Genomic DNA, 288,358 nt, shown 5'->3' on the forward strand with positions numbered 1-288,358 from the left:
CCTTCTATCCCTTGCCTCTGTCTATCTTGCTGCCTTCCAGAGGATGCAAGCAAAGCATTTTCTTTAGTTCCCTGCAGGACATATGAGCTGGTCTGTGCTGCCTACCTGTCACAGGGAGAGATTCAAGTGGCTGCAGTCAAAGCTTTCTCCTTCCTACCAGCTCATCACAGCACAACCACAGATAAGGGAATAGCAGTTAACAAGCTCCTGTGGTTCTGTAGACTCAGGAAGCATCCTGAAACTATTGAATTAGTGCAATAATCGCTGGAAAGTGGAAATACAAAAAACAAACACAAAAAACCCCAGTCAGGGTGATCCTGTTTTCAGTATCCTGGTCATGCATATCTGGGGATGGTGAGTCACTCTCTTCTGTCTTTCTGCTCTTCCCATCTCATAGACAGTGGGATAATAATAGGATTAAAAGGCTTCCATCCATTCTTGTATCGTGAGAAATATTTCTGAATAGGTGAGTTCAGCTTAGACCTTCATTCATAAGTTTTCAGCAGCACATCTCCAGCACCCAGCATGTGTTGCTATTTAAAATATGAATTTGCAAATGCCTAGTGCTGTTTATATATATACAGTAACATAGCATATCATTGAAGGAGCAATGCTCTGGGCCTTTCTAATTTTTGTTGTGGACAATAGTATATTGGCTTGTTCAGAAGTGAAATCCTGGACTGTTTCTTTCAGTTTTACCTCTCCTTTTGTTCACTAAATGGCTTCTGGTCCCTGGTGCTGCAGTGAGGTGACTGTCATAAACACATCTCTCCCTCCTGATGATACAGGGCAATTTCACACTAGGTCTGCACATTTTGGGGGGAGAACCTATTTAATGAGGAAGTAGGATACGTTGACACATAGTAAATGTTACAGTGCTGATGGGACAAGACTGTATTCTTTCTGGAAAAAAGGGCTTCCTTACTGGAAAACAGACTTCTTCCACTCCTGTATCTCACTGTGATCTAATTGATTTGCTGGGAGCTGCTCAGGGGTGGGCAACTGTGGCCTTCCAGATGTCCATGGACTGCAATTCCCATGAGCCCCTGCCATGCTGGCAGGGGCTCATGGGGATTGTAGTCCATGGGCATCTGGAGGGCCACAGTTTACCCACCCCTGCTCAATATGTTAAATGTATACATGAAGGAAGTTCTTAATGGCTATTTCCTGTCTATGGAGAGGCTCACCAAAGTCTACAACTGAGATTTTATATGGAGATAATTCCATGAGTATATGTATAAGAAGATCATGATTTCCTCTAGCACTGTGTGTGCGTGTGTGAAACCTTATATTTTTAAAAAATATGCCTTTAGAAATCCTGTCCCTTATACTGAGCCTTCAACAGTAATGCAGTTTGTAAGCCCAAAGAAATCAGACCCTGACACAACAGGTTGAGAAATTCATGCAGTGCCAATCAGCATTGTGGGTTTTATAAACCATTTGTTTGGCTTTAGCTCAGAAAACCTGGAAAGAGCCTTTTGACCAGGAGCCTTTGTTAACCTTTGGACGTGGCAGCACTTTGGGGAAGACCTTCAGAAGTCCCTGGGCTTAAAAAAATAGTCTGCTGCTTTTAACAATGGCTTATTGTAGCAACGAGAAAAGAATGTGACCGACAGAGCTGCCGTGGGGTGTGGCCAGGTAACAGCAGCCAGCCCTCTACCTGCTCAGGTGGTTCACCTTTAAAGCAGCTGAAAAGGTAGCTGAGAAGACTAGCACCTGCCGGAGCCTCCACTAACCGGTGGTTGAGCAAAGTGTAAATATGTCTTGCTAGAGGGAGCATTTGGAGAATCGCTGGAGAAAGGTAGAAGTCAGGATGAAGAAGCATCACTCTGTACAGGGGACTATTAGCCGTCTCTTTGGGAAAAAACATAGCAGCAGCAGCAACAGTCCGACCACCTCCCTCTACGTCACCAACCCCCCCTGGATCTTCACACAGGAGGTCGCCTCAGACAGCCTGGCACGCTCTGGTCAGTATGGTCTCTCTTTTGTTTCCCCTTCAGAGGCTTGCGAGGGAGGGAGGGAAAAGACCACCGGGAGAGATTACTTGCTTTCTCAGTGTGCAGTTTCACCTGGTCAGTCCCCAGAAGGACAAATATTCAGCCCTGGAAGTTAACTAGAAAACTCCAAAGCGAAGTGAACAGCCGTGGCATTAGTATGGGTGCTTGTTTTGTCAATTGGTTTTCTTTCGTACAATGCCAATAAGATCTGTGAAGTAGCTATTACAGCTGCAGGAAGCCTTTGATAAAAATGACGGGATTAAACAGAAGCGTGTTGGAGCCTGTGAAAGTGCACGAGGAGCTTGTGATCAGTTTCTACAAACAAAGCCAGACAGCCAGCAGGAGTCCAGTCTAGGAAGGGGAATAGTGGGCAGTGGGTGCAGCGGTCGGTCATAGCGTAAAATGAGTAACTGATCCATCAGAGCTTAGTACAGAAATGTCTCCAATTTCAGCCATAAGGAAGCCATAAGAAAGATATTCAGGAGGTGCTTCTGGTGTTGGAAACTGTAAACTAGTTAGTTTTATGACTCGGATTCCTGTCCTGTAATTCGTCATTATGCTATAAAAGCCCAGAGGTTGAAATGGGAGTGAGTGAATGGGGGTCGCTAGGTCCAAATGTTGGGCTATTATTAAGTGTCGTCTAAGAGAACGGGGGTTGTTCTTACAAGTTTAGGGTGGAGGCTACAAGACACAGCTGTTGTTTGACTTCTGTTTGCTTCAACACAGGATTGTGTGGGAATCCTACGCAACTGCTATGGGAACAAACAGGAGTTTTGTTGTAGAGCTCTTGATAGACGGCATCCTTAATGTTTTAACTTTGTTACGTAACTTGTACCCATGTGTAAGTACAAGATAGGTAGTGGGGCTGACTCTGTTCCAGAATTTAGGACAGTGAAACTTTGGATGAAAGGGAAACCTAAGCAGTGAGTGAAGGAGAAGGGAATCACCAAGATTAAATGAAATGTGAAGCTGTGCCCTTTGGCTTGCTTCTTGTTCAAAAGAATGAGTCAGTTCTTTGCTGTCGAAAATGTTCCTCGTTTCTTAATTGCCAAATGTATGCCCTACCTATCTGTCGACACCGAAACTGTTTGGGGCACTAAAATCGGTAAGCCTTGTAGCTTGGCATGATCAGCCTCTTGTCGTTCCCAGTTTGTAGGCTCTTTGCGTAAATGATAATAGCCATGCTACTGGGGACCAAGGATTTCAGGGTGCATCTGGAATCCGACCTCCTTCCCAAGTTGTAGTCCTTTGCATTCTGTATGGCTCTTTTAAGTTTCCTATCCATATTTACTTTTCTTTTCTCAAGACTGTGGGCCTCTTTTTATGAGGAGCTGGGGGGCAGCTAATAAATGTGTCAGCAATAGATGAAAACTGTAGAAGGCAAGTCTTACTATGATTTCAGAGAGAGCACAATTTTTCTGACTCCAGTTTCCACACCTCTGGATCAATTTTTTAAAAAATCCCTGAGTAAAGCAGAATTACCTAGTTTTCCTTTTCACCTCTGATGCAAAAATGTCTAAGAATAGCACAGTGATATACGTGTACACACATTCATGTTTACAGTAACTTTGCTGGTGTGCAAAAGAACGGGAGGCTCCATCTGTGTTGAATTCAGAAGTAGCTGAAGCTGTGCTATGTGAACCCCTCCCTTGTGAAAAACTTCTATAAAGTAGTGGGGAGACAGTATAAAGTAAATTTGGGTGGGGGGTAATCTAAAAGGAAAGAAAGCTTCAGTAGTTGGGGGATGAGGAACATTGTGAGGGATTATAAGCATGGAAATTCTCAGGGGGCTTTATATCTAAATCAAGGGTTGGAACAGTGACAGACAAATAGAAATGTAAAAATGTAAAGTTTTTTTTTGGGGGGGGGGAGGCTTGCTAGTCAAATCCTGATGAGATGCTGTTTTAGCTCTCTTGATTTAAACAGTCTGACTTTACCATGCTCTCCACCTCCCTAAAGAATGTTCTTCTGGAAAACTGTCCTCTGGTCTGTTTACATATACAGTCATGTTATTTATTGTTTCGTGGCGTCCCTCCCATGCAGAACAGTGCAAGTTGAAATCAGCTGCCCCTGGACACTTTCAGCAGACCCACCTTGCCCTGGCCAGCACTCATTGCTGAGACTGCAGGGTTGCAGGGAAGGTTGCTGCAATTGTGGGAATGGCTACTGTCACTGCCAGCCTAGCTTGCACTATACAGATATCCCCAAATTCATGTGTTCTAGGGCCAGCCTCTCAGCTGCTACTTTGACGAGGGATCACTTCGCTTTTTTCCTTGTAGTCTCACCATTTGCTTCTTGTATCTTTCTTTTGCTTGAATTCCATAGCATCCTCTTTAGAGTAGGTCCCTTTTGTACTTTCTCGTGATATAACATGATCCTGATCTGTGACTGCGGCCCTAGGCACTGCTGCGGAGAAGCTAAACCGAATTATTCCAAGTCTGCTCTTGCCTGCCTTACTATTAAGGGCTCATCTTGACAAGAATGTGGGAGATCCATGACTGGCTTACCTGCCTTTCTTAAAATGCAGCCACTGGGTATGAGTGTAATTTGGATTAGGCACACAGTGGTGGGGCAGGTGACGTAAACTCTCCTCTCACAATGTTTCCCCAAGAGAAACGGGCACTCCTCTGCAGCTTTAAAACCTGGAAAGAAAAGCAGGCAGACAGCTGCCTCTTCTGTTGTCCCTAGATAGGGTTAGAAGTTGTCTGTTCCCTCACCTTGCTGGTTAGGCATGTCTACAACTGCTTAGTGCTTGGGCCGGAAATCTCCTGGGAACCTCATGTGCACTGCCTTGATTTCCATGAGGTAAGAACAGCTAGATATTAATGTAATAAATAAACATTTTAGGTGTAATGTTGAAGTTACCCCAAGCTGAACAAGTCCCTTTCCTTGAATGTCTGCAGCATACTTTCCATCATGCTGCATGTGTGAGAAGAGACTGAATGCATAAGCTAGTCCCCACCTTAGTTTTGCATCGGATGAATTGCTAAGTAAACACAGGTTACCCAACCTGAAATGGGTGTAGGCCTGTGGATGTCACTGACTCAGAGATTCTTGAATCATGTACCTGGTGCCTCCCTTCCCCCTGCATCTCCCTTAAAGCTATGGATGCAGTTAGTATAAGGAGATATCTAAACCTCTCATGTGTAAGGCAGTTAATGACAGAAATTGCCCCCTAACAAGTCAGACAGTTAATTATCCATCAAGTACCAATTTCTCAAGAAACGGAGAGATTCTCTTAAAACACATATGGCCAGGGCATTGGGAGGTAGAGTAACTGTCTTTTCTAGATTCCTCATCATCAGACCCGGCTTTTTGTGTCCTTCCCGCTAAAATTATGCATTTTAATCATTTTAATTATTATTGTTGATTAATTAAATTATGTACCTCTCTGGAATTTTTTTCAATGTATTTCTTTTGCACTTTTAGTCTTGGTGGCACACTGAAGAAAATCCTTTTGGGGTTTTTCTCTGCTATCGTAGTGCCCTTAGAAAACAGGTATTTGAGGAAGTAGGCATGCATGCAAAAACTGTTACCCAGAATTAAATTATGTTGGTCTTAAGGTGCCACTGGACTCAAACTTTGTTTAAAAGCAGGCATTTGTGTATTAATGATCAGAAATAATAAAAAAGACTGGAGGGGTATTAATAAATTGCTCTTGACTAGCAAGGTCTATAAGAATACCCCCCCCCTTTTCAAAGAGGTTAAATCAAACGTAAGCAGTGTTTCCTAGGCCCATTCCGCACACATTAGATAATGCACTTTCAAAGCACTTCAGAAGTAGATTTTCCTGTTCTGCACAGGAAAATCCAGCTGCAAAAGGACATTGAAACTGAATTATCCAGCGTTTTCGGAAATAGCCTAGGAACAGGCTGGCTGATTTTAAGAGAAATACATGTATGCCTGTTGCTCACCTATCTCTAGAGTTCCATCACCTACAACAATATATTCATAGCTCTCTGGTTCTCAACCTCTCTGGGTGTCTCTCTACTAGAATAATATATTAAAACTTGTTAAGAAAGCTGCTTTGCTGATCTCTGCTGTTTGTCATTTAGGGCACAAACCTCCAACCCTGAGCACAGGGCACTTCCAAAGTTATCATGGTCAACACAGGGAGCTCTCAAAGTATGAAGCATAATTTCCTGAGTTAGCAAAGGTAGTGGCCTTCCTTAGCTCTTACCAGAAGATTCTAGTGGAGTAAAAAGGAGAAGCTGCATAAGCTGTATTTGCTGGGGTGCTGAGTAAAGGCCATTAGACTTTATTAGACCTATCCCATTTCTTTAAAAAAAATATGGAACTCTTGGTTCTTTTGGGTTCATCTTAGAGCACTCTGTGAAATTGCATTGTTTGGAACCTCTCACTTATAAAATACATTCTGATATTAGATAAGCGTGAATGTTAACTATGATACTTATCAATCTACATGCAGTTTAGGTAAGGTTGTATTTTTCCACTTCAGTAAGACTTGGTTAGCCCTGGGCTGAATCTGCACAAAGCTTTTATTGCAATCCCAGATCGATTAAATCCCTCCCGTTTGCACTGAAATTGATTTCCATTTTGATTTTGGTTGATGAGAATTTTCCATCTGCAACCTCCATGCCTCAACCTGCATCTTTTCACCAGAATATCAGGGAGTACTTATTTTCTGGGATATCTGACTAAAGTGCTCCAGAAGCCCAATAGATGAAAGTGTAGATGTCCACAGCTTCGGATTAACCAGCACTCCTCCCCACCACTTTTTTACAATGCTGTAAATGTATTTACAAAGCACGGTTGTCTCTTGCTGATTGGTCGAATCGCGGACTCAAAAAGAAAGGGCTATCCTTTGGATCCTTTGCTTAGGATTGTTGAAAGACTGATATCATTCCATTATTCGCTGTTTTATGCTAGTCTCCGCTCTCTGCTCACTAATCTGAACATATGAAGCCTTTTCTTCATTTTATGAAGCCTTTTCTTTCTTTTAAAATATTTAAGGGGATTGAGGCATAATATATTCTTTGTCTAAATGGAAACTCAGTTTTCTGGTGACCTCTCCTCCGAACTCCAGCTCAGCGACACTTGCAACCCCCCCCCCCCCCCCGGGCCTCAGCCATGCATTTCCAAGGCTCACTCTGCCCTTGCTATGCATGGGGGGGAGGGAGGGTGATAAGCGCAATGTTGCTTTAAAATGGTGCAGTGGGCGCTTGGTTTCCTGGTAGGGAAGGGTGGTGTGATAGAGGGGAAACTGTTGGTTGCAGATCTCTTACTATGTCCAGGCCCAAATGGAATGGAGATTAGTAAGAATGAATGCGGGAAAAATCATTCAATGCAGAATAGGCCCTGCTAACTGTGTGTGTGTGTGTGTTATGTATTGGCAAGTCACTCCAATTGATGGTGACCCAATGAATTAATGTCTTATTGTTAACAACCTTGTTCAGTCTTTCAAACTGAGGGCTGTGGCTTCCTTGACTGATTTAGTCCATCTCATGTTGGGTCTTCCTCTTTTCCTGCTCCCGTTAACATTTCCTAGCATCAATGTCTTTTCCAGTGGCTCTTGAATTCTCATAATCTGATCAAAGTACAACTGTAGTAACTGTAAAACTCTCCTCCATCATCACTTTTTAGATGAATCTGTTTTCTTTACTGTCCAACTTTCACACCCATACATGGCAATGGGGAAATGCTGTAGTATGAATTATTTTGATCTTGGTTGCCAGCAACACATCCTTACCCTTAATTTTTTTTCTAACTCTCTTGTAGCTGCCCTTCCCATTCTCAGGGTCCTTCTGATTTTTAGGCTGCAATCTCTTTTGGTTAATGGCTGAATCAAGGAATAGAACAATTTCAATTTCTTCATCGTCAGTCTTAAAAATTGTGTAATTCCTCGAGTCATTACTTTCATCTTCTTGGCGTTCAGCTGTAATCCAGCTTTGGCACATTCTGCTTTAACTTTCATCAGTAGCCATTTCAACTCATTACTATTTTCTGCTGGTATATGTGGCATCATGTGCTTATCTCTGATTTAATGCTTAAAACTATATGCCCTGAATCAAGAGGAATTGAATGGGCTCAATACACTGCAAAATTCTTTCTTGCCAGAGACCTTCATAGCAGCTCAGGTTTCTTTTATTTATTTATTTAATTTATTTTTTAGAATTATATCCTGCTGCTCCCAGCAAGCCGTCTTGCAGCAGGTTACAGATAAAACACTACATAAAACATCAATAATAGCCCCTTTAAAAATACCCCCCAGTGGCAACAACAAGCCCTGTAGCCCCTGTGGCTGCTTTCCGGTGTCCAGGAGGATCCCCAAATTTAATCTCATGTTTGTTAATTTAATCTCATGTTTGTAAGAATTCTGTATACTTGAGCCCGATCCAGTGCTGTCATAGAATTCTTTATAGGAATTCCAACATGTGACCTGTCAGAACAATTCAAAGGGTGAAAATGCATTATTGAGTGCTAAGCATGAGAGAAACACTTGTTTTTCTTCAGTCCATGAACTGCTATTCTTGAATAAGAAAGATAAGACAGCTCTGAAGGAACAATCAACATTCTCAGTGGTGTAGAGTTTGTTCAAGTATAATTGAACCAACAACAAGGCAGCTGTCTCTCAAGATGGTGTTTACAGCTGACTCAACACACCAAACCCAGACATGCCTGTATGGATGTCAATACAGATATCATTCCCTTCAGTTCACCAGAGTGCCCTAACTCAGCCTCCCAGCTGTTCAATCGTCTTCACATTCCAGACCTGCTATCTGGCACCAGTCCAGCTCATAATGAAAGATTTATGTATGCATGGGATTTACACCCTATTTTTTTTCAGGAAGCATTGGGGCACTCTTGATATATCATTGATCTTCTGTGCAGTCCCATTTGGGGACTGTGCATGAGCAGGCCTGCCATTGAAGAGGTTTTTACAGCTAAAAGCCTCCAAAGGGCCCTGCATGCTGGAACCAGCAACTTGTTCCCACCCAGGGACCATGTGCTGCAATGCAGCAGCATTCCTTCCCTCAGTTCCTCTTTTGCTGTTGAAGGAAAAGGTTGTGTTTATGGAGACTTCAGTTGTCACAGTTGTGGTTTGCTGTTGGTTTTCAAAAAATATATATGTTGTGGGGCAAAGATGACCCAAACCAATGAACATTACTTATGTCTGTTTTGCTTGGGTGAAGGGTATAACATCTTCACGTGTAAGGCCTGCCACCACTTCACCTCCAAAAGTTGAGGAGATATGGCATCAAAATTTAAGACAACTTGTGGGAGAAAGCCCTCAAAGCTTCAGAGCTATCATCCAAATCAGCCATGGAAAAATTATCCATAGCTGCATACTCAGAACTGACAAAATTAACTTCCCCTCCTGGATTCATGTCACTTCAGATTTGTGCTCCCCTCTGGCTCATCATACCTTGTCAGAATTACCAGTTAAGATGGCAAAGACTTAGACTATGGACAAAGAAAAACACAAATCTATGTCCCAACAGTGTGTTCCTGCCCACACTCCTGAACCTATGCCAGCTCTTCAGAAGAAACCTAGAACTTCATCTCTGGGCCCAAGATCCCCTCCAGTTTCAGTTTCAGATAGAGAGATAGAAGCTGGTTTACCAGTGGGTCAACTCCCACATTATTCATATCCAGAACAAATGGAAATGGTTTCATGGCCTCATCCTCAACCACCTGTGTGATGGCCATTACACCTGTATATGATCCCTCAAGGTTATCTTGAGGAGTGGGGTGACAATGCTGCTCACCCTCACTGGGTGTCCTCTTATCCACCTTCAGCAATAATGTCATGTAGGCCTCACTTACCTGTTCTTACTGTGAGGGTAATAGACTTTGCTATCCAACACTACATCAGATGCAAGCTCGGATGAGAAAGTGGGTGAGCCCCTTCCGGCCTCTTCTACAGAAGACTTCCATGTGAATGGGGAACAGATGGTTTAATCATTGGAGACAGAAGTGGTTATGTCTCAATGCAAGCCAAAGGTCAAGATATGAAGTTACCTCTATTCAGAGTCACTGGGCATTATTCCATTCCTAGTATTAGAGGGGCATAACAACTGTGGAAAAACTTGCTTTAATCCAACTCACGTCTAGAAGTGGGACATTTTTACAGAATTAAGAGCCCTTTAACTACTTAACAACACATCCTTTATCATCTTGTTTGACGACTGAGAAAATGCAACCTAAAGGCTCTAATCCCTCATCCAAATCATTTATAAAAATGTTGAACGACCCAGGCCCCGGGTCCGATCCTTGGGGTACTCCACTTGTCACTCTTTTCCAAGAAGATGCTGAACCATTAACAGTACCCTCTGGGTACGATTTGTCAACCGGTTATTGATCCACCTGACAGAATTAAGATCCATAACACATTTTACCAACTTGTGAACAAGAATATCATGTGGAACCTTATCAATAATCAGACGGCGAAGTCACTAGTGGTGTCTCAACTGCGCACTTCCCAGTTCAAGCACAGAATGTTTGTGTGGCAATCCTGGCAATTACCACTATGCCACCCCCTGGAGCCCCTATATCCTACTTCTAAGCTATTTACTTCACACCAGAGCTCACAGGGGCATAAAGGTTTTAATCAACATAGTCAACCCACCAACCACCCCTATTGATAGAGGCAGTACCTTCTCAGAACGCCTGAAGAAGTCCTGTTTAGTTCCATCCCAGAAGGTACAATTTATATGTTGGATTCCATAGTGGGAAACGGCTTCTTGCCTCCTGACAGATTGCAAGCCATTTTTGTTTTGATTAGACAGTTTAGATTGAACCAATTCCCATCAGTTTGGAAAATCACTTGTCTTTTGGGGTATATGGCTTCTACAGCAACACTTTTGCCCTTTGCCAAGTTGTATATACGGCCTGTACACCTCTGGTTTCTATCCTGTTAGAGATCAGATTGACATGCCCAATAGCATAGATGTTTTATTCCCAGACCTGTTTTCCATTCCTAGCCATTGGGGCATTCTCATGACAGTTTATCCCAGGGTATTTAATTTTATTTATGTATTTATGTATATATTTATTTATGTATGTATTTATTTATTTATTTGCCGCTGCTCTCAAAAGTCTTGCGGCGGTTTACGGAAATACATAAGAACAATAAAATCCCATAAAAACCACTAAAACATAAGTAAAACACAATATCACGATGGCGGATAATAAATATATAACCCACTCTTCTCCCCCCATCCAGCAAAGGTCTATTACTCTTTAATCAGGGAGTGAGGGACTTAGTTGGTTTCAGTGTAGATGGAGGGGATATAATTCCAGGTATGTAATCCTTACTTCAGATTCTTCACTTTTGGAATGGGTCACCTATTGTGTAGGTGTATCTGCATGAGATATATGGTCAGAGGATGAAAAACAGCTTCATATTATTCTGTTGAAGTTATAAACAGTTCATAATGCCCTTAGCTGGTTTTCAGATATCCTACAGAACTGGTCCATACTTGTCCAAACAGACAGTACTGTTACAGTGTTTTATATAAACAAGCAAAGGGGGCACAGGGTCCAGGAGGCTATGCCAAGAAACTACTCTGATATGGTTCAGGGCATCAAAGCTCAATGCATCCATTCAAGCCATCCATATTCCAGGAGACTTGAACACAGAGGCTGACAGACTGAGCAGAGCAGGAATGGTCATAAATGGTCTATAAAGACCACCTACATGGAACTGAGGAGAACTGAGAACTATAAAGACCACTACCTGGAACATCTGGGGGGTCCCAGAGGCCAATTTGTTTGCAACAATAGAGAAGAGGGAGGCTGCAAGATTTTGTTCTTGAGTGGGGAAAGGCATAAGTTCCCTATAAGATGAGTTCCAGATTTGGTGGGAGAGGACTCTTTTTAAATCTGTTTCCTCTGTTTTTACTCCGGGAACCAGGAAGTCTTTGAACTGGCACCCAGCCAATCAGGGACAGACTGCTTTTCTCCTTCAGCGGCTTGATCAATTATACTGAGTTATATCCGCTCCTGGATATCACGGGGAACAGGTAGGGTTACTGCAGCTCAATCATGCATGTTGCAAGAGGGAAATTTAAAGTGCCCGAAAATAAAAATTGAAATCAAATTCAGTGTAGATGGCGGGGATTTATTCAGACTGGGGGTGGATAAAAAGCCCCATGCAGACTCTGCCCAGGTCCCACATATCCCAAGATATTCTGCTTGTCTTTTTTCCTGCGCCAAGCTCTGAAAATGAGTGGCCATTGTGCTCCTTAGATGTTAGAGAGGCCTTATTATTTTACCTTAAATGAACCCTGCAAGTTCAAAGGATAGATCACAGTTTGTATGTTTTGCTTGTCCTAATAAAGCAAGGAGGGCTTCATTTCAAACTTTGTCCAGGCTGATTTTACCAACTGTCAAGGAATGCTATGGTTTGGCCAGGTTTCCATGCCCATTAAATTTTCAAGACATTCCACTAGAGCTTTAAGCTTCTTTGGCAGCTTTCTTTGATGGAGCACTAACTAGTCCAGAATGCAGCTACCTGGGTTCTCACAGGAATATTTGAAGGACTAACATCCAGCCTGTGATCCAGCAGTTGTACTGGCTTCCAATAGAATTCCAGATCAGGTTTGGGGTAATGGTACTTACCTTTAAGGCCATCCCTGGACTGGGCCTGGCATAACTGAGGGACCACCTCTCAGCCTATGTGCCCTGAGGAGCATTCTGCTGTGCAAATACCAACCACTTTGTGATCTCTGATTCCAAGGATATATGTCTGTCCTCAACCAGGGCCAGGACATTTTCAATTCTGGCCCCCAGTTGGTGGAATGAGCTCCTAGAGGAGATCTGGGCCCTGACAGAGTTCGTTCAGTTCCACAAGACAGGGATCTTCCACCAAGCTTTTTGTTGGGGTCAGTGAGCTTTTAACAATTAAGCCCCTCCTCCATGAAGGTACCTCATGCTAGAAGAAAACTCAAATCTTGAGGCATGTCCTAGCAATACAATGAAAACTGCCAGACAGAGATGTGGTTTTAAGTGGCTTTATAACTTCTACTAATTATATTTTAATTTAATTAATGTAATTAATTACTGTTGTATTTTATTCAATCATTGTTAAAGTATATGATACTGTACACTGCCTTGAGCCAGCTTGCTGGGAGGGCAGTAGATAAACTGAACAAATATATAAATTGATGGAGGTCTGCTGAGCTGCTACTTGGTTGTCAGCAACACATTTATATGCTTTTATGCTTTGGATCTTCAGATGAGGCAAGATGCTTGAGTGGGGAAGGCAGTACTTCATTTATTGTTCAAGTTAGGAGAATAATCCCTACCACCTGGTGAGTAGCTTGCTAGAATCTCCAAGTGGCACTGCACAGGAGATCGATGATAAAAACAAAGCTGCAATTACCTGTAAATGTTGTTCATCAAGTATCTTCTGTGCAGGCATACATACCCTCCCTCTTGCCCCGATGCAAGTTCTGCTTTGGCCATGCTGGAGGTACTGTGTGGGAGCATGTGGACCCTAGTTGGGGATAGGTTTCTGGCTTCAGCGCACAGCACCATTTGGAAGCTTTTAACTGTAAAAACCTGTCTGAGGGAGGCCTGCTCAAATGTATTTCCCATATGTGCTTGCACAGAAGATACTTGATGAACAATAGCTACACATAAGTGCAACATCAATGTACAGTTAACTGCTAACTTTTATTAGCTTTTGCACATACCTTGCCTTTTGGTTCCATGGATCATTCGCATTTATCTGTCTTCATTATTGTCATGAATGAACAGAGGCTTACTCTTCACAAAAAATCACTGAATCCTCATCATGGAAACAGCATCATTCTGTTGCAAGATGAAATACAATTTCTTTAAAAAAATAAATTATGCAAGATTTTCTTTAAAGCATTATTTTCCAGCAAAGCAATGTGCTATTGGGAAACTCTTAACATAGTGCTGTTCACATGCTTTTAGAGACCGAATACCGGGCCACATCAAGGTTTCTCAAATGCCTGATCTCCAGGCAGAGGGAGCATTGGTAGGAGGGGTAAGGGCATGTTGGTGGATATTGCAGCTGCTTGGCTTTCCCACGGCACCATATACCTGCCTGTGGCAAGCAGTTGCAACATAGGAAAGGCAGTGAAGCCATCTGAACAGAATCTGTGTGGGAAGAGTTCACTGCAGGATGGGTGGAGAAGAGGAATGACTTGCACAGGACCTTAAAGGGGAGTGTGACAAAGCTTTGGAGGCCTGTACTCTGACAGGCTATGCTCTGTAAGTGATTTAAAACTAGCCAGGAGAGGTACATGGTGTGATCCATATATACTGTGATGTGAGGTCAATGCATTTAGTTTAGATAGATTGCATATTTTTGGATTTTGGTACATGCATGTGACAAACAGACAGGCACATTCACAAGTTTAATAAACAGAGTGGCACCTTCACATTGATCTTGTATTGGGTTTCTTAACTGATGGAGGGCCATGGAGACAGATTGATCCATATTTACACCTCAGTTTCCTGGTTCAGTATTTTCTATCCTGTCTGAGAGTAGCTTTTCAGAGTCTCAGGCGAAGATGATCAAGTAGAGGTGCTGGCGACTAACCCTGGAGCCTTGGGCAGGCAAATCTTTACCACTGAGCCATGGCCCTATGCAAATTAATGCATACTCTGGCTGGGGTCTCCACAGGACTCGAACTCTTTTTCTTTTTCTTTTACATTAGCCATTGAAGGAACTTCTTCTGAACCACCTACATTTGCTGGTACACTTAAATCTACATTATGTAGGTTGAATAGTGAAGTTCATTGTATGGCTTTGGGCATGTCACTTTTTCTTCTGCCTTGGTTAGTTCCTCTTCTAATAAAGTAATGGTTAATGATAATGATCTGTCTTTAGCAATTATCAGGATAATGTGTGGAAAATACATGCAATAGGTTCCCATGCTGTTTCATTCCATCAAGGCAATTCTGCTCCCACGCTGCAATGTCACCCTCCCTAGAGCATCTTTATAGCCCTCAAAACAGCCATGTTGGGTGTAATAATGAAGTCAGCTGCAACACCCCCTTTTGAAGGGCTGTTGGGTAGCTTAGTGTAAAGCTCTTCTTTTAATTACATAAGGTTCCTTTCTGATAACTCCAACTTAAATGTTCTTAGTAGCAAGTGTTAGGAAAGGATGATTGGTCTCTACAGAGCTGTTGCTGTCCAAAATAAACTACATTGAACTAAAACGCCAATAGTTTGCCTTGATAGAAGGAAGATTCATGGGTGTTCATATGAATGATATAATATCTTCAGGCATACCATTCAGAGCTCTTTTGCAGATATATATTTTGACAATTATCCAAATTACATCTTGTCACCTTCTTGAAAAGCTTCCACAAAAGGGTGGAGAGTATAGTGAATTGCATTTTTGAGACATATTGAAACCTCAAACAACCAGTTTCTTACATAGTGGCTTGAGTTGACTTGCTTCTCTTTCATAGTCCATTTCGGTGAACATTTTTGAGGGTGTGTTTGGGATTGTGACGCAGATATTTCTGAAAGCAATCATACCCACCCACATCAAGGTTAAACGTGATTAACTGCTGCTTTATTTAGCTTAATTTTGCCATTTGACAGGGAAACTAGGCAGAAGAGTCACAGGTTGTGAGTCTGGGTGTCAGTGACAGCTCTCGGCACCATAGCCCAGTCAATGAACTGTTTGACAGTTTCAGCTACAAACTTGGCAGCAGGACAAAAATACACCGAAATGAGTATTTCCTTTAGAGCCAAATGAAATGAGATGGAAATCTGTGATCAGCTCTCCCTTTTCGTTAAGACTCTTCTCTCTTCTTTCTATCCAAAACTGCTATTCGCCCTGCTGGGAAGACGTAAAGGTGTAGATTTTTAGAATGTGACTCATCTTTTCACCTTGTAGTGGTGAGAATCATGCACTACGTTTTTTTGGTATCCTCTGCAGTTAAAAATGATTGAGAGCTACATTTTTCTTGATTCGGTGTGTTAATTTTTAAAAGCCCAAATTTAAGTAACCTTTTCACACTCTCTCACTTTGAATTAATTGTGTAAGGGAATTGATTGGAATGACCGTGGGCCTTTTCTTGTGGGAATATAGGCTGTTCTATTGCTGATAGTGCATTTTCTGTGTCTGGGCCTTCTTCCTTTGTGCTTGCCTTTAATGTTTGCTTTCTCTATAGCAAATCACTACAGAGCAGCCCTTCAAGCAGAGGCGGGTCTTGCAGGCTTTGAGTGTCTCTACTGATCATACCTGTTAATTCATGCTGCTCGCTGGAGAACTATTTAAAGTAAATTACGGGCTGTACACGTTCACTGCTAGAAAGGACAGCTCGGAGAGGTGAGGCCCTGTGGCAAGAACATGGGGCTGTAAGCTAGAAAGTCCCAGAGTACTGTGGCTGGTTTTGTCACCAAATGTATCATCATGTTTCCTCCCTGTCATTTTAACAGTGCCAATAACTATATTTAACACAAAGGTTGGAAAGATTGCCTGCATCTCCAGAAAGGACTAGCATTCTGTTCTCAACAGGGTAGGCTCTAGAGCAGGGATTCCCAACCAGGGTTCCAGGGAACCATGGGGTTACAGGAGAGCTCCCCGGGGGTTATGCAGCCTTTCCCAGAATTTTGGATAGCTGCTGACATCACTGGAGCCCACTCCCCTGGTTGCTCTACAGGCATAGACTGTTTCCACACCCGTGTTTTGGCTCAAATTTGCTTTGTATAGGATTGAGTTTTTCATCCATTTCTGCACAGAAAATTGCCCTTTTGGACGTAGACTTGAAGTGCCTCCTCACTTGCCCCAAAGCAAGGAAATCCTCAGAAATCTAGTTTTCACTTTTTGAAGCAGGGACTAAAAGATCTATTCAGTGTGGAAATGTGTGCATTTGGTTTTTAATGGCGCCTGCCATTTTGAGAGTTTGGGCACAACCCTATCCTCGTCGCTATGTCCCTTTCTCCCCATAGCAGCCCATCATTCCACATTCCTGCTCCCCCTTACCCCAAGGTGGTTAAAACACACACACACACACAAGGCTATTGTATTACAACACTGGGCTGCTGTAACAAGGAGGATTGTGTTTTCCCCCCTGGAGGACTGGAGAAGGTAGGCGTGGACTTCTCTAGCTGCCCATCCCCCAAATGAGCCAAAAGCCCGCTTCTGATGAATGGGGCGAGGCAGCATTGAGAAATCCACATGCGCCTTCCCTCATCCAAGCCTATGCAGCCTCATGCAGCATAGGGGGACCTTCCCTGATGCCGCCTGTGTCGGCTGTCAGAACGCATTGAGGATGAAAGGCATGTTGGGTCCAAACCCAATCCTGCATGAAGCTGCGTGAGCTCGGATTGGGGACGCAAGAGGACCTCCCATGCCTCCCCCCTTGATTAAGATGAACTTAAGCTGCCAGAACTCTGGCTGAAGATGCTCTTTACTCCTTTCCTGTCATCCCATATACGTTTCCAATGCACCTTTTCACGGGAATAAAGTTTTGGAAAGGGGGGAGGGAGCAGAGCATGATGGGAGGCTGCCTCTGTTAGATTCAGTGTGGAAATTATATGGGAAATTGCAGCCTGGAAAGCCCAAATGCGGAAAGCAAATTTAATCCTTCAGAAATTTTCTGCTTTCCCTGAAATGTATCTAGGTTTTCACCAATAGGTTTGCTGAAAACACTGGAAACCACCTCTCTGCCATTCTTGTTCCTAGAAGAATGGAAATAATAAGATGCTGTTGTAGCCACACAATAAATTTAGGTTGGATGCTGGAGAGGTGGTGGTGGTGGGGGAGAACAGGACATCTGTGTGTATGAAATTCGATGGATGGTTTTATATAAGTCTCTCTCAATGCCATCAACTTCACCTCACAAATGTTTCAGTATGTTTAATGTGTTTTACATTTAAAAAGTTTTGTAGTTTTTGCTCGGTCAGAACAGCTTTATCAGTGCAGTGACGAGCCCAAGGTCACCCGGCTGGTTGCATGTGGGGGAGGGCAGAATCGAACCCAGCATGCCAGATTAGACGTCCGCACTCTTACCCACTACACCAATCACTACACTCTTGATTCTGTTGCATGTGGCCTATATGAAAAACTGATAAAATTTCTGCACAAGGAATTTTTAGTGTCACACCTCTTAATGTTATCGTCTTATTGACTCCCCTTCAAATGACACTGAAAACATTCAGAGGCTGTTTTGGGATGCAGCCATTTTTAATGCGAGATGTGGTAAATCCAGGAAAGTGGATTTATCACCCTCTATCACACATACCAGGCGTGAGCCAGCAGCCAGGGGTAGGAACATATGGAGGGGGAAATGTGCAAGAGATTATTGATCGCTGTCCCTCCCCCTCTGCTTACTCACCAGTAGTACAGCCACCATCTTCATCTTGGTAATTTCCATTGCCGTGGCCATCTCGCCACCCAAGAAGTCAAACCTCCATCCTTTCAGCTTCTCTTCCCACCCCCAATCCACCGCACCCCGCTGGCCCATGCACCCATCACTCAGCCTTCCTCACTTGCCTTGCCCTCTTCCTCCAAAAACAGTTCTGAAGCATGGGTGCCACTGCTACCGCCTCTCCCCCACACACTCATGCACATGAACACTCGCTTCCCCATGAGGTCTCGCCACTGCTGCCTCCCCCTGCATATTCATACACACGCGAACATGCACACACACACACATGTTGTGAGGTCTCAGATATTTGTACATGTACAAATATGCACACACACACGTTTTGTGAGGTCTCATCACTGCTGCTGCCACCACCACCTCCTTTCCGCACATGCACACACATACGCATGCGCACATGAACACACACTTCCCTGTGAGGTCTTGCTTCTGCCACACACGCACCTTGTGGGAAAGTGTGTATGCATGTGCTGGGGGGGGGGTGGCCGCAGTGAGACCTCATGGGGCTGAGTCGTGGGCACAATGGGTAGGGTGAGCAGAGGAGCCAAAGGGACGGGGCTTTGACAGTTTGGGTGGCAAGATGGCCATGGCAGTGGAAGTTACTTAGATAAAGCTGGCATTTGAACTACTGCAGGGGTAAGAATCCACCTCCCTTGCCCTGTTGATTTTTTTTTTGTCCTTTGTCTTTAAATCACGCTTGGGGGCACCCAAACATCTGATTGGTTGTCTCTGTTGATTGAGAGGCTGAGGAGCAGTGACTAAAAGAGCGCATTGCTCTTATTAGTGCCTTTTTCAATGCCAGTTTGGTGTAGTGGTTAGGAGTGCGGACTTCTAATCAGGCATTCCGGGTTCAATTCTGCACTCCCCCACGTGCAGGCAGCTGGGTGACCTTGGCCTCGCCACAGCACTTATAAAACTGTTCTGACCGGGCAGTGATATCAGGGCTCTCTCAGCCTCACCCACCTCACAGAGTGTCTGTTATGGGGAGAGGAACAGGAAGGTGACTGTAAGTCACTTTGAGCCTTCTTCGGGTAGTGAACAGCAGCATATAAGAACCAACTCTTCTTCTTCTTCTCTTCTGCCAGTGAGAAGGGGGGAATGCAAGATGACATGGCAGAGTGTGGAGGGAAAAATGGCTGAATTTATTATCATGCATTTGCGGGTGGGAGACATCAAGCGATTTTGCCCCATGTCCAGAAGTGGTAATAGTGTAAGGGGGAAAGTGGATAGATAATTCAGTTTGACAACTATGCACATATCTGTTGCACTGTATTTACTATTTATTTATTTAAGTCGTCCAGAGCAGAGCAATAATAAAACACAAATATAGAAACAAATGGAATAAAATAGGAGTGGAATAACAATCCCTTATTCATAAAACTAGAATAAAATAGGACAATTCCAGTATAATAGGTACAAATTTCACAAAATAGTCACCCTACCATTAGGCAATGAATTTTGCAGGTGGCAACACAAAACTTTGCTGTAACACCTCACAACTTAGGGTTCTCATCCTTCAATAGCATTTTTGCCAGCACAGCAAACCTTTTTAACACAGGAGTTATCAATTTATAATGGATATATATCTAGTGCAATAAAACATGTTCTACGGTTTCAAGTTGTCTAGTTCTGCATGGACAGAGTCTCTCAGAGGAATATTTTGGTAACGGGCTTTGAGAATGGCTGATGGCGGTGCAGAGCATCTGGCAAGCATGAAAGCTCTTGTTGCGAGGAGCTGTGGCACTCCACATGTGCGTGTGTGTTGGTTCCTGCTGGAGTGTTCCTGCGACTGCCATGTCAGGACAGTGTTGCCCAACCATTAGGCAGGGAAAGACAGTTTGCCTCAAGGAGCACATTTGGAGGCAGCATTAGAATGCCACATTTTGGCTTGGTTCCAACTAGAAATAAGTAATCTCAAGTGTCCTTTTCTTTAAAAGGGGCCATTTCAGGGGGTATTGGTCTGCAGTAGCACCTTAGAGATCTACCAGTTTGTTTTTTTTGGGGGGGGGGGATATGCAAAGTTCCCTTCATCAAATACAAGTTGAAATGGTGATCCGAGTCTTTTTATCCCAGTCAGAAAGTGGGAAGAGTGTTGTAAAGAAGGAGCTGTGATTTTTGCTAATTTCACTCTCCCTTTGCAGATCTCTGTTATGTTGTTCCTGAAGGTCCACTGATCCACCCAGAACAAAACGTCATGGGATTAAGATGGCAAAATTTGACACTCCTCCCTTAAGAAAACATAGGGGCATTTAAGTTTCCTTAAGTACATAGTTGGATCTAGTCCATTGTCAATTAATCAGTTCATTGTTCTATTTTTGCTGCTGTGTAGGTACCTTTTGGATTTGCTGCTTCAAGTGCCAAAAATATCTTAAAGGGGGCAACGGCAATTTTCTGGCGTTTGGTGTGTGTGTGTGTGGGGGGGGGCGACCCATTCATATAGGCATTTTCAGTGCTGATTACAATGCATGGCAAAGCACAGCTAAGCATCATTTTCTAATCTCCTCCCCAATTCCTCTGTGCCTTGCTCAGACAGGAATGTAGCAGCCAGCAGGTCATGAAAAATGAGACGTTTCAGCTAAGCCTCACCCTGTGGCTCTCAGTGCAGACTCTATTGACTCAAGCTGAATGAGGAAAGGCTCTTGAGCTTGCTTGTCCTTTGCTCTGTTTGGGGATGCTTGCAAAGGCACCTGATAAAAGGAGCAGTGGGTGCTGGCAGCCAAGCTGTGAAAGCAGTGATACTCTTGAGCAACACTGTAGGTTCATTGTCCCCAAGGTCGATTCAAATGGTAAGGCAAGCCACAAGAGCCTGTGTACTGAAAGAGGGCTCCCAGTGAATAGGGATGTGCTGCTGAGAGAACTGGGGCAGACCTGAAAGATGGTAGCTTGGGATTCAGGGGGAACTGTGGGATGTGGTTAGCGATAGGCCACTTCTCACTCTCTTATGTCCTTTTGCTTTGCCTGTCAGATCTTGACTGTCAGCCAAAGGCCTGACTGTTTGAGCGCCACTGGCAGAGTCCAATCTAGCGGTAGCATCTGTTTTGTATTTGGCTATGATAATGGGAGTCAGCCTTTCTCACCAAACTTGAAGGAGCTTGCTTGTGTGCTTGCTGCTAGTGACGACTCACCATTTTGAAAACTACGGATGCCCTGAGTTGTGCAGACTTGCTTCTTATTTTGCTGTTTGTTCATGAGCACCAGCTTGGCATAGTAAGTAGAGTGATGCAGCTCAGCTGGAGAAACAGGACTGAGGGCATTTCCGCATATTGGTAAAAATAGTGTTACGCCAGCTGAATGGCGTAGTGCTAAATATTATCATGCCTCCCGACCACTCCTCAACTTTTTGCTGTCTATCTCTTGTCTGCTGCCTTTCTGCGCTTCTTCCACTCCAAGTGCTGCTGCAAATGGCGGAAGTGAACAACATGGTTTATACGCGACTCTTTTCCGCCTATCAATCAAGCCAGGTAGCCAATCCCTTTTCTTCATGTTTTAAAGGTTCCCATAATGCCTGCTAATTTTTAAAAAATTCATTGTTCTCTAGAATCATATATGCATAGGGTTTTTTTAAATGCCATCCCTTATGGAATCATGAGTCTTTTGATACTTTTAAAAACTAATCTCATTCCTGATTTTTTTTGGGGGGGGGAGGACTTTAGAGAGGCACAACTTTGTGTCACAACTTTGGAAAAAAATACTTTTATTTTTGGCATCGCCTGCACGCTTGCCATCTATTCATTTCTCCAGGCTATTCTCCATTTTAAAAAAGCACTTCCCATTCCCCATAAAGAGGGAGAGGGAGGCGGGTGTGATGAGGGGCATTGGAGGTAGAGGTAGCACTTCTTTGCCTCCAAACATTTCTTTGGCTTCCAGCCTGCTGGTTGTCCCCTGGGGAATAGTGCTTTTTAGGTTGGTGAATCCCAAAAAGTGGATTCATCAATTCAAACTTTAAAGTGGCGGATATAGCTAGCAGTTTGCTGGCTGGACGCGAGAGGTTGGCAATGTCATGCGGGGCGGACAGAATATAGCATCTTTAGAGGGTAAGTATAACACTAAATTTATGGCATGGAGAAAAGACCTCAGAATCGCTTCTTTCCTTACAGATCTCAGCTCAGCCGATGGCCCTGACCAAAAGGATTTTTTTAAGGGTAAACTGGTTTAACTTCAAGCTTCCTGGTTGGTGCTTGAGAACAGACACAGCATAGAAAGTGCAACATTTATGAATGGCCAAAATTATATACATGTTCATGTCAGCTCTTAGGAAAAATACAGAAAAGTGACTGGGGATATATATTCCAAGTGACTCGTAAAAGCCACAATTTATGTCTGTATGTCATTTGTAAACCTTCAAATTTTCTTTTGAATATTGTACTCACGAATCAGGATGATTAAACACATTATATTTGTTAGGCTTAGCGCCTCAAATATCACGTGTGAAGTGGGAATGTGACAATCACATATCCTTGTTGAGGAGCTGTGATGGTAAAGACCCTGTAAGTTACATCTGGGGGGAAACCTGGGGGGATTGTAAACTAAACATGAGCAGGCAGTGTGATGCAGCGGTAAAAAAGGCAAATGCCATTTTGGGCTGTATCAACAGGGGCATCACATCAAAATCACAAGACGTCATAATCCCATTGTATACGGCACTGGTCAGACCACACCTGGAGTACTGTGTGCAGTTCTGGAGGCCTCACTTCAAGAAGGACGTAGATAAAATTGAAAGGGTACAGAGGAGAGCGACGAAGATGATCTGGGGCCAAGGGACCAAGCCCTATAAAGATAGGTTGAGGGACTTGGGAATGTTCAGCCTGGAGAAAAGGAGGTTGAGAGGGGACGTGATAGCCCTCTTTAAGTATTTGAAAGGTTGTCACTTGGAGGAGGGCAGGATGCTGTTTCTGTTGGCTGCAGAGGAGAGGACACGCAGTAATGGGTTTAAACTTCAAGTACAACGATATAGGCTAGATATCAGGAAAAAAAATTTCACAGTCAGAGTAGTTCAGCAGTGGGATAGGCTGCCTAAGGAGGTGGTGAGCTCCCCCTCACTGGCAGTCTTCAAGCAAAGGTTGGATGCACACTTTTCTTGGATGCTTTAGGATGCTTAGGGCGGATCCTGCGTTGAGCAGGGGGTGGGACTAGATGGCCTGTTTGGCCCCTTCCAACTCTATGATTCTATGATTCTAAACCTCTACATAATATGGCTTAGAATTCTCCTGTCCAAAACGTAGCACATGAAGCAGCCCTTCATTCTGAGGATGCATGAATTCAAGTCTATGGAATTTCATGGGATTCAGGTGTGGCTGAAATTGTGGTGTCCATTCATATACCTGTTTTTTGAAGGGCTGATTCATGCAGGATGTTTACTTCAAACACTTGGGCACTGGATATTTTGGACTATCATAACACTTGATTTACATGGCACAATCAGTTTTTGAAAGCACCCAAAAGTGGAGCTGAAAGGCAGCTAGACGGAAGACCTTATCAGGCTAACTTTCAACTTCCCAAGGCTTTTAACCTATCAAGAGTATTACAAATGAGTACTACAAATGCCTTAACATTTTCCAAACAGTTATTCTCTTTATTTCCATTGTATTCATCCCCTCCAAAATATGTAATGGGGTTAACACATAAGGTTGCAAACCTCCAGGTGGTGGCTGAAGATAGCCTGGAAATATAACCGATTTCCAGGTGACAAAGATCCGTTCACCTGGAGCAAAAGGCCAATTTCAAAGGTAGACTCAGTGGCATCATATACTGCTGAAGCATCCCCTCACAAAATTCCACCCTCTTCAGGCTCCACCCTCACAATCTCCAAGTATTTTTCAACCCAGAGCCAGCAACCCTATCTGCACTTCTTGAGGGCATGTTTAGATTTGGCTACTGTTTACTATTTGCTTGTTTCTCTTTTGGTTTAGGTGATGTGGATGGCATATTTTATGGGGATAGTCGCTTTGGGACAATAACAGATTCTGGAACAGCAACGCTTAAGCCACGGCCGAGAGTCCGACCTCTTCTGACTTTCTTACCCCTTGTGAGTATTTTCTATATGGTTTGGGTTTGACTTGGATTTAGTTTTCATGAAGCTTTTGTAGTGTTGCTGACATATTATTTCTGTAAAATGAAATATTAAGTGAAAAGAAAGCACTTCTAAACTGTCTTTGGCTAGGAACAATATTCAGGATTCTTCCATTCACAGAGCTCCTAGATCCTAAAATGCTGTCCTTGGATTGCCAACTCCAGCTTTAGAAAGGCCTAAATATTTGGGAAGTGGAGCCTGGGGATAAGGTTGGGGAAGGGAGGGGACCTCATCAGGGTATAATGGTCTAGAATCCACCCTCCAAGACAGCCATTTTCTCTGGGGGAACTGATCTCTGTAGCCTAGCATTCCGTTTTAATTCTGGGAGATCTCAAAAAAGTTCCAATAAATAAAAACAATAAAAAACAACCCAGCAGTATTACCTCCAACAAAGTGATTTCCTCTTCTGCTGTGGAACAGAGAGATTTTAGCCAATTGTCTCTTCCTGTTACAGACTCCCAATTTCCAGACTGGGAAATTCCTGTAGATTTTGCTGGTGGAGCCTGGGGAGCAGGGAGTTTGGGGATGGGAGATCCTCAGCAAGGTACAATTCCATAGAGTCCACGCCCCCCCCCCAAGGCAGCCATTTTATCCCAAGACAACTGCTCTCTATTGTCTAGAAATCAGTTGTAATCCCACAATATCTCCAGGTCTTACATTGAAGTTGGCTACCCTCAGGACACTGACCTGCAGTAGCCCAATTTTGGGAGGCACAGAATGCTGCAGTGGGAGGAAGAAGTTCAGGAAGGTTGCCTCCATCGAGCATGGCTCATCTTAAAGTCCAAGTTACTAAGATCAACACCCTTTTTGCTAGCCAAAGCTGTGTTTAGATGTCCTGTGGGTGGCACAGAAGTATGAATGTAGGAGAAAGTTATATGTAGAGAGCAGGAAATGTATCCAGCAGACTACTGTGCATGGAGAAATGGCGGTCAGATGAGCAGTGTCAGAACTTTTCCTGCTGTGTGCAAAAAGGAAAGTAGTACAAAATGAAACATAAAATTGAGGAATAATTTTCTGAAGGATTATGCTCAACGTTTATGAAGTGAGACAGTGTAGGCGAGCATGGGGAATATCTTCAGCACAAATTACTCTGAAACTTCATTAACAGGATGGGATCTTTCCTACAAATGCAATGGCAATTAATCTAGGGCAAGGTGTTCATAAATCTGTGGAGGTGATCACTGCTGGTTGTGTCATAGCCTTATTATCTTGCCTTAGCACTGCCTCAGATTAATCAAATGCATGACTCACAGCAGAGGCAGAAAGAAAAGGAAAAGCAGGAGGTGTACAGGCATGTATGTTCCTGTGCTGGAATGGTAAGATAGCAAAGACTGTGGCTGAATCGAGACATCACAAGCAGATCTTGGTTTGTGCATGAGGAGAATGAACCAGGTTTATTCTTGGGCTCCCATGAGTTCTTCCTCCGTTTCCTAACAGGGGTTCCAACAGCCTGGAGAAAATGACCTGCCCCTTTAAGGCTTAATTTGTGGAAATGGGCTGTGTTGATGCTTTTTCCCACTTTTCATAGCAAAAGAGCCCCATCAATATTCCTGTACAGTCCATCAAACATTTCTTGAAGTTCCACTGTAACCAATTTTGGCTGATCTATTGAATGACTATTAAGCCTAGGTTAAAGGGACAGGCCACCCCCCCCCCCCCCCCGGTTGCTGGCACTCCTACTTGCATGAAGAATTTACATGCATTTGTGATATCCAAATTCAGCCATGATTTCTCCAGGTCTAAAGGGATTTAGAATCTGATTTGTAGACCAAAACACAGACCATTTCAGTACGGAGGTGCAAACCTCGCGCTGGTTCCTGCTTGCAAAGGTGCAGTTGTAAGCCATACGTTTGCACACCTCCTCAGGGGAGACTCCTCCCGTGTTTTCCCTTTGCCTCATCACAGTCAAAACTCAAGACAGCCCCTGGACAGCCTTGGGAGGCAGATATCATGTGGAGGGGCTCTAAAACCTGCCAGAAACTAGAGGTTGTCCAGAAGCAGATTCCTCATGCATAAATAGTCTTACACACCAAACTGCAATTTGTTAAAATGCACCAGTTTAGAGATCACAACAAATTACAATTTCAGTCACATCCAGAAATCTTCAATCTGGGACTGACATGTTTTATGGCAACATGAGAGCTCCTGGCTGGTTCTTGTTTATATGTCATTTTATGTTGCTTTGTTCATGATGTCTGAATGCAGACATAATGTATCTGCCATTTAATAGTGATGCCTAAAGGATAAGGGCGACATTTTCAACAGAATCTGTTGTTTCCATGTAGGGAATGGGGGAATACTATAGACATACCAAAATTAAGGCTATGTGTATTCAGGGACCCCATAGAAATGAAGCAACGAAGTGGTGTGAATTCAGCAATCCTGTCTCTTTTCCATAAGCAAAGGAATTAGTTGACATGATGTAGTTTATAGAAGCATTAGTTTTTAGTTCCTTTAGCATAGAATTCTGTAGACAGCATGCTAAACACAGATTTGAGGGCTTTCACATTTGCTGAATACTGCACTTCCAATCAGTTTTGGCAGTCATTTGCAAATGGATGTTGCCCTTTAAAAATCATAGAGTTGGAAGGGGCCATACAGGCCATCTAGTCCAACCCCCTGTTCAACGCAGGATCAGCCCTAAGCATCCTAAAGCATCCAAGAAAAATGTGTATCCAACCTTTGCTTGAAGACTGTCAGTGGCACTAGCACTGGCGCTTCAAGTACTCTGTCTTACAAGTACTCTGTGGCACTGCTCAGTTTTATTTGTACCCTGGCTCATAGAAGCTCCGTTATTATTTGCTTATTGTGCAAAAAAACTTCTTTTTACTAAGTAAGAATGATAGATCAGCTGTACCCTGAAAACTCACAAGCTGGAACCAGCATGGTTAATTCAAAAGGATATCTTTAAGTTCAATGAAGAACTGCTTTATGGAGCTAATCCAGTAACACAGGGAAAGTCATCATGGTGTAGTGGTTAAGAGTGATGGCTTCTAATCTAGTAAGCCAGGTTTGATTCCCTGCTCCTCGATATGCAGTCATCTGGGTGACCTTTGGCTGTTATAGCCCTGATAGTGCTGCTCTGACCAAGCAGTCCTGTCAGAGCTCGCCTCACCTACCTCACAGGGTGTCTGTTGTGGGGAAAGAAAGGGAAGGAGATTGGAAGCCACTCTGAGACTCCTTTGGGCTGTCAAAAGCTGGGTATAAAAAACAACTCTTCTATTACAAGAGGCATGCAGATGTACACTATTTCTTAATGAAATCTGAAATTTTGGTATCCATTCCAGGCCACACTGACAAAGGCATCCTCTATAACTGTTCATAACCGGTGCTGGTCATTATATCTGGGGGCTTTCCGCACCGGGATCCTTGTAGCAAATTGTTTGCTGAACAAAAAATCGCTATTTAAAATAGTGGAATTCGTCATTATGCATACCTGACTTTGTAGTGGAATCCAGTTGCGTTTCCATCGTTTCCCACAAGCTTCCGGTCTCAGCAAAAATCGCTAGAAAGGAAGCGCTATTGCCGAGCTCGTCCCGCCCCTGGCCATCAAGCAGCCAATGGGCAGCCGTTAGCATGCTCCCAAACAGCCCCTTTCCCTTTAAGAAAGGTTTTTTTTAAAAAAAACACAAACCCATTGCAACGAATATGTGTTGATTCGTTGCAACGGAGAGACCCATCCAGCTGGCAGGTGTGTTTGAGCTGTCGTTTCATCGTTGCCACGCTCCCCCGAGTGAAAAAAAAAATCCCCCTCCCCCCTCACGGGCCCGATTTTCGGCCGAAAACAGTGTAAAAAATAAAGGGAAAATACATCAGCAAACGGGCTTCTCTGTTGTTTGTGCTTAGTGACTGTAAAGAGACTGTAAAGAGCTTTGGGGAGGGACTGCAGCCGGGGAAGCCTCACTGGGTAAACGAAGGCTTGCTGGTGATTTGATCTCCGCTTGCTCAGAGAAAAAAAAATGGCGATCGCTTCGCCGGAAGATCAGAGGAGAGAGCCAGGGGGAGGGACTTTGTAGAAACCACAACAATGGTAACGCACAGAACTTTCCCGCTAGTGTTGCAGATTGGTTGCAGGAGTGTAGCGCTTTCCGGAGGGTGAATCCACTTTTGGGGATTTCCCTGAAAGCACTACAAGGAAGCGCTTTTTGCGGATCGGTTTCAGGTGTGTGGCAGATTGTCAACGACGTTGTGCATAATGGCAAAACTGTAGTGATTTCAATTGGCAACCATTGTGCGATTTTGAAGGAGTGCGGAAAGCCCCCTGGAGTTCCTTTAGTTTATAACCTCATATACCATTGCGGAGTAATGTTTTGTGGACCCACAGTCAGAGGCAGAGCTAGAATATGGAGTTGCAGAGGCTCCTAACCTGCTGCTTCATCAGTCTTATCTCCCATCCTGCTGGCTGTAACAAGGAGCATGGGAGTGCAAAGGATCTATGGAAGAAGTACCCCTTCTATATTCTCCCTTGCTGGTGTGGCATAATGGTTAAGAGTAGCAGACTATAATCTGGAGGGCTAGATTTGATTCCCCACTCTTCCACATGCAACCAGCTGGGTGACCTTGGGAGAGACACAGTTCTCTTAGAGCTGTTCTCACAGAGAAGTACTGTTAGAGCTCTCAGCCCTACCTACCTCACAGAGTGTCTGTTGTGTGGAGAGGTATTTGTAAGCAGCTTTGGAACTCCTTCAGGTAGTAAAAAGCAGGGTATAAAAAACAACTCCTCTTTTTCTCTTCTGTAATCCTAAATTCTCAGAGTGACAGGCAGCATGTCTTTTAGCACTTTTAAGTCTTTGCCCCTAGGTGAAAGAGTAACATACTTATCACAAGAAAGGCTCTGCAGTTTGACTACATTTTGCAGTTACAAACAGGAGTCATTTGGTTTCTTGGACCAATACATGTTTGTAGATTAGACAAGCTTCCAGGCTCCAAAGGTGTCCTGACTCATCAACATGGCTTCACAGCTGCAGTTTTTGTTCTTCATAGTATCCTCTCTGCATAGAGATTTGTTTGAACAAAGCAATATGCAGTGTCTATTCTTTGTACTGGTGCTGATTATATGATACGCAGTGCTGAACGATAAAATACACTTGGTATATTGCATCACAAATGCCTCTTTGTGTGGTAGGAATGCTGTTTCTTTGGGTCTATTATCTGGTTACAGGAGGGAAGGCAGCATGGTATAGCCCAACCTCTTAGAAGATGGGAGACCACCAAGGAAGGCCATGAAGAGGAAGGCAATAGCAAACAAACCCTGCCTCCCACTGACCTTGTAAGTTCCTTGCTGAGGTTGCCATAAGTTAACTGTTTGGCAACACTTCACACCCAAGGTTACCCAGGATTAATGATAGTCTGTCAGTTGATATATGCAAGAGCAAAAGGGAGACATGGTTGCCTGTCCAGGTGATTCCTGCCATCTGGTTGCTTCTCAGATCTCAAAAATAAAACCCAAAAAGTCTTGAATGGAACAGAAGAAACACAGACAAGCTTGGGTCATTCCCTATCAACTGGCTAACTAGGAAAGTTATTAAGCTTGGAAATTTCTGCATGTGGCTGTGCAGAGTTTCTTTGGAAACAAAAACCAAATACCATGTCAGCTGTTCCCAAAGCAATGAGCCAATCCTTGTTTTCCTCTTTTCCCTCTTCAGTGCAGGACATGTTTCAGAAAAGCAAAGGAAGCATTACCTTTTCATTTGAAGAGAGAATCCTTCTGAAAGAACCTGAATTAGTCATAGGAAGACTCTAAATTTGGAAACTCTCAGCAAGTTGTGGAGTTTTGCCATATTTTATAATGGCCCTGTCCCCATGGCAGCCATTTTGTTATGGTGTCCACTAGCTTTCCTCAGAATTCCAAAGGATGTGCAGGCTGACAAGGTTGAAAGACCCTATCTTCATGGCTGGTTTACACATCAATGTTAATCACAGAATGCTTGCAGCATTAAGTGTTGACTTGTAAGTGTGAATGTGCTAGACAGTTCCATAGGTCTACCACATAACAATGCTCTTCAATGGCATCAGTTCACATGGTAACTAGTTCTGCAAGTAAACTAGTGGTAGGCAATCAAGTACCATACATACAGGTGGACCTATGGAACTGTGAACCACGTATAATCAGATGCAGGTCGTACTCATCTCCAGACGCCTGCTCCTTCTTATGCATCCTTGGTAAATCTATCCAGTTTTTATACCAGGAAATCATGTAGGCTTCTTTCTCAGAAAGAAGTCAGTTGGGTTATATTGATATCTCATGGAGAGCATAATTAAGAGGGAGGGAATGTAATGGCTCAGTATAATGAAGAAAACAATTCAGAGTCAATGTGGCCATAAAAGTACTTCTGAGGGTGTCAATATAACATCATAGCATTAAATAGAAAGAAAGAATAGAGCTTATTTTTCTGGATGAAATGTTTATACATCAGTTACTCATTGAGTAAAGAGTGGCATGTTTGAAACAATTCCTGAGTGGCAGCTGTGGTACTTTGGTGCAGCAAACATAAGCAGGAGTCTTATGATACCATAAAGATGAAGAAGAATGTTATTCCAGCTCTAGCATCAGGTTTCATGGCCTACAGCCCACCACTTTAGATGCAGTCTAGTGAGATTTCTTCACCTTGTCCTCACCCCAAGGTTGGACAAGGATGTTAGATTTCATACTCTTATATCTTTGCAAAAAAATATAGACAAGTATAAAAGTCATATTTTATTATTTATAATTGCTTATATTGTTTTTATTTTTCACTTTTTTGTTTTGGGGAGGGGGCAGGGGACTCTTGGTATAGAAGGCCTAGGTAGCTCCTGAAGCTGAGAAATCACTTCCAGTGAAGGAGACTCACCATTAATTGGAATTGCCTCAAACTGAAGCTGAGCTGTTGGTAGGTGGAATATGCTGCCTTGGAGGGTGGTGGAGTCTCCTTCACTGGAAGTTTTTAGGAAAAGATTGGATGAGCACCTGTCAAGAGTGTGGGATTTTTAAGTTCCTGAGACATGGAGGGGCTGGGCTGGATGGCCTTTTTTGGTCTCTTCCAGCTCTGTGTGATTCCATGTTTTATTCTGATTCTCCCAAGCTGAAGAACTACAAGTCCTTGCTGTGAACATAACATAGAAAGTATATAAGCTTTTTTGTGCTTTGTGGCTCAATACACAGCTGTGGGTAACTGATGAGACACTTCCCAATGTGAGCTGAGCATGGTTTCAGCATTACTATCTGGCTGATTTTTAAACTGGCCTGACAGGCTTTTTTAGTTTCAGGCTTAGCCCCAATGATAAATCAGAGGAATTTTTAACTGCCAACATTTGAATAAGTTATAACAAATGAGCCCAGAGCAGGGTTTTTTCCCTCACTTTGGATGGACAGTAATTTTCTCAATTGTGCTGATCTTCTGTAATCACATTCTGTCCAGACTTTCTTCAAAGGCATCCAGGCCAACATACTTGACCCTCCCCCCCTCCATTTTATTTCACAACAACCCTGTATGTAGAGTAAGATGAGAGTGGCCCAAAGCCACCCTAAGAATTTCAAGGTAGAGCAAGTATTTGAACTCAGGAGGGTATTGAATTTCTCTTTGCTGCTGGTTTGACTTGAAAATCACCAGTTGAATTATTTCTTTGTGTTACTTATTGTCTGCCATTCTCACAGGGACTCAGGGCAGATTACGCATCATGAGTGAGTGCAATTGGACACATGGGACATTCAACCTGCGCAAAGCCATAGCTGAATGTTGGGACAGAGGCAGTTCTGCAAACAGGAGTGGCCAAGGCTGAAAAGGGTTCTGTATGTGAACTGAACCCGGGAGTCTTTTTATAGACCACATTCTCTTTCTTTGTGCTACATTTTCTCCGTAACATGTACCTTTGTGCAACAAATGTGTACATGGCATTAAAATGGCACATTATTCCCCAGGAGAAACAAATGACTCAGGAACACCAGCACAGCAAATTTACAGAACTAAAAACCATGAGACTACAACACACCAAAACAACGAGGAAAGGAAACAACCATATCTGTACATCTGAAATTTGAACCATGGTGTCCCTGCTCAAAGTCCAATCCTCCAATTACTATTCCACACTGCCCAGTGGTAGAAGATTGCCATTTAGCTTCCTTATTGAACCAAGGGACATAATCGGCAATACATAGTTTTATAGCTTTAATTCGGATGCCAAACACCATGGTACAGCATTTGAGACTATAGCAGGCCACAGGGCCATGCATTTTAAAAGGCTTGAGAATGACACATCAGTATCCCAGTGTGAAGATTCTATTCCAAATCCACCTATTGCATGCCTCCTGGCATAATTTTAATACCATGGAAAACATTGCAACGTAGGTCTTTTCCTTGTTGCTCAGGAACCATCACATGCGAAGATCTGAAGGTTCAGCTGTTTCACCACTGTTGTTCCTGGGGCACCACTGGCAGAGGAAGAAGTCACATTGAAGTGTAACTTGAGGCTTCCAACATGCCAGAGAGATATGGGAAAGAAACACATTGCAAACAACCACATTCTGTGGTGGAGGTGACTTCTGAAGGAGCCCCCCCCCCCAAAAAAAAATTGCAGCTCATTTCCAGAATACTGACTCAAATTCAGTGAATAATCAAAAGTAAGCTATGCATGCAGAAAAGGCCATAGGGGCAGATGGAGCTGATTGATGTTGTGGGCAGCAATTTAGGGCTGACCTTGCTTAGGGGCAAACTGTACATGCAAATGCACCCAATAAAACTCAATGGTCACACTTTTAATTAGGAAAGCGGCAGTCACATGTGATGAACTCAGGGCCTAACTGCATGTTACACTGCCCCTGGGGACACTGTCATATGGGAAAAAGAGAAAGAGAGAGAAAGCTGTAATGTGAAGTTCAGTGCTTTACAAGTACATGGAGGCCTGATTTGTACTGGGACTGTGTGGTGCTGAGATAGGGGACTTTTTCTCCCGTACCCAACCTGGGGTGGGAGTGCTATTTATCCCACTGGGGGTTTGACTTGATGAGTAATGTTTCCACTGCAGAATGCTCCTTTCTCTGATACCAGATGGGTGAATTGTGCCTGGACTATTTAGGACTGCCACCCCTGGTTTGGGAAATCACTGGAAATTGGGAAGGATGGTGTTTGGGAAGGGGAATTAGTTCTGCTGGGATGATACCTATAGCACACCTTCTGAAGCTGCCCTTTGTCCCCAGAGGAATTGGTCTGGAAATTAGTTCTAATTCTAGGAGATCTCCAGCCCCCACCTGAAGACTGGCAACCCTAGCTAAAGAGTCAGATGGTTTGGGATGGGCAAAGGTGTGGTCAGGAGAAAGCTTCTTTCTTCTTGTGCTGTTTTTCTGCTCCAGATTCCCAACCCCTCCAGATTGTGCTTTCTGTGGCAAGAGTTGCTTCATTTATACATTTGAATGTGATGTGCAGTGCCCTAAAATACTGGTGGAGACAGGTAAACAAGGTTGAAATATGAAGTACGTGAGGCCGAGCCCATGTCTCTAAGCCTTTTATATATCTGAAATTCTTGACCCCCCAAGCCCTTCCCTTATGCTGGAATTAACCCCCATGCAGGCTTGCATCACAAAAGAATGAGGGTTTGACCAACTGAGGTGGCTGTAAAAAGTGAGTCAATATTTGTAGTGCTTTGGAAATTGTGTACACCCACTATTGGACAGAAGCCCTTGAAAATATCTCCTTGTAAGGTCAGAACTTCCTTATTGAACTTGGCACAAGCTTTGCACACTGAAAATATGGCATCCAGGAAGTATTTTTCATGTGTTATTAGGAAACATGTAGCATTCTGAGCCACATGTATTGTAAGAGCAGAATCATTCACAACTGCAGATTTATATATGACTGATGACTGTATAATTAGGGATGGCATATGTGCACCATGGTATACACCTCTGCTATTTGCACCCCCTCTTGCATAACAAATGTTCTACTTCTGTAATTTCACTTGAGAAAGGAGGAGAATTTCGCAGAAGAGGGTGCATGATGGGGTGGGGAAGGACTAATGCATTTTACACCATACTGAGGACCAAGCAACATGTCATTTGGGAGATGGGTGCTCAAAAATATCTTTCCCCTCTCGAAGCAAAACAAATGAGACAAAACCTGAACCCAAAACGGAACTAGATACCTAAAGGATGAGGATACAAACCTATATAAAGAGGGATTAAACAAAGTGTATCTTTATGTTACAGTGCACTTAAAATTCATTGCAAAAAGAAAAAAAAGGCCTTTAGGTCTTAGAGGTCACCCTCTGAGCAGTACATGTTATCTCCAATGCAGCATACACTTGGTGGCACTGATTGAAAACCATAAACCAGTTAAACTGGACCAGATGTGTTTTGACCACCAAAGCCTTCCTTCCGTGGCCACAATTTAATACCTCATACACACTAAATGAAGGAATCTGTATGCTGGTAAATTTTAACCTGTGCCTAAAAATTAATAATGAAACACGTTAATATAGTGACGAAATCTTGATCTCCTAGATTTGCAAGCCTCCAGATGGAAGATGGAAATCTACTGAGATTATACCTGATCCTCCTGGAGGGAATGGAGGGTGGATTCCATGGCATTATATCCCATTTAAGGTGTTCCCTATCCCACCTTCCCAGATCTCCAAGTATTTTCCAGTCTGGAGCTGGCAGCTCCACACATGAAACCTGTGGCCAAGAATGACTAAAATATTTCAGCAAAAAAATTAGAAGTGGGGGGGTCTTGTCAAAGGAGATGGGTTCTTAAGTTGAACAACTAGAATATGGATCATTTAGTACTGACAACAGCAAAAGGGTTCAAGCAATTGGTTGGAGTAACACTGTTTTGTGGGAAACTACTGGAGCAGGGTCTTAGCCCAGAGATCTATCTTAGATGCTTTGCTACAGCTCCTTGGAACATCATACTCTCTTATACCCAGCCCTGCCACATAAAGTAATAATCTGTCCCTATTAGGGAAGGAAGAACAATTCTCTGTGGCAGTGAAGGCTGCTCCTGGAAAGGATAATTGATACTTCAACAGTCTCACGACCCACATTCCACAAGCTGGTGTGAAGCCATCCAATATGGGAGAAAGTGGCTCTTGAGTCAGATGGAAGCAGGATACAAACTTGATACAGTGAAAAAGATCTTGCAAGATAACTCCAAGCAGAAATATCTGGGTGATGTAGGATGTCTTTTTCCAGAGCAACCAGTGGTTTGGAATCCCTTCAAAGAGTCTGAGTCTCTCAACACAGTTTGGGAGGTGGCAATCAGCCCAGTTAGGCCTAAATTGGCCAGGGATTGGAGACCCCCCACCCCCCCAAGAAAGACTAGGATTCCTATGGAAACGATGGTTTTTGCACTGGGAACTTAACTGCCACAGCTCCCATGCTGGAGTATAAATCGGGGGTGGATGAGGTGCACCAGGCCTAATGGTCCCTCATGTGGGTGCAGGAAGAGGTGGGGCAACCTGCCACGACTAAAACTCCAGCCTGCAGCCCGGCATGAAACGTCCAGTGCATAAACGGTCAAAGAAAGGCAACGGCAAACTCCCTATGTTCATCTTATTCCAGGAACACCCTTTCACAATCACTATGAATTTGTTGCAACTCAACGGCAGCGTCTTCTCTATACAGTTGGCCATAAGATCCAGTTGCCCTTTAAAAAAACATTCTAAAATTTTCCATTATGATTTTTAAATGTTTCTATTTATTGCAGAAACAGAAAATACAGTGAGGTACATATTTAAAAGGGCAATAAAATCCTTTGACTATTTACAGTGCCAAGGAAAATACATATTGGTCTATTCTGTCTTGAAAGGCAGTGTTCCAATACCTCTAAAAAGTGTCCATATTTCATTGAATTTATTACACTGGGCATTAACACTTATCATTCTATCTCAATTTGTACATAAATGCAATGCCCCAGATGCTTTTCAGCCAGTCTGATATAAATATGTGCTCTAACAGCAATAATTAAGTTCAAAATGGTTTCTACAAATTGCCTTCATGTAACCCAAAAGAACAACTTTAGAATCCATTATAAATGTTCTCCTCTCTCTAGCCATATGATTAATTAATTCCACTATTTCTTTTTGAAAATTACTTATTGGATAAATCCTAAATATATGTATATTTTAAATCTGCATTTTATTACTAGCAAAACAAGCAAATATTCAACATAATTGTCTGTCTCATTTTTTTTTAAAAAAAATCTAAAGTTCTCTGGATTCTAAGGTTCATTCCACACAACTTAAATGTAGCTGAATTGTAACACTTTGTAAACGCTACATTTTTGACATTACGCACAGTGACATAAACAAACCCCAACACTCCAGAAACACTCCCACAGCATTTGATTTTTTATAGCACCTCGGGGGGAATGGTAAAATGTGGATTCCCCCTTTAAAAAGCACTTGACTTGTGAGAAGAACCTGCAACACATCAGCAAAAGACAAAATAGCGTTAGAAAGAAAGTCCCTCCTCCACTCCAATCCCCAAGCAGATGTGCGGAATTGCCCTCAGTAAGGCCTAGTCCTGTACATTAAGGACACACAGTCCATGATACAGTTGTGACCAGGACTACTAAGTCAATTTAACTTAACTGTTAGGCAACAGTAGCCATGTTCACAAGTTACAGTGAATGCATGTTCAATCTGTGTTTAGCAGCCTTTCTCAACCTTCAAACCATTAAGGAACTTCTGAAATATCCTTCAGGCTTCAAGTAGCCCTGGAAATGATGCCAGCTGGCTATGCCTCCCTGCCAGACCCCAGGAAGTTGCATGTTTACAGTGTGCATGGCATCAATAATAAAATGCTTGTTAAATAAGAAGTTAGTTTTATTTTTGTGTGTACAGTACATTGCCTGACCAAAATAAGGAAGCATTCATCTCAGCTATGATAAAACTCTTCATGGAAAACAGTTCTCCTCAGGAGAAATGATCTGTGTGATTTGGAGATCACTTGTAAATTTGGAAGATCTCCATGCACCCCCAGGAGGTTGACAATCCTAGCAAGACCTGAGAATATCCTTTGAATGAAGAAACAGAGAGTATTTATTAAATTTGCAGATGACATTAAACTGGGAGGGGTAGCCAAACACACATGACGACAGAATCAGAATACAGGCTAGAAAACTGGGCTAAAATGAATAAAATCAATTTCAATAGTGATAAATATAAAGTTCTTCATTTAGGTAGAAAAATCATATGCATTACTATAGGATGGGTGAGACTTGTCTTGGCAGTAGTACATGTGAAAAGAATCTGGTGGTCTTAGTAGACCAGACACATGAGTCAGCAGTGTGACTCAGTGGCTAGAAAGGCAAATGGGATTTTGGGCTGTATTAAAAGAAGTATATCATCCCGGTCACGTTACCACTTTATTCTGCTGTGGTAAGACCCCACTTGGAGTACTGTGTTCAGTTTTGGGTGCTGCAACTGAAGAAAGATGTAGAGAAACTGCAGCGTGTCCAAAGGAGGGCTATGACGTTGGTGAGGGGTTTGGACACCAAGTTGTGCGAGGAAAGATTGAGGGATCTTGGTCTGCTTAGCCTGGAGAGAAGGTGATCTGACAACCATCTTCAGATACTAGAAGGGCTGTCATAAAGAAGATGGAGCAGAGTTGTTTTCTGTTGCCCCAGAGAATCAGACCAGAACCAATGGATTTAAATTAATTCAAAAGAATTTTTGGCTAAACTTCGGAAGAAGTTCCTTACAGTTAGAGTGGTTCCTTAGTGGAACAGGCTTGCTCAAGAGGTGGTGAGTTTTTCTTTGAACGTTTTTAAGCAGAGGCCAGATGGTCATCTGACAGAAATGTTGATTTATAAACTTAGGCAGATTGTGAGTGGGTGGGCAGGAAGGGATGTGCCAGTGTTTGTCTCTTGTAGCCCTTCCTTGCATACCCAGGGAATTGCTAATTGCTGCTTTACAATGGTAGGCGAATTTCCTCCAGGCTAGGCTGGATTCTGGAGATATTTTTATATGGGGGGGGGGAGTATCACTTGGGCATGAAATTGGGGTCACTGTGAGTGGGCAGGTGATTGTGAGTTCCTGCATTGTGCAGGAGGTTGGACTAGATGACCCTGGAGGTCCCTTCCAACTCAGACATGCCTCCCTGGGGCTGGGAATGACCAATAGATTAGTGTCCACATAGCGTAAAGCCCTGCGGGGGACATAGAGCAAAAGGTGGTCCCTCAGATATGTGGGACCCAGAAAAGGGCCTTTAAGGTCAAAACCAGAACCTTGAACTGGATCTGGGGGGCAACTGGCAACCAATACAGCTGCCTCAGCACAGGCTGGATATGGGCCCTCCAAGATGTCCCCATGAGGACCCTAGCAGCTGCATTCTGCACCAGCTGCGATTTCCAAATCAAGGCCAAGGGAAGGCCCGTGTAGAGCAAGTTACAGAAATCCATTCTGGAGGTGACACTTAATTTTTCTTTATTTTGAGTAATTCTCTTGTTGCATGTACAACCGAACATATGATACATATAGAAAATCAATAAAACTCACATTTTGTATGTACTGGTCCCTAGTGTTATTTCTAATGTGAATACGTCTGGGCTCTTTTTACAACTAGATGTACCCATGTATATGTTGGATGCTTGTATGTTCAATGTAACACATGCACAAAGCTTGTATATCCACTGATTCCCCTTTTCAGCATAATGAATAGCATTGTGGTTTAGAAGTGAGAAAAGTTAACTTTCCCCAAGTGAGTTCAAATTCCATCATGGAAAGATATCTAAACCTTGGCCTGGACCCCCCCCCCTTGTTAAATATTAGCGAGAATTCCAGACAGTTAGCTTCAGAAGTCTAACCATCTGAGTAGCTGCAAATGTGTGTGACAATTTGGAATTGCAAAATCAAAGGGTCATGTTTCAGAGCAGAACCAATATTTTGGATGACTGCTGGTTTTCTTAGTAACCTGTGTTTACTGCATAATACACAGTTACAAAGTTGTAATTTTATTATGAGTTTCCCAACTCTAGGTGAGTACCAGGAAGTTTATCATTGTGTAATTATGTAAAGAATATGCCTATTTAATTTGTGGGTGGCCAAAGGAAAAAGATTTTTTAAAGAACACAAAGAATGCTGTGCACTTGAAGAAATGGAGTGTGCTTGGATAAAGTAATAAAATATGAAGGTCTGATCCTTCGCCACAGAACCTTCCTGTCTCACCCTTCCAGCTGTTGCCAGCTGTCCTTCCTGAAAAGCTGCTCCTGGTGATTAGGGGGAGCAAGGGTTGGTCTCTCTGAAACAGGCACCCGGGGACAGTGAGACGTCCCTGCAGGATGGTCTGCAGTGGGAAGAGGAAACAGGATGAAAATATTGTTCAAGCAAGGCAACATTGTTAAGCAGGTCACAGCCAGAAGAGACTGCTGTGATCACTAATGTACAGTTCTTCAAACACAGAGCATACAGGAGGAGAAGAGGCCGAAGTGCGAGAGAGGCAGACTTGCAGGGCTGCTTCGCGATGACGGTGATTCTCTGGGTAGCTCTCCTTGCTGCTACAAATGCAGGGGCATTCACTGCAGCTCCAGAGCACCCACGTGACAGCTTTCCCCATGCTTTCCTTGCCTCATCTCCCTGTGGCTACCGTTTTCCCATATACCTCTGCAAACAAAACAAAACAAAAAGGCTAGGTGCTTTCCAAAATGAAAGCTGGAAATTCATAGGCACTACTAATATATTATGGTAAGAGATTGTCACAATGCCATTACAACGGCTGTGATTTTCTTATTTATGTCCGAAAAGGCCAGTGATGGCACAGGGGAAATAACAGGGGGATGACACAAGGAAAATAGTGCTAATGTGGGCAGGACTTTCAATAATGCATACTTTGACTGTGATCTTTCTGAAAAGAGCATATTAAACCAGGATCAGCAAAACAAGGAGAAACACAGAAAGTGGATGGTTAGGGGATGATGTTTTGTGGATGCTCTTAAACAAAATCACAAATCCCCTGCTTCAGTTTAAATACCTCTGTGGGCAAATCATGTTAGAGTGTCCAAGATGTCCTTCTAGAATTGTCACAATCCTGAAATGGCAAGAAAAGGTATTTTGATAAGGGACCAAATAAGGCTGCTGATGTGCACATGTCCTTACATCCCCCATGCTAATGCCAAATCTATCTTGAATGCTAGCAGCTGTGATAAAGATCCACAGAGTCTCTGTGTGGCTTATGATTACCAGATACTTGGATTCAGAGCACTTCTTTGGAAGTGTTCAGCATTGCAGGATTAGTGAATGTGTGGTGCTACTAGAACCAGAAGTCAAAGAATATGGGGGTTCAAAGAATGAGAGAAGATTCACAATGATATAAAATCCCTTTGGATCAAATCATGGGTTCACCTAGTCCAGCATTCTGTTTTGCACACTGGCCGATAACATTTCCTCTATGTTGTGCCCACTTCCCATTATTTAGTACTCATGCCTCTGAACATGGTGGCCATCCAACCATCATGACTAATAGCTACCTCTGGACTTGTCTGGATTTGTCTAATCCCTTTTATAAGCTGTCTAAATTAGTGAATTCCACAGGTTGAATGTGTATTACACATTGAAAAAACTTTCTTTTGTCTTTCTGGAATCTATTGCGCTGTCAACTTTTTGGACAAGACTTGTGTTCTATTATTTCATGAGGGAGAAAATATTTCTGTGTTTCCATTCTCCACCCCATGTACAGTTCCATAAACCTTGTTCATACTCTCCTCTGTCAATGAAAAAACTCCAATCATTTTCATAGTGCCATGTGAAAGAATGTCGAGAGAAACAGGCAGCTGTGTGGGCTGAAGGAAATGTAGAGAATTCAGGTGCAGAGGGAAGGGGCTTTTAGGATATCTGAGTGATTTTTGGATGGAGATGACTGATGTGTATGAAAAAGAGTTGCTACTAAGAATATGGAGTTGTCAGGACAATCCAATATATCTGGGAAACATGCAGTAATAGATTTGTATAGCAAGACTAGTTAATATTTTCATCCCCATTCCATGTTTGTTGCTATACACTTAGTATAGGCTGAAAGGAAAGTTTCCCTGAGTTCAGGGGGTTTTGTTATTGCCTTTTACACACAGTCCTTCAAGGGCAGGATACAAGTCTGGGATGGCAGCATGTTGTTTAGCGCAATGGTTGTAAAGCTGCCCCTTATTGTTCTAGTTTGAGTTGTGCACTGTGCCCAATTTTCCACTTAGTTTGGTAACTTCTGGGCCTCCTTCAGCACTGGCAGTGGCAAATGACAGTATGTATTCAATGAAAAGCACAGGTTTTTAGGTTATTCATAATTAAAGGTATGTTCATACCTATAACCCTCCAGATGAGGGAGGACATTTTAACCACAAGAACTCACATTTCCTCAGTTACACCTTGCTGAGATGGTGCAGAGCAAAGTCTTTTCAGTGAAAAGCACTGGAAGTTCACATCCCTTTGTTTACTTTGAAACAACTGCTATCTTTGAACGTGCTTCACCTTCACTGGCCCCATTGGTCCACCTGCATCAGAAAAGACCAACCTGTGGCTTGTACAGGGCACAGGGCTCACACTCTGATAAGCATGAGGCTGTGGGGAAATGTATCTGCATTTTCCAGACACGCTAACCACATTCCCAGAATTGGTGTGTACCAATTCTGAACTCTGAGCAGTAGAAGCTGCCATACTGCTGGGTGCTAGAGATTTTTCATGAAGCATTCCACCTGTGGGCTGATTTGTCTACCAAAGTGGATGTGCCAGTCTTGATGGATGCCCTTTAGATGAATGTATATGTCTTTGATCATTTGTGTTTATAAAAAGTACAGAGAACGCCAAGTCATGGAACATGGTGTAACCCAAACGAAATCTCATTTCTCTGGAGGTATTATCTGATGTGGGTCTGTTGAACATGGGCGAGGCAGAAACTCAGAGCTGCTGAATAAACCACTGTCTTAGGAAGTAGGCAGCATGAAGTCTGCTTCTGGCAACAACTTCCTTATAATTGTACTGTATTAGCATACATTCAGAGGGCAGCAGGAATGCAAAATGCTTTCCTTGCCATGATATCACAAGTGAATCACTAGCAGAGAAGCAGGTTTGTTTGGAGCTGACGTGTAAGGCAGGAGCCCTTGTTCAGCATCCTGCTCATTTGACGGGGGCAGACACTTCATGCCAAGTAACATTCACTGGCGCCAAGGGACAAAAAGGGACACCCAAAATAACCCAGTATTGGCTTGACAGTTTTACAAGCATGAAATCTGGATAGCCGTCTTTAGGTTCCCAGGGCAGCACTTTAGATTTCTCATGATAGCCACTTTACCAATATTTAAAAATGATTGCTTTTTAAAAAAAAAAGTTTCAACCAACTATTACTCAGCCTTGCAAAGCCCATGGAAGGAACTTTGCTTGTGGTGCACATCTTATTAAACAAATAATTCTGCCTCATTGAATGGCAGGCCCTCTTAAAGGGACTTCTTGTCATTCTTGTGCTTAGAGAACCAGCTTGGTGTAATGGTTAAAAGCGGTGGCTTCTAATCTGGCAAGCTGAGTTTGATTCCCTGCTCTTCCATGTGCAGCCCGCTAGGTAACTTTGGGTTCGCCACAGCACTGATAAAGCTGTTCTAACTGAGCAGCAATATGAGGGCTCTCTCATCCTCACCTACCTCACAGTGTGTCTGTTATATGGAGCGGAAAGGGAAGGCAAATGTAAGCTGCTTTGAGATTCCTTAAGCTAGAGAAAAGTGGCATATAAAACCCAAGTCTTCTTCTTACCTAACTCATTATAAAGGCTGAGAAATTAGGGTTGTGTGCTCCAGTGTGCTTTGGCCGCTTCAGCGAGCACCAACACTCGAGGAGTTGGCCACCTCAGGCATTGGTGCTTGCTGAAGCGCGCCAGTGTACACAATCCTAGCTGAGATCCAGGGAACAATTCCAGAGCCAGTTTGGTATAGTGGTTAAGAGCAGCAGACTCCAGTCTGGAGAACCAGGATAAATCCCCACTCTTCCACATTAACCCTGCTGGGTGACCTTGGGCAAGTCACAGTTTTCTCAGAACTCTCTCAGTCCCACTTACCTCACAAGGTGCCTATTATGAGGAGAGGAAGGGAAGGAGATTGTAAACTGTTTTTAGACTGCTTAAGCTAAAGGAAGGTGGGGTATAAAAAATCAACTTTTCTTTTTTCACTTGAAGGCCTTTATCTCCATCATAAACTACATTTTAAAAATCCCCATTTTCCAAAGAAGAAGGCTACATGAGGTTGGTGATAGTGGTACAGTAGTTTAGAGAATACAAGGCCAAAGTCAATTGGACACACAAAACTAGTGTCCTTTGGAACCTGCCTGAGGTATGCTAACATCTCCTTGACGCTTAATGGGATGGGAAGTGCTACCATCTTGTTTCTATAAGATGGAGACAATGACACAGAAAAATGAAGGGATTCAGCACATCTTATCAGATTTTAAAGATGGGGTTAAACCACAAAATATTGAATGGCTACTTTGATATCCATCCATCAAAGCATAGACAAGGCTTATCCAATTTACCAAAATCTGTCTTGTTGACAAATGAAGCAGAGTAAATGAGTCTCTTGAGCTTCAATAGGGAGCCTCTCACATCTCCATGCATTTATGTGCTAAACCTTCAAGTGGCTACTGGGTGGTTATTTTTATTGTTTTTTATTTAGGGATTTATATACTGTCACTCTTGGACATACCACCTAGGAGTGGATTACATAGCCTAGAAAATCAATAAAACCAAAAAATTAACAGATGAAAATAATTAAGTGCACATTTGCACCAGCAAAGATTAATAATACTTACCAGCCAGTAAAATATTGGGTTTAGGAGGACTTGGAAGGGGAAGGGAGAGTAGAGAGGGCAGGAGGGAGGCCCGAGATTTAGATGTAATTGTTGTTGCTGTCCAGCTGACCAGAACCATAGGCCCAGCAGAAGAGCTCCATCTGACAGGGCCCTGAAATCTCCTGGGAGCTCATTACACCTGGCAGGAGCCAAGGCCAGAAAAGCCCTGACTCTGCTTGAAGCCAGACAAATTTCCTTGGGGCCAGGGATCCTTAGCTGATTAGCTCTGCTTGATCAAAGAGCTCTCTGGGGAATGTATTCAGAGAGGCAGTCCCTCAGATACAGAGGGTCCAGACCCGGGCTTTTTCTGCACTGGGCTTTTTATCGCCTGTGACCCCGAATTATAAAAAAACTAATCTATACGTTATTCAATTTCCATTTTGATATTTAGTACTTTAAATTTCCCCTCTGCAACGTCTATGATTGATCCATGGTGACACCTCTCCAATTTTTTTTGGCTCATGTGGGTATCATCAAATGGAACCCTGTGTGTGTTAGCAACTGGGCGAGGGCTGCTTCCCACGAAACTATTTTAGTTTGCACCTATATTACTGTGAATCAAATTATAACCCTGGGAAAAATGTAAGCCTTGTTTATTCATGAACCAGACATGAGTAAACATTCCAGAATAAACTCATTAAAAGACCAAGAAGATACCTTTTAACTAGCTTCCTATTTATTTAGTACATTTCTTCCCTTCCTTCCCTTCCTATAAACACCTTGACCAAAAAAAAGTGTGGGTGCATATGAAAACTTAAACCTTGAATAAAACTTTGTCAGTCTTAAAAGGTGCCACCAAACTCAAGCACTGTTCTGCTGCTTTAGACCAACATTGTGACCCACCTGCATCTAGCAAAAAAACTTAAAAACATTAATTAACCTAAGTAAATTTAAAATGTGGCACCTTTGTGCCTTGTGGAAGTGCTTTGGTGAACAGTATGAACAAGTAGGCTAATCTGCCTGCCTGGTTATATTCTGGCAATGTATGAAGTTTGTCACTCTGCAATCCCTTTCTTTGTTTCCATCAAGTTTTCTACATCCTTCTTGAGTAAAGTAACAGAGTGTCCCAGTGTAGTCTATGGATCCCTCAGCCCAAGCTCCCATTTTTACAAATACTTAAGAGATGATAAAAAAAACCCACATAATTTATAACCTCTGTGACGAGTATCCAACACTAGCAATGCCCAATGGCTAAGCTAAGTCTCACTGGTCCTCTGTGATGTGGGCTGAGTCTACTCATTTTTTGAGATCCCAAATATTTAGAACATAGCATGGGAAGAGGCTTTGCCTCCTCCATGGTTTCCATGCACTCCCCCAGTTCCAGGCAGCAGCACAAGCAGGGAGGGGGGCATGCACTTCTTCACTTAGCTCCAAAAGAATGCTGAGACATTCAGCAGTACACTGAAATTGGGCAGCCTGGGAAAGAGACTTATGTCCTCTCCTGGGGTGCTTTTGCTGATTTTGCAGATCAAGGTGCAAAATGACCCTGGATGAGGTGTAAAAACATTGAGTTTGCAACTCTGAAAAAAAGTCACTGTAGATTAAGCATCTATTTTATATCCATGTTTACTGAAGTAATTAATCTGGCAGCAAATTGGCTGCAGGGGTGGGGGTGGTCTCTTTATCTTTCAAATAAGAGTATGGTTCCAGTGGTTGCAAAGTGCCTGAGCTTTTTTAGGTTTTATTTCCAGGTATGGGGCTTAGGGGTCAGGGTGGAGAGAGCAAAGATCCCTTACTTTAGGACCAGTGAATGATGGCAAATATATGCTGGGGTCTTAAGAGACTGGCTGGGCAAGTCATCTGGATGGAATAATGAAATGTTTGAGTTACAACAAGAAACATCAATGCTTCATATGGACCCTAGATTTTTCAGCCTTTAGACTGGTCATGGTTTATTTAACATTTTGTCATGTCACAATTCATATACCAGGAAGTGACTGACAAACATTGGGTTGGATCCAGTGGATCCATTCTGCTAGTAGTGACACTTTCCTACAGTGTAAAGAGTCGTCCCCTGAAGCAAAGACTCAAAGAGGAAGGCACCAAAGCTAGGGGAAGAGATCCATATGATTCAATGCAGAATCAAATGAATATGTGATACATAACAAATACCAAAAAAAATGCCAAATACCAAACATAAACATTGCATGACCATGTATGGGAGCCATAGTTTCCTCCCTTGTAAGTTAGCATTCTAGTTTGTTTTGAATACAAAATTTGACACATTCTATCCCCTGCTTGACCCCTGAATATTTTTTACTCCCAGCACTAGTTATTTATGATTTTATAACCCATATTTCAAATAATTTCAGAATGCTCAAGAAGCACATGGAGTAGCTGTTCCAACACCATCCGTGCCAGAAGGCTTTAACGAGAAAGTAGCTCCAGGTAAGACGTTGGTTTTAATTGGGTCACCCAAGACTTTGCATTTGCATGTGATTCATTACTGCCTTATCTCCAACTTCAATCTTTTGTACTAACAAGCTTCTTTCAACATCACTGTAGTGTCTTTGAAGCATCAGCTCAATCCCATATGCTATAAATATTCTGTTGCAGTGGTTGGTATATCCCATCCATACCATTTCTTTCATGGCTAATCTGGAAGAGAAACCTCTGAGAAGCTTTGGTCTCCATGGTGTAAAAAGAGGGGGATGGGTAACACATGCAACAAATATCTATGGTTTCATCAATGGAAACACAAACTGATTTGTTCCATGATGAAACAATATAACAAAAGGCAGCCCAATGTCCATAACATCCCTGAGCACTGATAGCATGGACAATTATTGTACCCATTTGTGGTGCCAGTTATATATAGGATAATACAGAACAATCAGCATAATGCAGATGTGTTAGATATTCATCCAATGCATAACCCAAATACTGATGCAGCCGTAACTTTAGCTTGCATCTATATGTTGCTTTTTTCTACCATACCCATTGTGGGATACTGGAGACAGTACTATATTTGGATTAGAAAGATCATGAAATCTGCTGGCTGGCCTTAGGCAAGTCATAGTCTTAGAGGCCAATTTACTTTTGTTGAAAAAAATGAAGCAGGATAACATCATGTGCATCATTTCCATAAGCTGCTTGAAGGAAGGGTTGGGGATTACTGATGTGCAATGCATGTGATCCCTGTAAAATGTATGTTGAGATAATATGACTAAGATAGAAGACACAACACAATGTAAAAGTGTTATGGAAAGCCAGATTTGTGTATTTGGATAAAGGAGATTTAGGCTGAAATCTCAATTCAGCTATGAAGCTAAGTTTTTAAATGGTTTTGAACAAGTTACTCTTCCTGGTTTCTGTGGGATAAAGGTAAAGGTAAAGGTAAAGGTATCCCCTGTGCAAGCACCGAGTCATGTCTGACCCTTGGGGTGACGCCCTCTAGCGTTTTCATGGCAGACTCAATACCTGCCAGTGCCTTCCCCAGTCATTACCGTTTACCCCCCAGCAAGCTGGGTACTCATTTTACCGACCTCGGAAGGATGGAAGGCTGAGTCAACCTTGAGCCGGCTGCTGGGATTGAACTCCCAACCTCATGGGCAAAGCTGGTGGCTGCCTTACCACTCTGCGCCACAAGAGGCTCTTTTTTTGTGGGATAGATCAAGATTATCTTGAATTTTTTGGAGATGAGCAGGTTTAATACCAACATGATCAATTTAAGTATTAATATCCTTCTGCCTTCATCCTATCTTAGTTCCCTATCTTTCTACATTGCATTATGGCAACAACTGCAAGCCCATTGCTGCATGCCTGTAGAATCCAGCCCATGGTGAAAGTCCATGGGGCAGAGAGTTAAGCATGTGCTTCAGTTTCTCCAACCGAAATCAATGGGACTACATAGTGGCTAATTCTATGAGACTTTATAGTGGCTAACTGGTTATGCTATTAGCATATATATACTTCTATCCCATAGTGCGCAAGAGCCTCTTGTGGCATAGAGTGGTAAGGCAGCAGACATGCAGTCTGAAAGCTCTGCCCATGAGGCTGGGAGTTCAATCCTAGCAGCCGGCTCAAGCTTGACTCAGCCTTCCATCCTTCCGAGGTCAGTAAAATGAGTACCCAGCTTGCTGGGGGGGGGGGGGTAAACAGTAATGACTGGGGAAGGCACTGGCAAACCACCCCGTATTGTTTGCCATGAAAACACTAGAGGGTGTCACCCCAAGGGTCAGACATGACCCAGTGCTTGCACAGGGGATACCTTTACCTTTATCCCATAGTGCATGAGGTAGTTATATCTCCCCCTCTCCCCCACTGTGTATAGGCTACAGCAGAATATATGTTAGGGATCTTAGGCTTGCACAAATCCCACACACTCATTTTCTAATGTGTATATGCAGTGGGAACAGAAAGGTCCTTTCATGCATTACAGAGTAGAACCACCAAAGCAGGTAGCTTTGAATCCGATTCCTTTCATTAATGTTTATTGCTGTTTTAAAGACTGAAGCAGGCATCTGGTTATTTTACTCAAAAATGAGGTGGAGAAAAGTCTGCATGGCTGGTATTAGATCCAGGTGGAAAGACAGATTCTTTTTTGTTATCTCAGAAATCCAAAGGCACAGTTGGCCAGGTCTATCAGAGATTGAGAGGGGATTTTAGAATGTACAACCTTCTCACTGATGAAGTGAGAAATCCCTGAGTCTAAAGTAGACTATGCTGCAGTTCAGAATCCTTGCTTCCCGGAATTTGTGCAGGAGAATTTCCTAAAGAATTATACCCACTATGTTCAGAATGAACTGCAATGAATATTTATATATGGTCCCAATAGTTTTTTTTTTATCATGTACTTTTTAAAAAGTCCATTTCCTTAAAATTGTTTACAATTATTTGAAAAATATTAATCTTTGACGAGTGGCTTGTCTATTCCTCCTGGACTAGTTTTATGACCATCTGAGTTAAGATCTTTCAAAAACCTATGAAGGATTCTTAATGCTGCTGCTGGGAGGGTTTGGCAGGGAGTCACAGGGAGCTAACATTAAGCTGAGCCAACCTCTTCAAAAGCATGCTCAACTAGTTTCTGCAGTGAGGCAACCATGGCAATTATCGAAAATTTAGAAGAAAATATATAAAGTCACTTCCCGTTCATGAGCAAGTCAGGCTTACAACAGTCCCCAGTTCATTGGGAAGCTGGAATGTCAATTGGCTTGCTTATCCATTCTGCTTACTGATGGTTGTTGATAAGGTTGCCAGTTATTTTTGGCTCCAGTATCCATTCCTCCAATCAGAACATTTATTGGGCATCAGCTACTTGGGGTGGCATCATGTAATGGGTATAAAGAATGACTGTTTTATTTTCATTGAGATCCCTTGGTTGATGATTCTAGAAGGGCCAAACTAGACATCAGGGCACCAAATTCCTGCATAAGAGCTGAGCAGCTACCTCATCATTTATATAAAGTGGAGAGTTGATGGGGTGGTGGTGGTGGTGCAGAATGAAAGTTCAGCATGTCCAGGAGGAACTGAAACACTGCCTCCACCTGGCTTCTGTCCACCCCAAGGAGTTTTGTTCTTTTATCACAGTAAATCTACCCATTTGCTTTATACGGAGTCAGAACTTGAGTTTCTGACTGGTGATGGCTCTCTAGCAGAGAGAGAAGGGTCTTTCATAGCACTTGATGCTCATGTTCCCCCGCTCCACACCTTATCAAGTGTCAAAATGGCTGCATCCTCCATGCACCAGTTTAGGCTCTTGAAAAGACACCGGGGGGGGGGGGGCAAGAATACCTCAGCACACCACACTGGGAGCCAAATCAGGATTGAGTATTTGTGGCATCTTTAAATCAATTGACAATGGCAGAGGAGTCCAGTGGCAGTCATGAAATGCTGTCATGTGTAGTTTTGCCTTGAGATATTTTAACTTGAGAAGCCATGGCTTGAACCTGGGGAATGCATGCAAAGCACTTGACCTTCTGGTGAACATGAGAGTTATTTCTCAGCTGCAAAAATCAGTCACACATTCCAGGTAAAAAAAAAAAAGCTCTATACATTTAAATGGACCTTTCCTCCTTTGGCTGCAGGAGATTCCTGTGCAGTTCTAGTGTTGCCAACAGGCCCGGAGGGGGAAAATAGTAACACCTGGTTAATAACATCCATTAATACTGTATTAAAGGACAAGGCACTTTTATTCCAGTTGGCAACCCTATGTGAGAAAGAAGTGCTGTTACTTTCTTCTGTATTGATGTTTTATATTATAAGCATATTTCAGTTTCTTTTGTTTTAAGAAATTTGTAATCCATCTTGAATCTTAGCGAGAAAAGTGGGGGATAAATAAATAAGCTGTGCAGAGTTATACCCATCTATGTCCACTGAATTCCATAAGCTTAGAGCTCTGGATGGCCCAGTCTAGCCTGAACTCATCACATGTGGGAAGCTATGCAAGGCTGGCCCGGTTGGTCCTTGGGTGGGAGATCACCAAGGAAATTCAGGATTGTTACACAGAAAGGAAGCAATGGCAAACCACCTCTGTTTAGTGTGAGGTGACCAGAAGACAGCTGTGACTTGCTTTCACTTCTCACCACCAGAAGTCTGAGACTCTGCTTAGGACTATACTGAAAGCTTAACCCCAGCAATGTTCTGGTACTTGTAGATTTTGATTTTTTTTTTGGGGGGGGGGAAGGAATCGGGAGTGTGACTGACTGGGCTTTTATTGTTACTTTTTTCTAGCTTTATAAAAATGTTTATCACTGCCTAATCATGACAAATGATTACAGTGTCCATGCTGTATGCCCGCCAATTAAAGGGAGGCTTAATGCTGCTATGTATTCTGCTTTATTCCTAGGGCTTGGTTCCCAAATCAATGGCAGTTACAGAAAATACAACTCAGTTGTTGATCTGAGGCCCAAGGCATTTGAAGATGACTACTTGGTTGATGATGAGATTCCACCACCACCATCAGTTCCTCCTCCTCCTCCACCACCACCACCACCACCACCTGCAATTAACCTACCACCACCTCCAACTTCAGTAGAAGTTCCATTCTTACCTTTGGGGGAAGTCCCACCTCCACCCCCAGGGCCTCCTCCTCCACCTCCACCTCCACCTCCACCAGCAGGACCAGCTCCATCTCTTTCATCCCTGGCTCCACCTTCATACCCATATTCTAATTTGTCTTCTCCTACCACTCCATCTCCACCAGACTTCATTCCTCCTCCTCCTCCTCTGGCTTTTATGGATGGTGCAGCCCCTCCTACAACTCCCCTTTCACAACCGCTTCTTACCCCACCTTTCTCAAATGGTGTCTCCAAATGGAAATCTGAGACTGTTCTAAATCTGAGGGTGCCAGAAGATGGCTCTCACAACCCAAATATGACTGTTCCACCCAGCCCTACCCAGAAGGGAAAAGAACTGCCCCAAACCAGCCCAGATCCTCACCAAACCTTCTCCAAGTCATTTAAAGTACCTCCCCCAACCCCTGTGAGAACATCATCTATTTTCTCGGGAGACAAAGAATCAAGCCCAAGAGATGAGCAGGCCCCTAATATGGTTCCTTATAACCGACCTGCACTGCCACCTAACTTTACAATACGCTCTGCAGCTGCAGTTCACTTAGAGGGAGAAGCTAGAGAAAAAGCACCTTTGCAAAAACAAATTGTATGCATTGCAGAGTCTGGGAGTTCAAAGCCAACACCAGAGTCCAATGGCTTTTCTAACTCCCCATTGAAATGTGAAGTACCAAAAGAGGCAATATTGAAGGAGTGTTCTCAAAAGTCAGTGACTCTGCATGAACCGCAGCTTCCTTCTCCAGACTGGGCATCCTCTGATGATGAAGAATGGAAGGAACGTGGCAACCTAGACAAACTAAAGCATGAACTCTCAGCCCTCCTGTCCTCTTCCTACAGAAAGGAAGACAGACAGCTGGAGAAAGCTGTTGTTCCCAAAAGTAAAACCAGCATTACTGATCGTAATCAGGTCAGTTCTGAAGAACTGAAACACGCTATGCCTTCCATAACAAGCCCACAATCACAAGCAGGGTCAGACACCGAGAGAAAAGAAATGTTATCAGGCAATGCAACATTTGCTGGCAAAGTTGTGACCAATAACGTTAACTCAAATCCAGATAATAAATCTACCAGCATGCAAGCAAACTGTGTTCTGAAATTCAAAAATGAACTGGAAGCTTTGTTGTCTCCAGCCAAGGATGGGGGGCCACCCTTGGCTCTTGCTAACTTGAGGCACAATCCAGAACCAAAGAAACAAATTACTCTTCAGTTTGGTACTGGAGAGTCCAAAATTCCAAAACCCTCAGTCAATCAAACTACACCAATAGCTGAAGTGACAGAAAAAGAGCCTAAGATTCCTAGCGCCCCTGCTAATAACTCCCCATCTGGAAACATTTGTAAGCCCCCAACCTCCCCTCTGAAGCCCCAGCCTGAACTCTTGGTTCCAGCTGCACCTTCACCAGCCTCTTCTGGAACTGACTCTCCAGTTCAGACTCCCAGCACAGGCCTTTCTCACCTACAGTACAAAACACATAGGTCAAGATTTGCCTCCACTGACAGCCTGCCCTCTGGAACATCTTCCCAAATGGCAGAAAACGGGCCAGTCACGAGAAATAATAATGACATCCAAAGAGACTCAGTTAAACGCAGGTTCTCAGAGACGCCCCCCATCATCAGGAGCACCGAGCAATCAAATAATGGTGTTCTAATCCATCCTGTAACGGGAGAGGCTGTTGAGAGAGGCTCGCCAATGGCTCTTCTCTTGGCTGCACAACAGCGGGCCCAAAGAGGCAGGCGTTCTGCCTCAGCCTCGCGGCAAAACAGTTCTTTGTCAGAGAGGCCTCAGTTCAAGTTATCAGAAAAGCTGCTCAACAGCAGCCAATCAGAGACTCTGTCATCCACCATTTATTACAATGATACCAAGCCTAACACTGTAAAGGTTGTTCCAAAGGGACTGCAGAGGGAATCCCTTGCAGCTTCAGAAAGTAAGCAACCTAATGGGGTAAGTCCATCTAATAATGAGGTCTGGGGCTTGTCTGACTTTGGGCAGAAAGACCATAAGCCGCAGTTGTTCTCCAGCACCTCAGAACAAGTCAAGGATTTGCACAGACTCAGGGAGAGTGACTCTCAGAATCTTCCTCCATCAAACAAGTGTGGTGCTCCCATTTTGGGTCCAGGCTATTTGGAGTCCAGGCACTTGAAGCAACAGGGCTCTTACAACATGTCTGATACCCACCTTTCCTCTCTTACTAACTCTCAAATCCAAACCAGAAACAATGGGGAAGAAGAAGGCTTCAATTACGAGATCATTCCACCCCCGCCAGAATTCAGCAATGATGACAATGGAGGCCAAAACATTTCTTCGAAAGGTGAAGAGAAGCCCAGAGGCTTCAGCACCTCAGCAGATGATCAAGTCTTGGATGAGCACGTTCATTTCAATAATTCAAGCTATACCTACAGCAACAGTTATTCCCCAGTTTCGAAACCTCCTTTAGAAAGCAGTGAGAGGCCTACTGGATATAGTCACCATTACTCAGGCGGAAGTTACCCTGCTGGATACCTCAGCAGTTATACCAACAGCCGCCCTTTGATTAAGAAGCGCCTTTATGTGTCAGAGCCTGAGGAGTCATATGACAGGCCAACTGTTTCCACTCGCAGCATAAACACACCTGGTCCCTACAGCCACAATACAGTGGCCTACAACTCCCAGTTTATGGAAGGGATGCGGCGGAATTCGACCCACAGGAACAGCAATGCACAGGGAAGAAGGTTGTCCTTGGAAGTACCTGGGAAAATGCCGATTTACAATAATGCTGCCAGTGATGCCAAGTATAAAGGGCAGAATGGAGAGTATTCCACCAATACTAGCAGGTATGTTCTGTTTATCATAATCACAAACATTGTGAGCCAGGTGTAGCTGAGAAATGCTGCTGGGTAAATGTAAGCAACAGGCACCATCTTAAAATCCTTTGCTCTCTGTGATCTGATGAACAGAAGGACTTTTCCATCTTCCAGGCGACAGTGAGGTCATCCCAACTTTCTATTTTGGGGGGTTCAAGTCCATTTCACACACTGTCCTGTTTCGGGTTGTTGCGATCTGTAATGCCCCTGGAAATTACTCTGGAATATTGGCAGGTCTGAAACAAGTGCATAGCTGTTGAGTCTTTCCTTTAGGTTGGTCATAAACTGATGAACAGACACTGACTCTGGGAAGAAGTTAGCAGAAGTGGCTGCCACATAAACATTAGTCCAGTAGTTTCTTCTTCTAAATTTGTCATCTTTTATAGGAGTGCAAAATGAAGTACAGTATTTTTCCTGCTTCCTTCTTACCCGCCAGCCAACCTACCTTTATTCCTCCCTATCCTGCCCCTCTCAGGCAACCTCTGCCCAGGAAAACTATGACCCAGTTGAGCCAAGTTGCAGGCAGCACCTCACGTTCCCTAGTACCCCCCCCCGGTTCCTTTTTTCCTTCTCCTGGCAATCTGCATATCCTCTCCTTCCTACCCACCCATGAATTGACTTTATCTACCCCTCCTCAACTATATTTATTATTGATTTAGATCAATTATACCCTGCTTTTCTCCACAAGAGGGACCTAAAGCAGTTCACACCATCCTCCGGTCCTCCATTTTATCCTCACAACATTAGGCTGAGAATGTGTGACTGGCCCAAGATCATCCAGGGAGCTGCCACAGTGGAGTTGGGATTCAAACTTGGGTCTCCTGCATCCCATTTAGAAACCCTAATGACCATACTACACTAGCTATCATGAGCTGGCTGCTGCCGATTAGTAGCAAGTAGCCAGGACTAGGTGAGTAATTCTGTGGAAATAGGTCACCTGTCAGTTGCTGGTGAGGCTGGCCCTGATTAGTGCTCACTCAAAGTCCCTGCCCCTCCCTCTGTCTTTTATTAACAGGAATCAAGGTTTGCTATACTGTTGTGTGAGCCTAGCAGCTCCCACCATAGCTAAGAATGGCATTCATTTCTTAAAACTACAAGTACTGTTTGTATTATTTGAGGGGGGGGGGGAATTAACTCCCCAGAAGACTTCAGATTTTCCCTCTAACTTCGAATTTTTCTCAGGTTTGTAAAAATATCTGTATTGTTAGTCCATGGTTCAAATATCAGGATTTAAGTATCCATGGATAGGTGGTATTTTGAGAATCAGATATATAGATCTCTCTTTCACACAGACACATATATTTGCATCACAGGCAACTGAACTGAACTGCACAACTGCTTTCCATTCATTTGATTGCATTCTTTTCCCTTTTTTTTTTGTCTCCGCCACCCTTCAGACCTTCCCATGGAAATCATCAGTACAGTGGGACTGCAAATACATTCACAGTCAGGCCTGGAACAAGACAGCCAATTTCTTACACATACCAAGGAGGTCTTCGATAACAAAGAAACTGTCATTTCATATGCAGCTTGGACAATGCATCACAGCACTCTTCTTCTGAGCTTTGCTGGGGCTCTTCCTTGGACAGTACTTGGGAGAGACACAAGAGCCTGCAAAGAGGTTGTCCCAGTATCTTCTTGTCAATAGAATTGTTGTAAGTTATTAGGGGCCAAGGGTAAGTCTTTTGAACTGATAGCCTGCTTCTAAATTCTTTTATGCGCTAGGAGTGCCCATGCAAGTGACAGCATGCAGCGAATCAGCAACACTTGCTTAATTTATGCTTTCAGCAATTAGATCACTTCCTTGGGTCTACAACTAAAGAGGTGACTTACCAGTATGAAACATAATGTCCTGCACCACCTTGGTGAATGGGCTTCAGTCCCTCTGAGAAAGGAAGCAAGGACACCCTACCTCAGGCAGGGGAGAGATGAGAGAGGGTTCAGCAACAGGAGTCAGGACAAGAGGAACAGTTGAGGAGTGACAGCCAATTGAAACACAGAACTGAATGCTGATAAATCCTACTGTGTGAAATCTGATAGCACAGCTATGGGAATGGATAAGGGACAAGGCACAAATCAGGCAGAATAACTGGCGGTGATGAGGCCTGCCTACAGTTTGGGCCCCTTGAGTTTTCAAGCAGCTAAATTATAAGAAATTTAGCAGCTGAAACCAGCTTGTGTAGGCCAAGACTTGGAAAATGTCCTCTGGTTCGAGGCTAGGCCCAAAATTTATATATTTCAGTATCTTAACACCGCCCGTGGCGCCACGGGCGCCACGGACTAAATAAAATGGTAAGGCGTTCTGAGGCGGGATGTGTCCGGGATGAGGAAGGGTCCGGATTGGACCCTTCCTCCGGACAGACAATCGGAGGGACCAATCGGCAGGCGCGAAGCGCCTGCCGATTGGTCCCTCCGATTCCCAGCCCCGAGCAATTGCGAGCCGCGCGCAGCGCGGCTCGCAGTTGCTTCTTTGTCACCGGCCTGATGCGGCAGAGGCGCGAAGCGCCTCTCGCCGCATCAGGCCGCCGGCCAGGGAGCCCCCGGCAGCCGCGCAGAGCGCGGCTGCCGGGGACTCCCTGGCCGGCGGCCTGACACACCGAGAGGCGCAAAGCGCCTCTCGCCACGTTAACCTACCAGCCTGGGAGCGCTCCATGACCGCAGAACAACGCAAACCTATGAGCAGCCACCGAAAGGGGGGGAAAAAAACCCGACAAGCGCTGAAAAGCCGCGTCAGGAGCCGCCGATGAGCACACGTCCTCCGACGCGTGCTCACAGCGCGGCTGCCGGGCCTCCCTTGCCCTCACCGCCACAAAAAAACATACCTCTCAGGAGCCACCGACAGAAAAAAAAACAAAAAAACCCAAAAACAAGCGCGCGTGCGCACAACGCGCCTGCCGGGTCCTCCCTGCCCTCACCGCCGCAAAACAACACCTCCCAGGAGCCACCGACAGAAAAAAAAAACCAAAAACAAGCGCGCGTGCGCACAACGCGCCTGCCGGGTCCTCCCTGCCCTCACCGCCGCAAAAAAACACCTCCCAGGAGCCACCGACAGAAAAAAAAAACCCAAAAACAAGCGCGCGTGCGCACAACGCGCCTGCCGGGTCCTCCCTGCCCTCACCGCCGCAAAAAAACACCTCCCAGGAGCCACCGACAGAAAAAAAAACCCAAAAACAAGCGCGCGTGCGCACAACGCGCCTGCCGGGTCCTCCCTGCCCTCACCGCCGCAAAAAAACACCTCCCAGGAGCCACCGACAGAAAAAAAAACCCAAAAACAAGCGCGCGTGCGCACAACGCGCCTGCCGGGTCCTCCCTGCCCTCACCGCCGCAAAAAAACACCTCCCAGGAGCCACCGACAGAAAAAAAAACCCAAAAACAAGCGCGCGTGCGCACAACGCGCCTGCCGGGTCCTCCCTGCCCTCACCGCCGCAAAAAAACACCTCCCAGGAGCCACCGACAGAAAAAAAAACCCAAAAACAAGCGCGCGTGCGCACAACGCGCCTGCCGGGTCCTCCCTGCCCTCACCGCCGCAAAAAAACACCTCCCAGGAGCCACCGACAGAAAAAAAAACCCAAAAACAAGCGCGCGTGCGCACAACGCGCCTGCCGGGTCCTCCCTGCCCTCACCGCCGCAAAAAAACACCTCCCAGGAGCCACCGACAGAAAAAAAAACCCAAAAACAAGCGCGCGTGCGCACAACGCACCTGCCGGGTCCTCCCTGCCCTCACCGCCGCAAAACAACACCTCCCAGGAGCCACCGACAGAAAAAAAAAACCAAAAACAAGCGCGCGTGCGCACAACGCGCCTGCCGGGTCCTCCCAGCCCTCACCGCCGCAAAACAACACCTCCCAGGAGCCACCGACAGAAAAAAAAAAACCAAAAACAAGCGCGCGTGCGCACAACGCGCCTGCCGGGTCCTCCCTGCCCTCACCGCCGCAAAACAACACCTCCCAGGAGCCACCGACAGAAAAAAAAAAACCAAAAACACGCGCGCATGCGTGCACACAACGCGCCTGCCGGCCCCTACCTGCCCTCGCCAACGCTAAACAACACCTCCCAGGAGCCAACGACAGGAAAAAAAAACCAAAAACAAGCGCGCGTGCACACAGCGCGCCTGCCGGGCCCTACCTGCCCTTGCCGTCGCAGAAATACACACCCCTCCGAGGAGCCACGGAAAGAAAAAAAAATCTGCCAAGTGCCGCCGAGGAGCACCCGTCAGGAGCCGCGGAGCCGCCAGGAGCCTCCTCTAACAGGTAGCCTTCTGCCCCTCGCATGCCACCCATCTGCTAGCGCCCATTGTCTGCTTTATACAATGGGCTATTTTACTAGTAAATAAATATTATGTATGACAATATGATCTAATTATTACTACCACAAAAATACTAGGTGCCACAATGTAATGTCAAGGTGCCATGGCAATCTGGTGCTTGGGATGTGTCAAGCCTGAAAAATGTGCTTGTTGAATTTGTGCTTGTTACATAACTGTTAGAGGAACAAGACCCCCAACAGAGGCCACCTTATGAGAGGTTAAGCCAGTTGGTCCTGGACCTACTGGGAAATGAGGGTTCCTTTGCCATTTCTCCACCAGTATCTTCACTCCTCATATCCGCTGTGGCATAAAACTAGTCCTACTAATTACTACAGAGAGAAGGCAAAGGGGCCTTAAAAGGCAGAAGATGAGAGGGTAAATGACTGCATCTTCTTCTGTTGCCTTGCAACATCTAAGAGGATGGAATAGCCTATCCCTTCTACATACAAAATGGTGCAGGAGGTCTATGCTTGGGAGGGCCGTACTCTTTTCAACTTGTGCTGATTTGGAGAAGTTTTTAAAAATGCTTTTCTTTGAACACTTTAATAAAGAGATGCTGGCACTTATAAACCCAGGTCCAAAGTTTATCTCAATGGACAATTACTGTTAAAGCATCATAGGCATAGCACCCATCTGTCAAACATTGATCCTTGAAGCTTGGTCTTATGCTTATTTTGAATTATATCCCATTCATTCAGTAGGATTTCTTCCAAATCAAATAGATTTGCACCTTCCTATGGACCTTGAAGTCAATTTCCATTAACAGGTCGGACAGCTCTTACCAATCTACCCTCCCACTACAGAGGGGTAGTACCTTCCCCCAGATGACTTTGTGTAGAGCAGGGAAGTAAGAATGTCTGCTTCCACTGCCTGTAATGCCTTCCGTTAGTGGTGAATTAAGAACAAGTTCTGAACCTCTGGTTCGTAAATTAATCCATTAAATATATATATATATATTCCTAGATCTCTTTTGGCAGACTATATTTCTGCAGAAAAACAAGCCAGGCATCTCTTTCACTTTTGTAAATACTATTGTAAATTTATAAGCCACATGCACTCTTCCCTCTTCCTGACAGCAAGTTCTCTTTCATGTAAAATAGCATTTTAAGAATGTTTTCATTCCAAAGAGGTCACTTATTTAGGCTGCTAGTATTGTTCATGAAGCCTACTTTGTATGTACATCAATCAAATGTATCCTGAACTGTTAAGAATGATGAAGAATGGAATCACAGAAGGTCCAGTTTTTCTCCTTCCTGCAGCACTATGACATCGTAAAGGTAGCTGAGTTCTGTATGTGCATCTGGTCACTACTAGGGTTTCCAGCTCTGGGTTGAGAGGCTTCTGGAGATTTGGGGAAATGGGGAACCACAGTTGGCTAGAATGCCGCCTGAGTCCACCCTCCAAAGCAACCATTTTGTTCAAGGGAACTGGCTGCTGTGGTCTGAAGCTTAGTTGTATATTTGAGAGACCTTCGGTCTCCACTTGGAGGTCTGCAACCCTATTCCCTATACACATGTATCCATTTAGGAGCTTGCAGAGATGTTAGCTTCCCCCCCCCCCCCAATATATATAAGCTGGGTAGTCATTTTGTGTATAATGGGGGCATAACAGTGTCCTCCAAACATTACGGCACATACACAATATACCATGGTGCAGGGGGAAATATGAAGCAGTAGTCTAACTTAGATACAGGTAAATGGGAATGTAAGGGAGTCATGGAAGTAGTTTGGAATAAAGAAGCAATTTGTATACTCAGAATAATGTTTCATCTCATTTTGAATTGTAGAAAAGCTCTGTGATATTTCAATTTCAGTGTAAGGACTGAAAAATAAATGCAAGACCTGCAGAGGATACAATGGTCATCGGCATCTATATAAAAAGCACTTTGAGAAACACCTCACACTCTTGCAAACTCTTTATTTTCTTCCCTAAACAGCATCTCCTCTCTGGCATGCAACCTGCTCACAGATGATGTCATTGCATGTTTAGACAGGTGCTGGCCTCAGCTTGTATGTATGTCCCAGCTCTTCACCCTCCAGGGCAATTGCGGGAAAAAGATGCTGGACTAGATGAACCACTGGTCCTATCCAAAAGGGCTCTTATGTATATATGTAGACTGGATTTATACCTGGCTGTACAGCACCAATTTTTTAATATATAAAAAGACTATGCCAATCTGAAGCACAGTATTTTGTTGACTAGTAACGAATGAAAAGCCACAGTACATTTACCTGGAAATGACAACTGATACTATATGGCTGTTTCAGATGATGGAAAGAAAACACCAAATAAGGGGTTGGCTCCATCATGTCTGCGCTGGGAAAGAGGCTTCTGCTGATGCAAGTGGCATCAGTGCAAGAGTCAGTGGGCCAGAGGAAAAGACAGCTGGCAGTGGACTGGATCCACAAGCGCCAACCCAATCTGCAGCACATTTCAAATGACTAAGAAGGCAAGGTTTGCTGGTGATTGTAATCCAAAGAAAGGTTGCACGTGGAAAAAGGGGGGGAAGCTGTGTGCATACCAGCAGAGCTATGCACTCTCTTCTGGCATATGGAATGAAATAATACTAATACCTGTAACAGCCATATTGAGGTGGGCAATCCGCAGCAACTGTTTATAATGAAAGAAATCTGGTCCAGAGTGAGTTATCAAAGCAAACTTAATTCTCCCAAAAGATTGAACTTTGAGGATATCGCAATTCCCCATTCCAGTTAAAACAAGTGTTTTATGTATCACTGGGAACATAGTCAGGATCAAATCCCAGCTGCTTGTCTTTGGTAGCATTAAATGGCCACAGGGACTTTAGTAGTCACAAACTATGATAGCTAGCATAGCAGAAAAAGGATTCATTGTACAGCTGTTTATAAACATTAATGAACTCAAAAGGAATCATTAACTTATCGGACATAAGTTATCAACATAGTCTGCAGTATACCTGTAGGCTGGCAATACTAACTATATGCACAATTTCCATTCCTATGAAGTTCCATTTATGGAAATGGCAGGCCAAATTATATAGTTTTAAACATTTAGATGAACTTTCAAATTGATACCGCATCAAAAGAGATTTGGTTTGGGAGTATATTTGGCATTGTGATGCACAATTCTTTTAAAAACAGCTCCTGATAACTACTGCTCAATTTGAAATTAGAACTTGCCATTATATGGAACATCAAACTACAACAACATGGAATTAATTCACATTATTGCAGTTAAAAGGTAAAGGTAAAGGTATCCCCTGTGCAAGCACCGAGTCATGTCTGACCCTTGGGGTGACGCCCTCTAGCGTTTTCATGGCAGACTCAATACGGGGTGGTTTGCCAGTGCCTTCCCCAGTCATGACCGTTTACCCCCCAGCAAGCTGGGTACTCATTTTACCGACCTCGGAAGGATGGAAGGCTGAGTCAACCTTGAGCCGGCTGCTGGAATCGAACTCCCAGCCTCATGGGCAAAGCTTTCAGACGGCTGCCTTACCACTCTGCGCCACAAGAGGCTCTTTTATTGCAGTTATGTGGGATCAAACTGTGGAGAAGCAGACATGAATTCAGTTTCCCTACATCTATGTGTACTGGGGGGGTATGTATTCAAATCTAACCAAGCTGAAAATATACGCCCAAAATACCTAATCACTATTTCCAGGTATATTTTGGCTTCTCAAACGTTCAGGAATTACCAGTAGATCTGAAAACTGTGGCAAGGCGGGAATGGCTGTAGCTTGTGGGGCTTCTACTGCCATCCCTTTAAAGTCTAAAGAGACTGCAAAAGACAGCCCAAGGATCAGGTGTGCCAGTGGTGAGTAGACTGTTCCTACAGGGCAACAGTCTGATCCCCCCAGACCCAGAAGCTGCCGGCCACAGGGAACAATCTACTAGCCATGTCACAGCAGATCCTGGAACCAGCTTCTCCTGCTATGTGGTTTAAACCCCGCCAAAATTCAGATTTCTGATATATTCCAGATCCAAATACCATACTAGTATTGGAATCCAGAATTTTTCAGAAATATCCATTTTTTTCCAGGTCAAAGAGGCCCCAAACCAGAAAGTACTAATTTTAACAAATTGTACTCCCTAGTGTGTATATTGTACCATTTGTTGACAAGCCTTTTAAGCAGAAGAACATAGCCTGATGGAGCGGCTACAGATATAAAACAGGTATGTGCTGGCATGGCTGCCTTTCTTTGTACAAGATATGTATTCTAATGTAACTGGAATACAGATTGTTTTTTGCATTCTACAAAGTTCAGCTCCTGTTTTCATTGTTTAACTATGAGCCAGTCCTCAACAGAAGGGAAAGAGAAGGTGGGCTAAAAGGATGTGGAAAAAGAAGCAAGGCCATTTCTATTTTTAAAGCAATCTAGTTTGCAATTGAGCTATGGACACATATCTAATGATGGAAACCATCTGGAAGTAGCAATGCAAAGTCTTCACTGCACCAGACAAGACCTTTGCATGAATTGTGTTTCACTTCCTGACCTTCAAGGAACTAAAACCAAAATTCTACTCAAGCCACCAGGTCAAAAAGATGTTGCATGGGCCTCATCACAGGGCAAAGTCCTGCATTACTACAATGGCACATCCATCACTTCCCTATGCTGGCATCCCCACAGAAACATCTACAAAGGGGAACAATATGGGCAGGCAGATGATACAACTGACCGCCCCACTGTATTACAGCCAAGTGGGATCCAGACTCATGCTTCGAACAACCAAGCTGGTTTGGTCATATATAAAGGTACCCCCTGTGCAAGTACCGGGTCATGTCTGACCCTTGGGGTGATGCATAAATGATCTTAAATCCCACTGGTTTGCCTGCAGTTGATCCCATACTAAGTCAGCCAAGGGGGATCCAGCCTCAAACATCCAGTTCCCAGGGTGGTTTGGTAGTTTATAAACATGTCCTTACATCCCACTGGCGTGCCTGCAGTTGATCTCATATTAAGTCAGCCTCTGCCTTCCTTACAGCTGTCTTTAATAAGAAGACTGAATGAGTCATCATCTGAGACGCACGGTGCTGAGAGCTGGATGGGGCACATGGGCAGCAAAGCTGGTTCTGCTGCTTACCAAGGCTCAGGTTATAAATAGGACTCTTCAAAGCTATCCATACAGCTCCTTTCAACAAGTCCCAACACGAGAACCTTCTGAAACTGCAAATACTTGCCTTAATCTTCCGACAAACCCCAACCAAAAAGAATGGTGAAGCGGAATGAATACCACCATGCCCGCTTTCATACAATGGCCTCATTAAAAGTACCGCATACGCATACAAAAAACTTTATACAATCTCTTACATAACTTTCAAAAACAAGGTTTTTATAGGGGAAAAAACCCATTTTACTGTATCTTGATAGTCATTGGGTAGGGCCAAGAAAAACTAGAAATTATGGAAATATGCCTGTATTTTCATACATTCTTTCATTCTTTCATTCATTTTCTTACTTTCATAATTTTGCACAAAGCAGAGATGACAGCTGGGAACGTGAAATGAGTTCCGCAGGACACTGGAGCCTCATCCACCACTCCCAGGCACTGGAAATCCCATCTCTGGAAATCTGACCACTCTGAATGCCAATCTTAAAAACGAGAGGCATGAAGAAAGCAATGGTTCTTAGCATGTCTAAAACTCACAGGTTTTCCCATGTGCTTGTACTGAATCTCTGTGCTTTGTTTTTTAAAGGCTGCTGGGACTTAGCTTGTCAGAGACACAACAGCTGTCAGGATTCCTGAGTATTTATCAGAATGTCCATTAGGACCTTGATAAAGAACCAGCTGAATTACCTTAAGCTTTATATATTCGTTTACATCTCTTTTCTACAGCGATCTTGCCACGGAAGCCACACAGATTGGCAGGACATTCTGGGATGTGTGCTCATTGCACACTCTATGTCCCAAGCCTGGTGCGTCTCACCTTTATCCTAGGGGGACTTTGACTGGCCTGAAATCTCCTCAGAACATTTCTACAGCCGCACAGTGCTAGAGAAGACTGGTAGCAGTGGCCATGCTAGGTAGACACTTGTGGTTTTTGATAATCTGCCAAGAGGCCCAGGGCTCTCCTGAGCACAATTAAGAATTACTGCTGTAAGGAGCTCCACTGGAGAAGCTTGCTCTGCCACATATTTGCCACATGACCCCCCTCTCTACCTGGTGAATGGAGCTAAAGCCCCCTCGCCATCTCACAGGCTGAAGCCGAGAACGAGGTACAATGAAGATACACATATGCTGCAAGCTTCAGATTAATTCCTGTTAACCCCAGAATTTCCAGAACAGGAGTGTTTTAAGTCACTTTGGATATACTCGAACTAACCCAATAGAGCAATTTGGGAAATCATTTTTGGCTTGTGTGTATCCAAATGCATGTCCCTTCAAGCCAGGGCAAATTTTGGGCGCAGCTAATTATATCAAATAGTCCCAGCATAATATTTCAAAACTGCATTGCATCCCATTTTTCTTCACTGGTAGTCAGCACAATGGAAGAGTCACTCATGTTTAATTGACCCTATCTGCACAGTTGGTGCTCATTGCTTTAGGCAGCACCACTTTCAAAAAGGTTATACCAAAGGCTCAAGCCTGTATTCAGCCCGGAGGCTTGAAGATAAGCAACATCTGCCCCCATGCGGCACAACGAAGAAACACACTGCATATAAAGCATAGACTAGGGCTTCCATGCTTTTTCTATAGTGAACTGCATGGATCAGAAATTTGTTGGCTATGCCATTTTTGCTGAAAGCCATGGTGGAACAGTCTCCTAGTGCTTAAAAACTGAATTTTTTAGAACTAATTTTAAAAGTCCCCCAATTTAATAAATTATATTCATACCAAAGGGCAGTTACAGGCCTAGTGTTACATTGCTGATCAATTTTTATTAAGTAATTGAGAACAGTATTTAAACAGATTGAAGCAATCTCAAGAATCGTGAAGTTGGAACACTATTAGGGCACACCTCAATTCTGGCTCCGTATTTCCATCTGATGGTGGCTCCCAGCGATTTCAGCAGTTTCGTGAAAACTGATACCACTTTTCACAGAGACAAGTCAAACAAGGCAATGGCCAGTTTGGCCACGTAGCCAGGAACTGTAGGATACTTCTAGGATTCATATCCCATATCCAAGACTCCAAGGATTCTATATCATCTTGGTGACCATCGTTTTCTCCCAGTTCAATCGGTTCTGCCATGCTGGTAGGGCAGATGCTTGTAAGTAATTCTTCATAATTCCCTGGCTTCATAATGTAATTGCCAAGGAACTAAACTTGAATAGCTTGAAGAAATCTTTTGCTGAAAATATCAGGAAGGCTGCAGCTCAGGGTCAAGCAGACTACATGTGGCCTGTGGGGTACATGTTGGAAATCCCTGGTGTGGACAAAACTATGTGTATCTGCCTTTCCCCCAGACATCTAGTTAACAAGGCCTCAGTCCAGACCCTTATTTAATGGGTAGTCCAATTTGTGCAGCAGTGAACAAAGTCCCTTGTGCCACACCAACTAGTACGCATGCTGAACAGTGTAACTAAGCACACTGAGGCTGCATGGGGTAGAGTACCATAGCACTTACATAAGATGCTGTGTGAACACCAAGCTGCACAGGGAAACTTCTTCCTCACCAGCTGCATGCTTAAGCTGAGCATTAAACAAAAGCACACAAGTGGAACAAAGCACATTTGTCTGAAAAACGTAACAGGGTAACTCAAAGGTCACCCTTACTGGCAGGGACACTGAAACCCATGGGAGCAAATTTATAAGGGCAGCAGGGATGAGCCTGACAAGAATCTTAAGCATACCCACGGAATGTCCCAGGTGGGGCTCTGGATGTCTCCTGGATGACTCACGTCTTGCCAACTTGAAAAGATGACGAGAGTGCACTGTGAGGTCAACTGGGAGCTGAAAATCAGGTTTTGGAAGCCTGCCAGTGAATTATCGCTCCAACCAAGTTAAATCAGTTCCAACTGTAGCGATGGGTAGTGCATTAGCATTATTTCTAGGTTATAGCAAGAAAACAGTGACTGGTCTAGGAGTGGTTCAGGTCAGCAAGACACTCTTCAATTGGACAAGAGCAAAACATTTTCTCACCAGTCATGTGTGTGGTGATTCCTGATAAGGTTTCCTTTGCAAATACCACTTCATCTTCCATCATGTTTCAGACATTTGCACACAGTGGAGTGACTGGGCATTTAAAAATGCTATCTTTATAAAGCTAGAATGTGTGGCAAATGCAAACAGAAATGAATAAACTGTTGTGTAAGATCCAGTGAGTGTGGGCCAAGCCACTGAAAAGTTCCATTAAACACACAGCTGTTTAAAAATGAAAAGGGGTTTATTAAAAAAAAAAAAACTACCTTCCCTTTTTTCCTGTGGTCATCTCTTTTCCTTTCATGTAACACACAGGTCCTGGATTAGTGCTTGTTATCAACAACAAATCAGCATAAATTTTGTCTGCCTTTGCTTCAAAATATCACAGCAGACCCCCCCCCCCCCCAATGTTCTACAAAAATCCCATGACAGTGTTAGGATGCCTGGCAACAGTACACCCATTGTAAAGATTCTACTCCACTACAGAACTATGACATGAATAAAATTAGCAAAATAAAGCACAGAACTTTAACAAGTGAGCCTACCCACCCAGAAATGAGCTGTAGGGTACCCAAAAAGTTGGGATTTCACAGAATAGTTCCACAGAGACCTACAAAAAGCCACCAGATCTCCTTTTATTGTGAAGAGCTAATAACCACATATTGCAGGATAAATGACTATCAGCTATCTGCCTCACAAAGTGTCCACAAATCACCAAGCTCAGTTGACACTTATAGTCCTGTGTATGTAAGGGTTTTTGAGATCCATAGGCCAGTCCAACGCCCCAAACAAAATTTCACACATGTTAATCTAGAAATGGATTGTAGTTTAAATGAAACAACCAGATTCAAAACAATACTTTACTACAGATGAGTGCTTTGTCTCCCTCCCTCTGATGCAAGTTAAAAAAAAATAAAATAGTATCTAGTATCTTTAAGTCCAAATGCCCTCAAAGCCTCCATACTGTATTAGCAGATGCAGTTGCTCAGCACCTCAGAAGGGATGAGAACACCCTTTCCTTCATATTACACAACCAAAAGACAGAAGTGAAAAGAAAGCTTCCTCCCTCATAACCGTACTGTGGGCCAAATGGGCTATTTTCCCCTGGTCCTTCCTGATCCAGCCTTGCCGTAAGTACAGATTTGGTCTCAGAGGGCAATGGGCTGGGATTCAAAGACCCAGATAAAGGTTTGGGTTCAATCCAGCAGAGGTTTCTGCTTCTCCTCCCGCCCAGTTCTTTGAAAAGGTCCCTATGCTATTGGTACTAGTTTCCAAAGCCATCAGCCATGCAGCATGGGGACCTGCAGTTCAAGAAACACCAATCCTAAGAACCTTTTGGGTATGTGGACCTTGTTCAACCATTCTGTGCACCCCGGACACAGACATCTAGTAATCCGTGACAGGAGTATTCAAGTATATTTTTTTTTAATTACATAATCTGATGATGCAGTTGCATAAGGAAATTCAGATCTCTAGCATTACAAGTATGGCTAGGGAGTGCCAGAGAGACTGTCCAGAGGACATTTTATAGCTACATATGGCTCAAGTTTTTATGTTTAATAATGTGCACATCCCCATCCCTACCAAGCTGCTGCTATGAAAGGGCCCTGCACCCTTAAGGGAGAGCCTTTTAAAGTGATGCCTTCAGCACAGATGGGACCAAGATGGATGCTGACCACAGCCAAGTGTTACAAGGCTTCCTTTGAATCATCTCTGATCCTGGTGGCTGGAATGCTCCCCCAATTCTTTAACTCAAACATCTAATCCAAAGCTGGCAGGTAAATTCAGAATATTTCATTTCCTCATTAAAAATATCCCCATCTTTTACTACTAACTGGGCGCTGTGAAGTTAACAAGATGAGAAATGCATGTCTTTCAGAGACAGACACCACAAGCAGCTGGTATGAAGCTAACCATCACTGAACATGAAATTGTTACAGGACCTCTCTTCTAAACGGCAAAGACCACATTCAATGCTCCGGAGGTGACAAAACAAAACAAAAACTAACAAAACAAAAGCTATTCCAGGGAGAAAGACTAAAAAAAAACCCACATAAAAACTATGCAGTGATGTCGTTATTTGTCGCAGGATGGCTAGTCTGTGTTGGAACTATGTGATGTAGAACCTGATGGTCCCATCCAACCGTCGTTAAGGTGCCTTTGTCTGATGGTGACCATGACAACCCTTTCACAAAGTCCCGATGGGAGCGGTTTCTGAAACTGAGAAAAGCACAAAACGATGTGCTGTTATTTGGGAATCACAATGCCAGTCACAAACCACAAGCAATCCCCTCCCCTAAGCAATACGCATTCCTCAGAATATAGCTAAAGCATGGTGGAGCTTACTGATTCAGGTGGCTATGAAGGTAACAGGGAGAGCTTTGCATCTCTAGGCTGAGGGACTAACAGGACCTTTTCTGGAATACTATCAAAGTAAATTCCAGTCCATCATTTCCAAACTATCATACAAACACTCCAGGGAAGTCAGTGTGTGAGGAGGGACAGGGACTGCTTCCCCGTGTGATCCCCCAGTAGAAGACAGTCCGGCAGTCAGGTAGACTCTACAAGTGATAACAAGTCTAATGAACCAACCCTCCTCCTTTGTGCACCAGAGCAATGGCTTGGATGATGGGCTGCAAGAAAGCCTGCATCTCAACCACAGCTCTTCACCCAACTCAGACTTGGTGATTGAATCAGCAAGGGATGAGCAGCATGGCCCGTTCTGCCAGGCCCTTCAGTGACAGCTGGCTTGATAGCCCTCTACCCCCTCCAATCTATCTCTCTTTCCCAAGCAATGCATGACTGATGTTTGACTACACCCACTGATACTGAGAGCCACGTGAAAAGTGATTGATTGCGAAGACTGTCATTTGCAATTTGTAAAAGTTTAAACAGCCCCCACAGGAAACACGTTAAAATGAAATTGTCCAATTTATTGGAAACATAAACAAGACTGACTAAGGAAACACAAATCTCAATGGGATGCTGGCTAACCAAAAGCACTTTTCTGCTATCCTTTCCCCTTGCCAGAGTGTCTTGTTTGAGGTGGGCTGCAACCCAAGTCAAGCAGCTAAACATTGATGTCTGAATCAAGCCTAAGGAGGAGGCAAAGACAACTTTGTACTCACACTTCTGAAAAGCTGGAGTCAAGAACAACCACGGAGCAGTCTTCACTGATGGAAGCCAGAAGGGGTGAACTAGAGAGAGAGGGGAAAGCTCATGAATACAGGCAGAGACAAGCAATTTAGCCCTAGCAGGCCATCCAAACACAGGAACCAATGAGAAGGAAACTAGGGCCTGAACCTCTTGGAGCAATGGGATGATGGGGAAAAACTGGATCAGTGGGAGCATCGCCATGTTTATATTCTACAGATTGATGCAAACACACAGGGCTGATTAGTATTTTGGAATAAAATCTTCTTCCCACTGCACCATTGTTTTTAATTCCATCTCCTTGCTCACAAAAACAAGCCAAGAATGACCTGAGGCAAGTCACTGCTATGTTTTCTAAATAATATGTAGTGCCATCAGTATACATGGACTTTGTACAGAAACACAGAGTGGGGTCAGGTGGTCCTTACAAATGAACATTTTGACAAGAGAAAGACAGAAGGAACGGAAGTGACATACATGTGGCAAAGATCTCAGCTGCAGAGATTAAATGGCTGAGGCAAAGGCTTTGTGGAGTAAATGGGCTTTGAAAGAAGAAACACAGGTGTTCTAGATAGTAGTAGCAGCTTGCTGGGAGGGCAGCAGTGAGAGAAACAGATACACAAGATCTGGAAAATCAACCTGCTTCTAGGAGTCAAGATTTCCGGGAGCAGGGGGGGGGGAGGGGGAGAAACTGATATTTCTGTTATCACCAATTCTCAGTGCAGAACACTGCTCCACTTGGGAAATAATTTAGTCACTTTCAACACACAATCAAAGTCTCTAAAGCATACAGTGCATCCAAGTCATTTCCTAAGGAAAGTTATCAGTTTAGAAGGGAAGAAGTAGTCCCAACAATGAACGAGCACCACATATATTATATCTGGACCTAATAAAATCAGAGTCCAGTAGCACCTTTAAGACCAACAAAGAGTTATTCAGGGCATGAGCTTTCGAGTGCAAGCACCCTTCGTCAGACTATGATCTTCTTACATGACAGGGAATATATAGAATATATAAGAAGATCATAGTCTGACGAAGGGTGCTTGCACTTGAAAGCTCACGCCTTGAATAAATCTTTGTTGGTCTTAAAGGTGCTACTGGACTCTGATTTTATTGTGCTACTTCAGACCAACACGACTACCCATTTGAATCTATCTGGACCTACGCACCAGAAATACTAGTGTCTATTAAAAGCTGGCTTTAGAGTACTTGCATTCATGGTTACAAATGCCAACACCTGCTAGGAAGATGAATCATACCTATGGGCAGAAAAAGCAAATCCTGTAACACTTCGAGAGTGCACCGCTGTGCTGAGCGCAGAGTCTGGTTTCTTTGTGTCTACAAGGACAACAGTTCCGTTTTCATCACCTTGAAAAGGGCAACAGAGACTAGCGTTATTGTCAAGTCAACTGGAGAGAAACCAAATGCCACTCCAATGCCTAAGGAGCAAGAATCCAAGGTCTCCTTACCCAAAACGAAGCTGTCATTTTGATGTGGATGCCACACCAGTGAGGTAGATAGATTACTAGAGGCACCGCAGGCTGCACAGGACAAAAGAAAGGAAATGCAGTCAGTTGATTCTTATTTTATTTCCTAGCATAGCTGATTGCTTCAAGCAAGAGAGGGAGAAAGGAGAACACAAAAGCCTGGTTTTCATGGACTTCCTCAGCCTGGGAATTTATAACTCATCTTTCCCCAACTGTCCATTTAATTCATTTAAGTAGCAATACTTTGGGCAAGGCATAACTCATCTTTCCCCAACTGTCCATTTAATTCATTTAAGTAGCAATACTTTGGGCAAGGCTGGTGATCAAAAAATTGGCATCTTACCTATTTTGTTACATTGGATTTCACGAGATCTTTGACCACTGAAAATTCAGGAGGACCCAAGATCCTTTTTGCTGGGCAGCAGCTCCCTACATTTCTTTATAGATCCTAAACTAACGTGTGTGTGTGTGTGTGTGTGTGTGTGTGTGTGTGTGTGTGTGTGTGTGTGAGACTGGGCTGCTCACATGCCTCAATAGTACTAGCCACCACAAAAGCTCTAGGGCTGCACAGTTTGGAGAAGACTACAGCACTTTGCGCATTTAATGGTGCCATCAAAAGCAAAGTGTTTCCTTGCAAAACATTTTGCTTAAAGTACAGAACTTAAGTGACTAAACTAGGTTTATTTATTGCCCATCAACTGAAGCTGTTGTATGCACGTGCAAGATAATGTTATAATGCTAGCTGGTGGAAGGCTCTGAAGGAAACAAGATTTTCAAGGATGTTTTCTTCAATCACTGGGTTCCAATACAGACACAACAGTCTTAATTGAAGCATGGCGTGAGTTATCATGCACACTCTCTCTTGCACATAATTGTAATTTTTTCTTCCATGACTTGATATGATGTTTACTTAACCTGCACTGCCACAGGGATTAAGAGTAAGAAGATGGCTTGAAACCATGACTTAAAGTGCCAACTATGGTTTTGAGTAAGCCTACTTAGCCTTAACCAGTACTTGTACCGAAGCCTAAACAATACTAAATTCTGTCTATGGCAAACCATGGGAGAAGGAGAAATGCACACACATGAGGAAAAGAAGTACTATGCAAATCCAGCCAGCAGTCAGAATTGAAGAATGCTGAAGCTGCACTGAATTTCAGAAATAGTTTATAGGCCTATATATACGATGATTTTGGTGGTGGAATAATCCTGGCTGACATTCAGGGCACAGAATCAGAACTGAAAGGGACCTCCAGGGTCATCTAGTCCAACCCGCTGCACAAGAAGGCTTGTGGCTGGAAATGGTTCTGATCAATTGTCACTCTTTAGGTAACTCTCAGGTTAGGCACTGAGGAATGCCTGCGGGGCAATAAACTTTTTAACTGGCAAGCTGAAGCCTAACTCCTAGCCAAAGGAAACACAAAGAATATTTGGCAACAGAAGACATACTAATGCGAGTTGCTGGTTTTGGAGACCTGGTATCCCAGAGCAAAATCCTGCTGTCCTAAAAACAAACAAAACAAATGGAAGTTATTTCTAAAATCATAACTGTCAAGTACACTTTCTAAGAAGTAGCTATTTTAGCCTTGCCAGATTAAACCTCCCCTCCTTTCCCCTATGAATCTCAGATACTATTATTTCAATGCTTCTGCTTGCAATCTAAGAGAGCTCAAACCTTGCTTTCACACTTACAAAGAATCAGAGGAGGAAACTGGCTTTACCTCAGCACAGGACAAGAACACCGTATCCTTTCCAGGGCAGGATGCGACACATGTCACTTGACCAGAATGAGCTATGAAAAATTAAACAAAAGAAAACAAAACCTTCACAATAATAGGGACACATCTGGCTGGTGAATCAAGGTCTGGTGACATATGTAGAAGGGCTTCACTGCACGTGCATGGGACAAAGGGGCTTTTGTCCCCTAGGCAAATTGAACAGAAAAAAGGACCTCCAGATAGGATAGAAAATGAGAAAAGCATCCCAGTTAGCATCATGGCTGCCAAAGCAATACGCTTAAGAAGCCTCAAACAACAGCGACAGAGATTCAAAACCTAAGGCAGTTAACTTAACACACAGCTTGCATTTAGGAATGAAGTGACAAAATGGGGGCTTCAGCTGCTCCTGCAAATTCCATTATGAAAGCTCTAGTGTCATACATCCTGGCAGTCACTGGTGGTATTGGGGGGGCCTGAAGGAACTTGCTTGTGTTTTCTGCTAATGTGACTGCCAGATGATTCTTGAGCACTGGGAAGGTCACCTTAATGAAGATCAAGCTGGAAAAATGAAGAGGATTTTTTACTCTAAGTCAATGAATCTAAGAACCTAGAAGTGAAAGCCTCTTCAAACATTTTTTTTATAACAGCAACTGATTTCAGAGACCAGTAGCTGAAAGTAGCAACTCATCCCAAATAAAGGGAAGGAAGTTTTTATAATGTGGTTTGCTCAAATGGCAGTGACTGAAAAACAAATGATCCTTGTCCCAACCAGGCCTTCTCTAACCAGAGAAACAAACTCACACATTTCCCCTCCTTACTGCTCTCTATCCATAGATCTAGCTTTCAACAGAGTTCAATTTTATTGAATGCTGTGATATGATGAGTTCAGAACAGGGCACAGAAGAGGGAGTGGGACTTGGTGTACCATCAGAACATTCAACATGACCAAGGGGCAGAAGAGCCACAGGGTTCCCATCAACAAATTATTTGCCAGCCCCTCCACACTGAACACAGGAAGAAGGAAGACAGACATACAAGAAATCCTGCTCAAGAAATTGGGATTTGCTCCACTCTCTATGGCATTACATTTCAGCTTAAAGAATAGCATTCACAGGCTGTGTGGTGCAGTAGCACCACCAATTCAGGCAAATGACCAAGTAACAAGCAGAACCTTTAAACAGTTTGGGTTAGATTGCCAACTGCAACTCTTCCTTTAAAAGTGACATTCTGGCTGACGAGTTTCATTGGCTGTCCATTAGTTTTTGGGTTGCATTACTTTTGAAGCCTTAAGCCACCTAGTACCATGCAACCAAAGGCAGTGTGTGCCTGCTCCATCTAGCCAGCCTGAGCAGAAATCATCCTGTAAGGCCCTGCTCCATATGCCCTCAAGTCTCAAAAGTTAGGCGGGCGGCCAGTAGGGGTGTGCATCCGGCATAAACCAGAAAAAAATATGTAGTGCCATCAGCATACATGGACTTGGAGAGAAACGAGCAAAAAAAAAAAAAAAAAGACAGGTTGCAGTCCCGGATGGAATGGTCTTATTTTCCAGCCTAATAGACCTAAACTGAAAAATGCTGGGGGATTTGGTTTGTTTGTGTTTTGGCAACAGCCCTATTAGCTATTAGAGACAGGGCCTTTCCCCCCTATTTGCTTATTTATTATTTTATTTTCTTAGATTTCTATACTGCCCTCCCATATGGCTCAGGGCGGTTTACATGAACTGTTGTGGGGTTTACATGAAACATTGTGGGCATATGTCACAATCATAACATAACACATCAACAACAATTCCCACAGTGGTTCCAAGATTAATAGAATATCACAAGTTCGATTGAACAACTTTAACTGGAACAAAAACTTTAACAGGAATCCCTAGGGTCAGATTGGTTCAGGTCATGGAGGGGGTATCTGGGGGGGGGAGAACACACCAGTAGATGTTGTTGGGTCGGTAAGCCTCAAGCAAATGTCTGGCCTTTTGCAGGCTCTGTGGAGTTCAGGCAGGCCCCTGATCTGTTCAGGGAGCTTGTTCCACCGGCGGGGGCCAGGGAACATAAGCCAGTTGGCAGTGGCAGAGCATAGGGAGCTTTGGTGGGGGGGGGGATATAAGAAGAGAAATGGTCTGTTGCCTGGTTCATAGAATTGTCCCAATCCTCCCCCAACACGTTTCTGGCACCAAGAAAAAGCTTCATTTATTGTCCCAGTATTCATAAAATGTCGATTTTTAGCATTATGCAGGATTTGCTGAATCTAGCTTCTCAGGGTTTTAAGAACTTTTGTATATTCACCATTATTCTTATATATTTATAATAAAGCCTATTTTTTCTGCTGCTGTCTGGTTTTAATGGTTTGTTCACTAGTGTACAGACAATGCCTTTCAAAATGTACTATTGCTATATAATGGAGGTGCTACCTTAAACACTTTCATACACAGCTCTTCTGCTGCTATTATCCCCACTACTGTAATTTTGCCTGTTTCAATTTTATTTCCAAATCATCCCCAATTTAAGAGATACACAAACACAGTACATCAAGACAATAGCTACTGCACAATCCATTGGAATATTGTCTTCTTGCCTTCAGGAGTTTTTGGTTCAAAGTACGCTAATGACAACATTGGTTATTTAAAAATTATTTATTGTAATTCAATCAATGTCAAGACTGCAGCTTGATCAGAAGGGAGATATACTGATAAAGGTCTGTAAGAGCTTTAATCCTACTCAAAACTCACCAGTTTGAAGAGTAGGGGGGATGCCAAACTAGGAGCCAATGTAGTGCCATGGCTATAGAAGACCTGGGTGCAAATATCTGCTCCACCATGAAGCCAACTAGGTAACCTTAAGCCAATCATTCCCTTTCAGCCTAATCCACCTTATTAAAAATTCGACATGCATTGGCTTATAATATCTTCTTTAATTCCAAATTTATATTTTCATAATATTTCAAAATTCAAAATTGAACTTTATAAGGGCTTTTACATCAGCCATTCATATATAATAACCTAATCAAAGGCAAACTACAAAAGCCAAAATGGGGTCTGGATAATTCTGTCTCAATTTCAATATCATATTTTCAATAGTTTCTTCTTCAGTAGCTTACTGTTTCAATGATAATCACTTTGTGTATCCATCAATAGTTTCATAATTAACATATAAATTGTCCTGTAGGCTCACAATCTCTAAGAGAATTTTTGCTGCTCAAAGGTGAAATTCAAAGGTCAGTACCTTGAACTACTTTGGAGAAAATACAGGCAGGAAAAACAATCTATAAACAAGAGGGGCATAAACAAGCTTATCACTTACCTCTATAGGAATTGAGCACTGTTTCTTGAGGGATGTCCCAGATCTTCACACTACATATAAAATCCAAACCATGTTAAGAAGAAGAATGGATACTTTAATATAAAGTAGAATAAGCAACACTACGAAGGGTCACCTGAAGTCTTTGCTGCCGCTGACAGCCTGTGTGTTGTTGGTGAGGACGCTCACTGTTGTCACAATGTCGTCATGCTCGTACTTACAGAATTTGTTCACTATCAGCGTCTCGTTCTCATCCAGCTCCCAAAGTTCCAGAGCACCTGGACAAGATGGGAACAAATTCAGCAGACTGATTTCTATGAAACTCAAACATGCATTAGAAAGTGATGCCCCTCTATTATTTACTGTTCTTGGTACACCTAAAGACCCTCTCTCAGCATTGCCTACTAAATCACATTGATGATCAAAACACAGCAGGACCCCTACTTATGAACAGGTTGCATTCCACAAATTAGTCTGAAAATCAGAATACATTTCCCATAGAGGTACACAACTGCTTGAAATGAGGCATTCTGTGCAGTAATTAAATGAGAAGCAATAGAATAACTGTAGAATAAGATTTTTTTTTTATGTCATATGTTGGGCCTGCTTTACTTATAAGAAGCAGGTTTGGAAGAGCTGAAAAGTAGAGCTTTTTTATACCTCACTTTCACCTTGCAAAGGAGCCCAAATGTAGCTTACAAACACCTTTACCTTGCTTTCCCCAGAATAGATATCCTGTTAAAGTAGGTGGGGCTGCAGAGCTCCAAGAGAATCCCTCCAAGACAATATCCCTAACAGAACTGTGACTAATCCAAGACCACCCAGCAGGCTGCATGTGGAGGAGTGGGGAATCATACCTGGATCTCCAGATTAGAGTCTGCAGCTCATAACCACTACATTACGCTGGCTTTAATTAGAGAACGTAAAGATATGTGGCACAGAGTCACACTTTGGGGGAAGGGAGAGATGTCTTTAACTCATGCCTGAACAGCTAACAGAAAATACATTAAAACGAGGAAGGGATGAAAATACATATCAATTGCTCTCCCACCCACTCCACTTCTCCATGTGCAATTAGAATCATAGAGTTGGTAGAGACCTTAAGGGTCATCTAGTCCAACCCCCTGCACAATGCAGGAACTCACAACAACCTTCCCCTCCCACAGTGACGCCAATTCTGGAGCTTCTCCTTGAGCTTCTGTACATTAAAGTGAAATTCCTTAAAGGATTAAATACAGTTTTTGCAGTTGTTTACAGTGTGAACTTGGTCTTGCAGCGACCAATTAAAGTCTCTGCAAAGCTGAAGGTAAACATGTATTCATTGCTGAAAAAAGCAAAAGAAATTATTGTTAGACAAGAGGTCCTTAATACTCACCTGAATCAGAAGCGACCAAGATTCCTTTGTCACCCACATATTTCAGATCTGCTATACCTGCTTCAGTTTGAACGCCTGCTGAGCAAAAGCCTTCATTAGGAGCTTTTGATGGATCCTTGAATACCCAAATGGAACCAACCCAGCACCGTCCACTTAAGCTGGATGCTCCCAGAAGCAAGGCACCATCTGGAAAACAGAGTTACATAAGTGGCAATAAGTTTGACATGATGTAAGGTTTGTACCAATTAAGGAAACTCCTGCAGGTTGACAGGTATGGGAATTCGACAGCACAACAACCTGGAAATATCTCAAAGTGTCATGTCAGTGTAGTCCAGGGGGAGGAGGCCACATTAGAGGAAGCTGTGAAGACAGTTGCACTCTAGAGCTTTATTTCTGAAAAACAGAACCAGAACCCTGTGAGGTAGGGGGACAGTGACTGGTCATCCCATGGAGTTTCATGGCCCAATCTTTGCACTGATAAATACTGTAAACAAATGAAGAAATTCAGGTGGACAGCTTGAGCCAGTGTGGACCAACAAAGCTTCATTCAAGATATAAGCTTCAGTCAATCAGTAAACTTTAATTGGTATAATTGGTATAAAGATATATGCTTTCCCATACATGCACACTTCTTCAGATCCAATCAAATGGAAATGACCAGCCTGTAAACATAGATGAGCAGTAATTTAGTGAAGGAACTCAATATGTCAACAAAGAGACTGATGGGCAGACGTATCTTTAATGTGGGATGCTGAAAGTCATTAACTGAGACATTGCCATTCATTCATAGCGGAAGGGGAGGAAGGAAAAACCTGACCACCAATACCGCCCTCACCCATATTCCGGGGTGGCCAAACTGTACCAGCATGCTGGCAGGGTCTCATGGTAATTGTAGTCCACGGGCCACTGCCTGGCCATCCCTGCACGCGCTGTGGCCGGCGGGGGCGAACCCCGCTTTGTCTGGAACCCGGGGCTGTAAGCGTGGCAGCGCTTGAGATGGGGGTGGCGGAGTTACCACAGGGGAAAGGCGGGCGCCCAGAGCGCGGTGGCCCGGGGCGGCCGCAGTGCTTAGCAACGGGGCGCGCGCAGGTGAGTACCTGCTCGGTAGTGGGCCCCCTCAAGGTGCCGCTCCATGCAGGCGGGCGCGTTTGGCGGGATGCTCCAGTCGGACCCGGCCTCGCCCTCCACCGCCTTCCCGGGATTTGGCTTCGCTGCATCCATGGCGGCGGCGCGCAACGCTAAAGGAGCCAGAAGAAGAAACTCAGAGCGCCCCCACGTGCTCCCCAGACACCGTTCCACCCCTAGCAGATCTCGCTAGTCTAGTCTCGCGAGAACATAACAGCTCTCTCTTTCCCCCACCCCCGCAGTCATGGGGAGCCGGAAGTCAGAGGGGAAATGGTCGCTGACTGAAGAGGTAGGACGTAGCGTTATGCTTTCGGGCGGAAGTAGTCGTTTTCCTCAGCCCCATCTTCCCTTTCTGGGCTGTGTTCTCGCGTGATTCCGTCAGCACTCGCGAGATTGAATTCTAGAGTCGCCTGTTCATGACGGCTGGCCTGGCGAGCGAAAAGCTTGTTGCGGACGAGAAGAAGGAGGTTCTCGCGAGACTCCCCTTGTGGCGGGCGCCATATTGTTACTGCCACCGCCGACGGGGGTCACAGGGAGACGCGATGCTGGCCCGTTTGGCGTTGCGTGGCTTGGGTAAGGGAGGGTCGTGCGGGCGGTGGGGGGCGTGCGGGCGCCGACCTTCGGCTGCTCTCTGACTAACTGTGTTCGCCTTTTGCAGCCCCTGCCTCTTTGAGGAGCTGGGCGCCCGCGGTCTCCGCCGGGTGAGTACAGGGGCAAAAAGGGCATTTGGGATGTTGGTGGCGGCTCCGGTCGGCTGTCTCTTGCGAGCTTAGCCCTTGGGCAGGGGACGATGTTTCCCGAATGTCGAATCTCTGTAGGGGGCATTCTTGACTGCCCGGTGGTCGTACAAACTGCCAGTAGCGCTAATTGGGTTTTTGGGCTCGGGGAGGAGGGATTTAGTCGTTCACGCTCTTCTTCCAGGGACCCGGTGACTGTTCTGTCAGGTGCTTAAAGGACCTAGACCTAAGACTGCAAATAGCCGAAGTGGCCGGGGAGTTATAAGAGAATCGAAAAGATCCAACTTTCCATGGCAAGTGCTTATTGTCTTCATATATATTGTTGGATGTCCATACAGGTGAAACCGCAAGCAGAAAGATGTCCTGATTTGACTAAGAATTAGATACTAGATTCATGCTCACTAGAACTTGTCAAGGGGGGTGGTTTCATCTGTTACCCTTGCAAACTATTGCTCACTCTTACTGTACACTGCTTGGACTGTCCCTGATTTAGGTAGTCTAGGCTTGCACAGTCTTACCAGATCTTGGAAGTTAAATCAGGTCAGCACTAGTCATTACTTGGATGGAAGACCACCCAGGAAGGGCAAGGAAACTCCGCTGCTGTACATCTTCCCCCTGTTATCCCTCAACACCCCCAAGTCCTCTCTGCCTCTAGTCTTCTGTTCAATTTACTTGGAAGCAGCTGTTTAATCCCAAATCCTGGTTCCCTTCCTTCAAAGCATCCTATATGCAATATCATTAATTGTTAAAGTAGTTTTACAATCACATTTATTTATTTTATTTATTTAGATTTTTATACTGTCCATGTTCCATTCAATTAATGTCATAGGTTAATTACATGGAACATCATCCTTATCCATTGTTCCTCCTATATATTTGTGAAACAGCTCAGGAGGGGGGAGAGTGTCCTGGCTCTCCGAGATGGAATAGGCCAAATCAGGGTGCGGCCAGCAAAACTGGCCGCACCCTGATTGGCCCTCCCTCTAAACCTCCCATCATCCCTCCTTGCCCACTCACCGACAATGGCGGGGTGGAGAGAGATTACCTTCCCTTTGGGCTGCAAAGCGTGGCCACCGCCTCCCAGAGGCAGCAGCCACACTTTGCAGCCCAGAGGGAACTGGGGGGAGGACTCACTTCCCTTTCAGCCCCAATGTGCGCTCGCTCCCTTGCTGAAGTGGTGGCCACACTTTCCATCCCAGAGGGAAACTCTGACGGCGGGCGGGGAAAGACTCCCTTCCCTTTTGGCCCCAAAGCGCTCTCGTCGCGAAGCCTGTGAGAGGGCTTTGCAGCCCAAAGGGAAGCCTTTCAAAGCCCATTTTTAAAATGGGCCTGCTGCTAGCAACAATATAACAATCATAACATAATACCAACTAGAACAATATTTCCACAGGAATGGTAACTTTAACAGAACCCTTAGGTAGGTCTGATTATTTCAGTCATGGAATTATTTCAGTCTTGGGCGGGAGGGGACGGACCAGCAGATGTTGTTGGGTTGGTTGGCTTCAAGCCAATGCCTGGTGGAGGAGCTCCCTTTTGTAGGCCCTGCAAAATTGTGGGAGTTCAGGCAGGGCTCTGATGTCTTCAGGGAGCTTGTTCCACCAGGTGAGGGCCAGGACAAAGAAGGCTCTGGCCCTTGTTGAGGTCCAACATGCCTCTTTGAGGCCAGGGATCACCAGCCAGTTGGAGGTGTCAAAGCATAGGGCTCTTTCGGGGGTATAGGCAGAGAGACGGTCTCTCAGGTACACTGGGCCCATACACTGTATCGCCTTGAAGGTAAGCAAGGTAAAAGGTAAAGGTATCCCCTGTGCAAGCACCGAGTCATGTCTGACTCTTGGGCTGACGCCCTCTAACATTTTCATGGCAGACTTAGTATGGGGTGGTTTGCCAGTGCCTTGAAGGTAAGTACCAAAACCTTAAGCCTAATCCGGAATTCAATTGGGTTCCTGCTGAGTTGTTGGAGTACAGACTGGGTCAGTACAGGAAATTAAAAAGGGAGTAGACCACAGTTGGGCAGTTTTGAACCAAGTTGGAATATATGGATCAGTATTCAGGCTGAAATGAAATTGTGCTGATCATCAAAAAGGCCCTGACTGAGACCAGTTTAATCTCCTTGGGGCCAGGGATTCTGAACAGGCTCTAGTCAATAGAGCTTAACACCCTTTGGGGGACATAATGGAGAGTGGCAGTCCCAAAGATATGAAGGTTCGAGAACATTTAGGACTTTAAAAGTGAAAACCAAAACCTTGAATTTGATTCAGTTCTCAATCTGGAGCTTTTGCTGCTGGGAGAGCACACGGGCTCTTCACTAGGTCCCAGAAAGGATTGATCCCTATAAATTCCCAGTGATCTGTTGATTCTTATACATTTTCAAGGCGTATTTTATTGAGAGTTGATTTTAAATGATAATGTATTGATGTAAATTGTCTGTACCCCCTTTGCAGGGAGGATGCATTCAAGAAATCAAATCATTAATTTAAAAAATAGAACAAGAAATAGTTGCATGGATCACAATTGGCTAGGTTGGGTGCTGGTGGACAGGGTGCTAGATGATGAAGATGATAGTGAAGATGATAGAAGGCCTAGAGGGCAATGTTTCCATAGATAGCGAGGCATCCAGTGTCACACCTAGGTTCCTGACTGTTGCCAAAGTTGTTAATTGAAGAGTTGGGAGTTGCAGCAGACCATCTATTGCATGGCAACCCAGCTAGAGGACCTCTTTCTTAGCTGGATTTAACTTCAGCCAACTCCACTTGAGTCAATCTGCCATGGCCTCCAAGCATCTAACCAGAGAGTCTGGGGGTGGCCGGTGTGTAAATCCCAGCCCCATACTTCAGACAACTTAGGTGAGGCGGTGAATGTATATGTTACATGTTAGATAACGAGACCTCACAAATTACAGCTGTCACTGGGAGGTTCTTTCACCTAGCACCGTCTTTTGTCCAACTTTGGAGAAAAGATTAGAGCCATTTGAGGGCTGTACCTTGAGCTCTTATGTCAGCTAGCTCATGATCACGATTTACAATCAGAAGAAGTCATGGCATGATCAAACATGCCGAACACTGGTGTCAGGTCTAACATTAACAGTAGCACCAACCTGCCTAGATCCAGTTGTTTCTGGAGATTGTCTGTGAGGACAACCAGAGCTGTCTCCCCACCCCCTGGCCAGGTTGGAAGCTGGACTGGACTGGAGCAAGAGCCAGTGTTTCCTTCCAAGAAACTCTGTAGCTGTTCTGTGACCACATGCTCAACCATCAAATGTGAGACTGGGCATTAGTTGGCTAAGTTGAATGAATCCAGCATTGTTTTCTTCAAAAGTGGCTTAACTGCAGCCACCTTCAATCTCTGAGAAGGTCTCTGAAGTTAGGGACAAGTTGATAATTTCCTGGATCTCCTCACCACCAGCTTTAATGGGTTATGAGGGACATGGGTCCAGGGGGCATGTGGTAGACTGAACAGCTACCAGAGTCCTGTCCACATTGGCCAATGAGAGTGACCTGAAACAGTCCAAAATAGTACCTTGAGGCAGTCAAGGAGCCTCCAGTTCCATTAGTGTATCAAGGTCAGTGACTAAATCTTGGTGGGGTGAAAAAATTTTCTCTACAAAAAAAGCTCACAATAGCCTCACAGCAAATGTCAACCATACAATTTGGGATGGGCCTGTAAATTCAATCCAACTGATCAACGAACCAGTACCGGTCTCCGGACCAGGGGTTGGGGACTACTGCATTAGGCAGTTGGTACACCAGCCAGATAGCCAAACTCTCCTCTGCATCCCACTCTAGGCCAACGCAATTAGTACCTGGTATTATTGGAGTGGGGAGTGCCTTAAAGTAGTGGTCCACCGGGCCACGGCTCCCTCTTGCTTGCGGCCAGGCAAGGTTCTTACTGTGGGAGGGGGGGAGAGGAAAACAGGGCCACGCACGCGTAGTGACCATGCGTGGCCGAAATCGCGCATGTGCAGCACTTTTGCGCATGCGCGGCCGCGCAATCGCCTTACCTGCTGCCGCTGGTCCCCAACCTGAAAATGGTTGGGGACCACTGCCTTAAAGGAAAAAATCTCCTGAAACAGCATCACTAACCCCCCCCCCTCGCCTTTTGTCCATGATTGGTGGAGAACCAAGCTTCCAGGTGGGTTCAGTTCTTTCACGCTCCTGCACCCTGGTATTTGTCATACATTCCAGGTCCATATTCTGCTCTGCAAAGAAATCCTGTAGGACAGTGGTCTTATATTTTATGGACCTTCTATTGTTCAACACAAGTGCCGGAGAAAGGCTGTTATTTCTAACCTCATCACTTTTGCATTTTGGGATGAAACCAAGATTATAAAGAGTATATGAGCATTCTCATATCTCCCTCCTTTTTATTTAAATCATCATCTCCCTGTAGAAAGTCTTTCATTGCCCATTTCAGGAGCATGTCCAATTCTGTGCCTGAAAAATATATGGTACACCACTTAGAAGTTGTATAAAAAGGGACGCTGTCAAACTCCTTTACATGTTGGTATATGTAAAGCAAGATGATCATACTGATTGCAATATACTTGCATTTTTGTGTCACGATGAAGTGGCTTGAATAAAAATAAGTCTGAAATCTATATTATACCTTTGGAATTTGACCATAATTTTTCATGTGATATCTTGTGGAATGCAGGTTAGAAATCATTAAATGACTCATAGAACACCATCTTGGCTTGTAACATATCTAGGTACAAGAAAGCTTAGGATATAACACTTATCAACAGTTGATCCAGACTTTCTGAACCCTGATAGCTTTTGATTTAGTACTGTTAGAGATTCAGCTCTAATAGAAGCCTGAGTAGATATACAATACATAAAGCTTTCCTGTAATTGATGACAAATTTATGGTATTGGCAGCAGATTTATGGCAGTTATTACTGGGATTATCCCTGGAACCTCTTTAGTACATGGGAATAACTGTATATTTTATCCTAACTACCAGGAATATTGCTTAAGAATTTATTATTAAGGTGAATAAATGGGGAAGTGGAGAATCCATCTATCTTAAAAATTATTAACCATTTAGCAGGCATATTCTCACCTCCTGGCATGTTTGTTTTTAGCTTAATAATTAGTTTCTCCATTTGAGAAGTTGAAGCTGAAGGTCACTGTAGTAACTTTATTGCAGTTGTAGATCTTGGATTGTGGTTGAAAATAAAACATGATAATAAAGCCTGAAAATAAGTATGATAATTTAATGAGAAGTTGTTGAATCTCTCTCATGGATAAACCTGTCAAAAGATTTGTGAATAATTTTCACTGGCAACAGACTAGATCATCTCATCTTGCTGTCATCTATTTTCGTATGACTTCCAGCTCCTGCCTTCAATTTACATTTAATTGTATAATATTCTTGTGGGATTTATCTTGACTCTATTGATTTGTGTTGGAAATTCAGTTAAAACTTCTTGTAAAAGGAATTAATATCGCATCACTCTGTCTTTGTTACGGCAGGGTGGTGCACATCTCAAGACCACTTCACACTAGTCAGCAACACTTGGCTCCTGTGCCACCTTTGCCTGAGACAGGAGGTAAAGTTCGTCATGGGGTAATCCCTGAAGAGTTTTTCCAGTTCCTGTACCCTAAAACAGGAGTCACAGGTTAGTATGCCTGCCAGCATCCATGCTTACTTGAATACTAATATGGGGGGAAGCAGTTGCTGTAAAATGATATTCACAGGGTTAGATCTAAGCACTACCAGTGGAGTTGAGCTAGTAGAATGTTAATGCCCTCTCCCGCCCACTTGCTGTAGCCTACTGAACCACCTATAAGTCTGTCTGAGGATCATGGGGGCGAGGAGGAGTGGGATTAGCAATAATTAAACTTTCTTAAACAGCTGTGCTGGTGTGTGGATTTATCCCAAAGTCGTCTTAGTGTGGTGATACAGCATGGTCTTCCAAAAATATGGTATTACATGTTAACAACTGATGAAGTCAACCCAGAGGAGAAGGACTTCTGGGAAGTTATTCAGTGTTACTGACCAACACCTTTTTAAAAAAATGCTACGGTAGAAAGCACATAGTGCAATCCAAAGTAGAGGTATACCTCTATAAGTCTATATAAGTCAGTAGAACTGGAAGAATGAAACTTCTTGACTGAGCTTTTTGTCATGACAGATCTGTATGGATGTAGACAATAGAAATTCTCAGTGTTCCTGGTACAATAGCTTTCTTTTTTAAAAGTTCAGTTTCTGTTCTGCAGGATATCTTGCTTATTTAGATAAGGCTTTTACTTTCCCTCATTTGCTTGCTTGTAGGCCCCTATATGTTGGGAACTGGGCTTCTGCTCTACTTCCTTTCCAAGGAAATCTACGTAATTAACCATGAAACAATTTCTGGGATAACTGTTGTGGGACTAATCATCTATGCAGTTAAGAAGTATGGTGGTGACGTGGCAGCTTATGCTGACAAGATCATTGAGGTGAGAAAACAAACTTTTTGTGTTGCTAACACTAGTAAATTTTTTTCAGTACTTAAAAGGATATGCTATAATATATTTTTCTTAATATTTTTACGACTATATTGTAGCCTGCATGATACATGAAACACCAAAGCTTTGATATCAGCCAAAAATGCCTCTTAATTTTGGGGGGTATTTGTAAGTAGTGTGAACTTTACATGCACATTTATTATCTTAACATCTTCCCTCAGCACACATACTGAGTTTAGTACAGTAATATTTCCTGCACTGCAATTCAACGCTTACCCTTTAGTTTGAATCCTGATGTCGATTTGTTTTAATTCATTAGCATGCATTCTCGGAATAGCCAAAGAATGGAGTTTTTATTGTACTTTACAGTAAAAAGGTTTTTTTAAATCCTCAAAATACTGACCTTTCAGGTTTTTGAATATTTTAACACTTTTAAGTTGAATCTGATTTTCATACTCTACTACTGCTACTACTATTATTATTATTTATTTATTTATCTATTTTGATTTATTCCACGCCACTTCCAAATTGGCTCGTGATGGGTTACAAAGTCTTATAAAAGCCCCATTTAAAGACCAAAGAAGTCCAACAACTATTATTGGTTCTATTTGTTGTCCGCCTTTCTTACAAAGATAAAGGTAGATTACAAGTTTGATCGACTGCCTTTTGCTATTAGTAAGCTAATTACAAAATACAATAATACTTGAATTTAATAGCAAAGTTTCTTATTAAAAAACATAATTCAGTGAAGCTGGGATTGAAGCACTGTAAGGAGAAAACCCACATTATCCCTAATACAGATCACTTCCTGATCTGATTGATTGTACCTTGGCTTTATTCCCTCTATCAGCATGCTCTCTGGAAAAAAAATGTTTTGAGATGGGTCAATAGTTGTTGGGCTTCCACAGGTCTAATGATATTTTTTTTTCAGTAGTGGGCATACCACCGCCTCTTTTAGTCCCTCCGGGAATTCTCCCATTGTGAGAGATAGGTTGATTATTTCCTGGAGGGGGGCCCTTATGTCAGGTGTTTTTAGGAGTCATGATGGGCAGGGGTCTAATTAGCATGTGGCTGGCCCCCAGTATTGTTATGATCCTGTCCACTTCAGTCAGCGTGAGAGGTCTGAAGTTATTCAGTGTTCTCTCCAAAGATGGCCAAGGGGTTCTGGTTCACTTTCTGTGTCTAAGGCTGGAGGGATGTCATGGCGGAGTGTTGAGATTTTGTCTGCAGAATGACTCGCAAATGCCTCACAGCTGATGTCCAGTTGACTACTGTTTTGGTGCCCCTTTGCCAGGGTAGTGAGAGATCAAACTCTCCTGAACAATTGTGCTGGGTGTGAGTTTGCAGATGTGATGGTAGCCGAGTAAAAATTGCATTTTACTGACTTCTTATAGGCTTCCATCTGCATTCTATAAGATGTTCTCAAGACTTCGTCATGAGTCTCAGTTCCCATTTCTTTGTCATCCTTTTGAATACTGCTAAAAAGAATGCAACTCAAGTAGCAAGTACTGCTACTTCTAATGTTTCCTGTATTAAGATATGAAGATACATTAAAGGTAAGTTATAAGTGCAGAGTTGGAACTTTTTCTAATTACTCTGATCTAATTTTTCTGTAGGACAGACTTGCTACTTTGACAACTGTCAAAAATGAGATGATAAATGACTTGGAGACGGCAATCGCGAATGAGAAGAAAGAACAGTGGAGGGCTGAGGGTCGCCATTATCTCTTTGATACCAAGCGGGTACGGTACTGCAAATATAGAAGCATTGTTTTGGATTTTACAGGTCTTGAATAGCAAGTTGGAAAGTTGTTTTTAGGGAGCCTCCGGACTTCATCCAACCATTTTCTAGAACCAGAAATAAGTTCGTGTGGAAATAGTGTTTAGCCTTTTCTCTAAATCTCAAGTGCTTCTGAATCTTTAATCTGTCCTTGTGTGATTACTTGGAACCTGTGATAGCAAAATATTTTGATGCTTTAGAATGACCTCCCTTTGTACTGCTGTACTTAAATATATATATATATAGAGAGATTGTGTTTGCATTGTCAAAACATTAGCAGACGTTCTGAAAGAAAATGTTTCCTGGCATTAATAGTAATGCCGAGGTTACAAGATTCATGATAAAAATAGCCTATGTGAACTATTCGGAGGAAAATATCAAAATCTTAACACTACCTTTCTTAACTTTTTGACCATTGAAAAAACCCTGAAATATTCTTCAGGCTTCAAGAAACTCCAGACGTCGTGCCATCGTGTAGAGTATAATTGGGAAGCATAGCTGTGTACATGCTTATTTAGGGTCCCTCACCTTCCCATCCCCTTCAGGCCCATTATTGGCCAGTTTGGGAGGGAATGACCATATCACCCAATAAAAGTTTAACAAATTTTAAGAAATATATATAAAAAATGTAACTAACTTCCACCCATTTGGGAAACCTTTCCAGGGTCATTAAGAATCCCCAGGGTTTCATAAAACCCTGACTGAGAAAGCCTATTCTAACCGTTTATGATTTCAAATATGAGGAGATTTCCTATGAGGGCATAGTAGAGAAACTGGTTAATTAATTATCTGTCTCTTCCCTGTCATTCCATATCTATAGTCCCAGGTTGGCTTTGCTTTATTCTGTTAGAAGGGCTTCCAGTTTTCAAGAAGATACAATGTTGGAAAAAATGTTGAAGGATATTATGGATATTTAGAAGCATCTTTTGGATTACTAATAGTAAAGAAACAATTAGCTATTATGTTAAATTGGGATCCCCAGTGGTGCTTGAGGATGCCATGACACTCACCAACCCCTTTCCTGGTACCCATCAGGTGTTTTCAAAAAGTGAATGGGTCCAGGTGGAGTTCATATCCAGCAGAGCTTCTGTTTGGCCATTGGAGTTCTGATGGGTAATGCTAATCAAAATAATGTTGCTGCATCAGCAGCTATTACCACAGTGTTGGTTTTATTCTCTGTCACAAGTTATGGCTGCCACAAATCAAAATATGGATGCACTTGTGTATCCTTTTATTATTATAATAATAATTTCATGATGATAACTGCAAACCAGTATCTGTATCTCAGGCCTGGCATCAGCCGCACCAGGCCACCGCCAGTGCGGGTGTTGCGGAGCATAAAGCTCTGGATCCACTCCAGTGCCAGACTGTGTCCTTGCCTGGGAAACAAAGCAGTGGCGGAGGGCACAGGAGGTTTTTTTATTTTGCAGGACAGTGGGATTGCAGGGAATGCAATCCGATCTTCCTGCAAAATAAAAATGAATGCCCAGTCCACTCTGCTGCGTGGCAAAGCACCGCAAAGCCGACCGGGGCATTCTTTGCCCCCTCTGGGCCACCATAGCGCAGGGAGGAGCCGGGCCTGGAAGGCACAGCTCTTCCCTGTCCACATGGGCCTGTTGGTCTCCGCAGCAGCTAAGGGAATGTGGGAAATAAGGCATTTCCTGTGAGGCACATGGAGGCCTCACCAGTGGCTTTGTCATGCAGAAGTGGGGATTTGCCCCACTCCCTTATTACCGCCCTCTCTACCTTTTCTGCTTGGATGGAATCAGCCTCAGTAGCTTAATACCACAATGGGAGCAATTGTGATGGCATTGAAGAGACAAATGATATGTAACATTTTGTGTTAGTTGTAAAAAAAAAAAAAGGATTGCATATTTACTGGTAGAAGAAATGTACAATGCATGTTTGCCAGTAATGTTTACTACAGAATTATTGCCAAGATAGATTTTATTTCATACTCATTCTCATTTCTGGTGTTTATTGACAAATTCTACCGGGAACCTTTAAGGGGGAGGAATACTCTGTGTATGTATGCTGCTGCGGAACAAATATAATTTGGAAAAATGCCATGGAAAATTATTTTTCTTTGCCCATCCAGAACAATGTAGCTATGCTGCTGCAGGCTAACTATAGGGAGAGGCTGCTCACTGTATATTCTGAAGTGAAGAAGCGGTTAGACTACCAAGTAGCTCTGCAGCATTTCACACGGCGCAAGGAACAAGAACACATGATCGACTGGGTGGAGCAAAATGTTAGGAAGAGTATAACAGCTCAACAGGTAATGACAAAGCAGTTATTATCATGTATGTCTACTTTAACTGCTTTATCCCTACAAACTTTGGTTTACCTCTGGAGTAGAAGCAAATTGCGATTGGCCCTACTGAAGAGAAAGGATGTTATTTATGTATTATTAAGGCTTTGGTTGCATGTGAATTCATAGTTTTCCTGTGAAGAAGATGGACACCACTGGCACAGATATGTCTGAAGCTCATATTTGCATTTCTGCAAGTACTTATACCTTCAGGCAGGAGAGACTGAAAAATACAAAGCATACCAAATTATTACAAAATAGAGAATGATTTTTATAGTAGCTATAAACAGAATTTGTGATCCAGTTATAACACAAGTGAACAAATGAAGTTTTACAGTAATATTCAGTGGTTTTTGTATAACTGTTTAAGATATTACAAAAGATGACCACAGTTCAGCATAGTTATTCCTGTATTCATTTTAGTGGGTTTAGTCATGCCTAACTTTTTTGGATTTTAGCCCAGTTATATAAAACTTTGCAGAAGATACTGGTCTGGTTTCAGGCCAGCATCTTCACGTAGTTTGGCTGTTCCTGCAATCACCATGTGTAGGAAAGTCACATTCCTTACAGAATGGAGGTACAAAGTACCTCGCTTGTCACTTTCTCATTGGTTAGAAAGTAAAAGGGTACACAAAGAAGTCCCAGTGGAGTGGGGTTGAACACTCTGGTTATTTCTATGCCTACCTGCTCTGTACATTTATAGAGCTTTAAGGTTTAATCTGGGCTGTTGGTGTCACACTCCTTCTAATCCCGTGATTTTGAAAGGGAATACCTTGTCCAGATATGCTTTTCTTAGGGCTGGGCAACTAGCTTTTCCTTTTTCATGATACTTGAAGAAGGCTTTGTAGTTCTAAAATAACTTTGGTTTGTCCTTAAATATAGCATTAAGTAGGTGCTCCTAGGTCTCCCTTGGGCTTCCATGAAGCTCGGTTGAGTAAAACCTGAGGAAGTTTTGTCTTGATTGTAATCAATAGGGTTCTTTCAGAATTGCTCACTAATGCAAAAATGGTATATAACTTCAAAGCAGTGTGGCTTCAAATTGGGTTGTCTTAATTTTCTGCTAGTTCCCTAGTATAATCGGATGACAGCAGCATGTTTTTCTTTTGAAAACCTCTTTTCTCCTTTGCCCTCCCCTTGTGTCTCAAAGCATTCATCTGCTTCTATGTTGCAGGAAAAGGAGAGCATTGCCAAATGCATCTTGGACCTGAAGATGTTGTCTAAGTCTGCACAGGCAGCTGTCTAAATGCAAATATTTGCAACCTGATAAACTGTATGATTGATATTCTTAATTAAAACATCTGTACCATTGCTGTGTTCTCATTCTTGCAGCTATGTTCAGCATGTTCACCCCACGGCAGTTTAATTTGGGTTGGTTTAGAAGTACAGGATATTTCTATGAAATGCCAAGAAGTGAAAATAAAATTGTTTTTAACCTATTGTCTGTCCTCAACCCTGTACACTAAATGTAACCTATTGTCTGTCCTCAACCCTGTACACTAAATGGAATTTGGCACACATTAGTTTTGCCAAAGGGTTAACTAATGAAAGACAGATTAGTCTTGGTATATTGGGGTAAAAGGTCCATGCTGTTTTCTCACAGCCAGCTGTAACTGGAGTGTAATTGGAGAAACTGGAGCATGTCCAGAGGAGGGCTACGAAGATGGTGAAGGGTTTGGAGACCAAATTGTATGAACAAGGGTTGAGGGAACTTGGTTTGTTTAGCCTGGAGAAAGGACAACTAAGAGGTAATATGATAATGATCTTCAAATATTTGAACGGCTGTCACATAGAGGATGACACAAAGTTGTTTTCTGTTGCCCCAGAAGGTCGGACCAGAATGAAAGGGTTGAAATTAATTCAAAAGAATTTTCGGCTAAACATCCAGAAGAAGTTCCTGACAGGGCGGTTCCTCAGTGCAATAGGCTTCCTTGGGAACTTCTTTGGATGTTTTTAAGCAGAGGCTAGATAGTCATCTGACAGAAATGCTGATTTTATGAACTATTTAAAGCAAAGAGTGTTGTCTGTCTTACTGCTATAGTATCTGTAACTATTAATTGATAGCTTGATAACTTTAGAAACAAAACTTGAGTCTGATATTTGGGTTGTGGAGCTAATTGTAGCTTCTCAAAAATATGTGGAGAAAGTTTGATCACAAGCTCCGTGAGAACCAGCGTGGTTTAGTGATTAAGAGTGGCAGCCTCTAATCTGGCAAGCTGAGTTTGATTTCCCACTCCTTCACGTGTAGCCATCTGTGTGACCTTGGGCTTCTCACAGCCATGATAGTGCTGTCCTGGCTGAGCAGTCCTGTTAGGAGCTCTCTCACTCATGCACCTTACAGGGTGTCTATTGTGGAGACAAGAAGGGAAGGCGATTGTAAGCCACAATGCTAGGAAAGGTTTAAGGTGGCAGGAAAAAGGAAAAAGGAAGCTTAGACATGAGATGGATTAACTCAAGGACCTTATAACATATACATTATATTCAATTCCCATGTTTTGCTGTGCTTCATGGGTGTTGCAGAAACTTTGGGCTGTTCTAGTCTATTCCCTGCTTGTTCACCGACAGTCTTCAAGCAGCAGCTAAACAGTTACTTATCATGGATGCTTTAGGCTGATTGAGCAGGGGTTGATCTAGATGGCCTGCATAACCCCTTCCAACAGTACGATTCTATGATCACTTTGAAAAATTTGCAATTGAAAAAAAAAACAGTATAAACATTGATAATGAAAACTCACACAAAGACTCAGTCTAGATTGTATCCTATCAATGCATTGATGCAAGTTCCCTTTAATGCAAAGGATCTTCTGCTCCTTGTACCAAGGGAAAAGAATTGATAAGTATTAAAAGTTTGTTTTTTATTTATGTAAATAAGAAATATTTCAATATTTCATGAACAGTAGTTCATGTACGTCTTCACAGCTCCTTACATTAAATCCTTAACTATGACTTTTTAAAAACGGGAACTACAATGGTTATGTGTGATTTTCTCTACTTTCCTGGTACTTATATTCATAAATTCATAAAGTTGTATCAATGTCTGATTTGCTCTTCCGATCTTAGGTACTTCATAAGTATATCTTGCCTTTGACAAATGGGCAACAGTGGCAGCTGCTCTGGACTTCATGCAGACTCAGACGAAAAAGAAATCACGAGGCACAATAATATAGTTAACAGAGGTCCCCAACCTTTTTATTACAAGGGACCGGTCAACATTTGACAATTCTACTGAGGCCCGGGGGGGTAGTCTTTTGCCATGGGACATTGCTGCCGCCTGAGCCCCTGCTCCACTTGCTTTCCTGCCGGCATCCCTGACTTCCCGCCGCCCGCTGGGCAGCACTGCCAGCAGCAGCTGCGCAGTGCCTCGCCAAGGGGGAGCCCCAGCCATGGTGGCCACTGGAGAGCACCAAAGGTGAGCCGCTGGCAGAGTGGCAGGGCAGCCATCAAGGCAGCTGCCGGGGGGGGGGGCCCAACCCCTGGTCCGCGGCCCGATATCGGGCCGCAAAGGCCATCGGAGCGGGCCGCCAGTGGCCACGCCTGCCTCCCCCCCTGCAGCGAGAGGGGGGAAAAGAGGCCGGCACGGCAGCCGGCACGGCAGCCAGCGCGCTAGGGACGCTAACGCGCATGCGCGGCAGTTCCGCGCGTGTGCGTTTCGAACAACTGCGGCAGCCAGGCTGCTGGCTCTCCCCCACCCCCGGAGGCGGTCCCTGACCAGATGAAGGTTGGGGACCTCTGCTCTAAGTCACCATGGCTAGTAATCATGACAGACTTATCCTCCATGAATCCATTTAATCCTCCTTTTAAAACTGTTTATTCCTGTGGCTATCACTATGTCCTCTGGCAGAAAATTCCACATTTTAATCTGTGTAGAGAAGTATTTCTTTTGGTCTGTTCTGGACCTACTGCCCATCAGCTTCATTGGATTTCCTCAAAATCTAGTATTTTGGGAGAGGGAGGAAAAAGTTATTGGACCTTTCATGCATGGTTTTTCCCTCACTCCCATAGGACACGTCAGATTTTTTTCTTCCATTCATAGAATCATAGAATAATAGAGTTGGAATAATAGAGTTCCAAAGATGGAGAACCCACCACGTTCTGAGGAAGCCTGTTCCACTGAGAAATGGCTCTTAACTGTCAGGAACATTTCCTTCCCTTCAGCACTCAGTTCACCTTCTGGTTGTGGCTTCTTTGTGTTTCTTTTTCAGACTGGTTATTCTCACTTTTTTTGCTTCAAAGCCGAAAAGAACTGAAAAGCATAAAGACTCCCTCTTATTACCCCCCCTCCTTTTTCCTGCCATTGGAGATTGAGGCCACTCTTCCACGGCCCTCATTGAATTGTTTTATCCTAGTATGCACTTTCTTCCATCTTCCTCACACCTTCCTCGGTGCTTCCTTTTTTAAGTATATGAAGTTTTTAATAAAACAAACGGGGAGTTAAGCAATATATGAGGTGGTTGCTAAAGTTACCCTGAAAAGGAGCCTATCCTGTGAGGTGACCCCTCCCCTCAGGTTCTGCTGGGGCAGAAATACCCACTAAGATCAGGGCAGCCTTAAGTACCCTGGAGGCCCCCAGGGGTCACTGGTCAGATATTGCAGCCCAACTGGGTTGGGGATCATGTTCCAACTCACAGCCACCCTGCTCCCTTTGCAAGTCACACAATTCTTGTCCCTCATGAGCCACCAGCAACAAGACTGAGATGCCCCACACTGGTTCAAAGGATCAATCTCTTGGGAGTCTTCTTTGCTGGGGGTGGGTGTCAACAACAGCCCTCCCCACTCAAAGGCTTGGGCCCAGCACATGCACCCCCTCCTCCCAGACACCCAGGCTATTTGTCCTTCCTCTCCCCAAACCAAGGTATATATTCTATACAAGCCCTTTTCCCCGCGTCTCTGTCAAGATGCCTGTCTAAGAGCTTTCACGATGTGCTGATCTCTATCCTGATTCTCCAGATAAAGACTTTTGCTTAAAGCGTCAACCTGAAGCCCGAGAGTGAGGTCTGTGTGAAACTGCTGGGTCTCAACCGCTTGGTTCCTGACAACAGGGAAGGTGCTCCAACCCCTGAATCATCTTTGTTGCCCTTCTCTGTACTTTTGCCAGGTCTGCAATGTCCTTTTTGAGATACAGGGACCACAACGGAACATAATATACCAAATAAGGCCAAACCTTAGATCTGCATATCGGTATTAAAATATTCCCCATCCCTTTCTTAATAATCTCTAACATAGAGGTTGTTTTTTTTCTCTCTCTGCTGCAGCACACTGGATTGACACTTGCAGTGAAATATCCCCAGGTATTTCCTAACCCAGAGTTGTCAACTCTAGAAATCAAGTACTTTTTGCACTGGGTGATCCAATCTTTTTAAAGGGTCTGTCACAGACTGATTTCCAAAGGTGACATCTTCAGGAAAGTCCCATCATCATCAAACTTGAAATAATCTGACTAAATTAGCTGACTAACATCTTCCTTGTGGTACATGATGTGGGTCAGGCATTAGACATTAGACAACCGATTCAATCTTCACTTTCCATATTTGGCCATGGAAAGTTAGGGAAGTTAGACCTCAACAATACAGTAGAAAGGCCAATAAATGTGCCTGAATGATAGCACCCCAGTTAGTTACTTCTCTGCTTCTCTCCCCTGCAGTGGATTTATAAAAAAGATATCATAGCACACCATCCAATCTGTGAATAAAAAGAGGCGTTATTGGAAAAAATCAACAGAGCAGCTTGACATAAGGAGTCCTTGCGTTCATTTTTAGTTATTCCCAGTTCCTTATTCTTTGCTTGAACCAAAAGTATTGATGCTATGTAAACATCTCCGTACCTAAAAAAAAAGTTTGGATTACACCGAACCATACACTTCTGGAATGAACTCTGTAGACTGTAACCTGCAAGCTGCCATACAGGGGAGTTAGTTCTAAAGCCTGATTTCTGTACACAGTAATTTTGCAAACAACAACAAAAACCCTCAAACAGACTAGGCCCTGGACCAGGGAAATGTTACTTTTAGAGCAAAAGTACTCTAAAAAAAATCTACCTTTTCATTCAATCAGTAAATGGATTACAAAATAAGATAACAAATCAGTAAGCAGATTAGATATGGAAACATTTGGATTTAACAGGCAAGATTCCTAGTACAACAGAGGGAAAAACCAAGAACAATGCAACCAAGCGTATCTGTTTAAGGCAACACGACAAGCATTTCAGGAAAGACTTTATCTTTAAAGGAAGTTACCGTCACATCAAAACTATACTCCTGCAACAGTCTCCAACTGAACAACTCTATTGGGCACATTTCCCAAAATGATAGAGGTGCAGGGACTTTCCTAATCCCTCCAGCAAACCATTCCATGATGTAGGGAACATGTAGGGTTTCCAATTCTATTCTGGGAAATATCTGGTGATTTTGGGACTGGAGACTGGGGAAGGGAAGACCTTGGAGGGTGGTAGGGGGGACATCAGCAAGAGCATTCTGGGTCTACCCTCCGAGGAAGCAGTTTTTTTCCATGGGAACTCATCTTCTGCTTATCACATGAGAATGCACTTTGAATAAGAGTCAGGCAACAATGAGAGTGGTGGCTTTTGAACAATATTTCCCAATGTGGGCTCCATATTAGACATTCTTATATACAATATCAGTTGGAGCTTCACTTTCTAGTTTTTTTTACCACCTAGCAAGCCCTAATATTACCGTATTTGCCGGCGTGTAAGACAACTGAGCGTATAAGACGACCCCCCCAACATTTCCACTCAAAATATAGAGTTTGTTATATACCTGGCCCGCCCCTGCATCTCCTTGTGACCGGCACTAGTGTGCATGTGCGAGCTCTGCGTAGACAAGGGGCGGGCCGGAGCGCTGCTGCTTCCTGCTGAGCAGAACAGGCTGGTCACGCTGAAAAGGCTGGCACCCCTGTCTCGCTGCTGATGCTCGCTGCAGCCACGCTGGATACTGCGCGATACTGGATGGTATGTAGAAAGCTGTGGGCGGGCATCGGGAGGCCACTATGGGCAGCTATGTCTATCCCAACTGAAGTGCACCTGGCGTATAGGACAACCCCCCCACTTGGAGGCATGTTTTTCAGGGGGGGAAAGTAGTCTCATATGCCAGCAAATACAGTATATATTTCTGCATTGTTCAAGTGCGTTTAAACTTATTTGAGCATTGAGGAAGACCCTCTCCAGGGGTTGAAACATGCCTGATTTTTGGTCCTTATATGTTCCATGTGTCAATACTGATTCTTTACTTGCTATACAACAGTATATACAACTGAGATTTTATCAGTGTTTTAAGCTTTTATTATATGCATGTGATTATAATAATATCTGGATTTTAATCTTTTCATTGCAGCTTAATCTTTAGGTTCCTAACTTGTCTTGTCAGGTTGGGTTTTTGTTTCACTTTTTGATTATTTACTGCCAGCCATTTAAACCTAACAGCCTGGTAGGTCTGCGCATCAGCAATTAGGTTTAAATGGCTCCATAAGGAAGGCCGAGCGTTAAATAATTGAGGTTTTTGAACTCTGGTGCTGGAGAAGACTCTTGCGAGTCCCTTGGACTGCAAGGCGAACAAACTGGTCAGTCCTAGAGGAGATCAGCCCTGACTGCTCCTTAGAAGGCCAGATCCTGAAGATGAAACTCAAATACTTTGGCCACCTCATGAGAAGGGAGCGATGCTGGGAGCGATCGAGGGCAAAAGAAGAAGGGGACGACAGAGAATGAGGTGGCTGGATGGAGTCACTGAAGCAGTCGATGTGAACTTAAATGGACTCCGGGGTATGGTAGAAGACAGGAAGGCCTGGAGGATCATTGTCCATGGGTTTGCGATGGGTTGGACACGACTTCACACCTAACAACAACAAGAACAGCAACAACATTTAACCTGTGGGTTTTGCTCCCTCTTGCTTCCAAGCAGGGAGAAGTAAAAGATACCGCTGAAAAGGCTCACAGCCATCTCAGCCTCACAGGGATGGCTGCACCCACTCTGCTGTTTGGCTGTCATGGTTGCAAGCTATTTAACTCCTTCATTTTCCTCTTCCCCACTTGGCAGAAGGGAAATGGAGGACTTACATTGAATGCACTCATAAGAGTTCCATAGGGAATGGGCACACTCATTCCACTGCTGTGCTGTCATGGCAGCAAGGTATGCAAGCACTCTCTTTTTCCCTCTCCCCACTTGTGGGGAGGGAAAGGCCAGGCTGAAAAGGATTGTAGGAATGAGACCCCAACAGGAGGTGTGTCCACCTACCCTCTCTAGGGCTCTCATGGCTGCGATTCTTTTCAGTCCTCTATTTCGCTCCTCCCCCAAGTAGGGAAAAGGAACAGTTTAAATGGTTTGCGACAGCCCTTGGACATGTGGGGAAGTGAAACACATGGCTTAAATGGCTGCCAGCCATTTAACCCTTCTTGGGTGATCCCCCCTTTCTCCCAGCCAGAGCCTAGGAGAAAAAATATCCAAACTAGCCAGTTCGGTTGGGGGATTTTTGTTTGTCTTCAGTTTAGTGTTCAGTTCAGGATCGCCCAGAACCCTGAATTGAACCACAATTTTCCAGTTCGTGCCTGTCCCTCGAGCCAAAAGTTAGGTCAAGATGCAGGTGCAAAGACCTTTATTCTACTGCAGTATCTTGTTATGGAAATTGACTCCAGGGCCCATTCTGTACACCTAGGATAATGCACTTTCAATGTGCTTTGGCAGCTGGATTCCTGTGCAGAACAGGAAAATCAACTTCTAAAGTGCATTGAATGTGCATTATCGATTGTGTGCAGAATAGGCCCTGGTCTTACAACTGGTTTTCACACATGCAACTAGTGCCACTGGACTGCTAGCTGCTCTTGATAACATTTAACCTTAATATTTGGGACATTGATTCCCAAGAATCAAAGTACTGAATTCAAAGGCTAAAACACAAAGTCTACAAGGCTTAAAATGTTACCTGCCTGGCAAAGCAACCTGCTCTGGATAGCCATACTAACCCAATCTTCTCATGTCTCAGAAGCTGAGGGTTGGCCTTTGTTGGTATATTGGATGGGAGACTACCAAGGAAGTCCGGAGTTGCTACAAAGAGGGGGCCAATGGCAAATTACCTCTGAACGTTTCTTGTTTTGAAAACCCTATGGAACTGCCTTATGTTGGCTGTGATTTGAGGACAAAAAAAGAGGCAAAGAACAATAGCACTTTGGGTGTCCTTGACCACTGATTTAGCTGAAGATGTAGTCATGAAGAGGTAAACACACATACTCTACTGCAGCTATTATCTAAAAGTGTGTGAATCAGTAATCTAGGAATTGAAACACATGAAAGGGAGGATCAACTGAATGATAGAATTGTCATTTCTTCTGAATTCAAACAAAAGTGACCTTCACTGGGACACCACAGCTGTTCATTCAGCAATTATAGACAATAGAGAATCTTAACTGAGATTACATTTTTAGTATTAGTATTATTGTGGCTGCTGGCTAAACTAAACTGCTGATATAATTGTTAGAAGAGTCTCCCTCCTGGCTCTCCTGGGGATTTGGAGAAGCTGATCCCTTCCAGCTGAGAGGAAGGTAGATTTGTATGTGTATAAAGAAACAGAAACACTTTGGAAACAGAGGAAGAGCTATGAGTCAGCTGAAGAAATCTCGCTCTTTCATTCTCTTTCTTTTTCTCTGGATCTTATATGGAGTAATGTATCTGCTGCCTTGTAGGAATGCTTCTTTGCCTCCACCAGTGTTCTGCTTGTATACTTGTAAATAAAGAAAATATTACGAAGACCAGGCATGTTTCCAGTGTGCTGTCATCCAAAGGGAGCCAACCCAGGTAAGTGTTGCCTTCAGAACTTCAAATTTGCTCAGAGAAGAGAACAATGTCTTTCTTTTAACAAGATTGAAATTTGCTTATTTATTATTAATTGAACTGTTATGCTACTGCTCCTATTAATTCAGGCTTTCTCAACCAGGATTTCATGAAACCTTGGGGTTTCTTTATGGCCCTGGGTTTCCACAATGGGTGGGAGTTAATTTTTAAAATATATTTTCTTTAAATTTGTTAAACATTTATTAGGTGATATGACCTAATGACTTATCTACCCCCTCCCAAAATTGTCATTGACGGGCTGGGAGAGGATGGGAAGGGGATGGGCATGTACACAGCTATGCCTCCCAACCATATTCTACATGATGGTGCCACTTCTGGGATTTCTTAAAGCCTGAAGTATGTCTCAGGGGATTCTCAATGGTAAAAAATTTGAGAAAGGCTGTATTAACTTTCATGGTTTGTAGCCACTCGTCATGTAGGTGCATTGCTGAAATGTTGGGTATTCCTTCCTCATTTGGGGGTGAAATTCCCCACCCGCTGATCAGCTGATCTACAGCAGAAAGATGGAACTTGGTCATGGGGCACCCCCACCACACCAGGGGGTCTGGAATTCCTAGGTGGCAGGGATGCTCACCTCCAGCTGGGACCAGGAGATCCCACTTCTGGGGTATCTCAAAGCCTGAAGAATATTTCAGGGATTTCTCAATGGTAAAAAAGTTGAGAAAAGCTGACATAGGGGCAGTAATTGTAAGGGTGTTTCTGCACAAGGACCAATGTTGCCAATTGGTTCCACAAAGCGGAAACGCTATTTTTAAAAGTGCAAGCTTGGCGTTACACATACCTGCCTTTGTAGTGGAATCCAGTAGCGTTTCAATCGTTTCCCACAGGTTTTCGGTCTCGCAAAAATCGCTAGAAAGGAAGCAATTTTTTCTGTGCTTTGTCCCGCCCCTGGCCGTCAATCAAACGGACAGCCAATGGGCGGTTGTTATCATGCTCCCGAAAAGTCCCTTTCCCTTTAAGAACAGTTTTTTTTTAAAAAGAAAAAAAATGTCGATCACTTCGCCGGAAGTTTGGAGGAGAGAGCCTGGGGGAAGGACTTTGTTGGAACCGCAACAATGGGAGCACACAGTCTTTTTCGCTAGTGTTGCAGATTGTTTGCAAGAGTGTAGCGCTTTTCGGAGGGTGAATCCACTTTTCCCGATTTCCCTTTAAGCGCTACAACAAATCGCTTTTTGCGGGACTGTTTCAGGAGTGTTGCAGATTGTGTGTGACGTTTTGTGGAACTGCAAATTAGTAGTGTTTACAATTTGCAACCCTTCTGCTACATTAAAGTCGTGCGGAAAGTTTTTGCCAACCAATGTTTTCATGTTTGATTGTAACACACAACTGTTTTTTATTTACTTTGATATTGAATTGAACTGAAGAACATACATTTCTTCAAGCAAATTTTGCTATCAATTAAATATTTTCATTGAAGGAAGAAACTGTGAAAAGTTTATGAATTATTGGATGTTTATTATTATTAGTAATTACTGCCACACATCATTTTTCTTTGTTTTCCACCTGGAGCCTGGCATCCCTGCACTTCCATAGGATCCAAAGCCAGAGCGTCACCCCTCCCAGGTAGTCCTCTTCTCCAGGGGGATTGATCTATATCGCCTGCAAATGACATACAATTCCAGCAAATCCCCAGGTCCCAACTGGAGGCTGGCATCCTGCAACCTCTCTGGAGCACAATGCCACAGAGTTCCCCCCTCCCAAATAAGCCCTTTCAGCTCCAAGTGTCCCCTCACCAAAACAGCCATTTTTTCCCCTTGGGGAGCTGATCTCTATAGTCTGCAGATGACTCCCTAAACAAAATATACAGAGATAGTGCAGCAAGGGAAGTGCAGCCAGAAGCAAACCTCCTGGAAACAAATGAAAGGGGTGAGAAGAGCCGGAAAACCAAAGTGTGAAAGACACCGGATTCTGCAGGCCTGCAACCCAGCTGAGTCATGGACTTCATACCAGTCTTTGAGGAGAGAGGATGGATGTGGAACACTTGGCTAATTATGACTATTTTTTGAGTGGAGGTAAATTTAAACTGAAACTGGAATACCACTATAAGCCCTGGAAACTTCCCCAAAATAAGAGAGGATTGTAACTTCCTATGAGGTTACATTATGACATTTTGTTTCTGCCGGTTACCTCAGTGTGTCTCAGAACAATGCATAGAATACGGTTTGTATTTTCTTTTAAAAAATACTCAGTTCCTGTAGTGAGTGGTGCTTGCATGTACGCGTACAGATAGATACCTAAGAACCTATCAAGAGTAGCATGTAGAAAGCTTAGCCTCAAGCAGATATGTGGTAGCTGTTGCCAGCAGTAGCATACTTTACCATCAGGAAACCTGCTGGAGAAACTTATTTAATTGCTTCCTCTTATGATTTCCAATGTACATTTTATTTTTGCTACTTGAATATTTTCTCAAATGGTCAGATAACCTGTATTCATATGTATCCATTTATTTCAGGGTAATGTGCCAGCTGTACCTGGAATCTAGGGATGCTGGGACAGAAACAAGTGCATTCCTCTAATAAGAGCAATTTGGTTCTGCAGATTCCTCTACAAAAGCTGCTTTCTGAGAGACATAAGACATGAAAACAGCTCATCCGACTGCCGTAATTTTGTGTGAAGTGGAGCTCTGGGATTGATTTAAGTGGATTATCATCTCTACATCAAACTTTTTTTCTGCTGGTCTTCCCAGCTCTGAGATCAGCCTTGAATTTCAGTGGAAGATGACCAAGAGTAACCTGTCCGAGGACACTCTACTTATTGTCTACATTGCTATTGAGGCCCTAACAGCGGTGCTTGCCACCTTGGGAAATGCTCTGGTAATCTGGGTGGTGAAACTGATCCCAGCCAACCAGAATACTACTTTTTACTTCATTGTGTCTCTGGCCCTGGCTGATATTGCTGTTGGGATTCTTGTTATTCCATTGGCCATTGTAGTGAGTTTGGGGATTACAATGCACTTCTATGCTTGCCTCCTTGTCTGCAGCCTGTTGATGGTTTTTTCTCATGCATCCATCTTGTCCTTGATGGCCATCGCAATTGATCGGTATTTGAGAGTAAAGCTTCCCACACAGTGAGTATCGTTACATTGTGGCAATAGATGTCATTCCAGAATGTTGTAGCATGTGTCTTGTGTCAATACTGTCATGGCTCCTGTAGTTTTCCTCTCTGTTCTTTCTTCCAGTCCTCATAGGTTCAGCAATTAATCTGCCTACAATCTCAGTAACTATGGCATCAGTAGAGATAGATTCAAGTGGGTAGCCGTGTTGGTCTGAAGCAGCACAATAAAACAAAATCAGAGTCCAGTGGCACCTTTAAGACCAACAAAGATTTATTTAAGGCCTTAATTTTGTTTTATGGCATCAGTGTTAGGGTTCGTGTCAGAAATATACTAAACAAAATCTACTCCATTCAATAGCCATTTTAAATATATTCAGTTCAAACTCTGATATCAAGGCAGGCTTGATGGTGGTAGATGATACACTAGGAAGAGTATATTCCAATTACAAAAAAATAAAAATAAATAAATAAAGAGCAAATACTTAAGGGGAGCTAGCTCTTCCCATCTTTTCTTGCTGTCCTTCATACAGTGTGTGTTTGCCTCAGCAAATTTCAGTAGCTAAGCTGAAAGAAATGAAGGAGAGTGAGACAAAACAAGGCAGGGAATTGGGTTGTGCATGAGCTTGAAGGAAAAATCCCTTGGGTGAGGAGTGAAGTGAAGTCCTGGGGCATTTATTCCAAATGCTGGTTGTGGGGGTAGGGTTACAGATGGAAATATGCTTCCCTTTGAAACCTGGAAATGATAAAGACATTCATTTCATTATTCAACTAGATTTACTTGCAATGTTGAAGTAAAGTAAATTCATAAGAGCTAAATCCCAAGCAAGGTGTTTTCAGCACAGTCTGCTGTTGGCAGAGTTTGAACCTGCAGAAAGAGCAGACCACCCAATAGCAATAGTTTTTATTAAGAAGAGAAACTATATATAGAAAGAGGAGAGAAGATACCCAACTAAATGTAGGCATTCTGTTCAACAACAGTTCTGAAAGCAAGCTGGGAGGAAGTATGCTCAAAAAGCAGAGAGTCTTCTGTTGAGCCAATGAGGAGATAATTTGAAAATTATCCAGAAGTTCCTCTCCTATGTTAAATATACATCTCCTCCTGTGCCCCCTGCAGGACACCCTTTATATCCTGCTCAATGATGCACACTGCAGATCTTTCACATTCCAACAAGAGCTGTCTTTCCCATGTCCAATTGTTTCATAGAATTGGAAGGAACCTCCAGGGTCATCTTGTCAAATTCCACACAGAATGCAGATAATTCACAACTACCCGTATTTGCCGGCGTATAAGACGACTGGGTGTATAAGACGACCCCCCAACATTTCCACTCTAAATATAGAGTTTGTTACATTACGTTACAGTACTGAAGTGCACCCGGCGTATAGGACGACCCCCCCCACTTGAAGGCATGTTTTTCAGGGGGGAAAAGTAGTCTTATACGCCAGCAAATACTGTATCTGCCTTCCCACAGTGACCCCAATTCCATGCCCAGATGATGCCCCCACAAAACAACCAGAACCCCTGGCCAGTCTGGCCTGGAGGAAATTCACCATCTGACCCCAAAGTGATGATCAGCATTTCCCTGGGCATGCAAGAAAGTCCCACAAGAGCCAAACATGGACACAATCCCTTCTGCACAGCCACTTACAATCTGCCTAAATTCATAGAATCAGCATTTTTGTGTGGTGGCTATCTAGCCTCTGCTTAAAAACTTCCAAAGAAAGAAAACCCACCACCTCCGGAGGACGCCTGTTCTATTGAGGAACCGCTCTGTCAGGAACTTCTGGATCTTTTGCTGAATTTTTAAAAATTAATTTCATCCCATTGGTTCTGATTCTACCCTCTGGGGCAACAGAAAACAACGAAATTAATTAATCAAAATAAACAACAGTCATTTTAATCTTTCTGTTTGTTTGTTTTGACAATAAATTGGCAAGAATGACTATTATTCTCCTTGTGTTTTTTTTATTTGAATTTTATAGTTTACTAATCCCTCTAAGCCCAGAATAAGTGTCCTAAATCCCAAACTGCCTTTAACCTTCCCACCAAAGACAGACGGGGCTGATCTTTTTATTTCCCTGGTGTTTCTCTCTCCCACACACACTGCCATCCATAATGTACTTTTACCTATTTGTCACATTCTTTCATACTCCTCCTGCTATTTCCTGTACCATAGTGTTTTTTTCTTTGCTCTTTGCTACTCTTTCTCCTTAATTTTCACTGGCTAGGGACCAGGAGAGGCAAGTTGCCATTTGACTTCACAGGGTCATGGGCTAGGAAGAAAGGTGATCATGGGGGGGGGGGTCTGGGGAGGAGCCACTGAACTTAGGAAAAGCAAGTCATCTCTTTGGTTGATTGGCTTTGTTGTATGAACAGGGAAGGGTTAAGGATGACTGGAGCTTATTGATCTGTACCACCTGGGATATCCCAAGTTCAGTAAGGCAGGAGTGGAGAAGTACATACAATATTAAGGTTGCATTTAGGTGTGGGTGATCACAACAGATTTAATGCAACTTGATTTCAATAAAATAATTGTGCTTTAAGATGTTTCAAGACCTGACTATAAAAGAATCGAAGCTGATGCGTGTGCTTGTTTTTTCTTCTTCTTCAAAATAGGTACAGGACAATTGTCACAAGGAGGAGAATCTGGATGGCTCTGGGAATTTGCTGGTTCATCTCTCTCTTGGTGGGCCTTATGCCCATGTTTGGATGGAACCAAAGGAACCCCCAAAACCCCAGCTACTTGGAATGTTATTACCAAGATGTGATGAATATAGATTATGTGGTATACTTCAGCTTCTTTTCCTGGATCCTTGTTCCACTACTGATCATGTGCATCCTCTATGCAAAGGTCTTCTATATCATCCAAACAAAGCTGAAGCAAAATGCAACATCCATCAAAGGATCAAGAATATTTTATAGAAGGGAGTTTAGAACAGCCAAATCTTTGGCCCTGGTCCTTTTTCTGTTCATTGTGTGCTGGGTGCCACTGTGCATTTTGAATTCCATTTCACGTTTCTGCCAGTCATGTAGAATACCCCAGGCATTGTTATATGTAGCCATTCTGCTCTCCCATGCCAATTCAGCCATGAATCCCATTGTTTATGCCCTCAGGATCAACAAGTTCAGAAAAACCTATATCCTGATTTTGAAAACTTACATCTTGCAAATGAAACAGGAACCGGATGTGCCTGGGGCTGAGAATATTTCAACAGACCAGTTGTCCGAAGATCAGCTGTCAGAAGATAATCTCTGAAACAATGAGTGATTACTCAGCCTCTGAGAGTCAAGTCCATATAATGCCAGTACAGTGTCAACTGCACTGGTTGTCTTATTTGCTTCCAGGCCTAACACTTAGACTGTATCTCCCTCTATGCTCTGTCCTTGGGCAGCCTTTTTTGTTGGTACCCTCATCTAGAATGGTCCACTTGGCAACAGTTTTGTTGTAAGTCCATTTGTCTGGAATGTCCCACCAGAGGTGGGATGGCAAGTACCTTTACATGCCTTTAGTTGCCACATCCAGAAAGCCATGCACAAGTGTTCTGTGCCAGAAAGTTAACTGTTTCAGTGGAGTCAAATCTGTGTGCTGGTTTTTAACTCCCATGTTCTAATTCTGCAGTAATTTTAATTTGCTGGACACTTGTTTGGCCCGTGTGTTGTAGCTTTTGCTGTTTTGTATGTGTTCTGCTGTTTTGTGAATTGAATGTGTGGAGATTAGGTGCATCATAACCATTTTAAATAAACAAATGTCTTTCCTTCTACAAAACAAACAAGAGCCTTCAACCCTACAGAATGTCACTTTCTTAGTTGACATCCTTAGCCGCAGCCAGTCCCTGAGCCCACCTTTTATAGTTCCTTCCTTTCCTCTGTTTTTAGAGGGGAAAGCCAAGAGCCTGGAATCTAGAACATACCTGAAATGGCCATGGGTTGCACATATGATGTGCATCCCCAAACTTTATGTTGTATCTCTGTATTGGAAACCATTTGGGTGAACAATCTGGAAGTATATAAATACATACATAAATAACGTCCCATAACCAGACCAAAGATATCATAGCTGTTGGAACATCCATTTGTCAAACCCAAGAGGGGGTAAAAGACTGAAGAGAGATCCATGAATGATCACATTACTGAAATGGCTTCTGCAAAGCAAGTGAGTTCATGTGGCCAGATCAGATAATGAATTTCGAGGGCAGTCAGGGCTTTATAATCAGGACAGAAACCTCTGTCCAAATGTAGTAGTCTGCACAAGGCTTCTTACCCACTCCTAGTCCGAATAAATCCTTGCAATCCACACAGACTTTGATTTCCACTTTGATTTTAGGTGCTTTACATTTTCCCTCAGCAACATGTATGATTGATCCAGAGTGACCCTAGCTTTCCCCTGTGATGTTCAGAAATGGATATAACCCTTGATATTTGAAAAATCAGCATCAGTAAATGTGCAGATCCCTGCTTTTTGCAAATTAACTTCCTGCCTCATGCCTCCAACACTGAAATAGCAAAGCAGTCTTCCCTGATTGGCCAGGGCATCAGTTCAAAGACTTCCTGGGTCCCAGTTACAAAGCTTCCCTTAAAGTGACTGTGCTTCAAAAGCCCTAACTTCTCGGATTTATTCTGCTCTTCTGCTGACTCCAATCCCCCCCCTTCAAGAAAAGAAAGAAAGAGATTCCAGCTGCACTCGGCTCCCCTCTCCGTTCTGAGCTTTCCCAATTGAGTGCAGAACAATTTCTGTTTCAATGGGGGAGGGCGGGTAGAGGAAAACCCAGTTTCAAATTGATCTGAATTCAGCAGGATCTACAACAGAATAAGCAAAGAAAGTGCAGAATCAGCCCAGGCATCATGCTGGGAGAACATGGAGTGGCAGAGCCTTGGAATGTCTTGAAAATGTAGCAGAGAAATTCAAAGCTGGTTTACAGTGACTCACAGAACTGCTGAAATGGAGGTGGCAGCCCTATTTCCTGAGGATGTGGGTGGCCTAAAGATCTCAGATCTCACAGAATGTACTGGAGGCTGGTTTCCTTGCACTCTTCTGGGAGAACATGGGCCCTTCTCCCTTTATCTCTTATCAAGAAAAGGGTATTATGAATAACACCCTCAAAAGGCTGTCCTTGATCTTGTACTCCCAAAACTCTGATTGATACCGGAACAGTTGGCTGTTGCTCCTCATAACCTATTGCATCTGTTGTTCAGCTGAAGTTTTACTTAAAGTTCCTTTCACAATTAAATACCGGAAATTATCTCACAATGATTTGCTTGAGGTATATTTAAGTGTTGCCATCAGCCACATTATTAAGAAACCTATGATTTCAAAATGACAAAATTCCGACTAATGTCACATTTCTTACTTTTTGCAAGTCCCAGAAATACTAGGGAGTGGGCTTAGTTGCTTCGGGGGGACGGAACGTATGGGACTTATGACATCTTCCAAATTATTAATTAATTCATTTCATTTATTTACCACCACTCTCAGACTAGATGGCTAATAGCAGTTTACAATATAATAAAACCCATAAAATACAATAAAAACATTAATTACAGTAGAACCATGTAAGTAAACTAAAATAAAGGTGGCAGCAATAATATACCCCACAAGAGAACTATACCCACGCTAGCAAACTGCCCACCTACCAGACCCCATGCCTCAAAGAAGATGGCTGAAGATATATCAATGTCTAACATATCTCTCTGGGGGAGGGACTCCAAGCTCTTCCTTGCTCTTGCCTCAAGTAAAAGCTGGGGGGGAAGAGCTCCACCTTGTAGGCCCTGCAGAACTGTTAGGTCTGACAGGGCCTTCAGCTCTTCTGGGAGCCCATTCCACCAGGTAGGACCCAGGACCAAAAAGGCTCTGGCCCTGGTTGAGGCCAGGTGCACTTTCCAGATGCACTTTCTAGTTCCCACAGAGCAAAGTTGACTTATACATATGAACACAGTACAGTGAAGTCAAATGCACAAATATATATAGTGTAGCCCAGTTGTTTTCAGATAGCAGCTAGCTTCAAAAGTATACTGTTCAGTCCCAGTGTTGCACCCATGCAAGGCCTGGGCATTTCCATGCAAGCCTGCAGATCTTTCTCACTTCGCACTTCTCCCAGCAGCCATTTCCAAACCCAGGGGCTTTCTGCACAAGGACCAGTTTTGCTGAATGTTTGCAATATGCAGAAATGCTATATTTAATAGTGGAATTTCATCATTCCGCATACCTTCAATTCTAGTGGAATATTGAAGTCCCGGTAGCGTTGTATTCATTCCCCACATGTTTCTGGTCTCGCTGGAATCGCAACAAAGGAAGCGATATTTTTCCACGTTTCTTCCCACCCCTAGCCATCAATCAAACAGAACAGCCAATGAACTGTTGTGTTCCCGATCCGGAAAAAACCCTTTCCCTTTAAAAACTATTTTTTAAAAATCCAAACACACCAGTTGCAAAGAATATTTGTTTATTCATTGTCTCAGAAAGATCTTTTTTGCTGGCATAGGAGCTGGCGCTTAATCGTTTACATGCTTTTCAAGTAACCCCCCCCCCATGGGCATGATTTGTGGCTGGAATTATGGCCAGTGTCGAACAGGGGGCTGTATTGTGCTTGGGAACTTTAAAGACACTTGCAGTAGGGAGCTTTGTTTTACTATTAAGCACTTCTGTGGACAGACTTTAGCCGGAGAAGCCTTGCTCGTTCGTTGCTTTCGCCGGTCTAAGGATGGCAATCGTGTCTCCGGAAGCTCAGGGGCGAGAGCGAGGGAGGGACATTCTTTCTACCGCTACATTGAGAATGCACATGTCTTTTTCGGATGTGTTGCAGGTTGTTCTCAAGAGTCTAGCGGTTTTTTTTAGGGGGAATCCACTTTTCTGGATTTCCCGAAAAGCACTACAATGAAGCGATTTTTGCGGGAGTGTTGCAGGAGTGTTGCAGATTGTGTACGATGTCATGCGGAACATTGATTTAGTAGCGTTTACCAAAGGTAAGACTTCTGCTACATTTAAGTCATGTGGAATGGTCCCCAGGGAAGTGGATTTCTGAGGTTGTGGAACTCATGTAAAATAATAGTTATACAGGTTTGTAGGCTGCCGTGAGGAGAGGGAAGGCAGTGAAATTGCTCCTTCTTCTGTCAGTAGAGTTCTGCCATACTGTGGTTTCCAATGAAGGATCACTGGATTCAACCTAGTAATACTCTTCTGTCAAAAGCTATAACTGCAAAGTCATAGCATATCTGATGGTCAATGGCCAACTCCAAAGTGAACAATTGTAATGATTTGCAAGGTAGAGAATCCTGAAGAACTTGTGCGGGGATTCCTCACTTTCTCCTGTATTCTTCTCCCCGCACTATTTCCTGTTTTCCTTCTGCTGGCAACAACTATACCCTCTCCCCTTTACCTGCTTCACTTCTCAGCCATTCACCATAAAACCTTTTATTGGCCTTTTATTTGATCTCTGCAGTGGGTATCAAAGCAACTTACATTATTCTCCTTTCTATCCACACAACAACCCTTTGAGATAGGTTTGGCTGACCCCTCCTGCATTTTCCCTCTACCTCATTGCCGCTTTTTGTCTCCTTATGACTGTTTGTGCACTGGGAACTTCACTGCCCCAGCTCCTGTGCAAGAGCACAAATCAGGAGTGGATGAAGTGCACCAAGCCAAATGCTCCCCCATGTGGGTGCAGGAAGAGGTGGGGCAACCTGCCACGACTAAAAATCCAGCCTACAGCCCGTCATGAAACATCCCATGCATAAACAGTCTATGAGGCTGCAAGGGAAAGCAAAATGAACTTATCCCTCGGCTCCTTGGCTTGTCACTCATAGTAAGCCTCCAATTACAGCACAGCTGTTCTTTCATGAACTGAAACTTTATTCCCCTACAAGCCCCAAAACCATGTTCTTTTGGACTTTATTTATGTCTGGGTGGATTTCTGAGATGCTGAACATGGTTCCTGGAGCATAAAAAGTCCTTTTGTGTAAATGGTTGGCTTAAAAACAGAGTGCTCAGACCACTGTATGATCAGGAGAAGGCTGCTTGATCACCTCCCCCTTCCCAGCTCATTCCCCACCTCCAGAAAACAGAAAAGGGGCTGTCTTTTGCCTGCCTTATCCCAAAAAGACTGTGGACACTTTAAAGAAGATTTTGCCTTTGACAATGTAGGTTTGCGATCACACTGCAACTCAGAACAGGAAATGGAGAGGGGATGGCAGGTGCTAGGGCGGGACAACACTACAGAGACTATCATGCCTTTCCCCCTCCATATGGGCTTGCCTCTGGTTGCTCACTAATTGCTGATTGATGGGATGTGCAATTGAGGGTGGTAAATCTAGCTTTGGCAATTTCCCTCATCACGAGTTAAAAATGGCCAAACCTTGACCCAGCTCCTTGACAGCTTTGCGATGCAGGCGACATCATGTGGAGGGGGCTCTAAAAGCCACCAACATTTGAAGGCTGTCCAGGGCAGATTCCTTGTGCAGAAATGGTTGAAGAACTGGAAAGAAACAGAGAGAAATGCTGGCTGGATCCACCCTGTTGTCTGTACATTTGGCTGTTTCTTTTTCAAGCTCTTTAGAGGCAAGGAAACAGATGATAGGAAAAGAGCATAAAAGTAATATTCATCACCTTATTTGTACTACATAAGTAGGCAGATCCCCAGTGAAGCATTTCCTGCAGCATGATCACAAGCTTACAGATTTTATGTTTTGAAAAGAGTCAGCATCTTCTGGGAATGAAAGGGATGTATTAAAATAAAAGTGCATGGATTTTAAAACATTATATTCAGTCGACCAAAGGACTAAAGAAAATTTCAGACCTTGTTCCTGATTTTCTGAAACACAGATAAGGAACTTGGGAAAATCTTCTTCAGACAGAAACTGAGTATATGTTCAAAACAAAACCAATCGGGGAAAGGAGTTGCCAAGGAAAAGGAAACTATCAAAACACTTCATTCCTAATAAATTCTGAATTTTACCAGTGTTTTGAAGAAAGAAATAATGGTCTGGGAATGCCTGTTTGATGATTCATAGTTATTTTCTGGCAGGGCCTCTTGTTATAACATAGATGCAGTCAGTTCGATTCTGGACAAATACTCTGTCTTGAATGAGAAGTGGTATTTTTGAAACAAAAAGCAAGAGGAGAGAATGTGGTCTTGTGTGCTTGGTGGTGGGTTGACAGTTCAGTATTGTGAAGTCAAAGGCTAATTTCAGGTGAGCGCCATATAGGAAGTGTAGGCTTGGTTGTGACCCCACCCCGAATGGTAGTCCCCTCAAGGGATGATGTAGACACAGAATCCTCTTAGCAGCTGGGAAAATGCACCTCCCAATGACAGAAAGTCAATGTTATGCCTCCATTTACAAGTTTTGGCCCTCATTTTTGCCATCTTCTAGTTGTCTCTCCAATCAGGGTAGCCTGGCTGATATCCATTAGAGCAGGGATAGTCAACCTGCGGTCCTCCAGATTATCATGGACTACAATCCCCATGAGCCCCTGCCAGCAAATGCTGGCAGGGGCTCATGGGAATTGTAGTCCATGAACATCTGGAGGACCACAGGTTGTGACTACCCCTGCATTACAGCACATGGTGGCAGGGGCTCAATGGGGCTTGTAGTACATGGACATCCGGATATAGCCACTGCTTGGTCACTCCTGCACTAAAGCCTGTACCTTGTCTACTGTGCCCCCCATTCTGGAAAGGGCTTCCTGAGGTGGTATGGCTGGATGCCACCTCTAGAGAAGTTTAGGAGGCACTACAAGGCCATTCTATTTGCCAGAACTTGTAATAGGGTATATTCTGCGAGTGTCTATTTGAGGGAGGGGAGTTCTATTTTTTAATTTTATTCTGTGCATATATAATTTATTCTGTACAGGAGCACATTTGTATAAAGTGAATAAGGTTTCATCAAAATTCTGACTAGATTTTTATGTGTATGACCACAAGATGGCAATAGTTTCATACAGGAAGCCAAAACCCTTCACTCTTTTTGTGTTCAAGGAAACCAGTAGCTGCATTAGTAGGAGAAAAAACCCAGAGCCAGAATCCATCCATCCATCCATCCATCCTTTATTTGTTTGTTTGTTTGTTTGTTTGTTTGTTTGTTTGTTTGTTTGTTTGTTTGTTTGTTTATTTATTTATTTATTTATTTATTTATTTATTTATTTATTTATTTATTTATTTATTTATACATTGAGTCACAGCCAACATACGGCAACCCTATGGGGTTTTCTATGCAAGAGACGTTTGGAGATGGTTTTCAATGGCTTGCCTCTGACTCTTTCCACACTAGGGATATTGTTTAGATTTGCATTTTTAAAAGGTCGAGTTCTTCGTCTACTTCCACACTGAAATTTGCCTTTTCAGGCACAGACCTGAATTGCCCCCTCATTTGCTCCGTAGCAAAGGAGCCCCCAGAAATACGGTTTTCGTTTTTTAAAGCGGAGTCTTATTTGGGTCTTTTGGTGTGGAAATGCATGCATTTGGTTTTTTGCAGTGCCCGCCATCATCACTATCCTCCCTCGCCCCACCTTATTCCCTCTCCCATAGGAAAGGTGCCCTAATGCTCCCCTCTTCCATATGCCCTGCACCTAGCTCTTTTTTTTCCCCTCCCAATAGTGCCCCTTCATTCCACATTTTATTGACTGCCCCCCTTCCCCGCAAGGTGTCCTTTTAAAAGACAAGGTTATCACATTAAATTGCTGTGGCATTGTAGCAAATAACATCTGCCCCCCCTGGAGGATTAAGAAGGCACTCATGGATTTCCCCCAGGTGTCCTTCCCCCATCCAAGCCCACAGCTGGCTTCTGAAGGATGGGGGGGGGGGCAAGAGAAATCTATGTGCGCCCTCTCCCATCAGAGCCCACACATGCCTCATGCAGCATTGGGGAAGGTTCCCTGATGCTTCACAGGGTGGCAGTCAGAAAGAGAGGCACGAGGTCCCCCATTCAAAGCCCACAGGCACCTCATGCAGTGCAGGCTTAGGTTGGGGAGGCAAGGGGACCTCAGCGCTTCTCCTCCCCCAATGCAATCTGACAGCCACCCCGTGCAGCATCGGGGAGCCTTCCCTGACACCACACAAGGCGTGCGTGGGCTCAGATGGGGGAAAGGGCAGCTGGGGGAAGTCAATGTCTGCCTTCTCTAATCCTCCAGGGACAAAAAAAAAAGTCTTGTTTGTTACAGTGCCACAGCGTTGTAATGCAATAACCTCATTTATTTATTTTTTTGTGTGGGAGGGACTCACCTTGCTCAGCTCCAACCACCTCCAATGACACAGGACAATTAAGTGGTTGGAACCTCAACTGGCAAATGTTTGAATGGCTACTGCCCTTCCCCTCCCCACCCCTCCCAGGCCCACCATTAGCCATGTGGTAGAGATTCTGGTAATCCATAGAGAGGTGCAATGTCACTTCCAGGTGTCCTCTGGAAGTTTCATCATACCAGCATTGACAGCTGCCCTCATATCATTGTTCCCCTGGGAGACCTGTGAATTTAGATTTGTGGGGAAGCATATGGAGATGGAGAGGGATAATTGACAGCTCCCTTAGTTGTTGTTAACCATGGACAGGAAAAAGGCACAATATGAAGAAAAAGGGGTCAGTTTTGATCAGCAAAATGGCAATGGGGGGAAAGTTGCATCACTCCCCCCCCCTTTTCCACACCACAGTTCTAATTCAAACTGGGACCCTACCTGGCTGCCATTTTCCTCTTTGAAAAATACCGGGAAGATGGATTCATGTATCTGTCAGCATCACATCTGATTTGCCCTGATGTCTTACTTTTAGAGAGGAAGCTAGTATGGATAACGGGATTGTACTTTCCAGCCAATGTCCAAAACATCTGACCAGGTCATGGTATTAAAGCCCAGGTATGAGTCTGCTGTACCCTGCCAACCTGGCAAGCACAATACAAACTGCCTGCTCTTTGTACAGGTGTTTCCTCCAGTCAAAGAGCATATGTTTCCTGCCAAAAGCCAAACAAGCAGGTTACTGGATTTATTCTGTATAGTAAAGGAGTTCTTTTTCTAATCCTCTTGTGGATCTCTTCTGCAACCATCGCTGTGCATTTGGTCCCCATCGCTGACAGCAAAGCCATTGCATGAGACCGTCATGCCTTTCCCTCTCCTCCCTTACTCGCATACCCTTCCTGTTTCAAGAGGTACCCATCCCTGTTTCTTAACCACTTCTAGACACAGTGTGCTTGCAAAGCAATTTTTAAAAAGGACCCTCCCAAGCCAGGCAATGAAGTTTGAACTGTCTTCTGCAGTTTGCTCAGATCTTATATATCGTTGTACCCCTTGCTATTTATTTAATCAGTTGGGTTCTTTAAATCAGTCAAGTGGCTGAGAAAGGACTCTTGGTTTTACTAGCTTTCAATTAAATTACACTTAAGCTGGAACTCTTTAAGGGCTAGAGTAACATTTGCAATGTATGTCTTTTATCACATCCTTGTAAATAAGCTGCAAAGAAGGCTAAGACTGGTTGCTTCTGGCAGCAGTGGAATGACTAAGAAAGCTCAGCAAGTGGAGGGTCCTGTCCTGTTGCTAGAAGGCTCTCCGGACTGTTTATGGGCACAGCACAGAAATTAACTCCCATGGAACTGGGCCCATAGGGTTGCCAACCTTCAGGTGGGTTGCATAGAACTCCAGGCCCCATTTAAAGGTTGGCAGCCCTAGCTGGATGTGTTAACAAAGCATAAATTCTTGTCTTATGTGCTGTTTGCCTGTGTTGGCATCATTTAGAAAGAGTGTTGCTCCTCCATATCCAGATACTTGGACTTTTTTGTTGTTAATCTGATCTACCATAAATGGCAGAAAAGACTTGAACCAATGCTTCCCTAGTGGAAGGTGCCTAGGCTCACCACAAACCATCGAGTTTGTTTGGCTTTCTTTCCTTGATAGCCACAGGTTTCCCAGCTATACTGTAAAATGCTTTGGTTAGTAAGACGAGAAGTATTGTAGATAGCTCAACATCTGTAAGATCATTTGTGTTCCTTCTGCCATTTCTCTTATCTGCAGCAAAGAATTGCTACTCCCTAATTCTCCTAACATGCATTTTCACCTCACCCTGCAAACTGCCAAGAGTGCTAATACAAACTTCAATCTACAGAAAATCAGATTGGACACTGGATCATGTGTTTCCTTCCTTCCTCTTATGCAACATCTCACTAACTGTTAAATTCAGGGAGGGGGGAGGAGCTCCTGTCATTTGCAGCCTTGAGAGAACACAGCGACCTTCAAATATTTTCATGTAACATTTACGCTTACCTTTTAAAACTCCTGCTTCCATACCTCAGTCCAGTCAGTATCTACACAAGTTATGATTTAATTACTTCTGCTTTTTCATGTGTAATTTCTTCTGAAGGAGCTATTCACATGGAGAAAACAGTTTGGCTACCACTCTGTACCCAAAAGAAAACAAGATGATCAGAAAAGGAAGATGAACTTAGTGTAGATTTAGAGACTGGAGGTACAAATGTCCTAATTCTGCAGCTTCTGGTTAACAGTCCCATAGACATCAAGGGGTCAAATTACATTAAGTTACAGGGAGTAGTAAAACACCAGTTATCCTACAATCCAGGGAGTAGTCTGCATGGGGCTTTTTATTCAGTTCCACTTCAAATGAATCCCTCTCGTTTCCATTTTGATTTCTGGCACTTTAAATTTTCCCTCTGCAACATGCATGATTGATCCAGAGTGACCCTACCTTTTCTCCATGATATCCAGAAGTGGATATAACCCTCAATATTTGAAGCGTCCTGCTTTTTGCAAATTAACTCCTTTCTCTGTGCCTGGTAGCAAAGCAGTCTTCCCTGATTGGCCAGGGTATCAGTTCAAAGACTTCCTGGTTCCCGGTTACAAAGCTTCCCTTAAAGTGACTGTGCTTCAGAAGCCCTAACTTCTCTCAGCAGATATTTGCCTCTTGGATTTATTTCCCCTCCTCTGCTATCTTCAATCCTCTCTCCTCATTCATTCAAGAAAAGAAAGAGACTCCTGCCTCTCTCCATTCTGAGCTTCCCCAATTGAGTGCAGAACACTTTCTGTTTCAATGGGGGGGGGGGATAGAGGAAGACCCAAGTTCAAATCGATCTGAATTCAGCAGGCTCCACAATGGAAAAAACAAAGTAAGTGCAGAATCATCCCTAAAATTTCTTCAGATATATTCCTTGCACCTGACAAAGTGAACTCTGCTCCACAAAATAGTTCTCATAAAAACAATCCAGGACAAATTCCATACATGTTGGACAATGCACTTTGAATGTGCTTTTTGCAGCTGGATTTTCTTGTGTGAAACAGGAAAATCCACTTCTATAGTGCATTGGAAGTGCAATATCCAACGTGTATTGAATGGGCCTATGTCTACTCAGAACCCTACTTAAGTCTACCTGATGGGGCTTACTTTCAGGAAAGTGGCCTTTGGATTCCACAGTTAGTCTTTTAAGTGTTACAAAGTCTTCTGTTGTGTTGCACTAACAGACAGATACAACTCCCCTCTGGAATGTCTTCTTTCTGAAGTCTGCATGTTTTCAGTGATGCAAATTCATATTTACTCTTTACATTGCTATTATACAAATACTAGAAATTAAGCCTGCTGTCGTTAAATACAGCGGGCACTAGGAATGTGGGTGGGGGGAGGGGGAGAAGGAAGGGAGAAATAGACACATGGAGAAAGATAGAAAGGAAGAAAGGGATGAGGCGAGAAAGAGAGGAAGGATGAGTGAGAGAAGAAGAGTAAGGCAGGGACGAAGGAGGTAGGAAGGAAGGGAGAGGCAAGGGAATGGTGGGAGGAAGGAAGGGAGGAACGGAAGGGTGGGGGCGAGGGGGAAGGGTGGGGGCGAGGGGGAAGGGTGGGGAGGGGAAGGTGCAGTAGTGATGGGTGAGTGGGTGGTAGTGGGGAGGCAAGTGGTAGTGTTTGGGGTGTGTGGAGAAGGCGGGTGGGTATGGTGGGTTGGGATAGTGGAGGTATGGCCTCCCGGCCGGTCGGCATAACATAGCTGGATGTCAGAGGACGTACCGCGCCGTGTGCCAGGCACGTGGTCCATCTGTAGCATTGGCCGGGTGGCTGGGGTGCGTTGCGGGCGGTGGCAGGGACGGTGGGGTGGGGAGGGGTGGAGGGGGTGTGGGGCGAGGCGTGCTGTTGGTTGGGGGGGTTCGTCCTCATGGTGGGGTGGTGGCGGCAGCCGCAGGGGACGGCATGGAAAGTCGGCGAAGCATCTGGAGGGCAGAAGGGGCACGGGGCGGGGCCTCGGTCGGAGTCGTGAAGCGACCGAATCGGGAGGAGGGAAGCTGGCAAGGTGAGGATGTTGGGGTGAGAGTAGGGGGCGGGGAAGGTGGAGTGGGGTGGCGGAGGGCAGTGATGATGGGTCATAGTTGGAAGAGGGGGGGGCAGTCGTGTTGGGAAGCATTGTCGGAGGTCAGGCTGGATGGGTGTGGGAGAGTGGCGGGTGGGGTAGCAGGCGAGGCGGGCAAGCGGTGGCGGAGGAAGGGTAGGGCGGGCGGCTGGCGAGGTTGCTCGGCAGGTGTCAGGCTAGGAATGGTGGGCGGCAGGGGAAGGTAGGCGACGTCAGGAGGTGGGTGGTTCAGGAGGGAGGCTGAGCAGCGGAGGGGCCAATTGGCTGGTGCGAAGTGCCAGCCGATTGGGCCCCCCGCTGGTCAGTTGGGGGGCAGGAGGCGAATCGTCTGCCTTCCCCATCACGGACGGACTCCTCCCAGGGAGCCCTTATTCTTTTATTTTTAACCGCGGAGTGGTTAAAGATTATCTTGCTTTTCAGTTACCAAGGAAGCTTACAAGACAATAAAATAATCAAAATACAAAAACACACCCATCAACCAATAGCAGATCAAAAGAGGGGCACTAGCAAGAAATTGCGTGAAGTCTTATTCCTTCCCTTATGGCTGCTACCTCTGCTGCCCCCAGGTGTGGCTCCACTCATCATTTCCGACTGCTGTTCTGCCTCTGGCTTACCTCTCCTTCCCCCTCTCTCCTCCACCATCAGCAGCAACATCTTTAATTTATAGGCCTACATGCCCTCCCTTGTTATATTGGCTCATTTCCCCTTGCCTGTATTACCTTTCATGCTTTCCTGCCCACACTTTAATTTCTCCCCACATGGTAGGGGGAAGAAGCAGGAAGGAGAAAATTCATAACTAGCCTCAACTTCCCAAGCTGCTAAGAGAAGGGGACAAGGGGGACAAAATTTCTAGGGCCCAAGCCAGGTGGAGGACCATGAAGCTGCATTCATTTCAGTTTATTTTACTGTAGCCACTAGGAGGACAGAGAAAGCAATGTACAGCAGTGGTCCCCAACCCACAGTCTACGGACTAGTCCTGGTCCATGGATCAGTCGGTACTTGTCTGTGGCTCCTCCTCGTCCTCCTCCCTGGCTGCTTCCTGGGGGCTGCCCTACCACTCTGCTGCCGGCTCACCTTTGGTGCTCTCCAGTGGCTGCCATGGCTCGGGCTCCCCCTCAGCATGGCACTGTGCAGCTGCTGCTGGCAGCGCCCCCAAGTGGGCATCGGGAAGTCAGGGGCATCAGCGGGAAAGCAAGCAGAGCAGGGGCTCAGGCGGCAGTGGTGATGTCCCCCGGCAAAAGACAACCCCCCCCCCCCCCAGGTCTCAGTAAAATTGTCAAGCATTGACTGGTCCCCGGTGATAAAAAGGTTGGGGACCACTGATGTACAGTATACAGCAGGAGCTTTGATTCTTCTGACTGGGCCTTTCTGCAACCTTTACTAGGAGGCTGAGGGAAATCCTTGCTTCTCAGATACTATGAAACCCATCAACCAAGCAAGCACTGGAGCAAGGCATGGCTGCTACAATCATGGCCAGGATGTATCCTCCTAATAAGGTCATAATCATCATTAATCTAAGGTTTCCTTCTTCCTTTAGCTCCACTCAGCTCTACAGTTTTGTTTGTGCAAACTGTTCTTGCACAGCCTGTTAATGTGTCATGGCATTAAAAAAGAAAAAAACCTTTCATTATGTTTTCCTTCATTTATCTTCCTATTTCCCATACTTTTGTCCTCCTTCATGCTGCTCTCTTCCTCTCCCGAGATGCCTTTATTCTTTCCCCCCTTATTTTCCAGTTTCATCCTTATCCTGGTTGGCACATTAGAAAATACTGCATAGTAGTATAGCAGTGAACCCCTGTGTGATACTCACATCCCTTTTTCATTCATGCTGAGTGCCTACCACTCTCTTAAACCTCTCTACATAGGTCAGGGCATCACCTTTGCCAACCATTTGGTCTCTCAAAATATACAGAAAGCCATGGTCATTTCACATGGTCAGCTTACACAGAGCTATTGGGACTGGGACTCAAATACTATTCCAATCAATTGCTGCCACCATTCATTCATCTCCTATAATATATGGAGGCACTAAAGTAGTATATTATGTATCTGTTTTCTTAGACATATAAGCTCTTAGGGTAAACAAATAAAAAAGGTCATTGTTATTCATGGTATGAACATAACAGTCAGGAAAGTAAGGTACAAGTAACAATGTTTCACTTCCTCTGACCTTTGGAACAGAAATCCTATTCCTGCAACTGGGATCCTTCATTTTCTGTTTTCATGCTGCATTAAGTAACTCTTCTAAATGGTTCTATTCCAGTCAGAAGGCGGTCTATCCCCCCTTCAGGTCATAAACTGCTGACTTCTTTGCTTCTAACCCCTAACTAAATTGTGGTTCTAAACAGGTGTTTTCCAACTGAAATTCAAGATTTCATTGGATCTCATTGGTTGCACTTAGGGAGAGGCGGAACCTACCATGTCTGTCACAACCTATAAATATGAGGAACAGGAGGGGGGGGGTGGTCATATTTTCACATACTCTATCAAACTGCTTCCCCCCTCCTCTATACATGATTTGTAATGGGATGTTAATCTGATTTAGTGGTTACACATGTGAAGCAGAAGTTAGAAGTCCTCCGCCTTTAACTAGATTTAATTCTGTTTTAAACACTGTTATTATTTTGTTATTATTATTGTACAAGTGGGAAGCCACAAGGATTGGTGGGAGGCATCTCTTTTCATTCCCTCAACTACTACTTCTTCCCATTTCCTGAAAGCCCCTATAGCCTCTCTCTTTTTCATGCTTTCCTTCCAGGTTTGCCCATCTCCAGACGGGACCAGGAGATCTCCTGGAATTACAACAGATTCCCCCAATTACAGTGATCAGTTTCTTCTTAGAGTTGCCAGCTCCAGGCTGGGAAATTTCTGGAGATCTGAGGGAGGAGCCACGGGAGGGTAAGGGTTGGGGAGGGATGCTCACCTTCATGTCCTTCAGGTTATGTGCAGATTGGAGCTTTTTCCCAGGAAAAATGCTTTTGAGGGAAATGCCAGGTACCAATTCAAAAATATTTAGAATGGATCCCCTACAAGCTACACACATCAAATGCACAGGGTACCTCACCCTGCTGCCCATTTTTCTACAATCTCTCCAAGTTGTGGGCAGGGGAGGTGTTGAAGTTTGCTTTGAAGTTAGGTAAATATTTTGAGCCAAGACTGTCTGGAAATGTATCCACTCACAAACTACCAAGAAATGCCACGTGGGAACTTTTTGCCAGTTGATCTACCATGAAGTGAGGTTCATTAACCATGAACCAGCCAAAATTTATCACAAACTTTAATTCCTGAACCAGTTTATGCCCATCACACTTTCCGTGTGACTCATTGCCTGCTCTAATATTGGATTGTTGGTATTAAGAAGGCAAATAATTTGCAGATACATGGTGAAGCAGCTACATGTACTTTTAAAACTCTTGGAATCTGCCCAGTTTCATGAAACTTGTGGCTTTACAGTTTAAGATTCTGAGCAGATACAACAATCACATTATTAACTTGTAGTTCTAATTGGCTGGATACACATCTTGGCTGTAAATTTAAGATATTTCAAAGAGATATTACCCAATTATCCATGTTAAAGGAAGATAGTTCAAAAAATCAATTGAGTGAGATATTCAATTTAGAAAGAAAAAATCCAGGCCAAAATAATCCTTAGTTGCATTGCCACCCACAATTTACACAACATTTAAACATTTAAATACAGCTGTCAGAAACTGAATCAGGGTACAAGCCATGCTACTTATTGGGGAGCAGTCATGGCTCAGTGGCGGAGTATCTGTAGGGCCTGCAGAAAATCCCCGGTTCAATCCCCAGCTTCTCCAATTAAAGAATCTGGCAGTCGGCATTGTCAAAGACCTCAGAGAGCTGCTGCCATTCTGAGTAGATCAGGGGTAGTCAAACTGTGGCCCTCCAGATGTCCATGGACTACAATTCCCATGAGCCCCTGCCAGCATTTGCTTGCAGGGGCTCATGGGAATTGTAGTCCATGGACATCTGGAGGGCCGCAGTTTGACTACCCCTGGAGTAGATAGATCAAGGGTCTGATTCATTATAAGGTGGCTTCATGTGCTCAAACAAGTAATCTGAGTTAAATTAGTGAAAATTAATTGTAGAGTTTGTGGCAAGTAGCTAAAAAGACAAGTGTCGGTCAGCAATTTGGCTCTACTTTCCATAACTGCAACTGTAACAACACTTAATTTTAAGCCAATAGTAGCCTCTGAGAGGCTGTAGATGCCTTAATATCCGGAGGGGGGGTGGGAACTCAATAGATTTTAGCTTTACTTTCTTGGGTAGGTTTTCCTGCCACAATATCAAGCTGCTCTGACAGGAAAGAAGATAAGATGTGTGTTGGCTGAGGGAATGTAATTTGTACCTCAGAGGCCTGCTCAGCATTAGAGACACAGCGTTGTTTTAGCCGAGTGCCAAGGCTGCACAGCTGGTGTCAACATGGACAAAAGGGGTGGCTGTTGATTTTGCTGAGATGTTTTCTCTATTGGCTTCCACCAGCAGCAGATTTACATCAACCAGGCACCTATCCTTGTTGCCTCATGACAGCCTCAGATGTTAGAGAGTCACAGCATATGTAAATGATGCACTGACACCTTGGATGTAGGAGGACAAATCAAAGATAAAATTCTAAAAAAGAAAAGAATAATATTTGTATTCATAAGTCATCCACCCAGACAGTCTCCTGATAATGAGCAATTAAAGATGAATAACAATGAACCAAAAAGCCTGAAACTGTGAAAATGGTAGCTATATTAGTTATCGGGCATTTATCCAAGCAGGATAGCACTAGGATAATTACCTGCATATCTTATTATTACAGGGGAAGGGAAGGGAAGGGAAGGGAAGGGAAGGGAAGGGAAGGGAAGGGAAGGGAAGGAACGAACGAACGAACGAACGAACGAACGAACGAACGAACGAACGAACGAACGAGCAAACCTTGTAAGATGTGGTTGCTAGATTTTTTTCTTTTGAAGTTTATGAAAATACATTTTACATGTGATGAGCTCAATAATGCGTCTTATGCTTTAATGCAAAAGTGTTGTAATTATATAATATTCAGAATTTAGCTTTACAATGTATGCTAATACATGTTCACAATACATATCATTTTACATAAAGGGGAATCTCCATTCAATCCTTATTCTCAAAGCTGTGATAATATTAGTCAATATAGAACTGTGGATTCCTCAATGTGGACTCAGAAGAAAAAAGGAAATCACGAGGCACAGTGATATAGTAGTCTTCTCTATGTTTATAGGTGAAAAGGTTATAGCATAAAGTCATAAAGAGTCAACCAAAATGGGATCCTAGGTTAAATTACCCGCTTTCTGTTTTATCTTCATCAGTGGTTGCTCTTCCAATATACTGTCATAGTAGTAGTCGTAGTATCACATTGGCAAAATGCTCATAATTGTCTGGGGATTTCATAAAGTGCCCCAATAATATTAGTGGCATATTAATATTTGGATTACCCAACTCTTTTTTTCATTTTTACCCAGCCAATCGGATCAGATAATTGATCTGCATCTGTATGTAATAACTTCATTCTTTCCATGTGCAGCTGTCATGTTGGGAAAAACAGATGAACTGCAAAGTGTGTTGACAGGTAAGAAGAGAGTTCAGATTGTTCTAAACAAAACCTTTTCTTACTGCAGGATGTGAACCACCTGGAACTATGCTGCTTGCTTGGGAAGGCCTCTGGCTTGGAGCCAACCACCTGCTTTGCATTGGAAGTTTCAGTACCTGCTTTGTTTGGTTAAAGGATCTTGGACAGATGGGAATGGGGGACAACCTTTGTCTTCATGAGACCTGGAAGAGCCACTGCCAGTCAGTGACAACAGAACTGAAGCAGATGGTCTGATTTGGTATACAGCTTTCATACATTCATATATTTTGAGGTGATCAGCTCTTAAACCATCTGAACAAATGTGGCTTTAGGGGGGTATGGCAGCCACAAATCATACCAAACTCATTGAAAGGATGATTGTGCATAACCACTGGGTAATGGGATGTGTAGGGATCACTAAGAAATCTATTGTATTTATCTACAGTATTGTTATCCTGTCTCTCTGCTCAATTGGAGCCACAAAGCAGGCTAAACTGAATGGCCACTTCTCCCACAGTATCCATACTGAATTATCTGTGTACCGGTCTGCAGTCACACAGCAACCTCAACCCATGACTGTACAGCTAGGAAGCAGCATAAACCTACTAAAACTTGCAGCTACCTTAATGCAAGATACCTATGAACATCAGCTCTACAGACAATTATTAAGAGTATCTTGACCTCTTTGAAATTAACATATAATGTGGTCATTTTTCACTATATGAGTAGCATGAAAAGTTGACAATCAATTGGTACAAGATCCTGTTCAGCAAAAAACAGAAATGACTCAAAATAAAGCTCTTTGGGTGAAAATAACTCTCAATATGTGTGTACTGAAAGATTCTACCTTGCAGGACTCCACTCAAAGCCAAATATCAAAATAACATAGAGTGACACCATGAAACTTAAATCATACCTTTCCTTGTTAAGCCAACACAACAGCTCATAGACTTGGCAAATGTTGCCTCTCCCTGGAAAGGTTTGACATTGTAAGCAAGAGCAGAACCTTCTGCATCACTCTCTGGGGATTCTGCAGGCTGGCTGGCTTGGGAGAGATTAATAGCATGACAACGTGACAGTTTTCAAAAAACACAGCCCCAGCCTTTTGTTTCAGTGTTTCAGTGATATACAGCAGGCCTGTCATGTGGGCAGAAAGGGAACGTTTTATAGGAGGGATTTTGGGCAGGGAGCCTCTGAGAGATGGGCTGCCAGGTCTAGCAACCGCCTCCTTGCAGTGTGAGCTTAGCTCCTTGTAAGTACAGGGTGCTGCTCACACATTAATTGCTGCTTCCATATAGGGATATGATATTCTTTCAAAGGGAAGGACTATCACACTCCTGATGGTTGGCTGTTTGAAATCTTTCTTGCAGAACAGATGAGCCTCCTTCTCCCTATGACAGCTATAAAAAACCTCAGCCGCATATACTATCTAGGCTTCCTGCAAATTCATGTTCTAAGCAGAAGCAATTAATTAAGAACATTATCTGCAGAAAGGGTCATTAATGTGAAGTCTGAAATTCCTTTGATGAAGCTATGGGCAGCAAAAGTTGGCAAATAATGTAAGTGACAGGCATATTGACTAAGGGAAATATATCAGTGTCACCATTTTAGGATGAGCACTATTAGGTTTTCACGTGTGGTGTTTCCACTAACATTTGCATGATTGGGATGGGCTTTTAGGGAGCAGAATCAATGTCACCATTTCCCTACTGGTGTTGGGTAATTCCTTTGAACTTGCAGCTGAGGAAAGGAGACTTTTCATTCCATTCCAGGAGGTGGAAGCCCTGTGCAAATAACACCACTGTTTTAACCAAGAGTGGCCTTAAATGTTGCCTCCTCCGGCTTTTTTTTTTTGTTCTAAAATTGTGGTCCAAAACTGCATGGAAGTTGGGTTTGACCCAGGTATTCTCTCACACTTTGCATTCTGCACAAAGGTGATCTATTCCAAGAGCAAATTATTTTATGTTCATTAATTGTTCTCTCTAATGAGGAACAACCTGGGGCTAGATTGCCCTCACATTTTTTGCCACTGTAAAGCTTGCTGAATTCTGGTTGATTTGAACCCGTGTCTACAGCCTTCCTGTTTCCTGATTTAAAACACATCGCCCTTCTGCATTTGCATTGTCCCAATTTTTGGTTCCTTTCCACTTGATTGGGAGTCAGGGGGTCAGGTGAAGCTTCAGCCAACATTGGAGAACAAGGCTGAAGAGTGATGCGGAGACAGGCAATGGCAAACCACCTCCAAACATCTCTTGCCTGGATCTCATGACTGTACTACATAAATGCCATCCAGTAAATAAAACAACTGGCCAATCAATTAATTTGCTCACTGTATATGATTGGCTAACAAGCAGTGATAACTGGGAGGGATAAGAATATGACTTCCATTGGGACAGTCACACACAGACACACACTCATTTCATGCATATGTATATGAAAACATGTTGTGCACGAGCCTGTACCAAACACTACTGAGCTTCATGACAGAAGTCAAACTACTTAGGGGAAATTGGTTCCTTGCTTGCAACTTGAGAACAAGAACCCAAGGAGGGGGCATTTGAGCATCCCTACCGTCCCCAAATGATGACACAGCAATAGCGCTTCTGATGCATGTATTATTACTGTTCAAACATCCTCCAAGCACACAATCTTATAAGTAATGAAAATAAATATTTTTTCAAAAATATAGAAATCATGTTGTATAGAGAATGGAGGAGAACTGGATGGGACGTGGCATTCTAAAGCATTCCCCTGATGTAATGATGTCTCTTCCAGGTTCACACCAGATGTGACATTGTTGCACTGGTGCTTCACTGACTTCTTCCTGATTTCCACTTCTAATGTTCCTCATGAGATTGACCTGGCCTTAACTACCGGCCTGGTAGAATGAGCTACGGAAGACTGAGGGCTCTGACAGAACTTCTTCTGTTCCGCAGGGTCTGCAGGATGGAGCTCTTCCGCCAGGCATTTGGTTGAAGTTAGGATGTGGAAGATCTGGCCTCCTCTGGTGCCCTTGGGTACCTTTCCTGTATTATATCTTCCTTGGGTATATGTGGCACTAATACTGCGGCTGGTTGGGAAGGGTGGGAGGGGATTTTTAATGCTATGTTGGTTTTCTTATTTTATGGATAAAATGTTGTAAGGCACCATGGGCTAGCTGGTTTAGGAGTGGTGACATAGAAATTAAATAAATAAAATTAAATTAATATTTGTTGATTAACAGGGCAAATTTTAATTGATGGGTTATAAGCTATTTTTGGTATGTCTTATTATAATATGAAAAATATATTAAGCTTGGTCTTTCCTTTGAACAATGGTAGCTTTAAATTATTAATTTAGGGGTCTTACACTTCCATCAATAATCTCCCAAAGACTGCTGTGATCCTAGTCTATTATACCAAAGTAGGTAAGAAGATTGACAGGAATCATTTGGCCTTGAGCATGCACTTCTTACTGAAGTTGTACCCTCTCTTTAAATAAAGCTCCGTTATGTAGAAAAATGCAAACTTGCTAAAGAAAAATGGTCAGAGATAGTAGTAACCCACTGGAATTAAATCAAGATGCAGTTTGACAAGCTGGAAATTTTGAAGACATGATTGTTTTCTTGCTTACCAATAGTACTTAAAGCTCACTAGCTCTTAAAATTGCTAAGTACCTTGCAACAGTGAAATCCGATATCTCTTAAAAGCAACTAATTAACTGATATATAGATGTCATATTCAGTAAGAGCTATGATATCATTTGAAAATCCTGTGGGGAACACAGTGCTACACATCCAGTTTTAGTTCAGGGAAATGTAGTGCAAAGAGATATATATCCAACTGAAGCCCCACCATTTCCCTCAAAGAGAATGATTGTAAAATAATGAGATTTTTGTAGAAGTAGCTGTGATTCTCCTCAAGTCATTTGGACATTATATTGATTTCAAGAGCCCATTATTTTCATGCAGAATTATTTACAGGGATGTTAATGTCTGAATCATCACCTAAAGGAACTTTGTTTCCCATGTTGGCTTTGTCAGTTTTCAGCATTTCTTTGCCTTCTCTAGGCCTGTTACTTCCATTCCTGCCGGCTTCACCAATTTCTGCATGCAACCAGAATCTTAGTATCTACAGTATAGCAGAATAAGAGGACTCATGGGGTGCCTGTGTGAAAGGCTCACAAAAAGTGTAGATGCATAAACCTGAAATTTATGGCAGCAGAAGACATAGTATACGAAAGTCTAAAACATCTGACCTTCATATCTGGCTCAAAAGTTAAGGTCTACACTTTCATCCTTTTAAAGCAAATGTGAATTTGAACGCTCCTTAAGACTTTTCTTCAGTGGTGTTTTTTTTTTATCCTAGAAAAAAAAATAGACATACTCTAAATGAGATGCATTTCTCTCCTTAAGCCCTTTCCCTTCCAAACAGGAATGATGATGACTCATTTCTGAAACCCTAGCTCAGCTTTTCTCAGACCTGTTATGCATGGTAGCCACTGTGCCAGGCTGCTGCTGATTTCTTGCAGCGGGCAGCATGCCCCACCGCTTCTCATGTATGAACAGGGGAAGATTTCCCCCACCAGATACAATCTGCCCCAGATTTCAGTGTGCATCGGGGTGGGGGGTTACAATGGTGGGATTGAGTCACAATGCAATTTCAAGTTCATGGAAGTAATAACAATGCCCTATTCGGTTCTGTGCCACTATGAAGTGCCGTGGAGCCGAACGGGGCATTTTCTGTCCGGATACCGTAAGCAGGGGAGGAGCTGGGTCTAGAAGGCCTGACTCTTCCCTATAAACATAGGCCCACCATGGTCACTGATAGTGTCTGCAGCAAAAGAGGGAAGCCAGAAATATCCATGTTCCCGTGCTGTGGGACATCAGATGTCCTAAAGCAGGCCAGGGCCACGTGGGGGCCAGGCTGGCGCCAACATCATGTATAAGTGGAATTAGCCCCGCTACCATGCAAACACCGGCCCGGTGATTTCCCTTCATGCGGAATCAGTCTCAATGTTTTTACCACTGAGAAACCCCTGAAACACTCTTCAGACTTTGAGAAACCCCAGAAGTGCAGAATATGAAGTGGTGCAATCATGCAGAAGCATAGCTTTGTATATGCCCACCTGGGGCCCTTCACCTTCTTACCACCTCCAGGCCCATCACTGGCCATTTTGGGAATGGTGGAGGATCAACATGACTGTATGGTCATATCACCCGATAATTGTTTAACAAATTTAAAAAATCTATAAAAAATTAACTCCCACCATTCAGGTAACCATCCCAGGGCCATCAAGGAACTCCGTGGTTTAACAAAACCCTGGTTGAGAAAGCCTGCCCTAAGATGTTCTTTAAGGAGGTTCAGCATCTCTCCTGGCTCTTGAAGCTGCATCTTGTGCCTCTTAAGTCTCAAAGGTAGCTCTGATGTGCTGCAGTAATGGCAAACAATATTACATTCTGCATTCAAAACAATCAACAAGGAGATCTCAGTTGTTCTTTGCACTAACAAGAGCTATCATACAGAAAAGCTAATGAGTTCCCCAGCCCAGGCTAAATTTCATATCCACACAAATGCTTCTGGCACAATAATAAGCAAATGGTTATTTTGGAAGAAGCAAGGAGAAGCTCAGAATGGATTCTGCCACCACCACCCCCTTGCTCCCCATTTAAAACTCATTGTGAATGCTGCTGTCAAAGGGCTTTGTTCTTGGGAGTAATTCTCCTACTTGCTCAGCAGATATCATTACAAAACCCTTCAAGTGACAATAGTTTTCAGCGTTTGTCTCCTACTTAATGCTACAAGGAAATTACTTCTCAATTTCGTTCTGAAAGTCTTTTCACTTACCTGTTATCATGCTCACGACAAGTCACAGCAAACAAACTGTCCTGGGGTGGGGGGGGGGTCTGACAGATGCCAATCACAAGCAAGGACTCCTTATTGCTCGAGACATGTAAAAAAAAAACTAGTCCCTCACTGATAGTATCTGCAGCAAAAGAGGGAAGCCAGAAATATCCATGTTCCCGTGCTGTGGGACATCAGATGTCCTAAAGCAGGCCAGAAAGAGAAAGAAATGTCACCAAGAAGCTGAAGATAATATTGCGACTGGTGCGTTTGGGTTTTTTAAAAAACAGTTTTTAAAGGGAAAGGGGCTTTTGGGGAGCACGAACACAACAGTTCATTGGCTGTTTTGTTTGATTGATAGCCAGGGGTGGGAAGAAGCGCAGAAAAATATCACTTCCTCTGTTGCAATTCCAGAGAGACCGGAAACCTGTGGGGAATGAATAGACCGCTACTGGGGTCCATTCCGCACGACTTCAATGTTGCAAAAGGCTTCCAAATTGTAAACGCTACTAATTTGCAGTTATGCATGACATCGCACACAATCTGCCACACACCTGAAACCGATCCACAAAAAGCGATTCGTTGTAGCGCTTAAAGGGGAATCGGGAAAAGTGGATTCACCCTCCGAAAAGCGCTACACTCTTGCAAACAATCTGCAACACTAGCGAAAAAGACCTGTGTGTTCCCATTGTTGCGGTTCCAGCCAAGTCTCTACCCCTGGCTCTCTCGTCTGAACTTCCGGTGAAGCGATCTGCATTTTTTTTTCTCAGAGCGAGCAGAAAGCAACGAACCGGCGAGCCTTCATTCACACAGCGAGGCTTCTCCGGCTACAGTCCCTCCACAGAAGTGCTTTAAAGTCCCCTCAAGTCCCCAAGCACAACACAGCCCCGTTTGCATGTTCCCTTTATTTTCGGCTGAAAATCGCGCCTGTGCATGGGGGGGGGGATTTTTTTTTCACTCGGGGGAGTGTGGTAACGATGAATTGGCAGCTTACATGCCAGCTGCCAGCTAGATGGGTTTCTAGGTTAGGAGGAAGCAAGGAATCAATTAAGCAAGGCATATTCATTGCAACGTGTGTTTTTCTTTTTTTTTTTAAAAACTGTGCTTAAAGGGAAAGGGGCTTTTTGGGAGCATGATAATGGCTGCCCATTGGCTGCTCGTTTGATTGACGGTCAGGGGCAGGACAAAGCACAGAAAAAATTGCTTCCTGTATAGCAATTTTGGCGAGACCGGAAACCTGTGGGAAACTATTGAAAAGCTACTGGATTCCACTACAAAGGCAGGTATGCATAACACCGAATAGCACTTTTAAAAATAGTGTTTCCGCTTGCAGGAACCAATTGGCAACATTGATCCTAGTGCGAAATGGGCCCAAAACTTCAATATTCCACTAGAATTGAAGGTATGTGGAATGATGAAATTCCACTATGAAATATAGTGTTTCTGCATACTGCAAACATTTAGCAACATTGGTCATTGTGCGAAATGGCCCTCTATGTAGCCCTAGAGCAACCATGTGGCATCCAGTGAGATATTGAAGTCTAACAAAGTCTAACACTCCACACCTCAAAGGATATTGGGGCAGGAGCACCATTTCAGGAGGAGTTTCTCTTTTACTTGGTAGCTTCTCTTTTACTTGGTAGCTTCTCTTTCACTTTTACTGTTTATTTCACAGGGATATCTGTCCTTTTGGCCAGCTCATCTGTTCTATACTTAACTATGTTTTAAAAAGAAACTTCTTTTTAACTTTAAAAAGCACTTTTTAACTTTAAAAAGAAACTTCTTAAGTATGTTTTAAAAGAACTACCAGGGAGGAATTTTTGCCCCTTTCTGTTCCTTCTGTAGACTCCAACTTCACCTCATGCTATTTCTGCAGACTCCAACTTCACCTCATGCTATTTCTGCAGACTCCAACTTCACCTCATGCAATTCTACTGACCATTAGGCGCAGGTCTGGGGGCATGAATGCAGCAGCAGAGGGGAGGTTAGAAAGTTCCCTTAGAAACATTGAATCATACAGTTAAAAGGAGCCATACAGGCCATCTAGTCCACCCCCTGCCCAATGCAGAATGAGCCTAAGCACCCATGATAAGTATCTGTCCAGCTTCTGCTTGAAGACTGCCAGTGATTGTTCTTCCAGAAGCACAGACTCATTAGCTTAGGACTTAAGCCTGAGTGACTCGTATTGAACATTCTGTATTTAATCAGTCATATTACTTAAGTAATAGAAAGAAAGAAAGAAAACTGATGGATCTATATGCTTTATGTTACAAGCATAGGTATTGTTATAAGGTAATATCAGCAGGACTTGTGGGGAGGCATATTGTTTCCATTCCCAAATGATTTCCTCTTTCATTCCCTGAAAGCCTCCACAGCCTCTCCTCTTTTCCTGCCTTTTCCCCATGCACTAGCTAACATACTCCCCCCCCCTCATTTTATTTATAATACTGAGTTATCTTCAATTTCCCCTCTTCCCCTGCCCCTGGCAACCTCTACAAACAATGGAAATATGTCATTTATTCTTTAACTAGGTCAGAGGAGAGAGGGTGGAAGAGTAGACTTGACCCTGCATTCTACTGGAAGAAGGAGACTTAAGAAATGATTTCCCCCATTAATGAGAAATGGAAATCACCTTACTTTTAGAATTTGTACCTGAACAATATTGCATCAGAACTAAGAACAGACATCTTGTGGGGGTCCTAGACCAACCTACTATACTTACCTTACTATAAAATGGCACAGCATTCTTGCAATGATTTCTAAAAGCCTATAATATCTCTGATTAGGTGTCATTGAGTAGCAATGAACAGTAAGTCTGTTGATTTGGTTTGAAGGCTAATGGAAGAGAGGGTGGAAACAATTGGTCAAACAGCAACCATGCAGTTTATCATGAACTTCCTGTGTTGCCAGAGCCATAGAAAGCTTTTCTTCTTGTTTCTGTACTGTACAGGAAGTTCAGAGGAGGGTGAAAGATTCGAAAATAACCTGTTTCCAGCAAAGTTCTGCTAGCCTGCTCTTTGCATGTCAGAGATGAATAGTTCCCCAAGCATCTCTCAGTTATCAAGGTGAAAGATGGAGAAGAAAGTAGAGCCAGATGTTTAGCATGAGGGTTGAGTCTGACTTGGCAGAATCCAACAGGCTTATAAACGCATTGATCTACTCTTGTCAAACCTCTTTAATGCAACCACAAGGCTGTAGGACAACCCATATTCAAAATAATGCAAACATTTAATAGTTGGTTCAAATGTAGGGGTTTCTGATGAAATCTCAATGCGGGGAAACCAACAGTGGCAGTACTTGTAGGAATGGTGTCACCTTCAGGTGCAGACTGGATATTTAATTGGCAGGGAAATCCCCCAGAGGTCCATTGGTGGCCAGAAGCAAGCAGAGCCAAGCCCCAGCCAGCACATCCGGGGCCTCATGGTTTGGACCTTCCTCATCAATGGTAGTTTGTAACAGCTCAAAAATTGTGTTTTCGTGCACTGCTGTCATTTTCCAGAAGGAATCAATGGATGAGTTAATGCCCATTTAGTGCCACTGAGACTTCTGGCTGGTGTCACCACAGGGGTCTCTCAGCTTAGCTTGCGTCAAGCCATTTTTCACTTCTCAATCTGCTCCTGACTACAGAGCCTATTAGCTGGAATCAGTCCAGAGCCAAGCTCCATGTCTCTGTTACAAACTTGTTAATGCAGCCTCACCTTGCCTGGGCATCATCTGATATCTACAATCACATATGTCATTAAAGAAAACAATAGATCAAATGGGTTTTAGCCCACAACTGGGTCCTTTAGGACCACTATAAAATGTATCTCTGTTCCCTCCCATGTTTGATCCCTGGCTGTATCTCCATTCCAGTTTTGTTACTCTCTGCAAGCAACTCTTATAAAATCAGTTTGTCATATTTGCAGTAACGACCACCATGGTGTCTGTTGGTGAGCTGTCAGAAAGACAGTCTTCACCTCAAAAGATCATATATGGGACTATAACCCTAATAATTACCGAAGCAAGTTCAGTGATTTCAGACTAATTTCCTTTCAGGAAGGTGAGTAGGATGAGGCATCCTGTCTGCCTAGAACCAGGCAGATATTAATATATGTTTAGGGCAGGAATGTCTTTGGAAAAGGAAGCTTTGTACCTTATTTTAGCTGGAATTCATATGTTTTGGATCCTGCCTTTCCACAATGGAAATTTTTGCTGTGTTCTTTATGATTCAATGACAACTTGGTGTAGTGGCTAAGAACAGTGGTCTCTAATCTGGAATGCTCTGCTCCTCCACATGCAACCAACTGGGTGACCTCAGGCTAATCACAGCCCTGATTGTGCTGTTCTGATTGAGCAGTCATGTCAGTGCTCTCTCAGCCTCACCTACCTCACAGGGTGTATGCTGTGGAGAGAGGTAGGGAAGGCAATTATAAGCCACTTTGAGACTCCTTTGGGCAGGGAAAAGCAGGGTATAAAAACAAATTCTTCTTCTTCATCTGCTGTTGTTTGCACTATGTTCAGTGCTCTGAGTTTGTTTAACACATGAACATTAATTCATTTGAACTAAGAGCACTCTTTCTGGTGGTACTAATGCTCTTGACGTTATAAGGCACGCTTATACTACAGGCTTAATGAAATATGACAAAGCTTCTGTGGGCAGAGAGCAGTGGAATGGGCCCTGTACCTGAGTACGATAAATGTGGGACCCTTTACCAAATCTGAACTCCTGTGACACACCTGATGCAATAAAATTAATTCTGAGCACAGTAGGAGAAACTCAGGACAAAACTGCAAGTTCCCAGGTCATGTGACATATGAACTTTGCCCAAGCTATATCTCTGATGCCATAACCCTTCAAAATCTATGATGTTCCTGTAGCATAAAGGGCTATTGTGTCAGACTACCCTAGCTGAAATTGTTTCTCCAGCTCACAGGACATGAGTCAGGAGGCAGAATGGAAGTGCATGAAGATTACCCAAGAATCAGATTACCCAGATTACTTCAAATTGACCAAGTCTCTGCTTAACAGGCTGTTGCTCTTGTGAAGGTGCTGGGCCAGGGCCCTGCATCTGAAGGCTAGGCCTTGTTAGACTCACCATATAGTCAGCAGTGTATGTATTTGCACTGGGGTGAGCCTGCTGCCTAGCCAGGACTTCCTCCCCTGGGACCAGAGAGCAGGGGCAGGTGGAAGCCCCCCTGACAGAGGTCTGGATCTGCAAAATACAGGATGAGAAGGAGGGAATGCCTTAGCAAAACTTTGGCCATGTACTTGGTGATCGAAGTATGGGTGGCTAGCTTGGGGAGTACCAACAGAAACAAAAGGTTTTACTGCTTCCATTTCCGGTTGGTTCTGTTGACACCACAATAAGGGCATGATGGACTGCAGGCCCTTGTATAGTCTGCAGTGGCACACACCATACTGGCTATACTGGTGCCAATGTTGGCCATGGCATGGCCACACCAATACATTTGCACTAGCATAGAATTTTGATACAACTTGAAGACATCACCTTGTTCTGTTTGAAAAGAAAGTTAGCAGCTGCTAACACCACAAAGATACAGTAGCGAGTGTGCTGGCAATGCCCACTGAACTATGGGAAAGGATTCATGAAGGTGGTCCAAGGTAAAGCTTCAGTGCCATGCATACCTTTTTGGCCCTTCCCACAATTTGCAGGAAAAATGCTACAGACAAGAAAATACATGCAATCTTTCTTCATTCTTCATTCCCTTAATGTGTGCAGGTATGGAGATTTTCTTGGCACATTGTTTGAGCTGTTTTTTGTTTGAGCACAGAATATACTCAGCCCTGACTATGGCCCCACAACTGCTAAGAAAGCCTTAAGGGAGACTTCCTTGGCAAAGTCAGGCATTCCTCCTTTCCTTCCTTTTCTTAATCTCTCTTCTTAAAAAGGTTCCCAGAGGTGGAAGCACGACTGGGCACGCTCAGTCTCTTAGGGTTGTCAGTGCCTGGACTCAGTATCTGCCATTAGCTTCCATGCTACCCCTGCCAAGCCCCCAGGTGGCTTTTGCTGTCATCCCCACTACCATTCCCGTGATCTCAGGGGCACCAGGGGAATCAGCAAGAACTATGTGTTTGAGCTCCTGCTGGAGAAACGTTCTGGTCTCTAATCCACTTGCCTCTGTGACTGCCTGGTTTAGAACAAAATATTCATTGGAAAGTGGAGGGAGATTAATAGAGTCTATTGCTTGCCAAGTGATAATGATATGGTTTCAAGTGATGTGGGGAAACAACTGTGTGGCTGATGCCTCTTCAGAGCCCAGTAAAACGGATAAAGGATGATAGAGTATTATACAGGTACTGTAGATACCACTGCCGGGAAGGTATTGCTGGAGAAGAAATATTAAGGACTAGAAATATAGCCCGCTGTATAAGGGATACAGCGGGCGCTAGGCACTCACAGTTTGTTGTGTCCCGCGGCGACGGCTCTCCGCGGCGGCTCCCTCCCTGTGGCGTCGTGTCTAAGCGGCGGTGGGGGAGGCAGGGAGGGCCCGGCAGCCGTGCTCCGCGCGACTGCCGGGGTCTTCGTCTGGCAGCAGCCTGATGCAGCGAGAGGCGCTCCGCGCGACTGCCAGGGGCTCCCTCGGGCAGCGGCCTGACACGGCGAGAGGCACTTTGCACCTCTCGCCGCGTCAGGCCGCCGGACAGGGAGTCCACAGCAGCCGCGCGAAGCACCTCTCGCCGCGTCAGGCCGGGAGCAACTGTGAGCCGCGCACAGCGCGGCTCGCAGTTGCTGGGGCTGGGAATCGGAGGGACCAATCTGGATCCTTCCTCATCACGGACATATCCCGCCTTAGAACCGCTTACCCATTTATTTAGTCCGTGGTGCCCACGGCGCCACGGGCGGTTTAAAGATGTGTGATCTGAAGCACAGAGTGTTGAGGCGTTCTTTTGCTTGAAGACCCTCTTAGGGAAACAAGAGGTGAAGCTATGTGCATTTCTTTTCGCAATGAGGAATCAGGCAATCTTTTTTACAGTTTTTGCTACTCTGCTAGAGACACCAAACTCACAGGGAATCTCCGCCTGGCTCTCTTCTATCTGCCCCCCAAGTTTGTGTGCTGCTCCCAGAAGGGGCAAAGTATTTTAATGGCATGCTGATGATCAGCTGACATCACCTGATTCTCTGAAAACTGAAAGCAGAAGAGAGAGAAAACAACCAGTGAAATGGCCTACAGCCATTTCACCTAACAGCAGGGTGGGTGTGTCCATCAACTGTTACTTTAAATGGATGCGAGCCATTAAACATGTCTGTTTCGCTTCCCCCTCCCTTTGAAAAGGCATATGCAAAATGAACAGGTTAAATGGCTGTCAGCCATTTTACCCCTAAGTGGATGGTCCCCCCATTTCTCCCAGTCCCAGTAATTTGTGGCTGCAAGAAAGTGGGTTCCAAACTGCTAGTTCAGGGAAATTCCAGGTTGGTTGGGTTTGGGGTTCAGTTTGGGGTCCACCCTGAAGCAGAAATTTTAGGTTTGTGCCAATCCTAATGGAGATTTTGCCCTCTTCCCTCCCTTGTGCATAAGATTTTCCTTTTCTTTCATGCTTGCTTGCTGAACACTCCCAACATCTGTTTTCTTCTTATTTGTTGATCTATGGTTGTCCCATCCTGTCACTTTATTATATAGTTAGATAGATGCTGGCCAAGCCTAGAGGCAAAATCACCTTCCTATCTTTTTCTGAAATGACACATGAGAAGCATTTGGAAGTTTAAAATAAACAAAAAATCATTTAGAGGATAAGATATCAGGAAAAATCATAGGTTGAATGTATCAGGTTAACAGATGACACAAACCAAGGTACCTTTGTAATCACACTAGATCCAGCTAATATGTTGCCAACCAGTAAGAGGATTTTTGTTTGTTTTTCAGCAGACTTTGTGGATAAAGGCTTTCTTCTCAGTTTCTGCTAAACACTCAGACATAAGTTCCTGAGTTTGATTGACTTGAAGTCTAGAAGGCAGGAACATGGAATCAAGTTCCCCAAACCCTTCTATATACACAGTCCAGGATTCACTTTTTTTTAAAAGAGCTATTTTGTTTTCCACTGGACAGGGATTACGTCTCTTAACTAGAAGCAATTTTCCATTTCAGCTTAAATGGGGAATCCTTGTTGATCCACTCACTATTTCTTCCACTTTTCCAGTCCAGAGTCAGTACTCAACTCTCTTTTCTTCAACTTTCATCTCCCAACCATCATTTCTTAACTAATGCTCTCCACAGAAATCTGTTTGAACAGCCTGTCACTCATAGGTCCTCAGATTCTGTGCGGCATTAACCCTTGGTAATCCATAACAGATGCCAAAATAATAAGGCATGTTACTGTTCCTGCCACTCCCTGTCTCCGTATAATCACCAGCTATGCTCAACTGTAGACTGATGAAGCAAGAAGGGAAAGATTTGTATCTTACCTTTGTAAATAATTCTGTATCAAGCATATAGAAGAAACAAATCTTGAAGAGGAAGAATCAGCATGGCTAGTGCAAAAGAAGTCCATTCTCATCAACCAGTTATAATTCTTCGAAAGTATTAACAAACATATGTGATGATCCAGTAGACACTATATACTTGTTTACTTATATATAACAGATATACTATAGATATAGTAGTACATATAGATTTTGTAGTGTATATAGTATATAAGTATAGATATAGATGCTGTTCTAAACAACGGTGCTAGAAACACTGCTTGCTGGGAGATATAGGGCCATTTCGCACGGCTTCAAAGTAGCAGAATGGTTGCTATTTGGAAACGCTACTAATTTGACATAACCCACGACGTCGTAGACAATCTGCAACAATCCTGAAACCAATCAGCAAAAAGCGCTTCGTTGTGGCGCTTTCAGGGGAATCCAGAAAAGTGGATTCACCCTCCGGATAGCGATACACTCCTGCAACCAATCTGCAACAGTAGCGCTAAAGATCTGTGCGTTACCATTGTTGCTGGTTCTTCAAAGTCCCTCCCCATGGCTCTCTCCTCCAAACTTCCGGTGAAGCGATCGCCATTTTTTTTTCTCCGAGCGAGCGGGGATAAACGCACCGGCGAGCCTCTTTCTGTTTAGAGGCTTCCCTGGCTTCAGTCCTTCACCTTTAGTCACTAAGCACAAACAACTGAAAAGCCCGTTTGCTGAAATAAAGTCCCTTTATTTTTTACAAATAAATTCAGCCGAAAATCGTGCCCGTGAGGGGGGGGGGATTTTTTTTTTTATCACTCGAGGCAGCGTGCAAATGATCATACAATCAAACGACAGCTCACATTAGGCAGCTGGATGGGTCTCTCCGTAGCAACGAATCTACCTAGATTCATTGCTATGGGTCGTTTTTTTTAAAAAAAAAACCTTTCTTAAAGGGAAAGGGGCTGTTTGGGAGCATGCTAATGGCTGCCCATTGGCTGCTTGACGGCCAGGGGCGGGACGAGCTTGGCAATAGCGCTTCCTTTCTAGCGATTTCTGCCGAGACCGGAAGCCTGTGGGAAACGCTAAAAAACGCAACTGATTCCACTACAAAGGCAGGTATGCATAACGACGAATTCCACTATTTTAAATGGCGATTTTTCATTCCGCAAACAATTTGCAACAAAGATCCCTGTGCGAAAAGGCCCATAGTCTGACAGGGCAGGAACAGGGAGGAGGAGGGAGAAAATTTGGCCTAAGCTTGCTTTAGTGGGTGATACAACAGTTGCTATGCCCTGTTAAGTTAGACAATAAAAAACATTGGAACTTAAGTTGTACTCAGTTACTTGATAAAACAACTTGGCCTTCCCAAAATATTTTCCCCAAAAAGTTGTTTCCAAAAGCTATTGAGCAAACTTAACAGTCTTGAGATAAGTAGCATTTTTATGAACTGGCAACTGGCTAAAGAACAGGAAGCTTAAAAAGACAGTTTTCACAATTACGGGAAGTAAACAGTGAAGTCACCGAAGGATCTGTTTTACAATCTGTACTGTTTGGCTTATGTCTCCATTATCTGGAATCAGGGTCTTGTAGGGTTCAGAGACAGAGTACCTGCTCTGCATGCAGAAGATTCCAGTGTCAATCCCCAGCATCTCCAGTTAACAAGGATCTGACAATAAGTCACGTGAAAGACCTTAACCTGAGATCCTGGAGAGCTGCTGCCCATCAGACAATGCCAGGCACACAATATTTACCTTGATAGACAGATGGGCTGACTTAATATAAGGCAGTTTCTTGTGTTCAGAGAAAAGCAGTAGGAAAGCCAAGTTTGTGGAATCCAAATTCATTCAAGGAAGACTGAATAAAACAATGAAGTTCACTTCACACTGAGAGAATGGGGGACCTATATTCGATGTCAGTAACCGACAAGCCCTGTCTCCCTCTATACTGCCCCACAGGGCCTTTTCTGCCATGGGGGAGGGGGGGCTGGAGGGGGGCTGGAAGGCAGACCCACCCCAACAAGCACCACTGAGTCCTCCAGAGGGCGACCTGGCCCTTTCTGGGGTGAGCCTCCCTCTCTCTTTCTCTCACTTCCTTCCTCTGCCTCTCTCTTGCTCTCTCGCTTCTCTCACACACTTCCTTTCTCTCCCTCTGTTTCTTTCCATTTCTATCTGCTTCTTCCTTTTTATCTCCCATTCTTTCTCTTCCCTTCTCTCTCTCTCTTTTCTCTTCCCTCTCTCTGTTACTTTTCTTCCCTCTCCTCTCCTCCCCTTTCCTTTCTATCTCTTCCTATATCTCTCTTCTGTCTCTCTCTGTCTCCCTGTCTGTCTGTCTCTTTCTTTCTCTCCCTCTCTCTCCCTTTCTTTGCCTTTTTATCACTCTTTTTCTTTCTATCTCTGTCTCTTTCTATCTCTGTCTATTTGTTTATTTCTCTCCCTCTCTTTCTACCTCTTTCATTCTCTCTTTCTCTTTCTCTCCCTCTCTTTCTCTCTATTTTCTCTGCCTCTTTTTCTTACTGTCTCTCTCTCTTTCCTCCTCTCTTTCTTCCTCTCTCTCTTTCTTCCTTCCTTTCCACAACTCATGGGCACCAACCCTTCCACACAGGACGCTCCACCCTCCCTTCATGCTAGAGCTTGTTGTATTTACCACTACAACGGGCTTTCATGGTAGTATATATATATTGCATGCACACTGAGGAAGATATCAATTGCATGCCTATGCAATCCGTGCGGGGGCAGTTGCAATGCATTTTGTGTCTGTCTCACACGGGGCACTTGGTCCTCCATGCCTGCTGCCCCTTCACTGTCTGCCTGGGGGGGGGGGTGGTGGTGGATATGTCTGTTTTTTCTTGTCTGGGCTGTGTGGGGGAACAATTTTGTTACACTGGAATCACATTGTGATGCAGTTCCAGCCTCTTAAAAAACAAACAAACACCAAAATCAGAATGATTTCAGACTTGGAAGGGTTGTATGTGCTCAAATGAGACAAAATATCATTGGAAGATGTCATGTTACAATGATTGATGTGTAAACCAAATGGCGGGAAGTTTTGACTTCCTGTCTCTTGGCTCTGCCATGTGTACACACAAACAGAGGGGAGAGCAGGGCAAGGGCTTCCCATGCAGTCATAGGAAGAATAAGGGCAACTATCCCCAGGCCGAAAACCAGGGGACAGCATGGCATAACTCTTCCTGTGTGGTAGACATCTTTCGGTTAGACACATTCAGTACTAGACACTTTTCAGTCAGTGCTAAGATTGAATTCCCCTCAGCATTTAGTTCTGGAGTCTTTTTCTGCTCAACTGATGCTAACAGGTCAAATTCCATTGAGCAGCCTGTCACTCAAGGCTCTCTGGCTCTTTGAGGAATTAACTCTTCACAGTCTATTACCTGCTTACACAGAATTTCTGAGCTAAAACTGCAGTCCATCACAACATTCATGGAAGGAGAAAGATGGACTCCTCCCACGGGCCTTTTCCATCCTCTTTAGCCTTGAGGGGGATGGGCCAGAGCGGGAAAGAGATGTGACTAGAGGAAGAATGAGCAGTACCAAAGTGGAAGGGCTGGATTGCCCATTTATACTCAGTCAGGGTCGACAAAAACCTGGAACTGGATATGAAAGGCAGCCTTCCACTCTTTCAGATATGGCTTAAAAATGGCATTTGCCTAGCTTATATATCTATATCCAATAAGCTATTATCAAGCCATTTATTTTTACTGTTACATTTTCATTTTGATTTCAGAATAGTACCAAGCCTCAGACTTTGTTTTTAATACTGCTTAGAGAGGAAGGCTTCTATGGAAAAAATAGGTCTTAATGACATTTACCATTCAGCATCCCTCTACCTTTTACATGGGTGTTTGCTGAATGCAGGCAAATGTTTGACTTCCTTATCACATGGAGTCCAATTTATGGAGAAAAGCCCACCTCCCTATATGCAGCTGGCATCAAGTTGATCTCATACATTATACAGGTATTATTACAAAGGAAGCTCAATGAAGGAGTCAGCGAGATAGGAAAAAAGTCCCAGCATTTCAAGTTACTAGGCAACCTAAAGCAAACCTTTTACAGGGCTCCTGAAATAGCAGCATCACTGCATCAAATGGGTAATTTATAGGCGAGGTATATTGGTCTCCTTCAACAGTGCTATCTAGTAACTGTGAAGAGCAAATGGTTGCCAGGCCTGAACATCTAGAAGTAACCTCAGGCCTATTGAGGAACTTTCTGGAAATTCCTGCTATTTTTCCATAGACTTCCTAGTGATTCCTAGAGAAGCATGACATTAGTTCTCGGGTTTTCTGCAAAGTGATTTCCTGTTATTGCCCTGATGGCCATTTTAATTTTTTTTTCTCCTGCTACTGCTGGGGGACTGGTAATTCTATGCAAACGATGCTATCCTGCTTCTCAGTTGTGTGTGCACATGGAAAATAATTTTAAAAAGAATTTAGAGTCCAGTGGCACCTTTAAGACCAACACATTTTAATTCAAGGTGTGAGCTTTCATGTGCATGCACCTTTCCTCAGATACAATATGTGTGCATGCACATGAAAGCTCACACCTTGAATAAAACTTTGTTGGTCTTAACGGTGCCACTGGACTCAAACTTTGTGTTGCTGTTTCAGATCCACTTGATTCTATCTTCTATCTTGAAAAATACCTTGGCATGGGAGCCAAGCAGACCCTGCTCCTGCTATGTCTGCATATTTCACATGCCTGTCACTTTCCCTCTACAAAGGGGAGCTTATTAAAACATAATAAGGTTGACTAAACTACAAGTGGGAGGGCCTGGTCTGCACTGCACTTCTGCAAGGAAGGGTGGTTGTAGAAGGACAAGGCACTGACACCAAACACAGAGGAGCTTCCCTAGATCACATTAGCCTCCTCCAAGTCCCCAGCTTAAGTTGGGTCTCTTAGGTATCAGAAAGAGAAGGAAGGGGTTAGCCTCACTCAGGTTCCCCCTCCTCTTCTTCTTGTCAGGTTACTGCTTGCTTTTTCCCACTCATGGTCCCGGCCATCTCCACTTTAGCCTGGGACTATGAAGGTTTCAGTCGTTCCTTACAGCCTTTGCATGCTGCAATTGCTCGGACCAATTAGCCCGTAGAGGCTTCTCCTATACCCTCCAGCTGGGAGTCTAAGGATGCCAGCCTCTGGGTGGGGACCTGAGGATCTCCCAGGATTACAGCTAATCTTCAGATTATATAGATCAGTTCTCCTGGATAAAATGGATGTTTTGAAGGGCAGGTGCTATGACATTATACCCCACTGACGTACCTGTTCTCCCCGGGCTCTACCCCCACATCTCCAAGAGTTTCCCAAACTGAATTTGGCAATCCTACACCCCCATCACCTGCCAGTGGTCAGGGGAGACCTGGGAACTCTATAGGGCTCTGACTCTGCAGCTTCTCCTGGACAATTGCCCCCTTGGCTTTTCCCTGTAAATACTAGGCTCTTAATTTTAAGGCCATTAGTGGCTGACTTTCTGAAAGATTTCATTGCATAAAACATCAAACATTTTAATAAGGACATAAGAAATCATTTTACTGAGTCGAAGACCCCTAAAGCTGACTCTGTTGTGTAGAATGTAACCATCCAGTGGGTCTCAAGTCTAACTTCCTCATCTTAGTAAATTATATCCTCCTTGAACTTTCTCGTTGAGAGCCAGTGTGGTGTAGTGGTTAAGAGCACCAGACTCTATTATGGTTTGATTCCCCACTCATGCGCATGCAGCTGGCTGGGTGACCTTGGGCTAGGCACAGTCCTGTTAGAACTATTCTAAAAGAACAGTTCTGTTGGAGCTCTCTCAGCCCCACCTACGTCACAGGGTATCTGTTGTGGGGAAAGGAAGGGAAAGGTGTTTGTAAACCACCTTGGGACTCCTTCAGGTAGTGAAAAGCAGGGTATAAAAAGCCTCCTCTTCTTCTTTTTTAATTTTTCAAACATGATGCTGATCGTTGGACATATTTTTAAACAAATGATATTATTGAATATTAGACATTTAATGCACAGGACATTCTTATTCCAGACCCATAATTAAAGCTCCTCTCTGAAGAACCTGGTTGTGGCCTTTTATCTCTTGTTCCCCTATTGCAAGCTCCTCCTCTTCCAGCTCTATCTCAAACTACATTTTCCATTGCCTTTCTCCAAATATTGATTTAGCCTTAGTAAATTATTTCCTTTGTTTTGATGGCAAATATGCCCTGTTTAATTTAGTTCTCCCTTAAGTTGAACACACACTGTACAAGGGGAAAATGAACTGTGATTTTACTGGAAGAAGGACCATTTAAATATCTGGTCACAAAGAGGCCTTGAATGCCCATTGCTCAGTGTATCTTGTTTAGACATTCTCACTGCAATCCTAAACAATGTTACGCCCTTCTATAGAAGTCAATGGGTTGACTTAGAATGGCACTGTTTTTCGTTTAATACTTTAAAAAGACTTAAATGAATAGCAGTGATGCAGTAGAGCAGGCTTAACTTTCCTCCTTTGCCAGTTTCCTAATATGAATGGCTATTATTTCAATCCACTTTTAAGATTGCTGGGGGTACCACTACACACTGCCACTCCCATGAACACATCAGGAGAACACAGATCTCTCAGAGAATGTATGATTTGGTAGTTCTGATGTTTTTATACTTACCCTTGGACACCTACATAGTTTATTCCCACACTTACTTAGTAAATTACCAGTATGACTGCTAGTCCTCCTTACTTTGTTCTTGTTCTCCCATACTCCCAAGCATGGAGGAGAAGAGTATGGAACATTGTACCTTGGAAAAGGACATTTTACCCAGCTAATTCTTCCCAGAGGACAGAGATAGTTACAATCCTTTCCAGTGCCATCTGTACTCTCTCTTTCAATCATCCCAAGGGAAAACAGCAATAAGCAGCTGCCTGATCTTCCAGAAGTAATGTAACACTGAAATACCACTGGTTGTCCTATGTGGAAAGTTCATCTACCAGTAGTTGCAACAGATGTACATCTCCAGTGGTAAATTCCCAATGCAACTTCAATTACTGCATAAATCAATGCTAGGTAGCTCCAATGGAATATGAGGAATGCAAATGCAACACTAAGGTTACACAGAACACTCCAGCGTGCAGTAGCCTTTCCTCTGCTACTGCAGCATAAGATATGCTTACAGTAAAAGATGATTGGAACACAAAAGTGGGAAATGAGATAGAATCAAATATTGGGCTAGAAGCAAAAAATTAAGCAAAACAATTTATAGAATTCTGCAAAGACGACAGGGTGTTCATTGCAAACATGGTTTGGGCAACCAAAAAGATGATTTTACATTTAGGTATCACTGGATACAGAATCAGTTTACATAACCAGAAGCAGAAGCACTCCCCCTGCTAAAGGAAGACCAGGAGTTAATCATGGCACAGCCCTTGAATTGTTAACATCAAACATTAGAACGCAGTAAAGAAAAACAACCAACCATAGTGCCAAAATACATTTTAAACAATAGTCCTGAAGTGCTTAAAGACCACATAAAGGTCAAATTAAACTGAATGAGAACCAGAAGAACAATGGGTTGAAGCCAGAGACATTATCAAGAAAGGATTCCTGTAGCCAAAAGAAATGAAAAGCCTCAATGAATGATTGGTGAAATTCTTAACATTACTAAAAATAGACTGAAAAACAGAAAGCAAAAGGTAAATGAAATAGAATTAAAAGTCTAAATGCAGCATTGCAGTGACTGTCATGCAGAGACAAAAATATTATAATAAGCAGACCAAAGAAATAAAAGAAAACTACAAAAAAGGAAGGACAAGATAATTATTCCACAAGCTCCTAGAAAACAAAGAGAAATTTGAAATTCCACTAGGCATGCTGAAAGATCAATGTGGAAAAAACATTAGCTGAACAGGACAAAATAAAGAAAAGATGGGAACAATACAACAATGAAAAATACAGATGAAAGGACAAATGATTCCTTCTAAGAATAAGCTTTTGAAGATGAACTTTCTTTTGGAAGTGAACTGAAAGCTTTTGCCTCCAATGCTCTGCCAGCTCAGTTGACCCCAGAGGTGAGAGACAAACTGATTTCTGGCCCTTTATCCCCTGCCAGAGCAAATAGCTTTCATCCCCCAAAGCTTATTTATTAAATTTCTATTCTACCCTTCCCCAAGGGATCAGGATTAAAACATTAGTTAGACATTTAAAATTATTAAAACCAATGTGTTAAATGTTCTGTTATTTAAAAGCCTGGGAGCATCCCAGCCTTTCTCAAATATGGGGAGAAATAAGGTGCTAGAATGGTATATTTCTATGGCAGTTAGATGTTATTTCTATGTCCATAAGCTTCTAGTTGCATTGATATTCTATGGGCCTCAGCCATAGGTCTGGTGGAACAACTCTGTCTTGCAGACCCTGCAGAACTGCTTTAAGTCCCACAGGGCCCTGATCTCACTTGGGAGAGTGTTCCACCAGGCTGATTTCAGGGTCTGGTTCTGACTCTAAATCCAGCTACTCAGACAGGCAATAGTGGTACAGCTCATGATTCTTCCATCCCCTCATCCTATGAGGGAGGAGGAGGAGGAGGAGCAGGAGCAGGAGCAGGAGTTGGTTCTTATATGCCGCTTTTCTCTACCTGAAGGAGGCTCATAGCGGCTTACACTCGCCTTCCCTTTCCTCTCCCCACAACAGACACCCTATGAGGGAGGTGAGGCTGAGAGAGCCCTGATATCACTGCTCGGCCAGAACAGTTTTATCAGTGCTGTGGCGAGCCCAAGGTCACCCAGCTGGTTGCATGTGGGGAGTGCAGAATCGAACCTGGCATGCCAGATTAGAAGTCCACACTCCTAACCACTACACCAAACTGGTGCCCAACCCCAGCTCTCCTTTTCTTTGCTTTCTTGTGCAGTCCCTTTAAAATTTAAAGCAACTGCACAAGAAAGCCCAAAACAGCTGAGCAGTGGGGAGTGCTCACAGTCACCCAGCTGTTTTTACAGTTTTTTTTTGTTGGAGCAGAGAGCAGGTGTTTAAAGAGAATCAGAGTTCCTTTAAATTCATGCTTTCTGCTCTGGCCAGGAACCAGTATGAACCCCATGAACTGCCCTAAAAGTTTGTAGAAGTCTGTGACTGTGAACCCGTCATGGACTTCAGTCTCCAAATCACAAACATGATTCAATTCATGCCCATTTCCTAAAGCTGCATTTTCACTGGGCACAGGACTGCAGCCTTATAGTCAAATTCACCAAGACAAAATTGCCTATTTATATAGCTTCTGTGTAAAATTGGCATCAGACTAGAGCATAAGACGGATGGTATGGAGTAGTTGTTATGGGTATGGTTTAGCAGACTGGATGGCCTGACATCACTATCATTTTTTTGGCAGGCAAAAATTGTCGCACATTCTTGTTATGACTGTTCTTTAATTGGGCAGACTCATGTTTAGTGTCTGTTAAAGCCATCTTATGTTACATTTTTACCTCCTTTGCATGCATTCTTAGCTGCCCTTTTCCTTCAGCAAAACTGAAGGTTTGCAATAAAACATCAGGAGTTGAAAAATCGCCGGAAAAAGAAGAAACGGCAAGTCCAGCAGACAGGCACATGTAATCATCTTTGTCCTTTTCCTGCTTCCCATAACTAAGTGCCCTGAAAAGGTCATATCTACATTCCCACCCACTCATGTTCATCACTATTCAGAAACTAAGCTTTTTGGGCTGAAAAGTTCTCCCATTAGACCCTGTCTGTTTGCTTCGCTGATCTTTGAAATGATGGATTCATGCAGTGCAGAACTGGAAACAACTGCTCTTTCCAAGGGAGTGGCTGTGCCCAAGGGCCTGGAGCCTCCTTGCTGGCAATCCTTCCCCTCCCACGACCTAAGAATAACATCCTTGCACAGTGAAGCTCTGCTCCAGCTGTGTCATATGTGGCTCCACCCTCTCCGTAGGCTCATCACCTCCCTCCCCCAAGGGAAAGGAAACTGGTCCTGGTCTATTTCCTGCCTAATGCATTTCCTTAGCACACAGCCAGCAAAGCTTTCATGAGTAAGACTGACGGAAACGGTGCCTAATAGGGCCTTAGAATGGGGTTGGCTTGGATAGGAAGCATCAAACAGGGTTTCCTTCAGTTTATGACTCAAGGAGCAAATTGAAGTCTACTGTAGGACTGAAAAACCCCTTCAGCCTTCACAGGTGCCATAGTGAGAAGTCTCTATGAGCCAAGAACTATGCTTTTTAAATGTGGTTTAGCTGCAAATAGCCCACACAATTTACATGACTCTAGTGATTGGCCAGTGTCTAGTCAGAAGGCACGTACTGAACAGTCCGGAACTGTTACTCAGTGTGAAAAACTTCTGAATCAGCCAGTGTTGTTCAAGAAAGAGAAGTCAGGGTTCAAGCCTGTCTGGAGGCTGCCTTTGTAATCTGGATTCTCCTATGTGCATAAATGCTTGCTTTTAACTAGAAGAGCTCTGTTTTTCGAACTGTTGCATGGAAGGCAGAAATTTAGCAGGGAGAGTTTTCCCCATCTGATAAGACAAGTGTCAACCACTGAAGGGTGGAAGACCTATAAATCAGTGGGGGTGCACAGGCTTTATGTATTAGAAATATCCAAATTCAGGCCTTCGAATATTCAGTTGAAAAAAAGATCTTGGAGAGCAGTGCCTGTCTTTATGCACAATTCTTTTTTCTCTGGTGTATTTATTCTGCAACCGCAACCCAAAAATGCAGCCCAGACCAGCCTTAGGAGAGAATTCTCCTTGCAGTATTAGCCCCTTTTAGAGCTCTGTTAAGCAGTCCAGTTTGTACTGGGTTGCCCAGCAGAACCGAGCTGAGACTGCAGGGAGAGTTCTCCCCATGGGATCGGGTCTATTGTGGGCTGTGTTAGGCGGTCTCATTTAAAGATATTGCCCAGCGGAGTCCAGTTGTACCTGCAGGGAGATTCTCCCCACAGGATCAGCTGTTTTATGGGTTGTGCTGGATGGTCCCTTTAAACCTGGTCAAACACTAGAGCCTCTCCCCATAGGATCAGCGCTATCGCAGGCTCTGATAGGCATTCTGGTTTGAACTGTGTTGCCCAAAAGAGTCTGCAGGGAGAGTTCTCCATGCAGTTTCAGCTGTTTTATGGGCTCTTCCCGGCACTTTTTTTAAACAGGGCTGTGGAGCAGAGCCCATCAGAGCCTGAGGGGAAAGGTCTCCTCAGAGGATTGGCTCCATTGCAGGCTCTGTTAGGCTGTCCAGTTTGAACTAGGCAGCCCAGCAGAGCCCAGCTCAGCAGAGCCTTTGCAGGCTTTGTTCCTCCAGTGGCCCAAGTTTAGCAATTGAGTCATGTATCCCTGAACTTAACTTGCTTGTGAAGAAAACAACAACAAGGAGACACTGAGGAAGCAGAGAAGATGATGGAAGGTGCCTATTGGGAGGAAGGACCTCAATATGGCTGGTGGATGCGTGGCCTACAAGGTCTGAGAAAAGGGTGAGGGGGGAATCCGATTGAATCTTTAGGCTTTTGAATTACCTTCAGTTTGGGAGTGAAGAAAAGGGAAAAACTGCCGCAAAAACACTCTCACAAACCCTGTGGAAACTGTAATGGAAAAGCAAGCTGACTGCTGAAGGGAGGAAAATGAATGCAGAACAAAAAGTGAAACCTAACAGAGGTGTCTTCCCCATAACAATCTATGGATGCGAAAGCTGGACCCTGAAGAAGGAAGACAGGAGGAGAATAGATGCTTTCTAATGATGGTGTTGGAGAGGAATGCTGTGAATACTATGGACAGCCAAAGTTACCAACAAGATCGTTTTAGAGAGGAGCAAGCCAACTATGTCATCAGAAGGCAAGATATTACAGCTAAGACTTACTTTGGACACATCATGTGATCAAACTCACTAGAAAAATCATTAATGCTAGGCATGGTCAGTGGCAAAAGGAAACGTGGTCAGCAAAGGATCTGCTGGCTCAACACGATCAAAGCCAATACAGGGATGACCATGAACCAACTAAAAGAAGCAGTTAGAGACAGGGACACGTGGCGAAGACTTTACTATAGAATCGCCATGGGTTGGACATGACTGAACGGATAACATCATCATCATCATCAACAGAGGTGTAGGGTGGAAGCGAGGGAAGATGCAGAATGGGGTGGGGTGGGGGATGACACCAATGGACATGAATTGCAAATGCATGCAAGAACACCAGACTCTCTCTCTCTCTGGTGTCACCAGTAGTCCATACTGAGCTAGATGGGCCAATCGACTGACAGTGTAAGGCAGCTACACATATTTGGGTTTTGTCTTGTAGTTCTTAAAACCAATAGGACACCTACTAGAAAAAAAAGTTGATAATTCTAGTGTGGGTCACTTGGCACATGTTCAGACTTTTTACGTGTGCTACATATTCTAAGCACAGATGTTGAGCAGAGGTTCAATGTCTCACTTTAAACAGTGAAGTTTGCTTAAGCATCATCAGATTCGAAAGAGCAATGGCATTTGAGATTCTTTTTGCACAGTTGTTCCAAACTCTTCTTCATATTACCACTGTGTTTGCAAATTCATGAGAGGCTGGCTTTTGAAAAAAAATCCAAGAGGCCCTTGAGATATCTAAGAACCTGCAGGTTGCTTCTTAGTACCTGACATCGATCTATAGTCTGTGGACATGGTTCTAAGAAGAATAGGCTAGAAGGATTATGGGGATGCCCTGGGACATTTTAGTTGTCAGAAGAAGGTTATTTTTGGCTCATTACATAAGGATTCAGTGGACACATGCCACAGTGGATTAATGTGTTGATGAGAGGTCAGAGTTAGAGGATTATTGCAATAATACATAGCACAACAGTTCAGTGGCTAGTGGTCAGTCAAATTTCTGAGTGATGGGAGGGAGCCCATCAGTGGATCATGGGAGCTTTGCTGATTGGTTCGCTGCAGTGCCAATTGCCAGTTGAATAACTTCCAGATCAGAAGAGGATTGCCATGGGTCTCCGCTAAAGAAAATGTTTCAGTAATGAGATGGAAAGAAGTTTGAGAAATGCTGCCCGAGTGGTGAAATGAGATGGTGCATTAAGCTTCCTCGTGTCACATTGCATGTCATGCCTGAATGTGATGGAACTCTCTTATTCCAGCCCTTCAGCACAAGTTGGCCATTTCAAGTACAGCCTTGAATTGCACATGACTGGCAAATCTGGAGAATAGCAACAGGCGCAATCCTGACTGAGATGTGCTAGAAAACCCAAGTCAGCAAAATACCTGACTATGATAAGGAATAATGGATTTTTTTAAAGTTAAAAGTAGATTTCCATAAGTTTGACAATGTAGGGGAATTTGCCTGTTAAGTGCCTTGTGAATTAGTTTTTTCCTTGCAAAATATCAATCCATTCTATTATAAGTTTCCAGGAACCTGATTTTAATTAAATGAATACAAATAACAGTAGACAAGACTGGTTCATTCCCTAAATCCCTAGTTGACTGAACTCACCCCCGCAATACAACACATATACATTGATGCTTGAATTGTTTGTGACTTGATTTTGATTATATGATGGTGCCTTTTATTGAACTTGTGTTTCCCAGCAACATAGAGTCGTCCCCTTCCCCCCTGGTATTTGCCCTTGCTCTGCATACCCCCAGATTCAGATCTCCACTCAGCTATAAATGTAACTGGATGCTAGAACAGTACTCTGAGCTCCTTGTCAGGAAAGTGGGATGCAAATGTAAAAACAAAGCTTTGACCAGTCAACATTTAAAAAACAACAAATCAGAGCACATTTAGAAACTAAAATTTATTTTCAGAAAGAACACAAAGGAAATATGGTATTTTTCTTTTGTGACTTCAGCTTGGAAATCCTGTCAGCATTTTAAAATGAACTTGGAGGGAATGAAATTTGCACAAAATATCTGCTTCTAATATCTATGTTTTATGGCTGCTTATGACTTTCATATGATAAACATTTCCAGGTTTGCCCTAAAAAAATCTAAAGATTTCATTGTATGAAGTCATTAGTATATGTTATCCAATCCCCTACACACATAGTCAAAAAGTAAGACCCGCTGTGTTATGTGAAGCGTACTCCAAAGCAGTGTCAAAACAATCATTTTGGGAAGCCTTTGATGTGGACTCCAATTGTTTTCCCTGCACTGATACTTTAGTTTAGATCTTACAAATGTGGTGCTGCTGAATTAATTGTATAGGTGTTTTAATACTGCTTAATTGTTCACTGTTGATGCTTCTGGGTGATTGAATATGTATCTGATTATAAGTCACCTTGATGATATAAACAAACAGATAAATGTGCACAGGACTGCATCATTAGAAATACACAGTCTTTTCCCTGTGAAGATTTTCCTGCAGTTTGGATGGCAATCTGAAGTGGCTTTTCTCAAAGCATTTTTATGCTGCCTTTCCACCTAATAAGCATCCCCAAAGTATGCAGAGAAGAGTAACTTTTAATTAGGAACTGAGCAGAAATTTGGGCAGGGGGGATCCTCCCCAAAGTCATTTATCAAGGGGGTCTTTTCCCACCTCCTTCATGCTGATCTTAGAGTGCAGTGTTATCACTAAACCTGGCCTTCTGAAACATTAGGCCATAAGCAGGGTTGGCAGGAATAGGGCTGGTTCCTAAAACTGGAAGATATAGTTGAAAAGTACTTTGAGACAATTAAGGAGTGGTGGGGCAGGTTGAACAGAGAACACCCTTGGTGATGAGCAGCATCAATCCAGCCCTAAGTTGCTTGATCAGCATGTTGCAGGAAAAGGATGCAGCTTGCTAGCTCTTGCGTCAGTTAATGTCCTGGCTCAGATAAACAAAGCTGGCTGTAGTGCTGGTCATTCATAGAGCCAAGGTGGAGTTGCCTAAACTATTGGACTGCCATAGTTGCAGCTCGCTCTATCAGTGGTCTGATCATCTGCCAGCTTGGTTCATGACCTGCTCACCAGTTGTGTACTGGAAGTTGATCATGGTGAGCTGGTAAGTAGGAAGCTGACCATTCAACACCATAAAGAAATTCTGGCATATTTTTAAATTACACATCTTTGTATGCCTATGCTTTTTAACCATTACCCAGTTATCTTACAATCAGTTCTTTTAGTCAGCTGACTGCAAGCTAGGTTATATCACTCATTTAATATACATTTAAAAGTGCAAAGGATGGTAAATGATTAGCTGCTTTCCAAGTCAGTCACTTTAATGACCCAACTGTAACCCAAGGGAATTGGTGCCTGTAATTAGCCATAGTGGCTCATTGTTCAGAAGAGATGTACTGATGCCAGTTGCTATGTGACCAAAGTTCTTTATTTTTGTGGACTTCTCAAAGGCAACTGTGGGAAACAGGATGCTGGACTAGAAGGGCTTTCAGAACAGCCCTCCTGGATCCAACCAATGTTTTTTTGTTTTCTCCAGTTGACACTCAGAATTGCTCTGACTTTAAAATCAAGCACTACTCACCCACCTCCTAGAGAATGTGAGATCTTGAATAAGCATGTCAGGTTGGAGAAAACTGCTCAGCCACTCCAGAGCAAATAAAGAGCTGTGTCATGAGGAAGAAATGAAAGGTCACTGGAGTGAAGAATTCAAAGGAGTAAGCAAAATAATCAGTGGGCTGCTCCTTGTCACAGTTCAAATACTGAGAGTAAATTGAAATTATTTATTTATTTATTTATTTATTTATTTATTTATTTATTTATTTATTTATTTATTTATTTATTTATTTATTTATTTATATACTGCCCTCCCGTGAGGCTCTTCTCTATCTCCACAGTGGGAAGTTTAGTAGTCACTGAACTCCATGCTTAAATCCATAACCTAGACCAATGTTTATCATGGATACATTGTTACTTTTGTGAAATGGGGGAAAGCACATGGCTTTCCTTTTAACCACTGCACCTTGGGAGGTGGGTGAGTGAGGGTGCGTATACATACATGGGTGAGTGCATGTACCCAACATTTCCAAAACCAGGATCAGAGTATGCCTTCATGAGGTTTTGGCTTTCTCTCCTCTTCTCCTCCTATGCCAGAGGGGGAATGAAGTTGTTCTCATATCTCTGGGGACGCAATAAATCACAAAGAGTTGAAAGAAGATGGGGTCATAAGCATGGGTATGCCCACATGAGCTGTTTTTCCTGGGATAGAAGATTCAATTAAGAGCAAATGCAGGATATCTCAGTTGGTAGCCAGGACTAGAAACGAACTCCCCAAGCTGTCTCAGGGGTTGATTTCCCTGCACCAACATGCAGGCACAATAAGCAACATTTTTGTATTATTTTAGAATGCATTCATGCAATTTGCTATTGAGAATTATTTATGGAAAGGGAAGAAGTAAAGCCCACACCACATCTTTAACACAGCCCCGCGGCGCCGCGGCGCCGCGGACTAAATAAAAGAGTAAGGGCCCCTAAGGTGGGACCTGTCCGGGATGAGGAAGGGTGCCGATAGGCCCCTTCCCCTGGACTGACCAGCGGAGGGCCCAATCGGGAGGCGCGAAGCGCCTCCCGATTGGCCCCTCCACTGGTCAGTCCACCCCCAAACTGCCAATCAGCAGCCGCGCGCAGCGCGGCTGCTGATTGGCTGCTTGCCCAGCCACAAACCAATTGGGGGGCGCGAAGCGCCGCCCAACCCGCCCCACCCCCCACCAGAGCTTCCCTTCACTCCGGCGGCCATTACTTTGCTGGCTGCCAAGAGCGAAGGTAGGCTCCCTGGCCCCTGCCCCGAAAACGGCTCCCCAGACCTTCCCAGGGGCTTGGGGACTGTTTTAAAGCATCCCCGCCCCCTTTAAAACGCTAGCCAAGCCCCGGGGAAGGCGCTCCGCGGCTCCTGCAGCCACGGAGCGCCTTCCCCGGGGCTTGGGCAGCGTCTTAAAGGATCCCCGCCACTTTTAAAACGCTGCCCAAGCCCCGGGGAAGGCGCTCCGCGGCTCCTGCAGCCGCGGAGCGCCTTCCCCGGGGCTTGGGCAGCGTCTTAAAGGATCCACGCCGCTTTTAAAACGCTGCCCAAGCCCCGGGGAAGGTGCTCCGCGCCTCCTGCAGCCGCGGAGCGCCTTCCCCGGGGCTTGGGCAGCGTCTTAAAGGATCCACGCCGCTTTTAAAACGCTGCCCAAGCCCCGGGGAAGGCGCTCCGCGGCTCCTGCAGCTGCGGAGCGTCTTCCCCGGGGCTTGGGCAGCGTCTTAAAGGATCCCCGCCGCCTTTAAAACGCTGCCCAAGCCCAGGGGAAGGCGCTCCGCTGCTGCAGGAGCCGCGGAGCGCCTTCCCCGGGGCTTGGGCAGCGTCTTAAAGGATCCCCGCCGCCTTTAAAACGCTGCCCAAGCCCAGGGGAAGGCGCTCCGCTGCTGCAGGAGCCGCGGAGTGCCTTCCCCGGGGCTTGGACAGCGGCTTAAAGGAACCCCACCGCCTTTAAAACGCTGCCCAAGCCATGGGGAAGTCGCTCCGCGGCTGCAGGGGCCGCGGAGCGCCTTCCCCGGGGCTTGGGCAGCGTTTTAAAGCATCCACGCCGTCTTTAAAATGCTCCCCAAGCCCCGGGGCCTGGGGAACATTTTGCTACATGGGCGGGAGGGGAAGCAAACCCTCCCCTAGGGCCCGCTGTATTTTTTTTACAGCGGGCTCTACTGCTAGTCTAATATATCTTCCAATTTGGGTTTTATTTCTGGATTTTGGGGTGGAAAAATTTGTGCTTCAGGGTCAAACTAGATGACAAAGAATCATGTTTTTTGTTGTTGTTTGTTTGTTTTGTTATTCTTGAAAGGCTCCAGAATATCTCCAGCTACTCTCTGGATACTGCCGCTCAACATGTACCTGGTTTGACCCATTTTGAGGTGTGGCAATTTTTATGGCTGAGCATGTCTGCCATAGATGTTAACAGGAACTGGGATATGCCAGCAGAAGGGATTTTGGAACAAAATTCACATGAGGCTTGTTGCTTTAAAAAAGAAATGGATATTCTCCATTGTTGGAGAAATCATGCATGAGCTAAGTAAAGAGATACAGTCTAGCTGTCTAAATGAGGATGGATGGAGAGTGAAAGAAGGAAGGAAGGAAGTCCCTGAGATTAGCATTTTGGGTAAACAAAGAGACAGCAGTGGAAGGAGACAGAAGAATGTGACCTTGTCAGCCTTACAAGTTCTACTGTCCTGTCTGGACTACTGGTGTGCTTGGTAGAAAGAGATGTTGCTCAGCCTTTCTGGTCCAATAGTTTTGGCTCCCAGAAAGAGAAACTGGGGAGAGCAAGCTAGATAGCTGAAAGCCTGTTACACCTCTTGCATTCAACTTGGCTGTTTTATCATTGCTACTTTCTATTGCTAAGCATCAGGTTCTTCTAAAATCCATCCACTTTTACAAACAGATTCATCTTCTCACATAGCCTGAGCAGGATGATAAAGACTAGCATGTCCAAAGACTTCTAAAAATGTACTCTTACTGCTTTGACATAGGCAAAATAGAAACTCACAAAGCATGCCACTGAAAGACACCCCAGTGGGTACAAGCTGTTGTTTTCTGGGCTACATGTTGTGTGTGTGGGTGCATAGGAAAGTGTACTATGCAAACCTCCTAAACTGAGCCTGTGTAAGGCATAAGCCTTGTCTCTCTACAGCAGGGGATATGTGTTTATCTGCTGTGAGGAAATGTCTTCTCCTTTCTCCCTACTCCCCATGTGCCACACCTTCTTCTGTCAAACAAAATTAGTTCCATTGTATATTTCCTTCCTCCATCTTGCTTTTTGGGAAGGCTTCTGGCATTTCCTATCATAGGAGCCCTGCATATTATCTATTTATTTTTTAATAGCCAGTTTATTTTTAAAAACTTAAAATACTATTCTGGAGATGGGCTGTGGTAAGTGGCTTTGTACTTGTCACAAAGGTGAGCCAATTAAAACTCTGCACAGACAGGTGAGGAGGGGAAAAGCTGTCATGATGTAACAGAGAGTCCCAAAGGCCATCCAGTCAGCACTCCACACACACCTAGTTGTAGTGAAAACCGGCAGATCTGATTGCTGAACTAAATTCAGTTTGGAAGTTTATACTGGTCTACAGTGGGATCACTACTCAAAATATGTCTACCTGCATATAGTGTCAGTTCTTCTGGATCTTCACTGTATTCTGCTACTGCCGCTATTCATCCATTCCTATACCCCAAGAAATATTCATAGAATCATAGAGTTGGAAGGGGCCATACAGGCCATCTAGTCCAACCCCCTGCTCAACGCAGGATCAGCCCTAAGCATCCTAAATATTGCAGCATACCCTTGGAGGGCCCTTGGAGGGCAGAAGAAAGCACCAGAGTGTCAAAGCAGAACAATGGTAGTACAAAGTAAACTAGTAGCTAATTGTGTGAGTTTTCCATATAATTAGAGTGTTGTAATAGGAACAAGAAAAGTGGAAAGTGTTTGCAGAGATTAAATATGCAAAAGCACAGCACTGGTTGTTTAAAGGATAAATAGCTTTATTGAAACAACTTTGTAAAGAGACTGCCCTAGCGGTCTAACTGACTAGCTGTTCTTTTTCATCTGAGAGGAAGTGTGGTCAAAGGATCAGGAAGTCTTCATCAAGCAACTTGGTAACAAACCTTCATGATAAATGTGATCTGGCCCAAATCAGATCGTCCTTTGTCCAAAGTGATTAACTCTTTCAGGATGGTCCAGTATGGAATGGAAATGAATGGATCATTCTAATATAAACTCCAACAATCTCAACAAAAACATACACTCTTCCTCAGATTAAATGCCTTTAGTCTGACAAAGAGTGCATGCACTCGAAAGCTCACACCTTGAATAAAACTTTGTTGGTCTTAAAGGTGCTATTGGACTCAATTTTGCTGTGCTACTTTAAACCAACACAGCTACCCATTTTAATCTATCCCAAAATCTCAGACATTCTAGGTGGTGCTCTTGCTCTAGCAAAGTTTTAAGATTTTTGTCACAGAGGCTTTAAGAGTATCAAAACTAAGAAAATACATGTGCACATTCAAATTCTGGAAGGGTAGCCTCCACCTATATGAATCTGCCTGAGACCTGCTGATGATGCCCTGCTTCATGATCCTGTGAGGGAGGTTGCACCTGAGCCAGGGCTTCTATGGCTGTGGCTCCCATTATGGAATGCCCTGCTTTCTGAATCTCTTTTGTTCTCTTTTCCTCCTGGCCTTTTGATGTCTTGTTTTGATGACAGTCTTGCTTTGTTTTTCTTTTTTTATACTGTTGTTGCTGTGAGAATTTGGATTTTATGATTTTCTGTTGCCTTGTAGTCTTATTCATTTATAGTTTCTATTGCCAGCATTTTATGCATTTTACAACTGTAAGTTGCACTGGGTGCTTTGTAAGAAAAAGGCAGGACATGACTTTCTCGAATATATAACTTTCTTGATGACTGAAGGACCTACACATCCATTTTGCCTGCAGTCAAGCCACAAGTTTTATGTAGTCATGGTCAACAGCTCGCCAGGCTACTACAGACCTGATCACGTATAATGCTACTAACCGTTGTAAAAGACACTTGTTGCTTCCTTACTTCTACAGAGAGCAGAATGCACATGTCTGAAGAAAATAAAAATGTTCATTCTTGGCAAGGCATTGAGCAGATATGGAGCAGATCCTTCGGAGATAAGCCTTGGCAGTAAGAAGATAGAGGAAGAGCTTTTAGAGCTTTAAACAAATGAAGCTGGAGTCTGGCAGCCAGGAGGTCAGTGGGAGGAAGTCTTGCCTCACCAAACATCATTGCCATAGAGCTGCTTTTATTCATATGGGAGAGCACAGACGATTGCAGCCTAACAATTCAGTGTAATGGTGTTTGCTTTTATGCTCTAGATCAGTGGTCCCCAACCTTTTTATCACCAGGGACCGGTCAACGCTTGACAATTTTACTGATGCCCGGTGGGGGGAGGGTAGTCTTTTGCCAAGGGACGTTGCCGCCGCCTGAGCCCCTACTCCATTTGCTTTCCCACCGGCGCCTCTGACTTCTTGCCACCTGCTGGGGGGTGCTGCCAGCAGCAGCTGCACAGTGCCACACCGTGGGGGAGCCCCAGCCATGGCAGTCGCTGGAGAGCACCAAAGGTGAGCCGACGGCAGAGTGGCAGGGCAGCCCCCGAGGCAGCAGCCGGGGAGGAGGATGAAGAGGAGCTGTGGCCTGGTACCGAATGATCCACGGACTGGTACCGGTTCCCGGACCGGGGGTTAAGGACCACTACTCTAGATTACAAAACAGGATACTTTTATACAGTTGCAAAGGTGTCTAGCATGGTTAAGGACAGGAGAGGAGTTAATTGAGTTGGCAAAAAGCCACAATAATTCCTACAAGCCACCATGACTGGGGATTTCATGCTGATGTACTTCCTTTGTTCTGGAAAATGTATAATCAACAGTGTTGTGGGTAACATGTACTTCTCTGTACTTGATCCACAGATTTCAGTATTATTAGCCTAGTACTGCAGCTCTGAGACTGAGCTTTGGTGGATTGCTTATGACCACCTAGCAAGTTTAAGGCTGCATGGAGATTTGGCAGCGTCCCAACTCACCCCTAATATTTTTTGGATGCATAAAGATGTGTGTCATTTTAGCAGTGAAAACACCATGGAAGCAAACAAGTTCTAGGGAAGAGGCCATGGCTCAGTGGTACAGTAGCTGCTTGGCACACAGAAGGTCCCAGGTTCAAGTAGACAGTATTGACCTTGATGGACCAATGACCTGATTTAGTATAAGGCATCTTTGTGTGTTTGGAGAGGAAGGGATTCATGAAAGATCCATCACTCTCAACACCCTTTGCTGGCAAATCACAGAATCCAGTTCAATGTTCCTATCTGACCTGAAGCTTGCTATGAACTTCTTTCACATATGCAAATAAAAGTTGCCAAAGCCTGGCTCGTCAGAACTGAGTCAAAGTACGCAAATGCTACTTCTTCCGTTTCATGACCCGGCTGAGTTTGCTGATTCAGTGATCAGAAGCAGCTGCCGCCACACAGGTTTCTGCCTGCAACACACTTCCTGTTGCATATTGCTCCTGCTCCTAGTTGCCTTAGTTCAGTGGTAATTTGGGGTAGCATTTGCTGGTCTCTTGATGAATAGCATCCTTTGGGCCCCATTTTTACAGGCAAAACAAGTGATGTTAACAATATGCTCTTTTGCCATCTGAAACAATTTGCCTTTTATTTTGTGGATCTGCTGAAATCAGGATGAAGCACGATGTACTTTGAAAGTCTTCATAGGGAATTTATTGAATGGAAGCTCCACTGCAGGGGGAACGTGCTCCACAGCAGTGGCCCATTTCCATGATGGAGTTACACTGTGAACAAAGAAAGAGGAGAATCTCAGCATCAGATTCTGCAAGCGGTATCCTGGCCTCTGTGTGATTTTTCCTGGGGTGAGGGTGGGAAGAATCATATAGACATGTGGGTTTGAGTGGGCAAGAATTTAGGAGAAATTATTGTGCTTTTTTGTGGAAAGCCCTGCTGGTCAATCAGCATTATGATTTTCAGTCTTGTTTGTTCAATTATTTAAAACATTGCTATGTAGGGATGCCAGCCTCTTCTCCAGTCTACAGAGATCAGTTTCCAGGAGAAACTGAGGAGGGTGGCCTCAACAGCAGTATAGCCTCACTGAGGTCCCTGTTCTCCCCAGGCTCCACCTTCAACTCTCCAGGAGTCTCTCTGTCTGGATCTGGCAAACCTACCCCCTCTTCCCCTGCTGGTGGCCAGGGGGAACCTGGCACCCTTATTTCTATGCTGCTTTCCTACTGAAGCAGGGTCCCCATGGCAGCAAACATCGAGGCATTAAAGCATTTCAAACATTAAAGCATCATTTAAAATGTATATGTAAAATATTTAACAATGCAATAAAAACATCTAGACATACAAACACAACACAACCAGAGAGAAGGGCCAATAAGAGTTTACTGGGGTCCATTGAATGAAACAAACAAAAATATCACCCACCAATAGAAGACAATTATAGAGGAAGACTGACACCTCTCTCTGAGGAGCAAGTTCCAAAGTTTTGATACCACAAGCAAAAGGTCCCAGTCCTGATCTGCTTTGCATTTTCTCAGTGTCACCATCTTCTGTAACTAATATTTCATTTGAGCAGTACCAAGGAGGTTTATTATATGACTTCCGGCTTCTTGTGGAGCCCGTTTAGATGAAATATGAATATAAATGATGCATTGATAAACTGCCGAGATGGAAATTGCTGAAAGGGGCAGAATAAAATTAAATCAAATAACTAAATACAATGGACACTTCTACACACTCCTGGCCTGACAGGGAAGTGACTAATTGTTCATAAGGACTGCTTAAAGTTTTTTCATGTTTTCATGTACAACATGGCTCACAGTGAACTATGCTGAAATACCGTTCTTAAGAATAATGGATGCTGCACACGTAAAGGCCCCCTTGAATGCAATGTGCAGTTCAAACTGACAGGGGAAACTAAGCAAATGAAGCTCACAGTGGGGAAGGAGAGAAGCCCCTCCGTTTGGATTCATGCCAGGTCACTGCTGCTACTCACTGAAATGAAAGGAGTAATGCATGCAGGCAACTTTCTGAAACCAAACATTCTGGTTCCTGGAGAACCTGGGAGAAAAGTCTACTGCAAACTGCAAACCCAGAAGTGGAGCCAGTGGGCAGGGCTGAGCGGTTTGAGGCCAGTCTAGGAGTGAATCCGAGCACTTTATGGTAGATCTGGAACAAGGTTCCAGTGCAAAAGAAGAAGAAGAAGAGTTGGCTCTTATATGCCGCTTTTCCCTACCCGAAGGAGGCTCAAAGCGGCTTACAGTCGCCTTCCCATTCCTCTCCCCACAACAGACACCCTGTGGGGTGGGTGAGGCTGAGAGAGCCCTGATATCACTGCCCGGTCAGAACAGTTTTATCAGTGCCATGGTGAGCCCAAGGTCACCCAGCTGGTTGCATGTGGAGGAGGGCAGAATCGAACCCGGCATGCCTGATTAGAAGTCCGCACTCCTAACCACTACACCAAACTGGCTCTGTTCCCCTAAGGTGTGAAAATTAAAAATCAAAAGAACTGTTTAGACTGGTTGGGGGAAGTCTAGATTTAGGGAAATCCTGCATTCAAATCCCACTCCCTGTGGTACTTCAGATGCCTGCAACATAACAAATTTACATGTTTAGATTTTAGCCAACATTGTGAAAACATTTGGGGACCACTTTGTACTGACCAATTATCCTCTTCAGCTAGTATTTTATTTTGTTTATAACTTCTGAATCACAACTTTCTTCCAAGAAATTCAGAGTGGCATACTTGAAATTTCCCATTTTATTCTTACAACAGTAAGGTAAGGTGTGACTGAAAGACATTGCTTGTCAAAGGCTACTCAGGAAGTTTCATAGCTCAGCAATAAATTGAAAACTGCCTTCTTAAATTCAAAGGCCAGTTCTTTTACCATGACATGAATCAAACTTCATCCTTGATGACCAATAGAGAATTGTGATTGTAAAATAAGGTACATTGTTAAGATGAATGAAGCCAGCAATTCAAAGACCATATTCTTGAAAATAACCCCCACACCAAGAACTGTATTTATTTCCAAACAGACCTCCTTGGATTGCTCCCATAACGTTTTCTGAGCTTTGTGGTGTTCTGAAACAAGTACTGCCATTTTAAAATATGAAATATCTGGTGGTTTTCCAAGTAGCCTTTTTTGAGTAATAATATTTGCATTTATGTAGTACTTTCAGTAGATTGGATGCTTCACTTCCAAAAGGAAGTGGACAAAATTGAAAGGGAACAGAAGAGAACAATGAGGATGATCCGGGGCCTGGGGAGGAAGCCCTGTGAGGAAAGGCTGAGGGACTTGGCAATGTTTAGCATGGGGAAGAAGAGATTGAGAGGGAACATGAATGCTATCTGTAAGTATGTGAAAGGTTGTGATTTAGAGAAGGGCCGTGGTTGGTTCATGTTGACAGCAGAGGATAGGACTTGTAGTACTGGGTTTAAAGTATGTGGAGAATGGTACCAGCTAGATATTGGGGAATTTCACAGAGTAGTTCAGCAGTGGAATAGACTGCCTAAGGAAGTGGTGAGCTCCCCCACACTGGGGTCTTTAAGCAGTGGCTGGACAGATACTTATCATAGATGCTTTAGGCTGGTCCTGTAATGAGTAGGGGATGGGCTAGATAAACTGTATGGTTCCCTCCAACACTTTGATTCTATTGTAGTTCAAAAGTTTTTCATATCCCTTAGCTCAATGACACAACAACTTTATAAGACAGGCCAATATAAGTAACTTCACATTGAGATAGAGAATCTTGCTGCGTGAATATGTGGTGAACATGGGATTTGAACCAGTGATCTTCCTGATCAATAGCCACTATCCTACACCAGCTCCCTGGTTCAATAATTATCCCTACCCTTTTTGTTTAATATAGCATATTTCTATACTTTTCCTGCACTGCATTAGCTGTTTCTTTTATTACAGTGATCCTTCTGTCCTTTCATAATATCACTTGTGTCTCCATTAATCCCAATAACACTTCTGTTCTGGTAGGAATTACTATGTCATATTCTTCCTTTTTGAAATAGAGATGAAAATCTGCCTCTGTCCCAAAGCTTGGATGGGATTTGCTTCTTGAGCTTTTATACATTTATATCTCTTTTCATACCTCTTCTAGCCAAGTTGAAGGGGACTTATGGATATCAATCACTATCTCCATAATTTTCTTCCATTCGGGACTAGAAGGGAGCCGTTTAATTGACAACCTGGTAGCTACAGTGGCTTGATATATATTATGTTTAATGGTTTTGATTATTGTATGTTATTTTTCTTGAAAACTGCCCCAAGATGACAGTGCTGAGAGAGGCGGCCATAGAAATCTGATAGATAGATAGATAAATAGATAGACAGACAGACAGACAGACAGACAAGTATTTTGTGGAACAATTTTTTTTAATTTAAGGTTTACATGGCCTGTATAGGGTTGTTTTTTTTGGGGGGGGGGGTTGTTTGTTTTTGTTATGCTGAATATATGTTTAAGAGTTCTGTGAATGTCTGGTCTTTTGCCTGTAGGTGAAGCTTGCACAGGGTTGCTGGAGCTGATGAGCTTTCTTAGAAGTGCATGCTGGTTATGTCAACTATGTTCTTCTGAATTATTTAATGATTTAACTGGGCGTCACTAGCCTTCCGTATAAACAGTGCACATAGTTAGCAGTCTGGAGTAAACAGTCTTTATTGGGCCAGCAGATTATCAGTCATTTTACTGGGCCTCATTGCCTGGAAGAGGCAGATAATTATAGCAAGTGTGGCAAAAGCTTTTTAAGACACCCCCTTCCTTTTCTGGTTTCCTTCCATGCAGAACTAAAACTGATCTTAGCTTGGGAATACACTTGAGCCATGATGACTTGCCTTCTGCTGCCAGGGAGATTTTTCTTTAAACATTAAACAGAGTTGATAGAGTTGGGGGAAAGAAATTGACAGCAGCTATGAATTTTCAGGAGGTCACTGGGATATACCATCTTCTGCCCAACTGTAGCCAGGCAGTTTGGCGTGCAATGCTACCCAATGAGAATTTCCCACTGGCTTTCCCTGATATTGTTCCAATGGCAAGGAACTCACAATATACGAAGCACTGGAGAATCGTTCCCAGAGTGCAACACCCACACGGCAGAGCACAAAACTCCCTGTGCTATTCATCCAGAAATAAATACTCTGATGGAATTCTCTGAATAAAATAGCACAGTGCAGGGTGACTGGTTAAGAAGATTGCCAGGAAACCTGCTGCAAATATAGAAATGAAATGAGTGCCTGGGATGATTAAAAAGCTGGGGAGTGATACAACTGGAGTTGAAAGTTCTTTGCTTGGGTCATTGCTTGCTTTGGGTCACTCCTCAACCATCACCACAACCTGGCAGCAAAAATAAAACTTTTCAGTACCGAAGGCAGCAGGGCTTTGGCTTGAAGCAGCCAGATAATAAAAACAGCTCATTAAGTTCCCATTAGCTTAAAAAAATGAACCCCCCCCCGACTGTGCTAATCAACAGGCACTTGTCAGGACCAAGTATAATCTATTTAATTTGAGAAGCAATGGAAAAATATATTTTTAAAATTAGAGAACTGAGAGTGTTCACATCCATGACGGTGTGATCCTACCTGGTGATGCTTGCATTTATGATTTGCTTGTATTTCCGAAAATAATTATAATCCACCTTCAAAAGATATCTTATTTGGAACATCAGTCAAGCATATACTACCACCTCCAACATGTAACAATTCAGGCCTGTTGTATTTGAGCAGACCAAGGTCTGAGTCTGTCCTACTAGTGTCTACACAGTCCCTTGAAGATGCACCAACTTGCGGGTGTGTTCTGCCTTGGGATATCTTCTGTTCTTTACAGGTGTTTCCAATATACCTAAACTATCAATATATACTTTAATGGAAAGGAGCCTTTCACAGCAGCTTCAGGAGTCTTAGATAATGAGATATAAACTTGGGTGTTGTCCACACATTGGTGACCAATAACCTACTCCTAAGCTGAGCCAAAGATTTAACATAAAGAGTGTAGTGGTAAAATGGACCCTTGGGGGCATTCCCACAGTAAATGACTTTGGCCCACTCCCCAACTAGCTGACTTTTCCCTCTCCTATGGAAACTCTTTGCTTTCTACCAACAAGGAAAGAAAGAAACGAATGGATGGCTGTTCCTTTCATCCCCAACACTGTAGCTGATCCACCAAAATATCATAATGGACCATATCAAATGCTGCTGACAGAACCTGTCAGTTTAGAGATTGGTTTGCACTTTGGTAGGGGATGTTGCTTACAGAATAAAGTCCACATGAGGCTTGTTGTTTTAGAAAATAAATGGAAATCCTTTACTGTGAAGGAAATTCATAGCAAATAGGAAAAGTAGAGAAAATAGGTCCTTATTTAAGCTAGGATGGAGATTGTGGGGAGCTTGTCTTGCCCTCATGGCATGTAGGGAGAAAAGGTGTTGGCTGGAGTGAAGGAACAGCAACAGAGCAGACACAAGGGAGCATACAGAAACTAATCTGGCATCACTGCCCCCCCTGACATCCCAGTATGTTCTGTACAAAGGAACACTTCACAGTCCTCCACTTCCAACAGACCCAACAAATCTAACCTGTGGGAGTCCAGAGAGTAAGGACACAAGGCACCATTGGCAAAAGCATGATGTTTCTTCTGGGAAAACCTGTGACATTATGCCTCTCTGGGAATCACTGGAAAGTCAATGGTAAAATAGAGTTTCCAGTGATTCTTAGAGAAGACTGGTATCATGTCCAGGCTTTCCCAGGAAATGTCATAATGCTGTTGACCTAGTGGTGATTTTTTTAAAATTATCCTTCTGCTACTGGGCTACAAAGACAGGAAAGCAGGTTGCCAGCAGGTCTCCCAACATAGTTGAAGACCTGACATTCCTAGTATCAGCAACAATAGATTGCAGCAGAGACTATAGCATGCCAACATGAAGTGAGGAACAGATGAGCCCATCAACCATTTCCCTGCTTTTTTCACTGCCATTAATACATCTGATGTAAATATTCACAAGTGAAGCTGTCTTATGCTGGGAGACCATTGGTCTTTCTAGATCAGTATTGTCTGCTCTGATTGAAAGCTGCTCTTCAGGGTCTCAAGCAGAAATCTTTCATACTTCCTAATGCCTGATCACTTTAACCAATTGTGCTGTTTCTGTTCTCTTTCGGTTTGCTGAAGAAAATACATACATTTAAAGCCATTTTGTATGTTCTAACCTTTGGATGTATGGGTTTATGGGGGTTTAAGCATATTGCATCCAATTGCTGCATAGCACTGGAACTTGAGGCCTAAAGAAATGGATTATCTTTGTGTTCACCCTTATGCACAAAAGCCTCTAGTGCTATAAAAATGTTATCTCAATTATTATGCCTTGTTAATACTAATTGAAACTCATGATACACTAGAGTAAGCATTTGAAGGAGTAATTTTCTGCCTGTATTTCTGAGTTTTTGTCCTAGCAAACCTTTCTACTGTGTTCTCTGTATTTTTGAAAACAATGACATTTGAAGGGGAGACAATAAAATCCTATTTATCCACAGTTTAAAAAGTAGACACATTTAGACTGTGATTCAAATGAAGTCAATACAGTCTATAATTCAAGTACTAATATCATAATGCCACTGGCTTATACATTCATCAAATACGAGCACATTTTTATTCAACAGTTGCCCTGATCTCTTGTTCTGAAGTGGCCCTTCTCTTTTCCGGTGTTCTGATCCCATGATGCAGGCATCTGTGCTCATTAGGAGCCTGCAGCTTGTTTATGAATTTAATTAACTTGGCAAATGAGTGTTAGGAAGGCTTTTGCATCAGTGTGAGCTGTGATAATTTATACAGTCATTTGAGCTTTATGATTCACTTTCAATAGAATAGTGCCATGTATGGAGCAGACCAAAAGTGCACATATAACAAATCTTTTCCCCCTAGAAAATGAAAAGTTTAAAGTAATAATAATAACTGCAGTAATATCAGGGCTCTCTCAGCCTCCCCTACCTTACAGGGTGTCTGTTGTGGGAAGAGGAAAGGGAAGGAGATTGTAAGCTGCTTTGAGACTCCTTTGGGTAGAGAAAAGTGGCATATAAGAACCAACTCTTCTTCTTTTATTTGAACACATCATGATCTAGAATTCTTGGTGTAGTGGTTAAAAGTGATGGCTTCTAATCTGGAGAGCCAGGTTTGATTTCCCTCTCCTCCTCCACATGTAGCCAGCTGTGTGACCATGGGCTAGTCCCTAACCTGATAGAGCTGTTCTTACAAAGCAGTTTTTTCAGAGTTCTCTCAGCCCCATCTAGTTGTCTGTTGTGGGGGAAAGGAAAGGAAGGTGATTATAAACCACTTTGAGGCTCCTTCAGGTAGTGAAAAGCGGGGTGTAAAAAACCAGCTCTTCTTCATCTTCTTTTCTTCCTCCAAATGCAGACTGAGCTGTAGTCCTAAAATTCTGCTTCACAGATAAAGAGCTGCTTCACACCTATAAGAAGCAGCCCCAGTCTACTAGCATTTTACCCATATTCCTATAGGGTAAGCTTGTGGCACAGAGTGGTAAGGCAGCAGACATGCAGTCTGAAAGCTCTGCTTATGAGGCTGGGAGTTTAATCCCAGCAGCCGGCTCAAGGTTGACTCAGCCTTCCATCCTTCCGAGGTCGGTAAAATGAGTACCCAGCTTGCTGGGGGGTAAACGGTAATGACTGGGGAAGGCACTGGCAAACCACCCCATATTGAGTCTGCCATGAAAACGCTAGAGGGAGTCACCCCAAGGGTCAGACATGACTCGGTGCTTGAACAGGGGATACCTTTACCTTTAAGCACATGAAACCTAGAGGGGAAAATTTACACCCCAAGACACAAACCCAGGAACCACAGCTTGACATGGCTCCCAGTGTATCTGTAAAAGGATTTGATGGCATGCCAGGAAGTAAATATTTCAACACTGATGCCCTATTTCAGTTGGATATTTGTAAAAATGAAATTTTTGCACTTAGTTCTGCCTGGAATTTATGCCTTTTAGTTTACAAACTCTGTTCAGATGTTACAAACCAATGAAGTTTGTTTCTCATGGGCAAAAGGCTCACCTGCTGCCTTTCAGTCCGCCAAGAGTAAAATCTTCAACTAAATCCAGTTTCTCATGATGTCCAAATGTTAGCACTTTAGTTTCTGACCCAGTATCTGGCATTCTTAACCAGGATTAAACTGTTGCTGCTCCCCCCCCCCCCCATCAGAACACAGCTTTGAAGACTGATAATGCAACTATTGGTGCAGCATCTGTTTTGAGGTTGAGTAAGGATCGCCGGTCACCAACAGCATCTGTATGGCTAAACCTTATGGACTGTACACTGTACAAGGCCTAATGCACACTTGGCCCTGGACAGATGTTTACTAATAATTTTTGAAGCCCTGTCCCAGAGTACCAATTGCAATATGAGCTAGGCTTTGAAATGGCAAAGTGAGCTATGCTTTGAACTTGCACTTAAAAAATGGTCTACAAACACCCAGCAGGGCCCATTATGCACGGCCGCCGAAACGGCGATTTCGGGTCACATGGAAAACGCGGAGGGGGAAGATGTGACGCATACTGGTTATGTACGGGGCGGGGCGCGACGGCGGCAAAATCCAGAGTAACCGATTATGCACGCGGCGATACGGACGCCGCTTCTGGTTGCGCCCCGGTCACCATGAAGCTGCGCTTTCTTCCGCGTTTCACTGACGCGGCTTTTTCGGCGGCATGCACCGAAGCTGCGGCCGGTTGCAGCCGGCTCTGTGCGTTATCGGTGATTTTAGTCGCCGCCATTCCACCCCGAATGTGCGCTAAAACCCCCGTGCATAATGGGTCCTAAAAATGAATTATTTCTGTATCAATGTACCCTGTTATTGCTGCTCAGTCAGAACAGTTTTATCAGTGCTGTGGCGAGCCCAAGGCCACGCAGCTGGCTGCATGTGGAGGAGGAGCAGGGAATCAAACCTGGCTTGCCAGATTAGAAGCCACCACTCCTAACCATTACACCAAGCTTCACTTACAGCATATAATTCCTCCTCTTGCTGAGCCCTGTCTAAAATTGTCCCAGGCCCTCTCTTATGGCCTTACAGTGCAATCCTAAAAAAATTCCCCTGGAAGCAAGCCTTATTGAGTAGGTAAATGAGATTCTGGTTATACCTGCTTTGGAGTGCACTGTTCTCAGTGACCTCATCCCTGTGTCCCTGTATTAAACATCCCCTGCTGACCAATACAAAGAACCAATTGCCAAATAAGCTCCAAGTAACTCCATTAATATAAAGAAAGTGTCAATTAAAGTGCATAATTCCTGGGGCAGCAGAGTGCATATTCCACTTGCTCTAGTTTTACCTCCTTCTGAAATCTGATTCAGCAATAAACTGGGTCAGCTTTCATTCCTCGGTACAAAAACCAAGTTCAGAAGCATAACTGAAGGTAATGGGGGGCCTCCACACTGAATCAAATGCACAGCTTGATCCCCTATTGAGACGGAGACTATCTCATCTTGGCTCCTGTTTGGTTAGAAGCGATAAGGACACTGTATGTCACTTGTCACAATAAGGAGCAAGAAATGCTGAGTGGGAAAAGATACAGATGAACAGATAGCAAGGGCAAAGATTATTTCAGCTTTACATGCAGGTGTGCATTCAGAACAAATGGATCTAGAGGAAGGGCAGATTTACGAACCCAAGGGGATTGATTTAAAGGCTCACTGATTATTATTATTATTATTATTATTATTATTATTATTATTTATTTATTATTTATTATTTATTATTTATTATTTATTATTTATTATTTATTATTTATTATTTATTATTTATTATTTATTATTTATTATTTATTATTTATTATTTATTATTTATTATTTATTATTTATTATTTATTATTTATTATTTATTATTTATTTGATTTGTATGACCGCCGCTCTCGGAAACCGGCTCGCGGTGGTTCACAACATTTTAATACAGATACAATATATTAACCATTAAAATTCCCCATTAAAACCCCATTAAAACAATGACTAAGTCACAATGATGGCGATTAAAAACTATTCCCGTACAGGCCCACTGGATGAGCAGAAGGGAACGGAGGATAATTGGGCATAGGATGGAACACTCTGGGGAACCAGGTCAGTCTAGTACTGGCCTCCCCCCTCCGGGGAGAGGGGTCCGATCTTAGCCCCGGGCCATCACCCGGCCTTAGACAAACGCCTGGCGGAAGAGCTCCGTTTTGCAGGCTCTGCGGAACTCAGAGAACTCCTGATCCCAGGTCCAGTTCATGAGTTTCTTTTACACTAAGGGGACCAGATTTTAACACTGGTAAAGCGGGACACCATTGACCGGGTGGGGTTCTTGATTAAAAATTTGGTCTATATGGAGCAACAAAAACTTTCATAGAACGCATAGAATGCAAAAATAGTATTGTGATATATATATTTTTAAATTTCAACGTAAGTACAGTTTGCCAGATACCCCCAGATGTCCCTCCAAAAGTGGGACAATCTGGTCACCTTATTTTACACTGCAAGTTGTGCTTTTGCCTGTGTTACTGGAGTGGCTTCATGATGACTTGCTAGAGCTCCAGCGCCATAACTAGACATGTCTATGCTTAGGACACATTTTCAGGCCTCACCTCCCCTTTATAAGGTGGCCAGCTTTTGAACTGGCTGGCTGACCTTTCAACAGAGGTTTGATCGGCAGCAATTTGAAAACAACAGTGCTTCATTCTGTGCCAGTGAAATCTTCACCTGCTGATTTCTGCACGTTTTATAGACTGTTCCATGTATTGTTCCTATGTTATTATGTAAACCACCCTGAGCACCCGGAGGGCGGCATATAAATAAATAAATAAACAAAGAAAGAAAGAAAGAAAGAAAGAAAGAAAGAAAGAAAGAAAGAAACAAACAAACAAACAAACAAACAAACAAACAAACAAATCTGTTGAAGGCACAAGAGCAGGTCATCCTGTTATTTATTTATTTATTTATCCTGGACACTTAGCAACCTTTCCCTTCAGAAACTAGTCTTCTAAAGCAGTGGTCCACAACCTTTTTCAGGCTGCAGACCGGTGGGGGGGAGGGTGATTCAGGCGCTGTGCATGCGTGAAACTGCACACATGCACGAAACTGCTGCACATGCACGTTTGTGGCTGTGTGTGTAATAGAAACTGCAGTCCCATCTTATGCATCCAGAATGCTTTCAGTTCGAGGAACTGCATGCTTGGTTGCATGCCTGTATATTTCTGATCAGAATCTGTTGTGTTAAAAAATAAAGAACCCCCACCTACCCCCCACTGTCCAGAAAACAGCTGCTATCCAATTTCTGTATTTTTTTTCTTTTTCCACTAGCAGTATTGACAGGAGTCATGTGCTGAGAGCCATTTTGGGGTACTGGTTAAGAGCAGCAGACTCTAATCTGGAGAACCGTTTTTGATTCCCTACTCCTCCACATGCAGCCAGTTGGATGACCTTGGGTTAGCCAAAGTTCGCTCAGAGCTGTTCTTACAGAACTGTTCTCTCAGTCCCACCTACCTCACTTCCAGACTTCTCTGGGTAGTAAAAAGCAGTTCTTCCTCTTCTATACTGTTTTAGGCTGCAGGCATGGTGCCAACAAGGAGCTCCCTCATGCCTCATCTATTTGTCCCAGGTAAAACTAGGTCTCCAAAGAGCAAGGTCTCCTGTATTTTTTCTATATTTTTTTCTGGATCCAGTTTCAGTTTGCTCATGCCTCAGCCATCTCTGAGGTTCACAGGCTGGCAGAAACTCTCCAGGGCCTCAGGCTGAGACAAGCCTTCACCAGTACCTGTTCCTTGAGTACTCTTGTGTGAAAATGCCAGGGATTTAACCTAGGACTTTCTGCTTGCAAAGCATGCACCGTGCCACTGAGCCACAGTCCCTTTCGAGTATATCATGATCTTGACTGTCTGTTTTGTGTTAGGTTGCCAACTCCAAGTTGAGAAATTCTTGGAGTTTGGGGTGGAGCCCTGGGAGGTGAGGCTTGTGGAGAGAAGCAACCTCAGCAGGGCATAATGCCTTAGCGTCCACTCTCCATAGTAATCGTTTTCTCCAGTGAAATTGATCCCTGTCAACTGGAGATCCATTGTATTTCTGGGTGATCTCCAGATCCCATTTGGAAGTTGGCAACTCTAGGTTTGTCCCTTTATTGTACCACTGAGCTTAAATAAAATTGCTCTCTTGTCTAAGGTTTTTATTTTATCAAGGACAGAGAACTGAATCAGTTTATTGTTGGCTGATATCAGTCGCTGATAAAAACACTATCAATCAGGACAATTAAAAGGAGACTGATCAATACTACAGACATCTAGGCTAGGCCCTTCCTTTCGTATCTATGTTTCACTCAGATGTGCATTTAATCACTCATTCACTTAGTGCTGGGCAAGGAATAATGGCTTCTGGGTGAGCATTTCTTGTGCCTACTTGTGCAGCTGCTCACTGGCAACTAAGAAGTGGTATGCTGGGGAGATATTTTTTACCTGAATTGAGTTTTTAAAAATTAACTTGTGCTGGAGCATGTGCCATTTGGCTCATAACACATACACCCATTTATTGTCATACTTCTCAAATAATACCAACAACATATGTGGCAGTGCATGCTGTTATGCACGGTGTCTGCAGCCAACATTGGCAGCAACATTGTCACTGGGTGAGAATTCTCCATCAGACAAAAATAAAAAGTCTGCCATCTCACCAGGTGGTGCTAGTGAAAGGCTGTTCCACTAATTAAAGAAGTCTTTGGTGATTTCTAACATTTTAAATTATAAGTTGTATTTACTTAATTTGGGGAATATTTTCAGGGGGAGCCAGAAGTAGGGGATGGGTTGTCTATATGCAATTTGAGATGATTAGCCCTCATTGGCAGAGTGCTATTTGAGCTGATTGGCCCTCATTAGCAGAGTGCTCTCTTTGTTGGTGGCACACTCCCAAGGAGGACTAAAGGTAAGGAGTGAGCTGTCAACTTGAGCTTTATTATATTTGGTGAAAGTGATAGTTGGCCCTCAGCTAGGAATGGTCCCCCTTGGTAGTTTAGCCCCAATCAGGATGGAGCCCTCAGCCAGGAAGGGCTAATAGCTCTCCACCTCCAACTTCTGCTGGTTCAGACGTTTGCTGGGTGGAAGAGAAAGCAGCCTCAGAGCATACCCCACTGCCAGTAACTTGCCCTTTCAACTCAGAGGACATGGGGAAGGAAGCAAGCTGCTTTCTAGAGGGGTGGGTTGTGGGAGACCCAGAAATGGGCCCCTCTGGGACCCAGGGCAGGAAAAACCTCTGCCCTGGGCATATTTACTTATGAGAAAGTCATGTGAGGTAAGTAGTTTGCAATCTGAGAAGGGGGGGGATGACATCACAGGCAATTGCAGCAGGGAAAATAATACTGAGGTGGGTGAGACTGGGAAGATGTAGACTTTCCCTTTCCATATGGATACCAACTTAGTCTTGCTGCAATCTTTCCAAGACTGTCATGAGAAAGAAAATTTGAGACCAATAGTATAGTGGTCCCCAACCCCCGGTCTGATGACTGGGACCGGTCCATGGATCAGTCGATACCGGGCCGTGGCTCCTCCTTGTTCTCCTCCCCAGCTGTTGCCATGGGGGCTGCCCTGCCACTCTGCCGTCAGCTCACCTTTGGTGTTCTCCAGCAGCCGCTATGGCTGTGGCTCCCCCTTGGTTTGGCATTGCACAGCTGCTGCTGGCAGCGCCCCCCAGAGGGCGGTGGGAAGTCAGGAGTGCTGGCGGGAAAGCAAGAGGAGCAGGGGCTCAGGCGGTGGTGATGTCCCTCAGCAAAAGACTACCCCCCCCCCCCAAGCCTCAGTAAAATTGTCAAGAGTTGACCGGTCCCTGGTGATAAAAAATTTGAGGACCACTCATATGGAAAATGGGGAAATTGTAAATTGGGCACAGAAGCACCATGGAGCATATAGAGGGAGACATTGTTTCCCAGTAGTACTTTCCTAGCAGAAGAAGAGTTGTTTTTTCTACCCTGCTTTTCACGGCCCAAAGGAATCTCAGAATGGCTTACAATAGCCTTCCCTTCCTTTCCTCACGATGGGCACCCTGGGCTCTAAGAGAGACTACTCTGTGAGAACATTTTCTAACAGGACTGTGACTAGCCCAAGGTCACCCTGCATATGGTGGAGGAGGGAATCAAATCCAGCTCACCACATTAGAAGCTGCTGCTCTTAACCACTCCACTAAGCTGTATAAACTGCCATTGCCTTAAAGCAATGGAGCTAGAGCACAGGCAGAAGAAGTTGTTGCCAGACAATGGTGTAAGTCTTCTTTTACTAGCTCATTGGCTGTTACGGGATTCTTTTCCTTTAAACTTGGATCTTCTGGCCAATGGCGTCTCAGAGCAATCCAGGAAGGGATATGCTACATGGATTTCCTGCTCAGGTATTTCTTATATGGAGAGGCAACTGTGTGATTAATAAGGTTTGCAATTTGAGAAGAAAGGAATGTTTCTGTCTTCTGTGTTCTCTCTGTGTGTGTTTGTGTGTGTGGAGGGGAGTGCTACACAGCGACCCCCCCCCCAGGTCTCAAACAGCTCTTTCCTCCAGATGAACTGATCTCTGCAGTCTGGGGAGGAGCTTTCGTTCTGGTGGTTCTCCAGGTTCCATCTGGAGGCTGGCATCCCTGAACACTGGCACAATGCCATAGAGACTCCTCCTCTCCATCAGTCCTTTCCTTCAGAGGAACTGATCTCTATTTAATTTATTTAAAATAAGGGAGTGGGGACAGAAAAATTAAATGAAGGGAGATAGAAATGAACAAGAACAGTGTGGAAAAGAGGGAGAGAAGTTAAGAGAGGGGAAGGTTGTTTTATCTTGCTGCAAAACCATAACTACAGCTTTGCAAGACCTGGCTGAACTGGGTGTGAGGAAAGGAAGACTAGGCTGCTGGAGAAAATGACCTGCGGTCTGGCAATTACTGTAGAAGCTATCCGCATCCTAGCTTGGCTGTAGAATCTGCTAAGTGAGTTTGCTTCTGTCTTGGAGCAAGGGAAGTCTGGCTGATCCTATAGAATGCTTTTTGCTGTGCTCAGTTTCCCCTGTGCTCCTAGTGGCTGCAGCTAGAACTGCATTTTCAAAATGAAAGATGTTTGGCAGAATGCTGCATGATGCTGGATTTAAGAACCTCCTTCAAGAGCCTTCATCAAGCCATGACCAATGTAGAGCACCCCAGCACTGCCCTCTGCTTCTTTGTAGAAGTGTAGTTGGAGGTGTGGCAACTAGGCAGACCCTCTAAACAGCAAGGCAGGAGATGTCTTAGTGGCACTCAGTGGTTACCCAGTTTGTAACTAGCCCCCCCCCCCCCCAAGGTACTTTACCAAGTAGAGATTTGAGTAGACACAGGCTCTTTATCTCCCAGTGTTCTATTGTTAAAAAGAAGAACATGCTTGTGAGATTGTTCCTTCATGTTCTACACTCATCCAAACTTGCATAGTTTCTTAGAATTCTGGTTTCTGATGCATTGGGCACTTGTCGTTACAACATACAAGGCCAAAGTACAGTAGGCTTTATGAAAGCATAACCACTTCTCACAGTATCCCAGAAGTCCTTCTTCTAGTCTAACCTTGAATGTCTGCTGCTGTAATCTCCATGTTCCTTGTCAATTGATTATATAAGTGAGCTTGCAAACAAATGCCATATCGGTGTGCTTTTATACTAGTATATATTCAAAATATCTGCAATGCTTTGAGTCATTTTTGAATTTGTCTTGAATGTGATTTTTCTTCTGGAAAAAATGATAATATTTTGACAGACAGGTATATGCAATTGACAGTTCACCTTTTTAGAACAGATATCTCATTATGCATTAAGCCAAACTTGTTAGGTTTGTCATTTGGGTACAATCACTTTTTCCCATTGGACAAACCTCTGGTGATATCACAGCATGTTCACAAATAATATAACTTGTGAGAAAAAGACACTGTTGATTAAAAAAACAAAACAGGCAAAGGGTCTGAAAGCACTGTGTGGTGGTAGGCCTGAAAGGAGCTCAGAGTTAGGCGTGCTAGCAGGAAATTAAGTAAAAAAGAGGAAACATGAAACAGGGAGCATAAGGGTCAGCAGCCCTAGGAATCATTGAAAGAAGACAGTAGAGTATCTGCAGCAGTTTGAAAGGCACAGGTGGAGAGAGAGGCCTGAATGGAGGCAGGAATAAAAGATAAATGAGGTCTTGGTAAAGCCCAAACATGGTTTAGGTTTATATGGAATTACTCATTGTTAGGACTGCAGTGGACTGAGAAAGGTGCTGAGATGTCAAAAAGTGTCAAGGGAGATGGGAAAATAAGGAAGTGGTAGTAATTTACATAGCAATTTATGTCACATGTTGAAGTAGCTAGCTATATCTTGATTGGAATAGTCTAGTCAATAATATTTTATCTGGTTAAAAAAATGCTTAATAAGAAACCTTCTACGACAATATGTAGCAATCCTGGCTCTGTGTGGGACTATAGACCATTTTGGGGACAATTACCACTAGGGGTACCACTGCTAAGCTTCTAATTTTCCACAGAAATCACAATTAGGAATCAAGCAAAGAACAATTATGCCTTAATGTGATGAACTTGAATGAGTGTCTTTCCACCTTTTAAGTGAAATTAATATTCCAAGCCAAGCATGACAAATGGGGGGGGGGGGGTCTTGCTCTCCTTGACATCTATTATCAGTACTGGCTGGAGGATTAGACCAGTGAGACACAGGTCCAGTTATCTGTTCAGCCTTAAAGCTCACTGGATGACCTTGAGTCTGTCACTCTCTCTCAGCCTAGCCTACCATGCAGGGAATTTGAATACAATAAAGGGGATCTCATATATGTTACCCTAAACTTCTTGAGAAGAAAGTAAGATGCAGGTGCAATAAGTAAATAGTTCCCCACATCAGTTTTAGCAGTGACTAATGCCCATTTTAATGGGATTATTCTAAAATGCATGATGCTTGGTGACTGCTGATTCTTACAGAAACTAAATGAGGCTATAATCTTTGTACTGTCTCTTTTATTTCTGTAAAACTTGAAATTGTAACATCACACACACAGATTGAGAGACTGGTCCTCAGATGTCTTCACAACAACTTCCAGCATGATTAATTCAGACTTGAATGAAATATATGAGACCCCTATGTTAAAACGACTTCCTCTTTGAAGCTGCATTCTGCATACTCCCTCCCACACACTTCCGAAAACACATGCTGAGCAACTGTGATCAGCATGATTTCTGAAGTCCCTTGGTGACTGTAACTGAAAAGTATTCACACCTCAATTGGTTCTGATGATGTGACAATGGATGGGCCATTCAATTAGGCTGAAATAGAATATAATGTATTTTGTGAAGAGAGGTTGATCATTGATTGCATTGCTTCATTCTTCTGAAATCTGGTTTGCATCCAACACTGCCTAATACAATTAAGTTGGCAAAACATCCTGTATTCTGTTTTAAGACTCTACAAACTGCAGACTAGGGGATTCTCTGTTATGCCACAAGAGATATTCTCTCTCCTTGCTTCTTGGTTGTGAACTGAACAGCCACCCCAATGTCGCTCATATATTTGCTATTTTGTGATGTTTTGGTTGGTCCTGATAAACAGGAGTTACACAAATATTATTTTTTATTCGCCACTCCCCCACCCCTGGTTAGCCCAAGATAACAAACTACAGTAATTATTCTGTTCTGAGCAGAGGGTTATCCTGCTATTCTAGTTCATTTTATTTATTATATATTTATATACCGCCCTCCCTGGTTCAATCCCTGGAATTCCTAGTTTAAAAGATTAGGGAGCTGGAGATGCAGAAAGCCTGTGCCTGGCAGCCTGAAGAGCTCAGAGCATGCAATACTGATCCGGACAGCTCTGACTCAGTAGAAGGCAGATTCATGTGTTCATGTGATACGTTGAAGTAGGAAAGGAGTAACCTACCAGGGTAAGAATAGAGCAAGTCAGAATTAGTCACAGATGACTTTTCATCCACATTGTGTGAGTCAGTTCATTTCTTTTCTGGTTTGATTTCTCCAACCTATTTCCATTATCTAAAGTGTCAAACAATTGCAGCCTTCTTCCACACTCCCCCCCCCCCCCCCCGAGATAAAGTCAAATCATTTTTACAATTCTCCAGCAGTATTCAAGTAACTTTATGGTAATTTGTCATCTGTACAGGATATTTCTTCAACTCATTTTATTGGTTTTCTAATAAAAGTTTCACACAACAACCCTATGAATACTTTAGGCATTGAGAAAGGATTAAAACATATCCTGAAGTACAAACTCAGGCAGCAGGAAAGGAATGAAGTAGATTCATGGCTACATGAAAGGGCACCAAGTAAGATGACCAGATTTTAACATTGGTAAAGCGGAATACCATTGACCCGGGGGGGGGGGTGTTCTTGATTTAAAATTTGGTCTATATGGAGCAACAAAAAGTTTAATAGAACACATAGAACGCAAAAATAGTATTTTTTATTTCAACATAAGTACAATTTGTTAGGTACCCCCAGATGTCCCTCAAAGTGGGACAATCTGGTCACCTTAGCACCAAGACTGTGAAGAAACTGAAAGCCATGGCATCATCTCAGGACACGGGCTATTCCAAAGCAATCCAGCCACATGCTAGATGACAAAGCAACCAGAAATCAGACCATCTCATTTGCTTTCCATTCTGCTCTATAGTCAACAACACACTTTGCAAATAGTCAACAATACACTTTGTGGTCTGATAAGGACCACAAATTTTCAATCATCAGAAAGGCCAAAGCTGAGAGTGAGCTAAGATTGGCCAGGGAAGCCCATTGTAACAAGAAAAGATTTTTCAGTTACGTGAGGAGCAAACGTAAAGTAAAGGAGGCAATAGGCCCGCTGTTGGGTGCGGATGGACAAACTCTAACGAAAGATGCAGAGAAAGCAGAAAGGCTTAGTGCCTATTTTACATCTGTTTTTTCCCACAGGTCTAAGTGTTTAGGCACATCTAGAGATGGCTGTAGCCAAAGGATAGTGTCTGGGTGGCAGGTTAACATGGATAGAGAGGTGGTCGAGAGGCATTTAGCTGCACTGGATGAGTTCAAATCCCCTGGTCCAGATGAAATGCACCCGAGAGTACTCAAAGAACTTTCCAGAGAACTTGCACAGCCCTTGTCCATCATCTTCGGAACCTCTTTAAGGACTGGAGATGTCCCGGAGGACTGGAAAAGAGCAAACGTTATTCCGATCTTCAAAAAAGGGAGGAAGGATGACCCGGGAAACTACAGACCAGTGAGTCTGACCTCTGTTGTGGGGAAGATAATGGAGCAGATATTAAAGGGAGCGATCTGCAAACATCTGGAGGACAATTTGGTGATCCAAGGAAGTCAGCATGGATTTGTCTCCAACAGGTCCTGCCAGACCAACCTAGTTTCCTTTTTTGACCAAGTAACAGGTTTGCTGGATCGGGGAAATTTGGTTGATGTCATTTACTTGGATTTTAGTAAAGCTTTTGACAAGGTTCCCCATGATGTTCTGATGGATAAGTTGAAGGACTGCAATCTGGATTTTCAGATCGTTAGGTGGATAGGGAATTGGTTAGAGAACCGCACTCAAAGAGTTGTTGTCAATGGTGTTTCATCAGACTGGAGAGAGGTGAGTAGCGGGGTACCTCAGGGTTCGGTGCTCGGCCCGGTACTTTTTAACATATTTATTAATGATCTAGATGAGGGGGTGGAGGGACTACTCATCAAGTTTGCAGATGACACCAAATTGGGAGGACTGGCAAATACTCCGGAAGATAGAGACAGAGTTCAACGAGATCTGAACACAATGGAAAAATGGGCAAATGAGAACAAGATGCAATTTAATAAAGATAAGTGTAAAGTTCTGCATCTGGGTCAGAAAAATGAAAAGCATGCCTACTGGATGGGGGATACGCTTCTAGGTAGCACTGTGTGTGAACGAGACCTTGGGGTACTTGTGGATTGTAAACTAAACATGAGCAGGCAGTGTGATGCAGCGGTAAAAAAGGCAAATGCCATTTTGGGCTGTATCAACAGAGCCATCACATCAAAATCACAAGATGTCATAGTCCCATTGTATACGGCACTGGTCAGACCACACCTGGAGTACTGTGTGCAGTTCTGGAGGCCTCACTTCAAGAAGGACATCGATAAAATTGAAAGGGTACAGAGGAGAGCGACGAAGATGATCTGGGGCCAAGGGACCAAGCCCTATGAAGATAGGTTGAGGGACTTGGGAATGTTCAGCCTGGAGAAAAGGAGGTTGAGAGGGGACATGATAGCCCTCTTTAAGTATTTGAAAGGTTGTCACTTGGAGGAGGGCAGGATGCTGTTTCTGCTGGCTGCAGAGGAAAGGACACGCAGTAATGGGTTTAAACTTCAAGTACAACGATATAGACTAGATATCAGGAAAAAGTTTTTCTCAGTCAGAGTCGTTCAGCAGTGGAATAGGCTGCCTAAGGAGGTGGTGAGTGCCCCCTCACTGGAAGTCTTCAAGCAAAGGTTGGATACACACTTTTCTTGGATGCTTTAGGATGCTTAGGGCTAATCCTGCGTTGAGCAGGGGGTTGGACTAGATGGCCTGTATGGCCCCTTCCAACTCTATGATTCTATGATTCTATGATTCTATGAAGGAGAGGGAAGAAGAACTCTCTACGTAGGGGCTTTGCTCTTTCCTTTTGCATTGTCCTTCTGGTTTTGCCTGTCTCCTCACTGATACTTTTTTTCATCTTGATTCCAAAGCCTGTGAGCAAACACATACTGTGGGGCTGCTCAAGAAAACTCCTGATGAAGTGGTATTGTGATCTAGAACTGATAAGGCTAAAAACAAAGTAAGATCCTTATTTACTGGGACATCTGCAGGTAACATTTAATAGTTTTAGTACTTAAATCCTCTTTTGAACCCTACCAAAGTTCCCTCATAAATTTCAGTAAAGGCTTTAGCATAGGACTTAAAGATAGTGCAGCTCCCTTTGTAGTACACAGCTGTGAAACTCACTAGGCCTGGTATTTGAAAGGAGATACATATATTGGCATGTATCATCTTATTCTTCCATCTTTCCCTTTGTCAAGTACAATATAGGTTAGACCTCACTGTGCCATAACATATCTCCCCTTTCCCTTGGACCAACTCAGCAGTTATGACTGGCCGGCGTGTTTTAACCGCATCGAATTCTAAATGTAGACTCCAGATTTGTACCTGGCAATCTGCATCTATGGTTTTCTCCTGTCACTGGTCAGGACTGCAATCGCAGCTTGAGTTTTCCACTTTCATTTTGAGAGTAGATGTTCCCGCCTCCTGTCATTCCTCCCCTTCCCTTTTTGGCCTAAACATGCACAATAATGCACTTGTGCCATAATGCAATCACTTAAAAAAAAATCACACCCTCCCATACCTCAATTCCCATGGCACTCAAATCACTCAACCAGGAGGAGGGGGATTATTGTGTTCATGTGCGCTCAGTCACCATGCATGCATGAACATAAAGCATGTCAGCTACCATTGCACAACTGTTTATCAGCACAAAAATTACATAGTGCTCTGTTGCACCTTATATCATGAAAGTAAAGTACATTTAGATGATCCAAGGGGAGGACTGTGAAGTCCTAGTTAAGGTTAACTTTCTGGAACATTCCCAGAAAATGTATGCTATTTTTATTGCAACTTCATGTTGTAATGCAGTCATGTTCAATTTCTTTTAAAAAATACAGAGTGGAGGGGGACGGAAAGGCAGATAGTAGGTGGTGTTGACATATCTATGATGACATCACTTGGGATGGGAATGCAGGAGGAAGCAGGCTCAAATCCTGAGCTTTCTCATTGGATAAGTGTGAATTACCTTCCAAGGGAGGGGGAGAAATCGTGGCTTCTGGGGATTTTCAAACAGTGTAAGAAACAGGGATTACATTTTTATCTGCTACTCAAGAGCCCGATTTTTGTGTAAAAGATTGTTATTCTGCTGGACTTTAGGAAGGACACTGTGGCATTTTTCACGATTGCGGACACAGTCACAAATCAAGTTTCTTTCATCTTGTTTTTAAAGTCTCTGACTTTAAAAATAATTTTCATTCTTATTAAAACTATTTCACTGAGGTTTGCCGTTTCAGTGTTTTTAGAGGATATATTAACAATATTATGATGCATGTGATACTTGCTTTGTACACTTAAGACAATTTAGGGCAGTGGTCCCCAACCCTTGGTCCGGGGACCGGGACCGGTCCGTAGATCAGTTGGTACTGGGCCGCGTCTCCTCCTCTTCCTCCTCCCCGGCTGCTGCCTCAGGGGCTACCCTGCACTCTGCCACTGGCTCACCTTTGGTGCTCTCTGGCGGCCGCCATGGCTGGGGCTCCCCCTCGGTGTGGCACTGTGCAGCTGCTGCTGGCAGCACCCCCCAGAGGGCAGCGGGAATTCACGGGTACTGACGGGAAAGCAAGTAGAGCAGGGGCTCAGGCAACGGCGATGTCCCTTGGCAGAAGACTACCCCCCCCCCCCGGGCCTCAGTAAAATTGTCAAGCGTTGATCAGTCCCCGGTGATAAAAAGGTTGGGGACCACTGAGTAGGGCGTTGCTAAATGATAATGAAACTAGATAGACCAGAGTGTTCAACAGCCACAAAACTGCACAGAAGGAAAGTGTATCAGTTAACTACCATGTGTGTGTATAGTGATTAGTGTGTTAAGACTAGAAATGCAGGCCTGGGTTTAAAGCCCCAGCCATGAACCTCATTTGGGTGATCTTGGGCCTGTCATAATCTCTCTAGCCAAGCCTACTTAGAATCATAGAGTTGGAAGGGACCTCATGGGTCACCTAGTCCAACCCCCTGCACTATGCAGGAAACTTACATCCCTATCGCTCATCTACTGTAACCTGCCACCCCTTTGCCTTCACAGAATCAGCCTCTCAGTCAGATGGCTATCTAGCCTGTTTTAACATTTCCAAAGATGGAGAACCCACCACCTCCCAAGGAAGCCTGTTCCACCGAGAAACCGCTCTGTCAGGAACTTCTTCCAGATGTTTAGATGGAATTTCTTTTGAATTAATTTCATCCCATTCGTTCTGGTCTGTCCCTCTGTGGCAAGAGAGAACAATTCTGCTCCATCCTCTATATGGCACCCTTTTAATACTTGAAGATGGTTATCAGATCCCCTCTCAGTCGTCTCCTCTCTAAACTAAGCAGAGCAAGCTCCCCCAACCTTTCTTCATACGTCTTCAGAAGGTTGCTTTGGGGATAAAATAATTTGAACCATACGCTTGCCTGAAAGAACACTATCTTGGGACATTTGTCAGACTAGATTTGACATATTAATTGACCTGTCTGTATTGTTGTTCAATGGGATAGAAATGGAGGGATGGGAAAAGACTGAAGGCTCAAGAGTAAAAGAACCAAGAGTTTTTATTCTTAGTGTTAAAGCAGCACTATATTTTCTGACAAACAGATGGAGGGAGAGTGTGTAGCCCTGCTGCAAAAGGAATATCAGATTGTGAGGACACCACCTGTCACTGTTGGAGGCTTAAGATATATGGTGTGATCCAGTGCTTGAGAAAAGAGTGTGAGCAGAGAAAATGTTTCTGCATTGGGAGAGCATTTGGTGCAATGGGAATGGATAACTTCTGCTGTGTTGGTTCAGTCTTTCAAACTTTTCAAACTGAGGTCTGTAACCTTTTTGAATCCTCAGGCACCTTTGGAATTTTGACACAGGGTGATGGACACAGTCATGTAATGCCTGCTGCAGTAGGTGTTCAGCTGCAAGATGGCTGTCCATGCTTACTTTTAGTCGCAAAGTAAAGATTCTTCTGCTTTGGTGGCTGCTTTTACCAAAGCAATGTTGTTACATATCGGCTCAGCCAATCAAATCTCCATTGGCCAATCAGAAGACTTGCTAGCAAAAGTCCCAACTGCTTTCTAAAAACACTTGCCAGGTGCCAGGAGAGGTCTCAGTGGGCACCACGGCACCCACAGGTACCATATTGGGTTCCCAAGCAGATGTCCTTCACATCATCACCTACTTTCTGGTCTTTTTGAACTGCAGATACAGAGAATTGAACCTGGGGCCTTCAGCACTTACAAAAAGGCTTTTCCATTGATCCACAGCCCATCCCCAACACCTATGCTTAGAAATAATTTTTATTTGTTTACTTATTTCAGTTATGGTGTGCCTTTCTCCATGAGACTCAAGGCAGATTACAACTTAAAACAGTGCAATAAGAACTGTATAATGAGCACATCCAACAGCTATTCTATAAGAACTGTAAAAAGAATGAGAGAACATTGCACAAAACCGTATTCTTTATTTTTTTAGTTTATATAATGCTCCTCACTGTGACATCTCAGGACAGTGTAATAACACAGGAGATAACAACACAGATAATAATGCGGGAGTTACAGGACTGGAGAACAGCAGAAAACAATAGATAACAACAACTGGATTTCTAAATTAGAAAAATACATATAATAGGGGGAGACTATTTATTGCATGACATATACAATCAAGACTGTCTTAAATTCTCCCAATGTTAACTACAATCTTAATTCACTTATAATATCTGTTCACTTATAACTTGCCTTTCTTTATTTTACTTGTATTTATTTTTATATTGATCGATGTTCCATCCTTTCCAAAAGGGTCAGGGCGGATCACATCAGACAAGGGGGACCCAAAGCAGCATATATAGTTATTATCTCCCGCGTTTATCCTCACAACAACCTTGTAGGTTAGTCTGAGAGTATGTAACTGGCCCTGGATCACCTATAAGCTTTCATAGGGGAGAGAGGATTAGAATCATAGAATCCTCCATCGGCCGGAGGGAGCGGGGCACGGGCGGCCATGGCGGGCTCGGGCGCGGTGTGGTGCTGCCTGCGCTGGGCCTGCTACGGGGAGGGCGGCGGGGGGCACATCCCGCTCAAGGAGATGCTGGCCATGCAGCTGGACACGCAGCAGATGGGTAAGCAAGCAGCGCCAGCAACACCCCTGCCAGGAACAGACGTTGTCATCGTCAAGAACGGCCGGAGAGTCTGTGGGACAGGCGGCTGCTTAGCCAATGCTCCTCTGCATCAAAACAAGAGCTATTATGAATTCAAAATCCAGTCTACAGGAATCTGGGGTGTGGGTGTTGCGACCCAGAAAGTCAACTTGAATCAAATCCCTCTCGGCCGTGACACGAATAGTTTAGTCCTGAGAAATGACGGAGGTCTTTACTACAACAATGAAGAAAAGAACAAGTTGCTGGCAAACAGCCTTCCGCAGGAGGGTGACGTGGTGGGCATTACTTACGACCACGTAGAATTGAATGTTTACCTAAATGGGAAAAATATGCACTGTCCGGCATCCGGGATCAGAGGAACAGTCTTCCCTGTGGTTTATGTGGATGACAGCGCCATTTTGGATTGTCAGTTCAGTGACTTCTACCATACACCTCCAACAGGGTTTGAAAAGATCCTCTTTGAGCAACAGATTTTCTGAAGGTTCCCATTCGTTGCCCAGCCCTCGTTATAAATCTGCTCTCTGTTCCTGGAGCACATGAACCTGTATTGAGTCAAAGTACTTCTGTTTTTTTTTAAACTACCTTGCAAATGCTAGACCAGATATTGTTTTGTGATGTGGACAGTATTTGTATTTCATGTCAAGTGATTACAGCTGACAGTGTTTGTTGACTCACAGTCTCTGATGTTGCTGTACAATAAATAGTTCTTATACATAAAAAAAAAGAATCATAGAATCATAGAGTTGGAAGGGGCCATACAGGCCATCTAGTCCAACCCCCTGCTCAATGCAGGATCAGCCCTAAGCATCCTAAAACATCCAAGAAAAGTGTGTATCCAACCTTTGCTTGAAGACTGCCAGATTCTTTGGTTTTGCATTTCCCCCACCAACAAGATTCAGCAGTTTGCATCTTGGGGAACAACAATTACTTTGCAATTGAAGCACAGCTGGATTATGCTGAAGAATTTTAAGCCCCAGTTAAATAGACCTTAATGTTGTTCTTTAAAGCAAGTAAATTACAAAAAAGTCTATTAAAATACTGGTGCTGCATCACAAGTCCTTTCATGTAAAAAAAATATGATAAATGGTTTCACATAACCAGTAGTTATGGTGTTTACCCATGTAAGCGTTCCTTCCCAATGAGAGGTACTGCCTAGATGTGACTGAAAGTCTCTGTGGCTGATGTGTCAGAAGTTTCATCTGACTAGGCTATCATCCGATAGCTGCAATCATGACAAGAGTCGCCAGTGGTTAATCACAGGTTATATCTCTCCATGGAAACTGGCCTGACAGCTCAACTGAAATGGATTATACAAGTCCAGAACCACAGATCCGGGATGTATCTTGGATAGCAGCGTCAGTGTTAATAATGTTGCAAATTACAGAAGCTAAAATGCTAAACGCCTTTGAATTTAAAGCAGAGTTCAACATATTCCCGTTTGCTGAGGTATTATTAGGGTCTGTCCTCAGTAACACTCAAGCAGTATTTCTAGCCTGACTCCGTTTTCACACAAACCCAGGCTCCTGTTTCCAGAAGACCCAGTCCTTTCGGAGCAGTTGGCATTGGGAATCAGTGAAAAAAGTTGGCCCAGGATAAGTTCAGCCTGGTTGGCTTTCGCCGACTGCCCCAGGGACTCTATGTTCGCCCGTTATAGCAAGCAAATCAGCGGCTTCTCCCAGCTTTGTATGGCGCAGAAAGATAATTATTTAATTCATTTGTATCTCGCCTTTCCTCCGGACACAAAGCGGCTTCACGTGCTCTGTCACTGGACTGCTACTGAGGCAGCACCGAAGCGAGAAGGGTACGAAGATGTGGGGCCAGGGAATGAAGGCCGGAGTATTTATATGTCCTGTAAAAAAAAAAAAGTCCTTATAGGCAGAAAATAAGCGCTGGTAAATCAGTCAGAGCCTGACCGATTCCTCGCTGCCCCCATTTCCTACTTGAAGAAAGAGGAAAAGCCCGTGCGGGCCAGACTGCTACTCCGACCCGAAGGGTTACAATCTTGCGCTGCAAGGGCCCCTCCAGTTTAAGTCGCTCAAGAGAGCGCAGGCTCTTTGTACGTGCTCAGAAGCGGCCGAGACGAGCCGTCGGCCTGGGCCGGAGCAGGGTCCCGCGCGGAGTTCGGCCCCGCCTCCGCTCCCCGGCCTCGCCACGCCGCTCCGCCCCTTCGCCTGCCCCGCTCGCTCCGCCCTCGCCAGCCCGGCGGCCCCTCCCCAGGCCGAGAGAGGAAAGGGGGGCGGAGCACATGAGCCTGCCGCCGCCGCCGCCGCCGCGCACTGTGGAGCCGCCAAAGCTCCGAGCGAAGCAGCAGCCGGGAGCCCGAGCAAGGAAGGCAGGCAGGAAGGAGGGAGGCAGGCGACGGGCGGCCACCTTGGCTCGCCCCGGCAGGCAGCGGCAACGGGGTGAGTGCGGCGGCGGCGGGCAGGAGGGGCTGCTGGCTGGGCTGGGCTGGGCGGCCGGGGCTCTCTCCCGCGGCCCAGAGTGGGGCCCGGTCGCCTCCCTTCCTCTCCCGCAGTGAGGCCGAGGGGCCCTGCAGCTTTCCCTTGGCTCGGGGCCCGGGCGGGGCGGACGGGGGGCTTTCCTCCGGAGCAGGCGAGGGCGCCACGACTCCCCGCCCCACCCCGCCCCGGAGAACGGCAGGCCAAAGGCCGGCGAGCGGTGGGTGGGAAGGAGCCGGGAGAAGACATGACGCCTGGCCGGGAGGGAGAGGCAGTGACAGGCTGGAGCTGGGCCAGAGGAGTCGCTGGCCGGCCTGGGTGCCTGCGCTTGGCGTGGCCAGGAGCTGGAGGGGCTGCGTGCGCCACTCGTCGGAAGGACGGAGCCCGGTTGGCCCGCGGGGGTGACAGCAACGAAGCGCCCAGTTTTTGGGGCGATAGGAGAATTGTGCCTTGCCTCATTGCACCCCCCCCCCCCGTTCCAGTGAAATGTAATTGACAGGCGAGAGGGGGGATGTTCTAGCAAAGCCCCTTGTCACAGCCCGAGCTCCCCAAAGGTGTCGAGGAAGCACCTCCCAGTCATGGGAGTAGTTGGGCGTTTTACATACACGGTTGGGGGTCTTCAGTTAGGGGCATGGATGCTCACACTAGGGACATTAGTTGAATGGTGGGCTTGGTCTTTGCCGGGTAAATGGCAGCCGGACTTCTCTGGTCCTGCAATGTTGAAGTCTCTCCCCCCCCCCCCCCCCCCCGCTTTGATGCCTGTTCTGGTGAAGTTTCAGATTCATTCTGGCTGCTCTTTGATGTGCTTGGCACTGACATGGTGGCTCTTCTTTGTGTTGCTGCTGTCTTTGGTGTGTGATATATCTATCTATAGCTGTGTTTTCTAAAAAGTTCCTATCGTTGCTAAAGAGGTTTAAAGCCGTGGATCCTATCTTTGCTTGTAAAAGGTTAAAGTATCCCCTGTGCAAGCACCGGGTCATGTCTGACCCTTGGGGTGACGCCCTCCAGCGTTTTCATGGCAGACTCAATACGGGGTGGTTTGCCAGTGCATTCCCCAGTCATTACCATTTAGCCCCCAGCAAGCTGGGTACTCATTTTACTGACCTCGGAAGGATGGAAGGCTGAGTCAACCTTGAGCCGGCTGCTGGGATTGAACTCCCAGCCTCATGGGCAGACAGCTTCAGACAGCATTTCTGCTTCCTTACCACCCTGCGCCACAAGAGGCTCTTTGCTTGAGACCTTTATTAGCCTACTAGGTTGCCATCCTGGTTCCAGGATATGGAACCTTTTTTGCCATTTGTCTTTAACATGTACCCTGACAGTTGGTGACCTGCTGTTTTACCCATGTTGGAGTTGATGGCATGGGGTGCTAGACCTTGCAATGAAACACTTGGACTGACTTCCTTTCCCCCCTCCCTTTGGAGCTTTCCTCCTTGTTGGTGGCACCAATGGGGAAGTGAAATGCAAAATTTCCCCTTGCAACAGGATATAAGGGGAAGAAACCAGACGCCAGAGGCCCAGTACTTCTCTGTTTTGGGTTGATAGGGAAGGATTTTGGTAGCCTGGCTTCTATATACCACTCTTGGGTTCACCCTGATGCTTCCGCCCTGCTTCTGGGTTAGAACAGAGGTAAGTCATTTCATCCCTTCTGTAACTGTGACTTAATTGCTGGTGTATTTCAGGAACCCATTTTGGATTTTGTGGGGGTTTCTTCGGTCTGTCTCTAGACAAAAGTCTACTTTTGCTAGCGTATTGCATTAATGCTGACCTTCCCTGGTAAACTTGACAGTTGTTTTTTATCAAAGTTCATAGGACATTTTTCCTTAAACTTTGCGGAGGATGAATGCGTAGCTTATGGCATTAAATACAGAGGGAATCTCAATAAAAATGTTCTTTTGATGGGTGACTTAATGCAGAGTGGCACAGGTAGGGGCTTGTGATTCCTTGTGTAGCTGGCATGGCATGGTATCAGAGTGTGGCCTCTTACTCCACAATGAGAAAAGGGCATCAGTCAGTAATCATTAGGGCCTAAACGTTTCCCAGGAATGTGGGTTGCTGGTTACATTATTGCTTATTAGAGATTCTTCATTCAGTTGGTGTACTTTCTGAGATGACCTTGTCTGTCTGGTTTAGCCATGGCACTGCAGTCTTTGCACCGTAACTATAGTGATTGGAAAGCCCCCTTGCCTCAGTAGCAGGAGTCATTCTAAAGGGAAACTACTTCACTGGATCTGATTAGGGTAAATAAAAATGAGCCACATTGATTGAAAGGCAGGATATTCTGTGCCTTATTAGTAGCTGATTTTTTCCAGCAGTAGAATTAGCATTGTTCCTTCATGGTACTGAAATTTGAAAGTGAGCTTTTCGTGGGCAACTTGGGGCTACTTGCTTTTAATATTTGCAGTGAGGTTTTGAAGTAGCAGTGTCTGCTGAAGTTGGTAGGACTATCATTCGGGGAGGGCAGTATATAAATATAATAAATATATTATCAAACAGGTGTTGTTGATGCTAATTAATCTTGTGTTGTGATATTCTTGGTGGCAACACTGAGTGGGCTTCTGGGGGGAAAATGACTGTCCTGTCATTCATTTAGCTGTCTGTCTGTAGTACTTCCTATTTTGAAACAGCATCTTGCTTTTCCTGTTTAGAGATATTGTTACTGCTTGCACTTTGCCTCTGGGGTGGCAGTGAAAGGAAAGGAGTTGAGTGTCGCATTGACTCTACTATTGCATGCCAGTCTTTTATTTTAAAATGATGATGATGGGGGCAAGTAATTCTGTTCTGTCTATGTCACTTCCTTCCTGAGCAGTACCCCCATCACATCAAACTTAGCATGTATTTAAAAAGTCCTGTGTGACTACAATCTCATTTGTGTGAAGCTTTGGGGTATCCTAGATAACATAAGCTGCTTTTGGCTCAGTATGTATCATATTTCAATTCTGAAACTTCTAACATCCCACATATATTAGGAAAGGGTTAGGTTATATTATCTCTGTGATTGTAAAAATTTCAAAATAGTGGACTTGCTACATTAGTAATTCCTGGGGTGGTGTTCGTGTGTGTTTATTTGCTGTTAGTTTATTTGCTAAAAAGAATGTCATACATTTCTATACTCAGTAAAGATGTATGAAATCAGTAGCATTTATATAGATGAGAAACTGGTATAATCTTCTAAGTGAAATTTTGTGATTTAAAAAAATGGCAGTAGTTCTTGTGATACTAGACGTAAAGCCCATTTATAAAAATGGGCGGAAAACGGGACTTGGCCGGGCTGGAGCATGTGCGCGTGCGGGCCTGGTTAGCCGGGTTGCACTTACCTGGGCCAGGCTGGTTGGAGGTGTGCGGCAGCAGCAAAGGAGGCGAGGTCTGGAGGCTGGGCACGGCACTGGCGTGAGAGTGGCTCCGCGGTGGTCTGCCGGCTTTCGTGGTCATTGTGGGGGAGGGCGGCGAGGACGCTTGCGGTGGGCGGCTCTGTGGCGTCCTCGGCGTATCGGTGGCCATTTTGGACGGCAGGGGGCTGTGCGTGGTGGCGGCAGTGAAGGTCGGGGACAGGCCGGGAAGCGGGTAAGTCGCGTGAGGAGCTCGGGGAGTGGGTGCGGCGGCGTTGACGAAGGCCAGGGACGGGGGAAAATGGTGAATAGTAAGTGGGGGGGTGTGGGAAGAGTGCGGGCGGCGGCTGTGGATGGTCGTTGGGGATCTGGGTGGGAAGGGCCTGGGTTGGCCCTTGCGGGGACGGACGTCAGGGGTGGGGGTGTGAAGGGCGCGGGCGACGGTCGCGGGTGATGCAGAGTAGAAGTCAGGTCCGTTGGCGGGGAAGGGCAGTCGCTGGGCAGAGGGAAAGAGATTTTCCCTGAGCCCAGCGAAGTGGGGCGAGCCTCCTCCCTAGCGGCCATCCGGCTAGGATGGCGGCTCGGGAGGACTGGAGTGTGAGGCGCTTTGCGTGCCTCCCATTTAGAAACTTGGCCCTGGAGTGCCACTCACGCTTTGCGGCTCCTGATTAGCTCCGAGTTTTTATCCCGAACAGGGCCCGCCCTAACTCCTCCCCAACAGCACTTACTCTTTTATTTAATCCGCTCCGCTGGAGTGGTTTAAAGATATGTGTGTTTTAAACTAAACTAAAATACCCTTATGCCAATATTCGCAACACAGATACTGCTGCTTTTTGTGAAAGAATTGGAGATGGAAGTTGACTTGAAATTTAGTAAGTAGCCTGTTGCCTTGGTCATATAGAATTTTACTGTTTTAGCACAGAAGCAGTTTGCTATTTTGGTAGGATAGTGTTTGTAATGAAATAAATGTTTGTGTTGAAGGAGTTTGTAAATTTCAAAGCAAGGTATGTTGCCTGCATTTTCAGGAGTGGAGCAGAGAGGGGATTATGTCCCCAAGTCCTTATGGCAGCAGATGAAGAAAAATTGACTGCTCTGAATAAATAAAAGTCATTACTCTAAGAAAATATTTTGTGCTAGGGCATTTCTCAGCTTGCATATCCTGCTCCAAGTCCTCTTCCTTGCAGGTGATGGAGACATTATGACTATTAGCTATAGGAACAAGCAACATCACATGTGTAGTAGGTATGTAAGGCAGAGATGAGCTGAAACAGGAAGTCATGTGTTCTGTTTTTATACAGGTTATTATTTGTTATATCAAAACTTGATGTTTCACTAGAACAACTAGTATTGCTTCCAAAAGATGTAAGATCATGCATGGTAGTGAAGAACTTGCTTCATTTAACTATATTGCATTTAATAAATATGTGACAGATGAATTCTCCTTCCTTTCTAGCAGTTGGGCTGACCAGTGTTAGTATTAATAAGGAAACTGCATTAGGCCATTGTAGGAATTGGATAGTAAATGTTATGGATAAATCAGGCACACATCCAGCACTTTTCCTGAGCAAGTTTTTATAGTCTATTGATTGCAAAACTGATTCATATATGTTCACATAGAAGTTTACTGAATGTCATGTGCACACATATAGAGATGCATTCAGGGTGTATGGTTGTGTACACCCATACTTTGTGTGCATTGCAAGAAACAAGTGTAATTGTGGCGTTGCCCTGCAGTCCCTGTAGCTGCATATTATGTATAGATTTGCAGCCATATTTTAATATGTTTACTCAGAAATAAGTTCCACTGAGCTCAGAGGACTTGCTCCCTAGCAAGTATGTTTGAAGGCTTGATTCTTTGGTTGGGGATGAATTTAGTGTTTTGTGTTCCAAGACTTCTTTCAAACAGTTGTATAAAGACTATTGGTATAGTTCATAATTGAAACTGTACACTAAGCGAGTGTTTGCTCACATGTGCCAAATGCTATAGATGTCATGCCCCCACCAACACACACTGGAGGGCATTGTTGCCATCAAGAAGAATTTAGCAGCTATAGAATGTAAGCAAAAGCAAACCTTTGTGAACCTGAGCTTTTACAAATCCATGCTGGTGCAGAATACTGAGTTCTAAGTGATATGTTCAAATTTGTGCTATAGAAATTGAGTTTGAGCTCATATTGATACCCCCCCCCACTCATGGCTAGGTCTACAATTGATATAAACATGTGCTTGCAGCAAAATACCTAAAGCATGGCACTTTGAGCTTGAAGTTTACTATTTGTGGTAAATCCCCAGAGGATTAAGGATTGAGTCAAAGCTGTGGATCTCCTAAAGAATAACACTTCATAGCATGTTAAATGTATAAAGAATGCATTAAATACATCAAAGAGTCTAGTGACGCCTTTTGTTGTTGTTGTTAGGTGTGAAGTCGTGTCCGACCCATTGCGACCCCATGGACAATGATCCTCCAGGCCTTCCTGTCCTCCACCATTCCCCGGAGTCCATTTAAGTTTGCACCTACTGCTTCAGGGAATCCATCCAGCCACCTCATTTTCTGTTATCCCCTTCTTCTTTTGCTCTCGATCGCATCCAGCATTAGGCTCTTCTCCAGGGAGTCCTGCCTTTTCACGAGGTGGCCAAAGTATTTGTGTTTCATCTTCAGGATCTGGCCTTCTAAGGAGCAGTCAGGGCTGATCTCCTCTAGGACTGACCGGTTTGTTCGCCTTGCAGTCCAAGGGACTCGCAAGAGTCTTCTCCAGCACCAGAGTTCAGAAGCCTCAATTCTTTGACGCTCGGCCTTCCTTATGGTCCAACTTTCACAGCCATACATTGCAACTGGTAAGACCATAGCCTTGACTAGATGCACTTTTGTTGGCAGGGTGATGTCTCTGCTTTTTAGGATGCTGTCTAGATTTGCCATAGCTTTCCTCCCCAGGAGCAAGCGTCTTTTAATTTCTTTGCTGCAGTCTCCATCTGCAGTGATCTTGGAGCCCAGGAAAATAAAATCTGTCACTATCTCCATTTCTTCCCCATCTATTTGCCAGGAAGTGACGCCTTTTAAACACTAGCAAATTTACCGTGGCATAAGCTTTGGTGAGCCATAGGCACAAGTCTTTGTCAGATATAATAGTACACACTTGTGATAATCCAGTGTTTTAATTTCACTGAGAAATGGCTAGTGATGTAAGAAATCCCCTGGTCCGAATTTAGAAAAACAAGAAATGTTTCAGAACTCTGGTGGATTGTCTTAAATGATCTGTGGTTATGTCTCCTAGCATTTCATGGCCTGGAAAACCCAGGCTAGCCTGATCTCATTAGATCTTGAAAACTAAGCAGGGTTAGCACTGGTTAATATTTGGATGAGAGACCTCCAAGGAATACTAGGATCTTGACACAGAGGCAGGCAATGGCAAACCACTTCTGAATGTCTCTCGCCTTGAAAACACTATGGGATTGCCATAAGTCATCTGTGACCTGTTGGCACTTTGCAGGCATTTGTGATAATAAAAATCTTTGTGTTCTGTGTAATTGTGAGGATGTGGAATAGAGGAATGTCTCTTAGTACAAGAAGCATCTGGCAGTCCTAGCCTGAAAGAACCTGTGTGTATAGGTAATGTATCACCATGGTGGTGTTCCTAACATGATTCCTGTAGTGAACACTACTGCACTCACAGTAGTTGTGCCAAGAGTAGATGATTAATTTGTGCCTCAAATAACTTTAATTGTGCTGGAGTTTTCTGACATGTTTGCATAGGTGTTTAAAGAACTTGGTATACTGTTCTTAGGAACAAGTGGTAAGTCTGATGTGACCTTATCTCTTGTATCTGTTCTGGATCTACCCTTATCAAGTATCTACTTTGTTATGTTGGCCAGTCCAACTAAATTTTTGGTATCTCTGAATATATTTTTGCTTTTGATAGAGAGCAAGGAGATAGGTGGTTGGTTTTAGTCTTTGAATTAGTTTTGACTGTTTTCAAGTCATAGGCCATTGCCAAATAAGTACAGATTAGTGGTGGTGGTGGGGAATCTATGTATGCATTTATGCATCAGTTTAGCAGCATGTTTGGTAGTATACAAAGGTGGCTTCCTGATAGCAGAATTATTCTTCTCTGGTATGATATAGAAGAAGGGTAAATAAATTAATAAATACAAGACAAGTGTTTACTTGGTTGAAGCCAAATACAGATGCTGCTGTTGGAACAGAGTATAGCAGCTACTCTGCTGACAGGGGTTAAAAGTTCTGCACATATTCCTTCAGAGCTTCAGATAGTCACAGCCAGTTTACTTCTGCGTTCAGTTCAAGGTGCTGGTGCCAATCTCTAAAGACCTATATGGTCCAGTAAGGCAGCTGTTATCATCAGGCCAGGAGCTGTTAGTCATTATTCCCCTCAGGACACTAAGATCCGATTCTGCTAGGAACGTCTCAGTGTTCTTTTTTTCGGTTCAATGGGATGATCTCCCCCATAATATCAGGAAAACTTCCAAAAGCTCCCAGATTGCAAGAGATTTTGGAGTTAAGTTCAGTCATTATGATGGCTTGCTTTTTGCATTGTTCTTTGAAGTGTATTTCTTTGCATTTAGATTTCAGCTATATTTTAATGATATAAACTGCTTCAAGATCTGTTGTTTGGGAGAAAAGTGGGATAGAGCTACTTAAACCAATTACATAACATTGTAATTCTTATCCATTTTTTCCTCTTAATATTTGTGAAACAGCCTAGGGGTGGAGAGTGTCCTGGGTGTCCGAGATGGAATAGGGCCAATCAGGGTGCAGCCAGCAAGGGTGCCCCTACAGCTCCCACCCTCCATACCTGGAAACTAGCCACTTTGTTCTCAGACGCGCCTGGAGCCAGTAGCAGGTACGCCAGCATACTTCTACAGCAAAGTTCATAGACTTGCCCATCTTCCTTATGTGGCATAGCAGGTGAATGCAAGGCAGTTGTCAGTATATGCCCTAGCAACTGAGAACTATTTGTACTGACTGCTGAACTATTCTAGCAGTGTTTTAATCCAGACTAAAATCCTAATCTTAATGCATGAAGTGAGTTTCTCTGAATGATTTCCTCTTTCAGGCAGTGGGTGGAGGGAGTCTCCTTGCATAAATTCTCATGGAAGATCAGTTTTCTACAGTGACTGGGTAGCATTGCAAAAGCAATAATCTGATGTTCCATTAGGTATAAAAAGTGTTCACCAGAGCATAAAATTCCAAACGAACATTTGTTGCACAATCATGTACTGTATGCATAAATTGGGACCCAAGTCTTTGTAACATCCTACTAGATTGCTTGATAGGCAAAGCATAATTTTATATGTAAAACATTTTCAAGCATGCCTGACTTCTCAAAACTAGTCCTTCCTCCTCTCCTCTCCTTTCTTCTTACATTAAAACAAGCATTAGCAGCAAATGATAACTTTTGTTGAGTTTCATTTTTGTGCATTTTTACTATGTGAAGAGTGGCTACAGAGCAGGGCCCTGTCCCACATTAGCAGTACTTAAGGGCTGAACCTGTTTTCCATCTCTCTCATTCCCTGATAAAAAAACATGATGTATGTTTTTCTGCAGAATATTGAAAGTAGGCAAGCTAGCAACTTGTGTTATGGCCTACTCAGGACAGGATGCATTATAGGATTGAGGAAGTAGTTTATACTATGTCTGTTGGGTGTGTCTTCTTTCTTAGTGTGCCTTACATCCTGGTGATGTATGAAACTCTGAAATGATTGTTTCTGTGGTTAGCTGAAGTTGCCTGTGCCTATACATCACACAGATTCACAGTCTTATGACCGTTACAAACAGTTTGTAAAAAAACTATTATGTAACCATGGGATCCACTGGCATATTGTTTATAAGGTTTAAATGAAGACTAAGTTGCATTACTTTAATTTTCCTTTATTGACTTGAATCCAGCAGAGGATTTCTGAGGACAGACGGGGGGGGGGACTTTTGCCAATTCCCCCATTTCTGTTGCAGACAGGACCCTGTCATCCAAGAGCAGCAGTTTGGTCTGCATTAGGATGGGAAGAAACCAAGACCTGCTGTTTAAAATCTCTTGTGTCAGTAGAATTTTCTGGGGGATCAGGTAGCTATAAAGATTTCCTGAAGAGAAATGTGAAGTTGTGCATAGGCCATTTTGCTCCTTTTGTTAGCCCTTCCTTCCATTATTTAAGCATCTGTTCTGAAGGTCTACGTCAGCTCCTTTTTTTTAAAAAAAAGTTCTAGCTCCAGAGATTTTCACTTCATTGATTTTGGAAAAAGTCCCTTGAAAGTGTGTGAACTTTGGTGAATGGTGTACTGGTCAGTGCAGTGCATGCCCTGGTTACATCTAGTTAGGAGGACTGCAATATGCATTGCATGGGGCTGCCCTTCAAAAGTGTTTTGAAACTTTGACGCAGAATGCTTCAGTCAGGGTGTTGACTGTAGTGTGTGGTATAACTCCATTCTTGGCCCATCTATGCAAGGTCTGTTTCCAGGTACTGTTCATGGTGCTCGTGTTGACCTTTAAGGCACCATATGGCTTGGAACCAGCTTATCTGAAGGACCACCTACTCACTTATAAACTTACCTATGGTTATCTTCTGAGATCTTGCTTTTGGTTACCTTTGCCTTCTGTAGTTAGTGCATGGCAACCCAGGAGAGGGTCGTGGTACAAAAAATAGAAACTCCCTCTCCAGGGACTCTCCTGTCCCCTTCCGTTGCTATCTTCTACCAGTGGGTAGAAACCCATGTTTTGTCAGGAATTCCCTCAGTGAGCCCTCCTTCCTGTATTATAATTGTTGTTTTTATGTTTTCATATTCTAGCTTTGGTTTTAAATATGTATTTGGTTTTGTGTTAAAACATACGTATTTGTTACATAGGGGTTTTAATCTGTTAGCTACCATGGTGGCCCTGATGAGGGCAGAAAGGCAGGGTCCAATTTTTGTAAATTAATGAATATGCAACCTGAGGGGAAAGATAGACATAGGAAAATGGAATGGAGGTCTAATTTTTGTTGTATAAGATATTTTTAAAAACTAGTCCCCTTTGCCTGTGATTTCTTTCCTCCACATTTTGTCATGTAAGGAATTCTAAATGCTCGGTTTCTCCTGGAAGAGCTATTTTCTAGGTTCTGTGTGTTCACCAAAATTTAATCTATTGAATAAGATCATGTTTTAGCACTTAAAATTATGTAGAAATATTTCTCTATGCTTTTTCTGGTTACTACATTGAATTTGCTTATTTTTTTCTGTGCTAGTTCATAAAGAACTATTCTTATGGCATCAAGCATCAAAGATAAACCTGGTTATACTATAAATCAGGGCTAGTCAAACTGAGGCCCTGCAGATGTCCATGGACTACAATTCCCATGAGCCCCTGCCAGCAGTCACTAGCAGGGGCTCATGGGAATTGTAGTCCATGGACATCTGGAGAGCCGCAGTTTGACTGCCCCTGCTATAAAACATGTCTCAAATTTTTCTTCATAAATAATTTTCTGTCTTTGAAACATCTAGGAGATTAAGGGGCATTAACCCTCAGGTCCAGTTGAGTATCCTCTGGATTGATTTGATCTTGCTTTCCCCTAATAAACATCAAAACAGCCCACGACAGAGTTCTCAAAGGTCAAATAAAATGTGTTGTTTCCAAGGAGCATTGTTGGTAACTTGCTTTCTCTAACCCTCGATTATGCTTGAAGCACAGCATTTTGAATCTAAACATGATTTATATAAAAATGGAGAGCTAGTAAATCAAGGCCTGGTACCCTTGTATTGTGCATGCTGGAGTCAGTAACTTTAGTGTTTAGGTTGAATGGGGGTGGCAGGATCTCAAATCCTGGTTAGCTATGAAACTTACTGGGTGACTTTGGGCAAATGTCTCATCAGCTGCATTCCAACATCACAAACAAAGCTTATTTGTGACAGGCACAAACCCAATTTATTGTCAGGCTCATGCAGCCTTTCCCTCCTCACTTTTCACAGCCTGCTGATGTTAAAAACAGAAGTCTTCAATACATCTTCAATTGGCTGTAATATCCTATTTCAGGCATCTTATTAAGTCAAGATTTAGAGGGAAAATTACATTTCTTAATTTGGATTCTAATATGTATGCATGTGTGTGTCTTTTATTGCCTATATTATACTTAGATTTTCTTTTCAAACAGACATTTTAAAATCTACCCATGATCTCTCAGGCAAATTGTGACAGCCAGTCAAATTCATTGCATTAAGGCTGCTTTTTTGTATGAAAGATAAAACAAGCAGAGGTAATTACTGAATATATGCATTGTAAATTCTCCAGTAATAAGTTGTGTAGGGTATTTTTCCCTATATGCTTCCTGCTGAGCCCAGGGCTAGAAAGATCTTAGAGGTGTTGTATCATAATATAATATTTGTGTTTCCCTACTAGTAGCCTGTCCCAAACCCAGCAGGGGTTTTTTTTTTGGGGTGGGGGGCATGTACTGGGGACTGCAGGGGAACGCAGGAAGCATCCATCACTACTAATATGGGCTCCAATTCAGAATTACTAGCTACTAAACTTCTTTTTTGAATGTCAAAATACTGTGTACCTTAAAAGAAAATTATTCCAATCTTTTTCTATATAAAAATTATTTAACACATCTTTAAGATTCTAAAGATACTTTCAGATCTTGAGGAATTATTCCCAATCATGTTCAGTTTTTATCCGACATCTGGTGCTATGGCTGTCATTTAACACCAGTTGGGACCAGTCTGTTGATATAAAAGTATATGTTGCCTATACATAGGGAGAGTATATCACTGTAGCCCAGGATGCTTTGGCAGTATCACTGCAACATTACTTTGCGACTTACCTGGATGTATGTGGTTTACAAGTTTACATTTGCTAAAGGGAAGCTCAGCTGAAATTAGTTTTAGCACAAAAGAAGTTAGAACTATTCAGGATAAATAAGGTGAGGCCTTAGGATGGTGCTCTAGTTGCTGCCCTGCTGCTTCCCTGCTCTCAAGAGCATTTCCATGTTGATACGTTATCAATTGCTTTGAGGCTTTCGGTTTTAAACAAGGACACAGTTGCAAAGACATTTATTCACAAGGCCTTTATGATGCTGTTTCCTGCACTTTAACGAGACACTAGCTTCTGTGTACGTATGCACTTTGTCTCCTTGACACTGTTTTGATAATATGTCACCATTTGAGTGCAGAGGCTTGCACGATTGGCCTTTACATCACTCCATCCTCTGTTGACTTAGAGGATTGAGATAAATGACATCTAAATTGGATTACCTTCATGAAATTATCTGGGAATTTAAACTGTGTTCATAGATATGGTGTCTGAATGCACAGCTTGCATGCTGTGCTCCTTTGGCACTGGCATTTTGGCATTCCTTAATAAGCAGGTTTTCCATTCACTTTGCAGACATTTCAGCTCTCTTTCTCTCCCCTCCCCCTGGGCTTGTGTGATATCACAGCTGTGTTAATATGTTAATTTTCAGGTATTCTTCTTGAAGCATGTGACAAGATGGCATCTTTACCCGGGTGCCTCATTGAGGTTTCAAACATTATTATCTCACTCTGTCAATGTTGTCTCAAAGCTAATAATTTATATATGCAACCCTCTATTATCCAAGGTGTTTGCTGCCCAAGTTTCATACTTCTGAAAATGATATGCATGGAAAAAATAAGTCTAATATGCTTAACTTGATGATGTAAGCAGGAATCGGAGGCCCAAGTAGGTATATCTCAGAATTTCTGTTTTACAACTTTATGGCAGATCAAGGCTGGTAGTTGAAGACATTTCCCTGCTATGTGATTTTAACCTGCAGGGAAATGTGAGTTCTCTGAAGTGTCCATAAATTATGTGCCAGATTGTTAATTTTATATGTCCAATCTAATGGATTCTTCTGATGGATTGTCTGCTCAGATACCGAAGCTAATTCACTAGTATGTAATCTATCTCTGTGTTTACATATTGGGAATTTAATGAAAAATAAAGTGGAAGGGTGAAGGGGTGATATTTTTCCACTGGAGCCTGGAATCATTCTAAATTTGGATATAATTTTCTAACTGTATTAATATTCCATCAAGCAGGTCTCTGGGTAGAGGACCTAATGTGTTTTGCAACTGTTGCGGGAGGAGGCGGAAGCTTGTTTCACTATCTTTTAAATTGCTCATTTAAAAAAAGCAGCTGTTTGAAAAGCTACACTTCAGGAGTGGTGAGAATTGGCTTGTAACATATCAAAGGTTCAGGAATGAGAATAAGTGAAAAATGCTAAACTCTAGATCTAAAGGCACCGCAAGTTTTACATATGAGTGTCTGGAACAATGTGGTATGGCATCTTCAGGAATGTGTATTGATAGTGGTAGAGAAGAGCAAGCGGCAGCTCTGCCGTGTCTGATTGCAGAACTAGGCCAGGTAGAATGTGCATTAATCCTACATTGGAGTATTTCCTGTTTGCTCAATTTTATGAAGGGGGCTGAGGTGACAACTATCCTGTATTTATTAAACCAGCTTTGGTGGTTCCCAAGTTTCTCTTCATTCTGCATTTCTTCTTCTGAGTATAGAACATAGAATTTCAAAGAGCCATCGATTAAAATGAAGATTCCCAAATGATGGCTTATTAGATTGTAAGAGCAAGCCAGCACATAGCTTACTTCAGATATCTTGGAAAAAATTTAAAGCAGTGTTCATTTTTTACTAGATAGCTTTCTTTTTTCACACTAAGAATCCATAGTATGTTTGCAAAATACCTTAACGACAGCTCAAATTGTACTTTTCTCCCATCACCCTCATCTAGTGTATCCAGTAATTTTAGCATGGGATATGATCTAGTCAGGCAAAGGTATTGTTTTCCTTTCCTCCTGTCTGTCCTAATGTAATTAAGAACTGATTAACATAAGCATGTATGTTATGAGAATGCAGTAGTTCAGTGTTCTGGTAGTCTGACTTGTAGCAGAATGTATGTGCTGTTTCAGTCAGAATAGTATATGGTGGCGGTAACAGATGGTATGTAAAATGCCCAGTGGCACTGGATTCGTGCTGTCTGCTGCATGGATGTGGAAGTCATTATTTTAAGTTAGTCATAAATTGATGAACATTGATATATTAATTTGCACTTACCTTCCCATTCTGATAGGCAATACATGAGGGACACATTTTGGATTGCTGTGAAGTTTGCTGCATATGTGTCATTGGCATTTCAGCTTTTTGGATAGTATTTAACTTGATTGATGTTTAAAGTGATCATTAATGTTAAATCACATTGCTTAACATCTACATTTATGTGAATTCCTTACATAAACATATTGTAGATTAAATAATGCTATCACAAAAGGAGGCCGCTCCAGGTAAGAATGTGTAAGAACTACAATGGCACAGTTAAGAATTGAAGGATATATCAGTTTAGTTAAATTATAAGAATGGAACAAGGCCAAATAGGGTGTCCTTTAAGAGCTGGTCGCACATCAAGATTTCCTGGCACTAGTAGCTGACGTTTTGAAGTCAGTGAAGCCAATAGTCTTGTCCTGGAGCAGAGTTCTCGTGGGATCTTCCCAGTCATGGTTCTTATCTCCAGAAACCAAATGGCTGTGAAAGTTGGACCATAAAGAAGGCTGAGCGTCAAAGAATTGAGGCTTTTGAACTCTCGTGCTGGAGAAGACTCTTGCGAGTCCCTTGGACTGCAAAGCGAACAAACCGGTTGGTCCTAGAGGAGATAAGCCCTGACTGCTCCTTCAAAGGCTAGATGAAACAAATACTTTGGCTACCTCATGAGAAGGAAGGACTCCCTGGAGAAGAGCCTAATGCTGGGAGCGATTGAGGGCAAAAGAAGAAGGGGACAACAGAGTATGAGGTGGCTGGATAGAGTCACTGAAGCAGTAGGTGCAAACTTAAACGGACTCCGTGGAATGGTAGAGGACAGGATGGCCTGGAGGACCATTGTCCATGGGGTCGCGATGGGTCGGACATGACTTCGCACCTAACAACAAAACAACAACAACATATATATAAGTATGATAAATAAATAAAATAAATAATACATGCCAAATCAAAGAGTTATGAAGATACTAAGACAGTTCTCTCCCACACAGTTTTCAATCTCTGCTAATGTCAAAACCAATCCTCGAACTCTAAAAAGTCACATTGCTCTTGACATCCTCCAAGAATCACATGCATCTTGAGGATTGCAGAAGCTGATTAAGCAAAAAGGCAGAGGGATTGACCCATGAGATCTTACTAAAGAGAGTGTGGAGAAGTACCACGTTTCCATGAGCAGAAGGTATGCAGGTGTTTGTTTAAATATTACCCAAGTAGCATTTTCAAACAATCTTTGTTAGCCTCAAACTCCTGAGTTCCCGGTTTGTTACACTTAATGTCTTGAAGGACGCAGACAGCTGCATATTTGCTTTGTAAGGGGTTTCTGTAAAGGAAGCGCTGATTATCTTGGTTCTCTTTCCCCCGCCCGAATCAGATATGTGGGAAAAGGAGTCACTTGCATGATCTAGTGAATATCATCCATCAGAGTTATGTGTGAACTACTTTCTTCTACATGCTTTTTTGGGAAAAATGTATGAAATCTTTTGCTGCCGCCTTTGTACCCTCAAGTAGCCATGCTGCCCATCTGGTTTTCTGCTTATTCAGAAAGTTTACATTTAATTTGGGGACTCAAAAGTAAGCCTTTTGCTGTACCGGCAGCAAATAGTTTGCTGGAGGGTGTTTCTAATACCTTTGCTCAAGGGTGGGTAGGCTGTGGGACAGTTTAAAATGTTCCTGAACCCTCTTTGCTTTGTATGTCTGATTCCAATCTAATCTTGATGTGTCAAAAAAAATCTTACTTGGGAGAATGCTGACTCAAGTTGTATACAGACCAAGAACTTGATGGGAGGTCTTGTATACCTGTTGCTGTTTGCGGAGATGGTTTGAGGTGTGACTTGCAAGCAGAAAGAAACATGAGCCTTCTAACTTTAAGCATAACACACAGTTATTGGTAGATGATCAACAGGCTGTAGTAGAACTGGAGTTGGATAGAATTTATGTAGCTAGCCTGTATTGTGTGCTTGGAGGATGCCATATTTACTGTATCATTTCCATCCTCAGGTTTAATATTATTGTTATTAACTTTATTTCTAGGCTGTCCCTTCCTGTACAGCATGCTTAGGCCTGTTCGCAACATCAGGTTTATATAATGTTAAAATCATAATTGTATCAGTAAAAGCAAGGAATAATTGAAACAATAAACAAATGTACTCCTTAAAAGGCCACTTTTGTGTTGGCTTTGAACTTTCCACTTTGCTACTTAATTGGAAATATATTCTTTAAATGGCACAGCACTTCTGCCAACTAATATTCTGATTTTAAGTTATTTGGAAATTATGTCATCTTTCCAGATACCTACTCTGGGTGGCTCACAAAACAATGTATCATAAAAATGAATAAAAACAGCACAGTAATTATCAGCAGCAACCCCCCCCCCCCCAACAAAGTATTTATAAAACTGTCCTCAAGAGTGAAGCAAACTACCATAGCAAACTGCTATGCAGGTATTATGAAAGCATTAGGAGATCCAGCCATGGGAAATGGACATGGCCACATAAATAATTCCAAAAGTGTAGTTATTGATTAGGTTGTGTGAATTCCTGAAAGCTTTGATTGAAACCTGTATAAGAGTCAATTTTGAATTTTGTGTAATCATAGCATATCTTTGGTATGTTGCTTTCGCTGTCATACTTTGTAGTTTTTGTTTTTGATCTTCTAGGGCACAGAAAAAAGTGTTATGTCACACATTTTTAATTAGTAGCCATATGGCAGTTCAGAAGACTAATTTAATTGAGTTTAGGACAGACCTTTTAATTATATATGGAAATCAAAGATAAGTGTTTGTCATGATTGTACTTTCAAGCTAGTGAGAACTTTTAAGCTAAATACGCTAGTTGTATTGTTTGTAACTTTATCTTAAGCTGCCTAAAGATTCTTAGTGTTTAGAATGCTGGTTATCTAGCAGTAGTCTAAACCAGAAGTTCACCATGCTTGAAAACTTGTAGTAGTATAATACCTGTAGTATAGTCTAGTTGCTAATGATGCATTAATGGGCTTAAATATAATCTTAAGGCCTTCCCAGAAAGCAGAGGTGCTGGTTTTCATCAGCTTCAGTTGTTGAAAAACCATTGAAAATGAGTTATAGACTTGACAAATAACTGAGAATTGGGTTAGTCCAGTCTTGTCAGATCTCGGAAGCTATGCAGGGTTGGTCCTGGTTAGTAGTAGAAGAGAAGTTGATTTTATACCCTGCTTTTCACTACCCTAAGGAGTCTCAAGGTGGCTCACAATAGCCTTCCCTCCTGTCCCCACAACAGACACCCTGTGAGGTAGGTGAGGCTGAGAGAGTTCTGAAAGGGCTGCTCTGTGAGAACAGGACTGTGACTAGCCCAAGGTCACCCAACTGGCTGCATATGAAGGAGTAAGAAATCAAAGCCAGCTCACCAGAAGCTGTTTTTCTTAATTTATGATGATGATGTTCCACTTTTATGCCGCCACTCCCAGTCTAGCCAGCCCACAGCAGCTTAACCACTGCACCATTTCAATGGCAGACCACAAGTCCAGAGTAATTGTGCAGAGGCAGGTGATGGCATGCCTTCTCTGGAAGTCTCTTGCCTTGAAAACTCTATGAGGTCACCATAAGTCAGCTGCAATTTGATGGCACTTCCCAGAACTACAATTTTGACTCTATTCAGAAGGTCCTTAGCAGTAGAGTACAAAGACTCTAGTTTGGGGTGGGACAAACAGGACCGTGGCTGAAAATCGGCAGGAAGGGTGGGGGTTCCTGCCCTGAAATTTCCCCTGCCCAATCATGTGTCTGCCTACTGGCCTCATGGCTGCCCCCAGACTAGAAGGAGGAAAAGTCTCCCCCCTGCCTCCCATGGGAGTCCAAGCACATGAGACCATTTACCTCCCAGTGCCAAGGAAGGTAAAGGAAGCCAGCAGGACTGCAGCCTTCTACAAGTTCTCTGCAGAGGCTGATAGGGGACAATACAAAAAGACAGCCTGCCTGCCGTATTACATTCAGCTCCTGATTGGATTTTTGGCCTTGCTATGCACAGGAGATTTAAAAGGAACCAGGCTTTGTTTCTCAGATGCACACCCCTTGCTTTCTTTCACAACCCACAGCACCTGTCTGTTTGGAGACAGTGCAGTACACACACAAACACACACACATTTATGATCTCCACTCTGTCCTGCGGAACAATAACTAGAGCTCCAAGTTAACTACTCACATGTCAGACACCTTCCTCCCTGCCAGAAGCCTCTGTGCTAGCTTGGGAAGGAAGTAGTCCAGATGTCCTGATGAGCAAGCGTCTTCCTTCAGGTGTTGCTGTCTCAGCTCACTTCCCTTTTAATGCTCTGCTCTCTATTCCAGCAGTAAGTACTAATGGCTGAACAAAAGTGAGCTGTACAGAAGGGTAGTATAAAAATCTGATGATAGATAGATAGATAGAGAGATAGAGTCAAGTGCTGGGGGTTGGGAGCTGGATAAATCCCCCTCCGGCATTTGTTTGATCACTGTGTTGGAGAATTTCCTAAAAGTGTGTTCTGGTCCATCATTTCTCCCTGAAAGAACAAAAGAAAGTGTAGTAAAATGGTTAGTAAAGGTTTACTGGAAACTGATTAGGGATGGAGGAATATTCCATCCCCTGAATTTGTTCTTCTCTTAGCTTTCTGCTCCTGTGTTGAATTTCAATAAAGAAGCTATGTTCTGCAGTTCCTGTGAGTACATATATTTTCTTCCCCTCCCCATGAGATTACAAAAGAAAGCATGTAGCTTCATTCAAAAGTACCTCTCTTGTGCTGAAAAGTGATCATTTTTCCCTGTATGTGACGTATTGTGCATTCATACAGAAGCTTCTACCTTGAATAAAACTTTGTTGTCTTAAAGGTGCCCCTGGACCCAATCTCTGTTCATTTTATGTTTCTTTGACCTAGCTTGTTCTGCCACCTAGCTCTGTGTTGAAACATGCAATGTTTGCTATGATCCTAACTATGTCAGTAAGTTCAGTGATTGTTGTTGTTGTTTTTAGGTGCGAAGTCGTGTCCAACCCATCGCGACCCCATGGACAATGATCCTCCAGGCCTTCCTGTCCTCTACCATTCCATGGAGTCCATTTAAATTTGCACCTACTGCTTCAGTGACTCCATCCAGCCACCTCATTTTCTGTCATCCCCTTCTTCTTTTGCCCTCAATCACTCCCAGCATTAGGCTCTTCTCCAGGGAGTCCTTCCTTGCATCAGTAGTTCGGTGATGCTTACTGCCTAATTCGTGTGGGTATGGCTGTTGCTCTTAAAGTTGCCACTGGATTCAAAACTTGTTCTGCTCTGCTACTTCAGACCAATATGGCTACAGAACTTATAATGCTCCTACAAGCTTGTAAATTTGAAATGTCGCTTTTGGTAGGTTGAGTGGGTTTTCTTTTTAGTCTGGAAGCACAGAAATCACTTGGTAGCCATTGTATTAACTTTTAATTGTTACATGAGATGTAAGTTCTGTTGAAGTCCAAAAGCTTTGTGTTGTATTCTTTTATGCACAGTGGCTTGCTGGTCCTTTTGTTAGATACTTTTCTGTAGCTGTATAATTCTTCTAGTAAAGTGTGTTTGTGTGGTAGGATAATTTTCACTGATTCTCCCTCCCTTCTTTATTCAATCAAATGTTTTTTAAAATGCATAACTCTGGCTTGCATATTGGATTATTGGGCCATAATTAAGTAACTTCTGTGTTTTCTTTTAAGAAAATGGTCAGGTTCATAACTAGAGGTAAACACCAACAGTCACTCGATGTCAGGTGCAGAACAGCAGGCGAGCAGAAGTATGAACATACAGACACATAGTGGGCTGCTGTCCACTTTGCTCTACTGCCCCCTCACCAAAAATATTGTCCCTCTAACAAAAAATGTCTGGCTACAGCACTGGGTAACACACTCTACAGGGAAATGTCTTCTGGCCTTTCATAGGTTCCAGGTCATGAATATTCACAGAACTTTGATCAGTCTCCTTGCATTGCATCTTTAGGCCTCTGTCATAATTGCATTTAGCTAAGGCTTTACTATGTACATTATAATAGTACCTTTTCTGTGCATTTACCATAATATTGCCAACATGAATCTTGGATATTTTAAAAAGGGTTTTGGTTGTGATTGAATCTGTTTCAACATCTTTTGTATGATAAACCTTGAGGAGAATGTCTAGAAACATTTCCAGTGACTAATCGGAGCCACAACTTACCTGAGGCTCCAGTTTGCAGCCACAGAGGGGCAAGCTAACAGCTGAAGGGACGCGCCTTTTTGACGCGCCGCTGGTGTGAGCCGCTGAAAAGCAACTCTCTGAGGTGCTCTGCGGGCAGGGGGAGGAGTGGGTGTTGCTGACGCCTCTTTCCTTCCTAACGGCACAATAGGAAGCTTCCCACCCTCCCTCCCTATACTGCATGGGTTTATTATGGTTAATATGTTCGACAGTTTGAGTTGGTTATGTTTATTCTGTCACAGCTGGTGGTTTGGCATGAGAGGATTCCCTTTGGGGGAGACAGGTCTGCGTATCAGTCTCTCCCCTCATAGGGGTCTCCATAAGAGATGGCGTGTATGTGAGCGGAGTGGCTCACATTGCCAGGTGGTTTGGGGAACCAGACAGAGGCTTACGCCCAGTGGGTCCCTGTTAAACCACCTTCCCAGGGTGGGTTCCAGATGGCAAGGGGTACTTCGCTCTAGGCTAATGCCATGGTGGGGACTCCAGGGTGCCACCTGGGACCGTTGGTTTATTCATGGTTGGCTGACCATGTTCAGATGGATTTCTCTTCATGTCATGCCAACACTCCTGTTAGGGGTTGTAATAAAAGCTGTGGCCTTATGGATTCCAAAGATACGTGTTGTGTCTTCTTTCTGCTGGTGTTATCATGCCTTCCTGCCAGGCAATATCCCCTCTGGCTTCCGTTTAACTTTTGCCTGGTCTGTTTCATCTTGTGTTGGATAATACTGAACTTTACATATAATGTGGCTTGCTGCTTCCAGTGAGATGCAAATGGAAGATTTGGGTGCTGGGTGGGGTGAGGAAGGTTCAGCTTATATAAAAGGGTGGAAGCTATTGAAAGCATGTGTCAAACCACTTGGGTGGCTCCACAGCTCAAGTGTGAACTGTTAAAATAGTTTTGCACTTGTTGATATGATAGGGTTAGTTTCTGGCTAGACAAGCCCTCTTAAAAAACGGGAAAATTGAAAACTTTGAGTTCAGCCTTGTGTTCCTTCGTGTTTGTTGAACAAAGTTTTTAAAGGACATTCAGAAATAGAATTGAAGCTTTATCTACTGCAACAACTAAAATTTTTTAATTAACTTCATATAGCTGGGAGTTAAGGCATACCTTTCCTCCTTTTGGAAAGGAAAAAAAAACTGTGCTAGGAATTATTTGGCAGCTCAGCCCTGAATTCCAGACCCCAAAATGTATGAATCTAAGGTATGATGTGATCTGCATATATTATTAGCATGAAGGGAAATAATTTCTAGGCCATGGTCAGGTCCTGTCTCACTGGACACATCTTCTATCTGGTCAGCTTCACTATACAAGACTGTACATAAAATTGCATCCCATAATTTAGGATGTCAGATTTGTCCTGCTACCTTTCTAGGGCTAGTGGCTTATAGAGGATGAAATGTTGGGATCTTGGGCCAATACTGTCATACCTGTTTTAGGTTCTTGGTGTTGCGCTTTACTGTGGAATCTAGAACAATTACTTGGCCTGGTGGTATATTAACCATTCAATTGTTTTTCAGGCCTTGCTCTATATCTTGACTTTTGTGATGTTGCGAAGGACATTGGTGATTTGTATGGTATACTTGCCCTGCTTCATTTCAGTACACTAATACATAGATCTATGCTGGGAGGTCGAGGGTCTGATCTACTTGTAATAATCCATCCTTAATGTTTCCGGGTTCGATGTTCATGGTGTTTCACAGCATTACCTTACTGTGTAACAGGTATCCATGACTAGAGTTGTCCCCGCAGAATAGTGATAATTGAATGCAAAAATGTTTCTTTTCTTCCGTGTATAGTATTTCAATCAAGGTTTCCTTGTTTGTTCAAGCTTGTATCAGCAAATATAGTGACACAAAACTAAAATGGGCTCGGAACTGGCCCACAGGGCTGCAGTGTATTTTTTTATTTATTCATCTGATTTAAATACTGCCCTTCACTGTGACGTCTTTTGAAGGTGGAGGGAGGACATCACATCCTTTGGCTAGTCTGTAATCTGTAACCAATAATAAAGCCAGTAAGGGGTGCTGAGAGGAGCTGGCCTAACCACCAATCAGGTTGGCTGACCCATTCCTGATTGGCCATCCATCCAATGAATGGCTAATCAGGAAGGATGTCCCACCCCTGGTTGAATCCCCCTCCTGCTTCTAGTAAGCAGTAGCTGGCAGGGACGGTGGAGGGCCTGGGGGGGGGGATTAGGAGAGAGCCCCTGCCAGCGCTCCCACTTTCCTGAGCAGCTCCAGCCGTGGCCTTGCCGGGCTTTGGTAGAGCTGTCCGGGCTGCGGAAGGAGGAGCAGACTGCCTGCCGGTGCCCTCCCCAATCCCAAAAGGCCCACCGAGGGCTCTCTAGGCCTTGGCTTGCCTGCCTAGGGCAGGTTGGTGGTGGCCTAGCACCTGTTGTATTCAGGGATACATCGGGCTTTGCTGCTTGTATATCCTAATGCTATGCATTTATTTCTAGATAGAATCTTTCTGTAGTAATAATACAGTTATTATTCTATTACTAATACTTTTTCCAAAACAAGAGTCTTCAACAAGCAGTCACAAGCTCTTAATTTTACTTCTATCTATCATCAACAAACTGCATGAAGAAGCATGGTTCATTGTTTGCTGGTTCATTGTGTTCCAGCTACAGGAAGGATGAAAGTATTTTGGAACAGAAAAAGGCAAACAGCTTTTTTTAGGCAGAAGCTTAATGTGCAACAGTTATACTTATGTAAATATTTATTCCTTTCTTCCTTTAGGTTCTTAGCATATAATTGGAGTCGTTTCTTTGCCTAGTAATCATGTACAATCTTGTCTTGCATTGGGTCATTCTTGCTCAGTTATGAGGTCTTCTGTTTTGCCACATACTACCTGTACATTTATTAAATGTTTTTTTTTAAATCCTGTCCTTCCTAGAAGCTCAGGACAACATACATATACTGGCTTTCTAGGTTGATAAAATGATTATTTGAAGGTTATCCACTGAGTTTCATGGTGGGTAGGTATTTGAACCTGGGTTTCCCCATAAATATATGCTACTGTCAAGTATATTGTTGTAAGTTGTGGTAGCTTTGACTTGAAACACACTAGTTTTAAAAATAAAAGCCTGATCTGTAATTTACTGGGTTCATATGAGGTTCCAACGAAAGCAAGCTGGTTCTCACTCTGTAGTTCTCAAGAATGTAATGTGCAAGCTCACAGAAGTACGTTGTACAGCTGATCAGTACTGAGCTTCATGAATCTATCTAATAATAGATTCCTTCTCTCAGTTTTTCCCAGCCCACAGTCTTCCCAGAAGAGGCTTGTCAAGGTCTCTTACTACTGAAGCTTTCTCTAGCCTTCCTGTCACTTGCTCCTGGTCACCCACTGATTAGCATTTGCTCTTGATTTCGAAGTAGTTTTGTTGTTGCAGTAGGATAAGAAATTTAGTGACAAGCCTCTCCACTCTGCCCGTAGGATCAGAAACTTCCCAGTCTTGTAAGGCTGGTATGTAGCAAATATAAAAGTGCAGTTGTTTGGCATTTGTTGTTTTCAGTTGCTGACAGGCTCTCCAGCTGTAGATCGTGTTAGGTTCTTGTGCAGGCATTAACAAGCCTCGAACAGCAATTTAATCTGTTATGATCAATTTTGGAACCACTGTTACGTTTGCTGTCACTAGATTACGATGTAAACTCATGACGTTTTTTGTAAACCACCATGAGCCTTATGGGAGGGTGGTATAGAAATACAAGAAAATAAATAGATAGATTAGTTTGCACAGAACACCTGCTGCCAGTCTCAGAGTTGCCTGTTCTTATTCAGTTTTACTACTACTGGGGTACATTAGGATGGCTGCATGCTCACTTCCATGGTTTCTTGAATCCTGAAGAATGTTTCAGGGATTTTGCAATGGCATAAAGGTTGAGAAAGGCTGAGTTGTGGAACTTAGACTCTGAACCTCTCTCCTGTCCTGACTTTTGTTTCTACAATTTTGCATGCATATGTGCATTTTACCTTTGGATTAATTGCTTTAAGGATTTTTTTGTGCTGTTTTGGGGTGGTTTTTAAATTATGATTTTACTAGTATGTTTCTGTTAAAAAGGTGAAGGTATCCCCTGTGAAAGCACTGGGTCATGTCTGACCCTTGGGGTGATGCCTTCTAGCGTTTTCATGGCAGACTCAATACAGGGTGGTTTGCCAGTGCCTTCCCCAGTCATTACTGTTTACCCCCCAGCAAGCTGGGTACTCATTTCACCGACCTCTGGAAGATGGAAGGCTGAGTCAACCTTGAGCCGGCTGCTGGGATCGAACACCCAACCTCATGAGCAGACAGCTTCAGACAGCATGTCGCTGCCTTACCACTTTGTGACACAAGAGGCTCCTATGTTTCTGTTAGTTGCCAATAAATAAATTGGACTGCCTTGGAAGACAACTTAGAAATTGTTGTTAGCACAAAATGCCATGAGGTGATTGTTGGCAGGTGCTAATAACAAAGATCATGTTTCACCAGTTTTGCAATTGCACTAGCCCCTATTTGGTTTTGAGCCCTACTCAAATGTGCTGATTGCTACCTTCAGAGCACTAAGTTGCCTGGAGCTAGGAGACCTAAAGGACTGTCTCGTCTTATACTCGTTCTTCAATGCATTCTATTGACTTGGGTTCTTCTTTTTGATGTGCTATGTTTACTGGGGAATAGAAAATCAGCTATTTGTGCATGTATGTCATTTGGCATCTAAGGGATATGTATGTATGTGTATGTGTGTATATATACATTATTCTTATACATGGTTCCTCTATATATTTGTGAAACGGCCTGGGGGGGGGGGTGGAACATGTCCGGCTGTCCAAGTTGGATTAGGGCCAATCAGGGTGCAGCCAGCAAAGTTGGCTGCACCTTGATTGGCCCTGCCCCTGCAGCTCCTGTCCTCCATCTCTGGACTCTAGCCTCTTTGCTCTCATATATGCCTCGGTGCCTGGAGCCAGCAACAGGTAAGGGGAGAGGGCCCTGGGTAAAGGGTCCTGGTGGAGGGCCTGCTAACGAGGGCCTTCTGGCCTGCTGACTGCTTGTTAATGAGCTGCCCAGCCCCCAGCTGCTGCACTTGATCCAGCTGCGAACTATGGCCCAAAGTGACCTTAAGCTGTCTGGCCAGGGGACTCTTTCAATGCCTGTTCTTAGGAACGGGCTTTGAAGCTAGTATATATAATATTACTGTGTATGTAGCAATACTACTGCTAATACTTTCTTGCAGTGACTTGTTGGCTTATATATTTTTAAACTGTTATTGCTTTGCCGGGGTTTTAGTATTTTAATGTTCTTTTAACACTTAAGCTGCCTTGTGAACCAGAGTGTATTTAAGAGTTCACATGAGATAAATCAGGCTTTCTCAACCAAGGTTTCATGAAACCCTGGGGTTTCTTGACAACCCTGGAAGGATTTCCTGAATGGGTAGGAGTTAATCAAGTTTTAATATATTTTTAAAATGTATTGGGTGATATGACCATATATGGTCAAGTCAACATGCCCTCCCCCTCCCCAAATGGTTAATGATAGACCTGGATGGGGTGGGAAGGGGAGGGGTCCCAGGTGGGTGTTTCATAGTTATGCTTCCCAACCGTATTCTGCATGATCATGCCACTTCTGGGGTTTCCCCAAAACCTGAAGAATGTTTCAGGGGTTTCTCAATGGTTAAAGTGTTGAGGAAGGCTGATATAAATGTTTGAAATAATGCATGTAGATCTTCAGTTTGAACTTGGCTTCAAAAACTTCACCAAGAACTGTTAAATCTTGGTCTTGGTATCTCTTTGAACATGGAATCTGCAAACTCAGGCTCATGTGTTTAGATCTGAAGGAGATGATCAAGCAGAACTAGTAGTTAGTAGTGAGAAGTATTTGACTAGGATTTGAGAAGCTGGGGTTCACATTCCCACTGGGTCATGAAGCTTCATATGCGACCTTGGGCTAGTCACTCTCTCCGACTGACCTACCTTACAGGATTGTTATGAAAGCAAGAGGAAGAAAGGGAGAAGCTTTATAAGCAGCCTTGACCTCTGTGGAAGAGAGGTGGTGGCATTATATCATGACTAAATTCATGAAATCTTGGGTCTTTGTTCTGTTACTACCAAAGGTAATGGGACTAGTGATCTTAAAAAAGAAGACAGATTTATACTGGTAAGCTACTTTGTCACAATTGGTGTACTGCAGTATAGAATGTAGGACTAGAATTATACTGTGTGAGAAAGAATGGATTCATGGTGTGCACACTCTGTTTTTGATGTTTTGTTAGACTGAGCCCAGGATTAGTCTAACCTGGGAAGCTAACTGATGTTCATGATGACCTAACTTGCTTGCGTTAAAGGAAGGGAAAATGAAAGATATGGCCATTCTTTGTCCCAAAGGACTAGAAGAGGAAAAAGACATTTTCCACTCTGTAACATCCTGTGTTGAAAACTGGTAACTCTGTGCAGTGAACAGACCTACACTACCTATGTATTTTGGCAGCTGAGAATGATATTTAGTCAGATGAGACTGAACAGAGCAATTCCTTGCGACCTTCTGTTTCCACTGTGCTAGTACACAGCCCTTCCTATGTGTCAAGGTAACTCTATTGTCTTGCTTTATCAGCACAAAAAGAGCAGTTTCTCGCCCCTCCTCTATTTAAGGGCACACATTTACACAGACCTTCTGTAGACTTCTATCCTTTCAGTCTCACAGCTGTGTTCATTATTAGGTCTCTGTTAATACTGAAGTCCATTGAGCGAGGACTCCGCCAACTACTGTAAACGAAATTATGTTTGTTTTAAGCCAGGGTGTGACATGCTATTTTCATGCCTTGCCTCTGGCTTCCCTTCTGTCTGTTTTGGCACATAGCCCCTGGAACTTCCTGCAAAATATAGACCAACAGAATAAAAAGTAAATCTACTCAAAGGAATGCTGAAAATCCTGGACCAGGTGAATGTTCATGGGTTAAAGAGCTTGGAGTTGCTCCCTGGAGTTAAAATTAGAAAGTAATACTACTCTGTATGAGGACCTTAGTTGAATATGATCCTTTAATACAATAAGCCCTTTCCAAGTGATACTTTGGGAAGAAAGCAAAAAAAAAAGTTTTAAGTTGCTAGCATTCAAGTGTGAGTTTTTCTGTCAAAGCAAAACCAACCAAAGTTAAGCATCTTTCTTGGAATTCAGAGAGAACATAAGATCCCTGATGGATCGGTCCAGAGATCCATGTAGTACAGCATCCTGTCATATGCAATGGCCATCCGGTTCCTCTGGCAGGACAACAATGGAGCACAGTGGTTGAAGCCTTCCGCTTACATTGCCTTCTGGCACTAGACTTCAAAGAGTAGTTGCCTCTGAACATGGAGGTTCTCCTTAGTCACTGTGACTATGAGCCACTGCTGGACATATACTAGATGAATGTGTTCAGTTCCCCTTTAAAGTTGTTTATTAGGGAAGGGGATGAACTGGAAAATTCCAGTTCAGTTCATGGTTTGGCATGTTCCTGAACTGAACCCCTGAAGCCAACCAAAGCAAACCCCCCCCCCCAATGAACCAGCCAGCTTAGAAATTGGGGGACTGCTTAAATGGACTCCGAGGAATGTTAGAAGACAGGAAGGCCTGGATGATCATTGTCCATGGGGCTGCAATGGGTTGGACACAACTTTGCACCTAACAACAACAAATGGATTGCTGAAATGGCTGTCAGCCATTTCAACCTCTGCTTTTTCTGCTACAGGCGAGGACCGATGGAGGACTGCCGGAGGGAAAGGGGGGGATCAATGGGGAGAAAAACCAGCAATCCTTCTGACTTCTCTCCATTTGAAGGGGGGGGGGGGGAAAGAGTCTTCAAATGGCTGTTTGAGGCTAATCAGATTCCAGCCAGATTATTGGCTCATGTAGGTGACAAGGTGTCTGGGCCCAGATCCATCTATAATGCAGGTTTTTAATTTTTTCACAAAATCATTAATATTGCTTGCATCTATGAACTGGTTTCCAACCTTTGCACTTAACAGGTATTCATATACTAGAATTTACATGGCCCAATTATCTTTTTGTTAAACGGTTCCCCTCCTGCATCAAGTTATCTTCCCACACATGTTGCAGTAACAGGATATTTTGCCAGTAGAGTTGGTGCTAGTAATGTGCTGCTAATTCTTGTGGGGAAAGACTGTTTTGAGTGCCTGAGCTAATATAAATTCAGTATTTCTCTACCTTCCTTTGCTAAGCAGGCGCTCAGCTGGAGAGATGAAACGGGTATCAAGATTACCTCCCCACTACCCATTGATGGGTGGGAGTGGGGTGCATGGAAATTTCACTTGGATAACTGGGTCCTGTATAGAAACTTGCAGTCAGTTGAATGTCGCTGGCCTAACCACATTGTTTGGGCTTTGCAGATAAACAATACTATATTAGGACCACAGCTTGCTTGACTGGGTCCAAGCATACTGTGTTTAAAAAACTGGCAAAAAGAGAATAACACCCTGCATTCACCCGCTGAACAAAGTGAGAGCTGTGCAGAAATACTTGTGCTGGCCTGGAAACTTTTCTTGGTGCATTGTCGCCAGAGTACAGCTTGAAACATCATTGCATCTGTATTGGGTAGAATCAGTTCTGAAAGCTGGCACAGTTGATTTGTACTGTGTTAAGGCTTGGATTCAAAGAACTGCATGCACCCCACGGGATTTTTATTTTCTTGAACAGCAGTTCCTTTCTTCTGACTTGTACCAACCCTGATGCAGCAGAGTTAAATTTGTTTTCTACCTCCATCTCTCTCCCCCCCCCCCAATCTCTCTCAGATGGGGAAAATTAAAGCTACATTTGCTGAATTGGATGCAGTAGCTTACAATTTTTATTGCAGAAAACAAATATATTTGTAGTTATAAATTTAGTAAATATGCAAATAGTACAATTACATATGTTAACAGAGTTATAAATGATGTATTTTATGTTGTTGAATCAGTCAAAGACATAATCCAATCTTATTTTACATCTTTATACATCCTCTTGCACAACTGGAGTGGGGGTTCTGGCAGGGATGTCATCAATATGCAGATGACACCCAGCTCTTCCTCCTGATGGATAGCTGTCCTTATTCACCCCTAGAAGCCTTAGCCAGTTGTTCGGAAGCAATGATGAGGTGGCTCAAGCAGAGTTGTTTGAAGCCCAACCCTTCAAAGATGGAGATCCTGTGGCTGTGCAGGAAAAGTCCAAGCGAGGCAGTGCGATTGCCCAACCTGGACGGGGCACAACTATCAGTGGTTCACTCCACCAGGAACCTGGGCATGATCCTGGAGGCCTCTACCCAGAGGCCTCCCTGTGGAGGCACAGATCACAAGAGTAGCATGCCTGGCATTCTACCACCTATGCCAAGCCAAACCTTTAGCACCCTACCTGGCCCTTGAACGCCTAGCCACAGTAATCCATGTGACAGTCCCCTCTAGACTTGACTTCTGCAACTCACTCTACGCAGGCTTACCCTTAACCTTGAACTGAAAACTACAGCTGGCCCAGAAAGCAGTGGCCAGAGTCGGTCCCACATCAGGCCCACTCTCCAACAACTGCACTGGCTACCAGTTGAATTCCAGATCAAACTTAAGGTCTTGGTAATCACCTTTAAGGCCATATTTGGTCTGGGCCCAGTGTACCTGTCTTGCTGTCTATACCCCCTAAAGAGCTGTACATTTTGTCACTTCTGACTGGCTGCTGATCCCTGGCCACAAGGAAGCATGTCTGACCTTAACCAGGGCCAGAGCTTTCTCTGTCCTGCGCCCCACCTGGTGGAATGAGCTCCCAGAAGAGATCAGGGCCTTGCTGGAGCTAGCACAGTTCTGCAGGTCCTACAAAGTGGAGCTCTTCCCCCAGGCATTTGGTTTAGGACCCCCTAAAACTCCTCCCCATGTACTTATGGAAACATAGTTAACTGGTTAATATTATTACCACTAGTTATTGGGATGCTGTTCAAACCACTGTTGCTACTGTTACTTTATTCAACATTGTTGCAGTACTGTACTGCACTTATTCCGGTGTTCTCCATGTTCTATATAAACTGGCTTGAGTCACAAGGGTGGGCAGTATATAAATATAATTAATAAATAAATTAATCTTGATAGGAGAGTAAGTATTGCTTATTTCTCAAGTTTTCTCAATAGTAATCTAATCTTGATGTAACCACAGTGCCCAGATATTTTTTGCCCAAGAAAGACTGCAGCTGGTTAGACATTTGACGCTGCTAAAAAGAGCTCATGGTCACAGTTGCCATTTGCTTTATTCCTCAGTAGGATGAATCCATCAGTTGGATTGGTCCAAGAGTATCTCTTAACTGCAGGCCTATTTCTCAAGGCAGTGGAATCCCATCCAGAACAGGTGGCACCTTAATCTCAGGTCAGATCTTTAGCTTTTCAGTAGGACGTCCGCCTTGTTGGGATTATACTTCAGTTTATTAGCCTCCACCCACCCCTAAACCACCTCCAGATCATGGTTCAGATTTCTGCAGGCTTCCTTGGATCACCTGGATCCATCTCCCAGCACAATGTGTTCAAGGCTGTTTCAGTTCCATAACCATGCCTGGAACCAAATCGGAAAGGATACAAACAAGAAAATTTCTTGTTTTTAAGGGTTTGTAGCTTTCCTGTGAATAGTTTTCATACTGATAGACTTGAGGAATCCAAATTTCTGCTTGAGTGGAAACCACTTTTGTGTATGTGTGTAGGGATGGCTCTAAACATGTTTGCGAACTTTGAACTGATGATGGAAGACGGAATGAGCTTATAGAACACTTGCTAGAACTAGATGGTTTACTTGTTCTGTTTAGGGATTGTGTAGGCAGTTAGAATGTGTCTTTCCTCCAACAGTAAGTGCTGTAATAATACTCCCCATTCTGCATATTTGGCTGAATGGATAGCAAGTGTCTTTTAAAAAGCTGTTTTTGGGTAGCCCTGCTACTTTATAACATGATATAATTAGTCCTGAAATTTCCTGTCATAAGGGCAGGGAACTGACGTGCTGGTTATGGTCATGTCTGTCCCTAAATATTGTAAAAATGATTATATCCCTGCGTTTCAGTCTTGTTGGTCTTTTGTTCCTGCAGAAACATTTTCCCTCTTAAGTTGCAGTGTTCCATATTCTAAAAGTAAACCTTGAAAATATCACTTGCTATTTGTGAACGGAAAGTGAAAATTGCAGTGTGTTCTGCCAAGCGTGCATTTAAGGGAGCTGTCAAAACAAAAAGCAATGCTTTGGTCTTCCCTCACTTGACACATTGTATAGCTTGCATGCATTAGGCATTGTGGGAGAAAGTCTTGACTTGCTTGTATGTCACTTTACAGCAAACTGTTTTTTAAAGGTAATTGAACTGGTTCCCATAATAGCCTTTATAATAAACTGCTAACACTGGTGCAGGGGCGATCTGTGGGTTAGAGCTGCGCGGCAATCTATTCTGCCTCATCCTAAAGCAGTAGAAGAAGACATCTCCCTGGTGTAGTTTCAAGTTTGCACTAGGAAAAGGGGGTAGCACTGGAGGGTTCCTGAGAAGGGGAATAGGGGCAGGAAATTCCATGGAATCCTGGTTATCCTGGATCATAATAACCCCTACACCCCCCTCCCTTCTCTTGCATTTTTAACAATCCAAGGGGGGCATTATTGAATATACAAAACAGTTTCTTAAAAGTACATCCATCTCCTTGACATTTTTGTCCCCTATCAGTGCCTGTCAGTATTTCATCTTAATGTAATGTGCCAGTGACAAGGAAAGGCGTTGGCCTCATGGGCAAGGAAGGATGAGTCCTGTCATTTCTTTCCTCCTGTAGGAGCCTTAAATCCACCCTAAAATGCTGCTTCTGGGAATGGGGGTTCCTCTGAAACAATTTAGAACAGGGATTGGAGATCTCCAGTGGGAAGGGCAATCATTGAAAATCCTCCCTCCTTGGGACTACAGAAATCTAGGCAAGATCCAAGCCAATTTTAACTGTTGTTCTTGATAATTAGACACATATTGCTATCCCTCTCATAAAAACTTATTTTTCTTCCCTTTTGAAGTATTAGCAAAATTATTTCATAACTCATTCTATACAGTAGGTGATTAAGATATGGCTGCCTGTTGGAGCAGATCAGTTGGGTGCTGTAGTATTTGGAGCTGCCTCTTATGGCATAAGGGAGAAATGAAATGCAACAGTGAAAGACTTGTCTGTCAGAATCAGATGGCTGTCAACCTTCTGTGAAGTCTGGGTCTGTTCTCAGTTTTATTTAGTCTTCTCCTGGTTTGTCACCAGGCATTCTGTATCTCATCTCTGTTACAGTTAAAATCGTTATATATAGAAAATTAAACCTCTTTTTCAGTTGCCATGTTGGCTGCTAGGTAGTAGATGCTATTCAGGCAAAGTCAGGCCAGGATTGTAGTCGCTATGTACACTTCATATTCTGTGTGATTTCTGGACACTCGCGCTTTACAAATAATTGAATGCCACAAGACTGAAAATGCCACAAGACTGAAAATCACATCTGCATGCATCTTTATCTTACTGCACCATAAGGCCTTGCCTATAGTACAGTGGTCCCCAACCTTTTTGTCACCAGGGACCGGTCAACGCTTGACAATTTTACTGAGGCCCGGGCGGGGGGGTAGTCTTTTGCTGAGGGATGTTGCCGCCACTGCCTGAGCCCCTGCTCCACTTGCTTTCCCGCCAGCACCCCTGACTTTCTGCCACCTGGTGGGGGGGGGACGCTGCCAGCAGCAGCTGTGCAGTGCCACACCAAGGGGGAGCCCCAGCCATGGCGGCTGCTGGAGAGCACCAAAGGTGAGCCGGTGGCAGAGTGTCAGGGCAGCACTCGAGGCAGCAGCCGGGGAGAAGGACGAGGAGCCACGGCCCGGTACCGACTGATCTACGGACCGGGGGTTGGGGACCACTGCTATAGTATACATCTAAGTCTTCTGAGCCTTGAAACTGACTAATAGCCTTCTTCTTTGGAGATGAGAATGTATGTGGGTAGATTGTAAACCAGTGAAGACTGGAAACCATGAACTGGCTAGAAAAGACGTTTGGTGATGCAGTGTAGTTAACCTACAAGGGACAGAGTTCTTTCTTGCCACATTTCTGTATGTGAATGAGAGGTATAATAAACAATACATAAACACAGTGAACCGTCAAATGTCTCCTGTTCTTGAATTAACAGCGGATATATTGAGGATGTTGTTTTTGAATGAAGTTTCTGCATAACTGCTGTGAACATGTGCCTTATTTTAGCCTGAAGGCCTTTATAACATTGAGCAATTTTTTGAGATTTGCAGTACTGTAAAGTATTATGGGGGGAAAGCCCAGATTCAAGAGTTAGAATATAGTGACATGAGCAAGGATGGTGTTTAGAACTTTTTCAGAAGCTTCATATAATTTAACCCAGAATGCTGAAATGAATACAGAGTACTTCATAAAATTCAGATTTTAATCTCACAAAATTCAGAGTGCAATTTCCTGAGAAAGACAAGCACACTGCCCTAAGTCAGATAAAGATGCAGTAAATAGTTTGGGTTGCACAGGCTGTAAGAGCCCACGTAGCTGAGCAGTGACAGCAGGTTATTAAAGAACATTTAGAAGAAGAGGGTGGGGGGAGGATTTGGAGGTACAGGAAGTAGGTAACGGAAACAAATTTTCACTTGAATGGTGAAGTCTTGATTTTCAGCAGGACGCTGGGTAGCATACTTCCATCCCTCCTGTTTCTGACATAATAAATGAAAGATAGAAGGACTTCCTGATAGAGTTACCCACTTTACTTCAACTGAAGAAGAGCCAGAAAGGGCAACAATATGCAGATATCTGTTGTGCTTTCTTTCCAGCTCTTATTCCAGCTTTTCTCCCTCCACTATACCTCCCCCTACCCTCATACTGTGAATTGTGGCACCCCGTTCCTTCCCCAAGAACATCTCTTCCACCAGTAGAGAAAATGGTAACTGAACCATTAGACAATGAAGAAACATGCAACCATAAAACTATCAAAATTCAAACCCACCTCTCACCTGAGGCTGAGTAAAAATCACACAATCACAACTTGACTTTTAATTTGGTGAGAAACTATCGAGTGTGTTCCTTATCCTCCTTCCCAGACCAGAGATCCCAGCCTTCTCTCTGGGTGGCTCTCCATGCCTCAGTACAGCACACATTGAATCAGAATTGCTTATCCCCCCCACCTTCCTTATGCTGCATCCAGGGTACTGGATCTCCAGACAGCTGAGCCCTTGGGCTCCTGGCCTTTAGCTTGGCCTTGGCCTTTAGCACTCAGGGCTCACACTCCAATTCCAGCCATGGTTTAGATAGTTATACTTGCAAAGAAAGAGGCACAGTGACTCTGCTGCAGAGGTTGATGAGCAGCAGCTATCCACACTCTGGATAGCAGGCTAGTAGAATTTCTAGTATGCTTACACATAGACTCCTTTTACAAAAGCCTATTAACTACTTGGGTGGTCTATAGGAATTTGCCTTCATTCTTTAAATTGATCATAGGAAACCTGTTTGATCTGAGCCTAACTAAGCAGTTTGGGTACTAGCTTGTGGTTGTGTTTCCATTTAGTTAAGCTAGATATGGAACTTGCCAGCTAATGATTCCATACGTTTTGTTATGTGTCATTGCAATAGCTGAATGCTGTTGGTTTCCTTTTTGTATGGTGAAGTATATTCAGAAGAGTTTCCTGCCTTGAGGAGCTTTTCACTTGAATATATAATACATGCAAGTAACAGAGGTATGATTACTTGTGTTACAGGAAAGAGTAGCGTAATTAAAATGAGGGGCAAAGGCTGTTCTATGGTATGTTACCCAATGCCAAGTATTAATCAAGCAGTTTGCTTTTGCTCCAGTAATTTTGGCTAGTACCAGTGGTAATAAACAGGAAGCATGCACTGACATTCTTGTACTCCTAGATCAAAATATATTTATTTAAAATAAAGAAGCAGCTTTTATTGTTGTCATTGTTATATTTGTTACCCGCTGCTATCGGCAAACGGTCTCAAGGCGGGTTACAGAATAAAACGCCACATAAAACATAACCCCATTAAAATATAAGCCCTGAGGGGAAAAAAGATATTCTCCCACCCCACAACACTATAATCCCCTTTCAGTGCGCCATGGAGGGCGTCAGTAAATGTTGATAGTTTGCCACAGGCAGTGGTCTGGCTTGATGCAGTGTCTCCTGGAGGGACCCACGATCTTCAATGCCATGGCTACAACCAGAGACCCAGCAGAAGAGTTCCATTTTGCAGGCCCTGTGAAATGTAGAATGCTCCTGCAGGGCTCTCAGCTCTTCCAGGAGCTCATTTCACCAGGTTGGGGCCAGGACTGAAAAGGCCCTGGCCCTGGTCGAGGCCAGGCAAGCTTCTTGGGGGCCAGGAACTACCAACAAGTTGAAACCCGCAAAACCTAAAGTCCTACAGGGGGCATTGGGCAAAAGGCGATCCCTCAGATAAGTGGGTCCCAGAACACAAAGGACCTTAAAGGTCAAAACCATAACCTTGAACCTGATTCGGACCGCAACTGGTAACCAATGCAGCTGCTTCAGCTCAGGCTGGATATGGGCTCTCCAAGATGTTCCTGTGAGGACCCTAGCTGCTGCATTTTACACCAGCTGCAATTTTCAGGTCAGAGACAAGGATAGGCCGGCATAGAGCGAGTTACATAACTAAATTCTGGAGGTGACTGTTGCATGGATCACCATGGCCAAGGATGGCGAAGACCGGTAGGGTGCTGGTAGCCGCGCATGATGTAGATGATTAAACGCCTGGCGAGCTACCCTCGTGAGCTGTGCCTCCATAGAAAGGGAGGTGTCAAAGGTCACCCCCAAATTCTTGGTATGGGGTGCAATGTTAAGTTGCATCCCAGCAAGGTTGGGTTAATGTGCTTCCTGACCTGCCCTCTTCCTTTTTAGCCATAGGCTCTGCTCGAGCCACCCAACTACAGCTCCCAAACATCTGGCAAATGGTTTTATGGGGGGGAGTTCGGGTAACCATTCATAAGGAGTAATAGCTGGGTGTCATCTGCATATTGATGACAGCCCAGCCCAAAGCTCTGAGCCAGCTGGGCCAGAGGGAGCATAGAGATGTTAAACAAAGTAGGGGCAAGCACCACCCCCTGTGGGACCCCATATGGGAGTCGGAAGTGGCAACATCCCCCATTGCTACTCTCTGTGTCTGGTTCTGCAAGAAAGAAAGCAACCTTTATATGTGTGCATGTATGTATATATATATATACACACACACACACATACATTATTGTTTTAACCTGTACATGTTACATTGGATTATTTGAGATTTGTTATCTGCTCTGGGGCCACACCGGGAAGGGAAGATTATAAGAATAAAGTTTAATTTATAACACTTTAATCTTCCTTTCCACCCAGTTTAGAGACCCTAAGGCAGTGAACTGTGAAAACATTAAAGCAAGATTTAAAATAGGCATAAATATATAAAAACAAATAAATAAAACAGAACAAGAACAGACTCAGACTGCATAAACAGATAAACATGGTAATGAAAGGAAGAGTCAATGACAATCAGGAATGGAATGCCAGACAAGACAAGTTCTTCACCCAGTGGTGGAAGACAGTAATAGACTGGAATAGATCCATTTGTTTGTGGAGGGAATTCCATAATTTTGGTGCCACAACCCCTTCGCAGGTTGCTATCTGTCTAGCCTCTGATTGTAGGATCTCCCAAAGTACGGTTTCTGAAAATTACCATAATTGTCAGGCAGGTTTATATAGGAATAAGTTAATGGAATTTTTAAAATACAAGGATGTGGACTGAAGTACTTTTAAACTAGTGATGAGGCAATTTATTTGCCTTTATATGTGACATTGGGTTATATCCATCCAACAATTAGCAGTAGGTGCTGGTGAATGTGCTTTTCCCCATGTTCTCTTCCCAGCAATTCATGTTAACTGCTAAACCGGATTCCTGAAAGCTTCGGGATCAGTATGGGAGAAAAGTAATGCAGGCTGGTGAATTGCAGGGCCAAGGAGAGAATCCCACAGAAATCTTTCCTTTTTCTTCCTCAAGCAGAATTATGGGACCAGGGGGATGGAAGAAATTGTTCTGATTTCTTCTTCTCTCTTCACTGAAGTCCCATGAACTATGCATGGCTTTTTGTCTCTGTGAGTCTTATGGGTACAGAGTTGGAAGGGTCTCCATGGCACAGGAAAGCAGGGCAAGTATGCTTGGGTGTACTGGAGCCTGTATTTTATGCAGGGTATGAGAGGATGATGATGATGATGACTGGCAGTCTTCAAGCAAAGGTTGGATACACACTTTTCTTGGATGCTTTAGGATACTTAGGGCTGATCCTGCGTTGAGCAGGGGGTTGGACTAGTTGGCCTGTATGGCCCCTTCCAACTCCATGATTCTATGATTTAATTTTAGACCCATTGCAGTTTGCTTATATACAGAAAAACAACTGCTGCTTCCCAGCATTAAAATATTGATGTTGTAATTGTGATGTGAACATCCTTTTTTTTTAATTCTCTAAATGTTGTGTTTTGCAAACTATTCACCAGGTAGATGTTGATTAAGGCAGCAGTTGAATACTGGAGGCTCATAGGCTTGCCTTGGAACTTACTGCGTTACTTACTTACTGCGTCATCACAAATTGCGTTTTGTTGATGCGTTTTGTTCTGCGATCGTGAGACATGCTGTGGTTATCATTACGACACTTGCCTCCTTGTTCGAGGAACAGGATACTGAACGTTAACAGTGTAATGGAAGCACTAAAAGGATGAATGCTCCCATTGGCTTGGTGATTCATTTAAAAATGCTGCAAGCTGTTAAGTTTCACGGAACTGAACTTTGTATTTTGCCAAGTATATGAAGCATTAAAAGAAATGAAATTAAAAGTAGTTATTCCAGTAGCTACAATTAACAATTTCCCGTTTTATGGGGTATCAGTATGGCCTTAGTTTTTTCAGGTTATGTGTGTGTTTTTCCTAACAGGTAAAGCTGAAATAATATTTAAATAATTTTTTTTTTTGGGGGGATAAAGAAAACGTGGATATCTGGCTCTCAGTAGAATGTCACTTTTTCAGCCCTTGCAGGGTTAAAATAGGACAGGGCCCAGTGTATATTGTCAGATCTCTTATAGGATACCACACAAGATTTATTTGCATGCATTTATTATATACTTGGGAACAAGACCAAGTGTGCTGACCAGTGTCAGCTCTAAATAGATTGCTCTGAAGTTGCCAGTATTAATGCTGATTAGTTAATAAGCTCCTCCGATTACAGTGTTCCTTAGGAACCTTCAAGCAGTAATGGTTGCAAACAAAAGTTAATGATGCCCCCAGGCATGTGTCGTTTCAGTGTGTAGATCTAATTGCATAATTTTTGAGGCCAGGCAGGATTGTGACTGTTGCCTACTTTGACTTCTTGCACAGTGGCATGGTCTGAAAATGGATCCTGCAGTCACTGTGTCAAATCTGGTGTTTGTGTTTTACTTGGATAATATTTAAAGGGATGAAAAATTTGTTATACTGCAAACCGATCCATTTCTAGGACTTTAGGTCAGACCTTGCCAGATGCAGAGCATAAAGCCTCAGTCTCTGTATAGTAGGGATGCTCAGCTCACATCCTGTAGCAAGCAGAGACCTGTTTTTTCTGTCTGTTCCTCAGTGTTCAGCAGGTTGTTTTATTGTCTTCCCTGCTAACCATGCAGTACAGCACAGTTGGCTTTACAGCACAGTTGGCTTTCTGTGCAGATGTGTTTGCATACAGCCTGACTGAGTTCTTTGGCCTGTCCATAACCTTGTTGTATAAGTGGTCTGCTGAGCAGACAGTGGTTTAAATAGACAAATTAAACCACTCACAAGGTGGTCATCAATGAATGCTGCGTTTCAGTCAGATTCTACCCTTCACTGTTTATATATGTAAGTCCTTTGTGGAACTAGTGGCTGCTGATCAGTTAGAATTGGCAGTGTCTTTGCATATGACATGCAGTTTGGGGAAAATCCAGTACAAATAAGTCCAGCAGGTGTTGGTGCCTGCCTGGCAGGAACTATGTGATCAGCGCTCATCTGGTTGCCATCTTCAAATCCACTTAAGTCGAACAATCAAAGTCTTCGGAACAAAGGCAACAGCATCCCTAGTCGTTTGGAGGTTGTGCATGTACTTTTTTTCAGTGCTTTAGAGGGTGAGGTTTTGACGAACAATTTACATTATATGTTTTTCTGAGGAGCACTATTTTGTATGTAGTTGACAGCCTGCATTGGGGATGCATATGACTTCCCTTTCTTGCCGAAGTGCTTACAGGAAGTTATTCTTCCCCCCCGCTTGCTCAGTTCTTGCTACCAAGAACTCGAATCATTTTCCTGCCTGGTCATCACAAATTCAGTTTACTTTTCTACCTCCACGGCCTGCCTGTTTCTAGCCAGCCTTCTGTGCTTTCTTGATTCTTGGAGTTTCCTGACTCTAGCCCCACTTGGTTTTCTTAATTTCAATTTGCATAGGTTATCAGTTTCCAAGTCCCATAGATTCTTAGAAACTGAACTAGAGAATTTTGTGCATTTCAGTTGATGGAGCATGATTGCATGCGAGGCTTGTTCATATTTCTGTTTTTAAATGTAGAAGAGTACAGAAAAGTAAACTGTATTCCCTTCTATTTCTGAACAAACCAAACTTACTTCAGACCATAATTGGAGCTTTAATGTACAATACAAAAAGATAAGTCAGTTGGACAAGAATTATATAGAAGCATTAAAAATCGATTAACCTAGGGGGGTTTTTTTGTTCAGAAATCTAAATTATTCAAATTGGGAAACAGTGTGTAGTCACCTTAGTTTTTCAACAAATTTAGATGCACCTGAATCCATGAAGTTATTCACTATATATGTACTTGGAGGCCTAGAGAAACATTAGTAAGTGCTGGTACTGGCATTTCCAGCTCCAGTTTGTCTATCTTACCTGGTTAATGCAACAGCTAAGTTTAAAACATCCATTCAATAAGTGGGAGTTAAAGTATGAGGTGTTCCTTCTATTCTCAGATGCTTTGTCTTTGAAAATTAAACATTTTTTTGCATGTGGCTCACTATTGCTGACTAAAATCTTGCTGATTAATATTGGCACCTCATTCTTGGGGAAATTCCTCCCCTCTCCCCCCCCACCCCCCGGATAAAATATTGGTAAAGCAAAAAATAATCTGACAAACTCCCTCTTTAGATTACTTTTCCCACTAGATTATCATTTTGGATTTGTGTTAACCTATTCATACCAATATAATTTTAAAGCAGTCTTTACAAATAAGAGATACTAAGTTTAATAGCCTATGAAAAGTATCTAGTAAGTATACATTTGCAAAACAGTGCATCTGCATTACTAGAATGTGCATTAGGGGGCTGCTGTCACAAGTTGTTGGATCAATTGCTCAGTGATCAGGATTCTCTCCCCCCCCCATTCTTTTTCCTCCCACCATATTTGTCCAGCAGCCCTGCCAATATTGTAGGGAATATAGATAACTTGTCTTGTTAGGAAAAGTGTTTGTGTGTGTGCGTGAGAGTGTGTTGGGGGTTGGGGGGCTCTGATGTGTAACACTAAGTTCCTTGGTGAAAAGACTGAATAAAAATGAACCAAATAAAATATTTGTAAGGCTAGAAAGTCTACTTAAGTTTAACCAGAACACTTATCCTCTGATTTGCCACTGATACTTTATTGTTTAGCGATAAGGTTTTCTTAAATTGGCTTAAGTACACCAACATTTCTATTCAGCCTCCAATTTTTAGCTCTTTCTTGCTGTAAGGTGATACATTCCTTTTAGATGAAGGAAGCCATGTGCTGTTATCTGTATTTGATGTATTCAGAAGCATCTCCACATCAGGGTCTCCTTACCCATGCAAAGTAAGTCTATCAGAGTAAAGGCTAGCATACAACTTTCTCTCACATACATGCCTTAAGTTTGTGTGTGTGTGTGTGTATGGGGGGGGGAGAAGAAGCAATCAAACATGCAATGCACAATTGTGAGATGGTACAATGGTCTGCCACAGCCTGACTCAGTAGCAGACTCCGTCACTGTGGAAATGTCTTCCTGGGTAGACTTAACATTATCGGGCTTCTCAAGCATTATCTCCTCAAACATTCCATTAGGAGGAAACTATTTTGATGGCTCTAACTATTGTACAGCTGTTTATTTTGAACATAATATCTTTTACCTCCCTATTTGCTTTTGGCTGATCTTGCATCACCTACTGTGGCATGTCTGAGGTAGGTGTTTCTCTGTGATGAGGTAGACTCTGCATGTACAAGCAGTTTGTCATCCTGGGTAAATACAATTTTTTGAATGCAGCAAGTCAAAATTTTTGTTTGCCACCCCCCTCCCAATAATGAATACATGTAGTAATGGAAATAGTTGCTGAGCTTGTATTTCTCACCTTGCAGTCCACAGCTGAAATACCATGTGAACTTTGGTGTTGCATTGTTGGTTGATTGTAACTCACAATCATTGTAAATTACCTATATTTTGCCAGCTACCTTCTAGAACACAGATTTGGCTTGTATGTATATATATATCAGCCTTTTCCAACTTTATTACCATTGAGAAACCACTGAGAAACACAGGAGTGATGCAATCAGACAGAATATGATTGGGAAGCATAGTTGTATGCATGCCTACCAGGACTTCTCCCTTTCCCACCTCCAGGCCTATCATCGGCCATTTGGGGGGAGAGTCATGTCACCTTATAACTGTTTAACACATTTAAAAAATATTTTAAAGCTAACTCCCACCCATTTGGAAAACCTTTCCAGGGCTGTCAAGAAACTCCAGGGTTTCATGAAATCCTGATTGAGAAAGCCTGGTATATATGAAGGACGGTAGCTGGGAGAATTTTGGTAAGTGTTGCAGACAGTTTGTGATATGCTCAAGTAGTTTTGCAGTGATTTTCGAAGAGTGAATCTACTGCACAGACTGACTGAGGTCAGGCTGATGGTGGACAATAAATTAAAGTCATGGTAGAAGTTATTGTGTCTTTTTCCATGTGTTCAGTTGATAAAAATGTCACTCTACAGGATAGGCATTGGGGCATGAGCCGAATATATGTTCTAAACCCACCATAAATATATTGGGATTCTGTGAGGCTGTGCAAGTTCATGTGATAGTGTGATGATCTGAAGATACAGAGCACCTCAAATCTAAATAGTTGTGAGTGAAGACAAAAACTCAGGAACTATATGTCATGACATCATTATTGACAATATTTCTAATGGCTTGTAGTCCCTCTTTGTGTGAAACACTAATGTATGGAAATTCCACATCCATGGTGGCCAGAATGGTGTTTCCTGGAAGATCATCCTAGCATTATTGCATCTTCTGGAAATCTGTGTGGTCTGGTAAATAATTAGGGCTGTGTATAGCTTAAGATTTGAGGATATATCCCCACACAGCTAAATACTCCTGTAAAGAGAGTCATTTCCCCAGAATATCTTCTTCTATCAAGCTTTGATTAACTAATGTGAATGGCTAACTCACTGAAGAAACTAATTGTCCTGTTCATGTTTTCATAGCTATTGGGAATGGTCCACAACTGCTTTTGGATTCCTAGACCAGTTCTTGTTTTGATATGTGCTTTTGTAATGTAATATATGGATGATTGAGCCATCTGGTCTCGTTTTTAATAAATGCCTTTTTTGTTTGTTTGCCAGTATAAACTGTTTTGACTACAACAGACTGATATGGTTGCCCCTCTGCAATACAGTTTAGATTACTGAGTATTACTTTGGCTCATACTTGCTCGTCACATTGGCTCAAGGACCAACCACGTTAAATGTGCTTCCATATAACTGGTGTTTTTGTGATATACTGATATTTTACTCCTAAAGGCAAAGTAATGAAATGGTGGAAGCTTGTTTGCCATGCAGAAAGGCTTCCTGTTGAAGAAGCTCTGTGGATAAATTTTGCTATCTTGCTTGGTGGATCCTGTTTCGTAGAACAGAAAAGTTCTTTCTCATCTGAATGGAGGCTGTGAGAATAATGAGAATGAAGAATCCAATAATAGGATAACTTTTTAAAAAGATTGGACCAACAAATTAAAATAGTGTGAAGAACAAGCTATGAGCAATTTTGAATACTGATGTGAAATAAATCTTCGGGTTGGCTTGGCTGGTGCCCCTATGGATGAAGAGCATATTTTGTTTTTTAATACCCCACTTTTCACTGCCCAAAGGAGTTCCAAAGCAGCTTATAAACACCTTTCTCTAACTCTTCCCACAACAGACACCCTGTGCAGTAGGTGAGGATGAGAGGGTTCTAACAGAACACCTTTGAGAGAACTGTGACTGGCTCAAGGTCACCCAGCTGGCTGCATGTGGAAGAGTAGAGAATCAAACACATTTCTCCATGTGAGACTGCTAATCTTATACCATGCTGGATCTTCTTTAGTAATACATAGAATGGTGTGCTTTTGTCATGTAGATGCCTTGACATGTTGCCTTACTAATGCCTTCAAGATAAGATCACTGCCCCACATTGACTGCACAAAGCATTTTTTAAAGCAGAGATGGATGCCTAGGTTTATCTACCTTTGGCGCCTCATGGGCATTTGAATGGTTTTATAGCTGTGAAATTGCTTTCCTGTTGAAGTGCTCCGGAATCCATAATTTTCAGTCTCTTGAGAACTAGGAGTTTTGCCAGAAGAAGTTTATTTTAATGGTGAATGAAAATTCACACACATGCGTGCAGGCGATGCTGTTGGACTTGATCTGGAAGTAACTAGCTCATCTTGATTTGCCAATTTATTACCAGTGGGAGTGTCCTATTCCTACTCAAACAGGATTGCTTACTGTTTTGACTGGGACTTGTTTTTCCTCAGCTTCTGCATTGCTCAGTATTCTGGCCTCATTTAGTTAGTAATATTGGGGTGGATACAATCATCCTTCAAGGTGTCTTCCTCCAGTGTTAAGTGGCTCTTCCTCCTACAGAAGAGACACTTAAGTTGGGAGATGGCTTCTTAAAACAGAGGAAGGTGCAAATTTGAGCAAAAAAGGAAAGGTAGAGCATATATTTTTTAAAAAAGAAGTCTTGCTCAGCGGAGTGGTAGGATCCACCCCAGTGTGTTTGCCTGTCTATCTCTGTTAGCTGAAGGTTAGAGTTTCACACCAGATAAGGTAAGTTCTGGCTCATCAGCTTTTATGCAACAGTGTCATCCTAAAGCACAGTTACACCCTTCACAACTCTGCTGACTTGGACTTTGAAGAACGTAACTCTGCTTAGGAGTGCATTGCAGATGTGGCCTTTTGGTTGCCACAAGAGTCTTGGTGGGTTGGACTGACCTGTTAACTTTCAATCTTTCCTAGCTTTTTTTTTTTTTTGGCTGGGGAGGTATAAAATTTCAATATTGATAACAGATGTTTTATACTGGGACTCTTTAACATGCCTTTGAATTCAAAGCACTGGAATGATAAAATACCACCGTGGTCGTATTTTATGACTCATCCTAATAATTCCGGTGTACTGGAATTGACTTTTGTTTGAGGATTTATTTGTCTTACCTTAGGTACGTGATGGAACTAATTGTGGAAGTTGCTTACTTACAACACATCTGGGATCTCTTCCACTTGAAGAGAATTAAAATATGTCTGCATATTGGCCCATCCTTAACAGCTTATAATACTACTTTGCTTTCTGGAATTTCAGCTGTGTTTAGGCTCAGTGTTTTGCTGTGAACAAAAACCAGTGTATGAGAAAATGTTTCATGCTAAATGCCCAAGGTGTAGCAGGAAGATGTGCAAATCTGACAACCTGCTCTCAGCCCTATTACCTATATATAGGACTGAAGTGTGACCTGGACCATGGTGTAAAGGAAATCTGATTGTTCATTTTGATTCTGATTCTAGAGAAGATTGAGAAATAGCTTTTTGCTTTAATTTATATCATTCTGTTACCATAAGGGAATTTCACACATTACTTTCTTCACACACTTTCCTCAATTAATGCTGTTTCTAGTAAGGATGCTGCTGTTGAGATGCTCTAGTTTGTTTTCTGTTGGTTGTTTTTGGCTTTTTGTAGGATATGGTTCATTATGTTAGTTACCTTTATTCTGATGGTATTGTTAACTGCCTTGTGGACCTTGGATTGAGAAAAAAAAATACATAGAATGACTCCAAAGCTATGGAGCTAGTTTGTTGATTTTGAAGAAGTTTGCATATGATAATTGTTGTAGGATTCATTAAGAGATCAGAGTAGCTAGCCATATATGCAGATTGAGCTCTGCCTGACTTTTTGTTTTCTTTTGATTGAGTTATGATTGGGCGCCTTACAGTCAATATGATAGTGAAGTGTGCTGTCAGCACCTCCTCTTGCCCTATTGCATTTGTATGGTTAGCTTCTTCTCAAGAGTCTACTTAAAAGATAAAAGTAGTAGTCCGGGGATCTTAATAGCTACCAATCCTTTATGCCCCCTGCCCCCTGCTTTTAGAATGAAAAATCATGCTTTAGTTGGAAGCAGTTGTATAATATGCTATAAACCCTTGCATTCTGTAATGCGATGGATGCTAGCTCATGGTCTGGTGTGGTGGGTTTAATACCTCACTTGCAAGCTGACAAACCTAAGATGAGGTCTCTCTGTGCACAGAAGTCTTGACCCAAGTTAGGTTTATGTACATCTAGGTAGTGTGGAATTCCAGAACACGAGCCTACAACAATCTGGCAGCCTTACCTCCTCTTTAGAATGTTTTCTTGTCCTGACATAGGTCAGAGTGTGCTATGTAGCTGGTAAGGTAGCTGCAGAGACATTATATACTTTTCAGGCCCCACTTCCAAACCTCAAGTAATATTTCCAGACCACTGACAGCCAACCTCCAGGTAGGACCTGGAGATATTCTGAAATTACTGCTTACCTGCAGACTATAAAGATCAGCTCCCCAGGCAAAAAATGGCAGCTTAGGGGGGAGGGGATTGACTCTGTAGCATTGTACCACATTGAAGCTTAGGGATGCCAGCCTCCAGGTGGAATCTGATGATCCCCTGGAGGTACAGCTTATCTCCAGGCATTTAGTCTGAAGGGAAAGCTTTCCCTCCTCACATGCACCCTTTCAAAGGGAATGCACATGGCTACAGACACCCCTTGGCTAGCACAGTCTGTTGCTTAGCTGGTGATGTCTGCACTTCTGAAGTCTGAGGCCTACTGCTGGCGACTGCACTTCCTGTTGTTGTCTGCAAGGCCAAGTTGTTGCCTTAAAAAAGTGGATCACCTAGTTCCCCCCAGAATCTCCATATCTAGTTTCCTGTAAAACTAAATCTACTTATTATTCCTTTGATTTTGTAGGACCTTCCTGGCAAATACTGATTTTTATTTACCAGGCTAGGCTTGAGCAAAGTCACTTCAGTTCCTATGTTTCTCCAGCCAGGTACTTGTTCACCATTTAGGCTCTAAATATTCCTTATTTAGATTTTCTTGCACTTTCTAGACTCACAGGAGCCTTGCTGGTCTGTCTGTCTGTTTGCACCCCAAAATACAAACTGTTAAGGGCTGGCCAGAGCCCTTTGCCCAGGTGAGCCACACTGGCACCACTCCACCCCATCCTCAGCCTACAAGCTTCTCTAGTATACTAGAGATCATCATCTCTAGTATCACTGCTCATCTCTAGACTATAAAGATCAGCTCTGCATGCAAAAATGGCTACTTTGGAAGGTGGACTCTGAAGCATTATACCGTTTTAAGGCCCTGTCTCCAAACCTCAAGGAATATTTCCAACCCAGGGGTAGCAAACCTCCAAGTGGGGCCTGGGGATTTCCTGGGATTACAGCTAATTTCCAGATTATAAAGATCAGCTCCCGATGTGAAAATGGTTCCTTTTGCCAGTAGAGTGTGAGGCACTGTACCACTTTGAAACCCCACCTCCAAACTGCAAGGAATATTTCCAACATCCAGGTGGGGCCTAGAGACCTATAGCTCACCTCCAGAATATAAAGATCAGCTCCCTAAACAGAAAAGGCTGCTTTGGAGGGTGGACAGGGTTGTTGTGTAGATTGTTGTGGAGATGAAATTGTTGTGGATTGTTGTGGAGATGAAACACTTGAGGTGTACTGCACAGGGTCATTGCACAGATGAAACAGGAGGCAAAAGAACCCCACAACAGCACCCAGTTTAACCTGCATAACAATGCTGCGTGATAGGCCTTAAATGTTCAGAGAGTGGTGGAGAAGAGACATGCATTGCTTGACTGTGTCTTCCCTCCAGCAGTAAGGCCAGCCATATCAGTATTGTAAATGAGGCTTTTCTATGGCCTCCCTCTAAGCCAACCATTAGGCAGAAGGGGAAAGTCCCCCCCCTCACATGTGTTCCCTTAAAAGGAATGCACATGCATGTCCACAGACTCCCCTGCGTTGCTCTCATAAATGCATTCCTCACCTCATTCAAGGACTGTTAGAGGCTCCCTTCACAGCAGGCCTGAAAGGGAAGGGGGTGTGGAATCCTGATCATGAGCAGCAGTTGGACCCAAGGAGAGTGGGAGATTTCACCAAAAGGAGGCTTTGGAACCTCCAGTATGTTGTAAGGAGTACATGACATATTTTATTATATTAGACTAGAATTATAGCCCGCTGTAACTGATACAATGGGTGCTAGCAGGGGGGAGGGGGAAAATAGCAAAGAGAGAGGGAGGTAGAAAGGAAGAGAGTGATGAAGATAGAGAGAGCTTGGCATTGGGAAGAAGACAGGGAGGGGTTGTCCAGTCTGTAAGGGCATGAGGTTGAATATGTGTGGTGTGTGTGTGTGTGGGGGGGGGTTGTGGTGGTGTGGTGACAAATTAGGGTATGGGTATGGAGAGATGGGTGTCAAGAACCTGTAGTTTGGAATGTTAGTTGAGTGTGGGAGAGGATTGACCTTTGGGAATTGTGCCATAGTGGTTACAGATGAGCTTTCCAGAGCCATGTCTTCAGATATGTGAAGTGAAAATCAACCTAGAGACTCTTCTGTGGGGGAGATTACATGACAACCAATTCCTCCCAGTTCTGTGGCCCTGCTTCTTCTGCCTCCATTTTTTTTACTGTTGATATAATGTGCCCGCATGCTTCTTTCATGGTTGCCCCCTAGAAGAAGAAGAGCTGGATTTTTGTACCTTGCTGTTTATTACCAAAAGGAGTTTTGAAAGCGGTTTATACCTTTCCCCTTCATTTCCCGACAATACACAACCTGTGAGGGATGTGGGGGTGTGAGAAGTCTGTGAGAACTGGGAATGGTTCACAGTCACCCAGCAGGCCTCAGATGCGTCAAAGCAGTTTCCAGTTGCCTTCCCTTTCTCTCCCCATAGCAGACTCCCTGTGAGGGAGGTGGGCTAGAGAGAGCTCTGTGAAAACTGGGAATGGCCCATAGTCACTCAGCAGGCCTCAGGTGTCTCTAAGCAGTTTAAAATTGCCTTTTCTTCCTTTCCCCATAAAAGGCACCTTATGAGGGAAGCTGGTAGGGAGGGCATATTTAAGCATGGACACTGGCCTTCCACAGGGGCATTTCACAAATATATAGAGCAGTGGTTCTCAATTTTGGGGTCCTGACCAATTGGGGTCGCCTGGACCCTGACCTGGGGTCGTGAGATTGGTGGCAGCGGTGAGTGGAAGCTGCGGTAGCAGGTAGCGGCAGGAGGCAGCGGTAGGTGGCAGGGAGTGGTGCTGCTGGCCCAGCATGGTGCGGATGTAGCCACTTTCCAAGGCACCCAGCGTCACTGCCATGGCCGTCCCCCGAGCCCTGCCTTGCTGTGCCGTGTGGCCACCTGCTGCTGGTGCATCCCATCTGTCTGCGCCGCCGCCAAGCCTCGCCTTCGAGTTGGCCTCTCTAGGGGCTCAACTGGGCGCCGAGGCCACTCCCTCACCCGCCTCACCCTCGCTGCTCACCTGCTGGTTGCCCCCCACGTCTGCTCCGACAGGCACCCTGTTGCCCTGAAGTGGTTGAAAAGCTGTGGCAGCAGGCAGCAGCGGAGGGTGGTGGCGGCAAGCAGCGGCGGCGGCGGCAGCCGGTGGTGGAGGAGCCATGGCAATGGCCATCTCCACGCTGCCCTGACTCTTGTGCGCCTGCATGTGAGAGTGGTTCAGAACCGCTGATATAGAGGAACCGTGGATAAGGATTAGGCCGTTAGAGCTACTTTGATGCCAAATCCGTAATTATTCTTGAGGTGATTCTGAACTTGTACCTCTAGTTGAGGTGGCAATGTAACTTGCTCATAGTATGAGGACAAGCAGCAGTTGCCTGTAAGATGGATATCTGTGTAGAGAATTGGGCCGAACGTCAGATCCATGAATCAAGGCAAGCTGGACGTGGTTAAACAAGAAATGAGAAGACTGAACATCGACATTTTAGGAATCAGTGAACTAAAATGGACAGGAATGGGTGAATTTAATTCAGATGACCATCAGGTATACTACTGTGGACAAGAATCTCGCAGAAGAAATGGAGTAGCATTCATAATCAATAAGAGAGTAGGAAAAGCAGTCTTGGGATACAATCCCCAAAATGACAGAATGATCTCAGTTCGAATCCAAGGCAAACCATTCAACATCACAGTGATCCAGGTCTACGCCCCAACCACTGCTGCTGAAGAGGATGAAGTTGATCAGTTCTATGAAGCCCTACAACACCTTCTAGAAGCAACGCCCAAAAATGATGTGCTTATCATCATGGGGGATTGGAATGCTAAAGTAGGAAGCCAAAAGATAACCGGGATAACAGGCAAGTTTGGCCTTGGAGTACAAAATGAAGCAGGGCACAGGCTGGTAGAATTTTGTCAAGAGAATACAATGGTCATAGCAAACACTCTTTTCCAGCAACCCAAGAGACGACTCTACACATGGACATCACCAGACGGTCAACACAGAAATCAGATTGACTATGTGCTCTGCAGCCAAAGATGGAAAAGTTCTATCCAGTCAATAAAAACAAGACCAGGAGCTGATTGTGGTTCAGATCATGAGCTTCTTGTTGCAAAATTTAGGCTTAAATTGAAGAAAGTAGGGAAAAGCACTAGGCCACTCAGGTATGAACTAAATCATATCCCTGACGAATACACAGTGGAGGTGACAAATAGATTTAAGGAATTAGATCTGATAGACAGAGTGCCTGAAGAACTATGGACGGAGGTTCGCAACATTGTACAAGAGGTAGCAACTAAAACCATCCCAAAGAAAAAGAAATGCAAGAAATCAAAATGGCTGTCTGAGGAAGCTTTACAAATAGCTAAGGAGAGAAGGGAAGTGAAAGGCAAGGGAGAAAGAGAAAGATACACCCAATTGAATGCAGAATTCCAGAGAAAAGCTAGAAGAGATAAGAATGCCTTCTTAAATGAACAGTGCAAACAAATAGAAGAAAACAATAGAATGGGGAGGACCAGAGATCTTTTCAAGAAAATTGGAGATATGAAGAGAACGTTTCATGCAAAGATGGGTATGATAAGGGACCAAAATGGTAGGGACCTCACAGAAGCGGAAGAGATCAAACAAAGGTGGCAAAATTATACAGAAGAACTATACAAGAGCGAGCTTAACATCCCTGATGACCACAATGGGGTAGTTACTGACCTGGAGCCAGACATCCTGGAATGTGAAGTCAAATGGGCCTTAGGAAGTCTGAGCAACAATAAAGCTAGTGGTAGTGACAGCATTCCAGTTGAACTATTCAAAATCTTAAAGGACGATGCAGTAAAAGTGCTACACTCAATATGCCAGCAAATTTGGAAAACTCAACAATGGCCACAGGATTGGAAAAGGTCAGTTTACATTCCAATCCCAAAGAAGGGCAATGCCAAAGAATGTTCAAACTACCGCACCATCGCACTAATTTCTCATGCTAGCAAAGTTATGCTCAAAATCCTACAAGCTAGGCTCCAGCAATATGTGGACCGAGAACTTCCAGAAGTACAGGCAGGATTTCGAAGAGGCAGAGGAACTAGAGATCAAATTGCCAACATACGCTGGATCATGGAGAAAGCTAGGGAGTACCAGAAGAACGTCTACTTCTGCTTCATTGACTATGCTAAAGCCTTTGATTGTGTGGAGCACAACAAATTGTGGCAAGTTCTTAAAGAGATGGGAATACCAGAGCATCTTATTTGTCTCTTGAGAAATTTATATGCAGGTCAAGAAGCAACAGTGAGAACTGAACATGGAATCACTGACTGGTTCAAAATTGAGAAAGGAGTTCGGCAAGGCTGTATACTGTCGCCTTGCCTATTTAACTTGTATGCAGAGCACATCATGAGAAATGCGGGATTAGAGGAGTCACAAATTGGGATCAAGATTGCAGGGAGAAATATCAACAACCTCAGATATGCAGATGATACCACTCTAATGGCAGAAAGTGAAGAGGAACTAAAGAGCCTGTTGATGCGGGTGAAGGAGGAGAGTGCCAAAGTTGGCTTGAAACTCAACATCAAGAAAACAAAGATCATGGCATCCGGCCCTCTCAATTCCTGGCAAATAGAAGGGGAAGAAATGGAGATAGTGACAGATTTTATTTTCCTGGGCTCCAAGATCACTGCAGATGGGGACTGCAGCAAAGAAATTAAAAGACGCTTGCTCCTGGGGAGGAAAGCTATGGCAAATCTAGACAGCATCCTAAAAAGCAGAGACATCACCCTGCCAACAAAAGTGCGTTTAGTCAAGGCTATGGTCTTCCCAGTTGCAATGTATGGCTGCGAAAGTTGGACCATAAGGAAGGCCGAGCGTCAAAGAATTGAGGCTTTTGAACTCTGGTGCTGGAGAAGACTCTTGCGAGTCCCTTGGACTGCAAGGCGAACAAACCAGTCAGTCCTAGAGGAGATCAGCCCTGACTGCTCTTTAGAAGGCCAGATCCTGAAGATGAAACTCAAATATTTTGGCCACCTCATGAGAAGGAAGGACTCCCTGGAGAAGAGCCTAATGCTGGGAGAGATCGAGGGCAAAAGAAGAAGGGGACGACAGAGAATGAGGTGGATGGATGGAGTTACTGAAGCAGTAGGTGCAAACTTAAATGGACTCCGGGGAATGGTAGAGGACAGGAAGGCCTGGAGGATCATTGTCCATGGGGTCGCGATGGGTCGGACACGACTTCGCACATAACAACAAGAGCACTACGGCAATGATGTCCTTTTAAGGCTGCCTCAGCTCTTTACAGCCTGTGCTGTTTGCTGCCACTGCTCTGCTCTGAGCTTTCCAGGTCAGCACAGTACTGTGATAGCTTCACAGTCACTCCAAAAAATACCACTGGGAAATTAATCAGTGATAATATTTCACATTTAAAAATTCAGATTTCGTGTTGAGAGGTCAATGTACACTTTTAACATCAGCAGTTGTTGCTGAGGCTTTCCATGGTGGTGTGATGCTTCCATGTGACTATTTTAGCATATAAATTTCCTCCTTTCTAGAACAATGAAACCTATTTTTAGTATACGAAGTTGTGTATGAAATCTGTATCCAGAAGGGAGTGTCACCACCGTAACAAGACCACAACACCCAAAATAGCTGAGCTCTCATCACCAAGACAGTCACAAATATCTTCTAAAATCCGTAGCGACTTGCTTGCAACCTTCTGTCTTTAAATCTGTATATGGAATATAATAAGGCTTTATAGCAGTGGTAGGCAGGCTTTGGCTTTCTCAGTGTACCTATAAACAACTGAGTTTTCCCAAATGTCAGGTGTTGAGTTTGAGTTTTTCAAGCATATGCCTTTGTTTTTGGCCTCCTGATACAGTCTTAAAAGTTGTGGATCATAGAACAATCCCATAGAAAGTGCTTCCAAATTATGCTTTTTTATTTTAAAAGGTGTGAGCAATTATGAGTCAATTTTTTATTTAAGAAATGAGCAGAATTAAAGGATTTCACACTTTCCTCAGAAAACTAGAAAAAAAAACATCTATACAAAATGAAAACATTCGAATCTAATACACATGACTTCTGATCCTTCTGCCCACTCCATCCAGACATGCTAGTCAAAATGAAAGAGATGATACATAATATTTTAGTTGCCAAGCGGAATTTATGAAAATCTACCAACCTGTTCTCTTTTTAATTGCATACGTTTCCCCAAACAGTAACTCTGCCAGCCGCAGCTTTAAGAATTAATTATCAAGTGAAAATTCTGGCATCTTCTGACTGTGGAGAGCATTGCTTCAGTCAGGCTTTATGTCCTTTATGGATCCATCTGATCTGAGAGACGTTTCTGCATGTCATTTTAACTTTTTGTATTTTAATAATTTTTGTGCCATATGAAAGACAAGACAAGATGGGGTGGGGAGCTGATAGGGAAGCATGTGTACTAGTTAAGTATAGTTATTTACCTACCTAGTTAAATGTAGGTGGTTGGGTTTGTTTCTTCTAAATATTCTGTAATTGTAAAATTCTGCACGGGGCAGCCATTACCAGAAAGGTTAGGATTTTTTTTTAAGCTAGGTTTCTGCAAATGCTGAATTAAGCTGGTATAGCATAATACATTTTTTTTCAGGAAGTGGCCTTTGGTCTTGCTTGCATTAGCTGTATTGTGACAGTGTGCTCACCTGTTAAGTGTGAATTCTGTGAATTGTCAAATCTGCTAAACCCATTTCCTTGTCACCATGAGCACAATATAATGCAGTGGATCAGTGGCAGGCAAGCATAGTAGCTGATTGTTTGTTTTTTGATGTGTGAATAGGTATAAAAAATGGGATTCCTCAGAATTAACCACATCTTAAGAAATATCTAGTTTTGCCCTTAGTTGTGACATAAAATTCAAAAGAGGTATTATAATCACCTTTCATATGAAGAGTAAGAAAGGTGTCAAGGTAGAAATTAGTTTAGGAGGTTTCAAGAGAAGGCTGAAGATTTTGCAGAACAACATTGCCCTGCTTAAATCTTTTCTTTATAAAGGCAAAGAAGCCTGTCAAAGCTGAAATAGAAGAGCGAAGTGTGGCTGTAGAGAGATGCAAAGGAATGTTCTTGTATAGCACTGTGTGTACAGTGTTGTGTAGATGTTTTGCAGACTAATCTTGAGACTTTGGTGTTGGGGAACCGACATCATCGCCAATTTAGTTCTTGATGATGAATGAGTGAGCACAATTAAATAGCTGTGCGGTTCTACAATCTGAGTGAGGGCTGCAACAGTGGTACAGCTGGTAGAAGGAAAATGATGCTCTTGTGGAAGAGAAAGACAGAGCTGTTTCACTAGAAAAGGCAAAAAGTGTGGATGTGTCCTTTACTGAATAGCACAGAATTAGGCACTCCATTTAGACATCCATCTTGGAAAAGAGGTTGGCTGTTTTTATAAACTGTATTATGGACTTCTGGACACTGCACTTCGGTGTGTGTGAACTTGGGGTACTTGTGGACTGTAAGCTAAATATGGGCAGACAGTATGATGTGGCGGTAAAGAAGGCAAATGCAGGCTTGGCCTGGATCTACAAAGGCATCACATCAAAATCACAAGATGTCATATTCCTACTGTATGCCACATTAGTCATACCCCACCTAGAGTACTGTGTGTGGTTCTGGAAGCCTCACTTCTAAAAGGATGTGGACAACATTGAGAGGGTTCACAGGAGAGTGATGAGAATGATCTGGGGCCTGGGGACTAAGCCCTATGAGAAAAGGCTGATGGACTTGGGAATGTTCTGCTTGGAGAAGAGGAGGTTGAGAGGGGACATGATTGCTGTCTTTCAGTATTTGAAAGGTTGTCACTTAGAGGAGGGCAGGGAAAGGTTCCTGCTGGCGACAGAGGATAGGACCCACAGTAATTGGTTTAAACTACACGGAGAATGATATTGAACAGATATCAGGAAAAACATTTTTACAGTCAGAGTAATTCAACAGTGAAACTGCCCAAGGAAGTGGTGAGCTCCCCCTCACTGACAGTCTTCATGCAGCAGCTGGACAGATACTTATCCTAGATGCTTTAGGCAGATCCTGGATTGAGCAGGGGGTTTGATTAGATGGCCTACATGGCCCCTTCCAACTCTATGATTCTACGGTTTGCCATATATTTTTTAATAAATATGGTATTCTTTTCCCTTATATTTTCTGCTTTATTTCTACCCTGTCCTTGACACGTTGTTCCGTTGAAGTACAGCTGAAGTACCTGTAAGCATCTTTTGCAGTTCCTGAATTTCCAGTTTTTTTACTGCCTAGAAATCACTTTAGCTAATTTCCTAGGGATATATATCATAAATTATTTGCTCTTCCAGTTTTATCTAGTGCTAAATGATGATAAGTATGAAGGTTTACTAGTTTTAAGAATCTCTTGACTTGCACTCTTGTTGAAATTGTTATCTTTTAAGTTCCAAGGCTTTGTAAAGAGGATCATAAGATTTCCAGGCAGAATGTTGAGACATAGAAAAGGTGAAATGCTATCTTGAAACAAGATACGTTGCCTAGCCTGACTCATTCTGTGGAATCAGCATGGTTTCAAACACTGGATTGCCACGCAGTTCCAGCATGGGCACAACTACTCTCCTTAACTATAATTTCATTCTCAGTTACCAAAACAAACTCTTTGTGCAGTGGCTGGTTATTATGGTGTTTTCTTCCAATGGTGAATAATTATCTAATAATTTGAGGAAAATTTATCAGCTTCATGCTGTTTAATGGCAGATGGCAGTTTTAGGATGCTGGGATTCAGGCAGATTCAAATCACTTGAAAAATTGCAATACCAAAAATTGGTATTGCAATTCAGATTTGAATGGTTCAAGTACAACTGAATCAGTTTGGGCTAAAAGACATTTAAAGATGTCCCTAAGAAGGATCAGCTATTTGTGGGGCTGTGGGGGAGTTGGTTCAAACTGCCTGGCAGCCAGTTTGACTTCTCTCCCTGTATTGGCTTGGGCTATGGGGTTGTGTGGGTGGCTTGGGTCAGGTGGGATGGGCTGACATGTCAAGGACATTCAATTCTGGACATGGGAAAGTAGTGATTCCTGTGAAGAAACACTAAGACCTGCCATTTTCTCTAACTTTGGTTGCAGATTGACCAGTTTTTTAAGTTGAGAATTGATACTTTTTACATATCCACTTAGATCTAGTTTCTCTGGTTTTTCCCCCTCATTAAACTCAAATGCACCTTTTTGCCTGAGGAAACAGCTGTCATATAAAGCAGTATGGAATAGTGGCAAGAATCTGAAGGGAATCTAAATTAAAGTCACAGTTCAGGGGCCACTTTTACCTCTTATCAGGTATGTTGTGAGTAGATACTATGCTGTGCTATTGTTCATTTCTTTATCTTCTCTGGCATAGAATGTTTGGTTTGTGACTGGAAAAATGGGCTACAGTGAGGAGGATATGGCCCTTGTGTATCTGAGAAAGAGAAGAAAACAGTGTGTGCAAAATTCCCATCACTAGAGATTAGCTATGCATTGCAGCCTGGCAATTTTAGAACAATGTTGTCCTGTTTGGTCGTTAGCATAATGTAATGTAAGAATGTACAGTGGGAGTAGGCTTCTGCAGATGGCATCAGATTATTTACACTGGCTATGGTGTTCTGCCCTGTGGTCTGGGAAGTGTGGATGTCTTTGAAATACTTCTGAATCTAGGAAATATGACCTCTAAACTCATAGGCTAGCATATAAATGACCTGATGGCAATAGTGTGTGTTTAGAGGGATGGAACAACTTCTTTAAGAGAACTCTACTGTAGTGCTTTTGAGTCTTGTTGCAGCAGTCATCTCCTAATTCCTGTTTCTTTCTCTTGTTGAGTGACAGATTTTCAAAAAATCAGGAGCTGCCTAATTTCAACCACCCGGGGCTTTATATTTAAATTACTGTATTTTAAAAATTATTGCTACTGTGGTTTCTTCAAATTTTATTAAGACTTTGAAAAAGTGCTCTAGTATATTAAAAGGGGTAACCTGGTTTGTTGTCATCACAATGAAAAGTTATTCAGTTGCTTAGATCTGTGAGGAAAGGTGGGATATAAATGTTTTAATATATAACCATAACCTGTAACCCTAATCTGACTTCTCCCCAATTTTTCTAATTCCTTTAAGCTCCATTTAATTGTACAAGAACACATGAAGCGTGATTTATCACTGGAAGGCAAAATTGCAAAACTCCAGTTCACTTACTTTGGCCATATCATGTGATCCAACTCACTGGAGAGAGCAGTTGTGCTAGGATTGGTCAGTGGAAAAAGGAAACCAATTGTCTCTTTTCTAAACTGAAGAGTCACAGATGCTTCAGCCTTTCCTCATAGGAGGAAGCAGCAACCCTCTAACTCTCTTGACTGCTCTACTTTTTCCAGTTCTGTAATATCCTTTTTTGAGATACAGTGAGCAGAACAGTACACAGTGTTCAAAATGAGGCCACAATATCATTCTATACAGGATCAATATAATATTCAGTGTTTTATATTCAATCCTTTTCCTTAAAATCCCTAACTTAATTTACCCTTTTTGCTGCTACAGCACACTGGGATGATACTTTCATTGAGATAGCCACTACAGTTCTGAAGAAGAGAGCAGCGACTCATGAAATTCATACCCTGCCACAAATTTTGTTAGTCTTTAAGGTGTTACTGGACTTTTGCTCTTTTATATTGCTACAGACAGTCTAGCATGGCTACCCAATCTTGAGCAGTCCTCCAGAAAATAGTGACATACCCCACCAACTCCACACTGAATAAAGAAGCAAAAAATTGATCTAGCTTTCCTGAGTTCATTGTTTACATGTAAAAAAGTAAAGATAAGAATTTCATGCATGTTTGTTTTTGTCATAAAACAAAATAGCATGATCCAATGTAGTAAAATTTGTACTTGAATTGGCTCAGGACCATGGCATGTGGGTAGGAGGAGCTTGGTGCTACACATGCGTAAAATGAGTTCTACAGAGTATAAGCAGGACAATACTCTCCCCCCCACACACACACACACCAATTTTCCTTCAGCTGCTTTTCATGAGTCCATTTTAACAGGGTTATTTGGGGTCAGTTTACAAAGTCATTTTGTTCTGGATACTTGGGAAGTGTCCTCAAAGCATATAGACACCTGTACCATGTCCAGGTGGCCTATTTTTGTTTTTGTTTTATATTGTTATAGGTGCCAACCACCTCATAATGTTTAAAAGTAGTTAATTTCAGTTTCCTTTTTTCCTCAGTACCTTAGAGAGACATTGGGAAGACATCTAGCAGGTGCTGTTAACACTGATGAGAGATCTTGTATGCCAAGGTATGATATTATTTTGTGTTCCCTATGTAGTTACGACTCCTTAATTCAGATTATTGATCCATCTAACCCGATAATATCTACTCTGATTGGCTATAGTTCTTCAAGGCCATAGGTAGAAGACTTTCCATTTCTATTTCCAGAGATCCTTTAACTTGAAGATTAAAGCCTGGGATTGAGTCTGAAGCCCACTGCATATAAAGCATGTGTTTTGCAACTGGACTTGGGCTTCTCCCAATGAAGAAATTAGGTGGGAGGAGGTAAGGGAGAGGAAGACTCAGTTGATAGCTTAAGAATAGTCCACATGTTTTAAAACATGACAAAAGTGTGTTTCCACAATGTGATTTCTGCTGTAATTTAAAATTTGGTGTTAACTATTCACTGGTCTTTGGGGAAAGATTCTTAAATTCACTTAAAGAAATGATTTGTTTAAACTGTTACATTTATACATTTTAAATGTAAACTTTAAATTCATTACCACCACTTACTAGTTACATGCATGTCCAACTATATCTTCGGATCTGATGCAAGCTTACTGTTGATTCATGGCTGAGTGAAAGTTGAGAGTGTTGGGCAAGCCCCAGTTGCCTTTCACAGCTGATGCAATGCCCCCTCATGGGGATTTCAGGCTGATAGATATTGGCTAGCAGAAATTTAAAACTTGGGTATATGGGTTCAGGTTTTGAGTGTTTCATGAGTGGATTTTGGCAACAGTCCAGCCTGCATTTATGCACCTGTTCAGTAACCTGTTTTACAAGATAAAGTTACACATAAATTCAGCAGACTCTGCTAGCTCCAAGGTCAATTATTGCAATTGATGGTTTAAGATTGGGTTTTGTAAAAACTAATCTTGGTCATAATGTTGTACAAGCACTATGCTGGTACTCTGCAGAATAGATTCTTCCTGGCAAATAGCTTACGAACATAAGTGTCCTGTTGAATCAAACCAGTGATCCATCTAGTCCAACAGCCTGTCTCAAGATAGGGCAGAATAGAAGCCTCAAAATAAAATTTAAAAAAATGACAGGGCATAGAGTCTGAGGCCTTCCCCTGATGTTGTCTCCTGAAATTGTTATTCATAGGTTTATTACCTCAGAATGTGGGGGTTCCCTTTAGTCATAATGGCTAGTAGCCACTAGTAGACCTCTTGTATGCATGCCTATGGCCACCAATATGTCCTCTGGCAACTTATTTCCACATTGCACATGCTGTGCAATCTCTTGCTGTGGAAAGAAACATTTCTTTTCATCTATACCGAATCTAATGCTCATCAGCTTTTTTGGATCTCCTTGAGTTCTAATATTTTGGAGGAGTGGGGGAAAGGTGTCTTATTCTGACTTTCCCATGCATAATTTTATAAACCTTTGTCATGTCTCCTCTTAGTTGTCTCTTTTTACTAAACTGAAAATCCCAGATTCTTCAGCATTTCATCATAGGAAATGCTCCAACCCCATCATCATCTTGGCTGCACTTTTCTGTACTTTCCCCTGTTCTTTTATGTCCTTTTGGAGATATGGTGACCAGGACTGTACACAGTATTCCAAATGAGTTTACACCACTGATCTGTATGGGGGCATTATGATACTGAAAAAATTATTTTAATATTTTTAACACAGAGATTGTGTTTTTTACCATTGCAGCATACTAGGTTGACACTTCCCCTGAGCTATCAACTATGACCTCAAATGTTTCTCCCTGTCAGTATCATCAAATTCAGACCCATTAGCCTTATTGTGAATCATTTGTGGCAACCCTCCTGCAGGTCTTCATTCGTCTTTGGTTTTTCCTATCCTGTATAATTTTGTCATCTGCAAACTTGGCTGCTACACTACTCAACCCCTAGTTGCAGATCATTTATGAACTCCTTAAATAGTACTGGCCTTAACTGATCTTTGTGGGACCCTACTGCTTACATCCCTCCATTATGAGAAGGGTCCATTTGTTCCTACTCTTTGCTTCCTGTCATTTAACCAGTTTTCAGTCCATAAGAGCAGTGGTCCCCAACCATTTTATCACCGGGGACCACTCAACGCTGAGGACCACTCACCGGGGACCACTCAACGCCTTTTACTGAGGCCCGGGGGGGTAGTTTACTCCTCTACTCTCAACCACTGCCCTAGTGCTCTCTGATCGCTATAGTAATGTTTAAACATCCCTTCAAAATAAGATACAGACACGCCACAACAATGAAGTGTGTTGTAAAGGGCTGGGGGGGATGAAGTAAAGGGCCGGGGGGGGGGGGAGAAGGCGTCCTTCGGGGCCCACCTCCAATTAGTCGAAGGACCACATGTGGTCCACGGCCCACAGGTTGGGGATCGCTACATAAGACAACTTGTCCTCTTATCCCATGACTTAACCTTTGGGTGGCTCACTGAGATAAGAACAGCCCCTTATAGTATAGGGAAAACAAAAATATTCGACCTTAGAGGAAGATGGAATTTCATATGTGTATCAATCCAGACTGTAGACACATTCCTGTCTTCAGGTGTGTCATCAAAAATCACTTTCATTGGGCATATTTAAATGCCACCCAGAAACATGTCCTGAGTTCCAGTAGGTCTAGTTTCTGGTATCTTAGAAAAATGCATGCATGCAGTTGCATGTGTATAATTGAAAAGACTCGAATATGGAAACTACCAGTCATGAATGAGCTACACATGAAGTATCAGGCAAGAATTAATAGTATCTAAGCCAGCTTGGTATATGGTTAAGATCAGAAGTTTCTAATCTGGCAAGCTGGGTTTAATTCCCCACTCTTCCACATGCAGCCAGTAACAACAGGGCTCTCTCAGCCTCACCTACCTCACCGGATGTCTGTTGTGGGGAGAGGGAGGGAAGGTGATTGTAAGTCACTTCGAGACTTCTTCTGGTAGAGAAAGCATGGTATAAAAACTAACCTTCCTTCTTCTTTCCTTTTCATAAGTAAAACACATACATTTAACCCAGCCAACTACTACCCATTTTGTATCTGCTGTTTTTGGGTAAGGTGGTTGAACATGTGGTCAGAGAACAGCTACAGAGCTTCCTGGATGTAATATCGACTCTTGATCCTTTCCAGTTTGGCTTCCAGTCTGGCAATGGGGTAGAAACGGCTCTGTTTGCCCTCACAGACACTCTCCAGAGACTGTTGGATGTAGGCAGGTCAGAATTGCTGTTCTTGCTTGACTTAACACTGTTGACCATGGGCTGTTAGCTCAATGCTTAGCTGATGTGAGAATTCAAGGTGCATTCCTTAAATGGCTGCAATCCTCCCTGTAAGATAAGGAGCGGGGTGGCACTAGGGGAGAGAACCTCCCAGTGGCAGACTCTGGCATTCGGAGTCCCACAGGGAGCTATTCTATCCCCAGTGTCATTTAACATCTATATGGGCACTGTCACACAGCTGGTCAGAAGTAGGGGTCTTGGTTGTCACTAATATGCTGATGACACCCAGCTTGTCTGCTGATGTAGGGCCATCAATTGACACCCCCAGGTTCTTTGACCAAATGTCTGGAGGCCGTGGTTGATTGACTCAAGTGGAGTCAGCTATAGTTAAATCCAGCTAAGATGGAGGTCCTTGGCTTGATAGAGATGCCACGGGTAAGGTGGTGCAAATCTCAGATCTTGATGGGGCAGAGTTGACATCTGTGGCCACTGTCAAGGGGCCTTGGTGTGATTCTGGATGCCTCCTTAACTACGGAGACCCAGATCACAAACATGCATTCTACCACCTCCTGCAGGCATCACAACTTGCACCTACTTCCCAGTGTTTGATACAGCCACTGTAATCCATGTGATGGTTCCTTCCAGCCCGTAACTTTACTGTAACTTTCTCTAGGCAAGGTTGCTGTTGAAGCTGCTCCAGAAGTTTTAACTGGTCTGAAATACAGCTTCATGGGTCCTTACAGAGACACTATGGAAACCACACATACAACCTGTGCTTTTCCAACTGCACTGACTCTGGGTTGAGGATTGGATCAGATTTAAGGGTTTGGTTTTCACCTTTAAAACCCTAAATGGCCTGGGACCTTTCTATCTGTGGGACCACCTTTTCTATTATATCTCCCAAAGAATGCTACATTCTAGTGAATAAAATCTGCTCAGGGAAATAAAATTTTAAAATTTTAAAATTATAAAATCTGCTCAGGGAAATAAAATTTTATTTCCCCAGGGAAATAAAATTGGTGACAGTTAGGGCCAGGGCCTTTTTGGCACTGGCTCCAGCCTGGTGAAATACACTGCCAGATGAGGTCAGTGTTCTGAAGGACCTTAAACAGTTCCACAGGGCCTGCAAGACTGAGCTGTCTATGGTTTAGGCCAGTGGTCCCCAACCTTTTTTTGGCTGGGGACCGGCAGGGCGACGGCCACGCTCGCGCAGTGTGCATGCGTGCCTGTGCCCGCGCATCGCGCATGCGCGGCCGGGCCGAGCATGCACACATGCGCGCTGCGCAGCCGAAATCGCACATGCGCGGCACTTTCACGCATGCGCGATTTCGGCCGTGCAGTGCGGATGTGCGCATGCGCGGCCGGGCCATGCATGCGTGATGCGCGGCGCGGCCCTTATTTCCTCTCCCCCTCTCCCGCAGTAAGAAGCTTCCCGGGCCGCAAGCTTGCGGCCAGGGACGTTTTTTACTGCGGGGGGGGGGCGAGGAGAGGGAACCGTGGCCCGGCGCCCTGGCCTTCGCGGCCCAGCACCGGGCCACGGACCGCAGGTTGGGGACCACTGGTTTAGGCCTAGAAACAACTTATAGTTGCTGGGCTTCTTGTCTACCAGCCATCTAACAAAGTGTCATCTGAATACATCTGTTATTCCTCCCTCTTCTTCATTTCGGGAAGGAGGTGGTGGGAAACTTACTTATTTTATATTTAATCACTAATTTTAATATTTTAAAACCTAGTATTTAATACCTTAAAAACCCTTTAAAAGCTGCCCTGAACCTCTGGTGAAGGGTGGGACGTAAATGAAATAAATTAACTATCATCTTTTCTTCTATTATTCTTTCCTTCCCACTCCCCCCCCCCATCAGCTGGCCTTGTGAGGCAATTTAGGAATTGTATACCTCCACTCCTTAAAAATCCTGAAATATGTTATAGTGTAGTAACTGATCTTTCTCTCTCTACCACCTCCCTTAACTTCCTTGAATAAATCATTTTATGTGCCAGACACTTTGCTAACTCTTTGAGGGGTATTCAACTTTTGTGGTTGTTGAAGTCAGGTTAAAGGTGCACTGTGCCATTTGTGGTTCAGGTAGGGTTTGAGCCTGTTCTCTCACATCAGCTGCATAATGGTTTTGTGGATCACAGTGGCTCTTTCTGATTTCAGGAATGGGCTGATGTTTCATTGTAACTCCTGCCAGCACTGCCTTCAGCAAACTGCTTTTTTCTTGGTAAATGTATTTAAGCAATATAAAATGAGTATCACTGACCTATATCCCTAGGCTGTCAGTCAATTTGAGTGCTCTAAAATTGTTTGGAGTATTCAGCTGGTATGCAGTTATACTGTACTGGGACTCTTCTGTAAGGCTGGGGTTTAAATATAGTTCATTACAGTTGGCTAGCCTTTCCATCTCAAAAATTCATGGTGGATCTTTGCATTTCCAACAAGCAGCACTCCAGGTTTTGTCAGTTCACGTATCATGCCAAATAATTAGCACGAATTGTAGGATGAAAACCAAAACCAAGTTCAGAAGATTTTTTCTCTTCTGATGTTGGTTTGTTGTCCAATTGCAAACCATGGTTTAATTTAGACATTACGGTAAACCATGGTTCAGGCAGAGTTGAAACCCAGATCCCTTTTTTCTCAGTCTTGCCTGTTTCCCTTCTGTAAATATCAGTCCTGTGATGCCTGGCACAACCTTTTTGGTGGTCCTTTTTACCAGTTTGATAACCTGACTGAATCTAAGCAAGCCCTGTTGCATTGTTCCATGCATGAAAGTCTGTGAAAAAATGTAGACTTTTTTTTTTACATTTATTGTATGTAACCTTAGTGTTGTGTCTTTATCTCCCCCCCCCCCATTCAGTTCAATCTATAAATAAGCCAAGAGGGAATTGCAGCATAATATGTGTTCCACTATTTGATTATGTATGTTTCTTTTACAGTTGTATAAAAGGATTTGCATAGAATAAGCTTAGTTTACACTTCCCTTAACAGTGTTAATATTTCTTAATGCCTGAATATGAAGCCTTCCTCTTTAGTATTACTCATACTTTCCACTCCTATACCTCTAGTGCAAAGCACTAGTCTTGTAAAATGAAGGAAGTGAATGTTGCTACTCAGGCAAGTTTCCAGGCAGAACAGCATTTTCTCACTGTGGAGGGGGTGCCTTAGCATGAGAGATTCCCACCAATCAGTCAAGGAAGCAGGCCTTAATTCCAGACTTCTGTCTGCGAAGGTGGGGGTCACCCAACAGTTCATTTCTTGCTTCAAAGAGCAATGCCAAAGGCTTTTCTCTGTCCCCTAATTACAATTATTTCTTCCTTATTCTACTTCTGCATTTTGAGCTTCTCTTCAGTCAACAGTCCTGTGCTTTCCTATGACTTCCCATTGTCAGGAGAAACTGAAGAGCTCTTCTGTCTGAACTCTGTTAGGAAATTGAGAGGCATTATTTCGTTAATCTAGGCTACTCTGTCACATATGATTTGTCATTTTCTGAATGGTACTTCAGATTTATATATGTTCATGGTCCAGAATCCCTTATAAATATTTCCGCATACACTTCTTAAGAGATGTATGACCTGTTAAAATTAGACTTAGAAGCGAACAAACTCAGCCAAAGTTTCTGCTAACCAAGATTTTGTTCTTTCATATTGATGGATATCCCAGATACACAGTGAAATTGCAGTTTGTATGGGAGATGCCAGCAAGACCTGATTGCTACCCTAACAAATGGAGGTTGAAAAAATGAGACCTCTATGGTTTGCTGCATACAAATTCAGTTCAAAATATAACTTCACAATCCTGGACTGTGGCCTGTACTTAACTGGGTTTATGGTTTTCATATGTAATGGTAACCATTGTTATATCCGCATAGAACTTCCATGGCTCACTGGATGAAACTTTGGACTAGAAGCTATGATTGTTTCGCATGGTCAGAATGTTATCACAAAATCTCAAGATGTAGTGGCTTGGCTCTTCCTCCCTACAGAGTTTTCCTGGCACCCAAATTGCTGTGTTTCAGCCTGTGTGTGTGTGTGTTCTTCTTTCATGCTTTCTATATTTCATCCACTCTTACATTCTTGGAGACCCTGAAGAAATGCTGATTCGTCTAATTGTATGCTGCTTAAACTTACTAGAAGTCTGAGCAGGCTGATTTATGCTTCTTTCATGAGGCTTTCAGATTTATTCTTGGCCTTTCAGTGTGTAGTGTCTGTTTTAATTGTTTTTTTTACCAGATTGTTGGAAGTAGAAGACAGGACTGTGGAATATAAAATTTTTAAATAATGCTACCTTTTGGCTTCAAATAAGTTTTCCATCATTTTAGGTGAAGCTAATTTCAGTTAGAATACTTTGGGTTAAGAATGATGGAATTGAGAAAAATTCTACTATCAACTTGAATTTTTAGAAATAAATGCTTTTGTACTCTCTCTTTAAAACCATTATGATTTTGGCAAGGGGAATAAAGATTTATAGACACCACACTTAGATATGTTGGAAATAAAGAAAAGCATATCTGGGACTCTCGAGTTTGGCTTGGAACTATGATGTCATGTTTCTCTTCGCTGTGGAGGCCGTCCTGTGGCCTGGAGCTTTCCTTCCACTGTTGCTAGCCCCTCCACATAGGCAAGGTCAGCATTCTTCAGGCAACCTTTACACTCATGGAACTGCTAGCAGGGCTGGAAGGGTAAGCACTGTAATGACTAAAGAAGTGCAAGGGGGGAAATGTCACAGGATCCAAGCTAATATCTAGAATGACAGGTTCCCTCACAACGAATACATCCTTGTTTGAAAAGTTCTGACTTCGTGTTATCAATTAAGATAAGATTGAGCATTTATGTCTCAACGGTTTATCTTTCATTTCTTGAGCTGTCCATGCCAGACTCTGTTTTTTTGTTTTCAAAGCAACAACTTGTGTTTGCCCAGTTAATGCCAACAGTGTCTTCAGTGTATTGTGTGCAATATTGCCTGAAGGATTAGTAACTAAAGAGGCATTTTGTTATTTGTATATCATAGATTACATTCTCTCATGGACCTGATGCACAGAAGCTCATGCATCAACACATTTGTTAAAAGTACCACCAAGGTAAAGTCTTGGTGTAACAGGCTGATACAGCTGCCTCTTTGGCACTTCTTTGAGTCATAGAAACATAGTTACCTAGTTTGGGATACAGCACACACTTTGAATTAGTCCAGATAGGACTTTGCATTTGAGAAGAGGGGTTTTTTTAAAGTTCTTGCTTATTCCCACCCCCTTCCTTCATATTGCCAGGCCCTTTGACCTTTTGTCTACATAACTCTAAAACTTCCTGTTTAGATAAAGTTAAGTTATATAGAGATTTATGGGAAACTTCTCTGAGATAAAATGAGGCACAAATTCTGCATTATGACTTTTCTCAAAAGCATGCTGTTGAAGTACTGAGATACAACAGTGAATAGAGAACTCTGGACAGAATTATCAGGAGTTTTAGGCAAGGCACCTAGCCGGAGTTCCACAGGTATGTCCTCTAAAGCAGGGGTAGTCAACCTGTGGTCCTCCAGAAGTTCATGGACTACAATTCCCATGAGCCCCTTCCAGCAAATGCTGGCAGCGGCTCATGGGAATTGTAGTCCATGGACATCTGGAGGACCACAGGTTGACTACCCCTGCTCTAAAGCAATGGTCCCCAACCTTTTTATCACCACGGACCAGTCAACGCTTGACAATTTTACTGAGGTCCAGGAGGGGGGGGGTAGTCTTTTGCCGAGGGACGTTGGTGCCGCCACCTGAGCCCCTGTTCCACTTGCTTTCCCACCGGTGCTCCTGACTTCTCACCACCCACTGGGGCCGCTGCCAGCAGCAGCTGCGCAATGCCACGCCGAGGGGGAGCCCCACCCATGGCGGCTGCTGGAGAGCATCAAAGGTGAGCCGGTGGCAGAGTGGCAGGGCAGCCCCCAAGGCAGTAGCCGGGGAGGAGGATGAGGAGGAGCCGCGGCCTGGTACTGACTGATCCACAGACTGGTATCGGTCCCCAGACCAGGGGTTGGGGACCACTGCTCTAAAGGTTTCTGGACAGACTAGCTGAAAACTGCTGGCTGTTGATTTTGCTGACTCTTAATAATCAACATCATTCCTTCAATATAACCTTATATAATCCATTTATTTCAAAGAAGGATTTTTAGTTGGGCAGCTGGTGAATCTTCTGATCTCCCTGAAAGCAAACAACTGAAGGGGAAGGCCTGGCTTATAGAAGCTTTTAGGTACTGCAAAATACCTGTGCAGAGACTCCTGGCAGTACTGCTTAACTATGGATAGGCTTAAACATTGTGCACCTGCTCTTGTAATGATGTTTGTCATTTCTGCCAAAAGCTTTATGGCAATTACCTAATTAAAATTCCCCCATTCCTGTGAGGAAATGAGACCAGGTGGTGGTATTTTACATGTGGAAACTGAGAGCTTGTAAATACCTATGAATAGCCCTGCTCTAAAAAGGTGAAGGTATCCCCTGCGCAAGCACTGGGTCATGTCTGACCCTTGGGGTGACGTCCTCTAGTGTTTTCATGGCAGACTCAATATGGGGTGGTTTGCCAGTGCCTTCCCCAGTCATTACCGTTTACCCCGCAGCAAGCTGGGTACTCATTTTACCGACCTTGGAAGGATGGAAGGCTGAGTCAACCTTGAGCCGGCTGCTGGGATTGAACTCCCAACCTCATGGGCAGAGTTTCAGACTGCATGACTGCTGCCTTACCACCCTGCTCTATCAGGTTGGTAATGGCTTTAGCATGGTTTTGGTACCTTCCATATTTATGAGCTAGATGAGTTAGACACCTCTTCTCTAGAGTCTGTCCAGCTGTTCTATTTCCTGATTCTTACTGCAGCATAATTTTTTTCACTCCCATGAGAAGAACACATTGCTTCTCTCTTATACAGCATGGCTCCTGGGTGGTTTCACTTAATAAACCCTGTACCTAATACTTTTTGTGGTGAAGACTGTCAGGTTTGATGGCAATAAAAAGGTTGAAGGCCAGATTACAGGTCAGATTACAGGACTAGTGGCAATGCTGGCTGGGATCCGAAGGGTTACCTGAATCCTGCTTAATATCTTTAGTACGTGGTCAGCTAGGGTTTATAAATTATTTTTGACCAGTGGTCCCCTATGGAGTATTACACAGTGTTTTTGAAACACTTCTGCTCACTGTGCTGCTTGAGGGCCTGCAGATAGAGCAACTTGCCTCTAAAGTACCCAAGGACACAGGGCTAGTTGCAGACAACTCTAGGCTCTGCAGTTAGCTTGCAGCAATCTTGTTTGGCAAGAGATCCATGTTATGTAATTGTGGCTGGGGCATCTCTCTTTTTCTCTTTTTAGTAGATGTTTTGTTGAAGCTTGGGTCAAAATCTCTTAAAAGCAATTAAATCTGGTAAATGATAGAAATGTTGGACTTCTTTTAAAAACAAGAAACAAAATTAGAGAATTTCTTATTCTAATGAATAATAAGAAATTATTCTTATATGAATAATAAAAACCCAGGTTTTTTTTTTACCAGTCTGCTTCCCTTTTACCAGTCTTATTTCCCTTTTATGAGTTAATTTTGTTGTCCCCACAGTTTAAATTCTTTTATACCTATCCATAGGCAAGGGTGGATTTCTCAGTGGCCAGGACAAAAAGATTCAAGTCCAGTTGCCATTTAGAAATAAGCTTTTAAGAATTACGTTTTCCTTCATCAGTATCTGGCAAAGGAAACTTTGACTCTTGAAAGTTTATACCTCTCCAAATCTTGTTGGCTTCTCAGGTGCTGCTGGACTTGAATCTAGCTGTTCTGTTACAGACTAAAGACACAGATAGGTATTGTTGATGTGGAACATCTACTGGCATACTCTGGTAAAAAAGATATGTAGAAGGACGTGACGTCCATTATCCCACATAGGCTTGCTTGCACAACGCACCTCCTCTTTGTAGCCCAGAGCTTTGGGATGGCGAAGGGGGCCGCATTCTGCAAGCCTCCATGGTGAGCTGAAGAAGCATCCAGCTAGCTGCCAAATCCTGTGCACAGAACATGTGTTCCTTCGCCACCGTGAGGCTCTGGGCAGAGGAGTGTGTTGTGCAGGGACACTTCCACTGCAAGCTGTAGAGGTTTGGCTTTTATGGGCTCTTACGCTGTCAAATTAGTCAGATGGGTATTGAAAAGATTCTTTTGCAAACAGAACCAATGTGGTCATTGTTTAGACCTTGAGTGCTCTTTCCAAAGTTGCCATCCAGCAGAGTAATTAGCGGAACAGTTGACTCAAATTCCTGCACAAACAGGGAATTGTTATCTCCCTCATGACCTACTAACTGAATGACACACATGGACACCAGTGGAATACTTGAGCAATTGCATCCGTTGGCATTATCAGCCTTCACATATCTATTAAGTATAATGTAAAAAGGAACTGCTTCAAGGAGTAGATTAGATTTGACCTGCTAGATTTTGGTCTCTTGTGTGCTTAGCCAGGCATAAAACTTCTAACAAAAACCCCCCTAGTTCTAAAGGAGTAAAGTTAGTACTTGCAGTGCCACTCACTTTCCCCAAGATTTTAGAGCTGCATGGCTCTCATTTGGGCTGATTTCTCTCTTGGTAGCATGAGGATGCCTGACTGCCCATCGGAGGTAGTTTTGAAGGCAACAGTAAATTCTATGCATCTCATTTCATGTTTGCCTTCTTGCACTAAAAGAAGGTTCAGGTACAGTGGAAGATGTGAAGTGTGACAGGGAAGATAGTTTGAAGAGTTGTGTTGTCAGCTTAAAATATTTGCCAAAGGGTAGCCAAGTTAGTATTTTGTAGCAAAATAAAACAAGAAGCAGTGGCACCTTTAAGACTATTCCAGCTTAAGCTTTCATGAGTTACAACAGGGTTCAGCAAGTCTCAGAGGCTAGATCACCACAGTGCCTAAAAAATTCAGTGTTGCAACTTATTTTCAGCTATGATTTATTGTCTCTGTGGAAGTGCAAAACTTACCATTTTGCATCACAGTGTTTTGTCGTACAATATAAAACTAAATGTGCATAAAGATTAGAGTCAGTAGCATCTTAACGACCAACAAGCTTTCCGGGAGTATAGGCTTTTGAGTGTCAACGCTCCCATTATCAGGTATAAATAGGAATGAAGACCCCTTATATCCCAGTCAGAAGGTGGGAAAGATGCTGCAAAGAAATGAATCGGATGCAAAGGTATAATGCAATATGTTTGTTTAGAGCAGAGGATACTTGCTATGGAGCAGAACAATAACACATGTAGTAACCCCTGCCTGACCCCCACCAAGCTGAGCCTCACACCTTAGCTTAAACCATTCCCCCACTTAGCCCCATAGAGAAATACTGCAACTGTTGACTTTAATATTTATTGTTCATCTATGATTTTAAATGGGTTTTAATAGAAAGTTTTGTTGTTGTATGAATTTGAATTAATTTTGAATTTCATACAATAATTGTATTGTAAGCGAAATATGGAATGTATAATCTACCCTGAGATCCCAGAGAAAGGGGTGGACTATAAATCCAAAATACGTAATAATAATAATAAAAGTTGGATCTGTAGTGGCAGGCCTAACTGGAAACATAGGATTCTTATCTCACTACAATCAATTTTTTTATTGACCAACTGCCCTTCTTCAGGGCTTCTGTGGCTGCCACAAGATCAACTCTTCCCACCTAGTTTCTCTTACACTTTGAAGCCTAATAAGCAGTTTAATACTTGCCATCCAGACATTGCATCCACACCACTGGTTCCCAGTGGCTCTAGAAGAATGACAGAATGGCAGATTGAGTCCACTTACTTGGGCCAACGCAACCAAGGAATCTGAAGAGTCTAGGTCTTTTCAGTTTAGGAAAGAGACAACTAGATAGAGGTTTTAAAAAATTATGCATGAGGTGGAGAAAGATGACAAAAAGAACTTTTTCTTATGTCCTAATGAAGTGAATGGGCTTTAGATTCTGGATGGACAAAAGAAAGTAATAATTCTTTTGCATGAATAATTAAAATGTGGTATTCACTCCAATTTTAGAAAGTGAAGTGAAAGGTGCATTCAAAGCAAGTTGTGTCAAACAAATCACCAACAGTAAAGGAGATCAGTAAACCTATTTGAAGCCACAGGAAGGGAATTCATCAAAATGTTTAAAAAGTATGCCAACAAATATGGAAAACAAAACTATGTCCCACAAACATTCCATGTATATTCCAGCTCCAAAAAACAGATGTCAAAGACTGCAGCAACCTTCAGACCATCACATTAATTTCTCATGCAAATAAAGTGACACTCAAAATCTTACAATAAAAAGACTGTTACTGTCTATGAGATGAGAAACACCAGATTGTTCAAGCTAGATTCAGAAAAGGAGGCAATAGAAATCATACTGCAAGTTTACATTGGTTACTGGAGAATTTCAGAAGAAAATCTGCTTTTGTTTTATAGATTAGAACATCTTTTTTCAACTTTTTGACTATGGAAGAACCCCTAAAATAAATGTTCAGGCTGCAAGGACCCCCAGAAGTGATGTCACCTGCCCACGCCTCCTTGCTATGCCTCCAAAAGTGACATAAGTACACATGACCTGAAGGTCACGTGTACTGATGTCACTTTTGGAGGCATAGCAAGGAGGCGTGACCAGGTGACATCACCAGGCCAGGTGACATTCTACTTTTGCTCCTTCCCACCAATTTTACTAGTGCTACAGTGGGTCTGCCTCATATAGACTGGAAAGAAGGAAAAGAGCTGAGAAGACAGCCCAAACTCCCCATACCACACCACAACCGACTTCCCCCCTTGATTCTTATACCCACGGCCTACCCATCTGGGCGAAGGTTGTCAGTTCCATAGTTAAATCCATTAGGTCAGGGCGGGGGGGAGGCCATGGACCCCTGGTTGGGAATCCCCTGATTAGAGCAAAGCTTTTAAACGTGTGGATCATGAAAAGCTGTGGTTGAATTTAAAATGGTGTGCATCAACATCGGATTAGGTGCACTGTTTTATGAAAACTGCTGCAAACCACTTGAGCAGATGTTTGCAACTGTTAGACGTGAAATGAACAGATGCAGTGATATTCTTGCATGTGATATTTTTGAACCCAGTAAGCTCAAATGTTAGATACATTTGTGATGGAATTTGTAGCATCCCTACTTCAAATACAATCTAACTATTCCTGCAATAACATAAAGTACAGGTCTCTTGGGGGTAAAGCACAGGTCTGTATGTAAGAACACATTTTCCTGAGCATCTTGGTTAAGAAATATGTTTTTGGAATTTGAGACTTGGCTTTTATCGGAGTCAGATCTTCTAATCTAGATGACTCTTCTCAGCAGGTTTCTCTTGGTGTTCCCTCAGTGTTTAAGGATAGTGGCCTTTAGAAGTTAGTTTTGGAGAGTTGTCCTTCATCCTGTTTCCAGTTCTGGCTTGGGAAGCTCCTAGAATTTTGCCAGTGGTGCCTGTGGAGGGAAATCTGTGGAGGGTCACCCTCTGAAGCTTCCTTGGAAACTAATCATCTGAGGTGGGGAGTTGGAGGGAAATGTGTGATGATTCCTATGCATTTTATAAAGAAGGGCTGCAGTTTGTCTTGTGAAGTTGGCACTCACTTTTGTGTGTGTGTGAAAATCATTTACTTGGAGCTTAACTGGGACGCTTGAAGGTCCATCACTTCTGGAATGAACACGAACAGCAATTGTTCTCTCTCCATCCCTAACCACATTTTTTTGGGTTGCTATGGAGCAACTTCCTAGTTGGATTAAAGAAGACTTCATCTTTATTACAGTTTCATATGGGTTGTAAATCAGAACTTTTAAGAGGCTGGGTGGGCTTTACTTGATTACATTATAGTTCAGAACATTAGAGGGCAGGATTTTTGTGAGTACTAATTGTTAAGATTTTCTCCTGCGTTTTATCTTTTAAATGGCTTCCCCCCTATTACCTGTGCTAGATATAATTAGTTTGGAAGAAAGCCTTTTTATAGTTTAAATATATAAATGCCACTAGAATGAAGAGTTTCACTTAGATGTTCTAAAGATAATGCTGTTGAGAATACATAACCATACATAAAGAAGCTACAGTGCAGGGATGGCCAAAAAGCTGGCAGGGGCTCATGGTCATTGTAGTCCATGGATGTCTGGAGAGCCACAGTGTGGCCACCCCTGCTTTAGTGATAAGAAGAAGAAAAGTTGGTTCTTACATGCCAGTTTTCTCTACCCGAAGGAGGTTCAGAGCGGCTTACAGTTGCCTTCCCTTTCCTCTCCCCACAACAGACACCCTGTGGGGTGGGTGAGGCTGAGAGAGCCCTGATATCACTGCTGGTCAGAACAGCTTTATCAGTGCGTGGCGAGCCCAAGGTCACCCAGCTGGCTGCATGTGGGGGAGCGCAGAATCGAACCTGGCAAGCCAGATTAGAAGTCCGCACTCCTAACCACTACACCAAACTGGCTCTTCTTGTTACTTGCAGAAGCACTAAGGATAGCCCTTTCTGTATGCTCTAGGAATAGGGATAACCATGCTGGAAAGTGTATATTGTTGTCATGGATTCTTAGTGGTAAAGTTCACACTGTGACCAGATAGACTCAACTTCAAATATCTACATCCATTAAAGTTTTTCACTACTACTACTTATTGTTTTGTTTGTGGATGCAGTTTCCTGTGCATGATTGCTAATTTGTGCTTCTTCATGTGACCGCTTTTGGTTGAACAGAGTAGGATCATGGTAGCTAAAAATTGTTTGTGTATGCTTGCCTATATATTTTTCTTACAGAGGTAAGGTAATCGTTTTCACATTGCTCTTTAGGGAATAACAAAAAATGTTGGAGTTATGTAGCAAACGCTCATAAATTTGCCGCAATGTTTCTGAAAGAACTTGCTTGCTGTAATCCCATGGTTTTTGCTTTTCTGAAATCCTTACTTGGGAGCAAGGCTATCTTGGAGAGGGGAGGAAAAGATAATTAACAAGTGATGTCATTGCTTGGCCAGGCTCAATTGTTGGGGCAGGGAAGGCTGGCTTATAATGTAAACAGTGTTAAAATTGTTTATCGTTGGTTTTGTCATTTTCCTTATTTGTCGAGTAGTCTTGAAGAGAATGAAAGGTTTTCTGGTACAGAGTAGTGAGTACAGAGATTTCCATAAAAAGGCACAGGCATTGCTTTGAGGATCAGAAAGGTTTTTGTGTTGGCAATGGTAAGTGAGGCCTGACCTTTTACAGAGAAAAAAATATTGACCTAAATCATTCCCTATTGGGGATGGGAAAGCAATCTCTGCCTCTTAAACCAACCACTATAATTTTCCTGCTTAATTGGGTATACTTCTGTGCAATTCAGTGTGGAAAAAAATTAATTGCATAAGCAAGTATTAATGTGTTTTGAGAGTAGAGAGCATCTTTCTCCAGACTTAAAATTGAGATGGGTGCCACTTGATTTTAAATAACAGGAATTGTGTGCGTGTGTGTTCTGTGTTAAAAAAAAAAAGGTCTGCTCACCAACCAGTGTGTACAGGTCCACATTTGCCTTTGTGGGCCCCTAACACCATAATAATATCAATATTGCAAATTAGTTTTGACAATTTTTAAAACATCAGTTTATTTTTTTCTGTTTTAGGCAAAATTTAATGGATTTTCATGGCCCCTAAACATTTAATTTGTTTTCTGAAGTGAGAAAAAAATCAAAACATTTTCTTCCATGCTTATCTAAAGCACCATCCCAAATCTCCCAGTTGGACATTAGCTATGAGGATTTTTGCTGAAAAAATCCTGTTGCTCTGCTGGGACCTTCCTGCTCGGGTTGGTTCAGAAAGTGAGCTAGAGACGGCTGTCTCCGGGTTGTACTTTGGACCAGTCTGCTCTGCTTGACCAACATAAACAAAGCCCTTGCAGCCATCTGACCAACTACGTGCCCTCTGGATGTACCTCATGGGTGGTGAAAGCCGGCAGTGAGGAGATTTGAGTCCCTCTCCAGGAAATTGTCAACCTGTCCCTGGATACAAGGACATACCCAGAGAGATTTAAAGAGTCAGTGGTTAGGCCACTTCTGAAAAAAAAAAAACAAAGCTGGATTCTTCCGACTCAGCCAGTTACCATCCAGTTTCAGTGCTTCTGGGTAAGGTGACTGAATGGACAGCTACAGGTTCTTTCCCCAAGATCAGGGACAAAGTGGCATTAGAGTAGAGTACCTCTCAGCATCAGTCCCTCACTTGAGGGGTTCCCACAAGGAGCAATATTCTCCCCAATGTTTTTAAACCGCTGCATGCATCCCCTCACCCAGTTGGTCCACGGGTTTGTGCTGGGGTGTCACCAATATGTTGATGACACCCAGCTATTCCTGTTAATGGTTAGCCATCCGTCAACACCACCAGACCATCTGGTCAGTGCTTGGAGGCTGTAGTGGACTGGCTCAAGCAGAGCTGGCTGTAGTTGAATCCTCTGGCTGCACAAAGGCAATTAGCACATCTCCCAGCTCTTGGTGTCTTCTATCTGGGTCTGATTCTGGACACCTTCCTTTCAGTGGAGGCCCAAATCATGAATATTGTTTGCCTGACATTTTTCCACCTGTGCTAGTCACAACAGCTTGTGCCCTACCTCTCTGCATGAGACCTAGTCATGGTGATCCATGCAACAGTCACCTCTAGGCTAGATTTCTGCAACTCATGCTGTAAGCAGGGCGTCCCTTGAGACTGTTCCGGAAATGTCAGCTGGCTCAGAATGTGGCAGTGTGGGTCCTCATGGGAATCCAGTAGAAGGCGCACATGATGCCAGTGCTCACCCAGCTGCATGGGCTCCAGATTGGAGTCTGGATTAAGTTCAAGGTTAAGGAATTAACTTTAAAAGCCCCAAACAGTTTGGGACAAGCATATCTACAAGACCGCCCTTTCCACTATTCCCCCACAAAAATCCAAAACCTGCTGAGGATCCCCAGCCCAAAAGAGGTGAAATTGGCCTCAACCAGGACCAGGGCCTTTTCAGCCTTGGCTCCGGCCTGGTGGAATGCTCTGTCAAGAGAGACCTTAATCAGTTCCACATGACCTGCAAAACAGAGCTGTTCCACCAGACCTATGGTCAGGACCCTGACAGACCTGCAAGAAATCCACTGCCATAACTTGAGAGTGGACTCATTCCACAGATCAGACCCCCACCCCTGAATTAAAACCTGAATTGGTTGGGGGCTATAGAAGCAATATGGTTGTTGTTATTATTATTAGAAGTTCACTTCCTTCTAAGGGCTTAAAAGCAAAATATTTTTGTGGGCTGTTGGTGCCTACAATGTAGAAGGGGCCAATTTCAGTAACCAGCATCTCCACGCAAAAGGATTGGGTAAAAGGTAGTGTAGAAAATATCTGCCTGAGACAAGATGTCAGAGAACTGCTGTCAGTTAGAGTGGAGAAGATTGGCCTTACTAGACCAGTGGTCTGACTGAGTACAAGACTAGTTTTCTACGTGAAAATCGTTGCAGGGAGACTTGAAGGCCTGACTTTAAATTCATGCCAAGGACAGACCATTCTGTGTGGAAAAGTAGCAGTCCTCCTAAACTGATATCTCCTGATCAACTATGTGGGTTTAAGGGTAGCCTTTACAGGAATGTGGTTATGCAGCAGTTAGGGGAAATGCATGGCACAGTTACTGTTTCTCTTGATGATTTCATATGGAAAAACTTTGATTTCCTTCTCTTTTTCAGCCTGTCAGTATTTGAACAGACCACATCATGCGTGAGTACAAGCTAGTGGTCCTCGGCTCAGGTGGCGTGGGGAAATCTGCTTTGGTAAGTCACATCTTCAGAGAGAACTGCTGAATTGTTTTGTCACAAAAAACATTTTTAAACCTTTAAACTGGCAATATATTTGTATTCCAATAATGAACTCAGTGGCACCTAGGTAAGGTACAGGGGTGGGCGAAGGGCTTTAAATCTGCAAGGATGGAACTGCTTAAAAGGTGAGAAATTCATATTCTTCAGTCAGCCCAGGATTTTGAACATGTAGGCCAGGGACAGGCAGCTTCTGTATTCATTAGTACCAGAATGTTCTCCAGACAGATGTTTAAAACTTTTAAAACATATGTAGTTCCATTTCCCAATAAGTGGTTAGATTCCCTCCATAAAGTTGGTGTTTTCTAGTTATAAGGGCTTCCAGTGCCACATGGCACATGTTCTAACTAGTACACTGGAGACTGGAGTTTCCCCCAAAATATTAGAAATATATTTTCCCGGACCAGGGAAATTGTGGTTTCTGGTTACTGAACAACATTGGCCTCAGGTTCAGAGACTACCAACTGGCTATCCTTGCTGTGACCAGTTTGCCAGTGTTTGCCATATTTGCACTTTTTTGCAAAACTTTAAATTTTGTTCCTCTTCTTACTACCCACGAGAAGAGTTGGCTTGGAATTCATACAGAAGTTGCTGTGGGGTAGGCTGGATATTGTTTGTGGAAGACAATAAACAGGATGCCATGAAAAGCCAGGTCATGTGCTGATGAGCTTCGTTCAGAATTGGTCTTTTCTCACGTGAGTTTCACCATGTGCTGGAGAAAGGTTCCATCTTTAGCATTCAGTAAAGATAATCACTTTCTCTTGTAAGCCGTATTCCGTTCTGTCTTCCGCAGTTGCAGCCTGACAGACTGCTAGAATCCTTGCTTCTGCTCAGACTAGCAGTATCCAAAATACGGAACCTGAGTTGTCGGAAGGTTAAAAATACCATTCTTTAGATGCTGGTAAACATTTGTGGCTATTCTAAATTAGAAGCCTTAAAATTACTATTCCCCCATGTTTGTTCTCTTCCTGTTAAAGTGACAGCTAAGTCTCCTAGAATAAAATCAGGAGTGTGAAGAGCTGATCTTGGAGAGTAAAGAATTATAGGGGGTGAAGTATTTGTGGCATTTGGTGGCTGATGAGTTGCCATCCTCAGGCTCATGATGCTTGCCGAAGGAACTATCAGAGGGGCCTGCTTTGTATGCAGAGGGTCCCACATTCAACCCCTGGCGTCTCAGGCTAAAAGGATCAGTTAGTAGGCGATGTGAACGACCTCAGCCTAAGACCCAGTCTGTGTAGGCAGGACTGACTGTTCTTGTTGACATTGAAATTAGGCCATCAGACTAAAGACTGCATTGGTAGGAGAGGGAAGCCATTTTTACTGGTTGAACACACACTACTTTAGAGGAATAAAATGAGAGGGGGGACGAGGAGCTTATACCCAAAAGAATGTGTCCTTTTTTTGTGGTGTGGACTAAGCTTGTAAACATGGAACCAGTTAGGCCACTTATTGCTGTGTTCCTAGATAAGGCACTATCATTCACTACTATGGAAATAAGTGATTAGGGTTGCCAGGCAGCAGCTGGTGTCAAGCAGGCAAATTGGGGTGGTGGATCCCATTGTATTGATCGGTTGACATCATTGCAGGGGAAGACTTCAAAGTGATATCATGTGTCAATGTGGTGCTCTTGTATTCTGGCTCATAATTTTTCCTCTGCTGTCCTGATGAGTTGTGTCTGTGGGTTGGGGGCTGCCACAACCCTGATGGTGGCTTGCTTCACAGAGATTAAATAATAAACTGAAATATTCTTGATTTTCTAAAATCTTCTGCCCTAGTCTCAAAGTAGTTTTTATTTAAAAATGTATACCTTATTTTTCCCTGTGGCACAGGGCAGCATAAAAATCCCAATTTAAACATACAGAAAATAATATAAAACCACAAATTACATCCCTCTGGAAATGCCTGTAGCCTACATCCCATAAAAAACCAATGTAGATGTTTTGAAATAGTCCAGTTGCGCTCCTGTCTGCTGATGGTAATTGGACTGCCACATTATGAAGCAGTTGCAATCATTAGGTGGATTTCAAGGGCAGCTCCATATTACAGTAGTCCAACCATGCGGTTACCAAAGCATGAGTTGTTGTTTTTTTCCTGTGGAAATAGATATAAACATAAACATTGAAGACAGATGCAGTTGATCTTTAAGTTTCTGTGATGCTGAGAAAAATCCCCATGCTGTCATGCAAGCTTCCTGGAATAGTGAAACACACTGGAACAGTCAAAGCACTCTTAAGCTAACCTACCATACAGGGTTGTTGTAAGACTAAGATGGAAGGAGTCAGTATAAGCCACTTTGAACCCTGGTGGGGAGAAAGATAGGGCATAAACAAAGTAAATTTTCTTTTGTCTTGTAAAAATGTTCTTTTGCTAGAGTTTGATGTAACTCATATTGCACATCCTGTCACAGAAGCCCCATGAAATACACAAAGGTCTGAACAGTTAAATAGTGAACCTGATTATGTTTGCTGTAGGGTTGTGTGGGGCAGGGTCTTAGGAAGAGCTTTTACAGTTCTACCTTAGCCTCTCCTTTAAATTTAATTTTAAAATGTGGACTAGTTTTTGGTAACCTTTTCCTACTTGCGCATGTCTTCTAAAACAAAATAAGTTTTCTAATATTAACTGAAGATTTAACTGATAATTACAGATTTCAACACAACTGTAATCTCTGTGGCGTATTATTGAAACCATTGTATTCATTATTAACCTTATTGGCAGCTGGACAAGCTTTAGGGTCCTCTCTTATGAAAAAGAATATCCTGAGATAATAGTGACTTTCCATTGTGAGGCTGTCCCAGCAGGTGCCTTGCTCTTCCTTGTTGACAGTGTAGGATGAATTGGGGTGGCACAATAAAATACTTGAGAGCATCTCCCCCTCCCCCCCAGGAAAGAAAATTGTTTTCTCTCTGGTTAAGAAAGCATTGAAGCATTCAGCACTATCCAAAAATACCGTGATGCCTTTTGCAGATCACTGGGCTCTCAAAATCTGAAACCACTTATTTGGGAGCATTAGTGCTTATGATTTTCATCTTGAGAAAGATCTCAGCTTTGACCCTGAACAAAATAGGGTTGTTCTTAAAGACTGTTTTGTGACTTCTAAGAGCTGGTAGTTAGAATAGCTATTTATGTGAGTCACTGTAGAAGAGGATTTTTGCTATATTTAAAAGCGAACTTTCCAACATCTACTGAATTTTTAAATGTTAAAAAATATATATGATATCTATTTTATAAGAATTAATAATAGCATATGTGGACATAGCTGTTCTAGGAGGGATAAGATTTCTCCATGCGTTTGACGAGTTGTTATCCCACTGCATTGCCAGGTCTGAAATACATGGCATAGTCCTTCAGTGGCTGATCTCTTTCCAGCTGAACCGTCGCAACCTTTTCAACTTCCATGTGGAGTTCCACAGGGGGTGATTGTCTCCCCCACACTTTTTAACATCTATATGCACCCCCTGGCTCAAGCTGGTCTGGAGTTTTGGCTTGGGTTGTCACCAATATGCAGATGACACCCAGCTCTATTTCCTGATGGACGGCTGCCCGAACTCCCCCCCCCCCCCAAACATTTTGCAGATGTTTGGAAGCCATGGCTGGATGGCTTGAGCATAGTCACCTGAAAATCAACCCCTCTAAGACAAAGGTCCTGTGGCTTGGGGAGGAAGGGACCAGATCAGGAAGTGTGCTTACCCAGCCTGGCAGGGTTGCAGCTTAACATCTCACCTTTTGCCAGGTATATGGTTTTCATGTCTTATTTGGTGCCTGTGTATTTGAGGTGGACTTCTGCATCTTAAATCTGTATGAATCATGTTAGTCCCCAGGCACTACTGAATAGGCCAATGGTTTGTAAATGAGACTAGGAGGAATAAAACGAAAGCTCTCTGCTCCATAAAATTTGGCTTGTTGACTAACTGTATTTGTAGGCAGTTACTATATTTGCAGTCTGACCTGTTTCTCTCTGTGTGTTTTTTTTCCCTCCCACAGACTGTACAGTTTGTTCAGGGAATTTTTGTTGAAAAGTATGACCCTACAATAGAAGACTCCTACAGAAAGGTAAAGTATGAAGTGATATTTTCTCCACCAACTACCATATAGTAACTTTGATCAGAGCATAGTAAGATTCTACTTAGGACAACATTTTATTTTAGCCAAGGCTGTTACCTATACAAAGAACTTCGCTCTGTTGCCTCACTAGCATCATTCTTAAATGAGGCCTTTCGGGCAGAATTCTTGGCCATCTCTTCAATATCATGGCCAGTGTCTTCAAAGAAAGCACTCCATCATGCCTGGGAAACTTTGCAACCCAATATCCTGTAACTTATGACAAGATTTATAGAATACAATTTTTGTTACTGTCACCCTACTTTGTAGCATGTTGTTGTTGTTGTTAGGTGCGAAGTCATGTCCGACCCATCGCGACCCCATGGACAATGGGGTCACAAGAAGGAAATGGCAAACCACTCCACTATCTTTGCCATGAAAACTTTGTAGCATGCAGTGGCCAAAATAAAATTCTTCCCCAAATCTGGATGAATGAAGGACATATCTACCACGAATTCTTCAGTTTTGTTCCCATGGAGTTGTGAATACGCATGGAACACTGAAAAGCCTCAAACTAGTCAGTGCTGCAAGCAAGTTCTGAATTATGTCAATCTAAAGTCTTAAGGCTTTAATGCTGTTTTCTCCATTTTTTCCCCAGCAAGTTGAAGTAGACTGTCAACAATGTATGCTTGAAATCCTCGATACAGCAGGGACAGTAAGTGAGCTCTATGTCTAGAAGAGCTATAAGATCTCAAATGATAACTTTTCGTTGTAAGGTCCTAACGTTACTATGTGATAGGCTAGTTTATGCTACTGATGAGCAAACTAAAAATAATGGTGGCTCAAGCTATACAACTATTTCTTTATTCTTTATTCTACCATGTTTGTCTTTATTTTAAAAGAATGAACTGAAATTTCATCCTGTTGGGATTTCAGCTTATATTCAGTTTCAGTAACATTTTTCCATCGGAACAAATTTATCCCACCAGGATTCCAAAATTCCAGCAAAATTTTATAAATACTTTGCTTTAAGGTTATCTGATTATATGTGTATATGTGTATGCAGAGTGTACCAGTTAAAAACCTATCTACATGGATCAAACTGTGTACCTGTTCTTTAAAGTCAGTAATGATTCTTGATTATTTTTTTAAATGTCTATAAATCTCTCTTGATCTAAGTCTCTTTCACACCTCACATACTCAATTCAGAATATATATTTGTTTCCACTGTATCTGCATGGTTTATTTCCACAATGTGTGCCAGGGCCCCCCTTTTATTTTCTTCATCTCACGTACCCCAGGCCTCAATCTTAATATATTTTTGATTAAGAGTTTATGCGGGGGTGGGGGGGGGTATCAGCTGGTTGAGAATATATAGCTGCCTCACAGTATAAGGATGAAGCAGCTGCACACATCTTTAAAAGCCCTTAAGTCTTGTAAAAACCCTCACCCTTCATCTTGAATTTGAGATAGCTGACTTATTTAAAATTAAATTCACATGCTTCATTGGACTTCTGCAAGAGCAAGGAATAGAAATCAAATAGTAGCCATGCTGTTCTTGTTTATACATAATAATTAAGTAATTGTACTAAAGCTGTTTTCTCCCCACAATTTTTTATTCCAGGAGCAATTTACAGCAATGAGGGATCTCTATATGAAGAATGGTCAGGGGTTTGCACTAGTATATTCTATTACAGCACAGTCTACGTTCAATGATTTACAGGACCTGAGGGAACAGATCTTACGAGTCAAGGACACTGAAGATGTAAGTAAATGGCTTCTTGCTTTGTGAACCATTGGAAACTTTTTTCTAATTAAACAAGCCAGCATCTGTTTTTGCACAGTTGCAAGATGCCTGAAGAACGCAGCTTTAGACTGCTCTCTTACAGTATAATAAAATTCTCTATTTGGATGTTTGAGAGACCCCTTTCTTTATTCACATGAACATTACTGGACAGTTAGTCACAAATATTCAGCATCTCTAACTGGGATGAACTTTGGAAAAATTCAGTTTTTGTGAGAAGCAGGATTTTTTTTACTAGTCTGTAACTTATGTGCCAGCACTCAAGCTAGAATTCCCCTTCCGTAACATCAATTTCTACTGAAATAGTGGAATATGCAGCCAAATTATTAGAAAGCGTAGTGCTTCCCATTGTAGACAAGCTTCAAAACTTGGTGTTGAGATGTTGCAAATGGATTTTGTACCTTCCAGAGATGCTTCTGTTTGAAGAGCACAAAGTATTGGCTAGCATCAAAAGTTGGCTGGGTGACCTTGGGCCAGTCATATGCACTGAGCCTGACCTACCTCACTGGGTTGCTGTAGGCTAAAATAGAGTAGGAGGAAATATTGTAAGCCACTTTGAGCCCCTATTGGGAAGAAAACAGGGTATAAATGAAGTAAATCAAAAAAGACCATGCACAGAACACAACTGTTTTATAATGAAATTGATTGTGTGTTAATACTATGAGATCTGTAGGGGGCTGAAAATTAGACTGCCATCAAACTTCCTGATACTGCATGCTATCTTGAATATTATACATTAACATAGCGATCCCCAACCTGTGGGCCGCGGACCACATGTGGTCCGTCGACTAATTGGAGGTGGGCCGTGAAGGATGCCTTCCCCCCCCCAGCTCTTTACTTCATCCCCCCCCCCGGCCCTTTACAACACACTTCGGGTGTCATTGTCTCACATCACTCCCAGATGGGACTATCTCGTTGCAGAGAAACAAGCTCAGGGTTCCCATTGATTTGTCATTGTCATGAGTTAAAATTTCCATTAAAATAAAATGTTCCTTATGTTCATTGTTGTGACGTGTCTGTATTTTATTTTGAAGGGATGTTTAAACATTACCATTGCAATCAGAGAGCGTTAGGGCAGTGGTTGAGAGTAGAGGAGTAAACTAACCTCCCCCCCCCCCACTGGGCCTCAGTAAAATTGTCAAGCGTTGAGTGGTCCCCGGTGATAAAAAGGTTGGGGACCACTGCATTAACAGTCCCCCACACCACAAGTTATTTTTTGTTTCTCTAAAAAGGCAAAAAAAGACCAAGGGGAGAAATTCAAAATCTAAGCACTACTAAAAAAAAAAAAGGAAAGCATATATGTAGAATAGAAGCAAAAATATAACAGTGGTGGCATTTCTACATATAAGTACCTGATAAAAGATTTTCAAATTACTAAAGACATGTGTATATGCAGTTGTTGCTGTATCCCAGTTATGTTTGTATATTGATGAAGTTATAATGTCCTTGATCCAATGATATACAGGAGGTGGGCATTTCTCTCTCAAAATGTAATATCAGCCTATCCATTTTTGTTTCTTGAATTCTGATGGCTGTGTTCTGACTATCACAGTACTGTTCAACCCCAAATTAGAGCCAATTTCAAAGGAAAAATGTATTCATCATTCTCTGGTCAGATGTTGAACTGTGTGTGATTGTGTGATACATTAAGAAAAAAGAAAGACTAAAATACTTTTGACATTTACTTATGAGGAAGTTGCTGACTTTGGCTTCTGTTTTCATGTGAATTTCACCTTACTGTGGCACTTGGGCCCCTTCTCAAATAACTTTTGAAGCTTTCCACATGTTTTTCCCTATTGCCCTTCCTGGTAAAATGGTCCTTTTGGGGGAACATAAGTTTTCCCCATTCACTAAATATAAACAAGATGGCTTACATTGGAGTTCCCAAGCTTTTTTGAGCATGTGGGCATGTTTGAAATTCTGACACAGTTTGGTGGGCACATCCACAAAATGGCTGCTGCAGGGGGTGGAGACAGCCATGAAACAGCTGCTGCAGATGACCTTCAGTCACAAGGTGAAAATCTTAGTGCTGTGGTGTCATTTGCTGTCAAAGCAGTGTTTCCAAACACCTGCTTATTCAATAAAATCTCCAGTTTGTTGTAGTGGATAAGGGCTGCGGCTTAATCTGGCGAGCCAGGTTTCATTTTCCTCTCCTCCACATGGAGCCAGCTGGGTGATCTTGGGTTAGCTACAGTCCTGATAGTACTGTTCTCACAGAGCAGTCCTGTCAGAGCTCTCTCAGCCCCACCTACCTCACAGGGTGTCTGTTATGGGAAGAGGAAGGGAAGGCAATTGTAAGCCGCTTTGAGTCTTCTCCAGGTAATGGAAAGCAGGTTATAAAAACTAATGTCTTCTTCAATGGTCAGTAGCCCTACTTGGCCTCACTTACCTTTCCTGGTGCCACCACATGTTTCTAAAAACAGTGGGCACCATGTTGGGAACTGGTGGCTTATATTGTTGCTAACATTACATGTTGCACTAATTTAACACATTATTTATGCTTACCTTTCTGTCCCACCTTTCCCATTTTCCTTGAGGAGCTTTAAGCAGCTTATATAAACCCATCATGAGAGCAACAAACCATGCATATTAAAAAGACATCTATAAAACAAAATTCATACCTAAAATGCCAAAAAAACAAGCAGGCCCAACATTGTAATGTTGTCAGAGGTTCTCCTAAAAGGCACTGCATTGCACAATTTCCTGAAAGGTAGCAGGAGAAACAATTTTGTCTTTCCAGAGTGTGCAGGGGCTGCTGCAGCAGAAAAATTGCCTGCCAATTGATCTGAGGTAGACCTCATAGTGCTGAAAGATGTTGCTGTGACGAATGCACAGGGAAAGAATCCTTTAAGGAGCCTATGGGATTAGGAATCTCCTAATACTTGCTAATCGTCTAGTGTTAACTCCAGCAGTTGGCTTGCTGCGCAATATCAGACTGGATCAGCAGTAAGATCCCATTGTATACGGCACTGGTCAGACCACACCTGGAGTACTATGTGCAGTTCTGGAGGCCTCACTTCAAAAAGGACATAGATAAAATTGAAAGGGTACAGAGGAGGGCAACGAAGATGATTTGGGGCCAAGGGACCAAGCCCTATGAAGATAGGTTGAGGGACTTGGGAATGTTCAGCCTGGAGAAAAGGAGGTTGAGAGGGGACATGATAGCCCTCTTTAAGTATTTGAAAGGTTGTCACTTGGAGGAGGGCAGGATGCTGTTTCTGTTGGCTGCAGAGGAAACGACACGCAGTAATGGGTTTAAACTACAAGTACAACGATATAGGCTAGATATCAGGAAAAAAATGTTCACAATCAGAGTAGTTCAGCAGTGGGATAGGCTGCCTAAGGAGGTGGTGAGCTCCCCCTCACTGGCAGTCTTCAAGCAAAGGTTGGATACACAATTTTCTTGGATGCTTTAGGATACTTTGGGCTGATCCTGCGTTGAGGAGGGGGTTGGACTAGATGGCCTGTATGGCCCCTTCCAACTCTATGATTCTATGATTCTATGATCAACCAGTAATAAAGGCCAGCATCTGTACCAGGATGTGTTTGGTGTCCTATTCCATCACACAGCTGTTAAGCAGGTAAAGTAGTATAATCACTACTGATCACAGAGTAATCCAAGCTCATAGGCTTTATATTGCATCAGTTCCTTTGTAGTCATTCATGGGGCTGTCTGTATTGAGAATGGAAGTTTTCATTGTCCACAGGTGCCACTGCAGCATCTGCTAAGTGCATCCCTGCTAAGTTCAGATCAAACATCCATTTAGATTGGCCTGCATGATTTTTAGCCCACCGGGGACTCAATCAGTCACCTGTTTTTGTTACCTCCTGGGGACTGTGAAATCAAGATGAGGGATCAAGCATCTGGCAGGCTTGATTCATCTAGATTTATTATAAGCAATGGAGTAAACATATATTTATTGTATTTTTAAACGGGCTTTTCAGTCAAAATAGGCTCCTTGCAGGAATAAAAGAAAAATAGAAACAATGTGTGTGTTTAGGGGAGATTTATGCACCTATCCAAAGTCTCCCTGTGGGTGGCTTACAAATAAAATAATAAATTATCAATATGCCATCCACATATAGGAGTTTCTTTGCTGAGCTGGATTCAGACATGAAATGGTGGTTGGCTGCTGCTGCTTCCTCTTTTCTGGTGCCCTCATCATTGGGAAGGGAAGGGGTTTTATTGTTTGTGTTGAATCCAGACATGACAATTCTTTGCTGTTGGGGGCTGGGTGGTATATTTTGGGGGAGATGGGAGGCCTAAAAATCTCATAAATAAAATAAATATATGTTCAGACGGATTGCAGCTCTATCACAGCCCAGGGTTCAATAACACAATCAAAGGCAAAGTCAGAAGTCAGTCCAAAGTTTCAGTCCAGTGTCAGGTTACAGATTTTGAAAGAAGCCTGAGTATCGTGCCTGAAACAAGACTGCAACTGATGGGGTAGTGAGGAAGACTGCAGACTGGTTGATCTCACACTGGTTGCAGCCTTATAGACGGTTTTATACAGGTGCCCCTGGTTCCCATGTTATGCTCTTTTCTATAATTTGGGTCTGCTCCTGTACTTATGAGGGGCGAGAATACTGTGGTGAGTTATCAATTTCTTTTAGCATTTCTTTAGCAGTGGGAACGCTGTGGACTGCCAAACATGCACTCCTGAACCTTGTCCATGCCTCAGCCCTAGCCCATTGTCTCTTCTGCTCCTGGAGTACTTAGGGAGACTGTGGCAGGTCTGGTCACGGTTGGGTTCATGCTGGAGCTTCTGGGCCTGAGGGCTCTGTTGGCTCAGGGGGAAGTATCAGTGCTGGCTCATGGTCCCTTGGGAAAAGCCCTGAGACCACAGCCTCACAGAAATGGTCTGCCAAAGTGGGGCTTGGGGCCAGCTTGTCCTACTCTTCAGATGAGGACTCATCCTCCTATGTTCCATCAACATTTTCCCTAACAGTCTCTAGGGTAGAGTAGGTATTCTTCTTTGGGAATACAATGTTAGGTTCTTGGACTATTCTTCAAGGATGATTGTGTCTATAGTGAAGCAGGTGGTTATACGAGATGGCTGTATGGCCGCTTCCAGCGCTATGTTTCTGTAAGCATTAGAACCCTGTTGAAATGCACTTTAAACAACTCTTTCTCTTTTTCTGTTTACATCTTTGCTGCTCATTGTGACTTTTTTAATGTAGTGTGCTTGCTACCCTCTTTAAGACTAATCTCCTTTTAGGTAAGGATTATGTTCACACAAATCCTTTGAAACCTGATTCCTTTCTTAGCATTAGGTCAAAGAGCCGTGCTGTGGAAGCCGTTAACACTGCTTGAAGTGCCACTTGCTAGAATAAGACCAAAGGAATTGTAACAGGGGAGATTCCCCTTATTTTAACTGACTGCTAAATGTGTGTTGGTAGGTTCCAGATCTCAATATACTAAATGTGTCACTTTGTGGCATCTTGATTAGGATTGCAAAGTTCCTGAGCGGCTACCTCAAAAAACTGCAGTTGAAATCATTGCAGCAATTTTTTTTATATTTAAAAGTTCCAAATTCTCCAAAAGAATAATGAAATTAATTTTGTGTCAGTAATGTGAAGTAAAGATTGTGCGCTGTGTCACTGCTGTCTTACATTCAGTGCCTTTTCCATTTTGTCTTTGTAGCTGCAATCCTGAGCATATCAGAAATGCATGCATGCATACTTAACAGTGCTGTCCTTTACAGCATTATATCCTTTTAAGTCCACTGAAGTAAATGGAATGTAGAGTATAACTCTTCATAGCATGGCCCTGTATATGTCCTAAAATCACTGGGCTTGCGACACAACCAAACAAAATTGCTCAAGAATGTAAGCTATATTTTCACTGTAACTCTCTGCTGCACCTCTTAACACTCCTGAATGCCACTATTCAGCATCTTCTAAATACGTTTGCGCTCTGTTTTCCTCTGCGGGAAGACAAAATGATTTTTTGAAGTGTCTGATTTAATACTTCATATTTGTGGCTCAATATGTCAGTCTCTTTGCTTGTAGATTAAGCTTGATTTAACAAGGGATTTAGGAGTGCCTGCTGCAGATTTCTACAAATTGGTTTCCCCCGAACTTCGGAGGTATTCTCATCATATATAGAATACAGAAAACAGTCAGGAGTTTCAACAGATATTAAAAGCAATTCTGAATCTGCTCGTGGAAGCAGCTAATTTTAAATACTGAAGTTTTTAAATTTTTTCTTACTGCATGTTGGCAATTATTTATGAGCAAGAACTGTGTTGTGTTGATGGGGTTTCCTTTGGAAGATGCAAGACTGTGCAGCTGTGTTTGTGTATCTCTGTGTGTGTGGGTTTCAGTATTTCAGGAAATGGAATAGTGTGCACACCCAGTATCAGCAGCTTGCTGTTTGTCCGTAGTGCTTTTACATGGCTCTGGGGAAACAGGATGGGTGTGTATGTTAGTGTTTTACAGTTCAGCTATTCATGGGCAGCGTATTGCCAAAATTTATCTAATTCACAATTAGAATGTGAGAGTTGCCTTTCTGGAGCAGGTTGAAGGTCAGCCTAGGATAGTGTGCTGTCTCTAGCGGGGTCCAGCTAGCACTTCCCAAGCAGGGTTTGCTGGGAACAGTGTGCTTTAGAAACATGACTCTTTCATTTTTAACCTGCAGAATGAATAATCAGTAAGAATCTAACCTCCATGTATTGTCTAATCTTTCTTAAAAGTTGATGGGCCCTGCCACATCATACAGCAGTGAATTCTGTGTTAATTGCACTCAGCCTAATTAATGCCACAAAAACCTGCAGGTCTTATTTTTATCGGCTGCACAGCAATAGAAACAATCACACTTCCCTTTGTTTCTCCCTAACTGGGTTGGCAGTTAACTTTTTGGGATGATCTCAAGTTCTGGTGTGTTGTGAGAACATAAATCACATAATTTGTTTTCTCATTAGCATGGGTGATAATTTTATAAACTTTTAAGCTGTTTACCAAAATAGAGCTCTGAAGACCAAACCAGTCAGAGCAGCCTAAGCTAAGGGGGGGGGGTACTTCTCACCCTTTCCCCAAAGCTGCCATACCCACTTGTCCCTGGGATCTAATCACTTCTCATATGAGAATTAACTGATCCCCAATTTGGGTATATTGGTAGTGTATTATTCCCTTATGATGATGACTAAAGGATATTAAGGCAAGGGATTTGAATATGGGGCTTCCAGGTATCTTCTAGTGTTATCCTTCTCTGACAATTTTTGTGACAAAACCTTTAGTGGTTCTGGAGCCGGGCAGCCTGATGGGACCATGCCCCCTATTGCCTAAAGGCCATAGTCTTTTCACCCCAAATATGGCATCCAGTTCATACTAAAAATGTGGAAAAGCTCGTTAGAAAGATGTCAGTTGAGAGCATTATCTATAGAACATAATCCTGCACAATTAGACAGATCCCCATAGAGAAAGCAGGAGGAAGTGGGGGGACAGCTTTGGAACGAGTTGCCAAGTCTGTGATGATTCCTGTAGACTATTGCTACCTGAGATTCCTGAAAAATATGCTATTCCTCAAAACTAATAAAACATGGAGGATGGCCTGACTTGAGAATCTCTGACTGAGTAAGATTTGGAGCTGTACCAGATAAGAATCTAAGGGTTCCGCTCTGCTCCCAGCTGAAATTTCAGACTAATCTTCAAAGGTTGCTCAGTTCAAATCAGCAGAGTTAGCCATTATTGTATTATTATCAGATACACAGGTATAGTGTTTTTTGTTTCATTTGCTATTGTAGACATTTTCTCAGTCCGTATCTGTGTTGAGATTTTCCCCCCTACATTGGCCTTGAATCTCCAAAAGTGGAAGACCAAGCAGATCCATTGAAACAATGGGGAGGGCGGTATATAAATAAATAAACAAACAAACAAACAAATAAATAAAATAAAATTTTGTAATAATACAAAAGCATGCATAATTGATCCCTTCCATCTCATGACTTAGCAGTGGCTTTCCAGAAAGGAGAAGATGGCATTTGTTTCCTAAGCGGGGCCAGTTCACTGTCACCCAATAGTACAACTTATTTCATAGGAAGTAATCTATGCTCTGCCATCCAAAATGAGTTGAATTAAAAGGCAGGTATTGTTTCCTACCTTAGCATGTGAAATGTCAACTTGTTTCCCCCAAAAAAATATTATATTAGGGTAAATGTTTATGGGAATAAACCACATATCACTAAATCTTCCAAACGGTACAGTCTCAGCTTATTATTTTATAGTTGCCAGGCGAACATTTAATTTTCAGTGCAATATTCCTCTGTTGAGGATGTTGTTTGCTTCTCATGGGCCTGTCATGCATGAGGGGGATAGCGCACATTCGGGGTGGAATGGTGGTGACTAAAATCACCGATAACGCACGGAGCCGGCTGCAACTGGCTGCAGATTCGGTACATGCCGGTGAAAAAGCCGCGTTAGAGAAACGCGGAAGAAAGCGCAGCTTCCGGGTGACCGGTGCACAACCAGAAGCGGCGCCAGGGTCGCCTCATGCATAATCGGTTACTCTGGGTTTTGCCGCCGTTGCGTCTCATCCCGTGCATAAGCGGTTTGCTTCGCTTCTTCCCCCTCTGCGTTTTCCATGTGACCCGAAATTGCTGTTTCGGCGGCCATGCAGAATGGGCCTTGCAGGTACATCATTCAGTCTCCGGACAATGCAGAGCTTGTATTGGTCAGTAGAAAACAATGTATTGGAAGCTGCTGGATTTAAAATGAACACATGAAAGTTATGAAGCAAAGAAAATTTCAGCTGTGACTACCAAGCTGAAAGAGTTGAATTTAACCTGTCTAGTAATTAATTATATTGTGGTCTGGATTAAGCACATATTCATAATTACAGTTTTTCTTTCTGTCTCTCTACACAGGTTCCGATGATTCTGGTTGGCAATAAATGTGACCTGGAAGATGAGCGTGTAGTTGGCAAAGAACAGGGACAGAACTTAGCAAGACAGTGGTGTAACTGTGCCTTTCTAGAGTCATCTGCGAAGTCTAAAATCAATGTTAATGAGGTAACTATTGGTTGATCCTTCTGAAGGCAATGTGTGCACTATGTTGGTAGTTTTAAGTGTATGCTGTCCCTGGATAGAGCCTCTTGTGGGGCAGAGTGGTAAGTGGCAGAAATGCTGTCTGAAGCTGTCTGCCCATGAGGCTGGGAGTTCAATCCCAGCAGCCGGCTCAAGGTTGACTCAGCCTTCCATCCTTCCGAGGTCGGTAAAATGAGTACCCAGCTTGCTGGGGGGTAAATGGTAATGACTGGGGAAGGCACTGGCACACCACCCCGTATTGAAAATGCTGGAGGATGTCACCCCAAGGTCAGACATGACTCGGTGCTTGCACAGGGGATACCTTTACCTTTATCCCTGGAATGGATATTTCTAGCCTTTGCAACTCTGAAAAAACAAATTCTTGATGGCTCTGTTTGGAAAGGATGCTTATTTGCCTTATTGTTGCTAGTTACAAAATTGCACCTCCTAAAGGTGAGGCTCACCACATGGACTGTACAAAGGTCATGCAGTTATAATAGAGGGTGTGGGTATTTAACTCCCCTGATCTGTCAATATCAGACTCATTATACTATCAAGTTGCCTTGGAGAAAATGAATCCTTTAACACAGAACTCTTCTTCCTACCCAGGATAGCTGTACTTTTACAGTAGGACTAACTTGTTGAGCTTAAATGCTTTTTGTCATGTTGCTTAGCAAGCAGCTGTGTAAACAGGTGTGTCATGCATTGCATTTTTAATATCTCAAAACCTAGAGCACTTGAAATGTTTCTCTTGAAAATGAAATAGCTCAGTATGTAGAGATTATGCAAGCTGTTAAGCACACAGGTGAAAGTAAAGAAACTTCATGATGTAATTGTTAGGGATTGGCATCTAAATAGATACAAGCAAAATCAGCATATAGAAGTGGGGATCTCAATGGAGGATGGAATTCAAAGAGTGTTAATGAGTGTCAAGCGTCTGATTCAAGTGTGAACTCTGTGAATTGTTTGTGGATGCTCAAATACCACTTTCCTCAAAAACTGTTCTTGCTGACATAGCTTTAAAAAACATGGATGGGAAAATGGGAATCAGTGAAGTTGATGGGCCAGTAGGTTCTTTGTTTAGCAGTGAGTGGTCATTGAAAGTAGCCCTGGATAGAGCAAGTGGAGCATCTTCTCCAAGACTCTTCAATCCAGCATCTTCTTCAAGGCTGTTATTAGCTGAAATTCAGTAGCCCAAACAAGCTAATAGTAATTAAACTATGAGGTGAATGCAATACTAAATAAAACAATTAACTCTCAGCCATAATGAGCATTCAAAAAACTAAGGAAAGTTCTTAGTATTTCCCCAAAGCGTTTTAATATATTACAGAGGTCATCTAAATAAAGAAATGACATTCCTTTGTTATCTCGTAGCAACTATTTTATCCCCATTACCTTATTCATGAATTATGATCATCCTCATTGAGTGATTCATGGCTTCAGTATTTGGCACATGTTTGTTTCTCATTTGTTGAATCTGGATGAAATGGTCAATGTGACTCTTTTGATGGTCGTCTTCTACTTTTTGTTTGTTGGAACCAATTCTCCCAGAGGTCAGGAGGTCATCCTGGTGGGTGTTTCCCACCTTTCTTTGGGGGAGGCAGGTTCAAATTATACACTTCCTGTCTCCTGTGGGAAATGCCTCCCATCAGTTTTTCTCCTGCCTCGAGAGGGAGCACAGTGCATTTGGCATCTCTCTGGCTTAGAAAATTTAGCAGACTGATTTCTTCTTCTTACTTCGTTCCCCGTCACCACCTTTAACTCTGATTAATTGGTAGGGAAAGAAAGGCATGAGGTAGATAGGGCTGCCAGCAAATGGCATTTTTTGCCATGGCAAATAGACTCATGCCCACCATTTCTTCTTTACCAGTGAGGGAGGAAGGTGAACTTAGAGACGTGGCAGGGTCCACTTGATTTTTCCGCTCCTGGGTGGCATGTGGAGATACCTCATTTGAAAGACGTCTCGCGGCTGGGACACATCAGGCTAAGGCAGCTGAGCCACGTAGTGCCTGTCTGTGGACTTCATTGATATGCTCACCCCCCCGTTTGCCTTCTCACACCTTCACACCTTTCACGGCAGCCATTTTAAAATGCCTCATGGCTGGGTCACAATGGCAGATAAGGCACAAGATAACGTTTTTTCCTCCAAAGAGGAGACTAGGAGATCAGTGGTCCCTCAAGGATCATCTGAGCCCTGGGATACCCATATTGTGGTGGCAGCAATCAATGAACCTAAGGAGGGGGACTGGACAAAGCAAGAGACAAAGAAGTGCCCCCCTCCCCAAGAAAAAAAAGTCCTCTGGGGAGCCGAGCTGCAACTCTAAGCCATCTAAAAGAGCGGCAAAAGGAGAGACTTCAGCCTCTGCTTCCAGTAGAAGTTGCCAGAAGGATACTCTCAATCAGATGAGCTCCAGCATGGGGTAGCATGACTGCCACAATGGGGCAATTCTTTCTTCCATCTGAGTTTTTCTCTTACTTACAGAATTCTGTGAGAGCTGAAGTCTCGTCTTCTGTGAGGACAGAAATTGCTTCCACATTTCTTAGGGCATGCTATTCCCGCTCACCATCCCCTCCCAGTTCTAGCACAAGGGATAGAGGTAGCAGTTATGTGGGAGATAGACCCAGATGACCAACTCAGGCTACTCAAAAGGAACCACTGCATACCCCGCCATTCTGACTCCTTTGATGAGGAATCCAGTTCTAAGAAGAGGGAAGAAGGGGAATTTATTTCCGATGAGGTTCCAAGACAAACTGAGCGTTTATTTAATTTGGATGATTTTCAGCTTTTGCAGGCTAAATCTATTTCTATTTTAAAGTTTCAGCAGTCCAAGGACACTCCCAAGTATTACGGCCCTAAGGGATGTGAGGATTTATAACCCAAGACTTAATGTAACCAGACCAACTTCCCTATGCCTGAATCATTCAAATGCAAGGTCGGGACTGAATGGGAAAAGCCCCTGATGTCCAAACAGTTTCCATAATTTATTTTTAAAATGTGCTGTCTCCCAGGTTATGCAGAGACTATGCTCCAGGTGCTGGCTATTGAGGGCTGCTCTCCAGTCTTTTGGTTTGGTGTCAGAGGATGGGCAGGGGTATCTGAAGGATATCCTAGATTGCAAATCTGATGTGGCCTTGTGTAAGGCCCATGAGGCCAGAGCTATGGTTATCAGAGCATCTAATACAGCTACTATTGTGTCTAGGGCAACAGTGGTGTGGTGCAGAAAGCTTTTGACTCTTATCCCAGAACCTGAGGCTAGGATAATTCAGGATACTAACAGGCTCTTAAAGACTTCAGTGTACACCACCTATGTCTCACTGGATAATGTGGTCTTTGCTGCTAGAGCTATGGTCCTACTACTGTGGCTCAACACCTTCTCTGGCTCAGGGCTTGGCAGGCAGACCCTAGATCCAAAACTATTGTAGCCGCAAATCCAGAATGGTCCCTCAGCTCACAGACCTTTTGACTTATCAAGAGTTGATTCGGAGATCCAGTCATGTCCTGCATTTTGGAACCAGGTTCTACGATCCAGAGGCAGAACTCACAGACAGTCTGACATCTCCTTGGCCCCACGGCTTACTGTATGCCTTCCCACCAATTCCAGTCCTTCCAAGGCTGCTGAGGAGAATAAAACTACTCCACATGAAGGTCATCTTAATAGCAAGACGCCCAAGTTATCGACCATTCTTTAGATAACCAACATCGAGTCACTCACTCTCCCAATGGTTCCAGATCTGCTCCAACAGGGACCCAAATGTACCCAAAATGGTGGAACTTGACTGCCTAGAGAATGAGAGGATGGCTTTAATCAAGAAAGTGTATAGCAATGATGTTACCAACACCACGTTCAACGTAGCATCACGTTGAAGCTCTACCACCAGGATATACAGCTTCTCCTGGAAGTCCTTTGCTCATTCGTGCAGAAGAAATGTGGTAAATTGCTTGGCCCCCAAGATCAGAAGTGTCCTGGAATTTCTTCAGGAAGGCATCAAGATGAATCCTGCAATCCTGAAACCTGTTGAACATGAAGCTTTTGTTCCTGATTGCAGTTACCTCGCCCGTAGGATTTCTGAACTGTCCTCCCTCTTTATGGATGAGGACTTTTATAATTCACAGGGATAAGGTGGTTCTTAGAACCCTTTCTTCAGACCAAAGATGGCCTTCAGCTTCCATCTCTCCCAAGAGATGAATCTGCCAATGTTCTCCCCAAGCCCTTCTTCCTTCGAAGAGAAACATTGGCATAAACTGGACTTTTATAGGTCTTTAAAGACCTGCCTTCTTCAAACAAAGGACATTAGAAAGACCTATCATTCTTCACCTAATCTTGAACTACTAATGTCCAAAGTGTCCATCTCCTGGTGGATCTGGGCCTGTATTAGAGTAGCATATAAGAGCTTAGGGAGAACTGTTCCCCTGGGCATTACAGCCCACTCACTGAGGAGTGCTCCAGCCAGTGTGGTACTTGCTAAACATGCCTCCATAGAGGAAAATTGCAAGGCAGCTACTGGGTCATCCCCTGTGGCCTTCGTTAGACATTATAAGCTAGATTTGTTGGTGGCACAAGATGCCTCCTTTGAACACAAAGTCCTGCAATATGTGATGCGAGGGCAATATACATTGAAACAAAAGCAAGTTTTTGACACGAGAGCAGAAAGTGTTGTGCTTTCTGTTTAAAAGCTGTGCTCAGCCATTATCTGCAATAACATGTGCTGCTGGATCGTGTTTGATCAAACCTAATAAAATGTGTTAAGGCAAGGTTGTACCAGTTCTTAAACTTTGGATAGTACATGGTTTAGAAGCATGGCTAGCACTGCCATAGATAGCAGCCTAGCAGTGGAGCACACACCAGCTCTATAGTTCTAGTTTAGTTTCTGATGATTCTTTGTTAAGGGTTTTGTAGGTGTGTTCCAGTGTTATCAGTAGTGTATGTTTTTGGCTGTACTTGTATAGTGGAATGTGTCTAATGTGTATACATTAGACACTGGAATAATTGGTTTAACGTCACCTACCAAGATTATATTGGAAATTGTGAAGCTGAAGAGTTAGTCTAGATCTAGACCAACTAAGGAGCTATTCCCAAAAGCAGGTGCTGTACAGCAGCTGAGGAAGGAGTTCCTTTTGCTTGTGTAGATCATTGTGTGTGTGTGGGGGGGGGTGACAAGGGAACAGGATGCAGGATTGAAGTTGTGCTTTGTGGATGGCCTTTTCTGAATGTCTTTGAACAAGACTCTGTTCCCTTCTCTGTAAAATAGAAATAATGGCATGTCTCGTATGAAAGCAATCCTGGATCTCCCTCTTTTCTTCTCAACCAAGCATGTACCCTATACAGTACATATCAAAGATAATTCTCCCTTCAGTGGAGCAGGTATCTGGTGGCCGAGTGTTGATGGATCAGCCAGTTGTATCACTATGTACATGAATACTGTGAGGAACAGAGAAGGGAGTCAGTGCTGTGTTTTAACCTAAGTAACAGCCTTGTGGCCCACATTTTGTGCTTCACCCAACTGTGCTTTATTAATACTAAGATTGTAAAGCCGTTGGGAAACTAACACTATAGGTGTTCTGATGTTGGAGGGCTTTAACTTACGGTTCACACAAAAATGGCAGATGCTTTTCATCTGCAAAGATACCCACACTGGGATTCTCCCTAATATTTTCCCTTTCCTTTCCTTTGCAATCTTGGATATCTAACCTGGGTTAAGCACCTAACAAGAAAACAAGTTGACCTCACCAGGATACAAGCTGATGCTTTTGCCTTAGGCTGATGGCATAGAACTGTGTCACTGTAAACTCAGTGGGGAGTGAGTATGAGAAATCTAAATGCTGTTACAGTTAGTGATTGTACTGGCATTATCTTGCTTTTTTGAAAGTGCTTGGCTCCACTTCAGTCTTCCAAAAAAAGATTGTATCAGGGTTGTATCTGATATCCAGATACTGCAGTTCACAAAGAACTGTAACTTTTGGCCACACAGGGCTGGGAAAAGTGGAGTTTTTGACCAGCCTGAATAGTATAATAGCATTCCTACAAAGTTAACGTTACCAAACTTATGTGGGGTCTCTGAAAAAGTCTCCCCCACACACACACACACATACACATAGGGTACTTTTTTATTCATGAGGGAGCCCTATATATAGGCAGCTGCGTAAGTATAATATTCATGACAACCTTTAGGCCAATGACTGCCATTATTGATAATCAGTTTTTTCACTATACCTAAGACCTGAGCTTTAGGATAAATAGAAGGGCTGTAAAGAGAGTGGCGCCCTCTTGGAGGCTACACTTCCTGTGGCTTATATATGAGTAGTTGCTTAGGATGTACAAAATCAAACTGAGGTTATTACTTGTAGTCTTTCATCTGCTGAACAGAAAGTATTTTAATTTGTTGGCTTGAAAAGTATTTTGAATTGGTTAGCTCGGTGTATGGTTAGGAGCACCAACTTCTAATCTGGCAAGCCGGGTTTGAGTCCCTGCTAATCCTCCACATGCGGCCAGCTAGGTGACCTTGGGCTTGAGACTCCTTCTGGTAGAGAGAAGCGGCATATAAGAACTAATTCTTCTTCTTTATGCTATTGCTTAACATCATTTTCAAGGCAGTTCACAACACAAAAAAATCAAAATCACCAAATTCACTCTCCTGTTGAAAATCAGAGTTGGGGGATGAGTCTGGAGAGGAAAAAGGGCCCTGCCCCCACACCTGAGGAAGGAAGAGGCAGCCTGTCTGCTCTGTCCGCCAAAGAGAAGAGGCTTCCTTCCTACTCAACTGGGTGGCCTAGCCCTGGAGGTAGGGGGCCATCAATGCTGTTAATGGCCAATCTTCCCATGGAGTTCGGGGTCATCAGCATAACGATAACACTTAATTCCGGATACCTGAATGGCTCATCAACATAGGATAGGAGAAAGAACACTATAGGATCCACCCACCCTATTGCACAATTCCAAGGGGTTAAGTAGTCAAGAATCTGTGCTGTTCAAGCAACAACTACATGGCCAAAGCTTACATGGGTATTTCTGATCAGCAACTATGACAAGATTGTGCTTAACATATCCAGTGTATGAGATGTGCACAGAATCTCATTATCTTTGTACTGAAATGATATTCATTTGGTAGCATTTTAAAACCATTTCCTGTCTTTTTGTTGCAGCCACAGGAAAGAAGCTGTAGTAGATCATATTTGGGGAAACCCCGTTAGTTTAGAGGGCTTTTCTAAGAATCAGTTTGGGCAACCTAACTTATATTCATTTAAAAAAAAAAGACGCTTGCTCCTGGGGAGGAAAGCTATGGCAAATCTTGACAGCATCCTAAAAAGCAGAGACATCACCCTGCCAACAAAAGTGCATTTAGTCAAGGCTATGGTATTCCCAGTTGCAATGTATGGCTGCAAAAGTTGGACCATAAGGAAGGCCGAGCGTCAAAGAATTGAGGCTTTTGAACTCTGGTGCTGGAGAAAAATCTTGCGAGTCCCTTGGACTGCAAGGCCAACAAAGTCAGTCCTAGAGGAGATCAGCCCTGACTGCTCCTTAGAAGGCCAGATCCTGAAGATGAAACTCAAATACTTTGGCCACCTCATGAGAAGGAAGGACTCCCTGGAGAAGAGCCTAATGCTGGGAGAGATCGAGGGCAAAAGAAGAAGGGGACGACAGAGAATGAGGTGGCTGGATGGAGTAACTGAAGCAGTAGATGCAAACTTAAATGGACTCCAGGGAATGGTAGAGGACAGGAAGGCCTGGAGGATCTCAAAAAGAACCATGGGGTCGCGATGGGTCGGACACGACTTCGCACCTAACAACAACAACAACTTATATTAGGATAGGAGGTTAAAGGTGCCTGACCCAGACTCTGCTTAAGGAAATGCAAAGAAGATTTCAATGCATGGGAGCTCTTGTGCTCTTTGTCTTCCTCTCACCCCCATTTATTGATCACCGTTAATTTAGCCTAAAACTTTTATACCACAGCATAGATGCATGTAAGAGGTATATGTTCTCTAACTCCTGCTTTTCTGATTTTTCTTCCAGATCTTTTATGATCTCGTGAGACAGATAAATAGAAAAACACCAGTGGAAAAGAAGAAGCCTAAAAAGAAATCATGTCTGCTGCTTTAGATCCATCACTTGCAGCAGCTCTGAGCCAGGTGAGCAACTGTCCAGAACGTGGAATTTATTCTCTCGTCACTTGAAATCTCTGCTTAATTGTTGGCCTTCCTGGACTTGTGGTAGTACTTCATAGCCCCACTACTGTGTGTGATGTTCAGATGCTCACAGACTGGGGGCGGAGAGTGCCTGGGTTCCTTTGGCAAAGAA

The 288,358-nt window shown here is 43.3% G+C and overlaps 5 protein-coding genes, 2 long non-coding RNA genes and 1 pseudogene across 16 annotated transcripts in view; 5 read left to right on the top strand and 3 right to left on the bottom strand.

Annotated features, from left to right (window-relative positions):
* The first annotated feature begins 1,481 nt into the window (after window positions 1-1,481).
* C4H6orf132 (chromosome 4 C6orf132 homolog) lies at window positions 1,482-56,286 on the top strand. Of its 2 annotated transcripts, none has more exons than XM_077334891.1 (5): window positions 1,482-1,967; window positions 24,251-24,366; window positions 46,506-46,581; window positions 50,981-54,011; window positions 55,439-56,286. In XM_077334891.1, the coding sequence occupies exons 1-5, from the start codon at window positions 1,814-1,816 to the stop codon at window positions 55,542-55,544; spliced, it is 3,483 nt and encodes a 1,160-aa protein (XP_077191006.1). In that variant the 5' UTR covers window positions 1,482-1,813; the 3' UTR covers window positions 55,545-56,286. The 2 variants fall into 2 exon arrangements, with proteins under 2 accessions (XP_077191006.1, XP_077191007.1); XM_077334892.1 differs by lacking the exon at window positions 1,482-1,967 and adding an exon at window positions 22,327-22,375.
* On the bottom strand, window positions 36,154-43,264 carry LOC143836088 (uncharacterized). Its single transcript, XR_013230506.1, has 3 exons — window positions 40,352-43,264; window positions 39,550-39,667; window positions 36,154-36,801 (listed from the first exon to the last, which is right to left on the bottom strand). It is a non-coding gene; the product is annotated as an uncharacterized LOC143836088 (long non-coding RNA).
* Window positions 56,287-66,631: 10,345 nt separating the features above from the next.
* On the bottom strand, window positions 66,632-78,756 carry WDR77 (WD repeat domain 77). Its single transcript, XM_077334893.1, has 10 exons — window positions 78,533-78,756; window positions 77,436-77,621; window positions 76,197-76,338; window positions 76,064-76,113; window positions 72,768-72,838; window positions 72,496-72,550; window positions 71,029-71,100; window positions 70,819-70,927; window positions 69,535-69,603; window positions 66,632-68,626 (listed from the first exon to the last, which is right to left on the bottom strand). The coding sequence occupies exons 1-10, from the start codon at window positions 78,654-78,656 to the stop codon at window positions 68,467-68,469; spliced, it is 1,038 nt and encodes a 345-aa protein (XP_077191008.1). The 5' UTR covers window positions 78,657-78,756; the 3' UTR covers window positions 66,632-68,466.
* Window positions 78,757-78,961: 205 nt separating this feature from the next.
* On the top strand, window positions 78,962-91,141 carry ATP5PB (ATP synthase peripheral stalk-membrane subunit b). The gene is made up of 7 exons (XM_077334894.1): window positions 78,962-79,133; window positions 79,219-79,261; window positions 84,769-84,914; window positions 85,571-85,734; window positions 87,360-87,485; window positions 89,621-89,800; window positions 91,005-91,141. Exons 1-7 carry the CDS (start codon window positions 78,977-78,979, stop codon window positions 91,074-91,076), a joined length of 888 nt encoding a protein of 295 aa, XP_077191009.1. The 5' UTR covers window positions 78,962-78,976; the 3' UTR covers window positions 91,077-91,141.
* Window positions 91,142-93,450: 2,309 nt separating this feature from the next.
* On the top strand, window positions 93,451-106,023 carry ADORA3 (adenosine A3 receptor). Of its 2 annotated transcripts, XM_077334895.1 has the most exons (3): window positions 93,451-99,626; window positions 102,136-102,750; window positions 105,355-106,023. In XM_077334895.1, the coding sequence occupies exons 2-3, from the start codon at window positions 102,401-102,403 to the stop codon at window positions 105,992-105,994; spliced, it is 990 nt and encodes a 329-aa protein (XP_077191010.1). In that variant the 5' UTR covers window positions 93,451-99,626; window positions 102,136-102,400; the 3' UTR covers window positions 105,995-106,023. The 2 variants fall into 2 exon arrangements, with proteins under 2 accessions (XP_077191010.1, XP_077191011.1); XM_077334896.1 differs by lacking the exon at window positions 93,451-99,626 and having other exon boundaries at window positions 100,798-102,750.
* Window positions 102,926-124,703, bottom strand: LOC143836090 (uncharacterized). Of its 5 annotated transcripts, none has more exons than XR_013230510.1 (5): window positions 124,582-124,703; window positions 115,971-116,104; window positions 111,087-111,206; window positions 108,942-109,058; window positions 102,926-103,470 (listed from the first exon to the last, which is right to left on the bottom strand). It is a non-coding gene; the product is annotated as an uncharacterized LOC143836090 (long non-coding RNA). The 5 variants fall into 5 exon arrangements; XR_013230511.1 differs by adding an exon at window positions 105,899-105,990 and having other exon boundaries at window positions 108,942-111,206; XR_013230512.1 differs by adding an exon at window positions 104,472-105,990 and having other exon boundaries at window positions 108,942-111,206.
* A 60,369-nt stretch (window positions 124,704-185,072) lies between these two features.
* LOC143836091 (SPRY domain-containing protein 7 pseudogene) lies at window positions 185,073-185,967 on the top strand (annotated as a pseudogene).
* Window positions 185,968-187,442: 1,475 nt separating this feature from the next.
* RAP1A (RAP1A, member of RAS oncogene family) overlaps window positions 187,443-288,358 on the top strand; it is a 103,407-nt gene continuing 2,491 nt past the window's right edge. The window contains exons 1-9 of one of the 4 annotated variants that reach the window (XM_077334898.1): window positions 187,480-187,646; window positions 229,958-230,041; window positions 246,219-246,289; window positions 265,071-265,154; window positions 269,178-269,246; window positions 269,893-269,949; window positions 270,859-270,999; window positions 279,903-280,046; window positions 288,074-288,189. In XM_077334898.1, the coding sequence (XP_077191013.1) occupies window positions 265,098-265,154; window positions 269,178-269,246; window positions 269,893-269,949; window positions 270,859-270,999; window positions 279,903-280,046; window positions 288,074-288,160 (555 nt within the window). In that variant the 5' untranslated portion in view covers window positions 187,480-187,646; window positions 229,958-230,041; window positions 246,219-246,289; window positions 265,071-265,097 and the 3' untranslated portion in view covers window positions 288,161-288,189. Of the gene's footprint in view, window positions 187,647-189,260; window positions 189,312-229,957; window positions 230,042-246,218; window positions 246,290-265,070; window positions 265,155-269,177; window positions 269,247-269,892; window positions 269,950-270,858; window positions 271,000-279,902; window positions 280,047-288,073; window positions 288,190-288,358 lie in introns of those variants that run through there. The other 3 variants (XM_077334897.1, XM_077334899.1, XM_077334900.1) reach the window with 3 other exon arrangements.

Source organism: Paroedura picta, chromosome 4 (genome assembly GCF_049243985.1).
Source record: "Paroedura picta isolate Pp20150507F chromosome 4, Ppicta_v3.0, whole genome shotgun sequence".
Classification (NCBI taxonomy): Eukaryota; Metazoa; Chordata; class Lepidosauria; order Squamata; family Gekkonidae; genus Paroedura; species Paroedura picta.

Bases quoted from the DNA above. Each gene is read 5' to 3' on its own strand.
- C4H6orf132 (XM_077334891.1), top strand. From the start codon at position 1,814: ATGAAGAAGCATCACTCTGTACAGGGGACTATTAGCCGTCTCTTTGGG. The intron at 1,968-24,250 runs GTCAGTATGGTC...CTTTTGGTTTAG, and splicing joins AGACAGCCTGGCACGCTCTG to GTGATGTGGATGGCATATTT. The intron at 54,012-55,438 runs GTATGTTCTGTT...GCCACCCTTCAG, and splicing joins TATTCCACCAATACTAGCAG to ACCTTCCCATGGAAATCATC.
- ADORA3 (XM_077334895.1), top strand. From the start codon at position 102,401: ATGACCAAGAGTAACCTGTCCGAGGACACTCTACTTATTGTCTACATT. The intron at 102,751-105,354 runs GTGAGTATCGTT...TCTTCAAAATAG, and splicing joins AGAGTAAAGCTTCCCACACA to GTACAGGACAATTGTCACAA.
- ATP5PB (XM_077334894.1), top strand. From the start codon at position 78,977: ATGACGGCTGGCCTGGCGAGCGAAAAGCTTGTTGCGGACGAGAAGAAG. The intron at 79,134-79,218 runs GTAAGGGAGGGT...CGCCTTTTGCAG, and splicing joins TTTGGCGTTGCGTGGCTTGG to CCCCTGCCTCTTTGAGGAGC. The intron at 85,735-87,359 runs GTGAGAAAACAA...ATTTTTCTGTAG, and splicing joins ATGCTGACAAGATCATTGAG to GACAGACTTGCTACTTTGAC.
- WDR77 (XM_077334893.1), bottom strand. From the start codon at position 78,656: ATGGATGCAGCGAAGCCAAATCCCGGGAAGGCGGTGGAGGGCGAGGCC. The intron at 76,114-76,196 runs GTGACCCTTCGT...TTTTATATGTAG, and splicing joins AGCGGCAGCAAAGACTTCAG to TGTGAAGATCTGGGACATCC. The intron at 70,928-71,028 runs GTAAGGAGACCT...GCCCTTTTCAAG, and splicing joins AAATGACAGCTTCGTTTTGG to GTGATGAAAACGGAACTGTT.